This window comes from Chamaea fasciata, unplaced genomic scaffold, assembly GCF_029207755.1.
Source record: "Chamaea fasciata isolate MVZ Bird 193981 ecotype frontalis unplaced genomic scaffold, bChaFas1.0.hap1 SCAF_14, whole genome shotgun sequence".
Taxonomy (NCBI): Eukaryota; Metazoa; Chordata; class Aves; order Passeriformes; family Sylviidae; genus Chamaea; species Chamaea fasciata.
Window position 1 is genome coordinate 10,246,627 of NW_027094099.1, and position 235,965 is coordinate 10,482,591.

The 235,965-nt window shown below is 39.8% G+C and overlaps 12 protein-coding genes and 2 long non-coding RNA genes across 26 annotated transcripts; 9 read left to right on the top strand and 5 right to left on the bottom strand.

Annotated features, from left to right (window-relative positions):
• Nucleotides 1-19,331: 19,331 nt before the first annotated feature.
• Nucleotides 19,332-26,552, top strand: AFG2B (AFG2 AAA ATPase homolog B). Its single transcript, XM_066196500.1, has 8 exons — nt 19,332-20,435; nt 21,470-21,655; nt 22,274-22,438; nt 22,930-23,139; nt 23,555-23,782; nt 24,652-24,786; nt 25,428-25,553; nt 26,205-26,552. Exons 1-8 carry the CDS (start codon nt 19,359-19,361, stop codon nt 26,355-26,357), a joined length of 2,280 nt encoding a protein of 759 aa, XP_066052597.1. The 5' UTR covers nt 19,332-19,358; the 3' UTR covers nt 26,358-26,552.
• Nucleotides 26,553-28,322: 1,770 nt separating this feature from the next.
• Nucleotides 28,323-30,836, top strand: CUNH15orf48 (chromosome unknown C15orf48 homolog). The gene is made up of 4 exons (XM_066196153.1): nt 28,323-28,465; nt 28,794-28,882; nt 29,718-29,778; nt 30,403-30,836. The coding sequence occupies exons 1-4, from the start codon at nt 28,424-28,426 to the stop codon at nt 30,469-30,471; spliced, it is 261 nt and encodes an 86-aa protein (XP_066052250.1). The 5' UTR covers nt 28,323-28,423; the 3' UTR covers nt 30,472-30,836.
• An 8,550-nt stretch (nt 30,837-39,386) lies between these two features.
• SLC30A4 (solute carrier family 30 member 4) lies at nt 39,387-57,268 on the bottom strand. The gene is made up of 9 exons (XM_066196185.1): nt 56,690-57,268; nt 51,743-51,889; nt 46,626-46,779; nt 46,129-46,372; nt 45,729-45,834; nt 44,217-44,351; nt 41,570-43,586; nt 40,916-41,123; nt 39,387-40,202 (listed from the first exon to the last, which is right to left on the bottom strand). The coding sequence occupies exons 1-7, from the start codon at nt 57,078-57,080 to the stop codon at nt 43,432-43,434; spliced, it is 1,332 nt and encodes a 443-aa protein (XP_066052282.1). The 5' UTR covers nt 57,081-57,268; the 3' UTR covers nt 39,387-40,202; nt 40,916-41,123; nt 41,570-43,431.
• Nucleotides 57,269-60,815: 3,547 nt separating this feature from the next.
• Nucleotides 60,816-66,414, top strand: BLOC1S6 (biogenesis of lysosomal organelles complex 1 subunit 6). Its single transcript, XM_066196424.1, has 5 exons — nt 60,816-61,037; nt 61,731-61,875; nt 62,947-63,034; nt 63,639-63,725; nt 64,488-66,414. Exons 1-5 carry the CDS (start codon nt 60,971-60,973, stop codon nt 64,605-64,607), a joined length of 507 nt encoding a protein of 168 aa, XP_066052521.1. The 5' UTR covers nt 60,816-60,970; the 3' UTR covers nt 64,608-66,414.
• A 1,140-nt stretch (nt 66,415-67,554) lies between these two features.
• Nucleotides 67,555-74,549, top strand: SQOR (sulfide quinone oxidoreductase). Its single transcript, XM_066195957.1, has 11 exons — nt 67,555-67,629; nt 68,078-68,167; nt 68,904-69,152; nt 69,476-69,646; nt 70,142-70,195; nt 70,726-70,920; nt 71,784-71,993; nt 72,462-72,645; nt 73,452-73,519; nt 73,954-74,132; nt 74,317-74,549. The coding sequence occupies exons 3-11, from the start codon at nt 68,922-68,924 to the stop codon at nt 74,372-74,374; spliced, it is 1,350 nt and encodes a 449-aa protein (XP_066052054.1). The 5' UTR covers nt 67,555-67,629; nt 68,078-68,167; nt 68,904-68,921; the 3' UTR covers nt 74,375-74,549.
• Nucleotides 68,161-71,766, bottom strand: LOC136296665 (uncharacterized). The gene is made up of 3 exons (XR_010722983.1): nt 71,546-71,766; nt 68,403-68,472; nt 68,161-68,278 (listed from the first exon to the last, which is right to left on the bottom strand). It is a non-coding gene; the product is annotated as an uncharacterized lncRNA (long non-coding RNA).
• Nucleotides 74,550-75,040: 491 nt separating the features above from the next.
• Nucleotides 75,041-77,980, bottom strand: LOC136296664 (nicotinamide riboside kinase 2-like). The gene is made up of 8 exons (XM_066195958.1): nt 77,715-77,980; nt 77,476-77,566; nt 77,039-77,084; nt 76,710-76,896; nt 76,402-76,473; nt 75,645-75,751; nt 75,347-75,438; nt 75,041-75,236 (listed from the first exon to the last, which is right to left on the bottom strand). Exons 1-8 carry the CDS (start codon nt 77,738-77,740, stop codon nt 75,231-75,233), a joined length of 627 nt encoding a protein of 208 aa, XP_066052055.1. The 5' UTR covers nt 77,741-77,980; the 3' UTR covers nt 75,041-75,230.
• A 2,376-nt stretch (nt 77,981-80,356) lies between these two features.
• Nucleotides 80,357-86,494, top strand: LOC136296711 (CDC42 small effector protein 2-B-like). Of its 2 annotated transcripts, none has more exons than XM_066196055.1 (4): nt 80,357-81,034; nt 82,428-82,637; nt 83,063-83,164; nt 83,700-86,494. In XM_066196055.1, the coding sequence occupies exons 2-4, from the start codon at nt 82,584-82,586 to the stop codon at nt 83,772-83,774; spliced, it is 231 nt and encodes a 76-aa protein (XP_066052152.1). In that variant the 5' UTR covers nt 80,357-81,034; nt 82,428-82,583; the 3' UTR covers nt 83,775-86,494. The 2 variants fall into 2 exon arrangements, with proteins under 2 accessions (XP_066052152.1, XP_066052153.1); XM_066196056.1 differs by having other exon boundaries at nt 80,357-80,978.
• Nucleotides 86,495-93,559: 7,065 nt separating this feature from the next.
• On the top strand, nt 93,560-121,399 carry SPPL2A (signal peptide peptidase like 2A). Of its 4 annotated transcripts, XM_066196126.1 has the most exons (17): nt 93,560-93,789; nt 97,482-97,601; nt 98,835-99,017; nt 99,797-99,886; nt 103,217-103,350; nt 105,420-105,571; nt 106,299-106,395; nt 107,723-107,824; nt 108,420-108,501; nt 108,757-108,831; nt 109,456-109,512; nt 109,670-109,723; nt 110,151-110,250; nt 111,066-111,143; nt 111,462-111,622; nt 113,785-113,818; nt 118,698-121,399. In XM_066196126.1, the coding sequence occupies exons 1-17, from the start codon at nt 93,736-93,738 to the stop codon at nt 118,727-118,729; spliced, it is 1,605 nt and encodes a 534-aa protein (XP_066052223.1). In that variant the 5' UTR covers nt 93,560-93,735; the 3' UTR covers nt 118,730-121,399. The 4 variants fall into 4 exon arrangements, with proteins under 4 accessions (XP_066052223.1, XP_066052226.1, XP_066052222.1 ...); XM_066196129.1 differs by lacking the exon at nt 109,670-109,723; XM_066196125.1 differs by lacking the exon at nt 113,785-113,818 and having other exon boundaries at nt 93,563-93,789.
• Nucleotides 121,400-129,537: 8,138 nt separating this feature from the next.
• On the top strand, nt 129,538-181,007 carry TRPM7 (transient receptor potential cation channel subfamily M member 7). 2 transcript variants are annotated; one of them, XM_066196762.1, is made up of 40 exons: nt 129,538-129,617; nt 149,559-149,638; nt 151,094-151,132; nt 151,593-151,791; nt 152,947-153,160; nt 153,700-153,824; nt 154,430-154,601; nt 155,383-155,557; nt 156,289-156,412; nt 156,963-157,035; nt 157,320-157,420; nt 158,252-158,386; nt 159,185-159,238; nt 159,816-159,956; nt 160,447-160,581; nt 161,189-161,469; nt 161,940-162,168; nt 163,414-163,569; nt 163,708-163,851; nt 164,438-164,566; nt 165,242-165,526; nt 166,572-166,746; nt 167,306-167,438; nt 168,249-168,433; nt 169,062-169,194; nt 169,669-170,384; nt 172,389-172,465; nt 173,321-173,380; nt 174,389-174,470; nt 174,832-174,902; nt 175,373-175,410; nt 176,409-176,434; nt 176,756-176,806; nt 176,895-176,960; nt 177,588-177,871; nt 178,204-178,286; nt 178,611-178,816; nt 178,921-178,972; nt 179,062-179,168; nt 179,467-181,007. In XM_066196762.1, the coding sequence occupies exons 1-40, from the start codon at nt 129,615-129,617 to the stop codon at nt 179,595-179,597; spliced, it is 5,670 nt and encodes a 1,889-aa protein (XP_066052859.1). In that variant the 5' UTR covers nt 129,538-129,614; the 3' UTR covers nt 179,598-181,007. The 2 variants fall into 2 exon arrangements, 1 of the variants encoding a protein (XP_066052859.1); XR_010723091.1 differs by lacking the exons at nt 177,588-177,871; nt 178,204-178,286; nt 178,611-178,816; ... (1 more) ...; nt 179,062-179,168; nt 179,467-181,007 and adding an exon at nt 175,011-175,051 and having other exon boundaries at nt 176,895-176,932.
• Nucleotides 181,008-184,228: 3,221 nt separating this feature from the next.
• USP50 (ubiquitin specific peptidase 50) lies at nt 184,229-187,821 on the top strand. The gene is made up of 5 exons (XM_066196742.1): nt 184,229-184,416; nt 184,821-185,016; nt 185,633-185,830; nt 186,286-186,428; nt 187,551-187,821. The coding sequence occupies exons 1-5, from the start codon at nt 184,229-184,231 to the stop codon at nt 187,819-187,821; spliced, it is 996 nt and encodes a 331-aa protein (XP_066052839.1).
• A 223-nt stretch (nt 187,822-188,044) lies between these two features.
• USP8 (ubiquitin specific peptidase 8) lies at nt 188,045-210,139 on the bottom strand. Of its 3 annotated transcripts, none has more exons than XM_066196741.1 (20): nt 210,035-210,139; nt 205,344-205,514; nt 204,543-204,687; nt 203,969-204,054; nt 201,246-201,390; nt 200,569-200,626; nt 199,692-199,836; nt 199,276-199,438; nt 198,270-198,414; nt 197,884-198,077; nt 196,147-196,761; nt 194,831-194,920; nt 194,174-194,254; nt 193,542-193,804; nt 192,714-192,926; nt 192,069-192,279; nt 191,513-191,749; nt 190,861-191,003; nt 190,361-190,493; nt 188,045-188,427 (listed from the first exon to the last, which is right to left on the bottom strand). In XM_066196741.1, the coding sequence occupies exons 2-20, from the start codon at nt 205,445-205,447 to the stop codon at nt 188,392-188,394; spliced, it is 3,207 nt and encodes a 1,068-aa protein (XP_066052838.1). In that variant the 5' UTR covers nt 205,448-205,514; nt 210,035-210,139; the 3' UTR covers nt 188,045-188,391. The 3 variants fall into 3 exon arrangements, with proteins under 3 accessions (XP_066052838.1, XP_066052836.1, XP_066052837.1); XM_066196739.1 differs by having other exon boundaries at nt 188,045-190,146; XM_066196740.1 differs by lacking the exon at nt 194,831-194,920 and having other exon boundaries at nt 188,045-190,146.
• Nucleotides 210,140-211,496: 1,357 nt separating this feature from the next.
• Nucleotides 211,497-214,061, bottom strand: LOC136296780 (uncharacterized). Of its 3 annotated transcripts, none has more exons than XR_010723000.1 (3): nt 214,014-214,061; nt 212,834-213,070; nt 211,497-211,926 (listed from the first exon to the last, which is right to left on the bottom strand). It is a non-coding gene; the product is annotated as an uncharacterized lncRNA (long non-coding RNA). The 3 variants fall into 3 exon arrangements; XR_010723001.1 differs by having other exon boundaries at nt 213,953-214,035; XR_010723002.1 differs by lacking the exon at nt 214,014-214,061 and adding an exon at nt 213,475-213,725.
• GABPB1 (GA binding protein transcription factor subunit beta 1) lies at nt 213,636-232,455 on the top strand. 4 transcript variants are annotated; one of them, XM_066196188.1, is made up of 9 exons: nt 213,636-213,678; nt 220,309-220,416; nt 221,215-221,382; nt 221,849-222,043; nt 223,135-223,246; nt 223,627-223,740; nt 225,632-225,817; nt 227,123-227,238; nt 232,136-232,455. In XM_066196188.1, the coding sequence occupies exons 2-9, from the start codon at nt 220,309-220,311 to the stop codon at nt 232,286-232,288; spliced, it is 1,152 nt and encodes a 383-aa protein (XP_066052285.1). In that variant the 5' UTR covers nt 213,636-213,678; the 3' UTR covers nt 232,289-232,455. The 4 variants fall into 4 exon arrangements, with proteins under 4 accessions (XP_066052285.1, XP_066052287.1, XP_066052289.1 ...); XM_066196190.1 differs by lacking the exon at nt 213,636-213,678 and adding an exon at nt 213,836-213,916; XM_066196192.1 differs by lacking the exon at nt 213,636-213,678 and adding an exon at nt 213,931-213,980.
• Nucleotides 232,456-235,965: the final 3,510 nt, after the last annotated feature.

Sequence of the window (235,965 nt, forward strand, 5' to 3'; positions counted from 1 at the left end):
TTGACAATCTACTATTCATCTATTAAGTATGAAATAGACAATTAAAGCAAGTGTTTGGCTATCAAATTGTGCTCAATACAGAAATTAGGCACAATCCTGTTGCAGTCCTGTATTGAGACGCTGAATTGTGGACGGCTTTCCTTGGAAGAAATAAGTCCCCATGAAACCTGACAAACAACACTCAAAAAGAACCACTAAGCACAATTAAAACCCCCAGCTTCTTGCTAGCAACAGGCATCTATCCTGTAAAACAGAGCCAGATAACTTAAAGTCACAGATCCCTATTTGGTACTGAAATTATTGTCTTACAGATGGAAAAGGAGAGAGCTCTTTAGCAATGAAATAGTTCCTGGCTTCACAAGAATATGACTTGTAAACAGTAACACATCACTGTGGTTTACAAAGCCTTGCATTTATTTTCTAGTTAATCTAGCTTGAGGAAGACAAAAAAAAAATGTATTAGCAAACCAGACTCTTCGCAAATAAACAGAATGCTAAAACTACTGTGGCTTGCTATCTGTGAAAGAGCTTTCTCCTTCAAGACCTTTTATACTAACAACAGTGGAAGGAATCAACACAAAGCCTTTGCATACACAGGTTCAGTTTAACTGTAAGAGGCAAACATTCATGCTCACTCAAAAAGCAAGGATTCTCCTCTCGTGGTGTGGAAATTATGCCCTTTGAACTTTCAAAATGTAAAACTCACTTCCATAAAACAACCATCTTTATACGAACAATTATTTTGTGCGGTTCCAACACAAAAAAGTCCAGGTTTACTATGAAAAACTTTTCATAACATCCTATTTGCCCTTTCATAAAATTCCACAAGAGAGTCAGGCTGGAAAGCACTGCATCACTGAAACATCCACATTGATTGAGAATAGTTAGACACAGCAGCTTAAGTAAGCAGAAAATCAGTATTCCTACATGTGAAATACCAAATATTTAAAGTTTTTCCACACAGGAAATTATTCGGCTCCTGAACAAGACAGTCATAGTTCAGCACAAGCCATCTATTCCTTTTCATAAGAGGCAGAAGAACACAGAGCTGAGCAGAGATATCTAAATATCTACAGTGCTTCTGTACTGATCCATATTTAGATGCAGTTAAGTTTAATTACTGGAATGGCCTGCACAGGCTGCAGCCTATCCACAGTGCTGTATACAGGTACACCTCATAACAGCACTTCAAGTTCCATTTTCCTCATCTGGTATGATTTTCAAAGCTTCAAAAGCTTCTTTAAATGTCCCACCCCTAGAAACACTTTCTAAGCAAACTGATTTTCAGTAAGCATTTTTTAGACTGTGTTCCTTTAAATCATTAAGAAGTATTTTATATATGCTGAACATCTACAGATAGAGGAATTATAAACAAACCTTTAGAAATTTTCCTAAATAGTGAGACCTCTGACTATGAAAGCCTTTTATTCATAGTAAAACTACCAGTTTTCCCTTGGTTAGTTCAGCAAACTTATTGATAACCTTTTGCAACACGTTACTTTGACTGCTTTGCACTTGTGATCCTGGGGCACTGACTATATCCAAAAGACTTTTTGTCATTATGCTCCATTACTAAATGAAATGGACTCATAACTTACTAAAAGCACTTCCTCATCCACAGAACGTGGAGAATATGTTCAAATACATTCTATAAAACCTAATTCATTTCAATAGTTTTATAGCTGTATACCTATTAAATAGATGCAGCAGACCAGTTCTTAAATCTTTGATCTGTTTATAGCCCAAATGACACTACTGTTTATTCCAGCCAAACTTCTACTAGAAAGTAACAATAAGCAAAATACAGCTTCACGAATGCTCATAAAATTATAATGTTCCAGCACGTAAAAGAAAATTAAAAGTATGCAGAAACATCTTTCATTCCTTTTCTGGTAAAAATTATAAAAAGGCTTCATGCACTTTAAATCAGTCTATTTTAATTTATGGAATAAATGCAATTCCTCCTATAGGTCTGAACAAACCTACTTCGGTACAGCAAGAGAGAAGGATTCAAATTTACAAGAGAAGGCATCCCTTTCATATAATAAAACAGCTTTCTCCTAAGTTTCCAAGACAAGTTATATTTTCTGTGTTTTATTATTAATTCCCCAAAGATATCTGGGGCCCATCAACCTCCTACAAACCATTGAAATAGGTCCTCCATTCCAAAAGAAACAGGAAAAGCAGTAGGAGACAGTACCAGTGATATTCTGTCCATGATAAAGCTGTTATTTTCATTCCTGCTATAGCATAACCAGACAGTCTAAAGCTGTCAGGGAGTTGGAGTGAAAACATAACAGTTGATGTGAAAATGAAAAATAAGTGTTGATGTCTCATGAGCTAAGAATTTGGATCAAAGAAAACCCAAAAGTATCAGCAAAGTTGTCTGTATATCATCAAGATTCCAATGAGCAAATCCTCAGCTGGAGATCTGCCCCCTACACTTCATCCTGTGTACCAAGCACATTTGGACAAGGATTCTGTCTCTCCCCAAAATCATGCTCTTCCCTACAGTCACAGAGGAGAAAAAAAGGCAATGAACTGAACTATGCAAACCCAACCAAACTTTGGTCAAGTTAAATGCCTCATTATGTAACTGCCAGACAAAACAGCCCTGGTGCTCTCAGGCATCCCAGTCCTACTAACAGGAGGAAGGAATTGAATGTTTTTGCAGAATGGTAATACTTAAAGGCAGCTGAACAACTTGGACCCTTTAGTATGAAACAGGACAAGTCAGAAAGGTATTGGCATCTGGTATTAGTATGAGAGAACGTATTCTGGGCACCCTGAGTCCCAAAGAGTCCAGCACTCTGGAGCTCTGCAACCAGTCATGTTTGAGGGGTGAAAAATCTACAGCTATTACAAAACAGCAGTGGAACAAAATATTTCAGTTTTAAACACAATTAAAGTTTTACCAGTTCAGTATCCAATTACAGACTGAATCCTCCCACCTTTCCTCATTTCCTTTGGAGGCCAGGTGCCCTTTAATGAGCACTGTACAAAGTTTCTGGCTTTGAGACATCAAGACGACAGTACTTCAGCTTGTCTTTTTTGAGCATACTTTAAGAGTCAAAAGAGTGAGCTAGAAGTTTTGAATATTTGTGTTTTAAGACAAAATAACTCTAAAATAAAATTATGAATAGCCTATCAGAAGATCTATGAAAGATGATTACAGAAATGTACTCAAAACTGTCAATATTACTTACCTTTTGGAGAAAAACTTTTAACCCATACACAAAGTGATCAAGGGTAGCAATTTTCAGTTATGTTGACCTACCTCTTCAAGAACAAAAATTAAGTTTAATGCTAGAAAACGTATTCAAAAATCGCAACATAATCAAACCCTTTAATATTTTAGGGTTCTTAATTGAAAGCTGTGACAGAAAAAGTCTTAAAGGTATTTAAATTCTTTTTTGTGGTTTAATTTTTTTTTTTAAACCAAACATTTGGGGAAACTAATATGAATAACCCATCATCCAACATATGCCCTCAGTATGAGGATGTTTAGGCAAGTCCAAAAGGAAGCTTTGCCCAGTTACTTGAGTGAATTCTTTCCCCATGTTGAGCATATTAGGGTGAAGTGAACCAGGCACCACCTCAGGTCACTCTCCAAAGAAAATTTTGGAAACAAAAAGATCTGAGGAAGATTCTGAAAGACTCTTAAGTGCAGCACACATCTGTACAAGATCTTGTAGTGAGACTAGTGAGTTTGATTTTTAAACTATTGAGTTTAATTTTTATCCTTAAATGGCTGTACACCACTGATAGCCAAGAAATACATCCCATGTAGTCAAAATCATTTTAGGCAATATAGAGTCCTCCATGTGAGCAGAAACTGCTGAACCACTTTTCCAAGTACAAAACTGTTTCTGTGTCATCCCTTACATTATGATGCCTTTTAAAAAGGTGCATGACCTCCAGCAGGCTCTTCTTCAGATGCAAAGAATGCATCATCTTTGGTATTGCCAAAGATTAAATTGCTTAAATTTATTGCTTTCTGATTAAAGAGGAGCCCAGTCTTATGAGAGATACTGATGAAATCATTGAATGAAACAGTATTGTACATACAATACTGCAGCAGGACAGTTTCATGTGAAATCTAATGTTCAAGTGAACTGAACAAAGGATCTTCGTTCCCCCAAAAAAGTATTTTGTTCTGGCACTGTTTCTAGGTCATTGTAAAATCAAAATTTCTAAGATAATTTGATTAAAAACTAAAGATGACCTTAAACCAGTAATACTGAGCATCAGAAATCATAATCTTAAATCCATTCCCATTCATGAAAAAAAAAAAATCATCGTTTGAACTTCAATTGTGCAAACTGAAGTACTATTTCTGCAATCCATGACCAGTTACCTTGTTGGCATTACCCAAAATATTGTAAAGACATCAGCAATTCTGCTTTGGTTGTACCTTTCTGAATCCCAGGGAGCCCTTTACCAGCAAGGCACTAAAAACACATTGCCATATATAAAGTTGTTCAAACCCCATGGAAGAATACAGAGGGCCAGGATGAAGCAGAAAGAGAAATCTCTATTCATTGTAACAGCCAAGCATCAGTTCAGCTTTCACACAGATAGATCTCCTCACTAGAGGAGAAAGACTCAACAGAAAGGGAGCCAGTCTCAGAATATCACACATCTGTCATTATACTCAGATGGACAGCAAAGCAATGGGAAGAGTTAAAATTAATGAAATTATAAACTACCATTATCTTTGTTCACTGAATAAGAGGAGAGTTACAAAGAAAAAATTCTATCTTGACTGGGTAGATGCACTTACGCCACAAATGCATGTGGACGAATGTTCAAATACATTCACATATAAAACTGCTTTTGAAGACTGAGGGCTACCCACATCATTTGCTATATAAGGACAGTGGATTTAAGCTCTGCTTTATTAAATTTTCAAACTATTTAATAAGAGAATCTGTTGCTAATGAAAAAGTGAATGTGTTGCTATTTCTGTCAAATCTGTTAGATGAGATGTTTGAGAGACACTCAAAAAGAAAGAAAAATACAAGAATAGAAACTGTCTATAATATTCAACCCAGTAAGGATCCTATTTATTCCAATTTCACTTGTATGATGCAAAGAATATAATTACAATTATGACAGCATGCAGAATTCAAAATTGATTGAACTGCTTTTCATTACTGCTCAGTGTGTGACTTGCATGTGTCAATAACAACAACAGCATGATTTTAATACAGCATGCTGGGCAAAATGTTTTAAGAGAAGATTTGAACAAGAACCACCAACATCTGTTTATAAGAAAAAATTTTACAAATAAAGTAGAGCTGAAGTCAGGAATTTTGATCTCACTTATCTGGTTATGACTAACTGCAATGAGGGATGCTTTGTCTGCTGCATGTGGTATACAAGTGGTGAAAGATTAAGGGCAAGACATCAGAGAGACAAGAAAAATTGCTGCGCATCAAGCAGTCCATCTGCTTTGGCCATACAACAGTTACTATCAAGTGACTAAGAGGCCAAATTTCAGTCTGCTTCTGAAACTAGGCCATCTAAAAAACAGCTTCAAATTCTACTCACTAATACAAATTTGAGACTTCTGTGAATTCTCTATGGATACATTGTTTCACATAAATCACTGCAAGACAAAAGCAGTAATTTTGAATCATAATTTTAGAAATCAGGCTTCTTAAATATCACTTAAGATGGGGTATGTTGTTTTATTTTTATATCTGACTTAAGGAATAAAAATAAAGACTTCAATGACTACAAATTTAATAACGTGGACTGTAATGCTCTGAGTGTTACCCTCCTCTATTTAAAAAAAGTTTATACATAAAACCCACACAAATATAATTCACTATTATACATGTAAGCCACTGAAAATCAAGGAGAGCTGAAAAAGGAACGGTGATACCTCTCTGTTTGCTGCACAGCTTTTAGAAGTTCCTTCTCTTTAAAGCACACTGAAATACCCAAGTTTAGTTTAAAAATATTTCCCAGATGCACACATAAAATGTTCAGTTGGATGAGGACTGTCACAAGAGCAGCAGGATGTGAATTATTTCCCAAACTGCAATGTCTTTTTATTTTTCTACCATTGCACTGTACTTGCTAAGGTGGGCATTGTACCACACACATCTGTGTTTGCGACTCATCTTTGTAGGAATTCATTAACTGCCTTATAAGTTTATATAAAAAGAGGATTAAACATGGAAACCCAAGCACTACCAACTACATTGCTGTATATATTGAAAAAAAAAAATCTGGATGGTTTTATCTTTTGAAAGAGAATAATGTAGGGTTATACACAGCACAGAAAAATACAGTAGCTTCACAGGAGTAAGTCAATACACAATGATAATGAGAGGTGCCTCAAGCACTCTGTTCAAGAGTGGTAGTGTCACAGAGACAACTGAATAAACTAAAAGATCTTGGATTTTAATCACCTAAAGTTAGTTCTCAGCACAGTTGTGACCTAAACTTGTTCAAAATTAAAACTGAGAAAACACCTCTTGAAATTACAAATGTATAATTCAACAGTATAAAATGCAACTAAACAGTTTTTACACTTAGCAAAATAAACGTATCACTTAAAATTAAGTCATTAGCTGCAATATTGTCACCAATGAGCACTTCAGATTTTTAGCTCTTCACCTGGTTATCAATTTCTGGCAAAATTGCAACACTAACCATGAAGATAAGTGAACACTTGCGAATGAAAAATATTTCAGGAATATGCAGCATTTCCATTAAAGACACAAAATCCCATCCTATGAGATTAAATGAGTTCGTTCTGAATGTAAACCTAAAGACATAAGGTATTCTATAAAACTGCTTAGAATTTTCTAGATCATCAAAAACACCTCTCTTTTAATTAACCAACAGCCAAGTGTTTGGAACACAACTTAAGTTTGCTATGAAAAACATACCAAATACCACATATTTTCCAAACTAGTTTACCACTATTATTTAAAAAGGCCCTTGACATTTCTCAGAAGCAGTTTTCCACTCATCATGCAGCCCAGTCACAGGTTAAAGGGCTAAATCCTGTAATTATTCAGGCTATAAGCCTATTTTGGAATAAATATACCGCTCCTTCTAAGTTTGAAGAACGATGCCCAGCATTCTTTGAACTCTTTGGCTACAGTAGGCTTTTTCCATTTCTAACATGCATGTTGTCAATACCTTTTTTATTTAAAAGTAATAGTTCTCAGCCCAACATCCAATAACTATTACATTTTTATTACTTTCTTTGAGGTTGGCACACACAAAATATCTTTTTTTTGAGAAACCATTAGCTAAAACAAGTTTTTGCTCCCAAAGTAATCTATTACTGTCAATCTCTCCACATTACCATTATACAATAACAAAATGGAAAGCAACCCAGCTTTTCAAATCAATTGTCTTCCTTTAAAAAAAAATACAAAGAAAATGGCTTCCCATAATTTATTTGGGTTCTTTCCAATTATATGTCTCTCTCAAAACCAATGACTCAAATTCCCCACAATTACTTTAAATATGATGTGTCAGAAAACTTGGTTTTGACATGACTCGTATCAGTGTTACTTTACAGTTTTCAGGTGATAACATTTTACTGACTTTAAACAAAGCCTTGATCTGGAAGCTTGACAGCTGCAGTATTTCTTTCAGGACACAGCATTCAGAAGGATGCTCTGTGGTGGGATAGCCATTTGTGGTGCTTTGCAACACTTAGTCAGCATCTTCACAGAGACAGAACCAACTTCAGTATTCCCATGTGTGTATTTTTCCTGCCTCTTGCAGAAGAAAAAATGCTGCTGTTTCCACCTATCCATGGCACCCCAGCATGTACAAGAAAGGTCCTAAGGGAAGTTTACCTTATAAATTTAATTCAATATTTAAGTTTTGCACTGAAATAATAATGCTAGATATATTCAACTCTATGACGGTGAACCACCTAATGAAAGATAAGTACACTAATAACTGATCCCACTGCAGCTGTAACAAAGGGAGCTTGTTTGAGTTTCCTGTCAAATTAAATGTTCCAAACCAACATAATTTTATTTAGTAAGCACTGTTAGTGTAAACCTCTGTAAATGTAGCTATGGGAGCTGGATTCCTAAAATGAACAATAAACTTTCTAAAAGAAGTTGTGGCTTTGGAGACTAGGTGGCTTCTCGTGAAATTCATGAGCATCTACACTGCCTGTGTGTAGCAGCACAGAGAACTCTTTCTGGCTTTCATTTCATGCATTCTACAGGGCTCTATCCTGCCACAGCAAACCTGATACTTTTACATATTTTGTCTAAGATTAAAACTCACTTGTGTTTGCTCACACTACACCTTTGAGACCCCAACTTCTAACAACCTGTCTTGCTGCCAAGAGCAATTACTTTGTCTCTCCCCATGGGCACAACAGATTTGCCCACACTGAAGAGAAACCACAAATTCCCTGTAAACAGGGAAGAATGGACAGAAGACTTTTTTTATTCCGCCTAGTAACTTAAGTATTTGATTTTTCTTACATCTTGCTGAGTTTTGTTAATGTATTTTATTGGTTTTCAGAGGCATTCAAGAGAAAACATGGGGGAAAATCAATCTCAGTTGTTAAAAATCTCCAGCATTTTTAAAAATTGGAGCAAATTCGAGCTATCTGTTTATATAAAGTCCAGAAAGCTCCATTATGAACACATAATGTAGACATGGCCAGTTTGTGGTTCTTGAGCCACATGTAACCTTCAGGCAGTTCAAGTGAAGCTCTAATGGGGCTAAATCATGCAACAAACACATGTCTGCCCTGAGCTGCTGAATAATCCAAACCTGCAGCTCTGGGGTATCATTCATGGTTATGCTACTGATCTCTTTCATCAGATGGAAAAATACCTTCAAAGTTCTAACATCAGCAGATAAAAGCAGACACATTCAAAGTATTTTCATAGCGTTACCTCATAGCATGCATAACTATGATCTTCTGCAGCACTTCCCCCTTTAAAGTACCCATTTCCACTATTTAAAATACCACCAGAATTTCATCAGGTTACTTGAGGACAGAGACCATTCAAATTCTTGTCTCCATCTCAACACACTGCCTGACTACCAAACATGGCATTTTTCACTTCTGAAATTCTCCTAAAAAGAAATAGGCAGTTTCTCCTCTACAACACTTAGATTTTTCCCTACTGCTCAAATATTTTTGGTGTTAACTTGTGCCAGAAAGATTCAGTGTCTATTCAGTCATCTACAAACTACCTTTGAATGCCCCCTTTCCCCTGAACACAGAAGATTTTTGTTTAAAGCACTGTGTTAAGCTACGCAGATATAAAACAGATCAAAATTAGTTCATTAAGAAATATTAAAGTGTATTCTAGAAAAAAAAATGGGGTTATATCAACTGTAAATTTGGGGAGGAAGCATTTCTTTGAGATATACATCAGTTGGTAATTGAAACATTTTAAGTCGTAAGATTAATTTTCTGGGTATTTTATAATTATTCCTTAATATGTCAACAAATATATATAAGGCTGTAGATAAGAAACAAAAAACTGCCACTGGAACTGATTTGAGTTTCATTTAAAATTTAGTCTTAGAATGCTTCATATTACTTACATCTCTTCATGATACCAGACTGTTGCATAGGAAAATATAGACGTGCTTGGAAAAATTATACTTCCATTTTATCTCAGATCAACTTTCCTTCCAAACTGTTGTAAGTAGAATAAAGACTTCCTGCTTTTCCCAGCAGATGTCACTGCAAGGCAGGTGCAGAGAAGGCACATATGTTGAAAGAATTGCAAAGGGCAGCATGAACTGCACAGGTTCCCTTGCAGATACAAAAAGGCACTTTATGAATCATTTAAATTCATTATAACTTTTTTACAAGATAACTTTAGTTTAACTGCTACAACAGCTGTAAATTCCAATTTTAAAGTTTTATTTTTAGCTGTCTCATCCTTTCTATTTCCTTTTAGGACATACATTTGATTTATCTTATGATTCTACTATGCATTATCCTCTGTAATTTCAGACTACTGTATTTTCTTTCTTTTTTTTTTTTGAGTGCCCTTACAGGTATTCAATAGGAATCTGAACCTGGGAGCCTATTAATCCACTCACTTTGCCAAACCAGGGTGTAACAAAAACATGGGCATGTACCTGAGTAGGCAGTCTTGCAATAGCTTTGTACCAACAAGCCACTTACCCCCTCTCCTATATTCAGTGTCATTCTAGTGCAGAGATGTCACACGATTGAGCAGGTCTTCAGCTCCTCTTTAAAAACAAGCACATGAAAATACTTTAATCACTTCAATCTCCCTGTTTGCACTTTTTTCAAAATTACTTCCTTTTGTAAAGGCAAAGGCAATATTTCAGATAAAAAAATAAACCAAAGGAAAAGAACACATTTACAGAAATTGAAAAGGAAAACTGTGATTACTAGTGACTTCACAAGCTGGAAGCATTCTAGCTTTCAAATCTCAGACCTGAACAGAGCCTTTAGCAAGGTAAATATTTAAAATGTATTCTTAAAGTGAAACATATTTGATCAGCAGAGACTTATTTGAAGAACAAATGCATATAGTAATTTTTACACAGATTCTTCCACAGCAGAACTCCACAAGCTTCACACAAATATGCTTTGAACAGTTGCATTCTGTTCTGTGCAAAGTACAGCTTTCCCTAAATTGGCTGTCAGGGCTCCATCCAACTCCCTCAATATTTAGTGGGATTTTTCCAATTAATTCCCTGGGAGATAACTGATCCCCTACTGAGTTACTTCTAAGAAAAAAAGCTGGCTATATGCAATGGACAAACAGAATTCAACAAATTTGGGCTTTAACGCTCAACCTCTTGCTAGCAGTGGGAAAGATGATACAGCCAATGGCTGGTTCCAATCTACAAGCAAGCTATTACTGAACCTCTTATTTTCACTAAACTTGTAGGAAACAACTATGGTTTATGTAGCTTTGGGCTTCAATGAAGTGAATTTAGAGCTTTGAAGAGATGCAGCCTGATCTTGAGCTTTCTTAAGTGAAAATGAAGATCTTAAAAATAGCACAACCTCTAGCAGCTTTGAAAAAAAGGCTGAGAAAATAAAGTCAAAAAAAGCTAAGAATAAAAGCACTGTGGGTAAAACATACTGCATGACTTGAGGAAAAGTGTTTCTATTGAGATGTTTAATTTGATAACAGATTGGAAAAACCAAAAGAGACCCTTGGTTTATGAAAGCATTTGTTCAAGAAGCAGATCTACATGGAACATTCAGAGGGAGAGAATTAGTCTTCAGAAAGTATTCATCTTTAGATATATTTAACCAGTAGTACCCTTCAGTCTTGTAGATCTATGGGAGTAAACCATCACATGTCTCAGGAGTTTAATTCCCTAGTCACAATTCACATGCTTTAAGGACACTTCCTGGACATTTGCACTAAAAATTACTAACAGTGTACTCAGCTATTAAGTGATTATAACACCTTGCTTCATCAGATCACTGCTCTGGCCTCTAAATGTGATTCACGTGAAAGCTAAATTTAATTTCTAATTTATTTCAGAAGTTCTGATTTTGAAGAACTCCCAAAATGGGAAAAAAGTTGAAAGCTTCCTTAGAGAATAATTGAGATTTTGTATAGTTTCTTTCTTGGAATTGCAGACCAACAAGAATTTCCTAACTAAAAAATCCATCTTATAGAAGAAAGACAGCAAAGACGGTTTAATTGATGCACTGACAATTTCAAAAATCCCGCTTTTCAAGCTACGCCTTTATGAAAAAAGAGCTAAATTTTATCCAACTGCATTTTAGAAAGGAAAACATTCATACTCTGCTAATCATCAAATACAACAAGGACATTTGAAGTCGTAATTCAATCTTCTGTGACTGGATGCAACTCCACCAAACTCAACAGGTTAATTATTTCACTGCTATTGCTTCACAGACCTACATTCACCACAGTAACAAACAGCTGTTTACCATTAACAAGATTCAATTTGACAAGCAGCTTTATTATTTCTTAGTTATTCACTTTAATCTTCCACAAATTTTAATCATCATTTTCAATTACAATGAAGTTATAATTGACAAGAACCTCCTTTGGGAAAAGATTCTGGAAAAAACAACATTTCCTTCAGGCTACTGATGTTCATGGTGCTTTTCAAGCTGCTCCATCAGTCTGGGTGATGTAACAAACTATGCCTCTGGTCACATTGTTGGCCTGATAGGCTGAAATACAAAAATCAGTCTCTATCTCTGTTTGCACAAGCAGTACAAGTTTTCACTGTCAGTGATCCATGTAGCATGAATTTGGAAGGGCATTCTTAAGCTTCTGACTCAATACTTCAATGGGACTATTCATCGCACAATTAAAAAGGCTTAAACCTTTGCAGATAAGGTATTTCTATTGCAAATACTTCTAGCCTGCCCCTTTTTCAGTTCTGCTAACTCCATGCCTACCTGAATACATAGTTAGGTTGAAATTTTAAAACAACAATGGAAGATTCTGAACCAAATCATCTTTAGTTGCACAGTTTTAGCCAGCCAGCTCCCTAAAGCACAAGGCAAGGTCCCCAAACAGACACCATCAGAAGAAGGTTGCTTAGTTACTTGAATGAAAAAAGCCACTTGAGCTAAGATCAAAGTCTAATTACAACATCTGCATCACAGCACTAAGTTGATCTCATTATAAACAGAATGAGTCTGTAATGAATTTCCTTCCACCAGGAAAAATTAAAGGAAAAGAATACTCCCTTATTAGGAAGAAGAAATCCTTACTGCAATTTTTCAAAGTAATAGATTGCTACAGTTCTTACAAAAGAACAGGAGTGGCCCTTGGTAGCACCTAAACACTGATGCAAATTCAAAGTAATTGCAAGCTTCATGGCTTACAATCATCAGTGCCTCCAAGTTATTCATTCATGCAGCTCATTTGATCTTGAGAATATCCTTCTCCAGGTTCAGCTTTGCCTTCATAAAGGCCAGAAAAATAAACACAGAGAATTCATGTTATTCCCAATGCCTTAAATATATTTTCTATATCCACTGACAATGTTGATTTACATACCTAAACATTTGTTTCCATTTCTTTGGTAGCTAATAAATTCAATTCAATTTCCATGACACTAGCAAAGGTAACAGGGAATTAATTTTAAGCAATATAACCCGAGTACTGAGGAACTAGCATTCTTGATACCCTTTGAAAGAGAAGAAATGGAAAAAAATTACATTAAAGATGGAGCAGCATGAGCAATAATTAAACATTTTTGAAAAACAATTGAACACTGAATGGAAATTCAGGCCCAGTCTAAGGAATTTTATACCACACCTAGAAATCTAGAAAAATGACTTAGTCATTATTTCTGTGTGAATCTTCAATCTCTTCTTGTTAGAAAAAAAAAAAAAACATCTTCCAACTTCCACAGTCAGAAGCTAAGGAAGACAATCACTGAAAATTCTTGCTATGGTTTTCTTCCATTTTTGTTCATGACAGCATTTGGGTGGCATTACTTAACCACTGGCATCTGAAAGTCAGGATGTCACAAGAGAAGAACTCATGCTGTGAAATATTTTGCATTTTAATATTTTCTGAGGTATGGAACTCTTCTGACAATGCAGAAATCATGTCTATTCCCTTTGTTAAATCGTAACAGCCTCACGCCAGTAAGATCAGACATCAAAGATTGGAGTGGGAAGTACAAAGGGCAACTCATTCCAGTAGCCTTAAATATTTTAAAACTTTAAGAGATGAGACAAGGCAGCTTGAAAATAGAAATGAAAAAACACAGACATTGAAGTGAAAATTCATACAAGTTTAGAATAATTAATCTAATTAAGGGATGATGACAAGGGAAGACATGTCAATATTTGGGCATGACTATGTTCCAAGATATTTGTTTTAGGAAAGAGGAAAGCTGAAGGCATAGGACTCCTCCCAAAGGCAGAGACTAAAATTATTATACTCCTCAAAGACAATTCCTCTTATGAACAGTTGGACTGACTGTCTCTCCAAAGTTTCAAAAATACCTCTCCAGCTTAAATATGGATAAACCACACAGTCATTCTGATACATAACAGCTCAAAAGTATCTGTAGAATCATTTCACATTTCCATAAGGAATACATGCATCACTGTAAGGACAGAGAAACTGCAGGTTTCTGTTCTAAGGATGCCTGCTTTTCCCTTCATACTATCTTTCCTATTTTATACTACCCTCATGGAACCTATTCCAAGGTCCCTGACCTTTATTTTGCTCTCTGAGCATAATTTAAGAAACAAGTATGTGATGCTTTAAGAATGTGCATTAAAAAGTGAAAACTTGGAGCAGTGCTAAGAATAGACATAAGGAGTAAGCATGTGTGACACTTCCATTCTCCCACACTCCTGGTTTCCAGTAAGTTCAGCTTGCAGAAGTTTCTGACACCAGCAGGAGTCTGGCTCCTCAGCAATCCCCCATGAGATCTCACAAGGACCTCCTCAATCCTGAGAACTGTCATGAATAACATTCTTGGATAAGTACTCTCCAGTTCCCTCTTGCACCAACACACAATTTTGCATCCACAACATCCTTACATGAAGTTCTATGGATATACTACCCACCATGTGATGGATTACCTTTTTTCTTTGTTTTGAACAGAGGTCTGAGTAGCATCAGTTGTTCTGGTATTGGAAAACACCTTTAAAACAGGCATTTCTGATACAAATAACAATTTTTCAAATCTCTTCCACAGCCACCTCAAAGTTTTTTCTCCTGTCTTGAGGAGACATAACCTACTTCTAGTCATTTCTTGGGACTGAAACCATCCTGTACCTTTGATAATTCTTGCTGCCTTCTATGAACCTTTCCCAGTTCTAATACATATTTTTGAGGACAGGAGATCTGAAGCACACACAATATCTGAATTACAGGGATACCATAAACACCATGCCACTGAGACAGTTTTTTGTTATATTATTGGTTCCTTTTTAAATTAAGGCTAACTGTTGAATTGCTTTTTGCACATCAAGCACTGAGCTGACATTTCCATGGAATCATCTACTTGGATACTATAAAAGTGACCCTTCCCTCTAATTGCTCTTCCCTTCATTCCCCTTTGTTCTCATAGCTGTATACTGAATTTAATGTGCCATTTTGCTGCTAAGTCCCTCAGGTTTGTATGGGCATTCTCTAATTCTCAACCAATCTACTCTCATTCCTATACTGAACACCACACAAGGATCTCACTATTCCATATCCAAAAGAAGATTTAGTGAACCACTGGATTATATATTTTGCTGAAACAGTTAACCAAGCATCTCTAAGCAGTAGTCAAAAGGTGCTAAAGACAAATATTGACAAATTGAAAAATGTATCCTGTTAAATTATCTGCACCTGTCCATTCTCCCTTCTTTGAAAATCTGTCACCCCAAAGTTTCAAGAGAAGGGAATGTGCAGTTGGGACTCCAGTCACTCCCAAAGAAATGTGCCTCCAGGTGCAGGCACACATTTTTACTGAGGCATCTGCCATGATGGCAATGACTTCTGGTGGAGATACAGCATCAGTGGTGTCCACCTAAAGTGCAGTAATTTCACCAAAACTTCTGTCAGCAGGCCAAGATTTTCCACACTGTAAGGCCTGGGCCTAACCCATCCCCTGGGCCTTCCCCATCCAAAATTCCTAACTGCAATGGGAACTTTTTCCATGTAAAGATACAAGACTGGATGCTCACTAGAAAATTAAGTAAACACATTGAGGGTGGCCCTTCCAGAAAGACATGCAGACATACAAAAGCTCTTTCCACTCCTTTTCTAAGCATGTCTCTACTATTTATTTATGAGGTTTTGTTATAATAAAGTCTGGTGTTTGAAATGTGCAATATCTGGCCTAAGTGTAATACAGCATTTATACTCAGTCAAAGAACATCCACAAATACTAAAATCCTGTCCTGAAGCATATACATGCCAGCTACTCACTTTGAACTATCCTTACTTGATTAATAAACAATCAGACCACATCTTCAAATCCATCTACCATGAAAAAAGACTATGTTGAAAAACAGAGTTAACTTGTCAATTTAATGCAAAAATTTCCATTCCAGTAATAGACAGGGTAAAACCTACTAAAAAAAGAATCAGCTTGATATTTTATTTACTTTCTATGCAGGGAATTATTGTAACAAGGTACAATTATTTTATTTCATGAGTTATAACGGTTGGGAATTTTGAACATTAGTCTACTAAAATGCAATACATATATTAAGGAAAAAAAAATACTGTTTTCTTTTTTAGAATCTTTAATAATTGTATGTTCTCCTTTAAAAGAAGTTAGTTTGGTGCACTAAATATGAATAAAAAAGAACATTCTTCCCCAGAAACAGAGAGCAAGAAGTCCAACAAGAAAAAGTAATGAAGCTGAAAATTTATCCGAACACTCACTATGCTGGTTTTTCAGTTTCATATTAGAAATGGAGTGAAGACAATGCTGAACAGTATTTGATTTCTCCAAGAACTGATGACTACTCCCTCCAAATTATCAGATCTGAAAGGAGAAATACAGCCATTCTTGAAGATCAGCTGCCATCTAGTGAATGGTGAGAAAACTGTTTAAAACATTACTTTCAGGTTTTTGTCAATTTAAACTAGATTCTTGGTAGAATATTTTTGCCACTTTTTTTCTGTAAATTATTCAGGAGCATGGCTACTAAAAAGTATGCATTTGAAATGAGGGCAATGTCACTCAGCAAAGTTTTCTACGAAAATATTTAAATAATTTAGATGTGATTCCACAATTTGTTCAAAAAAAGCCAATCCTGTGCTCTTTCAATAGGACATACTAGTTTTCTGAGGGCTTCACTTCACTGTACTAAAAAGAACTGAACTAGCAGTGTCTTAAAGTAAAATAACCAGTATTACAGCAATAAAATACAGTAAAAACTTAGAGAAGTTTAAGTTAAAATTTACTGAAATGTGCTCATCAAGCAACAATAGCAGAATTTTTTATACTGGACACCAACTTTTGTTACTTTATTACTTAAGATTAGATTTTCAGGTGTTTCCCTTTTCATAAGAAATCAGAATTTCCAGGTGTTACAATAAGTCTGTTAGAAGGAACCACTATATATGAATAAAAACCACAGAGCTCATTGCAAATATTCAATTTTCCATACTTTTCTTTCCTAAACACAACTTTCTAAAACCTAGCAGAGGGTGTACCACTTACAGTTTGAAACTCAGAAACACAAATCTGCCATTTTAAACAGAGTATGTTTTTTGTTTAATAGAGTACGTACTTGAGGGCACTCATGTTTATGAGAACCTTTGATGCAAAGAAATAAAACAAGAGAATATGTTTATAAGGCGTTGGCTTGAAAGTACATTTGCCTTCTTGGAATGAAAGCTCCTTATAATCTTTTGTCTGTACATTCTCTGGACAGACGTTAGTATGTCCTCCACCAAATACCTGGTAAGTCTACATATTCCATATAAGCATATTCCATATAAACATTTGCATATGTGTGCAGTACAGAACCGTGCTATGAAAAGAAAGTTTAAGTAGATATCCAGGAGCAGAGGAATAGAAAATAAACACTGAAATGGGAAAATTTGGTCATGAATTGAAAGGAAATGTATTACAGGCCTTTTTGCACATAATTAGGCTTAAAGGGCAGGCTTGCTGGTCTTCACACCACACAGCCCTACAAAATTTTTGTGAGTACCTATTCAGCATTCAGAATTATTATGAAGTGGTTCTCTTAACACTGCTTGCTGTTATTCATATGGCTTACTGAAATATTTTGTGTTCAGCCTTGGTTCAGTAAGAAATGTGATTAACCAGAACACCATCACAAAGATTTTCTTACACTGCCCCTCCTGAGGCCTCAGAATACAATGCAGGACAGATTGTAGTTGTGCTCCTTCGCTGAGTTTTCTGTGAATTCAACTGTGTCTGACTAGCATCAAGCATTTGAGATCTCAATTCTTGTATGTCTGTGGTCTCAAAGTCTGCGTGTATTCAGCACGTGTGACTTTTTTAAAAATAAAGTTACTTTCAAGAATAAAACTATGCACATACTATATTTTATCTTTTAGCCCACAACGCTGACAGACCTCCTGGAAAGTTTTTATTAAAATTCCGCACAATTCATGGCACAATCTAAGAAGGTGAGGGACCAAAACTTTTCTTAAATGCTGACTAACTTCTGTAAGAGCAACATACTGCAATAGTTTTACCAAATGTTGGATGAATATCTGTGCCTTAATCACTTGCATCAGCATCTTCTTAAGCCAGTGGTGTGGCTCCCCACATCTTTTTTTAACCAGCACCCACAGCTGATTCAACCATGACTTGCTGGTGACAAAGGAGTGGAGAAAAGCACTGGCAGGGGCACAGGAATGGGGAAGCCCAATATTTGGGAACACGTTTAAGAAGCACTGAACAAGCGGGCAGCACTGAGGAGACAAAAAGAGGGCAAAGAAATGAGGGTGGCAAAGAAGCGCTGTCATGACCAGTTCTGTGGACAACGAGCCACATGAATATTAGAAAGGGGGTGAGTGCATTTAGTCTGTGGGATGAGGGTATGAGTCCCCAGGACACAGCACTCACCTCACAGGCATTGCTTTGACAGCCCTTCAAAAGGGAAGGCCCAGGGCAGTGGCTGAGGCAGGGCATGAGGGAGGTGGCAGACATGGAGTACTGGGGCCAGTTCTGGGCCCCTCAGTTCAGGAAGGACATGAAGTGACTGGAGCAGGTCCAAAGAATGCCAGCAAAGATGGTGAAGGGCCTGAAGCACAAGTCCTATAAGGAATGGCTGAGGGAGCACAGAGGGCTCACCCTGCACAAAAAAAAGGACCTTATCGCAGGACCCTATCACTCTCTGTAACTCCCTGAAAGGAGGCTGTAGCCAGGTGGGGCTTGGCCTTTTCTCCCAGACAGGACCAGAGGCCAGTCTCAAGCTGCACCAGGGAAGGTTTAGGGAGAACATTAGGGAAAAAATTCTTCACAGGAAGGGCGATTAGATATTGAATGAACTACCCAGGAATCACCGTCCCTGGCTGTGTTTCCGGAGAGACTGGACGTGGCACTGAGTGCCAGAATCAGACCGACATGGTGGTGTCGAGACACACAGATGACATTATACGACATCCGAGCTCACTTCCTACCGAACTCACTCCGTGACGCTGCGGGGGCTGGGGCGGGGCGCAGTGCGCGTGTTCCGCTGCGGCGCATGCGCGGCCCGCCTGCCAGCGCGGAGGCGGCTCCGCCCCGTCCAGTCCCTGCCCGGGGGCCCGTCCCGCCCGCCGCGGGGCCGCAGTGCCGGGCGGCCGCCGTGCGCCGGGCGGCGGCCGAGCGGGAGCCCCGCGGGAGGGCGAGGCGCGGTGAGTAAGGAGCCGACGGGCCCGCGCAGAGCAGGGGGGTTGCTGCCCTCCCCGGCGGAGGCAGCGATGGAGGCGGCAGTCTTAAAGCTGCTCCCGCTGGACCCGGGAGACGAGGGCACCCAGCGGTGCCGGTTGGGACCTGCCGCGCTCTCCTTCCTGGGGGCCAGGATCGGCGCCCCGCTGAGGATCTCGGTGCCCGGCGGCTGCTGTGTGTGCACGGCGTGGCCCCGGCACGACCTGGCGGACGGGTACCTGCAGGCCGACCTCACCTGCAGCACGGCGGGGCTGGCGGCGCGGGACCTGCGCGGCCTCTCGCTGAGCATGGACGGGCTGCGGCTGCTGCCCTACGGACACCTGCGAGCAGCCGCTGCCAGAGTGGTCCTCAAGAGCGCCGCGCTGAAAAAGTCCACTCCCAGAGCGGTGCTGCAGGAGACAGTCAGAGAACTGCTAAAAAATGTGTACGTTTCGCCTCGTTATGTTGTTGCTGTTGCCCCAAGTCCCGAAAATCCCGTGGTGTATATTGAAATACTGTCTGCATCTCCTGTGAAGGAGGGAGCTGGATTGATAACTCCCCAAACAAGCTTAAAAATTAAGGAGGTGATCTCTTTAGAATGGTACAGACATCTATCAGAAGACACTGCGAAAACTTCAATTGCGGGACTGGATGATGTGGAGAAGTCTTTGAAAGAAATGATTGATCTGCCTTTCCGCTTTCCCAAAACTTTCAGGAAGCTGGGTCTTTCTGTCCCTAATGGAGTGCTTTTAATTGGGCCCCCAGGTGTAGGGAAAACTCTCATGGTGAAGGCAGTAGCAAAAGAGCTGGGTGCGTATCTGTTCGGCGTCAGTGGCCCAGCCCTCCATGGTTCAAGACCAGGAGAAGGTGAAGAGAATTTGCGAAGAGTCTTTGAAAAGGGCAGAGAGATGTCAAACGAGGGCCCAACCATTCTCTTTTTTGATGAGATTGATTCTCTGTGCCCAAAGAGAGGAAGTTCAAACAATGCTCCTGAAGATCGTCTTGTTGCCCAGTTGCTGACGCTGCTGGATGGTGTGAGCAGTGAGGGTAAGATGGTCATTGTGGCAGCGACAAACAGGCCTGATGCCTTAGACCCTGCACTCAGAAGACCTGGCAGGTTTGACAGAGAGGTAAATAAACCCTGTTACTAGTACACTCACACTTTTCTTTCCTTATTGAGGTGGAAGTGGGCTGTTAAAAGTGTTTTTAATGTCTTCTAGTTACGTTTCATAGTGGGATTCTGCAGGTTTGGGACGGGTGTCTTGTTTCTGTCTTTAGTTTGCTGCAGCTTGGGTATGGTTGTTTCAGGTTTTTTTACTCAGAACACTGAGAGCTCCATATACTTGAAAATGGATAGGATGAGTCTTTTTGCTTTATCATAAAGACATTGACTTGATCTTGAGGGGATTTGTTTGCTTCCAGATGCTTAACTTTACAGGATTGGTTTTTTTCCATTTAAGTCCTAGATTGAAGATTTGTGATTGAAGACTGAATTTCTCCTTTGGAATTTATTGTGACAGGAAACTAGTAACCTGTTGTGTCAAAACTTCTGTTCGGGTTTCAGTAACAGAGGTTGGGTCTACTCTGGAAAACTACCCTTAGCTTAGTAGACCAAAGAAGTAAAACATATGCAATTATGCAACACACAGTGCTTGTGCTTGTAGTGTTTATTTTCCTGGCTAAACCCACTCCTTTTAGTCACCAGTTTAATCAAGTTCTTTCATAATTATAATTTTCATTATTTTCTGGGATTTAGAGGTTGTTGAGATGCATTTTTATTATGATGTTTTACCAGGTTTTCAATAATGTATGAATCTTTATCTATTTTATTTTTTTCTATCATATTAGTCTAATTTAGTGCTTGTGATGTAAGGAAATTATTATTTCAGTGTTACGGGACTCGATAAACACGATCTGATAGTGTCTCATGAGCAACTCTTCATACAAACACTGTTCACTTGGAAAGTAAATGGTATTTTAAATATTTGTCATTTGTATAGTGCCGGTAATAGGTTTCCTGTGAAACTCTTTAGTTGGGATATAAGTATATTTAATTTTCAGTAGCCAGTATAAAGCAGAGTCAAAATTGCTTGCCTTGGTCTATAAAATAAATGAGTATGGCAAATTATCTACATAAAATTTTTGTTTTTTCTGTTTGGTTTAGGTAATTATTGGGACCCCAACAGTTACCCAGAGGAGATGCATCCTGCAGTTGCTTACATCTGATATGCCCATTTCTGCAGAGGTTGATTTGTCTGAGCTGGCAGAAATGACGACTGGGTATGTTGGAGCTGACCTTTCGGCACTCTGCAGAGAAGCTGCTATGCAGGCTATGTCCCACAGCTCTTTGGTATGCGTGCAAATCAGTCAAGAACAGTGTCAGTAATATTTGTCCTACCCTTTCCTCATTAATACTTCACTTTGAAAAGCTCAGCAAGTTGAAGACTCACACCAAGCATTTTATAAATATAAATATGTTATTTTTGCTCATCCTTTCAGTTCTCACCTTAGTTGTGTTACTGCATCTGTGGTTTAATAGTGGCATTTGATAGCCTGAGATAAAATGTAGCACATTCTTCAGTGTATAGTGAAAATGGATTTTGCATCTTTTTTATTTCTATTTATAAGATTGGAGGATGTGATGTGTGTTAACCCTGAAAGCGAGTATTTGATTTAGCAGATCGCTGCCTAATGGAGCTGTAATTTAGGGAATAATAGGTTTCTCTGAAACATTAATTTCTGTTAAAATTGTTTTTTTTCCTGTGTAAAAACTTGCTATTAAAGAGGCTATATTTTACTTTGCTTTGTATTTTTGTGTCTGCAGTGTTTAAGCTCATTAGGTCAGGATTTTACTTCCTTATTAGTTGTATTTAGCCTTATGTGAAGTGCTTTGCATATAAATGCAGCATTTAAGTATTGCAAAAAATTGTTGTTTATATGCCCTATCTGGGTTTGGGTTTCTTTTCAGGATTCAACTGAAACTGAAATCATGATTAACATGGCAGATTTCCAAGAAGCTTTTAAAAGAATTCAACCATCCTCTTTTCGAAGTGCAGTTGGACTAACGGAGTGCAAACCTGTGACTTGGGAGCAAATTGGTGGTCTTGAAGATGTGAAATTTAAGTTAAAACAGGTAATGTATTAAACTAATTTAGATAAGTGGCTAATTTCTAATATGTGCTCCAAGGTATTTTGTACGCTGCATTATGAAAATTATTTCTCTTGCAAATTACCTAATTATAAATTGTGTTTTAAACATTATTTCAGTATTATTGCAATGCTTGAGTTAGAAATCTTGCAGTCACAAGATACCACCACCAAGCACAGTAATATCATGGGAAAATAGGCATGGTTTTAGTAGCTGGAAAGTACTTAACTTGTAGCCAGATAATTTCTCCTTTCCTGAATATTTATCCAGGGATGGCTCTTGGCTGTTATCTCTTCAGGATTGCTTTTAGTTCTGTGTCAAATGGAAAATTTAAGCAGGGGGCATTATATCAAGAAACACTAAATCAGTCTCTGATTTCCAATTAATGTTTGTATCAAGGAGAGGAAATGATGTATTGGGCAGTTTTATTGATTGCTTCTTACTAAGAATTTCATCCCTTTTTTCCGTATTGACAGGGTATTGAGTGGCCTATGAAATTTCCTGAGGCATTTGCCAGGATGGGCCTGTCTCATCCCAAGGGAATTCTTCTCTATGGGCCATCTGGGTGTGCCAAAACCACGCTGGTGAAGGCTGTGGCCACGAGTTGTCACTGTTCCTTTCTCTCTGTAAGTGGTGCTGACCTGTTCTCACCTTACCTGGGAGATTCAGAGAAGATTTTGTCTCAGGTACAGTTTTTAATTTGTGTGAGGTTCTGTAAGTGTATTTTTGCTTGATTTTTGTAAAGTTATTAGTTAGACCTAAAATTTGTTGTTGAAAAGATGATAGAGCTCTCATCTGATTGTATAATAGAAATGGCTTACAGATTCACCTGTAGATATAGTGAGACTCTGTCCCTAATATTATACCAGTGTTAAACTTCGGAAGTATTTCTAGCCTTTTGTTTTCAGTTCATTTAGAAATATAAATAAGAAGCAGAATTTGCCAGTAGTAAATGTAAGCCAGAACAGCTCTTAAGAATCATTACAAATGTACCTTTAAAGTTAAGTAAAATACAGAGTATATCTAAGTGGGATTCTTTTTTCACCTTACCTGATAGAATTCAGGCATTAATGTTTTGTTTTATTAACATTTTTTGAAAAGGTTTTTCGCCAAGCAAGAGCAAATACTCCAGCAATAATATTCCTGGATGAGATTGATTCTATCCTGGGATCTCGGGCACACTGCAGAACTGGCCATGGTGTCTCAGAGCGTGTTCTTTCTGTTCTTCTCAATGAATTGGATGGGGTTGGGCTGAAAGTGACAGAAAGAAGAGGAGGCAAGCTACAGCTTGAGGCTCAGTGCCAAGAACAAAGTGATGAGGAAAGAAAGGTATTTATGCTTCCTTTTCTGTTTAGAAAGAATGAGAAATGCTGTCCAGTTGTTTCAAAAATTTTAGTTGTTGGCCTTCACATTTTAAACTTAAAATCCTCCAAGTTAAAAACATGCAAGAAGCTCTTTTACTCTGTCATAATTACTAGTTTTTAGAAGATACTGTATATAGGCTGCTGATTGTTTTTACATACACTATTCCTCAATGAGGCTTTGTTTGCACAGGCTAATGAGCATTACTAGTTGGGTGTTCACCTTCTGTCACAAAAATCCTTTTCTTGACGCTAAATTAATTTTTTAGATTGATTGTGCGGTTTTTACTCTTAAACAATTTCCTCCCTGAGCTCACTTTTTATAAGTACTTCCCCTACTTCATTTGCAGTTCTTTCTCACCCATAATGCATACTAAAGCAGCACAGTTATGATCAGTTAGTTATTTAAACAAAAACTTGTACCTTCACTTGTCACTGAATTGTTCACAACATTTAATATTTAACTTTTTTGTATATAAATTTCTTCTTATGATGATACTCTCTGGGGAAATAATAAAGAAAATAGTTCCAGAATTGTAGAATGCTGAATTTTTTGGATATAAAAAGTTCTTTGTTACAATCTGGTCAAAGAAAAGACTTTATTTATTGCCAAGGCAGATACTAATTTTTTTTTTTTGTCATGTAATCTGCCCTGGGCCAAGGCATCTTTTTACCTCAAGAAAAATAGAATACTGATATTGAAGGGAAAATAACTACATATGAAATTATATGATCTTTTTGCCCTTCGCCTCTTCTCATTAGAAGTTAACTAATATCTTTTGATAATATCTATCTCAGGCATGTTGCACTAATTTGTTTACATGATCTCTTACTCAGCTAGAGTTTCAGGAAACTTTGAACAAAGATTACATGGTAGTTGCTGCAACAAATAGACCAGATATGCTGGATGATGCCTTGCTCCGTCCTGGAAGGCTGGACAAGATGATCTATATTCCACCTCCAGATCTGAAGGTATTATACATCCATGCATGGCTTTAAAGTGAGAGAGATTAATTGCCAGCATACTTTAGGAGCAAAGGGGGGATATTCCTGTAACATACTTAACAAGTGATGGGTGTTTCACTGGAGATCAGTCACCAAATTCAAGGCACAGTGGAAAAATTTAAAAATAAAGATATTGGTATTTTACACCAATTACGTTTCAACTGGTGTACATACAGTATTTCATATGGAAAGTAGAGAAAATGCGTATTTACAAAATCAAGCTACAGTTGAGGAAATACCAAAAAAAGTTGTCTTGCTTCAAGTAATTTTTGTGTACTGTTCCTAAGGCTAGTATAGCTATTTTTCCTGAGCTTCACAAAAAAAGTTGACCCAAAGCATGCCAAATCAAGCCTCTTCAGCCTAAAATACTGTGTTTTCGTGAAGCAAGGAGTGATGTAAATAACAGATGTTATATATGAGACAACCAGAAATGCATTATCTCCGTTAACAGCATTTTATTCTTCCACCAAAACCAGGTAGTTTTGGTACTTTTCTGGGTTTTTCTTTTAATTTCATTTTCTAATTTCAGGTTTGGTACTGCTTTGGAGGAAAATTAATTTTTGTTTTGTTTTGTTTTGTTTTTTTGCATAATATGCACCAATTTACAGGGAAGACTTTCCATTTTGAAAATCTGCACCAAAAAAATTCCATTAGATACTGATGTGTCATTACAAGATGTTGCAGTCCTAACAGACCTCTTCTCTGGAGCTGATATTGAAAATCTGTGCAAGGAGGTAAGAAATATTCCTGGTTCATCTGTGAAATAAACTCTAAATAACAATTTTGAATGAAAAAAAAGATCATAGATGTTACTGAGCCATTTCTAGTACAGGTTCTTTCCCAGTTTGCATTGAAAATCCAAAGAAAATTATTAAAACTGAAGAACTGAACAAGGGCTAATTCTTTAAATAAAAGAGCCAAATAAGAATAAAGTCTGTCTGTGCTAATTTACCAGAAGTTAAAGAACTGTACTACCCTTTATTTCACGTGGCCCTCTCTAATCCATGCCCACATCTAGGTGAATTGCATTCTTTGTAATGCAAGGTGAAATTAGCAGGTAGTGTCAAGGCTAGAGAGGAAAAAAATGAGCAGAGAAATCCAGAATTTGAGTTGAGCTTTAAAAAAGACAGAAGACTAGTAAGAAAATCCAAATACATAAACGATAAAAAATGTATCGTCTACTTCAGACAGAGAAAGTGAATGAAAAAGTTATGGTAACCTTACTTGGATCTTTATCTGTTGTTAAATAAGCATAAGTTATACAATGATGTTTTCAGATACTTTAACTAATGCTTTCTTCCTTGTAAAATATTTTAGAATACTTACAGTATTCTTTGCAATTTAAAACATGATAAGGAGTTGTTTTCTCTTTTTTTCTTTTAAAGGCTGCTTTGTTGGCATTGCAAGAGAATGGACTCGAAGCAACTGCTGTAAAACAGGAACATTTTGTGAAATCATTGAAGACTGTAAAACCATCTTTAAACATAAAAGACTTGGAATTTTATGAAAAATTCTCTAATCAAGAATTAGCCTCTTGAATCTAAAAGGGAGTGGAATAAGTATTTTTAAATATATTACAAAGGTTTTGAAAAGGTTTGCATCTTTCCTACTTTTTAATACTGTACTTACTGTGGTCAGGGAGTATGAAATACAGTAAAGTGTCACTTGTGAAAAGTTCTGTAATTTCAATAATGAATAATAAATTAAAATCTTGTTTGGTTTGGGTAGGTTTACGTCTGATGAAACAAGTAATTGAGATACTTAGATGAAACACTGTGGAACAGCTTAGTGTTACTGTAGATTTCCTACTTTTAAGTACAAAAACTACATAATAAGAAAATTTAAAAATGTGTTGTGAAGTTTCCAAAAGAAAGCAAATACATAAGAAATAGAAAAGCTTTCAGGAAATTAAATAGGAGGAAGTCCCATTCTGTATAAAATTCAAGGTTTTATATGTGCCTATCTACAGGGTTACTTTCTTACAAGCAGATTCCAAACTACAGTGGCAGTGAAAGGGTTGTCAGTGCTTAACTCCTTGATGTAGGTTTGGAAGTCAGGGGTTTGGGAGTAATTTTAGATTGGTTACTGCTTACTGTACAAACATTTGGATTGAGTTAGCAGATAACAAGTATGTAACCAACTCAAACTATAATAATTTCTTCTTTAGAAAAGAGAGTTTGCTAATGCAGAATTATTTTCCCCACCCAGCCATTCCTTGTCAATATATTTTTGTAGATTCCCTTCTAAAATACACAGACACTTCTAAGGAAATTGGTATTGCATGTTTGTAAGTGTGCATTTTAACTTAATAGAGTAGGAAGGCTTTTATTATTTTTTATTACCTTTTCCCGGTGAAAATGCTTGTGAACAAAATACACCACTGTCAAAGGTAGTTCCTTATTTTAGCCAAGGTTCAGAAGTTGTAAGCCCATTAAAAATATTTCTTTCTCATACCAGGCACACTAGGGACTGCACTGAGTGTGGTTTATAGTGAGATGGATCACAAAAGGATGTTCCAAGGCAGTTGGTGACTGAGGAGGGCAAAAGGCAGTAGTAGAAGCTGTTGTAACCTAGGAAAGGGTTCAGTTAGAAATAACTGCCCTACAGCTTGGGGGCTTTCATCCCTGATTTATAGAAAGGACCATCCTGTAGCTTTATTGGTGGCAACAAATAGACAGTGCTCATGACCTTCCCAAATACACAAAGGTTTCTCAGCAGCAGTGCTGAGCAAAAGTATGAAAACTGTCTATTTTGCTTTCCAGTGTTTGAGAGTTTGCATCGAAATTGCTGGACCTTAAAGTTGTTACAGTGAAATGCTGCCAGCTCCTTTGCCTCTAAGATGCTGCTGCTTAATTTCCACCCTTGCTCCCTAGGGGGACCGGCTGAGCTGATTTCTCCCTGTCATGTGTGTTCCTTGCCGCAGGGAGGGAGCAGAGCGCGCGGTAAAAGCGCCTCTCCTTCCTCTCACTGCTTTCCAGTAGGCAAGAGAGAAGGGGAGAAACCAGTGTACAGGAGTTGCCTGCTCTCACCTCCGGTCTGCCCCTGGTAGTTTTTCTCAGAGAGGGAAGTGATAGAAGCTGTGGAACACAAGTGATGAGAACCTGGGCCTGGGTTGAGCTTTTTGCTGCAGCACAAGGGGACGTGGTGACACTGGGCTCCTCCTTTGATCACTTACAGGCACCTCTCCAAGCTCTGGAGAGACAGGCTCTGTGGTCACCTGGGCGTTTGCCTAGACACCCTATTCTTTGGGCAGCTGCCTGGAGAAGGAGACAGACAAGAAGCCAAAGGAGAAATGGAGAAGCCAGGTGTGAGTGCGGCAGTCAGGGAGAGAAGGGCTGGCGCAGGAGGGCGGGACGGGCGCGGGCCGCAGCCCGCTCTGTCGCTGTGGCGCCTGCGGGCGCTGCGCTGCTCCTGCCGCTGAGGACCGCGCGGGGGCGCTGCCGGCCCGCGGGCCCGCTGCGCGCCGGCCGCTGGGGGGCGCGCTGTCCCGCCCCCTCAGCGCCGCGGGGCTCAAAGAGCGCGGGGCGGGCGCGGCCCGGGGCGCTCCTGCCGCCCTCGAGGAGAGCTGGGCTGACGCCTGCTCTGCTCCGCAGCCAGCGCCAGGATGAGCAAGGGCATCTTGCACATGCTTAAAACGAAAAAAGAAGTAAGTTTGCCTGAGGGGTCGGGGCCGTGGTACCTGCCCGCGGCGAGGGGTGTCGAGGGCTCGAGCGGCTGCGCCGGGGTTGCCGCTTGATTTCCCGAGGAAATGGGACCCGCGTAAGGTTCATGTATTAAAAGTGATGTGTGGAGAAGGATAATATAGAGGTAAAAGTGAAATTTACATATTAAAAGTAAAGTGGTGTAAAGAGTAACGTAAAGGTAATGTACAGGAACAGGTAATCCCTCCGTAGTTCTGTGTAACCCTTGCTCCCCCTACTCCTGGGTCTGTAGCTGGGACTAAGATCAGCTCTTTTCTCTGTTTTATCTTTCAGCTCATTCCCCTGGTCGGAATATTGTCCATAGCAGCAACTGGGGCAGTCTCTTTTTGTGTCTATTCCCTATTGAGCAAATCTGATGTGATGTAAGCAAAAACTTACTGCTTGGAGCTTACCCTTTTTTTTATTCTGCTGAGTATTTGACCATCATGTTTTATGCACACACACACACACAAACAAATAAAACAAAAACAAACAAACAAAAAAATCCAGATTCATATTCCAGGTTCCAGGCACATATTCCAGAGTGCTGGGAGTACTGGTAATGACTAAAGTATCTGCAGACTGTATATAGTGAGGAAATTATTTAATTTTGGGTGTAGTCCAAGTTATTTCCTAAGTTTTGATGTAATAAGTATGTTTTTTCTTTGCTTTAGGTATAAGAAGTTTTAAATGTTCTAATCAAGAATTTAATATAATCACGTAGGTAGATGAGATGCACGTATATTACAACCAGGCTATCAACTTGTAAAGAACAATGTTTTATAGTATTAACTTAAAATAGTATTCCAATGGCTTGGCTGATAATTGGAGCCAAATCCTATACTCTTAAAGCTTTTGGGAATTTATTTATTTATTTTAAAGTGGTTAGAATAGGCATTTTAAGTGTCTTTAACTGAGATTTAAGCGTAAATCTCCCTTTACTTTGTGTCTTTATTCAGTTTTGATTTTTCAGCTTGCCGCCCTTACAGTGTTATGTGAACAATGCTGGCTTGCTTGGTGCTTTGGAAGCTGCAAATAAAGCAAGCCATCATTGATTCCTATCCAGATTTTAAAATACAATGCCCAAACCTGTAAACTTGTGTTTTAGGGAACTCCTTCCTTAAAGTGAATAGCCCTACTGACAATAGGCTGCTCCTAAGGAAATGTGTGCAAGAACACACCTTCAAACATAAATACCTGTTATATCTTCTTTTAAAGCATTCACAAGCTTGGTGATCCAGAACCATGGGAAGCTGTTGATCCTACCAAGTCTCAGAAGGTAATTTGTACATATAATAAATGTATAAATAGCATAAATTTCCAACACAATGAATCACTTCTTTTAATGTGTAAGAACTAGCAAAATATGAATTGAGAAAACAAGTGTAAAGTTGATGTATATCTAGTTAAAAGTGGAAATAAATGCTTCATTCACTACTTTATGTCTTCACCCTATTACCTAATGATAGGGATTCAGCCCTATCATAGTAGGTCTGATTTTAACTTCATACTGAACTTCTGCTTGTTGTCCTATGGCCATTCCCACTCCAAACACCCATTTACTCAATTCCATTGGTAACAGTGGAAACTTGGAGTATAGAGGAAGTGCTGTTTACCTGAAAAACAGACTTGAGTAAGAATGTTTGAGTACTGCAGCCTGAAGGAAAAATATCTTAACACTTAAAATAAGGAAAAATAAAATTATTTGGCATTATTACCTGATTAATATCCAAGTGATTTTGTTCAACAAATTATTATGTCATCTGTTGCATATTTCTGAAAGGAAAATGTAAAGCCACTACAACTTCTTCACCAATAAGCTGATGTTTGATATGGGGGGTGTGAGAGTGGAGTAAATGCTCAATGGGATTTTCCTAACTTTCTTTTTTTCCATTTCTTCCAGCTGGTAACAATCAATCAGAAATGGCAACCTATAGAAGAGCTGGAAAAGGTCAGGAAGCTTACGAAGTGAGAAGTTTCTGTTGGCTCAGAAAGGTGCCCTATGAATCTAGTGGAAACACTTCTGCACAAACTTGGCTACTGACATCAGTGTGCGGAAATGCTTCTGCTACATTTTTAGGGTTTGCCTGCATTTCTTTGGACTCCGGATGAGGAGTTTCACGTTCTAGAAGCTGGAATAGAGCATCCACATAGTCCAAAAATCTGACTAAAAATATTCATTTTCAATAAGCACTTGATACAAATTTTTGAGTGTTCAGATGGTAGTTATGGAATGAAAAAGCCGCCTTCGTTTTTGTAGAATTTCAGGATTTGTTTCAAAATACATCAGTTTTGCCATTTTAATCATTTTTAATAAAATAAACTTTATACATTTCATGTAAGTCTCCCGAAAACCTTTCTAAATTGGGATTCCTGGTCTCCTTCCTTTCTATTCTGTATTTCAATGTTATATAGTGACCAAAGTCATAGCCAGAGGATGTCTTTGTATGGCAGCATATGTGCTCATAAAGTGCCCTTGCATTCCTTGTCTGTGTTAGATGTGGGGACAGATTAAGTCAAAACTAATGTTGTGCTGCAAATACTGAAACTTACCCACTGAGGAGTCCAGTAGGTTATTTAAGGGTGTATTTGAGACTTCAGATTTAGAACCTCAAAACTTAAGAGTCAAGCATGGCTAGAAGGCAGATGAAAATTGGTAATTTGTTTTGTATTTAAATATTGTTCATGATTAAATTTTTTAAAGTTGCTAGAATTAGAAAACCTGCATTATCCAAAACTACACAGTGTTAATTTATTCTTCTTGTGCAAGGTTGTTCAAATGCAAGTTCCAATGTGCTGCACAATTAACAATATTTTTGAAGATTTCTACATTCAGTTAGGAATATCTCTTTAATCAAATAGAAACTAACAAATCAAAATTAAGAATGATTCTATGAAGAGACAGTTCCTCTTTAAGCTTCTGTGTCTTTGCTAATGGGTTGGTCAGGAAAAGAGTGTAATGGACAGGCTCCCAGTAAAATCATAAGACAATAAATGCATCCCATGGCAGAACAGTCCTTTTGTAGATATTTTCTGTATGTTCCCCTCTTCCAAGAAGTTTCTCATATCCATTCCACAGTTTCTTTTACAGTGGATGTTCAGAATTCATAATCCTTTCTGTGAGGAAGAAAGCAAAAGTGAAACAATTGATAATTGGGAAAAGTCCCTTTAGATGAGTAATAGTCAAGTGCTTTAGGTTATTCTGCTGCAGCAATGACAAACTTCAGTTAGAAAAGCTGCCTCCTGAATTCCAAGGTAGCTTGGCTTCAGAAACTTTATGTTTTCTTCAGCTGCCGGGGAGGGGGGGGGACACCAACCTCTAAATGTTACATAAATATTTGTTTATCTAGTAAGGATGACTCAGCACCATTTATGTTTTAGAGTGAGAGGAGCTACAAATTTTCAGAATAAGTCCTTAGCTTGCATTTTAAAGAATTACATTACAAGAAAATTGGATAGCATAGAACCACAAAAATACAGTGCTCCGAGGAATATAAGTTTTAAGTTTTCTAAAACAAAATATTTTAAAATATTTCTCTGTATTTCCATATTTCTACTGGACTGTAGCAAAAACAAAGAGCCATGCTCTTTGAGTTGATGCATTGAGTTTGTCCTTCAGTAAGTCGCCTTTTTTTTGTTGCAAATACTATGACCTAAGTATCTGTCAACACTAGAAAATAAGTGTAAGTTATTTTTAGTGAATTTTTGCATTTAGCCACATTTCAGTGATGTTTCCAGTAGCACGTTGAGCAGTGTGACTGCTGTCAGTCAGAGGTTGTTCCTTCTTGTGTCCTGAGGCATAACAGCTCTGGTAATAAAACTGATTTGCTTTGTAAGCTGTTCTGTTTTCTTTATTAATACAGACTTTTTGGGGAGGGTTTTACACAATATAAGAAATCAAAACATTTTTTGGCAGTTCAAAAAGATTATGAATATTGTTAAAGTTCTTAGGGTTTTGTGTCTTCTCTGACTGTCCCTAAAAATCTGTCTCCTGCATAGAGTTTTTTCTTATAAGTAGCATACACCAAGAGCAATTACTGTATCTCCCCAATCAGCTACTCAACATAAACCTATAAAGCAAAATACAAATTATTTCCTTGTTCTCTAAACAGTAAAGATTCAACTGGTTGAATTTTATGAGCTGATATTCATGAGAATAGTAAGACTTCCTGATATGTGTCATACAAACCCAAGAGTTTTTATTCCATAAACAATTTAGAGGTTATTGGAATAATTTAACAACTTTTTTATTTATGTCCATTTCCTTCACTCTCATTAGTCTCCTACTCCGTTCTCTTCTTGGTTTTGATTGGTTTTAGCTTTTTTTAACAATCAATATCTTTGCTCACCCTAGCTAGTACATTTCCATGGAACTATATCATTTCCAAATTTCATATTAATTACGAAGTTTAATAAAAATGCTTACTAGCTTGTTAGAGTTACCAGTATAGATTAGAAACCATTAGAAATCTCTTTGAATAGTTCCAATCACTATTAGAAATCCATCATTAGAATCTGTGGTCATGATTCTCTAATTTTTTCTATGTAGTCTATATGTAAATAGCTTTCTGGAGGAACAGAAGGTTGCTTTTTGCAGTGTATATAAAATGAATTACTAATTTTTGTTATTACAGTACTAATTTCAGGCCTTAAAACTGCAGATCTTCTGGTGGTATAGTTATCAGAGAGTTGTGTTGAGTTTTTTGGTTTCTTTCCACATGATAACCCCAGTGTCAGCATTTCTCCTTCTGACCCCCTGCATTTCTCTGCCACAAGGTGCTATTAGCATGGTCCTGCACTGTCTGGTTACTTCAGTGGTGGCTTTCTGCAGGAAATAGTAACTTACAGCAGAGGGGCCTGATGCAACTGTTGAAGGAAATGGTTCATCCTGTGGTTGTTGTCTGCCTTACTGCAGAGGACGTCCGTCCCCAGGACTAGCTGTGGAAAACAAACAAGAGTGATGGGAATAATTCACTGAATCCGGCCAGTATTTGGTGTTGGACACTTCCCAAAAAAGCTTTCAGGTTAAACAAACATGGCACAGTTTTCATTTGCCGTCTGAAGCCTTTGCTGTCCAGCACATCCCGGCCATACAGGAGCACAGGAACAATGAAATCCCATAAAAAGTGTGACTGAAATGGAAATACTGCTGGCTTGGTCTTGAGCGCTGGGTGTGGGCTTGGTGAGTGTTGCCCTTCAGGTGCTGATGTGAGCAGGGATGTGAGCAGGGAGCAGCAGCCTGTTTGCCCAAGGCTCTCTCCATGGGGAAGCAGCCATCACAGTAATGGCCCCTGCAAAGCCGTGAGCTGACTCCGCATCCAAAGCACCTTCGCCTGTGTGCCTCGCCCTGACCAAAGATCACACACCCTCACCAAGGCTGGGCCTGGTAATGCTGGACCTTGCCCAGTTGAACAAGGGGTTTAGTTTAGATAATTTTGTTGTATATATCTTCCGGCCAGAGCCATTACTGGGGCGGTGCTGCCCTTCAGGGCTCACCTAGGACATGGAAGAGCCCCTCACAGCATAGGGAGCCCAGGGCCTGGGACAGATTTCACCCGAACGAGTGAGAGCTGTCCTGCAGCATCACCACGGTGCCTGTGTGGGGACTGAGGGCCACGTGAGCAAGGTGTAACTGTGGGGTGGCAGAGCACTAGTTGGGAGCCTTAGAGACTGTTTGTCTGGGTATCAGGACATAGGCCTGTACTGGCCTTCACTGCCAGGTTACCAAATTAATTTAAATAAACCCTAGTCTCTTAGCAACAGGGGCACGACAAAGGGTTTGGTTTGGTGTTGTTTTTCATGTTTAAGACTTCCAAGGTTTGGCCTGGTGTGCCAGGCCATCTCCACGGCCTCTGTTTGGGGGTTGTGACCCTGCACAGGCTGTGTCTGGAGTCCCTGGAGGTGTCCGAGGTGTCCCAGCTGGTGGCTTATGAACAGACCCAGCTGTGCAGCAGCAGCAGTGACAGCCAGGTTGGGGTGCTGGGCTGGCAGGTGTGCTCCTGTCCTGGCTGGCAATATAATTTCTGCTGCTCCTGGCAAAGATTTGAATGTGTGTAACATTCTCTAAAAGGTCGTATAAATAATTTGGACTTCATCATGCAACTTTTTTGAGATAAAGCAAGTCACTTTTGTGACCATCTTCCCATAAGGTTTAAAAAGTACTTGTGAGCATCTGTTAAAATTCAGATAGATGTGCTTCCAGTTTTACTGGCTGTCGAGCAGTAGAAAAATTACTCACTTCAACTTGAAATAATCAATATAGAATATTTCTAGACTCTGGTATTACTTGCTTGCTGCCTGTCACATCCTCCTCCCTATTTTCTATTGAGACTAATTTCTTTTTGCACTTGTTGGCACATATTTTCTTCTTGCCAAACCTATTTCTGTCTCATCCACCAAAACAAACACATCAGAAAAACTTGAGTTTTTATTGATCTAGTTTGACCTAGACCTTTGTCTATTCCTACTGTTTATTGGTAGACCTGCACTGTGTTCTAGAAAGTTACACATCAAATGAGTAGATCAGAATATATTTAGGCTGGTGGTTTAAACTAAGAAATTAAGCAGAAGAGGCCCTGCTTTTAATGTTTGCCTTCCTTCTCCCTCTCTCCTCTTCTGCTTTGCTTTATTTATGCTGATGGATTGTAATAAATGCATCACGGGTGGAAAAAAGGCAGAGCCTTACTAAAAGCAGTAAGGATACATAGACTGTAAACATTTCAAGAAGTCATTATATACTGAAGGGCATGGGCATTCTACATGGACATTGCTGTTACCAGATGATGGTAAACTGAGGATCTGGAGACTCCAGAGGATAAGTCATTAGGATACAGCACCAAAAATAAACTCTGGGGGCCAGAGCTCTGTAACAATCCTGTCGAAATCCTAAATCATTAAATCACGCAGTCCCAAGGCAGAGCCGCCTGCATCCCACTTTATGGTTCCAGTTTTGTAGAACTCTTTGGTTTTCAAACCACTTTCCACCATTTTATTCATTTTTACAGTATTTGACATGAGACCAGTCTGGTCTGGTATTCCAGAGGTAGACTGTGGGCTCAAGGGCTGCATCGGCCTTTTCCACAGAACTGTATTTTATCTTCAGAAACACTGGTGCATGGTGTGAGGTGTAAATGAGGAACACTCACCTCCTCACTAGATCAAAACAGATATTGTCAACAGCATAATGTTAGTGAAAAGCTGGAGTTCTTCCCCTTCTTGTTTCAGTATTGTACACTATGTGAATTTTTCATTGCAAAGTTCTGTATTAGCTGAGAGGTCAGAAAGCCACACAAGTCTGAAAATCTTCTTGCATGTAAATAAATGTGTTTAAGCTTTGAATTTTAGCAAAACTATCACATTCTTCATCTCCTGTTAGATGTCACTTCTTTAATTGAATTAAATATATTTCCAATAGGCAGGTGACTAATAAACACCATCCTTTATCTGATGCTGCTGCTGCACAAACAAGGAAGTAGATGCAATAAGTCCTGATTCCTGGGAGTAACAGAAAAATCTTATCAGTTTGCCAAAGAAAAGCCAAGTCACGTACTGCTAATAAATCACTAATTCACTGCATCAAAACAAAGGGAAAATTTTTTTTTATTGAGGATGTTAAAACTGTTTCATTTCATGATGCATCTTTCCCTTCTGCTGACTTCTATAATTCAATAAAGCCTAAATATATTTTGAAGACTGTTAGCACTATGCTGCCCGTGCTGTTAGCATTATTAAATATGTAAGCATTATGCTGCCATTAGTGTGTTTAGTTTTCCTCTTGGCAAATGCTTTGAATGAAACATGCTATGGTCAGAAAAAAATTAATTCATCTTCAAGACTGCAGTATCCACCTTACTCCCTAAAGCAGAAATCCACAGCACAATCCTAGTCGCAATGACTTGCAGTTCTAGTTATTGCCTCATTGCCGAACACTCCAATATTCTTTTTTTCATACAGTAATGAAAGTTTTTGGTGTGGGCTAGACGGGTAAAACATGTTTATTAAGGAGAAAAGTGACTGCAAAACCATCAGATGTCTTAGTTGAACTGCAAAACAGATCAATTAATGCTGCAGTCTGTAAATGAAATTGGTATTGACTTAATTTCTGACCACTACAATTTGCTGCAAGTACAGTTAGTATGTTCCATACTTGGTTGCATGGTAGTGTAATGGAGTCTAATGTTTCCCATTTGCAGTTGCAATCTGCACTACCCACTACCCAAATATGGCTTTATATTTTCTTCCCTCCTTCCTTTTTTTTTTTTTTTTGCACAAACACACCTTGTATCATAAAACAAAATATGAACTCTTAAAAAATAAAAATTAAAAAAGTCAAACAACCCTGTAGTAAGAATACCCCTACTTAGCCATATCGGGTGGTGAGCTTATTGGTAGGGTTTAATTTTATTATTACTCCAACTTGTGAACAGCTTCCTTCCAGCACTGACAGCTAAAACTAGGAGCTAGCTCTTCTCTTGATCCCCTCCTCAGAGCAATCTCAGATGTGGTAAGTCTGTGGAAGAAAAATATTCTGCTTTCATTACAGCTTTACAAAGACAGTTAATAGAGCTAATGTAACAAGATATCCTGCATAGCTATTAACAAGTGAGCATATCTAAAACATATCTTCATTTACAGCTGTCTGTGAACCTTTAACATTTGATAAGCAGAGAGTTACTTTCCTTTGAATTTTCTTTTATATGACTTGAACTTCTGTCGGGTTCTTTTCTTTATATGACTCTGTGGCAAGTTGAGGAAGCTAAGTTGCTTGAAAACCATCCTCATTTATTCCATCTAGGTTCCGTCTCAAGCAAATAGAAAGAAACCAGTGTGTAAGTGGTTGGGCAATTTCTGTTTCCAGTTGAAGGTGTGTCTCTTCTGCAATAGCTTAGAAAACACAGAATTTCTTAATAGCTTCAAGAAATGAAAGAAGGCTTTACTGGAAGGATGTTGTGGTTCTGAGTTAACCAGCCTCCCTTATCTGTATTTTCTCTCCCTGAAGTCTGTTCCACTAAATCCAAAACCACCACTGTACTAGCAATTGCAGCATGTGAACATAATATTTGCCATTTATAATTGTACCTGCCTGGTTTGAAGCAAATTTTTTTCCCTCAGTTTGTATTTTTGATTTGATGTGTCCTCTGATTCTTCAGAAAAAAGCACAGTCAGGAATGTTTCAGATGGAAGCATCTGTTGTCCTGGAAACATGAATTCAGCATCCCAAAGAAGGCATACTGATTTTCATAGAAACAAAGCGCTTGCAGGATAACTTACTTTGTTTACATTAATGAATATAATCTGTTTTAATTACATCTCAGATATCTGTATCCTCAATTAATTTCTACTCATATGATTTTTTTTTCTTAGATGTTTGTAACTGGAGGAAAGCACTGGAGCATGCATTCCATGATATTTACCCATATATGCCTTCAAGAAGTGTCTAAACTCCTTCCCAGTAATTGATTAGCCAGTCTGCTGGGTTTGTGCTTTTCCTTATTGCACCCATTAAAAAGGTGAATCCCCTGTGGGTTTTTTACGAAAAAAAAAAAAAAAAAAAGAGCGTTTGGTGGGGGGCTATTTTGGGGGGGACGAGGGTGGTTTGGAGTTGTGTTGTTGTTTCTTTACTTACTAATAAGACATTTCTAGAACGTGTAATAAAAGATACTCGCTTGCCAGCGGGAAGTCTCCGTGGCTCTCCTCAGCGCACAACTCTTGGTAACGCTGGGAGCGGGGCGCCATCGTCTGGAGAAGCCGGGAATGGCCTGGAAGGCTCCCGGGTGAGGAGAGTCTGTCCGCACAGGTGGGTCCGACTCGTCTCACAGCGGGCTTGGAAACAGGAACACGAGAAATCTGTTAAAAATTGCCGAATAATTGAAATATGGAGCATCATCTTAACCACGAAAATTTTTGTTTACAGTGTTTTTCTTTAAAATTCTGTTTTACAAATAAAAGGCCAGATACTAGACATAGGTAGCTGGTTTTACAGGCTCATGTTTCATCAGTTTTTTAGGGATTTATTAAATCATTTCTTTGTGTATGCTTTGGGAAAAGGAAATTGAAAGATTGCAGGGACTTGGGTGCTCTTAATGCACCTGTGATAAAAGCAAATTTTTAGTCTGTTTGCCATCTGGGTCCTTTGGTTTAGTCATTAGCTGAACTAAAAGTGCCTGTGTATCAGTACTTAGTTTACTATGTAAAACAATGCAAAACACACTCTGGACAGACAGCCCTGACTGACTTCATGTACCCTCATGTACTGGCTGATAATGGTCCTGGAGAAACAACTTACCTTTTTACTATGTATAATAATAAGGCAATCATGAAGCAGTCATCTTAAGGATAAAATTATACTTTTGCTAATGAAATGTCTTTTCTTCTCCTACACAAATTGATGCCATAAAAGGTGTAAATGCTTCATAGCTGTAATAAAAGCAGTTATTTTATCCTGCATATTTAGCACCAGTCACTTTCAAACTGTGCAATACTGAGAGAAAACAATGTAGAAAAGGAAAATAGAGATAAAAGAGCAAAAATACTCAAAAGAGCAAATACAATGATGAGGATATCATCATTTTACAGCTGTACACACAGAAGGCAGCTACATGTGTGTTTTAAGAGCAGATTGCTGTGGTGGCTGCAAAACAGTAAATGGAAAGGATCCATATTTATTCTAGTAGCTTCCAAAATTGTGTCAGGTATTTCAGAGAATGGAAGAGCATGTAGGGTCCTTCCTAGGGCGTTCAGCTGTGGAAAGTGGAATAAGAAGAGTAGAACAGTAGGGGATTTGCCAGCTCCAGAACACAGAGACTGACAGTCCCCAGCACAATTTGTTATGGAGGGGAGGAGAGGGTGAAACTGGAAAGGGAATAAAGGATGGGGAATGTGGAGGACTTTTTTTTTTTTTTTTTTTTTTTTTTTAATGGTAGAAAGGGAATCTAAAGGCTTTCAGGTTAGGGCTTTCCTGTGAATTAGCAACTTGGTTAGACAGTGTTTTATTTTAATCTATTGATCAAAGAGAAAATGACCTTCTGGCAAAGGCAGCCTGTATTTGAACAGCACCATTGTGGGGGTGTGTTCCACACCTGGTGCAGTGAGAGAAGCTCCTGGTGACCCTGTAAGCAGCAGGTGCCCAGAGTGTGAGCAGGGCATTATTAATGAAACTGTGGAGAGGACAGAATATGGCAAGAAAACAGAGGGAAGTTGAGAGCAGTGGCATAAAGCAAAGTGAATGGTGAAACGTGGTATTTGAGCTACATGTGCTCACTCCTGGGAAAACTGAATGTGTTTGGAGCAACCAGCAAGAAAAAAGGCCTTGGCAGTGCCATTTTGGATAGAAGGAAATGAGCTGGATATTTCCGGGGAATTGTCCCCTTTCCTTGAGATCCCAAGGGCATTTCTTCTCTGGCAGTAGATTAGTTTGTTGGACTAGGAATCTGCTGCAGTATGTACCATGTCTTTTACCCAACTACCCATCTTTGTTTATTATTGTCATATAGTTATTTGTAGAGAGAAATAATGCTTTAACAGCCCTGCCCTGTGCAGCATCAGTGAAGTGTCCTCATGAGATCCCACTAAAATACCTGAATAAAATCCTTGCCACTCATTACTTGATGGGTGTCTTCTGGGGTTTTTGGTTCTATGTCAGAAAATTACTTTTAAATGCCAGCCTTCTTCTTTTCTGAGTCATTCTGCCACTTGGGAGTGATTCTGCAAGAAATAGCAGATATGTATAGTAGTGAGATAATTGAAGACCAGATTCAAGTATGACATTTTACATGGTAATTATGCTGGTGAAGAAAGAAATGCTATTGGTATTGAAAAGACAAAATGTCAACACAATTAAAAACAAAAACCAAACCACATAATTAAGCAAGGAAAACATTCAGAAACAAAATATGTTTCTGATAATTTTCTTCTTAGGATAAGAACACTTCAGAAGGGAAGAGTGGGATGTGAGGGTTTGCAGTCTACTCATATGAAAATGTTTTATTGACTCATATGAGTAGGTTGTCATCAAAACTGTATCTGTGCTTCAGAAAAGGATGGGTGACAATCACAGATTTAGAAAGGAAAAACCTTCTCCCAGTGTGGACTTTCAGAAGGGGCAGAATTTTCTCGGGATTTCATCTGTTCAGTCAGCAAGAACATTCCAGCACAGCTCTGGAAACCAAGGACACTGGTTCTGGAAACCTGCTCGAATCTTGGAAGTCTTTTGCTTAGAAAGAAGTCCTGTCAAGTATATGCATTTTCATTTCAAGCAGAGGATTTGTTAGAAAGAAAAGAATAGTGTAAGTGTGTGGAAACTCTCTTAGGCACATGAAATAATCTAGCTTGGAAAAACACGAGACCTTATTTATAATAATGCCCCTTTTCTCTAAACTGATACTGAAAATGATCTTGAAGTATCTATAAAAACTTACTGATTCTTTTTTTTCTTTATTCTCATTTTGTCTTCTGTTGCCTTTTCTCTGAACTTCCAGTCCACAGGCCTTGGTAACAAGGGCCCCTCATGGGTGAATGTAGGGTTTCAGGAATGTTTTGCCAGTTGCTTTATAGTGATCCTTCTCATGCTTTGTCAGCTTAGACTTTCACATTGCATGTGAAATCACAAGTCTTAAATTGTTCTGACTGAAGACAGAGAAAATTAATTCTATGTATAGCATCTGCAAAGTGAGTAAAAGCTGAGTGTTCAGACATTTAAAAACACAGCTGCCCCAAGAATCAGACTGCTGTAAGAATTCGAAGATGATGAGAGAAATACAAATAAATATTTTGTAAGACAATGTGAAGTTTAATAATCTATTTAATAAAACCCACAATAAAACAACACACCTTTTTTCAATTAAACAAATGTATTATTAAAAAACTGCAAATACAATACATGTCTACTCTACTTCAACATCTAATTACATCAACTGTAAACCCCAATTTATTTAAAACCCATTTGAACATTAGTATGTGCAAAATACCTGTAGTTTGTGGGTTTTGCCTGTAAGTTTGTAAGGATGGGATGCACATTTTTCATGAACTGTGATATGGCTTAATTAATGATAGTGTTTGTATTGCAGCATTACCTTCCCAAGCACGGTGCTGCCTTTGAGCTGCACGTGCTCCCACGCTGTACACGAGTGTTCCCATTTCTTGCCCAAACAGACACGAACACAATCCGGTGTTATGTGCACTTTGTCCAAATTCACAATGTGCTGTCAGCTTTCACCAACAAAAAATCATTATGTGATCCCTACCTCCAAAAAGGGAAGAAAAGAAGCCAAAATCGTTACCACAAAATGCAGATACAAATCAGCCTGATGAAAATGTGAAACCCTAGCAAGTTTCAAAACAGACAATAGCTGAAGTATTCACAGCTGAATATCACAATAACCATAACTGGGCAAAAGTTTTCCTTTCTGATCCACACAGAGAACTGCTTTTCATGTCAGTGGAAGTTCTGCATAAGATCAAAGTACAGAAAAAAACAAAAAATATTTGAAGCCAAGTTCTTCCTATCTTCTGAACTTTGTAGTTCATCTTGCTGCCCTTAGCTTCTTCAATGCCAATGACGTCAGAAGCTGGTTAAATCTGGGCTTGTAGGTGTATGACAGCTTAGTGTAAAGATTTATTATCCTGTGTACATTCAAACTGCAGGGGTTCCACAATGAGGCCAAAGAGTTCCACTTTGTGGACTCTGAGCTGTCCCGATGAATAGAGTCTTTTCAAGTTGCTTCCTCTCTGTAAATACAAAAGGGCCTTTCTGCCGCTGTAGGTTGTTATGATATTGTTGTCCAACACCATTAGGTTACTGAGCTTGCTTGGATTTTGCTTTATTCATAAGCTAAGTAGTGGGAACTGCTATTGCAGTGGCATTCCTGTCAGGATGCTGCCATGCTGTGCTCAAAGCAAAGATGAAAACGTCAGAGATTGGGATGGATGGAATTGTGCATCTCTAAAACTTCTGCTCCCCACTTTCCTGTTAGATGCATCTGAAGATTGCATTTCAGAGTATTTCCATGTCAAACATCACTTCTATCATTTGTCTTTTAAAACAAAACAATCATGGAAAAATTATCAATTACAGGACATTTATTAATTACAATTAGAATGCATGCTAATCAACTGGCCTTTTAACGTGAATCAAATGATGGTTTAGACATTCAAGATTATTAATAATAAATTCATCTTACAAGTCAAAACTTTGTGAAATAAATTACCTGTTTCTAATGTATAAATCCTATTCTAAAATACATTAAAGATAACTGATCACTTAAAACACTTTGGGTCCAGTGTTGGGTCTCTAGTTAAATACCAGAAGTCTGGGCAAGAACCTTCCTGTCTGGATCTCTGAATGCCCAGATTAAAGCTAACTTTCTGATCTGGGTACAGTAAATTCTGTATTTTGCAGTGTCTCCAAAGAGACAGTTTCCACAAGAATTCAACTTAATGCATGTGTTAATAGTTTGAGATACTGTATGAAAATTCCTATTGCAAAAATACTGAATAATGAATTTGGGGATTATGATATATTGTGCAACCCTGGTATGATCAGCTTTAGAGACTTTTGACTGAAATACTGAATACCTGATCCTCCATATGGAGCGCAGGTACTTTGTGGTGTGTAATGATTAAAGGACAACATTGGAGTGAAATTTGTGAGGTATCTGCAGAGCCACGTTCCAGTTTGTAAACAATAATCCAATACCAGCTTTGTCTGAAAATCATAATAAATTGAATAAACCAGTACGACGGAGAGAGTGAAATACATGTTCTGTAGGGCAACCACTGCACTTCTTGCAGCACCAGTTCTCCCTGCTGCATGTCCCATGGTACAAATCCACATATTAATGGTTACTATTGGATAATTTTCATTTTGCATTTATTGCTCTCAGTCTTTGACTACACAAGGTAAAGAATAAGGCAGCAGCTCCCAAAACATATGAAATTAGGCACTGGAACTCTGACAATTTGCGCAGGTTTTGCTCATTTCCTGTTTGTAACTCTGAAGCTGGACAGAGCACTTGTACATTCCAAACGTGTTCAGCAGCAGTTGTCGGGCCTTGGACTGAACATCCTCCCATTTAGATGAACTACCAGGAACTGCAAAATTAAGAAAATAATTAATAAATTCACTCCTTAAGAAACCTGAGCAATGCAAAAGTTCTCAAATTTATCACAGTGTCACCGATGAGAATAATTTTTGTTTACACTCATTTATTCATTTAACATTCTTCTTGTAGTCACTGTGTACTGTCTGTCATGTTACAACTCTCTTGATAGAACTCCATGTGTGTCTGACACTTTCCCTAAAAAAACCTGAGCTTTCTTACTAAGAACTGATATTTGTAGTAAGATGTCTGAATCAGCATGTTTTCACAAAACATTTATTTTTCATATGTTAGATCGTTCCACATTAGAACTTCATCCTTTCTTTCCCTAAACATGTAAGAAAATTTCTGAGGAGAAATTTTGTGCTGTTTTTCTCTTCTACCCAAAGAATCTGTATTGGACATTTTGGTATGAATATATTTTATTTGCACAATTTTCACTTACACCATATCTTTCTTGGCCAAGGTGTTATATTTCTTGATGTACAAAACCAGAGTTAGTAGATTTTCTTTCCCCAGAATGATATTTCTTGGTTCAGCTTAAATAACAATATGAAGAGGAAGTAGTGGGGTTTTTCCTGAACTTGGATTTAATTTAGAATTATGCTATCCAGCAGCTTACCTAGTTGCAAGTGGACTATGGCAGTTGTTTTTCCTGCAGTAAGAGACCAAACATTTAAATCTTCTATAGAATAAACATCTTCAATTTTCATCAAGTCTTCCTTGATGCGATCCACATTTAAGTGCCTTGGAACTCCTGTGATACCAAACATGAGATAAAATTAATTCGATCTTCTGCAAAGTCTCAGCAGCCTTTAAAATGTCACAACAGATCTCAATGTCAAAAAATTGGAATTTGTGCTGTTGGAAGTGATTAGTACCTTCCATGTTATCAACAGAAAATAATATGGAAATGGGTCTGTTAAGTCTGGTAAGGATTCAGAAATTGTACAGGCATTGCAGAGCTGTCTCAACTGGAATCTGTCCTGTCCAGAATCCACACTCTGGCAGCAGCCAACATTAAATCCTTTGTAATTATGTACTTTTGTTGACAACTTTACTGCAGCTTCTAACCCCTGCTAACTGCTTAGGCCAGACTCTAAAGTCAAAATCTGTTTAAAAAAAAATGCTAGGGCCTGTCTCCTGAAACTGCTCTTCAGGTACCTGGGCTCACGTTCACAGGCTACAGTAATCCATGTGCAGTGGTCAACACAGGGGACTGTGTTTTACTGTGTGTCATCTCTGCAAGTCAGAGATCAAGTCCTTGTGGTATTTTCAGCAGCACATCTCTAACTTACCACCACCATCCTTTATCTGTACAAAGGGCAAAATCAAAATTTTAGATGATCAACATGGGTCAAAAACTAATACAAGTACTGAATAAACTCTTTCTGAGTATTTTTGATTCTATAGTAGCTTTTATTACTCATCTTCTTAGTTTTATGGAGTTTCTTTATGTATACTATGAGGAGTTCAGCCACAAATTTCTTCAAACTTTTTGCATGACTTCTTTGAACCTGGTGCCTTACTGTCTCTTAAATTATGTTACTGACATGTTTCCTCCTATGTCACTCAAGATAAGATCCTTCATCCCATGTTCAGCTTTTTCTTCCCTTTTTTTTCTGCATTTTACATCCCTCTTAACTTGCAGCTTCCCCTATGAGAACAGCAGATACACACAAGTAACACAAAGGCACTTGTGGGAAAGGGGAAGATAGGACAGGCATGAACCACGTGTCCAGCCATTTGCCTATGATTAGTGTCGCCTTTTATCTGCATTCACATTCATTTTAACTGTACAAGTAATAAAAGTGAGAGTGTAAAACTAAGTCTGGGCAAATGTTCACTTGATTTAGCTGAGAGTAACTGCAGACACACAAGAAAGTACTGTAGATTTCACTTCTGCATCTCCTGATGGTAAAGAGGGTGCAGACATAGGATTTATGTTGCTCTAGCCACAGTCAAAGCCACCTAAAAACTGCTGCAATTTCGAGAAGCCATGAAAAACCACCAGTGCAAAGCAGCACCAAGACAGACAGGTCTCCAGGTACAATCCACATAGAGATAGGGATCATGATGTCAAGAAAACTGGTGTTTTCCAGGTAACGTACTGCAGATTGGGCACAGATCTTACCTTCCAGAATAATAACTCCTGTGTCACACAGAATTCGAACTGTTGTAAAAACCACCAGTATGGAAAATACATATGTACATATAGGATCAGCAATCTTGTATTCTGGCTGCAAAGGGAAATTTCACAATGTCAAAGTATGTACGAAAACAAGATCACTTACAAAAATGTGACTCAGAAAACACGGTTACTTCTAGTTCCAAGTTTCATGATTTTGTTTTGTTTAGTTACAATATATGTAGTAGAGACAGTTTTGCTTATTTTGCATGATGTATGAAGCGTATCATAAAATATCACTAAAAAGCTATTTTTAAGAACTTATAAAAACAGGCTCCTTTTGATTTCCATCACCAGAGCTGAAATGCCAAGAACTCCCTGTGCCTCCAGGAGCGCCCTTCCTTACCTTAAAGCGGATGATGTAGGCAGCCACGAGCACCCCGATGCTCTGTACCAGGTCCCCCAGGGCATGGACAAAGGCTGCTCTCACAGCCAGGCTGCTGTGCCCGTGGCTGCTGTGCCCGTGGCTGCTGTGCCCGTGGCCGCTGCCCTGGGCTGTGCTCGGAGAGTTCAGCTGAGGTACGTGAGAGTGAGGGTGGGAATGGGAGTGGGAGTGAAGGTGGCCAGATTGATTCAGCAAAAACCCCATTCTGAAAGTGAAAGAAGAGAAATGCCTCAAGAAACAGGCTTTAGGGTTTGTTGGATGGGGAGGGTTTGTTGAGGTTTTTTTTTTCATTTTAAACCAAATAATTGAAAAAGTAACATTCAGTGTAATTTGTAGTCTTATTTATGAAAATTAAGAGGTCCAGCAAAATTACATCCCATGACAAAGTTACAGGCCATGAATGAATTGGCAGCTTATTGAGAATTACATTTGAGTGTTAATGGAGAGAGAGATCTTACATTAAGTTAACGGCAACACCGACGGCTGCTGTGATGAGCATGATATCACCGTTTATTTCATAGTCCATATGGATAGTTCTCTGAACAGCCTCATACAAGAGGAAAGCCATAAGGATATAGACCAGCAGTACACTAATGATGGCTGACAGTACTTCTGCAAACAGAAAGGAAGAAAACATTAGAAAAACGTGTCTCAGATTTTCCAAATTAGAATGTGGACAGGGCCTTGTTTTAACTACTTTATCCATATCGTACCTAATATAAACTAACAACTTGTGTGGCAAATAAAACTTGTAAAATAGAATTAACCAACGGAGTTTGTTCTAGTCCACTCCTTCTCATGTCCCTGTCATCAGCGTACACCTCAAATTATGTTTTCTCTGAAAAGTTCTGCACAGGTGATGATCCTGACTTTTTTAGAAAACTCAGAACATTTGCCTGAGAAGCTGCAGGCAAAGGCCCTGGCCAGGGGTGAGGAGGACAGGTGATCTCAAACATTACCAGCCTACCCACAAATAAGGGAAACCTTGATTTTAAGTGTCCAGAGTATTAAGCTGGGTTTATAAATTATTTTTATATATCCTTTTGTATTTAGGATGGAGAAGAAATTATAAAAAAATAAAGAAACCAAACAGTACAAACTTGTCACACACGATACTCTTAAGCTCCTTGACATATGTGTTCATAAATGTTAGCTGAGGCAGATTTCAGCTACAAAGACTTTCTTAATTTTTCTGTATTACTGTGATATGCTGTTCTAACGTTACCTAATATTTGCCAAATATTATTACTTCACAAAAGTAAGAGCATTATGACAACTATTTTGGCATAGGAATCTTATCTGATAAGCAGGGACTTTCAAAAGGAAAGATTATATCTAAATAAAGATAAAAATTAGAAAACTAATGAAAACTAAGATTTCCTTGTCCTGTACTTTCTGTTGCGTTTTACATCTGTGGAAAGTGGTTACAGTTCTCTATGAGCTTCCTGCTGCTTCGATGGGAGGTATATAGGGTTGAGTATTTTACAGGTTGGGACCTTTGTGCTGCCTCAGTACCCAAGTCATGAAATTGTGCTGGTAATAGCACACAAACTTGAGAAGGATGAGTCCACACTACAGTTTTAAGGTCCTACTATAAAGAAAATAGGCATTTCCAAACAGGCCACTAGATTGCTTTAAAACATACATAAATGTACTTTTACCCTCTAGCTTCATATTCTGAAAACAATTGCACTGCAACAGCTGAAACTTTAAAAAAAAAAAAAAAAAAAGGCAACACAGCTGGCAGAGAAAACATTAGCCCAGTTAAAGACTGTCTCAGTTATAAGCAAGTTAATACAGGGCTTTACAAAAAGCCCTGGGAAAACCTTAATGCTCACTCCATTGTATTGCATGTAAATCTGCAGCCATGCCTGAGTAATCTGTAATCATTATGCGTAATGCTCATTACTGTCACTTGCCAGATGGATCACTGGGATCTCAGCCCTCCTCTGTGAACTCAAAGAGCAGAGGTGGAATTAATTTACTTGGAATTGTAATGGTTGTTCTTCCCCCTAGCTCCACACATGTTGCCCTGATTTATTCCCCAGTAAGGGCAAAATTCTGCCCTTGGCTATACCATAGCTCTAAGAACACTCATCTGAGAATTGCCTCTCTTCTTCCTCTGCTTTGAATCTGTCAGCCTAGAGTACAACTTGGATTACTGTAGATGTCTTTTCTAACACAGAAGTGTTTTAATTTTATTTATTATTACAGAAAAAACAACCATGCAGCTATAACAGCATTTTAATGTCACCACAATCAGTTGATCTGTGCACTGAATTATTAACGCCATTATGGGAGAAGAAACTCACACCAACAGATTCAGCTGCTGGGTAGTGTGTCAGTGCCTGGATGAGGAACAGCATTACCAGGCAGTAACAAGGCTCTGAAAGCCAACTGTCACAATCTGAGATGATTTCAGAGCAACTTGAAAATCCTGGAAATATCCACAGAAATGGAAGTGATCTTTATGAAGCTGGCAGATTATTCAGGGCAACGGTCTTAAAAATACACAATATATTTCCTAGGTTTTCCAGAATACTGTTTTAAAAAACTTGTAAAGCCATAGCACATTAGCATTTACCAGAGAAATAAAATAGCGTGCTTTTACAATCTAAACCCATGTCTTCTGCGACAGAAACCAGTGTTTTCCTTGCAGTTTCTTCCACAGTCACTGTCATGTCAGCATTGTAGATTTGTGCTGAGATCTTTCACTTCTTGTGAAATGAACTGTGCATGGTCTCAGTGGACTGTCTGATTCTGTCATTACTAACATTGTCTCTGCAGCAATGGACGAGTGCCAGGTTCCATATCTATGCTCAAATCTGCTCAGTGTCTTGCTGAAAAGGAGGTATCTGCACTTGGTGGTGAAACTGAATTATTTTTGGCTTCAAGAATTTAATTCTTTTTTGACATGACTGCGATTTCCATTATTTTGTCTTCACTTTTCTAACCCATTCCTGAATCTGTCAACTTCCTTTTCACAACTGAAAATGGAATAAAACTGAAGATGGAACTTATGTATTGAAAGAGAATTCAAATAAATGAAAACTAGTGCTAACTTCCTTCTGGAATTTGACTAGACAGCTAACAAGTCTGTTGCTTTTAGAAAGCAACATTTATGGGAATAACTTTTAAAAATCATCATTCTGCAAACAAAAATGATAACAAGTACCAGAAACGTTCATTAGAATGTTTTCATGCCTACGGAATGTACGGATTATCTTAAAACTTAATGCAGAGCAGGTCAGTGATGAGACAGTTCTGGTACGTATTCCCAGCTTTAAACAAATGCTCCACATCTTTTTCTGCGACAGATGCCCAGTCTGTACCCTACTTTTAACATCTCTCTTGTGAAATTTAAGCTATTGTTGAACTGATATTATTTGCTGACAAGCTTCTTACATATAGGTTACTTGGAAAAATGTGTTACAATGAGGATATACCCTAGAAACTGCTTTGTTCCATTGCCAGCACTCACTGATGTGTGAAACTGGGCCCTCAGGCCACAGCATTCAGATTGGGTGCCTAAAATCAGGCAAATAAATTTCCCAAATGTGATTTTTAAAAAAGACTGTGCTTAGTAATTTTGAACCATCCCATCTTCTGTACTTTGGGGGTCCCTGGCAAGGCCTGATTCACTTCTTCCTTCCTGCACAGAGACTCTTCTCCCCAGCCCCAGGCTCTCCTCCTCCTCCCTCCAGAGAGCTGCACTGCTACTGCTGCTGCTCCTGCAGGATGGTTAAAGTAAAAGGGAACCCCTGGAAACTGTCTAGTCCTACTCAAAGAAAGGTCAGCTACAGTGGGTTGCTCAGGGCTGTTTCCAGGTGGGTTTCATGTATTTCCAACTAAGGACACTCCACAACTTGTTCTAGTCTTTGACCACCTGCTGGCACCAGGAGCAGAAAAGGAGGAGCAATTGTTGCAGAACTAAGAGGCTGCTCCCTGTAGCTCCTCCCAGGGAGAAGGGCAGCACAGACTAATTTTATGGGCCACATCTGGCCCATGGACCACCACTGGATCAGCCTGGCTAGTATTTTCCCTGGCAGTAAACTGGAAAGAAAAAAATATATAGAAAATGAGGTGGTAGAAATCCTCAGGGATTTCTTCTTTCACATTATCTGAAAAGACAGTTAAAATGTAAAGAACTGAGTAAGATTTTAAAGGTTAACTAAGTTTCTTTTTTTTTTTTTTTTCTTAAGATAAACCCCCGTTTTAAGCAAGGGCATGGCATGTTCAAGGTATGTGCTATTTGGTTTTAGAAAAGTTACAAAGATATAAACTACCCAAATTATTTTGAAACAGGGTTAAAGTATGTATGAATGCTAACAAACATCCTTCTGGAGAGTATGAGCAGATGCCAGGGGCATACCTACAAGGTCAGGTTTCAGTATCAGAGGAGCTCCTATCACAAAATTAAAACTTCATGAAAGAAAAGTTTGTAATGGGAAATGCTGGCATTGCTAATGCTTCCTTGCTAGAGCACCAAAGAGCTTAGCTAGTGTACAGAGTTATGCATTCATGCACTAGTGACTGATGACAAATGACAAGGAGTGATGGAGTTGTTGAATTCTACTGCTGTTCTAGCAGCCAAACTAAGAATTGCAAATAGTGACTACACAAGAATGAAAATCTTTGAAAACATGTATGCTATAGAGTGTTATAGAAAACAGGTACAAAACTGGGACACGAGAAATTATCTATTTCATGAAAAACTTACTTTGAAGTTTTTGCTAAAATGTCTACAAGACCTGCAGCTGTGTATTATATCCAGTTAGCAACCACATGAAAACGCCCTTTAGCATCAATACATTTCCAAACGCGAAGTAATAAATCCTGAAAATATTCTTCCAAGGGTTAGTCCATAATTCTGTTTATACCTCTTTTTAGAGACACCTAAACTGGACAGAGGTTAAGTAACTTGCTGTATTTTGCAAACCATGGGGCATTTTGACCTCAGCTTTCTGTGGTTTGGGAAATGCAAGAGGAATACTGATTTATACAACTTCTGGCAGGGCAGAGCTCTCTAATAATATGTTCTACATAACTTCTTAGCTGTGGATTAAAATGTAATTTTTCCCAATGAATAGGACCTTTTTCCAGTATCACAGTTCTGCTGAAGTCAACAAGATTTTGTAAATCCTGGGCACTGGCAATAATCTGTTGCGAACAACAAAGGCCTGACATGCACGGCTCCTGCACCAACAATGTCATCATGAATTCAATTCCCCAGCCTTCCCCTTCAAGATGGAAGATGAATCAAGCATACAGAATTTACCTCTGAATCTGCTAAGTGCCAATTCCACAGAGATGGAGAGACACACCCTGCTCCCGGTGAATGAAATTCTGCTGTCAAACTTTTGGCCAAGTTTGGTTTTTTGAGTTTTTTTAATCTATTCTCTTGTGGCAATACAACCTATGCAGTGTATCCCCACTGGCCAGTGAAAGGACACTGAGAGTCAGCTAAAGCAACTCTTAGGTTGGTTGCTGCTTTCTTTCTAGCTACCTGAATTAGGTGCTTTTTACAATTGTTGCTTAAAATCCTCTTTAATAGCAAAGTCTGACAGCTACATACCTAAGCGGTGAAATCCAAAAGTGAACCTCTTTGTCGGAGATTTTGCAGACAGCCAGAGAGCAAGGAGGGTCAAAATAATACCACTAAGGTCAGTCAGCATGTGAAGTGCATCTGTCATAATTGCTAGACTGTTAGCAACATAGCCACCTGAAAACATAATAGGAAAAGTCAGAACACATGACATTTTTAATTATTTTACATAATATCCTCTTGCATACAGTATTTCTTTTCAGAGTAGTGCAGTAAGTACATGAGAGCCCTTCTTATACTCACTAAACATAGAGGGGGGTTTGCCATTACAAGCAAAATGCCAAGCTATAATTTAAAGCTACCATCGTTAAAAGTGCAGTCAAGTGTGCTTTCTATTAAGAGTAACATGGAAAGGATTCACTACTGATATTCTAACAGAGACTACTTGCATCATAATGTTTGCAAAATCAGGCCCAACACAGTTTTGTATCTTTTCTCTACATATCACTGCACATGTGTTTAATCAACTGATTCTTTTGTTAAACTACATCTGTTAAACACTCTGACATTACAGAACAGGAAGAGAACTCCAAAGATTCAATGACCAGGAAATTTACCCTGTCTCCTTTTTATTACGTTATCTTTTAACCTTAATTATTCCCCATCCTGGCAGGGGCATGTAAGTTCTGGCAATATCTATTGCAGACAATGACTTTCACTTGTATAGCATTTTTCTTTGTTATTTATTACCATAATTTTTTCTTGTAATAATGAGTTGCATTGAGACAAATAACCTGAGATCAAAGGTTAATATCTTTGTTCCAATTCAGTTGCTAGTGCTGCTATTGGATGAGTGAGAGATTTAAACAATGCACCTCTCACTTACGTATCCCTTATTCAAAGGGGAATCAAGGACAGGCTGTGTTGTCTTCCATACGCTTGAAGGTAAGCCCATTATCTCAGAAAAGATCACATCTTCAGTGTCAGCTCAGCTATGATTTGGTTTCTCTTTTTACCTTGAGATTGTCTTGCAGCCTGTAAATTGTACTGAGCAAAGCAGCTGGTGTGCCATTTGGCAGGCTTCAGGCTCCAACCAACATCTCAAATAAAGAAATTTTCGTATACAATTAAAATTGCCTTAGTAAAGAGGCTGACCAGAGGAAATAGCAAAGGGGAGTTCACAACTGGCTGACTGCTTTTAAGACTAGTCATAAAACCTGTGTGTGTGTGGCTGTGGGTTCTTATGTACACACCTGCAGACAGAGCTACTCCCTCCTCCCCAGCCAAACACGGAGTACAGCTGTACTGCAGTACTGCTTGTGCTGTGCACAGCTACCAAATACACTACATTGCAAACAACTCCTTTCTTCTATTGTTCAGAACTTTCTATGTCAAATTCTTCTGAGGCTGAAATTCTCCAAAAGGCCATCACAGCTCAAAAACAATGAGTTTTTAAGATTCAGCAATACAGCGGCTTTTTGAGTAAAATGAGTTTCGCCTTTCCTTTCTGAATTAATTTGTGTTCTCCCACAATTTAAAAAAAAATATTTAGAAAGTGCAATTCAGCCTCTTTTATAGCCAACAGAGAAGAAACAATAATTGACATGTATGGGCATTTAGTTCAGCAGTTTACATATATCGTTATCTACAATATATATGTTGATTCATATGTATTGTTTTGAGAATCACTTAAGTCCCAGAAGAGTCAAATCCATTCCAATTAGCCTCTCACTTTTAAAGACTTTCAAAATAAAATTATAAGGAAGGCATTCAGATACTGAAGCTAAACATAATGCAGCATGTGGATTAAGAAAACATACTTGCCATTTATGAAATCCTGAAATCAAAAGTTCTCTGTTTCCAAAGGTATTGGTTCATTGCTTGGTTAAAGGTATTGCCTAGGGGCTGTTTAAATACAATTGGCAACTTGGGAAAAAAGACATCTATAACCTTTACAAATAGACCGCTTGATGGCTCACCACTGTTTTCAGTGACCCATGAAGGACAGCAGTTCTCCTCATGGATGATCAATTAGAAATCTCTAAACATAGCTGAAAACATCAAAACTCTGTCAGAAAAACTAACTACGACTTGCAGTAAGTTTTTCATTTCTTGATGCACAATGGTTTCCCCAAAGCGTAAATTGTTATCTGACTGTTCATCAAATTAAACAACAAACACAGAGATAGGCTGGAGTAATGGGTTTGGAAAAAATATGCCAATCAAGATTGGACAAAAAAGCTGCTGAAACAAGATTTCCTTCATCTTGATATTGGTAACAGACAGCAGAAAGATTTTTACTGAAAAAATTAATTGTCTGATGGAGTCTTCTGCCTTTTTCTCAGAAACTCAAATCTGTCAAAGATCATAGAAGAAAGTCAGTTAAAATATCCTATCCAATCACAGTTTCCCAAATACCTGAGGCTCAGATCAATTCATAAAGTTTGGAAATTTGAAACCAACCAAAGACAACACAGTACAACAGGGCTGGAGAGAAATAAATGAAACAGGTGGGGCACTGACCCAGGACTTGGGGGCTGTATCTCTAATTATTCTTCTGCTGATGATTACTTGCCCTGTGACAAGTCGTTCAGGTACAGATCCACAGAATTACAGAGCTATCCAAACCCTCTATTTATTCTCTGTGGAAGATGGATGCCTGAATATTTGATGGGTCTGTCCCTCAGTGCTCTCTGATTCTGTGCCCAAAGAACAAAATATGGCTGGAAATAGCACACCCAGATCTGAGGAGGAAGTCCACAGTCCAGCACTAACACTGACAGACAAATCCAGACTGCTCAAGTCCTGACTGTACGGGAAGAACAACAGATGACATGACACTGATCAGAGCATTTTTACTCTCAACATCTATTACTTCTAGAGCTCTCCCTGCACCAGCTATGGAGAGGTCTCCAACAGCATGAATTGGATCCAAAGCCCCAAACAGAAATGGTCCCAGTGACTTGAGCACCAACCTGCCAACAGCTCAGACATTCCTCAGTAAGAGGCCCTTCAGATGAACTAAATTCAGTGTACATCAGAACTCTGATACAAACACAATCAACTAACATCACTCTCATGTTAAAGGACGTCTAAGCCTTAATAACAATGCTATTGTTTATCAAATTTACCTGAGTTCATGCTGAACCAAAATCTCAGCCAGAGCAAAAACATGGAGCCAGGGGGCAAATGGAGGCATTCAGCCAAATCCCCACAACAGGTTTGACACATAGTGCCTCAGCCATAATAAGCTGATGTATTGTGGCCGTGTTATTAATGACCAGCCACACACTGAGACACGCTGAAAGGCAAAACCACTTTTTTCCATTAACCCACATTCCTGAAATAAGGCCCGAAATAAAACTGGTGCAGACACAGTCAATATTCTGGTCTCACTCTGAAGAATGGAACATTTCTCCTAGGGGTTTTGTCCCCTACATCTGTGGGACAAACTGCATTAGTTATCCTCTAGCAATTATTTTGTTCCCTATCCATCTTGCACAAGTTTGTCTTAAAAACACAATTCACAGCTGTCCTAGCAAAAGCATCCAAGAGCATGAGCTCACTTCACGCAACTTCTCAATTGACTCAAATTGCAGAAGTCAGGAGGAGGATGTAGGTCCCATGCTACTGTTCTTCACTTCCAGAAAGTTTTTATGATTTTATTTTTTTACCCGTGTTTGAATTATGGCAAGTAATTAATCTGATTAGCTCTGATTCAGACTTGAATGCTGAAATTTAAGAAATTTAAAAGCAATTAATTCCTATGGAGAGACTTGGCTCAACATACATATCAATGTACTGGCACAGTGTAGTGCTCCCCACAACTCCATATCAGGGGACAGTGGATAAGAGCATTAACGGATTTTTCAGGAAGCTGAATCACACCCAGCAGACACTTGCACTGCATGGCATGGATGTATCCAAAATACAGATAGTAATAGGACACAGTAAGTGAACAGAGATTAAAAGGTAAATACTGAACTTTGTAAAAATGATTAGACAATGGCAAAGGTATAACATTTAACGGCTAATCTATGCGTGTCAGGGACACTCACATTTTATTTCAAGTCTATGCTGTTGTAGCCTATTTGACAAAGCAGTTTTTCAGTACAGACTGGTGTATAATGCACAGGTTCTCCTCATCCTGCACAGCACAGCTGTTTGGAAGGAGCGATAAAAGCTGAACTGGAGCAATAGGTTCATTCTTTTGAATAATCAGGCGTTCAGACAGGAACACATTTTCAGGTAAAACCCCACTATACTTCTGCAAGTACTAACAAACAAATAATTTAATGCAACTACTTGGTATTCTTATATGTTGCAGCAGAAAGTGTTAAAATTACTATCACTTTAAACGACTGTGCTCATATGATTTATGTCTGGATGGAACACATGCTAGTCCAGAGCACAGCAGGACATCAAGAAGTTCTCAAGGGAGTGATGTCTTCACTGGATTGCCGTCGATAGCTCAGGACTTGTCTTTTCAGTTCTAAGTAATAGTGTGTATTGATGTATCTGGTGAATAAGGACAAATACTCCCCAGTATTACTTTCATTTTTTGGTAAATGTCACATTTGAAACAGTATTTTCCTCTTCTTCTCTTGTTGCAAACACAGCAAGATTTTATGGCCATTGATTAAAAAATACTTTGATCGAAGTCCATGCCCACTTCTCCTTTGTTAAAAACACCTTAAACACTAACAAGGAGAAATAAACATCCATCAGACAAAGAAAAATTAGTATACTTTATGCCATTTCGGAGAACTGATAAGATTTTCAGGTAAGGGAAGTTGCAAATTCTTTCATGGAAAATACAGGTGGACTTTATTCCCTCTCACTCTCTCAGCTCATCTCTCTGGTCTCTCTAAAGGACTGATGGTTTCTCCCAGTAAATGCTCAAAGCCAAGGCCAGAGCAGCCTAACAAGCTGTGAGGCACCGTGCCGGAGGGTCGGCACGGAAGGCCCCCGACTCACCTATGAGCTCCCCCGTCATGAAGAGGAGGTAGAGGAGGGCAGCGAGCGTCAGACGCTTCTTCACCTTCCTCTGCTTGGAGCGCTCCCGCCGGCTGCTGCAGCCGCTGCAGGGGTCCGGCCGGCCGGCCCGGGCGCTGCGCAGGGCGATGTCCCGCTCCAGCAGGGACTCGTCGTCGGACGGCAGCCCCGGGGACGCCCCGTTCACCGGCGTCTCCGGGGCCGCCTCCGAGCCGTCGTCCGCCACCACCACGCGCAGCTTGTTAAACCTGGGGAAGTCCTCGTCCCCCACCTCGTCCGAGAAGTCAAAGGCACTGGAGTCGTTCAGGAACAGAGGGTCCTCGCTCCTCCCTAGCAGGGACTTGATGCTCGTCCAGAGCCCGGCCCCAGCCATAGCGGCGGCGCTCGGGGGCCTCGCCGGGCGCGGCCGACCCGCCGCGGGCGGCTCCGCTGGCGCAGCTGTGCCCTCGCAGGCGGCGCCCCGACCGCTCGTCGTCCCGTCAGGGCATGTCCCCTACATCGCCCCGCCGGGCCCCGCGCAGGCCGCACGGAACGCGGCGCGGGGCTCCGCCGCGGAGCGCCCCGGCACCGCCGGCCCACAGCGCCGCCTCCGCGCCGGGCACCGCGCCGCGAGGCGCTGTCACCGCCGGAGCTCCGCTCGCCCCGCGCGGCGCTCGACCGGCGCAGCCCCGGTCACGCCGCGGCCGGGCAGGCGGCGCCGGGCGCGGGGCCGCCTCCCTGCCGGCGCAGGGGGAGCGCCGCCGCCGCCATGCGCGTCACATCCCTCGGCTCCGCGCTCCGCCGCGGGCGGGCAGCGCGCCGCCCTCGCAGTCCCTGCGCGCGCCCGGGGCCGCCCCGCGCGCGGCGGCAGCGGTCGGTGCGAGGCGCGTCCCCTGCGCGCCCGCGGACCCCGCCGGCACCGCGCCTGCGCCGCCCGCGCGGGATGACCGCGGGTTCGAGTCCCGCTGCCGCCGCCTCGCCGCGCCCGCGGAGCGGGGGCACCGCGCTGCGGGGCTCGGGGAGCGGAGGGGCCCGCCCGGTGCGGCGGCGGCACCCGCGCGTCCCTCGGAGTGGCCTGAGGGCCTGTTCCCGTCCCTCCGTGCGTTTGTGTTCAGTGGGTAAATGCCCTGCGAGGCAGAGGCTAGGAACTGCCAAAGCCGTGCATTGCAGGTATGGTGGTCTGTGATAGACAGGAAGCTGTGTTCAGTGCGCTGGAAGCCTGAACTGCATAGTTCCGTGCTCTGGCTTCAGATTTTGAAAGGCAGAAGTTTGCATTGTGTTGCTCTTCTCTTTCTCTCCCGTCACGGCACAGCTCTTTACATTGTTTCACTAACTCTGTTCAGGTAGAGCTGTAGGAAGTTTCATGTGCCTTTCTGAACATTCCTTAAAGGAATGTAAGGAGAAACAAACCTCAGAGACCCTGCTGTTGTATAATTCCTTTCATAACCGTGCTCTAACATAAAAGTAAATAGATTTTTGCCTTTATTAATTTCTCTGAGAGATTATTCCCGCTCCTCATTGGTCTGAGTACTAAAAATTTTGTTCTGAGTTTCAGCCTACACGTGTTCCGCGTCATTTTGTACCTATGGCCAAATTCTATTCCTGTATTCAGTCCGTTCGCTAAGCCATTAACATTTCTGGGAAATCATGTCTGTCAAACAGAAGGCACATAGCTTGGGGTGTTTTTACTTGGTTGAAGGAAGTGAAGACTGGGGAGTTGTACAGAAGTGCAGGATTTTGGAGAACGGCACTCCTTTTCTGGTCAAGGGCTGATAGCAGATTCTGGTAGGTATCAGGGCAGTGCTGCAGGACATGGAGTGAGCCCCTTCTTGGAACTGGCCCCAGGGGAGGGGAGTCCTCTGTGGTAAAACGACCTTGGGTGGAGTTTGCTTATTGTTGTTCTCATAATGATGTCCAAAAATAGACAGTATGATGCTTTTTCTGAGCTCCCTTGCCACTTTACAATGTGGCTGTTTTCCTGAGCATGTAATCTCAGGTTATTTTTCTTCAAGTGGCTAAAGTGGTGCCATCTCCTGCCCTTTCACCCACCTCATAATTCCCCTGGCTTTGTTACCAGCACAATTGTTCAGGGGCCAGACAATGAACTGGGTCCTTGAAATAGGTCAGAACTAAACAATGCATATTGAGAGGATTTTGGATATATTTGTATGTGTAACTGAGACTGCTTCCATGATCTCAACTTGCACAGACATCCATATGACAACGAGGGGGCAGCGAACAGTGTGGGAGTCGGAATGAGCAGGCAGGGACAGGAACCAGTTAAGCCAGCCTTGCTGCCTAGAAAAGTGCTCCCAGCTGTGTTCCAGTTCACCCATTTTTAATGTTTCTGTTCTCTCTGGATGATTTAACTCAGTGTTTCAAGAGTTTCACCACTTGTACCAGTAGAAGTGAGTGAGGACACGCAGACATGAGCAGCCAGGTTCCAGGAGCCACCAAAGGAACTGCTTTTAAAACTGTCTTAAAATGTTGGGCTTTACATTCCAGCTTTGCCACTTCTACAGGAACAGAAACTTCTAGCACTGAGGAAGGATATTTAGCTGGGGGGACCAACACAGTAAACCAGTGCACCAAGGTTTGCCAGCTCACCTTTTACTGAATAACTAAGACCAGAAGTGTTGTCAAGTCAAGGACTGACTCATACATTGTACTTGAACGAAACCACTTGTCCCACTCTGCTACATTCAATTTCTTCATTGTAACAGCCAAGGCTCTGCTCTTTCTATAATCTCATTTACTTAAGGAGGACAGAGAGCCTCTAAGAGGTTACCTGTTAATGTGGAGTGCTTCCTTTTCATGTTGTCGTCCCTGAAGTCATGTGGCACGTCCAAAGCTGATGGTTTAAAACATCCTATTTGCAATACAATTCAAGCTAACTTAACTCCATTTGCACTCACATTTCTAGGGTGGGGCATGGTTACAATATATGTAACTACTTAAATCAGTTGCAACCATAAAATCCAAAATGCATGTGGCAGTGTTGCATTAAAGTTTTCTGAACACAGTTGCTACAACAAAAAATGAAAATGAAACGTGATTATGTGGTATTAACAGTATTACATACATAGGCACTTGGGAAATAGTTACTGTGAAACAGAAGACATTTTGCAGACGAAAAGGAACAAGAAAAGTTTTCTATCATTCTCTTTCTTGGAACATTTGGGTTGCCAAACAGTTAAATTTTAATTCGTCTAGAAAACCAGATACCAGTTTCCCATTCCAATCCTTAGTCTATTTCTGCAAGACGTGGGAAGGCCTGGAACAGGCAAAGCAGAAGCACAAATCTGAAACTCCCACATCCCAAGTGAGACAATTTCAGAGTCATTATCTCACTTGTTCTTACTAGAAATTCCATCTGGAAACTGAGAAGTCTTTCCCAGTGAAACTTCCAACAAAACTGGGTTGTCCCTCCTACCAAAAGAAACTTTTAAGTAAAATTGCTAACCAGTTGGAATTAAGAATTTGAGTCTGAGTTAATTAACAACTTCTTGTTGCTTCTTTTAAAAAGCAGAAAAATGGGTAAGTTTTTAATCTGATGATGGAATAGTGACATATTTGTCAGCAAAAGTTAATGAGAATATGCATTTGACGAAAAATGCAAATGAATTTGCAACAATCTTGCTGTTAGAAATGTTAGTGTTAAGGTTGACAGATCACCTCAATAGCCCCTTTTTGTCTCGATCTGTTTCTGAAGAGCATTAGGGAGACTGCTTGAATTTAATTTAATCTTTAAGGTTTGGGGATATATTAAAATACTGCATTAAAAAAACCTTTCTGAGCGGTCCTTCATTAGTTTCTATAGTTGCACCTGCATTTCCTGAAAAGACCCGTCCCCCGGCACGCTGGGACGGAGCCATCGCACCTCCGCTTTGTCGGGCCCCTGCAGCACAGCGGGGTCTCCGCGGGGCTGGACCCGCACACATCGAGGCTCAGCCCCGGGGCCGGGCGGCTTCCGACCGCTCCGGGCGAGCCAGGCACGCCCGACACCGACACCGGCCCGCGGGCGGCCGCGGCCGCGCTGGCTGCCAGCGCTGTCACCCAGCGCCGCCACCGTCACGGCGCGTCACTTCCGCGCGCGGCCCGGGCCCGGAGCGCGGCGGCGGCGGCGGCGGCGGCTCCATGGTGCGGCGGCGGCGGGGCGCCGGGCGGGGGGCGCCGGGCCGGCCCGCTCGGTGAGGGCAGCCGGACCCGCCTGCCGCGGGCTCGGGCGGCCCTGCCCTGCCGTGCCCCGCTCTGCCCTGCCGGAGGGCGCCGGGAGCCGCAGCCATGAGCGGCGCGGAGCGGCCGGACGGGAAGGAGGCGGCGGCCGCGGGCGACCCCGAGCGCTCGCTGGGTACGTGAGGGGACGGGCGGGACCCGGGTGCCGGGAGAGGCGAGGAGAGGCTGGAGCCGCCGCCGGGCCGGGTCAGAGCAGGGCGCCCTCGGAGGCCAGGGGCTGCCTCCCGCATCGTTCTCTCGCGTGGCGGGGGCCTGCAGGTTAAAGGGGTTTTGTCTAACGTGAGCGCTGCGGACAAAAAATAATCATAGCATGTCCATACGAAACTTACAGGCTGTGAAGTTCAGTTCTTGGAGCTCAGCATGAACTCTTGGTGGTTTGAGTGACAGGCGAAGACCTTCCATAGCCTAGCTTATTCTCAGACTTTGAAAGCAAAGGTTGGGGGCTGTTAATGTTTAGGTACTCTTGATTCATAGTCAGAACACTGATGTTGCACATTTTTTTCTGCAGTGGACTGGCGTACTCAATTTATTTTTTTTTTAAGATACCTGTGGAACGGATATATTTCCCTTTCTCTTCTGCTGCTGTTCACATAAAAGGGTTTAGCAGGAAGTTTGTGATATAGGACTGAGAATAAGGGAGTAATAAAGAAGAGGAGGAAGGTGAATGTCCAGTTTGGTTGGAAAAGCGCAGAGAATTTTAATGTGTTTTAATGCTTTTAATTTTTGAAAAGGAAAATATAGTTGCTCTAGGTGAAACTTGAAATGTGTGCTGACCTGTCACACTCAGCCTTGCCATTCTTTGGTGTAGGTGCCAGTGATGCATCTCCAGATGAAGGAGTTGTAGAAGATCTGCCTTTAATAGATGAGAAAGCTGTGGAGCAGCTCGCTGAAGGATTGATTTCCCACTATCTGCCTGATCTGCAGCGATCAAAATCAGCACTGCAGGAACTTACGTAAGCAGATTTTTGAAACCAACTTCATACACATGCATGCTGGGTTTGCTGCTCTTTCAATATAATGTGCCAGCTCCCTTTAACTGGAATATAGTTTATCAGCATTTCTGTATCCTGGCTCGAGCAGCCTGAATAATTCAGTGATCTGTAGGAGTACCAGGGGGTGTATAAGCTGCAGTGTAGCCTCTGAGCACTATGGCTGGAGAATGTGTAACAGCAGAAGACTAAAATCCCCTAAGCCAGGCAGAACAGAAGACATAGATTTCTTAAATGCTTATTCACTTCTGTAGTGGAAAAGTGTGGTAAAAGCTGGGTTTATTTTGCTTGGAGACATGCAGTTTGTATTCAGGGCAGCTTGTAGTGAGATATATCGTTTGTTGTTCAGTCTCTAAACAGTATTGCGATACACTTGAAAAATACAAGTAAGGAGCTAAGCAGATACGAGTTCTTTGTGCACTGATACCTCACTGATAACTGAGAGTAGTTGATTCCAAATGCAGACCAGATCTGGCATGGATACAGAGATACTGGAAAGAGCTTTACACAGATCCATCTCAGGTTTTGCGGGGTACCTTAGTTTGGGTTTCACCACGCATGATGTGGTTTTGCTCCTGCCAAGGGCAGCCTTTGTCTGGAAGGACTTGAGCTGATTTGTGTGGGATGGAGATCCTTAATAATCACCAGGAATCCACATGAGTTCTGTACAGAAATAACTTAGTTCTGCATCGTGACACACAGAGGCACCCAAGTGGAAAGTCAAGAGCTAATTGTTCTTCCTTCCAGTCAACCACTGCAACCTGGAGAGTGTCTCTTCAGGGGTTTTGGGATATTTATCCTGGATATCCATGTGCTGTGTGATGCCAGCTGAATTTGTGCAACAAATAGCAGCTTGGATTTTTCTAAAGTCTTTAGCTCAGGTTTTTATTGAAATCACCTAGCAATGCATAAGAAGAATCTGGTATTGGGAAGTGTGTATTGATACTGTTTTGATTAAAAGTCTATTTAAAGGGCTGGTTAAAATGCATATGTGGTGCTTTACTTTGGGTTTATGCATCTTTTTTTTTGTTTTAGACAGAACCAAGTGGTACTGCTAGAAACATTGGAACAAGAAATTTCAAAATTCAAAGAGTGTAACTCCATTGTTGATATCAATGCTTTGGTAAGTATCAGTAATGCCTTTTAAATTCTAGATTAGCATAGATTTTCTTGCTGAAGCATTACTAGCAGCTTGTGTCTTTTCTTTGTTCTTAATGACCTACAGAAAGAAAACCAGCTCAGATATTAGGGGCAAACTGCTGGAGGGGATGGGAACCAGCATATTTCCCTTAAATAGGGAGGGCAGCAGGAAGAGAGTGCAGGCTCAGTCAGGCAGCATTGGTGAGACTGGTTGTTCTAAGCCAGCAGGAAAAGCAAATGTACATGTTTTTTCAGTAGGATTGGGGCTCCAGCATGGGCTCTCTGTGCACCTCCCCAGACTAGCAGGGAGGGTGCATGAAACACTCGCGTATGGTGCATAAAGTTGTAATATTTTTGTTCTGTTTTGTGAATCTTCACTCAGTAGAATACTGTGTGTGCCGTTGAGATGTAGTAGTTTTCTATATTAATATATCTGATATGTAAATTTTATATATAAACTTGAACTTGTTTGTTCCATTATCAAATGTTCTGGTAATCACTGTTTTTGATTGCTGTTTTCCTGTGTAGCTTTATAAAACAACTATTCTAACTTGGCAGTCACTGCTTTAACAGTTATGGTTTTTAAGTTTTCAGAAGCTAAACACTATCACAACAAGTTAGTGAATATTAGAAATGAAATGATGATGCTGCACGAGAAGACATCAAAGTTAAAAGTAAGTGGGATAAATATTTTTACTTTCCAATACAGATATTTACTTAGGTATTATTGACTTCTAATTTTTCTTTTGGATGCATGCTGAAAATTCTGATTAAAATAGAAATTTATCTTAAAAGGATGTTTTCAGTATCTCCAAGCCATGTATGTTTTTATCCTTTCACTTGCTCCTAATGTTCCTCAAGCCACTTACACATCTGAACTACTCTTTCAGTGCCATCGTCATGTTTAGGTGGTGTAAGAATCTTGCCTTGTTCTGTTGCTTAGTCTACTCCATTCTAAGTAGCTCTCTTTGTTGTTTCAGTTTCATTTCAATGGAAACTAGATTATCACAAATGTAAGAATTTCTCCTTCTGTTTAATGTACCATTAACAGTGGCATAAGTTCACTGGTTTTATGCTATAGAAACAACCTGGTTACATTCTGGCAAGATTAATCCTTAAGTGTGTTCAACAAGAGAATTTCTTTTCTTGGAGGCAGTAAATTATGTGGTAAGAACCTTGTCAGGTATACCCAAAGGACGACTTTTAGTGAGACTGAAGGGGCTCCAGTTTGTTTTCCCAGTGTAGATCACAAACTTCCCATTTCTGAACAATAAGCTGAAAGTGGGAGGGATGAAGCGAAAATTAACAGTTTATGCTACATTCGGTTATAAGAAGGGTGTGTTGGAGAGAGGGAGAATGGGAGGGATTTTGTTTGTTGTTCCAACTCTAGATATATCTATAAAACTTACAATTATTTTCTTGTCTTTTCTGTTTAGAAAAGAGCACTTAAGCTGCAACAAAAGAGGCAGAAGGAAGAACTGGAACGAGAGCAGCAACGCGAGAAAGAACTTGAAAGAGAGAAACAGTTAACAGCAAAACCTGCAAAGAGGACCTGAAAGCAGAGCATGCAACAACTTCTCTGAATTAATGATTTCTACATTCACTGGAATTAAGACAGACTTTGCTTAAACTGGGCTATAGCTGTTGCTAGCAACAGTCTACCCCATGGTATTATAAATTCCAGAATGGAAATAACAGAGTTGGTAACATTCACATTTTTTAATTTCAGCCATTCAAGTTGCCTTCTTTTGTAATGCTATGCAGTTTGATATTATTATAATCTAAGTTAATTTTATATATATTTGTATATAGGAGAACTAGGCATCATAGTTGTAAGTACCTATCCATTTTTGTTTTCTTCTGTTCTTTTGGGGTTTAGAATTCTGAGAGATTTGATGACTGGCACATGTTTTTCAGACAAAATGCAGAATACTTCTTGAAAGTTCAGTTCTCATCACCAGACTTCAGTGGCTGCATTTTCACTGAAACTGCTTTGTTTCATGCAGTTGGGATCTGTCTTTGAGCATAAATACTAATTTCTTGTGCAGCTTTCGCTTGATCCATCTCTAATGAACTGAAGAAAACAGTGTATTTGCTTAAAAGTTCACTTCATTGCAGCAATCTTTTTTTTGTCATCAAGTAATTTTAGAACAGCTTTAAAGTAACTTCTGAATAAGTTCCCAGCTGAAATGATTGGCAGGGGAGAAGCAGAACACTAAAGATTGTCAAAATTGATGTGTGCACAATGCAAAGATTAGTGAATTTGTGCTTGCAAAAACATTTAAGTCAAACCAGGAAACTGTTGCTTCTGTAATGGTTTGTAGGAAGCCTTGTGTGGTCTAAGCATATTTTTGTGGGATTAGAAGTTGTAATTTCATCTTGTGTGACAAAATAAAACATAAGAAAAACTAAAATTTTCCATTTCATATGAAATTCAGCCACCTGTAGGAAAACTACTGCATTTAGTGTTTTTTCCTTAACAAATGAATCATTTGCACTTCAGGTCTATATATGAGGTTTTTTGTTACACTTTCCTCACCCAAATTGATGATTATTAGTGTGTACTGATGAGAAATTTGGAATGGAGGTTGATACCCATTTCTCTGAATGTAATTCCTATCTTGCAGCACTTGGTGTGAACTCCCATTCAAATGAAAGTAAAAGTTGTCTAGACTGATAAAAGAGCTTTAAATTATTTGTTCCTACAGTCTAACAAACTAGTTATTTTATAACTGTGTTTCTTTTCAAGTTTATCTGTGTTTCTTTTCAAGTAATAATGTAAATGATGTGTTTTGAAGTAAGATAAATAGTAAGCTATATAAAGTTTTCCATAAAATATGTATAGGAAGGTATCACAGGGGCACAGTCAATTTTACTTCTCCTTCTGTTTTAGATGACTCACACAGTGTACACCTGCCTGGACTTTCTGTATTGTAATTTTCTGAACTCCTAATTTCCTGTTCTTAATATTTGTCATCTTTTTCTGTGCAAGATGTACTCTAGCAAGTACCCAGGCAACAAGCAAGGTAAACTGGGATATTGTTTTGGGGCAAGGAGAAAAAACTACTTAAAGCAGTCTGAAGAGATACTGAAATGCTTTTAGTGAAACAGTATTAGATTAAAACTCTCCACAGGTATTTTTCCCTGAAGTTGACTCATGGCTATTAATTGCCAGTGGATTGTTGGCCTCTGCTGTGGTTTGTATGTATTTCTATGAGAAATGTAAAGAATTTCCACAGTCCATTTTTTGGAGCAGAATGTACATAACTAAATGTTGTCTAAGTATTTTATTTTGTAATGTAGTTTCACAATCAGATTCTGGGAATTGAAACTGTTCTCATTAAACTATAACATGAAACTAGATGCTTCAGTATCCAAATCAGGATTGAATTCCTTTGATATGTCTTGATTTGTATGTCCTCATATAGAATCCAGTCAAGTGGAATTCTCTCTCTCTGTCAAGAACTGTGTGTTTTTTTCAAAGAATTGTGGTTTTGTTTTGTTTCAAAAAAAACCCAAAATCATGGTTATTTTAACTAAAACTAGAGAATTCTAAGAAATCAATAGAAATTGATACTTTTGAAATTTGGTACATTTCAGCATTTGGAATAATTTCCAGTCAAAGGAATAAAAGCTAACAGTGCTTACCTGAGGAATCACATGCACATACATAAAAATGTCCTTGATTTCCTTTTCCTATAAAAGCATGGTAAGATCTGGGTTTTCTATGAATAAGGACCTAATTTTACTAAATTACTTACTTTTCTGTGATAGAGGGGGAGAAATTAATAAAATATATATACGATGAAGTTTGTTCAGTTCATATAACTTCTATTAATGTGTTCTTAAATTACTTCAGTGAAAACTACAATTCGTTATCTCCATAGGATGTTCTACCAAATAAGTCTTAATGCATAGAAGTAAATGCTGCATTGGATGAATTTAATGATACTGACATGTAAAAGCGTGTGCTTGCATCAGCATGCACAGCTACAGTGAGCAATTCTATTGCTGTGTACACTTAGTCTTGACTGATTTCATAAAGAGTTACTTATGGAGTAGATAAATGTGGTAGTAGAGCGTAAGGGTTAGGCAGTGTGTGCCCAGCCCTCACAGCGGCTCCCACCCTTTCATCCTGCCTGGACTTTGGAAAGGTTAAGGCAGCGCTGCCCGCAGCTCTGTGTGTCTGGGTGGGACTCTGGCCCGCTGTCAGGGATAGAGGCCAATACCGAATGCGCAGCTGGGTTTCCATCAGGGATTTGCACGGGGCCAGATTAGGATTGAATTTTCAAAACTTTGGGAAGCGCGGGGTTGGAGCTGTAGGTGCCATCGGTACCTGCAGGGAGCGGAGCGCCCGGCTCAGCCCCTCGCGGGGGCTCCGCGACCACCGCGGGCTGCGCACACCCGGCCCTGCCAGCCCTGCCCTGTCCTGTCCTTCCCGGCCGGACCGCGGCCTTTGCCCGCCGCCGGGCAGCGCCCGGAGCCCCGAGCTCCGCCCCGCCGTTCCCGGCCCCCGGCGCCGACCGTACACGGGCCGGCGGCGCGGGTTCTTCCCTGCCCTGCTCGGCGCAAGGAGCGGTGAGTGCGGAGCCGGGAGCGGGGCCGGGGCTCCGTCCTGCCCTGAGGGAGCGCGCGTGTCGGCTTGGGCCGAGCAGGAGGCGGCGGGAGGGCCGTGCCGGCGGGGCAGCCTGCGGGCCGCTGCAGCCTCGCCGAGCGCGGGCGGGGTCGTGCCCCAGCCCCGGGGGGGCGGCCCTGCTCCCCCTGCGGCTCCCTCGGCTCCGGGAGCAGCGGCGGCCACTCGGTCCCTTGCGGCTGCTGTGGCCGGGGCTGAGGGGCTCGCCCGCTCTGGAGCCGGCTGGGGGGCTGCCCGCCGAGCTCGCACACGTGCACGCGTGGAATGCTTAAACTGCTGATCTGAGGCCAGCTGTTTAGCGAATAGTTGCTATGGTCTGTACTTCTTGCCAGTAGGACTTCTCTAACTTTATTTATTCCAACTTCCTTCAACAAACTGGCTCGATGAAGTAAGCAGTCTGAGGAGCTTAGCATGCGGTAGGTGTCCCGGAGAGGAAGAAACTGCAGTTGTCCCGAGTGCCTCTGCATGAGCTGCCGTGCTTCGGTGAGTGTTTGTTCTAGGCTCTAGCTGAGATATGAGGTGCTCAGCTCTCCTGCTCAGGCTTAACTATGATTCCTTTAAAGTGTATTTTCTTCTGTATTAAACAGACTTATTCTAAAAACATGCAAACAAATAGCCTTAGAGTGAAACAGAAAATAGATGTATGAATGTAGGTCCACATTTTTAAATAGCTGCCTGCACTGATGATAAACAACCTTCTAAAGTGAAACTAACTTACCATGGAGTTCTGTGTTTTGTTCTGACTGGGGGGGGAGGCGATGAGAAGAAAATGTTTGCATCTTGAAAACCTGTAAAATAAAATTATTAACATTTGTTTTACAGTGGATGCCTCTGAGATTTTTCCCTCTCTGACCCAAATTGTAACTGTAAGGATTAATAATGGGGCATTATAAAGAATTCAGGGTACACAGACATGAGGGACGTCAAGATAGCACAGAAAGGTGCAGAATGAGTTGCTCAGCTACATCTAGTGTAGTGGAGAATTTTTGAAGCAGACATTGGAAGATTTTCTTGAAAATATTTCAGGTTTCTGGTGTAATTTTGAGATTCCTGTCTGCAAGTAACATAAATTAGTAAATAAATGAAAAAGCTGTAATTCTTGCCTGATGACTTGAGGAATTTAGTATTATAATTTTTGCCTTGAAAACGAACTTTATTTAACTATAAATATCAATTCTGCCTCCTGTAATTGTTACTGGTGCCTTTCCTTATCTCCTAGCTTTCCACTTAATGCAAGATGTCAGCAGTTGGAGCAGTGTCTTCTTGCTCCAGTCTTCGTTCTTGTGTGTGGTTGCTGAAACCAGGAATGCAGATGAGCTCCTTTGGCTTACACACAGCAGCCAGGTGTGCTGCCAAGGATTATTATGAAGTGCTTGTGTTGGGTGGAGGTGCTGGTGGAATCGCCATGAGTGCTCGGATGAAGAGGAAAGTGGGGGCAGGAAATGTGGCTGTTGCTGAGCCAAGCAAGGTGAGTCTCCCTCTGCTGTAAAGCACTGTGAAGAAAAAGCATTTTACATGTGATGAGTCTGATTCTCATCCCTCTCCTGCAACACATTTTTAACTGTGGCAAGTAAGCCAACTAACCATGTTTCAAGAGGTTTTGTATGACACTTTCTTCTCCATGAGATTTATGCAGCCGTGGAGCTTTGTCATGGAAAAAGCTTGGTTATTTATACAGCTTCTTTTGTTAAGAATAATACAACGTTAAGAGTACATTGCTCCCATTTGGAGTGATGTGCCTTTAAGTCCTTCTAACCAGTTTTGAAATGTCCATTTGAACTTTTATTTCAGACTCATTACTATCAGCCACTGTGGACCCTGGTTGGTGGTGGTGCAAAGCAGCTAGCAGCTTCTGCACGTCCAATGGAAAGTGTAATACCTGCGGGTGTTGAGTGGATCAAATCTCAAGTTATAGCATTGGATCCAGATAAGAACTGTGTCTGGCTAGAGAACGATATCAAGGTAATAATGTAAAAAAAAGAAAAGAAAAAAAAGGAGTTTATTTTGTGTCATGAGTTATGTGCCCACTTCCTGCAGATCCCCTTAGAACTGCCTGCTGAGCAGGCCTCCAGCATTTAGGAGGCTGGGAAATCCCAATTAGTCTTATGTACTTGATCCTAAAATCTTTTTCTAATAAAAATTGTGATAGATAACTAGATTAGAATAACATCAACTTAAAATACTATTATCATAAGCCTTTGCCTTGTTTATGGTGAACTGAACAGAAAAGAGAGAATATTTTGCTACAGATAGCTGGGTCTGCGTATAACAAAGGCTCTGTGTGTAACTCATAATGCAGTTAGCATTTTAACTAGAATTCTTAGAGCTTAACTTATGTTACTAATGCTCTCTATATATCCTTCCTTGTGACTCTGTTGCTGTCAGGTAACTGAAATTTACTTTGAGGTAATGCTTTGGTTTCTTTGTCTAAAATACTTTTTGTTCTTTACACAACAGGTATCTTACAAGTATCTGATAATTGCCCTTGGAATTAGTCTGCATTATGAAAAGGTATTTGTTTTACAGTAATCATATTTTTACTAATTTTAATAGCATCACTACTCAGGTAGGAGTAGAAGGGAAATAATTACTGAATGCAGATTAGTAAAGCAAAATTACCCTAGGCAAATACAGGTATCTGCAACTGACAACAGAAAAATTTCATTCACCTTATAAATTTTAATAATTTTTTTACATGATTTTTACTTGTGGTGACGTGGCAGTGACTTTATATGTTCTTACTCTGAACTTCCATCTACAAAACTTGGGTGTGGGTCTGCACTGAAGACTTATGCTTAGGGGTTGCAGGCCAAAGTAATTTCACTAAATGTTACATCTACTACATCATATACTAAATTCTAAAAGAAATACCTGTTTTATTGCTAGGCCTATTTTTAAGAATACCAACTAGCAAGTAAGTATGGACTTCCATTTTGACAAAAACTTCTTATATAGTCATTTCTCAGTCTGTATTTAATACTTGTCAATGATGACAAAACTTTTGCAATCTGTACTTGAAACCTGAATTTCTCTTTTCCTAGATCAAAGGCTTGCCTGAAGGTTTTAATCACCCTAAAATAGGTTCCAATTATTCAGCCCAGACAGTAGAGAAAACATGGAGAGCTTTACAAGATTTTAAGGAAGGAAATGCTATCTTCACTTTTCCAAATACTCCAGTGAAATGTGCAGGGGCTCCTCAGAAGATCATGTATTTATCAGATGCATACTTGAGAAAAGTAAGTCTTTTACCCTCTCTGCCAGTGCTTGTTCTCACAGTTGGAAGGAAGGCTTGTTCTAAGGGTTTCATATTGTCTTTAAACCACATGAGAGTGTTGTGACTCAGGATTATTAAAGTGACCGAGTTGCTTTTTCTATTTTTAATGTATAAGGAATGCAAGTAAATGGATTGTACAGAAATATTTAGCGTATATTTAAAACCAGAGAAACTTGTAGAATTCAAAAATTCAATTCAGAATTTCATACTGAAAGAACTGCTTGCCCTGCTTGTGGTGAGCTGCAGATACAACTGTTCTCAGCCTAATTTACAGGGTGCACCAAAATAATGCTGGCTGGAATTAAGTCATTCTTGTTACTTTAAGTACTTAATACCTGTTGCTATTTGTTTACTAGTCTGAAAAGTGGCTATGCTTGCTCCTTGGGCACACTGACTCAGCATCAGGAGGAGTCTTAGACAGGCTGTTAAAGCAAGCTTAGTGGAAGCAAAAGACAACTTCAGGTGGAAGTGTCAGCTTCATATCTGTTTAAATCTCATGAGCTCCCTACTGGGTGAGTATCTGAATTATGCATAGAAGTGAAGGTTTCAGAAAGCTTTTTAACACTAAATTGCTTCAAGAATTTAACCTGCATACAGCAGTTGCTCAGTGCCTTGCAGCCATCTCTTCTCACGAGTTGTGTGACGTATCTTCAGTACCTCACGCTGAAAGGGTCTACCTTCTAACATGCTGTGAAATATTAATTAAATATTCATTAGTAATTGAACTGCATGAATAGTTCTATCAGCTCTTTAGTAGTGCAGCACAGTTCTTTTGTCTTGTCACAGTTCCTTAATAGAAAAGGCTAATTGGATCTCCTCCTGCAGACAGGAAAACGTCCCAAAGCAAACATCATGTTCAACACCTCACTTAGTGTGATTTTTGCTGTTAAGAAATATGCTGATGCACTGCTTGAAGTAGTAAAGGACAGGAATCTTGCTGTTAACTACAAGCGCAACCTCATAGAAGTTCGAGCAGACAAGCAAGAAGCTGTGTTTGAAAACTTGGACAAACCTGGAGTGACTGAAGTTCATCAGGTCAGGAGCTTTCAAACCCCTCATTTGGTTCTATTTCTTTTCCTTGTGTGCTGCAAGGTAAATTCTACATTGTTATAACACAGTCTGCTTCACTGTGTATTGCTGTTCCCCTCAAAAGTACTATATCTAACTTTAGCAGAATATTAAAAATTTTGAAACCAAGGTGGAGAAAAGAAAAAATGTCTCAGAAATGATGCCTGGAGTACTGTATGCGGTGGGAATGTCTCAGGTGTGTATGGAGGAAGGCAAATTGCTTCCAAATGGAGTTGCTTGATAAGGTTCATGTTAATTAAAGGATGCACTTGAAATTTGAGAGCAGATTTTCATTCCATATACTTGTTTAAAAATCCGAAACAGACACAAACCCAAGAAACCCTCTCTCCACTCTGTGCTTATTGCCTTATACCAACAGATGGAGTTTGCTCTGTGGACTAACCATTGCATTGAATGCATTTTCTTCCTGTTTAGTATGAAATGCTTCATGTCACACCCCCAATGGGGCCACCTGCCGTACTCATCAACAGTCCTGTCTCAGATGAAAATGGCTGGGTGGATGTAGATAAGGAGACTCTACAGCATAAAAAGTATCCTAATGTCTTTGGTATTGGAGACTGCACCAACCTTCCAACATCAAAAACTGCTGCAGCTGTAGGTAAAGTTGCATGTGTATGTTTGTGTGTGTAAATGACAAGAGTGGAGTCACAGTAAGCTTTTTGTTTAGTTTGCTGCTCCTGAAGTAATGACTTCAATTTTGAGCTTTCAACAGGACCAGTCTCCTGGGGTCTAGATAGCTACAGACCATGTTGATGCCACTAACCCAACAGTTCTGTTCTTCCAGATGCCTCACAGATGAACTAATTCTATTTTTTGTGTTTTTCATTATGACAGAATGTCATATAATGAGTGAAGTATTCTTGTATTATATCATCATTCAGTAATGAACCTTTCTGCTTTATCTTAGCTCTTCATGCATGTGTCACCTAACTGATAAGTCACTATCAAAAAATCACATGTTCTGGCCTTGTAGCCACAGGTTCCACTATTAAAACACTTCGAGTGTATGGTCTCACAACTGATAAAAGGCAAATAAGAGTAGAAAACCCCCCAGGGTATACAGTATGTTATTGATATAATGAAAGAGAGGGGTACTTAATGAAACAGAACTTCAGTGTGACAGAACCTCAGTCTTTGATAAGACTGAGCAAGTATAATTTATCATAAGAGAATGGGCATGGGCTAAAAATATCAGCTCAAGTTTCATTAAGCTTTAGCATGTTCAAAACAGTGAGGCCAAAGCATTAGTCCTTTTTTTTTTTTTAAATCTGGGTCGGTAAATTTACATGCAAGTTAATTGCAGCTGAGTTGTCCAACAGAGTTCCTGGCTACTACTGTTTGCTTTAGGAATGACAAGAATTGCTGGCTTAAACAGTCCTAATACATTTCCTTTTTCTTATTTAGCTGCACAGTCTGGAGTCCTTGATAAAACTATTTCTCTGGTAATGAAGAACGAGTTGCCAGTTAAAAAGGTACTTACAGTTCTTGTCTTAGGGAGAAATTCTCTTGAATGTTTTCTCCCTTCTTACACAGGAAGTCTTGCAAGCAGCTGAGTGTGTGAATATCCTGTGGTTCTCTGGAAATTCTCACTAAGATCCTATTGGAGTAAACACCAGCTCTCATCCAGATCTGCTGGCCACTTGTTCCACTAGTAACAATAACCAACCATTAATGACATTATGGCCTACTGTTCTAGGTTAGGTCTAATTTAAGCAATGTTGTTAAGCAGATCTACATTTGAAATAGAGTGACTTAATATCGCCTTCCAACTTCACTGGTATTTACACTGTAAATGCAGAAACTTTCTAGGAAGTTATTTTGAAATGTGAATGTTAACCATGGCTTGTACAACCTCAGCCCTTAGGCTTTGGTCAGAATAATGAGAAGTGGCTGTTTTTCATTGCAGTATGATGGATATACTTCCTGCCCACTAGTAACGGGCTACAACAAGGTGATTCTGGCAGAGTTTGACTACAATGCTCAGCCTTTGGAGACCTTTCCCATTGACCAGAGTAAGGAGAGAACAACCATGTACCACATGAAAGCTGATATGATGCCTCTGCTCTATTGGAATGCACTACTTAAGTAAGTATTGGAGAAAAACCATCAGGTAGAGACACCTGTTCTAGTTTAGTTGCTTGCTAGAATAGAATACATCCTCAGTTGTCATCAGAACAACCCCCTCATGCTTAGCTCTTCAGTTACAGGAAAAAAACTTTCACCAAGCCCTACTTTTGATAGTATGTGAAAGAACTTTCTCTGTTTCCAGGGGATACTGGGGAGGACCAGCTCCTGTCAGGAAGCTTATGCATCTGGGCTTGAAGTAACTGCTGGTTCTCAGCATTGGTTAAAATCTTCCAAAGAAGGGGACTGGTCTCACACTGGATCAATACATATCTTCCCTCTTGGAATATGTGGCAGACTTAATTTTTTTTAATCAAGCTTTTAATCAATCACTAATTCACTTTTCCTCCTACTATGGATTAAAGCCTTCACAATGCTCTTTCTCTGCTTTTTATGTAAACTGAGGCCTTGAACTACTTGTGTGTTTGCACAGGAAGGTGATCTTGCCTTACCCTAAGGATTACTACAGGAATTGCTAGGACAATCAATATTTTCAAAGCTATTTTGTATGTAAAACTTTCTTCTTGACCCTAAACTGACTTGTCTGCATCCAATATCAATGGCATGCACTAGACTTAACAGTGATTCAATGCTAGTAAAATGGCCTGAAAATCTCCAGTCTCTTATTTTTCAAGAACATCAATCCAAATTTCTATGTATACCTGCTGCCTAATTATTATAGGAATGCATGCAGAATTTTGAAAGCAAAGAAGTCAAAGCAGTGTCTGTGTACATGGATACACACACACACACACTCTCCTAGGACAGCTGAGCCACTTCACATAATTTCCACTATAATGTTTTAACTTGTGACACTAAGAACATAATGAAAAAAGTAACCGGAGAACACAGACTAGATTGAAGCACAGTTTAGGATCACAGACAAGGGGGAAGTGCTTTTTAATTATGACCATATAGGACTCAGTTTAAGGGAAAGGTTGAACAAAGTTGAATTTGAGAGTTGAGTCTTCACAGAAGCTGGAACTTTAGAGGCAGTCAGGTAGACAGCATGGAACAAACAGGAATCATCTTCACTCCGCAAGAATCAGCAGCAGCAGCTTATTTCTAAACAGAAAGATAGATGTGAACATATTTCAAGTTATAGCTTCATGATTTTCCAACACAGGTTTTAAAAGTTTTGCCTTTGAATTGCAATTATAAGGATGAACATATACCTCGGTGTTAAGTAATTCTTCAATCTTATTCTGGATCTGCCCATACACATCATTAAACAGCTCCTCCTTTGATTTTGTCCCATTCAAATGCACTTGAAGAAAGTAAAATAAGAGAGGTATAATAGAATGTCTCTGTAAGCTTGCCAGATCCTAATTTAAAAAGCATGCAGCTAGAGAGTATCAGGGAAATATACTCCCTCCACCTGTTTCATTCACCTCCTCTCATGCATCTGACCAGTATGTAGTGCACAGGTTTGAAAAGCAATCTCATCAAGTGTTTTCGCCAGTAAAGACTCACCCACATCAACTCCAAGTTCTTCCATTATCTTCCTGTGCTTTACATACATAGGCCAAACATGGCCATCAAACAAGCCAGGTGGATCCGGTACAGTGTAATTCCTGGAACTGCAAATTAAGGCATTGTTACTCAAAAGTAGTCTAATAACAGCTCAGGGAAATGACAGATCCTTCACTGCATTTCTCTATACATTAGCATAAGCCCATTGACTCCAGTTTGGTCTCTGAGCTTACCAAAACTTTGTAATTAGCAAGAGCTGCAAGCACCAAGTTATGCAAATAAATTGAAATTTGATGTGCAAGTCCTAAGTGTTAAAAATGCACAAAGAGTTCCCAAGACAGACTTATCTAAATATTGATGAATCAACTCTTACAAGCTTTAGCAGAACTTTATGTAAAGTTGCCGTCTGCTTATTCCTCTTGAAATGTAATTCAAGTTTTCACTTGTAGTAAGAATAGTGGATGTGTGCAACAATACAGACAAATGTAAAACCTCAGATAATTTGAGACCTGGGAACTGTGTAACTGGAAAACCAGCATGGAGCAAGCCTAGTGAAAGGTGTGTGCAGGAACTGAGCATTACATACACCACACAATAGCTTGGTGGGAAGTTTCAGGTCAGTTTGGTGAAGGAAGCTAGTCTTCTAACTCAGCAGCTACATTTGCCTTTATCTCTTCTCATCTAAAAGCTTCAGAGAAACAAAGTCTTGAATGGAGTAAGATGTTATTGGGCTAGCAAAGATCTCAGACAAACTTACCTTCTTCTCCTTTTACATTCTTCATATGGAATGGAAAGAAAGTACCGATGGTGGAACACATCAATCAGTGGCCTGAAAGAGACACCTGTTTGGTTACACCTTGACTAATTAGTAACAAAACCCAGGAAAGTAAAACTATATCCACTTCCTGTACTTAGAGGACTTCAGACTTGTGACACCTAAACTTGGCAGTAGGCAATGCGTCCTGCTAATTCTTGGTTTAGAACATGTCTTTTTATTCCCTTGGAGTTTTACCCATTACATAAAATAATGTAAAAATCAAAATGTAGGAAGGCACGATTGATTACCTGTAGGTGTAAAGTAGGAAGCCTTCAACAATAAGAATGTGGACCGTTTCATCTCCTCCCTCTTTATCGTCCAGGATCTGGGCATCCAGTGTGTTGTTGATCCCATGAGAACGTTCAAACTTGACTGGGTTTTTAATCCAAGCATTTATGGTACTCATCATAGCTTCCATATCTAATGCACTAATCACTAAGACAAAACAGACAACTATCATTAAGCAGTAACTCAATATCATCAATTGATACAGTCAGTACAAAACAGTGCACATAAAGAATCAAAATACTCTTCTAAGTTTTTGAGTTATGCTTTGATAACATTAACAAAGGCTTACCATCATACTGTTTAAACCCATCTTCAACTTCTATTTCATCTTGGGGCTGAAACAGTAACAAGAAAAAAAAAACCTGCTTGGTCAGGACAGCTACCGAGAAGCTCAATACCCATTTCAAAGCAAGATTCAAGATCCAAACCCTGAAGCTACAAAGGGGAATCTTAACCCTCCACCAGGTTCCTTTGCACGTAGATAAAACCGCCCGCTCCTCTATCTTCCCACGGACACGAGCACAGCGCAAAGCGCCGCACGGACAGTCATGGGGACCCGCTCTAGCGCAGGCTTATCCGTGCGCCGCACGGCCCCGCCGGGCAGCGCAGGAGCCGCGGGCGGGCAGGGCGGCGCAGGGCGGGCAGCGCGCCAGCAGCGCGGGCGGAAGCCCGCGGGGGTCACCCCGCGCCCTCCCGCGGCCTGCAGGGGCCGGCGGGCCCGCTCACCTTGAAGAAGTCATCCTGGTGCACCACGCTGCAGTTGGGCAGGGCCCGCATCAGCCGGCGGGTCAGGGTGGTCTTGCCGCCGTTCGTGACCCTGCGGCGAGAGCGCGGCCGTCGGGAAGCGCCACGTGGGGGCCGCGTCCACCCCCCACCCCGACTGCGGCACCGGGAGGGGCCGGGAGGAAAGACCCGTGCCCGCCCCGCGGCCCGAGCCGCTTTCCCCGCCCGGTCCCGGCTCTCACCCGCCGATGCCGATGATGATGTTCATGGCGCGTCCGGCGGCCGCCCGGCCCGACTCCTACTGCCTGTCTCTGAGGGGCGGGGGGGGACCCGGCGTCTCCGGTACCGGCCGTCTACGTGCCTGAGCCGGGACCCGGGCAGGGGGAAGGAAGGGGCCGGAGAAAGAGGAGAAGGTGGAGAGGGGAGAAGCCAAACGTCAACTGCTGGGCAGCGCCATGGTCGCTCAGAGCAGCAGCAGGGCCGGTCCGCACCGCGCCGCGCGCTCCGCAAAGGGGGGCGGTGCCCCCGCGCGCGCGCCTTCCCCTCGCTCTCCGCCGCGCCCATTGGGCGGCCGTCTCCGCCGCGCAGCCAATAGGAAGCGGCGTGACGCGAACGGCTCGCGGCGATTGGCTGGGACGCGCTCACTCACGCCCGGCCGTGTTATAGCGCGACCGCTAGGTGGCGGTCGACGGCCCTCGCGCCGGGAAGGGGCGGAGGCGGCAAGGTGGGCGAGTGGCGCCCCCTGCTGGCTCTGGCGGCGCGGCGCAGCGCCGCGCACTCCCCTCCCGCGAGGGCGGAGCTGCGGCAGGGTCGGGCGCTCGGGCCTGCCGGCGGCTCCGCTGGGCCCCGCTCCGGACACCGGCCCGGGTCTGCAGTGAGGACAGACGCTGGGGCCGGCACCGGCCGTGGTTCCCCGTGAGGGCACGCGAGGCTCCTGAGGGAGCGCGGGGCGGGAAGGCCGCGAGCGCGGGCGGAGCGCGGGGCGCCCCCTGCCGTTGTCCCGGGCGCAGCGCGGCGGCCCCGCGAGCATCTCTGCGGTCAAGGTCACCTCGGGCCGGGCCGGAGCCTCGGGGCGCCCGAGCAAAACTGGCCGGGAAATCGACACCCAAGGATTCTCTTCTGTAGCCTTCTCCAAACGAGGGCAATTCCTGCTTTTTCCACTTCCCTCATATGCTTTTCCTTGGCCGTCATGTTTGCTCCTCGGCTGTGCCTGGGGAACTCTACCTTTTCTTGTTAAGGCTTTTTTCCCTTCTGTAAAGAAGGGAAATTTATGATCATAGCTTTTGTTTAGTAACATTAAATTTTATCATTTACAAGCCACTTAATCCATTCAACATGTTTACATTATCAGTGGTGGGCGTGTTGCCCAACCATTTGCTTGCTTTTCATGATTTTTTACTGTTTTTTCTGGTAAGACTACAAGCAAACCTTAGTTGATTTCTTTTGCAGTTGTTTTTAATTTACAAGCAGAACACATAATTTGGTCTCTTGGCTTTTCTTCTTATTTGAAGAGGAAGGGACATTAGTTGAAAAATAAATTTATATTCTCAAGATTAAGGTAATGTCGCTCATTTTCACTTTGAAACAGAGGAGCTGCCTTTGTGGTTTGGGGGGGGTTTATGTGTGAGGGGTTTTGTTTTGTTTTGTTTTCAGTTGTTATTGGGGTTTTTTTGGTTGGTTGATTTGGTTTTGAAGAGTTATTTTTTAAATATATATGTCTACTTAGCTTTGGAAAGGACATCCTCATAGACTACACCCCAATTTCTTATGTTAAAAATCCTACACACTTAGATAATTGAAGGGCTCAGGTAAAACCTTATTTTCAGCTTTCTGTGAAGCTCCAGGACGGTAGACCAATATACACATTTATGATACATAATAGCATTATTGTATCGTTTGAGGAATGCATCCCTGTAATCTGTACATACACTGGAAAAATCAGGATGCTACTTGCAAGCAGCTAAACTCACTCTACAGCAGATTTTATCTGTTTGGCCTCAAGGTTCTTTCAAAGTCTTAGTAACTTTGTTTTGTACTCTTCACCTTTTCACCAAGCAAGATGCACTCTCCAAGTTTCATGCTCAAAACCAATACAAGTTGTGCTCTCTTTTGCCACACCTTGTCATTCAAATATGTAAACACCCGACTGCTGGAGGATTCTAACAAGATTTTGATGCCAAATGAGCAAAGGAGGGATAATGAACAAATCAGAAGCATGGTAGATTTTAGAAAGGCATTTAGGCTGAAATACACTGCTCCTTGCATGAACTCGGTATTGACAGAGCTGGAATGACAATGACAAGTGGGCCCAGCAGTAATCCCAGTTTAACGCTGAATTGGGGCAGGGGGATGGCAGCCTGTCACAATATACACTAACTGTACCCTCGTTGTCCTGCACTAACAGCTCGAGGCAAGGGTTTTGCATTATCTGACCTTGAGTCTAAAGGCCAGTTGGGAAGAATAAATACGTTTAATGATGTTATTTATCAACATTTTCATGCGTCTCCCTTCTCTTTGCAAAGATTCAGGGGTTTGGTTCTTTCAGTTTGATTCAGGCCAATATTTTCCGTTGTTATTTTGTAAGTAAAATACAGGAAGACTTTGAATACTTTTTAACACACGGCAGTGGTAGAAGAAATTGATTGTAACACTCAGGGAAGTTTATCTCAACATTCCCAAAGCTCTGGGGCACTTTAAGGTCCCGGGCTGCAGCAGGGCTGTGCATCCTGCCAGCACATCCAGCACCCGTGTCTGCGCGTGCTAGCCATTCCCAGGCCCTTTGTCTCCTCGCCTCGATGATACTGCTGCCATGGTGAAAAACAGAGAGAAAGAACAACAGGATATTGTCCCGTCCTGGTCTGCGTGCCAACTGTGACAAAATGTTGTTTTCTCCCTGGTTCGGGGATCCTTGTTGGATTTTACTTGTCTTGAGTGAGCCCGAAAACATTAAGATGGTTTTAGAATCCTTCTAGCTCGTGTGGAAACCTTGAGTCTCCGGGAGCAAGGTGGTGTCCCATGCCCTGGCACAAACATTCCTGTCCTGGGGGATGATTCTCTGAGTCATGCAGAGGAAAAGAAGCGTTCTGATGTAAAAGACAACAGGAAGGCGTTCAGCACGCTGTGTGCCAGCAGGACACCTGCAGAGCTGCCGCAGGGGTGGAAGTGAGCCACAGGCTGCATGGGGAGTGCTGAGAAAACTGCACGGCTGCACAAATCTGACGCCAAACCAGGGCTCTATTTTTGGTCTCCGCTCTGCGTTTCTGACACCTGTAGGGCCGCGTGAAGTGCACAAGAGATTTGTGCAGCACCTCCCGGAGCGGAGGAGCCGCCGCAGGGCATGGGAGCGCAGCGGAGCGTTCTTGCTTAGCCAACAGGACTAATTATAACCCAGGAATATGAACTGTACATGTGCTGAAGCTGCCAAGACGGGAGCTGGGTGTGTGCCAGCGCTTGAATGAGGACACAGCACCCTGTCAGGACTCTCCGGGAGCAGCAGGCTCACCGAGGTACGCGCGGAGCCCCACGGAGGGAGACGGACACATGGGGGGACGGCAGGAGGACGGTAGGCGTTCAGCTGTTGCTTTGGGATGGGCACGGTGTCGTATCAGTCAGCCTGCTTTCCAAATAGGTGATCTCTGTGCGCTGACACACTTAGGAAAATCTTAGCTTTGATGTGGTCTCATTAACATACAACAAAACCCAAAAATCTGCGACTAATGTGAAGTGCTGGAAAAAGCTTTGACTCCTGCATGTTTTTATGGTTGTGTGTATCCATTCCGGTGGTGATAAAGAGCATTGTGAGGGCATGAGGTGAAAAATTATAATTGAGGCAGATAACGAGTTGTGTTAAAACCACCTCGGACAAACTGGAATTAAAAAAAAGACATTCTGCAGAAATGTACCATATAGACTACTTAAAACAAAGGGGCAGACATAACAAATGCTTTAAAAGATAAATCACAGCAATTTAAGAAATCTGCTTGAAGTGAGATGTGATGAAATGTTAGAAAACCATAAAGGTGAAAGAAATAGATGTGCTAATTACATAATTGTGGGACTACATAAGAAATGCCTATGAAGGAGGAAGCTTATGCTGTTGGTTATGAAATCTTTAGTGGGAGTTCAGAAAGGCTGAATTGATTAAACTATACTCTTAAACTTCTGTTAAGATGTAATCTTTAAAAAAAATAATGAAACTTTCTTTAAATGAGCGTGCTGTGATATTGTTTCAATGATCTGGGGTATTAAAAAGTTGATCAGAGGCTACTCTATAACCTAAGGTTTGCTTTGAAGGAAGACACGTTAAAAAAAAAAAATAAAAAAAGGTCAGTAACTACTAAAAGTTGGGCTGTCTCCTGGCTTCACGGTACTCAAAGTCAGTGAGTTTCCTGCTTGTGTCTCCAATTCAGGATTGCTACGTTCATATTTTTATACACTCTGGGAAGCTCTAGGCTCTGATGAATGGTTTCTCTTGCTGGTATGCAAGGCTCTTCTTTTCTCTTTTAAGGGCTATTTGGACTTGTAGAAGGCCCTTTGCTTTGAACTCTTCTCTAAGTAGAGTAACTGTATCATATGTAAGGCCTCAGTTTGTAAATGTTAACAGGCCAATCTGTTCAAAGCTGGTTTCTTACAAAACAGTAGATAATTCATAAGTATTGGTTAGTTTTGCTTACAACCAGAGCACAGACTGTTAAACAGACTCGATTTAATTCTAGCATTGTTTTTATTACATTTCTATAAAGAGCTTCCAATACTATCTGTGAGTAAATACACAGAGTTCTTAATCCTGATTTCTGACATGAACATAGTAATTTTAAATTGATGCTTCTCTCCTCTACAGGTGTGTTCAAGAATGTAACAGTCTTGGTTTAGTCTTAGGAACTGCCTATTCCTCAATAACTGTTACAAAACTTTGATGTATTCTAATATAAATTTAAATATTAATCTCTTTGCAGGTATACTTATCAGATGCATTCTGTGATCTCTACCAGTGAATCCGCACAAGCAATTCCTTTCTAAACTCACTCTAGGAACTGCATCTTGGTCCTTGTACTGCTTGAACTTCCAGAGAATTACACTTAACAAGACCTTATTACCTACTGAGAAATATAATGACTGAGTTCCTGGTTTGTTTTAATTGGTGCAATGGTGAACAGCCCCCACCGGTAGGTCGATGCACAACTGCCACCCTTACTGAATTTGAAATTTTGTCTTCCAGTTACTAGGGAAACACTTTCATTATCTTGTTGTTTTGATTAGTTTGGGTGAAGTAATGCAAAAGCTAAAACCAGTCCTGTTAAGCTATGTTTGAACTGTGTGTTCTTTGTTAGAAACTTAGACAGTATGACTGCAGTTCTCAGGCCCTGACTTTCCAACAGTAAGGAAAGCTTTTGCTAGAATTCAATTAGCAGTAATTAAAGTGACTTTCATTGTGTCTTACTGCGAACAGTCTGCAACTTCAGCCTGCTTGCCATTAGATGTCATTAGGGGTCAGTCCTGGCTATCTATTTTTATCTTGGCTACTTGATTCTGGCTGAAAGGTGAGGATGTTTTCTGGGTAGAGACCTAACATATGTTTTTTTTCTCATAGAAGAGGCGTCGGAGACTGGATCGGAATATGATAGGAGAGCCAATGAACTTTGTACACACCGCACACGTCGGGGCCAGGGACATGAGTAGTGACTATTCCTCAGTAAGTGTGCACCTCTGGGAAAAGCACAGGTCTCCCCTCAGTGATGTGTAGAGCAGGTAGCTAATAAAATACTGGGTAATTGTGGGAGAGAGAAAAATCTTGAGGGTTGTTTTTTTTTTTAATCAATATAGTAGCATCAGAACAGAACTGTCTTTTGGTTTGTAAACATGAGATACTGTGCGAGATACACTGAGCAGGAAGTGCTCATTTCCTCACACTTTACACATCATGAGAACCTTTTGGATACCGATTCTGTGGATGCACTTCATACTAGAACCAAATCACCTTGAAGTCAAAGATGTGCCAGGGTGAGGGATGTAAGAGTAAGTGGATTTTTTATAGTAAAATGCATCTCAAACACTGACTTTAAATAGTATTTAATAGTCCTGGATTTAGTTATTATTTCTCCCTACTACAGCTGAGACTCAGCACAGGAAACATACACTCCACCTGCCCTTTCAAATTGATGCCTTTAATAATTGCTCTTGTAACCAGAATTTATAAGATGTGTGTTCTAATAAGCTTTTTTTCCTAGGCTGTGTCAATTCAGGATCACATGAAGTCTAAAGGTGGCTACACAAATGGCACTTCTGCAACTGTTGAAATATAGGAAACAGAGAGAAGGCTGAAATGTGCTCTGTCTTAGGAGGACCCCCTGGACTGTGCTTTCATATTCTCTAAAACCTTGTTATCATGGAGTAGGGAGAGGGCCTGAATTAAAAATAGGTCAGTACAAGCTTTGGTGTTCTTTGCACAATATCTTCTGAAGGAGTTATTGTAAATTAACCTTAAAATGGTCTGTCATGGTAGTGTTGTAGTAGCAACTGTAATTTGTCACTGTGGATGACTTCCTAGCTCTGTCCCAAAAGCCTCTCAAAGCTGTCATATAAGATGGGATTGAAGTCACTATAAATTGTCTGGGATTTTGGCATCTGTCTTTTTTTCCTCCCAGGAAATGCAGAGGAGATTTAATTGGAAGGTATCGCATGATTTCACTTTTTACATGGGCTAAACTAAGCTGCTAAGTACGACCTTGTACCTGTCAGATAACTTTGGACCTGTTTTTCAGATGCTTTACAACCTAATGCATAAATCTTTGGTATTTTTTAATGCCTTTTGATAGTGAAAGAACTCCAATGTAGGACAGTTAGCTGAGCCTGCAAAACACAGTGAAACTTCTGCCTTGCCAAGATAACACTTTCGTATCTAAAAATGGAGCTTTTGCCAACATTCTGACTCTCAAATGAGACTTAGAACAAGAGATGTGTTCCTCAGTGACTGGGCTGCCTCCCATCCATGCACACACACTGCTGTGACTGGCAGCTATTACTGCAACACAGCTAATTGTACCTACCAGTTAACTTCCAGTGGTGCTACAATATGCTCACAACTGTGTGTTAGTTTTGCATGACTACTGTTGGATTTTAAACTAAACATATTTAAGATCTCTCTCTTTGTTACCTGTCTGTAACAGTAACCACACAGGACTTCAAGGGATATCTTGCTTGTCTTTCTGGCTCCTTAATTTCAAGACTGTCACTTTTACAAGAAATTCATCTTTTCTTGCATGTGGTGTAAGTGATATGGCCATGTGAAGGACACACATTTAAAGAATATTGTGAAAAGATGCAGGAGGGTATTAAATGGAAACAGCATTTTGCAGAGTTCCAGCACTTCATAAATATTTAAATAAATATCCATAAATATTTAGACATACTCAAACTACAGTTTATTACTTAGTTCTTATTCATCTTTCTGTTAAGTGACATGACAAAACTGCTGAAGCAGAACTAGGTTATTCTCATACCCAATCACTGACAATTGTTCCCCAGCTCAAAATTGTGTATGACTACCACAGTAGAAACAGGAAATCTGCTTGCTCTCATGGGACTAACTAATCACAAGTGTTTAAATTGCTGCCATATCAGCACAAGTTATGCTGGAAGTCAGCAAACTGTCCTTGCTCTAGGCAGATCAGTTATGAACTTTTTTCCATTAAAAAAAAAATTGTAGCTGGCAAATCTTTTAACTTGTATGATTCTGTTTGTAGTTGTGATACTTAAATCTAGGCTGCTGGCTTTGCTGAATTGTTAGGCTGCCTTTTCTGAGTATATGAGGGAACTTAAAATACGAATGGTAGCTCTCTGTTTCTGTATATGTTCAAAAAACACCAGCTTCTACCCTCCCCCATATTTTATCTTTTAGGTCCAAAAAGGAAGAGGGAGTATTGCTTTCTGTAATGGTCAACAGCTGATCATAACAGTCTGTAACTGTTATAAGAAATCTTATATAAGAGAAATCTTATATCCATGTCTTGCTATATCCTTACTCTTGAGTTAGAATGCACACCAAATTTTAATATATTTTAAAATTGGTGTAATTAACTGTTAATTTAGTTTTGCAAGTCTTACATTTCTGTCTTCTAACTTGAGATATACTCTAACAGCCTAGTTAAGATACAGAGTTTAAAGAAGCTAAACCCTGTACAGTGTTGAGGAAAAAGTGGCCAAGTTGTTTGAAAGAAGACATTTTAATTCATCTGCTATTATACAGAGTGAATGCATTCAGTCATCTACACCTGCCCAGAAAAAATGGTGATAGTCAGTTGTCATGAAGAAAATGGGCTGTGTTTTGTTAACTGTAAGAAAACACATTGAACAAAAGGAAAGGTTTCTTGAAGACTCATTCAGTAGATTTAAAAGCAGTGGTGTAACTAGAAAAAAAGGAGTTGGTGAATATTTCAGTTCTTCTCTCTAAAAATAAATGAACAGAAAATTTGTTATTAAACACTTATTTAGAGAAAAATCCTAGTTTTGATCATGTAAACCAAGTATCACTATCTGGTGTGAAACTAACTAACTTTCATCAGAGTACAGGGTATTATATAGGACCATAATTAAGTGGAACATCATTAAAAAGAAAAGTTTTTCTATTATATTAAAAGTGTCATTACTTTTAAAAATCTAACAAACATAAACACATGTCTTATGGCTTAGGTGTTTTTTGTTCTATATTTAGAAACCTTATGTACCTGTAGTCTGTCATGTAACTCAGTATGAGCCTATCTTAGTTACAATAAATATGTTGAACTGGGCACTTGCACTCTTTTCATATTGTGGAAAATCTTGATATTTTCTCTGCACTGAAAACCAGTTGGTTAAGTGGATGGATCAGCATGGCTTCAACTTTTACGGCACAGAATGAAATTTCTCCACTAGAGAGCACAGTTTTACATCAAGTCTCGGTTCTATGTAAGTTCTTACTACATTGTGTGGTTTGGTGGGTTTTTTTTTTTAACTTGACTGAAATAAAATACAGAAGTAATACCAATTGATCAAACCTTTTTATCTACATTGTAGGCTGTGAAGACCTTACATCAAGACAATCAAGAAACATCAAGCTCTGACTTGATGCCATTTAATGGTTTCTTTTTTTAATCTTAAGTAACATAACTTGCAAGCAGAGCAGGACCAATTATTTTTTATGTAGTCTGGCAGAGTCTTAGCACTGTTTGCTTCCTTGGGAAAAATATCTGGGATGGGAAGGTATTTTCAGTTCTGGCTATCTTCTCCCTTGATATTCCTGCTAGGCTTTGCTGACTGTCCCATAATACTGCATACACCTGTGGTTGGTACATAGAAAAGGTATTTGTCTTTTTCACAAACTAATATGTCTTCTTATCTCCTGCAGAGCAGCTTTATACCAATTACAGGGTGTCAATGCTATGTCCCAAGTTAGCCTGTCATTTGATAACTTGTAACCCACACATGTGGTGCTCTTCCTTTGTATACTCTTGCCACGTTGGACTACCAGGTGCTGTTGTAGCTTCCACTCTGTATAGACAAAAAACATTAAGAGATAATAAGTACCCTTAATCTTAGTATTCCAGCAAGAATAAGCACAATTCAACAGTGTTAAATTCCATGTTCATGAAATTCATTATATGTTACTAAGTACAGTATCACTGGAAAAAGAAACTCCAATCTGTCAGTGAAAGATGATTAAATGGCTGCTTCTGACCATGTCTGGATTTACTTTGCTGCCAGCACTGTGACACTGCCCTGAAAAGCCAGCAGTTGAAGATAAGAACAATCTTGTCTGCCTTTCATAATTGCTGTGGAACTACAAGAAGAAAACAGTGATGTTTTTCAGTGGTGCTAAGATGTTCTCTGGTGAGTGAGTTCCTGTAAGGCTTCCAGATACTTTGTGGTTAATGCTTGAAATTCAAAATTTTAACTGCTTACCTATGAAGGTGAAGTCCTGAGTGCCTAAAGAGATGCTGTAAGTGGTTGGTGCCTGGACTTCTGCAGATAAACTGTCCTTCCTTCATACACAGTGTTTTGTCTGACACAGAAGACCCAAGGCACTCACACCAGCAATTTTCCTGCTAATATTCATGTGGTTACAGTATATATGTAAAAGGTTTCTCATCCTGTACAGAATAGGTTCTCTCTAAGAACTGGCCTTTTGGACAGTTGTTTCCTCAACAGAGCCTTAAGGTGTGGAGTTAAACTTTTCTTCACACACAGCTCTGAGACAGTTTTGTACTTTGCTATGTGAAAGCATCAAGTCCCCTTGTTATGGCTTAGCTCTTCCTACTGTAGAAGTGTTGAAGAGCTAACAGGCTGATCAGGAACTACAGAAAAAACGAGGTATGGAAGTGAAGGAGATTTAGCCACGGAGAGGCAATGTGGTGCACATTAATGAGGAAGGAGCAGGGAGCAGAAAATGCTCACGTTGATGTTTCTTATCTGCAATGCACAAGACAGCTTTGATATCAGTTGGAAAATACCCATAATATGTGCGTAATTGGTATATGGAGGAAATTAGGCACTTAAATGCATGACTAACCTGGGACTTTGAGACACGGATTGCCAATATAACTTTAATGAATGGTAGTATCCTCTTCCTGCAGTGCCACACAAAGCTGTTTTCAGAAAGTACAGAGCCACCCACAAAGGTAGCTCTGGTTTCAGCAGTTGCAGACTGATGTCACGTTTTTATTTGAAAGACAAGAGGGCTTTTTCTTTTGGTGTTTTTGGTTTTTTGGTTTGTTTTTTTTTTTTTCTGCTCTATGTGAGCTTGCAGATGTTCTAAATGCCAAGGCTTGCTGCACCTACTGGAATACAAACCAAATAAAAACTAGCATTAATACAATATAGCAGTAGTAAAAGGGTATCTGCCTTTGGTCCACTGCACAGCCAAAACTTCAGGGAAACTAACCAGATCCAGCTGAAATTCAGATTTCAGGTATTGGGAGGATATGGGCGGGTTGGAGTGAAAGATCATGAAGAATTCCTTGTGCCTGAGGAAGTTTGGGTGACAGTTGGTTGGACACTGCAAACTGAGAGGCCAGAAGGTCACCATGGCTATACCAGATTTCCATTAATACTTTTACTCCTGCTGTTATGTAGAGAATGGAAAGATGAAACAAAATAGTGAAAGCACTTTGAGTAGACAAGGATGTTACTTGTATGTGCTCTTTTGCCAAAAAGCTCCCAGCTTGAGGTGCTTGATACTGAACTACAGCTCCTGTCTTAACCTGAGAACTTGGAGATGGACAAGCCCATGACTAAACCTGTGTCCTTCCAGGGAGAATGAGGTGCACAGGGCCCCCAATAGCATGGTCTGTTTTGGCCTCTGCACTGCCTAAACCCAGCTTATCAAGCCTTGCAGCATGGCTACTGAACACCTTGTGGTTGTCACTTGTTCCATACATCCTGTTTATGTGCATCCCATTAGCATGACCAATATCCTAAAATGATACCCAAAGCCCTAGTTTAAATGGAAGGGAGTTCTCTTAACCTAGTTTTAATGTAAGAGAGTAGTAATGGCTGGACAAGAACAACAGCTTTGAGGTGTCTGTTGAGGCCTCTACAATGAATTATTCATGAAATCAAGGCCACAAAACTGTACTGAAACTACTTTATTCAGTAAAGCTTTTTTTTCTTTTTTTTTTTTTTGTTATTAAAGCAATGTAAATGGGAAGAATATTCTAACAAATTTTAAGTTTCCTATGATATTTGCATATGAATCCAAACCAAACAAAAGCAAGGTTATTATTACTAAGGGCCTATCCTAATTCAGAGGCAAAAAAAGAGTTGAATTATGTCTTTTACTGTTTTAATATATATATGTTTTAATATATATGTATATATTTAGACCTTCATTTAAGTAATGTGTAAGGAAATAAGCCATTCTTTTAAACTGAAATTTGTATGATTGCTCTGACTTACTGAAAATTTAAAAAATGGACATAAAATTTGCATTTAAATCACTGGGAGGGAATTTAATGTGCTTTTAAAGCCGACATTGGCCTGTACAAGTGGATGACTAATTAATTTCATATTTCTTCATCAAAGAGCTAGAAAAAGAGGTTACAGGATTTCTTTTATTTTATATATAATAGTGCATTTACATGCATCTGATCTTGCTGGTGCTTAAGAAATAGGTGTACATTTTACATAACTTACCTGAGTCTAAAGGTGAATGAAGACTGCCCTAATAACCAGTAATTAGTGACCTGTGTGTCATTAAGGATTCATAGATCTGACAAAACAATGGCATTCATTCTAATCAGAAATTTGTTTTTTAAAAAATTATCTAATATATACAAATTTGAAAGTCTGAACTCAACATGAGCTGAAGTTGCAGATTAATGGTGAAAGAAATACCCTTTTAAATGCAGTTACCCACATTTATCCTTGCAGTCCCTACCACCAGGGAATATTAAAACCTGACTCAATGCCTTTGAAGGTGTGACACAAGCTGAAATTCAAAAGTAAGGTTTACAGTGCTTCATTAATGCATGCAAATGGGGCCTTGCTGCATAATGGTGTATGAGTAAGGCTTTCACTAGTTTCTTTCAACTAGTTTAAACATTACCTTGAAAATGCATTTAAATTAGTTATTCTCTCTGCTGCATAATATTCAGTGAACTAGGGTATCTCTTCCTTGCAGAAATTAATACTTACTGGTGTTCAGATAAGGCTGTTGGTACATGGGGAAAAGCTGCTAAACATGTGCTTGTATTAATAAATAATTCTTAAATGCTGTCCTTTGTATGTTTTGGATCAGTTTCTGGCCAGGAGATAGAGGTCCCACCGGGCTGCTGCACATGTCCCTATCGCCACCATGTGTGCCTGTCTCACAGAGACGGCAGATTTCAGCAATAATATTTCCTGTACCCATTTAATCAACTGGTTTCACTGGGCTATTTTGCAGCTTTGTTCCAGACTCCAGCCAAAAAGCTGTGAAAATATGAGGCACTGAAAGAATTTATAGGACAAAGTAAAATATTTTTTGGTTAAGCTATTTCCTTTTCCTCATCACCTGCTTTATTCTGTCCTTTTATTCTACTGCCTACTAAATTTCTTAGAAATATGTGCAACATTTGGGTCAATGTTCTTTCTTAGTTCTTAGAAATTAATATATGTTAAAAATTCCTTCATCCCTTTGAAGCTTGTGTATTGATCAATGAACCCCAAATCCCCTGTGTCCTGATTCTTATGTGACATAACTGTTTGATAAGCAGAGTCCAGTTGCTTTTGCAATCTTAGTCCTCTAAAAATTATGCAATGTTTCTCTAAAATACTTAATGCTCATAGCCACCCTTCTACATCTGCCTACCTAGGAAGCAACTATCTTCTGTTTATGGCATTTTATGCACAATTAACAGAATTAGACAATAATTCAAAGTTAAGCTATTAGAAGAACAAGTTTAATTGCATAAGGAAATACAGCGAAAGGAATTGAAAAAAGCACTTTGGTTGGAATAAGTTTCCTGAAAAGCCAAGAGGCTGGTCATTATGAAAAAAACATAAATTTGCACTTAATGCAACATCAGAATTAGGAGAACAGCCCTGGAATTGATGGTATTTTGGATATCTTTCCTTGTAAGTGAAATTATTAGTGTTTAGAAGTGTGTGTAAGTGGTGGAAAACTGCAGAGGGAAGGAAAGGAAGAAGAAATGTTCTTCCCATGAAGAAGATTTCAATACAGGCATAGTATTGTTCAAGCAGTTTATTTTCTGTGCTAACTGTTATTTGGATTCAGTTTCCACTTTCTAACTAATATCCTCAATGCCTACATTAAGCATCTCCATTCCTTAACACTTTTAAAAATGCCTGAGTTGACTTACAAACTTTATTCTGTGCTGATGTTTCGGTTGGGAAAGTGATTTTTCTGAGAGTGGTGTTGCTCTTCTCTCTAATGGGAAGAACTATGGTGATATAGAAAGGGTATAATTCTTGGTACAGATCTTTAGTATCTTACACTGGTTATGCATAGGGTTATACTGTTCATTGCAAATCAGGAACTTGATATTTAAAACTGGAAAAAAAAGAGAGAAGGATCCTTTAGGTTTTGAAGTCATTCTCCTTTTGAAGATATTCTTCTGAATATCTTTATAGCTTAGATTTCTTCTGCCTGGCATTGGAAATCACATATATGAACAAAATCTAGTTTTCTCTGTGTCAAAATTTGAGCATAGATCATGTTTTTAGTTTTGGTTACATATTAAAGCTAACAGTAAAGACTGTGGACGACTGAAGTTGCCAATAAAGACTACCTAAGAAGTTTTCACTGATATCCTAACCGCTCCTGAAATATCCTAAGGTGATTTGCTAACACCACCCCCACAGCTTTTCAGGGCATTTCTAACTCCCATAGTCCCGCTGGACTGCAGAATACATGTTTAGTGTAAAAATGTTTTCACAATATCTTTAAACAACTATCAAGGCAAGAGACATCAAACCAAGGATACACTTTTGAGAGAGCAATTTCCTTTTATTCAGAGGAAATTGTATTCCTTTCTTCTTGGCCCATTTCTATTTCCAGCTGCAGACAGAATAAGAACTGCTGTGTTTTCCTGGGGAACACAAGGAGAAGGATTAGTATGTGGCAGGACAGGACATGCCCCCATGGAATCTAATCCTGGGAGCAGCTACGCACTTGAAATTCAGATTAAACACTTCTTCCATGCCCAAAATACAGTGTAATGTACATATCCATAGCTCATTATAGATCACAGAATTGGCAGATTTATTAAAGTAAATCAGTGTTCATTTGTCACCCAGATCTTGTTAGACTCAGAAGAAGAGATGGTACTTGGCGTAAAGTGTTGTGGTTACTCTGACAACAGGCCCAGAATAGAAACACACAGATGGACAACGTACTAGCCTGGTTTTTTTTAAATACCAGTTCTGCATAGAATATGAATTATTAGCTGTGTCATAGTGTGCCATTATCAGTTTAACTGTTTAAGAACATGAAATTGTTAGACACACTTTTGCAGGTCAGCAATCCTACAAGATGCATAAGCCTGTTCTGTTGCTGATACAATGATGGATTGCAGATAGTGACTGAGCAAAATAAAAAGCCTGTTACCATCAAAATATGGGTATTGATCAAAATACAGAATAGAACAGCAACACAACAGCTTCTTGACAATTTGCCATAATGCAGGGGGGAAATGTTCTCTGTAGATGTTCTGTATGCCTTTGTCCTTAAATGCACAGAGAGGGAAAAGCCATGCGTGCAGGAATCTCCTTCCTCAGGAGTAATAACTAATAAACAGTTTGTGAGCAACTCAAACTGAGTTACCCACTTAAGGTTTTGATTTACTGATGCTGAAGTGGAGCTCAACTCTCATCCTCTTGCGTCTCCCTTTCCCTCGCGCTTCTGCCATCTCAGTCATGGCCACATTCCCTTCTTTCTACAACAATCTTTCCTAACTTCACCCCTTCCTCTTCTCTGTGCACGCTGGCTCTTCGGCAGGCCTCGCGGAACCAGTGCTGGAAAACCTCCTGCGGAAAAAGGGACGTTGCACAACTTCCTTTGCTGGTAAATCACGGAGCTGTTTCAGCCCGTCTCCTTCCTGAAAATCCTTGCTAGTTCTTACATCTGATGCATCACAGCCCTTTTAATACTTCTGAAACCTGGAAGACATCTCTGAAATGTGCTTGTTGGTTTGTTTTCGTTGGTTGGTGTTTTTTTTTTCAAAGAGCAAACAACGCAACTTCCTCAATCTTGTGTTATAGGTCACAGTTTACTGTTTCTTGTACTTGTTGCTCTCACGAACGACATCCTGCCATCCTCACCACACCTCTCTCCCACGGCTCTGCGAGAGCTGGACCGAGGCGAAACACTCGGATTGCATTGTGTCGGGAGCCGTGAGGCAAACGCAGCCGTTTCCTCTTACTTGTAAGGGCTCCGAGGAGTTCTAGCGAGCCCGTCAGCACCTAAAACATTGGGAGCTGCTGGGCGGGTGCCCCGACACGCTGACAGCCACGGACCCGCCGCGAACCGCAGCGAAAGAACGCCCGCCCACGGAGGCACAAAGACACCCGGGGGCGGGGACGCGAGGCTCCGCGCCCGCCCGGCTCCCCCAGCACCGCCCCGCCGGCAGCGCCGCCCCCGCCCGCCGAGCCCGCGGCGTCCCGGGACCGGCCCGGCGGCAGCGGCGGACGGAACAGGAAACGGCGCCGCGCCGGGAGCCGGTGAAAGGCTCCGCGGGGGCGTGCGGCGCCCGAGCCCAGCGAGGCCCCTCCCCGAGCAGCCGGCGGAGGACGATGGAGGCGGCCGGGCTGCTGTGGGCCGCGCTGTGGGCCCTGCTGCTCCCGCTGGTAAGGACGCGGGGCCGGCCGGGGCCGAGCGGCGCCACTCGGGCCGGCCCTGGCGGATGGCGCTGCCTGTCGCTTCTCTTCGCTGCCGGCCGAGGGGCTCCCTCTGCCCGCCTTATGCCCCGGACACGTTCCCGGGACCTCGCCGGCCGCGGGCAGGGCCCGCGCAGTTCCCATCTCCCGCGGCTGGGCTGGGCTGGGCTCCCCCGCCTCGGAACGCCCCGGGCGGGTTGGGCTGAGTCCGGCCCGGGGGCTTTGGGCCTGTGGGCGCGCCGCGGGCGAGGCCGCTCGGTTCCCCCCGCCGGGCCCGGGGAGCTCAGGCCGGGCCAGCTCCGGTCACGCCTTGGGGGTTGAGATAACAAATCTCACGGGTGCCTGCGCGGATAAACCTGGTGTTTAAATTTGGATGCGGGGAAGGGGGAAGCTCCTAGTGTGCGTGTGTGCGTCCTGGACTTTCGTGTCGTTCCTCTTCTGTTTTGGTTTCGGTATGGCACGTATTTGGAGTTTCTCCCTCTCCGCAGGTGTACATTGCCGTGGAAATCAGGCAGACCACCTTCTGCCAAATGGAGTAGTGAAATGGGGAAGTCAGAAACCTCCATAATCTGCTTAGGCAGTATAAAGAACATGTATGCATTAAATGCTGTTCCACGAAATTGTTTTGTTGTTGAGGTTTTTTTGTTAATTTTAACAGTCTATCTTGTTTTGGTAAGGCGGGATGCAGTATACTTCTTTCCTATGTAGGATGTCACCATTGGATGCGCTCAGCAACAGGTGCACAGCGCAGTATGTTAGTACCTGGAGAATGCCTGTGGGGGAAGTAACTTGTCTTCCTTGCTTTTCCTGAGTCCCACGCAGCTGTCACTGATGTGTTGGGGTTTTCTGAAGAGTGGCTTTGCTCCTTAACCCGATGGTTTGCTGCTGCTGACAAGGGAAGGGGCTTCTGCCCTCTTATAAGACTCGAGGCCCCGTGTCCTGCCTCGCTGCTCTACAGATGCAGTTGTAGCAGCGGTGAGCATTGCACCAGGTCACTGTGCCTCAGGAGCAGTGTCTTGCCGTTGACAGCATTGGGAGCTGGGTTTGGGGAGGGATCACTGCTGCTCACGGAGCAGGGGCTCCTGTTCTCCGGGGTCACAGTGCCTGGAGGGAGGGAGAAGGGCTGATCTCTGTGTGTGTCACACGGCCACTGGCAGAACAACAAAATGATGGTTGTTCTGTTCATGGCTTTTTTTTCCCTGCCTTTTTATATTTCTGTGGGTTTTATGTTGTCACTTGCCACATACAGACTACCTCCTCCCTAATCTGTACCTTTGAGGTTCTGTATGTCTTATCTAGGTGCTAATTGTGATGGATGTTGTAAATATAGGCTTGGTTTGGTCTCTGTCTGCTGGTTCATCTGATTTCCTGTATTCTGTGTGGTGGGGTTACTGGTACACGCCAAAGCGCAGCAGTCAGCCCAGGTTTATATCCCTGCAGTGACAGGGACCTGTTGGGAATATTAGGGATTAAGAGGCAGAATGAGACTTCTTCTCTATTAAAGAGAAAGAATTATACAACAAAAATTTAAAGGTGATAAGGGAAGGAAATTTGATGAGAGAACTATCTGTGAGAAATAGGAAGGAATTTGTTTGGAGGTGAGGGGCCACTGAGAATTCACTGAATGCTGGTTTAGGTAAGGACTGCTGTCATTCCTCTTCTCCATGTGGGAATGCCAGAGCAAATCAGCCTACGGGAGCAGGTTACTCTTTTCAGGAGATGTTTTTGTAATCACTTAGTCTTGTTCTTAAGTAACAAGATTGAAAATGTGCTGGGTGAGAAATGTTAGCTTTGTATGTATACCGAGAGTAGGATTTGTTCAGTGGCACAGCTGGCTGCAAGGCCACCTACCCAAACCAGTAGCCCTTTTCTGCTGTGAAAGGGCACTAAAGTGATTAGGAAGTAACCGGACTTCAGCTGGATGCAAGAGGATTTCCCTGAGGATGTTCCAAGTGAGGCACATCATGTAGCTTTTCCTTTTAATTTTTAACTTCTGAATGCAGTCTCTGGAGCTCAGCAATGAATAGGTGTGGTTGCACGTCATGCTCAGGTCCCGCCTCCCTCCACCTCATGAGCATAAGTTGTGTGCCCTGACTAATCCCCAGGGAAGGGAAACTTGCCAAACAAAACATGTATATCAAATAAGCAAGTAATCACTCCTCCTAGGTAGATTTATGCTTGTGTAGTATTAACACTTGATTTCCTGGAACCCGGCAAACACTTATTATTATATTTGGTGAAGCAGAAAGAGCTTTTAATGGATGTAAACCTCTGAGTTTGCACCTGTTGGAAGTCTTAACTGCTTTTAATTCACCATTAGTTTGTACTTCTAGGTGAATACACCATTAGTTTGTACTTCTTAAGGTGAACTTAAGAGGAAAGCTTGATCATTTTTGTGCTGATCATAAATCATGGAACAATTTATTTCAGCTGACAGCTGAAGAACTGTTCTGTATTAAACAGTTAATGTGCTCAGGCCCTTTGACACAGTTCTCCCAGCAGATGTTCATGCGCTGGGGCCAATATAATGGATTCCTCTGAAGAAGGTTTTTTGCTATTCAAACCAGGCAGACATAAACCTCTGCAACAATATCGTCACATGCTTTTATTTTCTCTCCAGTTCTCCCTTGCTGCAGAACACAGATCTTATAGCTTGAGAAGAAATGCCTCTCTAGCACTGTTAAGGCTTAGCATTGTGTATCTGTTTCTCCCCCATACCCATGCCTATTTCTAGCTCAGTGTGTTAGTGTTTTTTTAATACAAATCTAAAATCTAAAATTTACAGCAGGATTTTTAATTTTTTTTTTCACTCTTATGGTGTTTCTTGCTATTGAGGTCAGTTTCAAGACAAACAGTTGAACATCTTCCAGTTTTTTTTTTAGGGTGACACTTTTTTGAGATGCAAATAATGTTTGTTTCCACTGCTTTATAGCTGTAGCTGCATCTAATTCTTTCTGTTCATTTATCCACTTAGATACCTGGCCTTTATTTATACTTGAGAAGTATACATTCCTAACATTTTCAGAAGTTTTAAAATTCAGCTGTATTTGTAAATAACATATTATGTGAGGGACTCTAATCTTAAGAAACACCAGTATTTCCTTGACTACACAAATTCTTCTTAAGGTACGCTAGTTGGTCCTCTTTGTGTTTACAGTTACTTGACAAAAAATCTTTTGGGAATTGTCATATGATATATATATATATATATATATATATATATATAATCCCCTACTTTTTTAGTAAGGAAAATTCTAGAGTCTGTGAGGAAGGAAGACTCTAGAACTTCATCTCTTTTCCATGTACTGTTCTAATTGCTTTCCATGTACAATTTTACACATTTTGGAAGGCACTAGATAGAGAATCTGAAATCATTTGCATTGGTTTCTTGCTGGTATTCTGCTTGGTGACATGAAGTGTACATGTCATAAATACACTGTATTTGCAGCGAGGATAATCAGCATTAGATAGCAACTAGGTTCTTACTAGTTTTCCAACCTGCTCTCAAGCTCCCCATCTCTCATGGAATCAGTCATTATGTAAAATTATGACTTGAGTAAATTCCTTTTCTCCAAAAGCTCTTTCTCAAGCTTTTTATAAGAATGCTTGCATAACTGATATTCTGAACTTGCTGTAACTCAGAACCCTGTGCTCTATTGCAGGTAGCTGCTGATGAGGGGATCCTGCATGCCTCTGGAAGTGGAGTGCCTCCAGTAACTAAGGATTACTGCATCATTTACAATTCTAATTGGGTATCTCTTCCAAAAACCTTGGACAATGCTGTAAGTAGCTTGTAGTTACACTCTCTAGGAAAACTAGAATGCAGTATGAATTTGAGTCAGCTATAGCTGGTCTTCAAATTTTCGAGTTAAATATGTGTTACACTGAATATTTGCCATTTTGGTTCATGTTGTCCCCTTCCCCCCAAATCACTCAAAAAACAAATCTGTGTCATTTTTATCCTTTAAAGAGTTTGCTTCTAAAGTTTACAAAGGGAGTACTCTCTCTGCTTAGAACCAGGTTTTTTATTTATGCATTTGTTTATTTATTTATGTGTTTATGTTTTCATTGTATCCTGTTATTTTTTTCCTTTGGATGTTATTCTTATGTCTAAGTTTTATATTTGGGAGTTAAAGTTCTGTATGTTTGTTTACAAAAATTGGTAAACTTATGAAACCTAATTTTTAATATTGGCTCATCAGTTTGATGTACTGTTTAATTGTCTTGAAAACAGGTGGTGTAATAGGATATCATCTGAAATGTACCATCATGCTATTTTTTGAGTGTGTTGGTGTGAGGCAGAAATAAATGTTCTTTAGGCATTCTTATAAACAGGAAATACTTTGTGTTTGGGAGTGATCAAGGCACTCTGCCTTCCCTCCTGTTGTTCACTCACAGACTAACTCAATGTAAGACACAGTAAAAATCATTTATCTGCCCTAGACGTCTTTGCTGTTCCACTTTGGCCACTGGGATGCCTTGACCAAACAAAGAAAACTGACAATCATTTCAAGATAATTGTCAATATGAAATTAAATTTTGAAATAAGGAGATGATGGTGATGTAAGTAATACATTATTAGACTGAAACAGCTGGTTTTAAACAAGCACTGTACTTTGGAACTCTGGTTATGTTGTATCCGTCAGTGCTCTTTTGGCTTGTAAAGCCTGGAAATATCACAGAGTGTACGCTGGATTCCCCAGAACTACAAATAGTGATTTTTCTGTGTAATCACTTTCTTATGTTTAAATTACAGTACCAACTACTGTGAAATTGCCCTTAGAAATAGCCAGATTATTTCAGCTCTATGCTGCTCTAAATATCCCTCAGTATTGCAGGCTGCAGAAACTGCTGCTGTGATTTTATATTCCTGAATTAATCATTCTTTTCTGTTACACCTTTTGCTGGCAAATCTCCAGTTAAAAAGCATAGTAATGTAGTCATCTATATTAATTTGTTTGTAATATCAAATTTCCTACTTTAATCGCATACCTTTTCTCCCTCTTTCGCTGCAGACTTTCAGGACTTTGGAAAACTTGACTTCTACAGTCCTCTGCAGTGCAGCTGAAGCTCCTTCTGGCTTAATGAAAGACAAAGCAGTTGTAGTGATGAGAGGGAACTGCACTTTCTTGGAGAAAGCAAAAATTGCACAAAGTTTGGGTGCTAAAATGCTGTTGATTGCCAGTAAATCTAGGCTGGTAAGTTACAACAAACAGTTTTTTTCTGTACTGAGATAGTGTCTTGTCTGGTCCTGTGCAGTGCTGTGCAGGGTTAGCTGAGAGAAGCCCCAAAAGCAGAGGCCCCTGACCATGTGTAGAATGCCAGCACGAGTCATTTACCCTCCCCACAGAGCTGTGCTGGCAGGGCTGTGCAATGCCGGCAAAACCGGCTTAGAGGAGCTACAGCTGAGCTGGATTTTTAAATGTTTTTAAGTGTTCCTTGCATCTTCAGACACATTTCTGAATGCAAATACTCATCTTTATTATTCCCGAGTTTTAGTGCATTCTGAACTCTGTGTGAACGTAGGTGATACTGCTTTAGACGTGTGGTAAAAATAAGCCAGGGAAATGTAATCCAAAACTGGAAATACGAAAAGGTCTTGTGAGATGTTATTGCTTTTTTGTTCTCCATTGCAGCTGCAAAATCTATGTACAGTTATGTACAATTTAGGGATTAGTGTGAATATCACAGAGAGTTCATCTTGTTTTAGAAGTACAGAAATTAAAACCAGTTTTGATTATCCCTTGTAATACTATAAAAGCACAAGAGCTGTATGAATCCAGATGTGCTGGCGGTATCATCTGGTTTAATTTAAGTACATCTATCCTTATTAACCTTTAGCAGAGGGTGATGAATGAGCTTTTTGGTTTTACCTTCCTACAAATACACTGAAATTGAAAGAACAGTCTGCTTTTAGGGGTCTAACCTACTTTGTAAATAGGCTCAACATACTTACTACTTACACTTTCTCTTTTAGTCTGCTATTTCAGATAACAAGACTGATTTTGAAGATGTGACTCTTCCAATTGCTCTTATAAGATATAATGACATAGTAGATATGCAGCTGGTAAGTAACAGAACTTCAGCACATTATGGTTGTATAAAGTTAGGTATTTGAACAAATAGATTGATTTCAGGTCAGGTCTGGATGCCTGCCTGATTTGAATGTGCTTAGATACTGCTTTCATTCCTAATAAAATATGGACATTTAGTTGTGGGAGTGCTGGTCGTCCTAATCAGGTGAACAGGAGAGAATGATTGATTGATTAGAACACTGAGAATGGGAAAGACAATACCTAACTGGAGATGGGAAATGTTAGAAGTTTCCTGCTGAACAAGATAAGCTGTCTTCCAGTAGACTTGGATACAGCTGCAGGTGCCTGGCAGACATGAAGAGCTCTAGCCTGAGAGGGCTGTTCCTTTAGTGCAGAAACTACAACAGCTGAGCTTGTAGCTACTGGCACCAGAGCATTCAGGCAAGCAGCACCTGAGCAGGTTGGATCTTGAGGAAAGACTGAGAGTTTTTTTGCCTTTCCCAGATAAGCTCCCTCGCTATAGTGTGACAGCATCAGCTAAAGAGTGGTTAGGCAGTGTAGTTTGTGTTTCTGGTGAGTTGATGGTGAGATGCCAAATGCTTGTTATTAAAATGCAGCAGTTGTGGTATCTCTTACATTTTATAAGCAGGGGAGTTTGTTTTGGGAGTATTTGGAGTTTCTTTTCCTTGGCATGTAATATTAGAAGAACAAAATATTGCACAGGGTTTTAAGGAAAACAGTATCTTTTCTTCAGTGTGGCTTTTTCTGTTATTATATTGTTGTTTTGGGTTTTTTATTAAGCATTGAATAGTTTTGCTAAGCAGGAGTTGCATTGTACATGTTTTTCTGGGGATAGCAGAGGCTGACACTGTGTAGTCGTAGATTCTTGAGTTGAATTTGCAAGCTCACTTCGTTTCTGCTCTTAATCTTCAGAGCTGCCATGGGAGGTTGTCTTAGGTAAGTATGCAAACTGCAACTGCCTAGATTTGTAGGACTTTGGTTGTTTACTGTTGTCATTAAAGATAGGTACTTGCTGAGCACTGACATGACTGGAGGTTTGTGCTGTCTTCAGACTGCCACAGCCTTGATAAATACTGTAGTTAGTTTCAGGTTGTCCTCTGTCTTCCGAATTGTTTCTTCAAGTCAGATAAGTGTCAGTTGTTTGCTTGCTTGAGTGATTTTAGGATGCCCTACTAACATGTAAAGGAGCTAGGGCAAGTTAGGTCTGGATCTTCTCTGCACTTCTTTATTGCCCAGCTCTGCTTGGACTGGTGTGATGTGGAATCACTTCTGTACAGCTGGAGTAACTCACCAAAGCACCTCTGCTGTAGGTTGGTGTGCCAGCTGATGTCTCATACTGCTGCTGAATCAATCCATTTTTGTCTTATAGTGGGACTGCCTTCATAAAAGTAGTGAGGAGCACAGTCTAGACAACAAGTGATCTTTGCTGGTTCTGCTCTATTTTTTTGCCAAAGCCCTCTGTCATGTCACTGGCAGCTGTTACTTTGAATGATATGCACTGCTTGGAATCCAGCAGCCATTGTACACTTCCTACTACAGTTACATTTCTTGTTTAACTGTCTTTAAAGCTTCCAGCTTCCTCCTTTTTTTTAGAAGAGAGACACAGCACCGGTCTGAGGGCAAGTAGTTTGTATAAGCATTCCTTTTACTTGACAAGTAAATCATCCCTGTTAGCCTTCACCATTAGAGCCAGGTCTGTTAAGAGTCTTGATAGCAATAGCAGAGTGTTACAAACTTTTTAGTCAGTGGACAGTTCTCTTGCAGATTTGTTACCTGATGCAGTCTGTTTCCTTCTAGTGCTCCTCCCTGGGGAAGTTGAGACTTAGGAAGTTTTTTGTGAAGAGAAGAACGATAGGAGGAAAGGAAACAATTGCTCTAGATTCTAATGTGAATTATGCTTTATAAGATTTATGGAACTTAAAGGAAAAACTGGGTTAAGATATATTGGAACTGAATACTAAAAATGTATAAGCCTCTTAGGGTTTTTGGCCTTTTTTTTGGTTCTTGATGGTGTTTGTTTGGGTTTTTGTGTGTGTGGTTGGTTTTTTTGGGGTTGTTTGGTTGGATTTTTGGTTGTTTGGTTTGGGGTTTTTTTTTATATGGAGGATGCTGTAATTTGAATTGTTTTGGTTTTTTTTTCCCTTTAATGTTATGTTCCACTTCATACAACTGCAGTGTTTCACTAGAATTTAATTTTATTCCCTATTTTCTGAACTTCCATAACTTCAGGCAAAAAAGAATGATTCTGACTTATTTAGCCTGCAGAAAGATTATTATCTGTAATCAGAAAATTTAGATGTTGAAATGATTCAGCTTTCTTTAAATGTGGCCACAGTATTCCACTCTACTACTGGGCTTCCCATTCATTCTTTCTAATGCCAGTTTGATCTTTCTGAAGGCAAACCTGTCTGGCATGTTCTTCTCTCTCTTGCTTTTATCTCACATGCAGACTGTAAACAAATCTGGGGTTTTTCTCTACATCTCTGAAGTTTGTTCTCACTGCACAATTATTTTAGATGTCTGGACTTACTTTGACTGCAGCAGCAAACTTGTCTTCCCTTGTACTTTCTATTTCCTGTCAAATTATCACCCTTTCTTTGTTTTTTAAATCTCACCTTTCAGTGAAATGAAAGTACCTTGTTTCGCTTTCAAGATTTTTTGTACAGTTCAGTACCAGTTACATCTGAGGGTTTTCTCCCATTTTCTTCTGTGTTCTTCAGCTGATTGTTTTTTTTCTTAGGTCTTAAATTTTTTTAATAGCATGAAATTGCTTTCTATTTATTTGAATCCATCTCAATTTATGTTTGTGTGAAGCTGTTGGTAAATAACTTTCTGCCACCTTGAGCTGTCATTGTGTTCTGTCTGAAGCCTCATGTCTGTATCTGAACTGAGTTTTACGGGTTTGAGAGCTAGAGGTAAATCTGCTGATACCTCAGTGGGCCTGTGAGCTTGTATTTCAAAGTGACTGAGTTAGATGTGCTTTCCTGCAGAGCAGATGTCTTTGATAGCACTTGGTATATTCTGGGGAGGCACTGGGCTAGAGGCACAACTTCTCAGAAAGTTGTGGAAAGAATGCAAAGAGGAGCCATATTCTCTTATGGTATCTCTGTGTTTACACAGGAGTAGTAATAGTCTTGTTTCCAAACCTGACCATCCTGAAAGGTAGCATGGAAAGCATTGCTTCTTGCCAAACATATGATATGTCTTGTGCAGTGAGTTGAAAACTTCCTCTCAGCATTGTGTAGATTAAAAGCAGGAAATAATGATGTACATTTTGTTGGAAAATAAGTGATACAATTTCATTGTCCTCCATATGAACCAACTTGTATGTTATATTTCAGGTGCTTGGAAATGAAGTTAATGTGACTCTGTATTCACCACCTTTGCCAGAGTTTGACTACAGTATGGTTGTCATCTTCCTAATTGCTGTATTTACAGTGGCACTGGGAGGCTACTGGAGTGGAGTAGCAGAACTGTAAGTTTGTTAAATGGAACTGCTTAAATTACATGGACTGCAAAGCTTGTGAAAACTGTCACTATGATCAGTAAGAAATTGTTTTCTTTTAGGTTGGTAGTTAAAAAATTAGGAGATCTACTTGCAATTAGCTGCTTTGTCATGAAATGTTTGAGCACTCTGAGTAACCTCTGAAAAAATCACCAGATGTCTTTGAGGAACCTCAAGCATTGATTGTAAAAGTCCCTGAGGGATAATGCAACTCTTGGGAGGAGGCATGAGTTAACATTTTGACAAATTACCAAACACTCCATAACTAGGATCATAATGCTCCAATATCCACAATAGAAATTAGGTTACACCTTTCAAGAGCAGCAATTCAGGAGGTAAATACATACTGTATGTAGTGTCTACATTGGCAGGGATCTGCTCCATCCCAGCTGGCTGTGCAGCACTGCAGTCACTAGGACCAATGGGAAGCACAGTTTGATTGTCTGGCTGGTTGCAGATAAAGTCCAACCTGGCTTATCTGCTTCAGCTTTGTTTTCTCTGGTGGAGCAACAGAGCTGAGGCAGCAGCAGCTCTTGGACTGGGCAAGGACAAGGAGCCAGCACCAATCCCTGTGTCTCTGTGGAGGGAGGAGGGAGTGGCAGTGCAAAATGTGGCAAAGGCAGGGGAAACAAGGGGCAGTGAGGGTTTCTGCACTGTCCTTGAGGGCTGTGCAGCTTTAAATGATGCACAGAATTGTTACTAGTCTGGGGTTAAACTGGCTGTAGCTGGCCTTTGAGAGCATGGCATCATTCTGAGTATTTCCTGGGTGGCTGTGTATGCTAAATGGGCCAGTGTGTGTTGCTACCTTTGGGGTCTCAGTGCTGTTCTGCTGCTTTGCTCCCCAGAACAACAAGGAGAGGATTGTATGTGATAACAACAGCTTCCTTTTTCCCACAGTTATGCAAATTAGCTATTTTAAAGAGATTAAACAAGTAGAAGGAGGGGAGGTGTGTATGTTTCTTTTTTTAAAGGTGGGATCTGATTATGCTTCTTTTTCACTCTGCAGTGCTGCAGGGTGTGGCTGCACTGAATGCTTTAAAAACAAAATGTGGTGCTGTCTCCCATATTAAAAATACCTAGATGTAATTTATTAAACTAGTTAAAGTGCTCTTTCATAAATCTAGGGCTAGCTTATTTTTTTAAAAAAGCTGCTTATTCAAAGCACGTCTTCTGAGAAGGTGATTCATCTAACCCTTGCTCCTGTGGGTTCTTCTCTTTTGAAGGTAGCTGTTTCAGTGCTGAATTCAGCATTTGGTAGGTAGGTCCTGGGATTCCTCAGGAACGCACTATCTGATGGGCAATTTGCACTAGGTCTGTACTACAGAGTAGAAGGGCTCTCTGCTCAAGGAATAAACACAGCAGTTTAAGTCTCCTTATTTTGCATGGTGAAGTATAAATATGGAGTATGTATGCACAGAAATCTTACTCCTGGTGAAAATCCCTGATTATACCACCTCTTTCACTTACTCTGTAATTATGAGGTGTAAGGGTAAAAGAACTAGTAGTTAGTTAGTTTTATTCTACTAACATGAATGGGTTTTTCAGACACTTATTGTCTAGATGAGGTTTTAAGAGTGTGCAATATCTATGATTTTAATTGATTGTAGATGTATTTATCAGATTGTCTACACTTAGCCCAATAAATTTTGTAGTCGGAGGTGATGCACTAATAGAGCTCAGTGTGTGCATCCTGAAAAGCAGTTTAGGAGTGTAGTACTACTTTTCTTCACATGGGTCAGGGCATTAGTTGGGGATGCTCCATTAAAGTTGGCAATTACCACACCACTGGAAAGGAGCACTGTTAAGAATATTTTCCTTGCCATCTGTGCTAGGTTGAAAGTACATATCTTCATTTAAAAATGGAGAGAAATTCAAACAATAACCATACAATTTTCTGTGGGTTTCAGTCTAATAATAGTATGAAGGACTAAACTGAAACCTTGTCAGTCTAAATGTTCTATCATCATCAATCTGGTCATATAAAACATTCTCATAATCTGTCATCTGAGGTAAATGTGTTTGTTATTTTCTTCTAACAGTGAGAATCTGAAAGCAGTAGCAAGTCCTGGGGAGAGAGAAACCCGGTGGAAGAAGGAAGAAAATGTTACTTTCACCCCTGTAACAGTTATCTTGTTTGTTGTCATCTGTTGTGTCATGCTGGTTTTACTTTATTTCTTCTACAAATGGTTAGGTAAGAAACAATGAATAATCTCATTTGACTTATTTTTCTACATGATCTTACAAAGTGGTGAAGTCCAAAAAGCTAGATTTCTAAACTAAAACGAATGTAGCTTTTCAAATGATTCTCTCCGTGTGTGAGTTGAGGATTGAAAGGATGCAGTTGCTACTTAAAGGAGAGGTTTCTTCAGCTGTCTTACAAAGACTGCCTTGACAGTCTTCTCATGTGGAAGAGAGGTGACTAATGATGAGCAAAAAAAAATGTTTTATGTCAATGTTCTTGGGAGGATGGCAGTGACAACCTAGTAGTGTTTAGAGTTTGCTTGATGAGAACATTTTTTGCTTGCTGGGGTTTGGTTTTAGTTTTTTGGTGAGGATCTGGCTAGAAAGCAATTCTCATACCTCTGAGTCAAGTTTTTGTTTGATGAGAACTTTGTAATGGCAGAGACACTCAGAATTCAGTATTTTCTATGCTCAGCTGACTATGGTTGAGCGCTGCTATGACTGTTAAAAGTTTACATCATGGAACATAGAATCCTCAAGGCTGAAAGAGATATTCAAGATCATCCAGTCCAGCTGTCTACTCAGTACTGTCACTGTAACCCTTAAACCACATCACCCAGTGCCAGTCCAAACACCTCTTGGACACAAAATATCAAATGTATGTTATTATGTTTATTTGCTGTTTTCTATTTTTTTTTTTTTTGTCACTGATTCCTGTCTTCGTTGTTTTTATTTAGTTTATGTTATAATATCAGTCTTCTGCCTGGCATCTGCAATGAGTCTGTACAACTGTCTTGCAGCATTAATAGGAGAAATCCCATTTGGGCAGTGCAGGTATTGTGCATTTTTCATTTATTGAAAATGACAGGTTTCCTCTGGGTAGTTTCTGGTTGCTACTCAAGGCAGCATGAAAATAAGAGAATAGTTTGACAAATTGTTTCCTGTATGGTTTTAGTATGTGGGATAGTTACAAAAGAAAATTGCAAGCTGCTTTAATAAATATTAAAGGTATCTGTAGCATACGCAACAATTAAAATAGTTGTAGATTTGCTGCATTACCTTTATTTGAAAGCATTCTGTAATAAAATTTGAAAGGCTCTGCTTGGCTGTCAGAGCTTGGTTTTACAAAATTCTGGTTATCTGTCATATGTGCCTATTTTGTTCGTCAAGGAACTCTGTCAGAGCAGGATCCTGCACATTTGATCCTGTTTGGAGCAAGTACTGTGCTGTAGGCAGCAGAGGAGTTTTTCCCTCTTCTAAACCTGTACTGCACCTGCCAATTTTTAACTTTCAGCATAGACAACACATTGCTCATGTCACCCATGTTAGAAGGTCGTGGTTGCAGTCCTCACTTAGGTGATTTGTTACCAGTGCACACATAGGTGCTTCTTACCACTCTGAGTTAAATATCCTGCACGTGTAAGGGTGTATGGGAGTGTCCCTGTTCTCCTTCCCTGCATTTTCACTTTTTCACTGAATGTTTAATGGAGCAAATGGTTCTTTTTGCCAAAAAGAACAGTGTTTATGAACTTGGAACCAGGTGAATCATGTGGTTTGCATGTTACTTAGTGTAGAATAATCATGTCAGGTAATCCAGTAGCCCATCAAAGGTAGTAATCAAGTATAAAAGAGCAGGTTTTGTGTCAGCTGCAGGAAAGACATTACTTCTGTCAGTTATTAGTCCAAAACCTGACACAGAAAATTGAGTATATGGCAGAAATGGATATTGGCTCACCATTTTGCAATTCATAGTTACTTCAATTTTATTCTTGTATTATGTTTCCTAAAATCAGTTTTTCTCACCACTACCATTTTGTGCAATTCTGACACGGCTGTCCTTCACTGACATAGCTCAGGTGGTGTAATTGTTACATGACAGAAATGGATTAAACAAACTCATCTGCTTGCTGCCTTGCCTGGATGTGTTCGCTAGAATGAGGACAGGCCAGCCGAGCTCCTCTTGGTGTGTTTTTAGTGCAGCCCAGAAAAGGGTTGATGCTGCAGCTGTAAGAACAATGCCACCTGAATCTGCACTGAACAGATGGGCAAAAGAGAAACTCTTGGGTTGAGAACACCTTGTCAGCTTAAGGATGTGTGATAGCACAGGCATGTGTCTTGGCTGTTGCAGGCTTTCTCTTTTAATTTAATTATTTTCTTTTAGGATTACGTGTTCCAACAAAACCATTGAAGTGAGGCTTATTTTTCTTGCTATATTCTGCATAGCAGCAGCTGTTGTCTGGGCAGTATTTCGAAATGAAGATAGGTAAGTGGTGCATTCTGACTTCAGAGTAAGGTGAATAATTGATGCTAATGAACTTCCCAGCATACAGCTAATCCTGGAGCACAGCATCCTTCTAAACTCCAATGCCAATTTCAGAAAAGTCATGAAAGTATTTTGAAGCTTAACAAGCATGGGAGTAATAGAGAACAAAGCAATGCAAATGAGCTGTGTGGTAATTTGAAGTTATAAAAAACTATGAAGATGAGGAAGAACTAGTTTTATTGCTAAGGATTGCCACAGAAGAGGTGCAGAATAGCACAGGGAATAGCTCTGCTCAGCAGTAACTACAACATCCTTGTGTTATCAACACTGTTTCCAGCACCAATCCAAAACAAAGCCCTTACAAGCTATTGTGAAGAAAATTAACTCTATCCCAGCCATTACCAGCACAAACAGTTATCTATTTATGATCAGAGGCTTGGATAAATTGACCTGTGACTTTTCTGGTTTTGGTAGCAGTAATTATCTGAAAAATTAATTTCTTGCTTTCTGAGAACTTTTCCTTGCTATTTCCAGAAAAATCTAGATTCCAGCAGCATTTTGAACAACCTGTAAAAGTGTTTTGTGTTTTTTTTAGGTGGGCTTGGATTTTGCAAGATATTTTGGGAGTTGCTTTCTGCTTAAACTTCATTAAAACACTGAAAATGCCCAACTTCAAGGTACCATGAGTTGTTTACCTTAAGATAATATTCTACTGCCGTGAATCTGCAAGTTTACTGTCAGGAAGTAGGTTTTCAATACACAAATATATATTAAAAAATAATCTTTACCATTTTTAATAATTATTAAAAGAAACTAATCCTGTTCCAAATGTTAGGCCAGATTAAAACACATGGTACAGTAATGGTACCAGAATCTAGCTGTGTGATACTTGAAAACCCACTATAATATTTCCTTCTCCTTTTTTTTGCCAGTCCTGTGTAATACTTCTTGGCCTCCTCCTTCTGTATGATGTGTTTTTTGTCTTCATAACACCATTTATCACAAAGGTATGTCTGTGAACTTATTGTAAGAAGAAAAATGTCTGGTCATTGGGAGAGTATTTTTGTTTAACAGGTCAGTGCAGTGTTCTCAAGGTGGAAAAGCTGATTTCCATTTTTCTCCATGTAAGACAACAGTGGTCTAAATTTTTATGGGAATCACATAGTCAAAAGTAAACTATCCCCAGTTAGTGTGGGGGATAGTGTGATCATGAGAAATTACTGCCCTCATGTTTTTTTCCTTCTTCTGCTTTAAACACCCATTTATTGGAATATGCTCTTGTACTTTCTGCAGTGATCACTTGCAGTGATGTATGACCTGTGTGCAAGTGTTAACCTGCTTTTATTTTGAGGCAGAAAGCTCACAGCAGAAAAAGCTGACATGTTTTTATCTAAAATTCCAGCTACATCTAGTGGACTTGTTGTTTGGAGATTTTTAACATTATTTTAGGCTGGACTGTTTCTACTACCACACAATGCAGTATAATACTGTACATGCCGGTGCATTCCCTTTGATATTCAGGATTTTTCCAATCCTGAATTGTAAGTGGAAGTAGAAGCAGTTTTTGTAAATGTGGTATGAAATTTTGGTTCATTAAACCACTAACTTTTGAAAAATAACTTTAATTTCAGAATGGGGCAAGTATAATGGTTGAAGTTGCAGCTGGTCCCTTTGGAAACAGTGAAAAGGTATGAACAGTTGTTGTAATATGTGCAGCATTTGAGTACTGACTCTGTGTAGCTAATTCATAGTGTGCTTTTCAGCATAACTTTCTCACAAAATATAGCCAGCTTCTGCTATTTTCTTATAAGTATTAAATGCCTGTTGACTTGGGTTTGATCCTAGAGTGATGGAAACTTGGTGGAAGTCCCTACTGAACGCTCAGCTCCCCATGAGAAAGTAAGGATTGTATTTCAGATACTGGATTTTTAAATTATTTCCTCTAAAAAGACTGTTCTTTTGGGGAAAACCTTACTGTCCAAATTTCTCTTTAGGGCCTGGATATCACTTATCAGTATTCTATAGTTAGGTTAATAATCCAGATTTGTTACTCCCGTTACATGGTTAAATATTGTTTTGACTTTTTTTTTGTGTGTGTGCATATTATTTGTAAATCTAAAATTCCAGCTTACCAGTTGCCTTAAGCTTTATCTACTTTCTATGTTGTTTTCTGGTTTTTACTTCAGGTTCTACCTATTTTGAAGTCTGCATTAATGATAAATTAATTATATTTAAACTGTTTATTAATTCAAGCAACCAAAAAAAATCCAGAACACCAGAATGCTTTAGATGAGATTTATGTGGCTTCTGAAATAATGTTTTCCAGTTACCCGTGGTTATTAGAGTGCCTAGACTTGAACACTCTGCATCAACACTCTGTGACTTGCCCTTTTCATTGTTGGGTTTTGGAGACATCATTGTCCCAGGTGAGCAAATGTTTTTGATAACTGTAACTTATGAGTAAATATTTTGGTTTTTATTCTCAGCTTACTTGCAGAGTTTATTCACAGGGTAATTATTAAATGCAGCAGTTTGCTGTGATCAGTCAGTGCAGAATACAACAAAAGCCAGAGTAGAAGAAGAAAGCTCAGTATGTTATAGAATATTTATATAGTGAAAGGTTTATTTTCTGTTGTACTAGACTGAGTGAATGCAAGTCCAATAGGTAAATCAAGTTGTCAGTATTAACTAAATTTCATTAAAATCTCACAGAAAACAAATATTCTGTGACTTCGTAGGGTTTTCGTATCCTAGACTATGTAATTAGAGGTGAGAGAATGTAAAATGGTTTTCCACCTTTCTCAGAAGTGCTGAATTTAGCCCTAATTGGAGTTTTGAGCAAATTACTTAAATCAAGCATGTGCAGGCAAAATTGCTGAATGTTAAGAGTGAGCATTAGAATCTTATTGAAAAAAAAGTATGAAAAATAGGTTGTTACACTTCTATATTAGCTGAAAATAGCACAATGCAATTAGGTTGCTTGAGAACCCCAAACCTCTAATTCCATGCTTGCTTGGGTCATGTTACCATTATGGTTTTGATTTTCTAGACTTACTGTAGGATTTCTTAGACTGGTTCTTGCCTTTACAGAAAAAATATTGGAAGAAAATAAAATACCACAATCGGAAGTCTTACTATAAATTCTTTTATGCTGCTTTCATTTGGAAAATTGGGGAGAAAAAAAATCATGACTAAACATTTCATTAGTCCTTTTCCTTTTTAAATTTTTTTTCCTTTCAAGGGCTTCTGGTTGCCTATTGTCGAAGATTTGATGTTCAAACAAGATCATCTTCTATATACTACATTTCCTGCACAATAGGTAAATTGTGATATTTTATGGTAGTTTTTTTAAAATGGCATATCTAAATGGTTTTCTTCAGGTAAGGTTCAAAGTTGTCAAGGATCTCTTAAGAAAATCTTTTTAGTGTGCCTGCTTGTACTTAAGGTGACTATTCTTTATGGTAGTGAGTTGCTTTGAGAAATCTTGCAAGTATAGAGCAGCCTATAGAGTGTCTCTATTTCAGTTATATTAACAAGGAAAATATTGCTTAAAAAGAAATTCTGTCTTACTAAATGATTGACCTAATCTAAAAGTTCTGCTGTTGTTGATGGTGTGTGTATGAATGTCTTTTTCCAGCTTATGCCGTCGGCATGGTGCTGACTTTCATTGTTTTGGCTTTGATGAAGATGGGGCAGCCTGCCCTTCTCTACCTTGTACCATGTACACTCATCACAAGCTCCCTCATTGCCTGGAGGCGCAAAGAGATGAAGAAGTTTTGGAAAGGAAGCAGTTACCAGGTAGGCTGGAGGCCTTGAGTATTCTGTTGTTAATTCCTTTGAGTATATGTTTCTCTGAGAACTTGGTGATAGATCACCTGCAATCCAGTTTTTGCAGGTTTTCCTGTGATATTCTGGAACTGGAAAGGAAAAGTAGTCTTAGAAAATCTCAGTCTAGTAATTGACATGGCAGAACAAAGGTCAAGGCAGATGAAATAACTGGTTCAGTACTCAGGGAGGAAAAGTAATTTGTTTTATCCACTTTGAAAGGTTTTCTTGTATTTTAACATTCATCATCTTGATGTGGTATAACATGAGTCACTGAACTAAACATGCAGGCTTCAAACTGCACTAGTTCTATATTAGAGGCAGTTCCAAAAAATTGGGCATCAACTAGAACTTCAGAAACTTTCCATGCATCACTGATGGCCTACATCATCAGGATTGTGTGGAGCATTCAGGAACAAAATAGCTGGGTTGTATAACTCTTTCCTACCACAGCACGCCCTGTAGGCACACTGCCTTGGATATTCTGTATTTCCCCTTTGGTTATGTCTAACACTATCCAGGAATTGCAGTTCTTAAAATCCCACCTGTTGACACGTGCACATTTTCCCTGATGTGACTTGCTGCAGTAACTGGGTGTGCCAGTAGCCCCTGAGCTGACATTTATCATAAGGCAGAGCAGTCTCAAGATCACTCTGTGTTTTGCTTGAGACCTAAGTTCAGTATTTGAATTGAGGGACCATCACCTATACCCTAGGGCATGTTGAACTTGGAGCTTGGATAGTCTATTCTGGGGGAAGGTGGGTGTCAAGTTCATGGTGGATAGAAGCAGCTCCCACTTTTTCAGCTTCTGGATTGGAAAGTTTAAGTGGGTCAGTGGAATTCAAGAGTAATTCTTGTAAAGGTAAAACTACAAGCACCAACTCCTGTAGTATTACCAGCAAAATGCTTTCGTTGATCTAATACACTACACCTGCTTCAGCTGGAGGTCGGCTTAGGTGTGAAATTACTCGGGAGATTTGCAGCTTTAACTAAATACCCTGTTTTGTTTAAAAAATCAACTCCTCCTTTCATAAGTCCAGTGAATAGAAAAGTTCCTCTGTAGGTCAGAATGAATTTGGTTTACTGTGCATTTATATATAAATTGGTCATTGTTTGCGCTTCTAAAATAAACAGGGTCGTGTTTATGAAGCCAAATAACTCTAGGTTTGTTGTGGGGGAAACACTTGGCAATTTATTTTCCTCACTTGAGTTCTGAGTAAGATTGGCCTAAGTAAATTTGGCAGGTCTCCTTAGTGACAAGAAATTTCTTGCACTTCTTGTAGCAAAACTCATACTTGAAAGAATTATGTTGCCATAGTAGTTATTTCATGTCCTTTCAACTGGTTTCTTGAAGGATTAAAACTACTCTGAACTTCAGCTTGTTTTGAGTCAGATTACTTCATTTCTAGCACAATTTAAAATGTTGATTTCAACCCCCACTCCACCATCCCTGAGTTAGACTTCTCTGTAATTGAGCCTGCACTTGAGCTCTGTGTAACTTTACTAACTTCTATTTTTCTATAACTTTCTGAAGTGTTGAAGAATATTTTTGTACTAATTTTTTGTTCCCAGAGAGTGTTTATTCAAGTTGCACTCCTGAAATGCTGCAGGGTTGATCTTTCTCATATGTTGTCCTTCTTATCTAAAACTGTATTTTGAACTGTCGTTACTGAACTCACAAACATGCAAAAACTCCAAGCAGACAAACAAAACCCCAAACAGCCCCAATCCACACAGCTCCAGGGTTGAAATCTCCAGCTTGCAGTGCTCACTCTGAGGAGGAAAGAAATGGAAAGGTGTCAGAAGAGAATTTTTTGCTACATCAGTGATCGAGGCTCGGGCAGAGCTGCTCCATTGACCAAGGGTGGCCAGACTTGTGTAGAGGTTTGCTTTGCCCTCATGGGAACAGAAAAACCTGGCAGAGTTGTTAAGAGTGAGGTGTCCTAAGAATAGGGTAGAAGAGCATGTACAGTGCATCAGGTGACTAAACTTCATAATGATAGTCCATTAGTTACCTTTTTGGAGTTTGGGGTGTTTTTGTTTTTTTTTTTTTTTTTTTTTTTTTTTTTTTTTTTTTTTTTTTTTTTGTTGGTTTTGTTGTATATGATTTTAATAATGGAATGAATTTTATTTAGGTATCGGACTCCTCCAGGACGCCTTTGCTACAAGGTGTGATTACGGCCTTCTTTTAATGCAACTTTATTAATCATCTTACAGTTTCTTTTTTCTTCTTTTTCCCCTTCTGCTTCCTCTTTTCAGTCGTTTTTTGCATCTACCTCTTAATTTTGTATGAATTATTCAATAGAAGAGGATAGAACTGAAAACAAGATACAAATCTGCATTCACACTGAAGTCTTTTGGGTTTTTCATTTTTTTAAAGGAGTGCAGGAAAACATAACATTAAGTAGCAATGAAGCTGGGATTCCTAAGCCTGAAGGCAAGCTTTGTATGCTTCTTTACTCTCCAACTTCCCAAACCCTAGGACTGTCTTCAAATATTTGCAGTGGGTGTTAGTTCCTCTTCTGTTACCTATATCACAGTCCTTCACCTGATTTTTCTGTGTCATTGCATCGATGTGAAAACCTGCTTAGTGCTAAACAGCAGTAATTTTGTTGTTTCCTGTTATAAATTTGCCTTTAGTAATCATGTCTGCAGTCCTTGTGTCCTTCCTCCTGTCCTGTCTGCACTGCTTGCACTGGGCTGGGGAGCAGGGCCTGGGACCGGCTCCTGTGGCCTCGCTGCGCACCACGTCTGGGCTGCAGCGAGGTTTGACCTTTCTTGGCAGCAGCTCATGACTGCTAACACTGATGCCATTTATTTTTGCTGTCCACACAGCATGCAGAGAGCAGTGCAAGCTTTCAAATTTCAGCTTCTCGTGGAATTCAAGCATTTAAATATAATCTTGAATTATAGTTGCTGGAGTTACACATCTATTTATAATGCATAGAGTGTCTGCTCTGAAGACAATTTGAGATGGTGAATTCTGCCTGTGTCTTAAATTCTCACATTGAAAGTACTTTTCTCATTAGCTCCTTTCTTCTAAGAAAGAGTACTTTAACAATTTAAGTCCCATTAAAAAGCCTTAAAATAAAGGGGTTGAGCGCAAATTAAAAGCAGATGGCCAGACTATTTTTATGACTTAGAGTTCTTCTGTCCTGCTGTGCATACTTGAGTTCTTGGATAGGTTTGTTAGAATCACTTTTTTAGTTTCTACTTTATAGGTATGACAAATACTTGACTCCCAAGATAGCTCTGAGGTCCCATAATTCATAGCTGAGGTAATTTCTGTTTCTGCATAGTGATGCAGTCTTAAATTCTAGTTATGCTCTGTGTGGCTTTTTTATGATGTAGTCTTGAGCTGTAATGAGTTGCTGCACAGAAAACATTTTAACTATACACTGAAGTGCAGAGATTTCTTGGAAGAGTAATGTACTTACTTTCCTGCCACCTAACTGGCAGCATTGCTGCTGTGAAGTGTAAAATAAAGGTTCATCTAGATTTCTGGATTGCTTATACTCCTCATGGATGCCTTCATAATAAACTAATTTCATACCTATTTTCCAAGTTATTGATTTAATTTTAGAATACTGATTTTTGTATCAGTGCAATCTATGAAATAATTTTAGCAAAGTCATGGAAAATCTAGTGCCCTAATGCAACTTTGAAGTCTTCTGCATGGAACAAAAGATGCAACTTGCTGGAGTTTGTCAGTTTAAAGTGTTTAGCACTTCTTATCTCTCTTTGAAGTAATAAATCAACAGATTTGCCACCGGCATGTTACACAGCATGCACCTGCTATTTAGTAAGTTTTATAATCACGTTTTTAGATGCTTACAAATTCATCATAACTGGGAGTTGTTAAGAATTCCATGATTGCAACAGTACTGCCATGAGTCTTGCAAGCAACTTTGTGCATAGGTACTGTGTGCTCTCACAGAGAGAGATTTGTACTGCCATTTCTGGTTTGGCTCTTTGGAAGTGTTTTTTTGGGGGTGAGTTTGCTGGTTTTAGTTTTGAATAGTTCACCATGTTAGTAGATAGGTTAAACAGAAATGTTTTCATTACAAAGCTGTCTTAACACCTCCCCCTTAAAAACTGTCAGAAATTCAGATATGAGAGCAAAACTGCTAAGTCTCTTCCACGTGAGAGATGTTCATGAGCTCTCCACAATGTACAGTCAGATTGCTCTGCCTTGTTCTTAGCTTAAAACAACAACTTTGTCCAGGATTGTAGCAATGATGCATGCCTTAAGCTTTAGTTTTCATATTTGCAGATTCTGTGCTGCCTAGAGATGTAGTTCTGAGCCTCATATTAAGTGCCAGTCAGCTCTCTTCACCGGGTAGGTAGGCAAAACAAATCCTTTTTCTTGGAGAACCAAGGACACTTTTCAGACCCAAAAGCATAAACAACGGTGGACTAAAGGGAAGAACAAGAAGGATGAGACCTCACAACCCAAAGCTGTAATTGGACAATTAAACCCCAATATGCAAATGGACCAAAACTTACAAAAGTGTAAGATCTTGTGACAGGGCAGCCTTTTTTTTGTGACTGTTCTTGGTCCACCCTGGCTGCAGCCTTGGTCAGGCTCCTGTCCTGCCCAGGGTGGATCCTGGAGGCCTTTCAATAAATACCTACTTTATTCTCTAGCTCTGTCCAGTCTCTGTTTCAGGTCAGCCTTCCAAGGCATCAGCAAGGTGCCTTCATCTTGCAGCTGGTTATCATAAAGGTTCCTGCAGCTTCTGCTGATGCTTTGAGAAAGGGGTTGTCCTGAGAGAATCCACAGTGGAGAGAGAGGTGTGTGGCCAAAGGTGTTTAAATGCCATCTCATACTTTTATAGAGGCACCTGTTGTCCCCAGCTTTAAGTTGTGGGCTGTCCTTCGGTGTGGTGGAAGGATTAAAAATGGGCTGATGTGGCTTTTTTAGCCTTGAAACATTTATATAAACACCCCCCCCCCATCTCCCCCAACACCCTTGGAGTTTTACAAGGCATTTAGTTTTAAAATTGACTTCAAAATCTGATCATTAAGTGGAGACTTTAAAATTTAAATACAGGTGCTATCTCCAGCATTTGTACAAAAAAAAGTACATTTTTACTGCTTAGCGCTGTAGGATTACCAGAAGAATCTTTGACTTTGGAATATACTGAATTATTGCAAATACTTTTAACTCTTATTTCTAGAAGCATCTTGTCAATTTAATAGGAAAAGACTGTTCAAAAATGCTTGGCAAAATTACTTTCTCTGTGCCAGCTCTTAGATGATCCTCCTTAGGTTGAAGGAAGATACATGGCATGACTTGATGTAATATGGTACTGTGGGGGGAGGTTGTTCTTGTTTTATCCTGGAAACAAATACTTTAATCCTCATTCAAAGGGATGGTTTGAGTTCTGTAATTGTAGGGAGTGTTTTGCTTTGGGTGACTTTTGATGTGGATTTTTGAGGAAAATTCTGGATATACTGAAATAATGCAAGATTGTCATTAGCACAAGAGCTGGGTATTCACTGCTGGACTGAGTGTGTGCTGCTGGCCCAACTCAGTCCTTAAGTTCATTGGCAAGACTGGTGCCTGCCTTAGTTCTTACTGTCATGATTCTGGCACATGAAGGGAGGGTTGTGAAAGACCTTTTCTGGTCTTACTCAGATTGATATTGTGGCTACTGGGCTCTCCTAAACCTTACCCAAATCCCACTGACTTGTTTTTTGGAACTGTCATCTGGGTTTGCTGCACAGCATGCTGGTGTGGCTGGACTGTGAAACAGCTTGTTTAAGCAAAAGTGCTTTTGATAAGGTATGTTTGTATACTTTCAATGAAACCATTCTGGTGGCATAAAGGGCAAAGAGCTGTGTCATACCTAGAGAAGAAGGGAAAGTTAATGGAACAAGTCTTTTTACCCTGTACACAGAATTATACCACACTGAAGTGTGTACAACACAGCAGTCTCAGAGCCTGGCTTTGTCCTGGCAAGGATTCTGAGCAGGTGCTAGTAAGACAAGAAAATAATTGTGTGGAAATCTGCCCAGCTTAGATCAGAACCCACACAGTGAGTGGCTGCTGCACAGAAAGACAGGCAGGATATCCCACTATGGAAGAGCATAAGTAGGGTTTTCTACCTTTTGATGCTTAAAACATTATCTCTTGTCCAAAAAATCCTGCCCTCTGGGCATTATGAGCTCCTTGGCACATTTCGTTTTTTAAGCATTAGTTGTACTATTTCTTTGTCTTCTGTCTCTGACTGTCAGCTACCTAAACTGTCCAGTTCCTGGCCTCTTGTTAATTATGCTCAATTCTGAAGCCTCAAACTGATGGTCTCAGTTTGTCACACTAACAAACGTGTGTATTACCTCTGTAATTCATTCAATGCCTTGTCCCAGGGGGAGAACCAGAGCCTTCATTGCCTCCAGCAATACAGCAGTGGATAGGGAAACAGGCTGCTTTTTAGTCGGGACAACTACAAATTTGTCTTGAGTTATTCAGATAGTCTAATCAATGGCAAGTATAATCAGGACTTCATAGTTCTATTTCCTTTATCCTTTCTGAAATAAAAGGAAAATTTACAAAGAAATGTGACCACTACAGTTAGTTTTGACTAGCTGTTATACAGGTAGCCTTTACAACCATGAAAAGAGAAAGTTAGTCTTTTCTGGTCAAGCTATTGCTTGCTACCTCTAAATGTCAGGTAAGATCCTACAGTCTACTTCCAGTTTTACAAGCCATATCTTTGAAAAATTTGCTTAACCCCAATTGTTTTTTGTTCTCTGTATTTAGTAATTGAGATACTTCTGACTCACAAGTTTATTTTCCTGTAGAGTGCTTGGGTCCTTGGTTGGAGAATCGTTCTGTAGTGGAAAGCATTAGCTAATAGAGCTTTGATTATTTGGCTTAAATACTTTTCTGATCTCTAGAGGACCTCCTAAATGTATGCTGCTAAAATGCACTCTAACACATGTTTAATTATATTTCTCTTAGCTAACAAACCCTTTAGATCGGGGTAAAGCAGTATTTCTTTATAAAGAGCCATCTCTTTTCCCTTTTTTCCCCCTTTTTTAGATGATGGAACACCTGGATTACACAGGAAATGAAGAAAGCACAGCAACAGCCACTGAACAGCCTGGAGGACAATAAAATGTGGGATCCCGATTTGAAATAGCATTTGAATTTTTTACAGCTGAATTACAGTAAATTTGGTGAAAATTTACAGTAGAATGTTTCCCACTCTGTGTAAAAGGGTTTTTTATTCCTGCACCTATATTTTTATGGAAAATACTGTTAATAACATAAAAGTAATCAAAATAGAGTTGCATTTTTACAGCCAAACAATAGCTAGTAAAACCGTGCCTTATTTCAATTTAAATAAAAGGATATTTTCTATGCAATTTTCCAACTGTGTTTCTATACAGTATATTTTTATAAAAGTTGCTTGCCCAAATCAGCTTAAATGAAACGTTCTTGTAAAGTTTTGATCAAGATTAGTCAGGTTTCTTTGAAATAAAAAATAAAGTACCCTTCATAGCATTTCTTTCCATATTTTGAATGCAAAGTTGGATAGTAATGCAACTATACCAACTGAAGAATGAAACTATAGTTCCATTACTACAAGTAATTCAATAAACAGTGTATATGTTGATGTACATTGTGAGCCATAAAACAAATAACAGGGGAAATTAAATGTGGGGTTGTGAACTCTTCCTCCCCACTCCTCTCATGGTATCACTGGCTTATGCCTTAATTGTGAAAATTGTTAAGCTTTGACGCAAGTCTTTGGATTATATACATTTCCAAACATTTAAAAATAATAGAAGGGGAGAGGTACTTACACATGGTCCTGAAAAAAACTTATGTGCAGCTCCTGGAATAGTTGACAGACAAGATGGTGTGAAAGGCAAGAGGTTTTTTGCTCAGTAAGTGCTATTTTAAGGGATGGGAGAAAATGTTAACACCGGCCTGGTTCTCTCACCTGTTGAGAGTAGGTGTGTATTTGTGGTCCTCACTTGGCTGTGGATCAGTTCAGAGGGATGGGGAAAGACAGGACAGATTTTTTTTTTTTACCTTTTGCATCTGCACCATACATTTTTTTTAAAGTATTTTTGAAAATTCTTTGCAATTGATAGACAAAACAGGTTTGAATAGTGCTAGTAGTACCTGTGTTAGCTAAGACAAATGCATGTGTTTAACTTGTTTAATCTTAATTTGTTTTTGCTTTTAAAGACTTTGAAAAAGGATAAGTAGTTTAAATCACTAGTTTGCATTTAGAAGAGTTAGAGTTTGTTTGACACCTGTTCTTTTTTCAGGAAACTGCAAATTGAGGGGGATTAGGCATAGAAAATCTGTATAGCTGTAATGCTAACACATGACACCAAAGAAAACTGGAGAAGGCAACAAGGGGAGACCACTGAGTTCACTTAGTGCTAATGTCAGGTAGTTGTTAAAACATTTTTCCTATTCTTTAAATGAATGTCATTCCTATAGCAAGTACAAGTTCAAGAACCCTGGAGAAAACAACTGAGTAAGCACATCCTGGGCAGTGGCAATGGAGGCTTTCCTGCAGTACCTCATGCAAGTGCCTCCTTTGTTTGAAGGTCACCTCCGGACATTTCTTGTCAGTTTGGGGCATGTCAGCTCAGGAAAATTTACCCTGATTAAATCTAGTTTAGCTAGATTTACTTTGGAAGTATGTTAATTAAGACAATTGAAAATCTGTATTGGCAGTTAACGAAGGCTTACTACAAATTTACCTAATTTATATCAAGTTTAAACTTTAGTTTGCAAGAGTCAGGAGCAGACAGACTGACTGCCTGGATATCAGTTGTTGCCATTCACAGAGATTGAGTGTGGTGCCAGTTGATACGGGTAAGATAACTCACCTTGTTTGCAGCTTCCCTAAGAAAACAGAAATTCCAAGCAGTTTTTGTTAGTTAATAGTTCCCCCCCTTGACTCGAGCTTGAACTGGCAGCCTCAGAATACAGTGGTCATCTTCTGTTCTATTTAACTGGCATTTCATGATAAATTACAGCATACCTCAATGTTTTAATAGCAGACTGAAAATGTGTCTTCTGATGTGTCATGCTCTTTGACAAGTCGAGTACCTGCCAAAGTTCAGTGGTTTTGGAGAAGTTTCTGAAAATTTCTGACGCAGATAAAGAAGTCATAATTCATTCATAGTCATGTACAATTGAAAGCCCTCAGAAGCTTCACAAACCTATGTAAGATGACTTCTTTGTCTGCTTGAAATCTTCCACATGGAGGATTTAAATTTTCAGCTATAAATGATTACAGAATTAGTATAAATAAAAAAGACCTTTGGCAACATAAATAAGTGTATTCAGCAGCTGGCTGTGGAAGCTCTGTCTTGTTCTGTGCCTAATAATGCTCCATGCCTGAGGTTTCACACACATGCTGCCGTTTAGTGGGATGTAAACTAACTTTTTTTTCTTTCAAATGCTTAGGTACTTTGTTTACAAAAATTATGAATGGAGTTTAAAATTTTATATAAATAGTAGGTTAGTATTGACTACTGAAATGAGGTTTTATAAGTTCAGTAGAACTGATTGCAACACTTCTAGCAATTTTAAATGTTTTTAATATTAAATTTGGTTGAGCTGAACACTGTTAAAAGCCTTGTTAGTCATACTTTAATAGAAAAATCTTACTACCTTTTCATTGTATGTTTACTGACAACAGCCCCCTTCCTTATGACTCTTAAGTTATCACCTTAAAAATGTTATTAATAAATGTTACTTGGAAAAAAAAAGTTGAGTAATTGCTTTGTTCTAACTCATCCTTTTCCTACTATGAACGTTCATGGCAAAACAATTAACACTTCGTAATACCAAGTAAATTAAAAATCCATAATACACCCCCATGAATATGTAGCTGCAGGTTTTCTCGATGTAGCAAAGTTACAATTCTGCTTGTTAAGTACCTGTGTGACAGGTTTGGTACATTGCTTTTCTCTTATTTTTTCCCCCTGGGATGAAGAAGGAGGAACTGAATTGACCTAGATCAGTTTTCCTGGTGTGACTCAGTAAATGCTTGTTGTACAGCTGTTAGTGCTGAGGCTCAGTGAAAGTACACCTGAAAAACTGAGCTGGAAACTTCACAGCTGCAAACTTCTCAATGGAAACAAGCTCCCTGCAGTCAGCCAGGAAATAGTGCTGCGGAGGCATAGTTCAGCTGAAGGTGCTTAGCCACAAGGGCAAGAAACAGCCAAGCCTCAGACTTGAAACCCAGGCTGGGTTGGAAGTGTTGGCAAGGAAAAAGAAAAAATCACTGTACCTGAGTGCACTTGATATGTGATCCTCGAGACATCCCTACAGCCCTGTGATAGGGTGTTTTGTATGTCACATGGTTTTAGGTACTTTAAGTCTCTTTTGCTTGTACACTGGAGGTTCCAGTAACTTTGAGTCATAGTAATGGAGTGCTTAATGGGGAGAAAACCCTCCAAAATGCTCTTTGAATTTACTTACTTTAAAAAGTAGAAGTTAAGAAGAACAGACATGGCTGCAATGAGCAAACTTGTTTTTCACTGTCTGTTCCCCATGCGTTACCTTATTAAGGCTGCTCCATTTGACACACTGGCTAAACTGTAAATCTCAAAATTGCAAGTAGAAGAGGCAGTTTCTTTTAAGGAAGGGGATGCTTGACAGTTTAGATCAGTCCAGTCTTTGCAATACAATTCCATTTAGGCACAAAAATAAATTTTTCACTGTGAGTGTGGAATTAATGTTGAACTCCAAGGATGGCGACTGACAAAGTTACAAGTAGCCACAGGCCTGGCAGTCTGCTCTGAGCAGGAGGGGTGGAACTAGGCAACCTACAGAGGAGCATTCCACCTATGCTGGTCAGATTATGAAGGTGGGGGTTGTTTTTTTTTTTTGTTTTTGGGGTTTTTTTGCTGTTTTCCAGCTTCAATGATCTGCAATTTTTTTTAGTTCATAGTAGACCTCAAATTTTATCACCACAACATGAGTTTGATTTTTTTTTAATTTGGAATAATTTCCTTATACTAAACAGTCAGATTGAAATATATTTTAAAGTTGTCTTTGGGTTTCTAATGCTTTCAGAAGCTAAAGCACTGTTTTGTTTTCAAGCATCCCTTACAGCACATTTTCTGGGTGAATGCTTTATCTCTACAGTTTTTGAGGAAAGAAGAAGGGCAACTCAAACTGTTACCCTTTTTGTCAGTGGTGAGCAATCAAAGTTCAAGGTTTTGTGTTCTTGAGAGAGATAGATGGTGGAAGCTCAGGTATCTCTGGAATTCCTCTTATTGATAAAGAATGTGCAAGATCCTGTTTCCCTGAATACTGAGAACATCAAATAGCTGAGAATAGGTTTTTGCTTGCAGCTCAAAGACCTTTTAACCAAGAAGGTGCTTAGACCAAAGAGCTTTCAGCTTTTTGTTAGGGGTGTGCTCATGGGTATTCTGCTGTCTGGTTTCTGTCCTCTCTCCTTGCTCATGAACATAGGACCTCCTTTCTTTCCTCCTATTTTTCTATTTGGAGCAGTACCAGCATGATTTGAAGTGTCTTTGCACATTACTTTATCTTGGACAATAATATGTTCCTCTGTTCCAGTATGGAGACCAGTAATGAAGAGGCTTAATCTTTTGGAATCTGTGAAAACAAACACAGCCATTGTGACCACCAGCTCAAGCTACCAGTAACAGGAGCTTAAAACAAGCTGATCTTCAGCACTTCCTTGTCTGTGTTATGGTCCCACTGACTTTCTGGTGGTGTAACTGCCAGGCTTAGATTTGGAAACAAAAGAAGTAAGGGTTTTTGCAGTTTCATCAGAGGCTAAAATGTGTTCTTGCTAGTTCTCCCCATGTTTTACAGAAAGGCTGCCAGAATATGTGAACTTGGGTATTGTACACACTTTGGAATACAAGGAAACTCGACAGGATTGGTACATTTATAGGTTCAACAACAGTTCAGTTAATTTAATTTCCACCTTTGTTGTGATGTGCCCCTTTCATGGCTACAAGAAAAGTGGTCTCCTTTTAACTAAATATTTCTTTCAAAAGGTATAGAAACTTATGCTGGAGAATTGACCCATCCTTATGGATTTAAAGCAACTGACTACAGAAAGTTAGCAAAGAGATATTTATCTGATAGATGAACATTTCTATGGTAGCTGATTTCAAAAGTAAATTTACATTATAGTAACAATGGAACCAAGAGCAAATGCATGCCCACTAGTATCTCCTTCTCTTCTGGAAGAGCAAGCTTCTGCAGGACAAAGTGACATTTTTGTCATAGTCACTATCACATTAGAATTTCAAATTGTATGATTAAGACCTGTCCCATATAGAGTTACCTAAAATTTTACATTTTGATTATGAGTTACCTATCCCTGGATTTGAAAAAAACCCAAAACATCAAGAAGCAGAGCTCTGTGAACTTCATCTGGCTGGTAAAATTCAGGTACCTTCAGCTCCATCGCTTTCCCTGATGGTTCAAGCAACTGGAAGGAGATGCTGCACCTCTGTTTTTTGCACCTGGATCATCTCTGCAAAGGCCACCTCACTGCTCAGCTGCCAACACATGAAAACTCAAGAATTTGTGGGCTCAAAGACTGCAGCAAAAACAATTTTCACAGGGCAGCTTTAGAAATTCTAAAAAAGTTAATGGGAGGAGAAAGTTCAGGGGCAATGAAACTGAGATAAAGTCATTTTAGTTATACTTTTGAAGGTGGGCACTGATAAAATCTTGCAAACAGTCACCATTCTGATGTAAATGCACCCATACAGTTCCTGGCAGCTAGTGATTTTACACATCTAAATAGAGATGTGTGGAGGCACACCCTTGGCAGTTTTGTGCAAGACTGTGGCCTATGTTGGTTGAGCTCTCAAACTGTTTTCTGAGCAGGAAGTAACTCATATTCCCAAATACCACATATGCTTACATTCTACTTCAGATGATGGGTTGGGTAATATATCTCTTTTTGTGCACTTGTGGAGCATGTAAAAGAACATTCTGAATTGCATGTGCTCAATTACCTCATTAACTTGGAATCCCTTCCGATTACTATGGAATATCTTTAATGCAGATTTTAAAACTGGAAAACCCACACTCTGTTGCCTAATTTGGATGTGACAAGTCCTAGCACAAAGTTGAACTGGAGTTACTGGTTTTGCACTCTGAGCTTGGTGTATTTGGTCATCAGGCCCTTTGTGCTGCCATCAGAAAGCCACCCTCCAGTCCTTTCCAAGTGTTTGTGGGGATTTGCCATTCCCAGAAAAGCACTGAACCACTGAAAAAAACTGAGAAGCCTCACATGCCATTCCCTGCATCTGTGTTGCAAGGTCAGTGGCTGACTTTGCCATACGGTCTGGCCCTGAGTTAACACCAAAATGCAGTTGTTAGAGAGGAGCTGAACTGCACTGGTGGCCTTCAGGTGATAGCAGATCAGCTCTTACCTCCAAAGCAATGCTACCTCCACCTTCCCTCCCTGGGGCTGTGGCACACTGAGATGCCAATGTTATTTCATCGATTTTAATACCTGAGCAGTTTTGTTACTTGAATTTAAAGACATCCATTGTCTGTGAGATTGGAGTCTAAATCAGTCACAGGGGATAATTTGTTTAATGACTGTTAAATATGCAAAACCAACCTTTTGTACATCATTCTTCTCCTGGTGCATCTTGAATTTACCTTGGATTTTATGACCTATTTCTGTATGCTTGTTTCTTTTGAGGGAATCCATCTCAGCTGTTAAAGCTAACACATTGCTTAGCCTAACTACCTCGATATAATGCAAAAAGATTACTAAAACTTTGGGACCTCTTCAGAAGATGTGTGACTCTGGTGTGTACCACAAACCAACAAAATAACCAAAATTACTAAACAATTTATAAACTGTGAAGTTACACATTTTCTTAGTTTTATTTCCCCTAGTTTCAGTGGCAAGAAGACTCCTCCTAGCTGTTTTTACTTCATCCCATTCCAATTTTTTTTTTAATTGCTGCCAGGTTATGTGATTGTAACATTATTTAGATTTTAGGTAGATTATAGGAAAGGTATTGGACAAATGTTGTCACAAAAAATCAGTAACATCAGCACTAGAAGATCTCCCACAAATAATGGAGGGGACTTACAGATCTCATTAACCTGTGTTATTGTATGTTTTTTGCCTTATCTGACAAATTTCAAACTTCCATGTGGGAAAAAAAAGCTATCTTCAGTTTTTAGGAGTAGCAGTCCAAATGTAAACTGCTGAGTTGCCACTACAGCTGTAGCTGGAGAAATGATTTACCTGGGTAAATCAGAAAAGGACAAACCTGTGGCCAAAGGAAAAATAAGGCATTTGGGAGAATTCACCCCTGTTTCAAAAATACGAAAAGTAAACAAATAATAACTCTTTTCTGCCACAGATTACTTCACTGTGGGACAAAAAAATATTTTCTACACAGAATCTGTTTGGCCTTGAGTGGGACATTAACTAGATCTCCTTATCAGTTAGCATTTGCAACTTATTTAACTACTTGAACTCTAGCACTTATTTTGAGCAACTGGAGAGTAACAGCACATATCTGGCAAAACGTTTTATAGTGTCAAACAAAGAAAGCCAAAACCAGGTCACTTTCATTTAATGGTAAATCATTTAGTTTCTCATCAAGAGGAATGCTGTGGGTTTTTTTCTATGCATGAGTCAGTGTTTCATCCATGTGAGGGTGAGCAATCAAACAGCAGTATCTTGGCTACAGGATATTGCAATACTGAGATAAGAGCTTCCTAAAAGAGGTTTCTTATCCTCTAGCACTTATATTGAGTTTGAGTTACAGTTGGTTTAATGGGATGTAAGACCTATAGGGGTTGACACCACAAACTTTACTAGTTCTAGTGATGACTACTTCATAAATTCAACGTGTCAAGGACAGACTGATAGCTTGAGTTGAGATATAAAAATGAGATATGGGAACCACATAACAAAAGGAGTTTTGCTTAAACCAGTTTTATTTAATCTGAGATAGCAGAAGCTTGCTTCAGGTTAAAGGTCCTTAAATGCTGTAAGGTATAAAATAATGCTTCATTATTTCCTTGCCATGCCCAGCTGATAGCTGTTGATTTGGAAGGAGATAGCAGAGGAATTCTGAGTTGACTTTTGGTGTGAATGAAAGGTAACATTTAGCATGACAAATAACAAATACTTACCCTACTGTGCACTGATTTACAAGATTTAACATCTGAATGTACAAGAATTCACCTTCTGGATTACAAACTCTGCTAGTTTAGGGTCAAATCATGCCATGTTTTGTACGGCTGATCAGCTGATCAAGGTAGTAAGAGGATAAAAGGTGACTTCCTTAAGCTGTGTGCCGTCACTGCCAGGTCACAGGGATGCGTTTACTGTGGTGCTGTGTCCTGCCTCCACAAGACTGAAGGCTCATGCTCCCCCAGACAGCACGAGCCACAGAGGATGTTGATGACTCATTTTCCTTTCATTTTCATCCCAGGCTGTTCCTAAAACAATGTGCTCTCTTCCAACTAAGCTTATCACAGCTGAACTCTCAGTTCAGTTGACCGTTGATGTCAACAGTTCTGCAGGATCAACAGGAAAACAAGGCATGGAAATTCCTCACCTTACACATGCTCTCCTAAACCAATGGCTTGTACCAGAGAAGACTCATGCCCAGGCAGGCTTTCAGCTACTTCTTCCTGATTTCCTTGCTTCTTCTAGCTCTTGGATTTACAAATATGAAACTTAGAGGCCAACATGATAATCATGAGCATCAAGTCAGCAGAGCCCAAATATTGCTGTGAGATGAGGGGAAGGATCTAGTCACAGAAGAACTGACTCATTAACTTAATGTGGGATGTGAGCTTTAGATCAATTAATTAGAAAGGGAAGAAGAGGGAGAAAGGAAGGAGGAATGAGGTAATTTCTCAGAAACACTTTATGATGTCAACGATAAAGAATTCAAAAATCCCCCATTTTCTCTACTTTGAAAGATTCTTGAACCATTTCCAAAAAAATTCTACTGGGCTTCCTCTGCTCCTTCTGTTCCTGCTCCCTAAGCCAAGAACTAGCACATGGGAATCTGGGCAGGAATGAGTAGTGGCAGATCAGCAGGCTTGGGACCTCTACACTCTAAGAAAGTGAATCGGTTCTGTTGTGTGATCTTGTACTCAGAACTCATCTAAGTTTTTCCTGGAAAAGCCTAATTCTCCCTTTCTATGCAAATTGAGTCTTAAGAGCCTAATTTTCATATCTATGTAAGATAGCATGAATTCTTCTGAAGCTAACTTAAAACAAGTATTAGGAGCTCCCCAGCAGCTGAGGAACTCCTGCAACACCTTAATTCGAGCTGGATGCCTCAGTTGCTGGGTCTTCCCAAATTTGCACCTATTGTCCGCAGTAAAGGTGTTCTGATGCCGGAATTTACAACTGGACTTGCCCTGCTAAATGGCTGTTAATGCAAGAACGTTTTATTTCTTGTTATCTACAGTTCTGTTAAAAAAAAAAAAAAGTGGCTGCTGCAAGCTAATTCTTGGATCGATTTCTGATCATGCCTGTTTGATCATTGGAGTGGACTGTTACCCTGTGATGCACAAGCCCAGGGTTGAGGTGAGCACAGGTCAGCTCAGCCCAACACTAATGCTGGCATTTTGCAGCAAGGGGAGACACATGGTAACTCGTAACAGCTGACAAATGATCAGGCCTGACAATGAAAAATCAAAGGTTTTAAATTACTCTGAATGTTTGGATTGAGTTTACATATAATTACTGCTCTTGTATGGCCATGGTATTTTAAAAACAGATGAGAGATTTTTCTAGAATCCTTTTATTTTTTTAATTTAAGGAACACAAATAATTTAAGCCAAACGCAATATCTTCTTCTTCCCTTACAAAGGCTGTTTACTCTAGCACAGAGGTTGTTGCAAAAGATATATAATGACATATATAGTAGAAATTATTGTATAAGGCTTTTCATTTGTGGTACTCATTCTCCAAGTTTGCAGACTGCATACAGTCACAAAAGAAGACAAGGTTCCTCCCCTGGGCAGTTCCTAATGTAAACTGGAAATTGCGTTGACTGAAGTAGAAGAAATGCATCCTCCTTTTTCCCTCCAAAACGAAATTTCCTCCAGTTTGGCTCAGGCCTGTTGGAAGATGCCTCCGATGCGGTGCTAATGGCGGCACTACCATGTGCGAGCAGGGCTGGCAAGAAAAGCGTGAACTAATCTGAACTAGCGCTGTTCCCTGTCCTGTGAGGAACAAGGAGTAACAAGGAGTAAGGCCGGGTCCCTCTCCGGGGGCAGGAGCCGGCTCTGATGTGCCCGGGCTGAGGTGGCCCCTCGCTGCCGGGTCCGTGCCCTCGGGGACGCCGCGCAGCCCCAGGTGAAGCCGCTGCCTCTGCCGAGGTGCGGGGCCCCTCTCTGAGCCGCGCCTTCCCAGCCAGGCGGGCTTCTCTCCGGGGAAGCTCCATTTTTAACACCTCCGCCTTCACCTCACCAGCAGCACAGGGCGGCACGGCCGCCCGCCCGCCCGCCCGCAGCCACTGGCGCCTTCTCGGGGTATCCGGGGGCTCGCCGGTCGTGCGCGGAGGCCGGGAGCGCCCCGCACGGCCGCGGCCGGCCCGCCCCGAGGGGAGCCGGGCGGGCAGCACCGCCCCGACAGCCCCCTCCTCCTGCCGGGGGCGGTGCGCGCTGACGCGGCAGCGCCGCGGCTCCTCCGCCGGCCGAGTCGCACAATTATGAGAGAGAGGCGCCGGGCCGAGACTGCTGCCAGCCCTGGGTCCCGGTGCGGAGCCGAACCAGCGCCGTCCTCCGCGTCCCGCGCCTCCCTTCGTCCCCGGAGCGTCGTCCTCGCCCGGCCGCTCCCCACCCAGCCCTCCGCTGCCGCCGAGCCCAGCCCCGATAGATGGAGACAGGCCCCGCCACCGCCGACGCCGAACCACGAGCAGGAGCTGCCCGGCGAGAGGAGAGCCAGAGTCGGCGCCGAGACCCAGCCCGGCCCTGAGGAGAATGGTGAGAGCCGCGGGGTGCGGGGGTGCCGCGGCGGCGGGGCCGGGCGCGCCCGGCGGGGAGGGGGCAGGGACGGGGTCGCCGGATCAGACCTGTCCCAGCCGGCTGCCGCGGGTCCCGGCCGCCCCGAGCCGCCGCGGCCCCTCTGCCGCCGGGGCCGCCTCCCCCTGCCGCCGCCGCCCGCCCGCCCGCCGGCGGCAAGGACGGGCTGCGCCCCCGGGCCGGAGGGGACGCTCGGGCTCCGCGCTGCCGGCCCCCGCTCATCTCCCGCCCGCGGGCCCGGCCCTGCCGGAGCTGCCGGCCGGGAATGCCCCGCGCCGCCGGGGCGAGGCTCCCGCCGCCGCCCTCCTCGCGCAGGGCCCGGGGCAGCGGCCGGTGCCGCGCACCCTCCGCGCCCCGAGCGGCGCCGGGTCCCGCGGCGGAGGCACCGCAGCGCTTAGGGACGCGAGCCCCCCGTTAGTGCTCCCAGTGCTGCCTCTGTCCCTCATGGTGGTTTGGTCTAAAACCAGAATTCGCCCGGTGTAGTTCTCCGGGCTGCAGCAGTCCTGCCCTTCTGATCTTTACACCTATTTGTTTTTTGCAGTTTCAGTATGTTGTGCGTAAGGGAGCGTATATACACTTGAAGATGTATGAGTGTCTGCAAAGGAAAGACAGTTTCGATTCCAGCTCTGTGTTCTGGCTGTTAAACGGTTCTTCATCCCTACAAATTTATTCCTTAGTATTTAAAGAATTTAGAGTGACTTGTCGCATCAAGTGCTTTCTAATGTTGAAAATATAAGTGTGAAATCTAAATATGTGGATTTCTACAGTCTGCTTGAACTTCTAGTAAGATGCTTGGTTTCATTTAAAATAAAGGTGTCTTGGTTCACAGTGTTTTCTTAAAAACCGTGGGGATTCGTGCTCATGAGTCTTCCATTTCTGAGTGTATCTGTGAACTGTGTGGAAATGTGGGCTGTATTTTTCTAGAAGCTGCAAATCCAGCACTCCACTAGGAAGAAGCTGAAAATGCAACCTTCCGTTCTGGTTTAAAAGAGTGCTTGGCATCTGCCACTTGCGTGGTACTTGCTCTTCTCAGCTAAAGTGATTTGGTGTTTGGTTTAGTTTTGAGGAGTGGAGGATTTGGGTTTTCTGTTTATTTCATTTTTTTTAGTTTAGCTCTGGTGGAGTTTTTTTGGTGCTGACATAGCCTAGAAATGTACAGATTGGTTTTTACTGTCATAGTTCTTTAAATTTGAGACTCAGCAGCCTTTCTGGCAATGTAGTGTGTTTGCAGTGTTTTATATTTGCTGTGTGTTTACCAAACGTTTTGAAACCTCTGTTAAACAGGTGTTTTGGTTGAGTTGAATGTAGGACATTTTATGCTAGCTCATTTTGCTAAAAATTTCCCTGCTGCTCCATGACTATTTAGCAACTTTGAATAATTGCTGGATGGTGTCCAACATTAAATCAGGAATTATTCTAAGGAGTGAGTTGTTCAATGTGGCAATTCCGGCTGTTCAGTCTTTTTTAAAAATGTGTCTGTGTGGGTGAGATAAGTGTCTGCTAGATCATCCTTCATACCTTCTGGTATGGGGCCATTCTTAACTTTGCTATTTCAAGGCAGGAGGGGGGAAACCTTTGTGCATGTGGAGCTGTTTAGGCTGAGTTTGGACTGTTTGTACCTTAGTTTCCTGATGTTGTACTTTGATACTTTTTTTACTTGCTTGAGCTCAGCAGTGGAAAGGTAATGTTCACTTGTCATACAAAGGCACCTTGAAACAGCACGTTGCATCTGACAGTTATCTCACACTTTAAAAGATACTGTATCAGATCATCTATCTCCACACGTGGATTGTCTTGGAGAGGGTTACTCCATTGTGTTTTAAACTTTCATTTATTTTCTTGCCCCTTGAGGCTCTGCCTAACTAGTCTTGCTGCATTACCATTTTGTCTTACCACATCAGCCCAGCTTTCTCTGCTCTGCTGGTGATAGACTGCAGCATCCAAAGTCCTCTCTTTTTCTCATCATTATCTTTGCCACTTGCTGTGCTTCCCTTTCCTGGAAACTTTGGACCAACACCCACATTTTTTAAGCTTCTCTTTCACGTTCAGTTCACGAGGTACATTTGTGTTAACCATTCAATCCTCGTCGACAGTCATGACAGATGAGCGTTTTCTAAACAATTATTGTTTTGAACTTCAATAACTGACTCTGACATAATAGACTTTGGCTATACTGGTTTGGACTTTGACTCCAGGAGTGTTGCAAATAAATCTCTAAGAGGACTTGTCAAAAATCTCGTGTGAAGAGAGATGCGTAATAGAATTTTGCAGTCTTGAAAGACTCTATATTGTAAAGCTTTGAAATACCAAGACAATATGAAATGATACTTCTCATGTCAAAATAGTCAACGTGAAAGGCATGCTTTTTTTTAATTTTTTTTTTTTTTTGCCTGATACTTATTTCTTTTGGAATTCTAGATTTCTTTCAGCATTGGCTGTGATATTTACATGCCCTGTTTATTTCCCAAAACAAGCAATGTTAGTTCTGTTTCTTTTTCCCATTTTTTTAAGGGCAGACTGATAGTGAAATCAATGTGTGTGTTTTTCAGAACTGAAGTTTTGGTTTTGATGTTTCTTGTGTCTGAGTAATTGTGTCTTGGTGCATTTTACCTTCAGTGGTTGAAATTTCAGCAGCTGACTTTTCATCAGATAAATCACTGAATAATCTCATTCTCTATGTGTATTTGGATGAGATACTTATATAATTATTAAAGCTATGTCGCTTTTTACCTCTGATACTGACCAATAGCTGTGGCCCCTGACAAGTGAGTCTATGTGCTTCATTGGTTCTACAAAACACAGTCCGCTTGACCTGTGGTAGAATTTGAACTTTTGTTGCACACTTTGTGTTCTCTGGCCTGAAGCCCTATTTTTCCTCTATTGTAGTCTCTGCAGTCTTGTTATTGTCTTTTTTTTTATTTAATCCCTTTGCTTTTGCTCACATAATGAGAACGTAGAGGTGATGGGATCATATATCGTGATAACAGCCAGTACTGGAAGTGATCTACCTAATCCTTGGTTTCTGTTATTTTTATTATGGGAAGCTTGGCTTTTCTTATGCTAAAATTATAGGTGGTTTTGTGTTTTAAGTAATAGAAAACTAATCTGACAAAAGAACAGAAAAAGTAAACCCTTGAAACCATAGTGTTGGCCAGCTTTGCTCCCCGTCCTGGCTCAGCACAGGATTAGCTGGGTATCCCTGCTGCTGTGCAGGGAGGGGAGGGAGGATGTGCAGGAGGTGACTTGTCTTTTCAGTAGCAGCCAGTCATTAAGCAGCCGACCAGCTGTATCTTAACTGGGTGGGACCACAGCCCTGAGCAGCAGTGGGGATTCCAAGAGCCGTCTCCATCACTGCTGTTCCACTGATGGAAGGGATGCTAGTTTTCTTGAGGAGTGGTGAGTTTTTTCACCCTTTTCGTCTATATTTTACTAAGCATGTAGAATGTGAGCCACTTTCTTTAACTGCCAGGTGTACTGCACGCACAGAACAACTTGAGGTTTTTTTCCTCCTCAGCCCTTACAATTTTTGCACAGAAGAAGGGACCACGCAGCTTGTCTGATTGCTGTTAGGTGAGCAGAGGACAGTTCTTACTCCTGTGCTCTTTCCAAGAGGGAAAGGCCAGTGCACTTCTCATGGGATAACGAAATATAATAAAACAAGAGAGAAACTGTTTATGACTTTCTTTTCCTTCCCAAAAATTGGGAGAAAAGTGTCCTGAACATATGGGGAATACAGGGAGTAAAATGACTATTGCTAATGGTGGTGCTGGTAGTTCTGAAAAGCTGCTTTATGAAAGGACAGAATATTTAACTGTGGCAAGTGGGTTGACAGCATATGGTATAAGGATGTTGGAGGATGAGTCTGTAAGATAAACGTGGTTGATTGCCAAGGAGAACTTGAAGTATGGTACCAAACTGACAGCACATTACAGCTTGGTTTACAAGTTACGCATTTTTTGCCCCTTAACTTAAGGAAAGTTCAGAGCTACTGAAATGGTAGGCTTGGATTGAACCTTAATTATGGGAATTTCTGTGTTTCCTAAAAAAAAAAAAAATCTTAAGAGTTGCATCACAATTACAGTTTATTTAATCTTTATATTATTAAGAGCAGTAGAAGTTTTTTTCCTGAAGATTCATAGAAACTCTTTCTAACTTGAGCTGGTTGATGCATTTTGTTGTCACATTTTCTGAAGCGTTTGAACACTGTGTGTATTGCAAATGTGCAATTGCTGAGTTAATGTAGGTCAACCCATCTTTTTTTCATTCGTTCTCAGCTCAGGGAGGATGGAATAAGATTTCTGTGATAGCATATCTGTTGATTTTTCTATAGCTGCAAAATCCGACTTTTAGAGGCTGATTCAGTAATCAGGTTAGTACTCTGCTGCGTGTAGTTGGACAGCTGATGTTTTTAGATCATCCAACTTCAGAAACAGCTATTGTAAACCCTCTGTGAAGCTTTAAGGGGACTTCATCTTCAGTCTGTCTGTGGAGAGCCCTAATTTACATCATAGACACTCCAACATCAGGTGCTTTTTTTGTTTAAATGCGCATTATGTGTTTTGCAATGACCATACACCAGGCCAATACACAGTTTGAGTCTTACCAATGTCTAGACTTACTGATAATAATTTAATAGCAAGAATCTGAGATCTCTTTTTGATTTTGATTTGAACGTCTTTGTGAAGATCTGTAACAGTCTGGTCAAGCTTTTTGTTTCTTTGTCATGGTTCCCAAAGCCTGGTCTGGATGACTCCCAGTGCTTCGGATTCTGCCTTTAATTGTTTACTGCTGAACCGAGCAGATGTAAAAAAAAAAGGAAAGAAGTTGTATTGTTGAGAATTGGCATATTGCAATTAAGTTCTGGTTTGCTGATTTTAGTTTTTAGGTTTGATTTTTTTTACTGGCAACCTTTTGGGTGGTTAATGAAGTATATTTTTTGCTGCGTTACACTAAATCATTCTTGCTTGAGAATACTTTCTCAGTTACAACTCTAAATGAGTTTAATCTAGGTGTTCAGCCTTTCACCGTATCGCTGTAATCCTCAAAGCCTGGGAAAGTGTCAGTTACTGCTCAGTTAGTGGTAGCACAATGGTTTTTGTAATTGAATCCCAGCTTTTGTTCCATGCTTTGTTCACACTTACCTCTACCCGAAGTGATACTTATTTTCTTTACCTTATCTACTTGATTCTTGTCACCTCTGCTAAGAATTTGCACTTTGTAGTCCCCTGACTTATGCTGGGTCAAATTTTGCAAAATGTCCCTGGCTGATGGTTCTTTTCCAAATGTCTGCTAATTTTTTTCTCTAATGCTGCAGGTTTTGTGAGACGTGGACTTGAAAAACTTGGCTCTAAAAGTTTAAATTTAATAAATAAATTACATCTATGCCTTCCGCGAATGAATTTCCAGGTGTTTTGTTAGGAAAACGTTATTTCACAAGCACTTACTGCTTAAAAATTTCTAGAGTTGGAGCTCTCCTAGAGCTAGTATTATTTAGCAGCCCAGTCCTTCCCACTCTTACTCATTTTATTTAATATATTATCTGACTGACCTGGAGTTTGAGATGTGTTGCAGGGTAATAACCTCAGGTTAAGGGTTGTTCAAGCCCTTTGCTAGCTGTTCCCACATGTGCCAAAGCTCTTCTTGAGGGTGTGTTGTAATCCAGTCAAAACCTCTTTAAATCCTGTCTGTCTCCTTTCCACCTGTCCCTTTGTGCTTCCTTGTGTGCTCAGTCACAGGGATCTGAATTGAATAAACCTCTTGTCACCTCCTTTTTTTTTTTTTTTTTTTTTTTTTTTTTTTTTTTTTTTTTTGTGGATTATTTTGTTGGTCATTTCCCTGAACTGGTTTCCATGTGACTGCATAAATGCTGCTGCTGGTATGAGATAGGTTGGGATCATGTGCAGAGGCTTAGGAAAATGGGATTGTGGCACCCCAGACTTGACAGGAGCTGTGAAGCTGGATTGGAAGCTTGCTTTAAGGTGCCTGAGATTTGGTTTGTGCTATTGCATTAGGAAGTGTTGGGTTACTCTCTGCATCACCCGTGGCACATGAATGTTTCCTGAGTCTCACAGCCTTGTGCACAGGCATGGATGGAGCTGTGCCAGCACAAGTCAGGTTCCGTGGCCTCTTCAAAGTATAAACCAAATTGCTTTGTAGCCTTGTCTAATTGTACTGCAAGCACATGGTGGCTGTTCTTGAATGCTCCTGTATCTAAATTCTTTTTCACAGAGGATGTTTTCCTTGACCTGGTTTTCTGAATGTATTCTAACAGATTCAAGATCACTTGTTTTTACCAGATATGCTGTACTCCAGTCTGCCTCTGAACTGAGCTGCACCAAGATGAGTTTGATCCCTCCCATCAGGTTATTTCTGTTGGCAAATGATTCTCTGCTGGTAACTTGTCTCATGTAACAGAAAATTGCTGGATTTTTTCCTCAGTGTTCTTAGCATGCAGCATATTTGTTTCTTAGTGCTGTTCCCATTCTTGTTCAATTTTCTCAGGAAGCTGAACCTGTTTCTTTGAGTTAGCAGAAACCAAAGCTGCATTCTACTAATATATCTGCCAGAGCTCAGCACAGCAGCCATGTGGATGGGATCAAAGACAGTCGTGCTGCTGTACAGCATTGTTAAAATTGCATGTGGATTGGCTTTGTGTTGTGAGTGTAATGCAGTATTCTAATTTGTGGCTAGAGCCAGTCTGAAAAAGCTGTTTCCTTTCAAAGCCTGTCCCTGGTGCTGCTGCAGGTCATGCAAGTCTTTAGGCATAACTTCAGTCACCTGGATAGCTTAAATTATGCATGTGCTTAAGTGACACATGATTAGAGCCTAAAAATACCAGTTGTGTAATTACAGAACTGTTAATCAACTTTCTCTTCAATTATAAAAATCAGTTAATTTACACGAGAGTAGGTGCAGTTAATGATGTTTTAAATGTCAGTCTTACCAGTTTCTCCTGTGTTCCCTGGCTGCATTGTTGTCTGTAGTGTGCAGAATCCTATTATAAAGCAAGTTTAATAAAACTTCAGCTAAAGTGGCTGAAGGTGATCTTCTGGACAAAGAGTTTAAAAGAGATTGATCTAGGAGGAGCTCCTGCTTGTGGTAGTAACCTTGCACTAGGAAAGAATAATAAATCACTGATTAGCTGACAAATATCCTAGAGAACTGTCTAGGAAGTAGCATTATCTGGTGTGGCATTGCCTCTGGCTGCAGAAGTGGCTGGAAGAGGCTCTGTCCTCCTGATTTCGCAGGCTGTTCTTGGCTGACCCTGTTTCTGCTGCTGAAGGTGTTCATGGTTTTGCTGGGGGTTGGCCCTGGGGACAGCCCTGTGAGCACTCACCTGGCCTCAGCCAGGGGCACTCAGCACGGATGGGGAGGTGGGGATGGACTTTACCTCCTAAACTGGCATCAACTGGCTTTGCAGCCAGAGGCATCGAAAAACAGAAATATCCACTTAAATAACCTTTGCCCTTCTAATTTGTGCAACTTCAGAAATGCTCTTGATGAGGATTTATGCCTTTGCTTCATTAAGCAATTGGTCTTAGTCTTAGAAAAGAACTATTCAGAAAAATAATTTTTAAATTTTCAAGTGTAGAAAACCTACCATTAGTGTGCACGCAGTTCTCAATCTTACTGCTCCCTGTGCAACTCTGGGACTCTTCTCCGTTAAATTCTCCGTAATTGTTTCAAATGCTTTAGTGAAACAATGTGGCCTTTTTATGTTGCTTATATGGGGAAAGAGGACAGAAACCACTCATCACCCTTGTCCTGGTTTGTGCTGCCAGCTTGTGTTACAGGTGAACATTCTGCGGTGCTGAAGGCTGCTGACAAACGAGTCATTGTGTGAATATATCCTCTGGTTGTGCTCGGTGTTTCCTGGCCCAGGAGGGAACTGTTTGGTTCTGGTATAATCACAGGACTCTGCTGGATGCAGTAAACCTTGGGCTGTGCTTTCTTCCTGGTGTAGAAAGTGTGCAAGACAGAAGCTTTTCTGCCTTCAGAAAAATCCTGTTTTCAGGTTGTAGAAGGATGTTTTCTGCTCACAGGCAATCTGCAGAATACAGGTAGACTTTGCCGGGGTGGGGGGGGAAGATTATTCACAAGAGCTAATTAGGCAGTGAGTCCCCAGGCTTGCTCAGTGGAGACCAGGGGGGATTCAGAGCAGCTCTTTTCTCTCTGCAAAGAGGATGTAGAAAAATTAGCACAACTGAGATAAGGTTAGTCATTTTGGCTATCCTCTTGGGTGTCATTACTGGGTTTTTGGGAGGTTTCTGACGAATACAAAGATCTTGCATGTAGAACAAGAAAAATCTTTAGTAATTAATGTTTTAGGAATTGAATGTTAATTATACCATGAATTAGAACAAATCTTCAATGCCAGATGAGAATGGTCTTCTTAAACAGAAGGTATCTGCCCCTCCAAAATATGACCTTAGGCAATATGTTCTTGCTTCATTGGCAGCTCTCTGAGAAATAAAGAAATACAATCTCAACTTCCTTTCCTTCCTGTATATTAGGATGCATGTGCATAAAAAAAAATTAAATCTTTTTATGTGATAGATCTGCAGTCTTTCCCTGGGTGCCTAGAGCCTGCATGCTTTTGGGGATTATTTTGATGTACCTTGGCAATATGCTTAGAACAGCTCAGCTCTTCTGCCAACCCAGTATCTTTCTGCTACCAAAGGGGGTGTCCTACTTCCCTTGTTCCCACCCTGATTGTGGCCATGTGATTCTTTCTTGCACTTTAGTTTTCTGTCCATTTTGCATCTGAATCTGTTCATTTTGACATTAAAGCTACCTGCTTTTTTTTTCTCTCTTTCCCTGAGAGTAACGTGCTGGTTTAGGGAGCTCAATCAATTCCCCAACGGGTGAGTGCATAACTGGCATAGCTGCAGGTGGGGGAGAAGCAGCAGGAGAATGGGTGAGAGGGCAGAGTAGGAACTTCCTCAGCTTGTCTTCTCTGACTGCACCCTCACTTTATAATTTGAAGAATTACATCTGTAAAAGCAAATATTTCTCCTGTGTTTCTTGGCTTTGCCAGGACCTCCACCTCCCTACTGGTGTCTTTTGTTTCTCTAGAATGACTGTCTTCACTCTTCTCCTGGCAGGCCAGGAAGGAGCCTGTCCCAGGTATTAGTTCAGTACAGCTTAGACAGGCCACTGTGCCACATACCACTCAGCATTGGTGACTTCTACTGGAATTTAGTGTGCTGGAAGAAATTACCATAAATAGAAAACATTTTCCGTATGAAGTCGTGTTGTGGTCTCTCAATATCATTTAATTAGTTATTTCCCCTACCCTGGGAAAAAAAAAACAAACAAAAAACCAAAAAACAAACAAACAAACAAAAACAACCAAAAAAACCCCCCAAAACCCCAACAAACCAAACAAAAAAAAGGGAGATATTTTATTTCTAAAAATAATGTATTTAGTTTCTGAGTAATTATTTAGACTTGTGGTATTAAACATAGAAGAGCCTCTGAAAGCATCAAAAACTCAAACAACCCTCAAAAGCAGAGGGTGGAAAATTTAAGAAGTGCCTAAATAAACACTGTATATTATTTCAGACAGTAATTAGCTGCTTTCACTTCTCCTTAACAAACCTGGTTAAGTTTCTTCTTTGCACTTTTCTAGAGCAGAAAACAGAAACTACTTGAATAGTTTTAGTGGGAACTTTATCTTCTGATAAGAGTGTAGGTACACGGATGTCTCTCGAATGCTGTCAGGGTTCTTGTGCCCCGAGGTGGGGCTGCACTGAGCAGCTGCAGGCTGAGCTGGCTGTGAGAGGAGAGCTGCTGCCTTGTCTTGACAGGCACTGCAAGTGTAACTGAATCCAGTAGCTCTTTGTTATGAGCTGTCTTTTAAAATGCTTAAGTCTTTGTAATTTGACAGTAGGTGAACTATAGCAAATTCTTGTTTTGGCTTGCTTTTATGCCAGCTCATCCTCCTTTCTCCAGCCTGGTCTAGTCTCCCAAGAAGTCTAATCACTCTAAAGAGTTGACCAAAACAATTACTTCCCCTAGTGTGCCTAACAAATACTGGCACATCGGTGTGCACGTGTGTACAGGCAGGGAGAACCCCAAATTCCAGATCTGTTTCAGGTGGGTCTTTGGTTGTGTGTTTGCAGATGGGCCTCTTTCCTAGTTTCAGTAGTTTTGATTATGACAATAAAGTTGTTTTTGTAGGTACTGTGTCTAAACATAAGTTCTGTGAAATTTCATCACCCGTAGCAGTGGTCTGGTGCTGTCTCCCATTTCATCTTCCCACTAGTGTGTTCTGTCACTCTTCCTTCTCACTCATGCTATTCAGAGAAATATTATTGATCTGCCATAATTAATGTGGGCATAGGCTTCCTTTTGTTTAAAATATATATTCAGAGAGTTGTCTGAGGCCAGCTATGTCAAAAATCCCATAGTGATAACAAGTTTCCATTGCTCTAGTGAGTTAATAATAGCCTACTTAAGTCAGGAGGCACCAGAATCTTTGCTGTGATAATAGAGAAGTGTCTTTCTTTGTACAACATGAAAAATAAGTCAGATCTGTAAAGTGAACAGGCTAAGAAAGTGGTAGAGCAGGACAAACAGCATCCACTCTTCCAGTTTGCTTTTGTAGTTGTAATGTGCTTCAGCACATACTGATTTAATCAGATGCTGGTGCACTTAATGAACTAGAAAGGGAGGACTTTCCTTAAATCTGCAGCTCAAATATCGCTGAAGTACATCCTTTGCACGAGGTGAGGGGGTTTGCAGCCTGTAAAGCTGTCTAAGAACAGCTGCCAGAGCTGAGGTTTCTCATCAGGGAACAAAGCAGAAGCAAACTGAGGGCAGGATTAATTATTTGGCTGGTCACACGAGCCCTTTCCCACTGCTTTATTTCCAGAGGTGGCCACCACTAACTCCTTTCTTGCATCTGTGGCTTGGATTCCCTGTGTGAATGGGGAAGGGACTGGAGGTTGCTTGAGGAGGACAGCAACCGGATCCAGACTATGTGAGTTGCTTTACTGCTGAAACCATGCTCCAAGCCTCATTTCTTCCAAAAATAAATCCAGAGTTCATAGGATTGTCTCTTCATACACCCTCTGTGGCACGTGCAGGGTAAGCCCAGCACTTGCCAGAAGTGTGAGGTATGAACCAAAGGAATACTTTGATGTAGATAGATCTGGTTAGCCAGGGAGCTCAGCATGGTGTGTCCCATCCGTCCCTGTGGAAAGCACCAGGGAGAGGCACCAGCCTTCGTCCCCACAGAAATGTTTTGACCGTCTGAAAAAGACTTGGCATCGTCCTCTGTGTGTTGGTGAGTAGGAATGCTGACTCTACCTTCCTGCTGGTCCTATTTAAGCCAGTGTGTAGGCTTGCAGTCTGCATCTGGTAAGGTCAGGATGATGGCAGACTGCAGCTCAGTCTCGGGTGCTGCGAGAGGTGAGGGGGATGCAGACTGCACAGTTGTATCGCTGTGGAAAACGAAGGGAAAGGAGGCTAGATGTTTGAAAATGTAGGAGGTTTGAGGTTGGTTTATATGGGTCATTCAACATAATTAAGAGTGGGTTTTAAGTGAGGAACCCTAACAGAAAGAAGCAGGCACTGTATGACAGGCTTGCAGACATTCCTATGTACTTTGCCATTATTTTTTCTGTTTGACTTTCGTTTCGTTTTAATCTCATTTGAGCAAAGTGAACATTAAGAGTGAAAATGTTGGCTGAAAAGCTGTAGCTGTATTTCTTGTAGTTACAACCACACAGTCTTCCTCTATTCTTTTCTTTCATCCATGGTGTTAAATTGTAGGGAGTGAAGAATTATTTTCATCTCCTTTGAATACTCAGTGGTTTGTTGCTTCTAGGTCTTAACTTCAGTATATGCTTTGAAATATTTTGTGGATCACATCAAAACGCGATTGGTCTCTGGACTCAGACGAAGTAACCTGTTGATTCTTTAGCAGGGCTAAAATTTTTTAGCTTGGTATTTCATTAGTTGGGAGGACTGCAAATGTAAACTGTTTAGAAATCAATTTACTTTAGCTCACAGCCATGAAACTGATTTACCTTCTGCTGTATTTTCTTTTTCCTACCAAAATTCCAAATTCTTTCAATGAAAGTTGTTGGAAAATAAAAATTAAAATGCATTTCTGTCTTTGCTTCCCCTCGGCTTTTCTGAAGGCATGTTCAGGAACAGCTTGCCATCTGCCGTGCTGACACAGTGTCAGGGAGTCTCTGGTTTTGGAAAGTTTAATTACTGTATCTGGTATAATCGGGCACTTAGCTCTGAAGGTGTTTAGTGTTATATCAGCTGAGAAAAAGCCAGTTTGAAATTACACCAGTGGGTGCTTGTCATCTGAAATCAACTGATGGTCCATTCCGTACTGACCTCAGCTATCTCACACTGTAGAATCAGTTGCAAAATATTTTCTAGGTGTATATTAATATTTATTTTATGCCTTGTGTGGATGTTGTGTGCATTTTCAAATTTTAATACTTTCTGAAAGAGTAATTTTATGTCTGGTCTAACTGCAGAACAGCACAAACTGTAACCTATTAAGCAAACAAATTTATTTTAAAATATGCTGCATTTACTCTGAATTCTCCTCTGACAAACCTGTATTGCAGTTAGAAGATAGCTTTCCCAACAATATGGGTAAAGCGGATTGAGTTTGAATGTAATAAAAATATACCAAAAATATAGGTATGTGGGTTTTATTCTAGTGCATCAGGGTTAAAAGTCACCACTTCATGATGCTTAATTTTTGTTCATGAATTTAGAGTATTCTTAATTAAATGAGTCTTCAGAAAAAAAATCCGTAAACTGAATTATGTGCGTTGTAATTGTACAGTGAAATTATTCTCTCAAAACCAGCCTGTTCTCCAAATAGCAGATTGAAATAGTATTCATCAAGTTTGAGAGAGCTGTAAAAATCCCTTTTGACAAATCCTGATTACTCTTTGCATCCAAAACTGCACGTGGATTCAGGGAGTTCTGTGGTGGCTTCATTACGTCAGAGAAGAACTTGATGAAACAATAGCTACTCTGTTAGAGACCTGGATTGCTGTGAAATCTGTTCAGAGTAAATCTCCTGAACTGTTTAATAAAAAATAGGATTGTTGAAGGTTTGTTTTCAGCACTAAGGGAGCCATTGAGATGAAGATTCTTATCTTTGCTCTCTGGCTCACTTGAGATCTGCTTCCCATGTGCACAATTCACAGAAGGCTTTCTCTGACTGCCCTATTTCCTTGCTTGCTTCAACATTTTTTTTTAAATGTAAACCCGTTTTGGTTTTTGTAGTTGTGTTGTTTTTGTTTTTGTTTTTGTTTTCTGTCAAACAATCTATTTTCAGGACTGCAGTAATGTTTTCACTAGAGAAGTTTTTCAATCGGCAAAACTGGAGCTGTTTGCTTTCTTAGGAGTCCAGTGAAGCCTGGTGAGTTGTTCTGTTCAGAACAGGATCTTCAGCATATCAGAGACACCTTTCGTGCATGATGGGTCTGTCTGTCTGTCTGAGCTGGTCACATTGTGTGACGAGATGTGCCAGTGCATTTGGGAAAACAAAAAAAAAACCTAAAAAAACCCCAACAACATCTTGTAGATGAAGCTGGTAGTTTTAGACTAATAAATAATCTTGATGCAGCAGGTATCCTTGCTAAAATCTTCATGTGTAGTGGATTAAACAAGAGTTAAGATTAAAGCACAGTCCTTGTCATTTAGAGTGACATTCTTCACAGGGATGCATTAAAGCACTGCATAAATATCTTCTGGCATTGGGATAGTGTCTGAGCCTCTGTCTTTCAAGTATTGCACATATCTGTACTTTCTGTGGAAGTTAGTACAAAAAATGGAGGTTGACTGATTTGTAGATACTGTAGATACTGATTCAGGAACAAGTTTTGTAGGTGCTCTGTGTGTGTTGTGCATTCTCTGGACAGACAGCACTGTTATTCTGTGTCAAAGAGTCTTTTAAATATAGTTCATAATACTAGCTGGCTAAATGCTTTGTTTTCTCCCCTCTCTTTTAAAAAAGAAAACAAAAACCCCCAAACTAAAATTATAGAAGCATGCAACTTTAAATTGAAGGGAAAGCTAGTAAATTAAATGCCTGGGGTTTGACAGAGTCAGGAGTTTAAAACAAATGGCAGCAAATGTATGGCATTAAACTACCTAACCTTTTTTTTTTCTCTTCCATCTGCTTATTTGTTTAGTTAGCTGAAGTTTTGAGGAGTTTCCTCAAATGATAAATGTTTCCTTGAAGAACTGAGATGTAATCTGTTGTATTTTTAATACAAAATTTTAAGTATTTTCTTTAGTAGGTAGACAGTGGTGTCTTTTGGCTAGCTCTGTGAATTCTAAACTACTTGATATGCGTTAACCTAATTGGATATTGTATTTATCACGGTTGTTTGGCTTTGTTTGGCTTTATTCAATGTATCTAGCACAAAAGTCATAAGACAGAGGTTTGTCTGGAATTTCTGCCTTTCAGCTATAGCTGCGGGAGCTCAGTGCATGGCTGGGGTTGGTCTGGGCAGGATCACAGGTCAGTCCCATGGCGTAGCACGTGTTTGGATAATGGAGTGAGTTTCTCAGATAAGAGATCGTCTGGTAAGTCACAAAGAGTGTGTGTGGTATGTATAGTTATATAAGAAGCAGTAACTTCAAGTTGAAACATTGTCAGGGGACAATTCCTTGAATAGACAAGCTAAAGGACATTCTTAGTACACTGTGTCTCTTAGAAATGTTTTGAAATTTATCTTGTTGGCTTTAAGCAACCTAGACAGATAGGACTCCTCTGCGGCAGTGCTAGCACGACTGTTCCTGCTGCACATAGTTTCCACTGTGTCTTCTTGTTTTTAGGCTTGCTGAAACTTTCCTGTATTTTCTTCTGTCCAGATGGAAAACAAACCTTTTGGAAAATTTGAGGCAGTGGAGAAAGAATATAGACTCTATATTAATTTTTAAATAAAGGATGAATAAAACTGGCAGATCTTTTCCTTGAGAAGGTATTGCATGTATTGAACTGCCATAGGGTGTAAGCAGAGATTTGAAAGATGAAATATGAGACGGTGTAGAAAGGGATATGATTTCTAAATTTGAAGCTCAGTCTATGCAATCAGTAACTGAAATCCCCATTACCAGTCCTCCACAAAGGTCACAGTTTGGCAAATTATTTATTAATTCAGGTCAGTTTCCTGATTCTGTGGGGAGCTTTATTGAAAAATTGTCAGAACTGCTGGGTTGTTATGTGCTATTGCAGGCTCCAGGGCAATATAGCTGGGAAAAGTTAAATTTTGGCTTTGTAACAAATATTGTTACAATATTGTGACTTATGATCTTACAACAGTATACAGTATCAGAAAAGAGTAGAAAAAAACAAACTGGGATCCCTTTGTGCATGAAGAAGTTCAGGATTGCCAGCTACAAATATTATTTATACCTGTCATATCTGTGTTACTTGAAAATCATGCAAGTCATTTTGAGATCTTCCCAAGCAGGCAGGCTTACTTGCTTCAGAGAAAATAATTCAGACCAAGCTTGTTGAATAGACTTCAAGAATTTCACAATAGCTTGATAAGGTTTTGCCATATTGCTGTGCATCAATTGGTAGAACGTAATTGTCTTCTTATTTTAATAAGTTGAATGAGAGGCTCTTAAAAACATGTGTTCTGAAGGGGGGAGAGTGGTAGGTGGTTGGTTTTTTATTTTCGAGACCTGATCTCATACTGTATGTACTTTGGTGATGGTTGTTGGGTTTTTTTGTTTGTTTTGTTTTTTTCCTTATTGCATCTGCTGTATGCAAAACCTGAAATTATAGTTTGTGGTGAAAATTTCATTCTACAAAGAGAGTTGCTAAAGGTATCCAGTGTGAATTTCAGTAAAGATAACATATAAATCTTGAGCAGGTACATTTAAATAATCTCTGTTATTGGAGTTCTGGAGTGCTAATGCTATTGCTGAATCAAACATAGCTAATATTAAAATGGTTATGGTAAAACTTCCACCTGTTATAAAAGGGCATGGGATTATTTTGGTATCTAGATACTTCCAAAAGTTGGAAATAATTAGACACATTCTCTTGAGTTTGCAGTTCAGCAAGTACTTGTGTAAATTTTGTTTCAAATACGAGTTAGAATTATTTCAGCATTGGAGAAACTGTTGGGAGACGACATATTTATTTAAAATAGTGTGAAGTATTTATTTTAATCATGATCTCAGAGTGAGTATATCTCTTCTAGATGGTTGAATCAAATCTGTGTGTCCAAAAAGGTGAAAGTTGAGAAATTTTATGTGTATAGACAAGATCCTGCCAGCATTGTCTGCTGAGAGGTCTTAATGTGGTGAAATTTTCCTAGACTCACCTGAAAAGTGAAGGTAGTTCGGGAATAATATAAATTGTATTAAGAGTTTCTTGTAAGTCTTAAATTTTATTTAGCTTGAGATTGAGAATGCACAGGAAAAAATATGGGAAGCTCAGTTTTTTTCCCACAAAATGCAGTTTTGAAAGGAAAGAAAGTAAATAGTTGAAAAGTAGATCTCTGTGTTGATGCTACTTGTGCTTTTTGCTAAAAGGCTCCTGACCCATGTTAGCCATAACCATGGTGTAAAGTGCATCTTCTAAAAATACACTGGGAAAACAGAGCACTTGGAGCACAGGAGCTGCCTGTTACTGGAAACAGAGTTTGGGGGGTGGAGTTGTGTATCCTGTTCAGATGATGAAAAAGCTTTAATAAGAATAGGCAATTTTTTCTTAAACAGTCTGATAACTTGCATATTGATTTTTGACTTCTGACTTGATCTCCTATTTTAACTTAATCTTTAGCTGATGAGTAAGTATTTCTTAGAGGTAACTGCTGCAACTAATTAATACTTAACAGTGTCCTCAAATCTTCCTTTCTCTGGTCATCACAGGAACATTATGTAATAATAGTTCTTATTTACATGGAAGACAGTACTTCCTACATTCTAAATGTGGTTTTACCCATTTATGGGAAGTGTCTTTCACTCAGTTCTCTTCTCTTCTTGGTTTGTATTTTGGTTTTGTTATCCTCTCTCAAAAGAAAACAAGACTCTAGAATTAGCAAAATCAGTATAAAATCTTCTGCAATAAGGGTTGATTGGCACACAGGCATGCTTCTAGAGAGAGTCTAATTATACCAAAAAGTTCCAAGTATGTTTAAATAACATTACGGAGCTTCTTCTACATAAATAACTGACTTGGGAGGACTGGTAGATGTAGTGATGCTGTGCTGAAAATATTTGCACTGCTGAAGAATTGAGAGAAATCCTCAATGAGTGGTTAAAATTACATTCTTTAAGAGAAAAATTGATGAATGTTTAGTTGTTTCATTTTGGGGTCTTTTTTTTTTTTTGAGGAAGTGTTTATTATGAAAAGTGGTGTTGCACATTGTGAACCAGTGTTCCTCGTCCCCAGCTTTGATCACCACTTAATAATAAAACAATATTGCGTGGAGCAATTGACGCAATTGCTTGTGGTTTATATTCTTTGGATTTTAACATCTAGCGTGTTAGCCCTCTGATCTCTTGCTTCAAGGTGTGGTTTTAGCCAGCTGGCTGAAACATCTAAGTATTGAATTACTCTTCTGTATCTTTTTATAATCTGGAGGATCTCCAGAGTTAAGCTTAAACTTAAAGTAATGTGTTAAAGTAATGTTCGGTTTTAAGAAATTAAATACAAAAATTCCCATGTAAACAGTGGGGACTCAGGCAAGAGAAAGTAGCTTTCATAACTGGGATTTGTCTCGCAAAAGCTAAAGCTTAACAGTGCTTAAAAAAAACCTTAACAAGAATCTAAAGATTTGGACTACTACATGTAAAAATACACCTTTAGTATGAGATATGTATAAATGTACATATACACGTGTATCAGGTTTGTTTTTGTAGCAGTGCTAATCATCTGATAAAGGCAGAGAAGAGAGAGAGCTGTTTTGTGCCCAGCTCTTGTAAGGCACAGGTGTCCTAGGAAATACTCAGCTGCTTTGTGGTAGATGGTACACTTCCCTTTCCAAAGGACTGAGGGGATGCCACTAAAAGATTAGAGATGAATTCTGAGGACAGCAGAGGAAGAGATCTCTTTCACAAGTCTCTTAAGGGTCAGTCACTTTGTTCTGCTTCAAAGGAGAATGAAAAGAAAACACACCAAAAAACTCCCAACAAACAAAAAAGAGGGAAAAGGACCATAAATGGTGTGATAGAATCCTCTACAATGCTCTGTTTGCATATAATGTTTAATATCCTACTTTTCCCTTGCTCGGCCTTCTTTCTCCTTTGCTACAGCATTCATTCCTGTCTGTAGGGAAAGGAGCTAGGACAGCAGCAAATTATGACCTTGGGTATTTAATTTATTCTAGGTGTTGAAAGGATTAGTTTAAGTGTAAAATGCACTGTGTGAATGCTCATTCTGTTGTCTTGCTTTTCCTTCCACGATTCTTTGCTGTGGATTGTGCATCTTTTCTCCTTCTTTCTGTCTTGAGAAGTGCCTTTACTCTGCAACTTTTCCTACTCCTTGGATGAGGCTGTTGGCCTTCTTAATGTGAAGACAGAATCTGGAGCAGCGGTTTGTTGCTATCTTGATAAATTCACCATCAAAGTTCACTAAGGCAAAATATTGGAAGGTGATTGTGATGAATAATGTAGGAAAGTTCTTCTGAGTCTGGGAAATGTTTTGAAAGAAGATGGGCGGTTCAGGAGCAGTTTTCTGGGGGTTTTTATTAAAATTAGCTGGTGCATTCTTGCTTGTGATAATGTCTCTGTATTATCTTCAACATCAGTTTAAATTGCAGTGTGTGAAAAATGCATCCATCTTTGCTTAAATTTCTCTTGTAATCTAAAAAAAACCCCCAAACTTAATTTCTATATCACTTCTGCAGACTTCTGATTAGATATCTGTGAATAATAGCCATCAGTCTTTTTTCCTCTTCTTGTAAAATAAAACAGTGTGAAATTTATCGAATTTATCTAAAGGTAAAATGTAAATGTAGTACATTTGCTGTTAGCAATGAAGTAATTTTAGTGTAATCTCAGTAAGGATTTAAAGTAATATTGCGTAAGATGCAAATTAGCATTCCAAGATTCTTTTCATGTTTTTGATTTCTGAAAGTCCTGTCTGAATTTCTTTCCCAGTGTATTGCTGAAACATGACATAGACATTATGCATTATCATGTTGTTTAGCAACTAACTTAAGATTATTATGTAAGATAATGTTACTGTGGTTGTTTAAAGCAACTGAAATGAAATTGTGTCCAGTGATTAGAATAGTAAGCATTTAAAGTACTGAACATCCTTAATTTCATGTTTCAGAACATGTTTCAAGTTTAAATTCAGAACACAGTTCAGAGATCCCAATTAATTTTATTTACTGTAATGAAAAGTTTCTTGATGAACCTAGGTTATGACCTATTTATTGCCAGTTCAAAAGATTGCCAGGGTTGTTAGGAAGGTTCCTTGCCCACAATTTCAAGATGAAAATTTTACTTCATTGAAGAGGGAAATAGATGAAATTAGTATTATCTCAGTTTAGTGCAGGTAATTTTTAAAATTTTTTACCTGATTTTCTTTCTTGGCAAGATAGGGTAACAGTGTATCTTAAAATTGTTTATGGGATTTTTTTTTGGGGGGGGAGGGGGCTACATATTTATTTACATATTAAAATTTGTGCTATTTGAATGTTACCTTTGAAAAATATTACTTCTCATTTTAAGTGATTTGTATATAAATTACGTAATGATTCTGGTTATCTCACCTTTTGGAGAGATGTGTGAGATGCTTTTATAAGGTAATTTGTGGTTTTGTTAGTTTTTTAGAGAGCAAACCCCTCATATTCTAACTCTTGTTTCCTTAAAAAGCATTTTTCATTGCAAAGGTATGTGATTTGTATTTCATAATACTATTACATTTTCTTTGTTTCTCAGTCCCAGAAATCCTGGATAGAAAATACTTTCACGAAGAGGGAGTGTGTGTATATTATACCAAGTTCAAAAGACCCCCACAGGTAAATGAGAAATGATGCAAGAACTCGTTGCTGCTCTTTAATATTAAAAAAGTCAGTATTCTCATGAAAGTTGGACTGGTTTTTGTATGAAATACTGTCTTGGATTTGTGCTTTTGTGACTGGACATTGTAGCTCTGTGAATTGGATTTTCTTTTTCTGAAAGTACTTTGGCATTGAAGAAATCTCCCAGAAATGTTCCCCTGTTCCCTTTGCTGCTTCTTACCTCTCCTCCTACTGATGTCTGTGATCTGTTTACAGTGAGAGGGGTGTGAAAAAGAAATTTCTGAAGTCAGAAAGTCTCATAGAGATATCCTCTACTGGAATTTAAAAAACATCATTGTAAGTGTAGGGTGAAGTGTGAAAATCAGCCTGACAGTGTAGGCAAAAGGGATGAAGAATTCATAGAAGAATAAAGAAAACCAAGAATTGGGGTGGGGAAAAAAATTCGAAAAAGAAAGGCTGAAGAAATACTTGCTTCTGGGGAAAATTGATAAATGATAACTGTTCCAGTTTCATGTGATGTGTAATTATTTTTCATCCGTAAGTTCTTAAAGGAAAACTAGACTGAAAAATGGGGAAATATGTTTCTAGAGGGGAGGCTGAGGCTAAGAATATTTTGCATATCTTACATGCTGTTTTTACCTTATCTTAAATTAGAGGTGTGAAATCAAGCAAGTTAGTGATAACTCTAGTGTATATCTAGCTCACTTTCACCAAGTGCTACAGGTATAATTTAAGAGCTCCTACAATGATTGAGTTTGATGTGTATAGTCACGACATTTGTTTCACAGATAAAATAAAGTCAAATTGAAAATAGATTTAAATTTGCTATTTTTAAGGCAATTTTGTCTCCCCATAATGTTTACTGGTGTAATTTTGGATTTCAGATCACCTTTTTTTTTTTTTCTTAAGCTATATGTGAGAGCAGCTGAGAAACCTTTTCTTCTGAGTTGGGGAGAACTTCTATTTCACTCTTTTCCTTAAAAAAAACCCAACAACTTAGATATATTTAAAAGTCTCAAAAGAGACTTATAAATCTCTTGTTATACTGGGGCAGGTTACTATTTTTCATTTAAGTACTTTAAACACAAAAAGAATTAAACACTGTAGAATTTTCAAATTGTTGTAAATAATTCACCACATTCCGTGAAATCATGTGACATGAGAAGCTTTTAGAATTTATAGCCACAATTGCAGCACATGGAAAATTTGCAAATGCAAACAAAGCAATTAGGAAGCTGTTAAAATTTCCAGAGCATTTAACAAGGGACAGAATGGTCTTCAACACTTGCCCTTTCAGTTTAACCTGTTTGTAGCTTACAATGTACTTTACAACTTTCCCACCACATTTTGTCCTTCAGTTTCTAAGAGTGGCCTATGGTTGTTGGTGAATTGCTCACTGTTGTGTGTGAATTATGTGAGAAATTTAGTCATAACTTTAAATATTTCTTACAGATGCCTTCCAGGATGTCAGATTTGTCAGCAGCTTGTCAGGTAAAAGGCCTTTGTAATTACAATATTTATGAATATTTTCTCATTAAATAAGTGCTTTCATAATAGGGTTTTCAAAGGTTTTGATCAATATTATGAGTGACAAGTTGGTGAAAGGTTAGATATAAAAGCAGTATAACTAATGTTTAAAGAACTGTGTGCAATAAGTAGGTCATGGATTTATAAATGTTATATAAACTACTTGGCTTCAAAGAAGCAATTTCTCCTGGCCTCCAGCTTGCTACCTTAGTGAGCTTCAGTATTTTGCATAATAATATGTATTGTAATTGACTATTGCTCTAAGTATTTATGGCAACAAGGTTGGCTCTGGAAAAGAGGTTTATCTAATGTCTAGAGTCTTTACTTTCTAAATCTATTCCGTTCCTGTTCTAGATAAAGGCAGTTCTTTTGTCTTACAATGGTAGCATTGACCAAAGCATTCTGGGTGTCTGTCTGGGTGCAGGTGCTGCTGTGGCCGCTTGGTCAGACAACACGCTTGTTTCACTGCCAGCCTGGCCATGAAATACTCCGATGTGAAGCTGGGTGAGAACTACAATCAGGAAATAGAAGAATGGTCCGTGGAAAAACACACAGAGCAGACCTCTACTGATGCTTATGGTGTCATCAACTTTCAAGGTGGCTCTCATTCTTACAGGGCTAAGGCATGTATGATGTTTTGTTGTTTCTTTTTTTTTTTTTTTCCCTTATTCTAACCATGTTGGTGCTGAATGCTTCATTTAACTTCTGTAATTGAAGACTGAAAATATTAACACCTCTATTGTGGCAAACCAGTGCCCTCTTCTATTCTAGCATTTTTGTTGTGATTTGAATTCTTTCTATTTGTAAAAGATTTTTAGTTGTGCTAGAAATTATTTAAAGCTAGTGCAGTTACAGGCTACAGGGAGTTCTTGTAAAGCGACACTTCTGTGGTCAAACCAAAGTGCTTGAGAGAGGGAGCTGTGTTCTTATGCAGCTGGCAGAGGCCCCAGGGACAGTCCAGTGCTCCGGGTCAGATCATCCCTGGGACAGAAGGGCCCTTGGCACAGTTCTTTCATGTTCTTGATAGCAGTGTAGGGCTTCCTTTGTACTTAGTCTAGCTTAAAATTGCTGTGAACCCTTTTCCAGGTGCACAGAAACTCCAGGCTGCCCACACTCATTTCTTCTTCCTTCTGCAGAGTGCAAGGGTGGTTGCTTAAACCAGTTTAATGGAGTAGTGGGGTTTTTTTGTTGTTTAGAACTTTATTCAGGAAGGGTTAGATTTCTGCCTACTGTCCCCTCCTCTATGCAATAGCTCATACTGAAGATTTGGCAGCATTGTAGCTGATCAACCATTTAGTTAATTGTATGCTGTTAAACGTAAATGTTAAAAAGTTGACAGTTTTTAAATTTTCTGTTGAAAAATGTGGGTTTCCTTCCTACCAGGAACAGGGAAGGAAAACCAAGCAATTGTGAAACTCTTTTAGGGGACACGAAAGCCTCTCCAGCAGATGGCAGAGCTTTTATAGATACTTCTGAATTTCATCTAATTTAGAGATCATCCAGTGCTTTCATAGAGTCTTTTTCTAGGTCACTGTGCCAGTAGGATGGAATACCATGACCTTTCTGTTGTTGTATCCTTTCCAAAACTTGCTTTCAAAACTCTGTCATCTGGACTACAGAGGATATAAAGGAAGCTTTTTCATTTGTTGCATCTGCTGTGTTTTGAGAAACTGAATTACAGTTTCCATAGCCAGGAGTAGGATAATATATCCTGAAATTACATTCTGGTTCTTCTTTTTACACATTTGAACCTTTAAACTCTGTTCTTGTGCCTGCAGTATGTGCGATTGTCATATGACACTAAGCCTGAAGCTATTCTGCAACTTATGCTTAAAGAATGGCAGATGGAGTTGCCAAAGCTTGTTATATCTGTCCATGGGGGCATGCAGAAATTTGAACTTCACCCACGCATCAAACAGTTGCTTGGCAAAGGTCTTATCAAAGCTGCAGTAACCACAGGAGCCTGGATTATAACTGGAGGAGTGAACACAGGTAAGGAACTGGCAAAGAACATGCACAGTTAACTGAATTGCAGTTTTATAAGAGCCAAAAAATTTCATGTATGGATGCATTGCTTCATCCTAAACCAAAGTAAATTCGAATGAGTTTGGTCAAATGAAATTAAAATTATACATTTTGAACATGTTCATTTGAAAGTGGGCTACTGTTTTGTCTGGAAAAGAGAAATAACATATGGAGGGATTGGGTTTTGGGCCTTGTTTTGTTTGGTTGGTTGTTTTCTGGGTTTTGTGTTTGAAACAAGGAAGAGTTATTGTGATTAAATGAAGTACAGTAATGTGCTGGAAACTCTTTAAGTTCCTGCTAGGCTAATACTTGTTTTGTTGAATGACTTTGTTTCCTCCTAGTACATGTAGCCTGGTGCCTTTTCTTTGGTAGTGTATCAGTAAGTTTCCAGATCCTTAAAGGCCTGGTTATCTAAATACAACAATTAAAGTTTCAGTTACCTAAATAAATGTATTCTTAGTAAGATGTGGCATTCAATGCACTGGAATTTTTTTATGCGTGAACAGGTGTTGCAAAACATGTTGGTGATGCTCTAAGAGAACACGCTTCCAGATCATCTCGAAAGATTTGCACTATTGGGATTGCTCCGTGGGGAGTGATTGAAAACAGAAACGACCTTGTTGGAAGAGATGTAAGGATGCATTACCTAACTGAAATAATGATTTACCTCATTTACATTTGACACATCTGCTCAAGCATGTTTTTCCCTTGCTTTGCATCATTGAAACACTTGCTTTACTATGAAGATACACTGACATCTGTGACTTATGCAAGATCGTTACTGTAAACAAGTTGCAAAATGCAAACGTGCTACAAGGGGAGCTTGTTCTTAAGTACAGTTCTTCCCCTCCCCCCCACCCGGTATTATTGAATCAAATAACAAAAATGCTAAAGTATTAAAGAGAATTCACATTTGGAGAGGATAATAAATTGAAAAATTTTAATATGTAGTCTTGAGTGCTACTGTTAGCCAGAGAAAGTCACAAATTTTCCCCAAAGGCACCTTTTCAAAGGGTCTTTTCTCTGTTAGCCTTCAGAATAGCATCCTTTAGCAATACAATTATCTGCTTCCCTGCACAAAGTGCAGAGCTGCAGCTGTTGGTGTATCCTGATCCAAGGCATGCTTACATGTATCAGTGCTTCTTGTTGAGCCACCAGTTCTTGTGTCCAGTTACGTTTTGCAGAAACAAGTGTGAATCTGTGCAAGTAAAGACATTGTTGTGTGCTTACACTTAGGTGGTTGCTCCATATCAGACCTTGTTAAATCCATTAAGTAAACTAAACGTCCTAAATAACCTCCATTCCCATTTCATTCTGGTGGATGATGGAACAGTTGGAAAGTATGGAGCAGAAGTTAAACTGCGAAGAGAACTGGAAAAAACTATTAATTTGCAACGGATCCATGCAAGTAAGTAATTCTGGTGCCTGAGGGCTGTTACTGCAGCTGGATGAAAAAGGTGTTTTGCACCAAACATCTGAATGACAAAATTTAAAAATTTAAACTTTTGTTTGTACTTCAAGTTTAAAATTGCAAATTTCAGCAGCTGCTTTGGACCCTAGTTAGTGCTGGTAGATTTATGATTTCTCTGGGACCACAGAAGAATCCTTTTTGAATGAAGTTGTCTATTTACATTGTAAAAACAAATCAGGTCTTGGTGTGTTGTCACACCTTATTGGTCTGATTAATTAATGGTTTTGACACTGATCACTTGCAGTTTCCCAGTTTGCAGCTTGGTGTTTTCCGAGTTGAGGAGCAACACGTGTATTTTGACCCTTATAGGAATGCCTTTGCAGTATTTCCCATCAGTGGAGGGCTCCCATGTACCTATGCTCAAACTGTGCGTGTGTTGTCACCTTTGAAAACTATTGGGGGAAGTTAAAAGAGGAGTTCCATAAAGAAAAATTCTTCAGTTTTCTGCATTAGTTCGGGAATGTTTCTATGTAGAATCTCTTCTGTTTTGTAGGCAGTATCCTTTTGTGTGACCAGCTTGGCAGTGCTTGTGTCCCAGCCTAGAACTAAAGTGCTTGAAACTGTACCTTACCAACAGTTAATGTCTGGCAGGCAGCATTTTAATGTTGATTCAATAGAAAGGACAAACCTGATTTATTAAATGCATAAAATTGGCCTTAGCATTCACCGTATACTTACGGCATTGTCTGTGTTTTATTATTTATTTGCCATTTTCCAGGAATTGGCCAAGGTGTGCCTGTGGTGGCACTTGTGTTTGAAGGTGGCCCCAATGTCATCCTCACAGTTCTAGACTTCCTCCAGGAGAGCCCTCCAGTGCCTGTGGTGGTGTGTGAAGGAACTGGCAGAGCTGCAGACATCCTGGCCTATGTCCACAAGCAAACAGAGGAGGGGGGGTGAGTGCCAGACTGTCACATGCCCACTGAATGGCTTGGGGTGGGAGGGACCACAGAGGGTCATCCCAAAGCACACAGCACAGGATGGTGTCCAGACTGTTCTAGTAACACGCAGATAAATGACAAGATGTACAGATGCATGACATCTATGTATGACTGTCATCCACAGGTGAGTTTTGAGACCATTTCTTCATGAATCTGTACCAGAGCTTTTTCTGTTTAGTGCAGAAAACGCTTGCCTGTTTCGAGTGTAGCTTCAAATAATAAAAGGGGTGTGCTTGGGCTCCACAATACTTGGTGATTTCTAGTTAGTTGTCAGGCTTGCATAAATCCTCAAACACTCTGGGCCCTTGTTGCAGGGGCTGCCTCAGGACCTCGGGAGGCAGGGATCTAATGTAGCTGTAAACCAAACAGCTTTGTCCAGGGTAAGATCACAAATGGGTCTTACTCAGAGGAGTGACTGCTTATTGTTTTGTGTCAAAATCTTTCAGCTGAGAATATCTCAGAACTCAATATAGGAAGGAAAGGGAGAGAGAGTTGAGTTACTTCTAGGAGTCAGCAGTATAGGATTGTAGATTAAGTAACCTGTAGTTCTTTCTAAAGGTTACCCAAGGTTTGGCCACAGCAACAAGCGGGACTTTGAATGGACATGTTGAAACTAATTAAACACGTTGTTGTTCTTACTGTTCATCTGAAACAATTGTTCTCCTGCTTGTTTATTTCAATCTCAGGAATGTTCCTGAGGGTGCTGAGCCTGAAATCATTTCAACCATCAAAAAGACATTTAACTTTGGTCAAAGTGAAGCAGTTCATTTGTTTCAGACACTGCTGGAATGCATGAAAAAAAAAGAACTTGTAAGTAGATTTTGCCATAAAATTTTTTGTGCAAGGTGCATGCATTTGTGGATATATGATACAATTTTTTTTTTCTTTTTTTGGATCTTTTAGTTATGACTACTAATAAAGGTATACTATCACTGTACGCTTAAAGCAAAACCTCTTTGTAGAGGTTATGTGTAGCCTGAGTTCAGGGACTGATGTCTCATTTGGAATCACATTGTGCTGTGTAAGATATAAAATTACTTTATTCAGCTAGCTGTTTGCTGTCAGGTCAATCTCATAATCTGTAATGGATTGGAGAGCTAAACAGGACACTGTGTTATAGACAGCAGTGAACTGTAATCATTGGAGGAAAAGAAGTTCAAATTAATTGAAGTTTCCTACTTAAGAAAACAAAACAATGCACACTGAATGTTTAAATTGAGCATAGACAGGCTTCAAATTGCATTGAAGATAAGGTATCTTTTATGTCAAGAATTGAAAAAGATTTAAAAGATTGAAGTCAATCACCTTTGCCTGAAAATAACTTTCAAATATGTTTTGCATGCTTTGCCATTTTGGACAGATCACGGTTTTTCATATTGGGTCAGATGAACATCAGGACATTGATGTTGCAATACTTACAGCTTTGTTAAAAGGTGAGACTTAATTTTTTGAGACCATTTGGAACCTCCAGCTATTATTTATAAGTGGTTCACATGATGGATTATTTATGAAATACCAATAGAAATGATAAGGTTTAAAACAAATAAGTAAGTACCTGTGTTCTCATTGTAAAATGCTCTAACATGACGTAAATGATGACATATGCAACATAATTTTGTGGTGGATTGCTTGATGTGGCCTTTTTAGGAAGCAAGAATGTTTATTATCTTCCATTATAATTAATTTTAAATTTTCTTCATTGTGTTTGCTTCTTAAGGCACGAATGCATCTGCATTTGACCAGCTTGTTCTTACACTCGCATGGGACAGAGTTGACATAGCCAAAAATCACGTTTTTGTTTATGGGCAACAATGGCTGGTATGTAATGGTCTGGATTAAACAGAATGATAATTCCTAATAGAGAAAAGCACTATTTACTGTAAAGGATGAATCTTGACTTTTGTAGAGAGAGACTTTAAAATGCTGACACGTTTATTTTGAGACAGTAATTTGGGTGTACTGCATAGCCTGCTTTGCTATTATGTATTTGAAAATGGTCCAAAACGTTTAGAAATGTGCTAACTGTTCTGAATAACTAGGAGAGAAAATACACTACAAAAAGCGGAAGCTGAATTCATGTTAGTCAGATGCTTTTTCTTCGTTACAGTTGCATGGCCATAGAAAGTTCTTCAGAAGCATCTAGTAAAATGCACTATTGTCAGCACTGCAGTGTCTTTTGAGAGAGGGACAAAATGTCTGGGTTTTTTAGTTTGAAAATGAGTTTAAGAACTACCTGGTGGCTCTTGCCTTTTCTCCCTATTACTGTAAAAATAAAACATGAGCTTATTGAGTGTGCAGTCAGAAGAACGTACTGTGTAAGGCTTATTGATTGCCATGATGGTTCGAACATCTTTGAAGCAAATTGTGCTTTAGATATTTTAGGTCTTTTTTTGTTTTATCCGATATCAGCCTATGAGAGCACCTCAGTTATGTTAAACCAAACGTCTCCTTAGTCCCACTGTCTCAGTAGGCAGTACCTATGGACCAGTTCAAGTCTTCAGGGTATCCTCCCATCCTGTAATTGTGTGAAGTTCAGGGGATATTCGGAACTGAGGGTGACATATTTATAGACATGTAAGAGGTTGGTACACTAAGTTCACCTTTTTACTGGCACTCTCTAGGCTCTACCTTTTTGCTTCTTTTTTATAGGTTGGCTCCCTGGAACAGGCTATGTTGGATGCCCTCGTGATGGACAGAGTTGCATTTGTGAAACTTCTGATTGAAAATGGAGTTAGCATGCACAAATTTCTTACAATTCCCAGGCTGGAGGAACTTTATAACACAGTAAGTAAATGATTGCTTTTTAGCTCCTTTTAGAGCAGTTTTTTAGTTGCTCAGCCTATTGTGTCCTGGCTCGTATGCAGCAGTCTGGAGGTTGTGTGGTGTTGGTAGGGAAGGTTCCTGTGCACAAGGTTGGAGTGGGGAAGTGGCTGCTTTTGGCTGCTGTGCACGGCCCCAGCAGCACCAGAATTGTCTGTCAGCAGGGGATTCGTCTGTGTTTGACAGAGGGGATAAGGCACCAAAGGGAAAATTGCAGCTCTGCTGTGGACACCTAAAGTATGCAAACCACAGTGGGGAAGAGAATGAGAGAAAGTCACGTGGGTGAGACTTGTGCCCAGGATCTGATATCTGTAGGGCTTCATAGGATAGAGTTGGTCTGTAGCAGTTAATATCATAATAGTTCTAGAAAGAGTTTAATTTGTCAACCTGCATAGTTTAATTATTACTTAGAAAATTTTGTTGCTGTAGGTGTTGGTCTAAGAATTCCAAGGTAATTTTGATAACAGTATCCAAAGACACAACAAAGAACCTTCCACCAAAAATTAGCTGATGTGAGTAGTACACAAACATGGCTTAGGTCTGTGTTAATAGTCTTGCTACGTGCTTTTGACAAAAAAAGAAAAAACACTGAATTCTTTAGCTAATAAATAAACTTCCTTGAGAAGTTTATTTATTAATTATATTTATTTATATTTTATTATATTTTTATATTCTAAATTAGTTTTTAAGATTAACCTCTTATGGTGTTGCTGTTGTATGCTAATTACTCATTCCAAACTTTCCCTCTCTTTTGTTATAAAGAAACAAGGCCCAACTAACCCAACACTCTTTCATCTTGTTCGAGATGTCAAACAGGTAAAAATCTGTCCATGTAATAATTTGTCGAAGTAGTGGTTATTTTTTGTTACTTACTAGTATTTGACTATCAATTTGATCTGCAGTTTATTAATTGAATTTTATTTTAAGTATTAAGCTACCTTTGCAGACATTTTGGTAGTTTACAATACTTACGTGGTATGCTTGGTGCCCTGTTGCCTAAAAGATGTTAAACCCAAAGAGTGTTGTCTTTCATCTTTCTTTTGATTATTTTCCTTCTTGGGGGGATTGAAAGCTGATGCTCACAGCATGGAGAAATTTTGGCTGTTAAAATAATAGACAAAAAGCCCCCAGTGCCTCCCCCACCAATGGAATGAGTATCTATTCCGTTAGGGGAGTTTACGTAGAAAAGAAGGTATTACCTGGTCTTTCTTTAAAAATAATAACTGTTGAGCCGTGTAAATGCTTTTAGGGTTTTGTGTTGGAGGATTTTTTTGTCATGAAAGGCTTCTTTTTTTAAATTTACTATTTAGAACTGTGATAAAACATGTAGAAACACTCTAAGCAAGTTTCACATTATACCTTGAAAAAGTAAAAATACCTTTTGTACTCCTAGGGAAATCTTCCTCCAGGGTATAAAATCAACCTGATTGATGTGGGACTGGTTATTGAATATCTGATGGGAGGAACCTACAGATGCACCTACACAAGGAAACGCTTTAGAGCGATATACAACAGTCTCAGTGGGAACAATCGGGTAGGTGCACGTGGGTAACAGTCCATTGGTTCTCCAGAAAAAACCCAAACCTTTGTGTTTTGTAGAAAGATTGAATCCATGTTGGTTTGTTCTTCTTGTCAATGGACTGGTTCTTTTAAATGCAGTAGAAAGGGCTATGAGGGCAGCTGAGAACTGTCTTGGAATTGAGAGCAAACCTTGAACAAAAAAGGTTTTGTTCTCCTCAACTTTATTCCAGCATATCCTAATTCCTTCTCTGCGATTCCCTCTTTTCCTACTCATTGGGGAAGAATGGACACCACATGTGCAGTTTCATGGGGGCTTGGGATGCAGATATTTTAGCTTCCTGTGGAAGCTACACTAACCACAGGTATAACCGCCCATTTAATGACTTCTTAAAAATAATGAAAACAAATGAGAAGCTGTGTTAAGTATCCAGTGAGGATTCTGGTTGTGCTGTTATATAAGTTCGTCCATATTTCAGTAACCAAACCTCTCCTCCTTGTTGCAGAGATCTGGGCGAAATCCTTCAAGTACTACTCCTCAGATGTGTAAAAGCCATGAGTCTTTTGGTAACAGGGCAGACAAGAAAGAAAAAATGCGCCATAATCATTTCATCAAAACCGCGCAGCCGTACAAACCAAAGGTGAGGGTTGTGAGGGGAGCTTGGTGGGGTTTATTGCAAGTAGCTAAGGGTGAGGAGCCTGCTGGAGATCCAAGTGCCACTGGAGCGCGAGTAGCAGCAATTGCATTGACTTTGGCAAAGCTGGAATTTCAGCCTTGCTTTTGTACTTGTTTTTAAACTGCAGCTTTTTTACGGGATTCTGCAAAGGGTGTTTCTCTAGTCTTGTGGATAGGCTTTGCCTGATATGTTAGGGACCAAAAAGCTTATCTTAGAGTTCTAGTAATGAGGGTGGAATTCACATGGCTTGATAGATGGAGCAAGATTTGGCCATGTGTTACTACTGCAAGCAGTTTCCGTGAGTTTTTTTATTTGTATGTAGATATACTAGTTACGGCTTTTCTTTGATCTATAATTCAAATTAATTCAGTCTCATAGTTATTAAAATGAATCGTACTCAAGTGAAGTTTTTGAACAAAAGTTCCAACCGCTTTTCAGGTCTTCAAAATTTTTCTTTTTTCTTTTAATAATTATTTATAATTCGGTATTGGATCGCTCAGCGTTTTATTTCAAGTTACATCATGACCAAGTATAGCGACTTAAAATTTGATTTTGTGGTTTTATTTTAAAGATTGACACTGGTGCAGAAGAGGGAAAAAAGAAAAGAACCAAAGATGAAATAGTTGACATAGACGATCCTGAAACGAGACGTTTTGCTTATCCTCTGAACGAGCTGTTGCTGTGGGCAGTGCTGATGAAGAGGCAGAAGATGGCCCTTTTCTTCTGGCAGCACGGCGAGGAGTCCATGGCCAAAGCTTTGGTGGCTTGCAAAGTCTATCGGTCCATGGCATATGAGGCGAAACAAAGTGACCTTGTTGATGATACTTCGGAAGAACTGAAGCAGTATTCCAAGTAAATTACATTCCTATTGTTCAAAATATTTTCTTGACATCTGCAATAAAAGCAGTGGGCTACTTATGAGCAGAACACAAGTTGTTCCGGTAGCACACTTGAAGACAATTATGTTTGCAAAAAGGTTTAAGTGGACCTCTAGTAGAAGCTTTATATTAGATATTGCTCTTTCTTGAGGTCTGTTAAAAGTCTTGATTTATAGTCAAATAAAAGGAGACTCAATGTGCCATTTTCTTTGGTGTAATTTCTGTGAGTGTTTTAATAGCTGTTTGAGCAAGTGTATGTTTTTAACAGAAGTCACAGATTTGTGTATTGTGGTAACAAATTACAGTGTATCTGTACAGAAGGGACAAATAATGGTCCCTTCAAGTTGTGCAAGTTAGGGATCTGTGTAAGAAAATTCATGCTAAACTCATGGTCATTTCTATAGATACTATATTTTGTTTTGTTGGTTTTTTTCTTCATTTTAGCGAGTTTGGTCAGCTGGCAGTTGAGCTGTTAGAGCAGTCCTTCCGACAAGATGAAACCATGGCAATGAAATTACTGACTTATGAGCTTAAAAACTGGAGCAACTCCACTTGTCTGAAGCTGGCAGTGTCCTCGAGGCTCCGTCCATTTGTAGCACACACTTGCACACAGATGTTGTTATCAGATATGTGGATGGGAAGGCTGAACATGAGGAAGAATTCATGGTACAAAGTAAGCACTGTTGCAGTTTAATCATGTGAAAAGGGTCAATGGAGTTTATGTTTAAAGGGAAGGAAAGTGTGTGTTTAAATGCTGCTAGTGTAAAGCTTTCACAACTATAGCTTTTATTAATAAATCCTGTAAACCAGTCTCCTGTAACATAATCAAAACTGGAATATTTGTTGTAAACGCTTCTTTTGACACTCTATTATCTTTTCAAATAAGGTACAGAAATATAGAAGGCAAAAACCAGGCAAGTAGCCTTTAATCAGAGGCGTAAAGAGATCATGTGAATACTAATCCACTACTAAAAACATAGTAGTAACAACCCTTAACAGATGGAAAACCTGTTGTAAGACTGTAGTTTGATGCATTTTGGCTTTTTACAGGGGGCACATAAGACTTGATGTAGAAAAGCTTTTTGAATATCCTATTTTGGAGGAACTGAGCAAAAGCAGGGCAGAGAATGAAACAAGGGTAGGCAAATTGGGGACAGGTTTTCCAGTGGGTGCCCTTTGTGTGATACAGATCAATTATGATCTAGGCAGAGATAATTGACATAGATCAATTGAACCAAAATGTGAGTTGCACATTTCTTTGAGAAATTAGGTACCAAAACCTGATGGTTGCTAGAAATATAATGAAATAAAACTTTCCTACAAAATATCTACAAGCATCATTTAACTTGTGACCTACTAAAATCCTCTTTGATAACTGATTAACTGTTTTCTTGCTTGCTTTGTAACAGGCTAATGACAGTAAATAGCTTTCACTTACTCTCTTCAACTATACCTTAGCTCATTTTTTTATCATAAATTAAAAAAAAAAAAACAACAACTCAAAACGTACACCACTCCCCTCTCCCCCACAAACCACAACCTTTTATATGCTTTTAAAATACAATTTAAAAATATGCTGTTCCAGAGTTTCTGGGAGTGGATTAAATAACAGAGTGTGAACAGATTATCTCTATCTTCAGGCTTGGAGTACATTCTTTCTAGTAGTTTGGAATTTTGGAATTTCTTGGTTTTTCCCATTTCCTATGTCTTCAAGTCAAGAAACACTCTGTATATGTGATCCTAAGCTCTTAAGTGTATATAGAAGTAATAACAACTAATTATTTTCTATGTTTTTCCCCTCCATAGCAAGCAAGTGAAATTTAGATAATATATTTTCAGACACTATTCTGTGTGTTGGTGTATTCTGATGCTTTAATGTAGTTGTGAATTATTTACACTTAGTCTTCATCTTTTCCAGGTGATACTGAGTATTCTGCTCCCTCCTGCTATACTGCTGTTGGAATATAAGACCAAGGCTGAAATGTCACATATTCCTCAGTCTCAAGATGCACATCAAATGGCAATGGATGACAGTGAGAACAACTTCCAGGCTGCAGCAGATGAAATACCTATGGTAATGTGGGGCAGAGGGAGATATTGAAAACAATAATTCCTCACTTAAGTAATTACATTTTTAAGTCAAAGAAGTGAAATTTAGTGCCAGAAAGTATGTATTTTTGTGTGGGAAGTTAACAGTCCTTTTTTATTTTAGGAGGTTTTTAAAGAAGTGAGGATCTTGGACAGTACTTTCGAAAAGCATGACATGGAGACTCCAGCAAAACCTAAAAGACTCCCAATTACACAGAAGTTTTATGCATTTTATCATGCTCCAATTGTGAAGTTTTGGTTTAATACGGTGAGGTTTTTTTCTGTAGTGTGTTTTTAATTTGGAAACGTAGCACAGATTTTTGGGTCATTTTCCCAGCATGGAGCTCTGACTGAATCAATGTTAAGCACTTTCCAAAAAGCAGACAGAAAACCCCTTACCTTGCTGAGCTGGAAATGAGAAATAGGTGATTTTATAAAACTGCATAAGGACATGCTGTGCCCTGTGGTTTGTTTTTTTTTTTTTTTATTCTGTTCTGACTAATTATTTTCATCAGTTGCTAGCAGCAGTTCTATAAACATGTATTAGTCTCAAGTGCATGCACAGCTTCATTTCAATCACTGTAATAGAAATGCTAGAATTCGTACTAAAGGAAAATAGCTGTGCTGAGAGTGAAGCTTTGCTAACAGTAAATAGCTTATTACAGCTCTTTTTCCTTTTCTGAGACAAAAATGTTTGTATCCCCTTATAAATAATAACTTGTCTGTTTAAAGGGGTAAATATAGTCCTGTAATCCTACTTGAAGCTTTTATTGTAAACCACATCCGAAGATTCTAGGTACATCTATAAAGATCCTTCAGTAATTACATGTATGTGTTCTATTTGATTCTTTTAGTTGGCGTATTTAGGATTCCTCATGCTCTACACATTTGTGGTTCTTGTAAAAATGGAAGAATTACCATCTGTTCAGGAGTGGATTGTTATTGCTTACATTTTCACATCAGCAATTGAGAAAATTCGTGAGGTATGCCTGTAACAATCTGGGATTTCAGCCTTTTTTGTCAGTTAGAACAATATGCTTTAAACTATTATTCTGTTAACAAGAAAACTGAAGAAACTTCAAGCATCAGAGTACATGATGCAATACCTTTATCTTAAAGCTTGGTATAGGCTGCTAGATGGAGGCCTTGTAAAACAAGGTGGGTTAAATCCCTATTTATTTGTCAGGCAGGCTCTACCACTGTGCTATGACCAAGACATCAAAACAAAAATAAAGCTTTAGTGACACAGGAGAGCCATCGTAACTACAGTGTTCCTGGTCAGCAAGAGACTACAAAAGTTCTGTAATAATTTTTAAATGGGACAGATGAAGTTAGTCCCTTAACTTGGTACCTCAAGCTCAACTGAAGGCAGGTAGGGTTCATTTTTGTCACAATAACTGCCTCAAAAGAAATAAAAACATCACCAAAATCCACTAAATCCAAAATTCCTTAAATTGTTGAGACAGAGCAAAACTCTCCTTTCCTTGTTGTGAGGCTGACACAGTTAAACACTGGTTTTGATTGCTCAGCATTTAAGAGTTACCCATTTGAACAGCTATTATGTTTTTGCAAGTATAAAAATGTTAGTAATTCACATATTTTACTGTTGGTCCCTGTGCCATAAACATGAAATGTCCTGACCTTCATTTCTTTTACAGATTTTTATGTCAGAGGCTGGGAAGATTAATCAGAAGATCAAAGTGTGGTTCAGTGATTACTTCAATATCAGTGACACAGTTGCCATTGTCACTTTCTTCATTGGGTTTGCGTTAAGATTTGGAGCCAAGGGGAATTTTGGAGAAAACACTTACAGAGAAAATTATGTCTTTGTTGCTGGAAGAATAACATACTGTCTCAATATAATTTTTTGGTATGTGCGATTACTGGATTTTCTAGCTGTAAATCAACAGGCTGGCCCTTATGTTATGATGATTGGGAAAATGGTAAGTACTGTGTTTGTTACTGGTTTTTTTTCCCCCCAACTACATCCATTTACAACTTCTCTCAATAGTTTTATTTAGTTAGACGTTTCTTCTCCTGCTGTAACAGGCTAACAACTTGGTGTGCAGAATTATCTAGCTGGAGTGTAACTTAAAGGGTTTCAAAACAAGCTTCCTTTTTAGAGGTATCCCTGTTACATAAATGTAAAAAATTGGCAAATCTTCCTTCTCTGGCCTGTTTTGTTCTCAGATGTCAGAGTCTTGAATGAATTTGATGAAGCCTTTTTCTTGATTCAGCATCCCATTTAGGTCTGAAATTAATAGCCTTTGTGTTCTTTAGATCAAAACTTTTAACTTTAGTGTCCTAAGCACCTTCATGGTTTTGTGCTATGGAAAACTGGGAATAGATCATGCTTCTTGTCATCTCACACAAAAAATATTAAAATTGTTTAAACTTAAAATTAAATAACCTAGCTCTACTGTCAGTAGCTACTCCAAATGTTAAAAACCATTTTAAGGCTTCAGAGTTGCATATATGAATGTGGAAGGGGCTTTTATGTTTCTTCCCTCTATCAAATGGTTCTTACAAAATTGAACCTGTTCATTCCTTAAAAATGAGGGCATCAGGTTGCTAATTTCTCACTTTGATTTCTTCCAAGGGGCATAGGTCTGTGCTCCTGCCCCTGGAAAACTACCTCTGGTTTTTGTGCAGGTATTGAGTACCTTTAGGAAGGAATGTTTCTCTTTGTCAGCTGTTCCTTGTGTACCTTATAGTATTCAAGTTGAAAGGGAAATACAGTCAGTTGCCTTTGGCCAAGGGTACTAAATACATTGTAAGAAAGGACAGGAAAAAGCTCAGCAGTTTTGGGGTTTTTTAACAGGGCTTGTTATTTAACAAAATTTTCTGACTGAAATATTTATGTCCTAGACTCTTTTCCTTATATAATACATAGAGTTTCTCAAGTGTACACTGTCACTGTAGAGGTTTTTGGAGTTGTGAGATCATATTTATGACCTTATGGATTTACTGACCTTTTTGTGTTAATAGGTGGCCAACATGTTTTACATTGTGGTGATTATGGCACTTGTACTACTTAGTTTTGGTGTTCCCAGGAAGGCAATACTGTATCCTGATGAGGCACCCTCTTGGACTCTTGCTAGAGATATTGTGTTTCATCCATACTGGATGATTTTTGGTGAAGTCTATGCCTATGAAATTGATGGTAAGATACTGTAATTATGAAGAAAATAAAGAGAACTTACACTGATAAGGTCGTCTCAAAATCTTACGAAATTCCAATTTTATGGAAGTCCCAGTACCGTTGGCATTGATTCCATTCATTGGAATATCTCCCTTTTGTGGGTTGCAGCTGTGTAACTATGTGACCTGATTTTTCATTTTCTTTTCTAAAACTTAATTGGCTTAGAATGAAAACTACATAATTACGATTTCTCTCAAGGCTATTCCTAGCAAGATTTTGGAATTCTGCCCCACAGCTATCATGACAAAATTTTGGCTGTGGTGGTGTACTGTGCTTTTTTCGAAGAGCTAATAATATTACAGCATAGTATCAGCCAGAAACATTGTCTCTGGTATTTTTCTACCATGTTCCTAAATGCATGGAGACATTTTGAGCTGCAGAACCAGTGCATGATAGTTGGTTGTTACAAACTGTAAGTGAACTTTTTTTTTTTTTGTGTGTGTGTGTGTGTGTGTGTGTCTATACCTGCTGGGAGTTCTAAAAGATGTACATGTCTTCTGTATCTTTTTTCCAAAAATAGTTTGTGCAAATAATTCTGATGAAAAAGTTGCTCATCTCTGTGGCCCAGGAACATGGTTGACCCCATTTCTTCAAGCTGTCTACCTCTTTGTACAGTACATCATCATGGTTAATCTCCTGATTGCATTTTTCAAGTAAGTATATAGATAATAGTAATTATTGCCAGTAATTGGACCAGTGTCCATCTCATTGCAATTGGATGACAAGGACTGATGCTAGATCAAAGCAATCCCATTTCCTGGAAGTTTTTTCAGGTTCTAAGGCTGGTCTTTGTCTCTTCCTCACTGCAAGCTCATGGCTAAGTTAGTGAAGTGTGTCATGTGACTGGTTCATGTCACATCTGTGAGGTCAGGGGAATCCGAAGTTCAAGGAAATTGAAAGCCATTTTGTAACTTCTCTTTGTCAGAAAATAAACTGACAAAGAGATAAATTGTTTCTTTGTCTATATTGACTGTTGTTCCTGAATTCATTTAATGTTCTCCAGCTGGTTGGGTTCAACTGTATTAAGCTGTCTTTTATAGTTCTCTGCAAGTGTTTATGGGCATAAGCAACTCATGAACACTGAAGAAGGCAGACTGCAGAATTAACATGATGTGATACAAAATACTGGGTTTAGTAAGAAAGAACTATTTTTTTTTTGTTCAGCAAACCTGAAATTTGATCTCAGTGTAATTTATTTGTAGTAAAGATCCTGAGATACCTGACACAGGAGGATTTCTTTAGCCCTCTCCTTGCTCTGGATCATGATGTTCTCTTGAATGTGTTTCCAACTTCCACAAAAATAATTCTCAGCAAAAAATGTGTTTATGCTTTTGTCTCTTACCTGGCTTCAGAATTCAAGATTGTTATAAAAGTGGTAAAAAACCAAACAATCCAAATACCAACAACTTCCCACCACCCCAAAAACCACCATGATGTGTTAATATTGTTCTCTTCCCTTTCAGCAACGTGTATTTACAAGTCAAGGCAATTTCAAACATTGTGTGGAAGTATCAGCGCTATCATTTCATTATGGCCTACCATGAAAAACCTGTTCTGCCTCCACCTCTGATCATTCTTAGCCACATGGCTTCCTTGTTCTGCTGTATATGTAAAAGAAGAAAGACAGACAAGACTTCAGATGGGCCAAGTATGAACCGTTATCCAAAAAATTGCAGTAGTGTTTTTGGTATGGTTAAAACAAACTGTCAGAAAAGCACCATGTTCTTGGTTATAATATGTATTGTGAAGAAAGTCAAAGTGGGTCTTAATTTTGTGTGTTTTCAATATTGATAATTCTTTTGAAAATCACTGTGCTTTTCTCGAGAGTTTAATGCCAGCCCCTAGAAATCTCCAGTAAAACTAACCTATCGCACAAAAAGATTAGATTTCGTGTCTTTGTTAATAGAGAGGATTCCTTTTCTTTCTGTAAAACTTCTTTGAAGCTTAAAAAAAAAAATCCAGCTAAGGAATGTAGCTTCTGCCTCAAAGATAAAGGGATTGAAGGGCAGGAGTGTAAGGAATGATAATATTGTGCACATATCCTCTCAGAATTACTGTTTTTGTTTTATTTTATTGTCAGTCTTTGACCTTGAACATTTTCTTGCAATGAGAGAGGAAGGGTCTTAAGCAGCCCTCTGGTAGAGGGTGGTTTTTCTGTTTTGTTTTTATCGTGGTGTTTTATTGTTAACATCCTTTGTAGAGTTGTGACTATTAGTTTTCTGCTTCTGTACAATTTCACTACATATGTGTCATCTTAACTGTTGATCTCTCTTTAGAACTCTTCCTGACAGAAGAAGATCAGAAAAAGCTTCATGATTTTGAAGAGCTGTGTGTTGAGATGTATTTCAATGAAAAGGATGATAAATTTCATTCTGGAAGTGAGGAGAGGATTCGAGTCACATTTGAACGGTAAGATATTTACAAGTAAAATTTCTGAATCAAGAATTAGAACTTTTACAGGTTTTTTTTAATGTACTTTAAAGAGGGAGAAATGCAGCTCAAGAACATAAAGTGTTTATGCAAATTTTATAGGGTATCTTTCCACTGCTGTGCAAAAACTGATAATGTGATTGATGCTTCTTGATCTGTAGAAGCACTCAGTAAACCGATGCAATTGTATTGTTTAGTTTCCCATGATGTTTTAAGAAACTGATAGATTTCAAAAAGTGCTGTAGGCCCTCTATTGATATCTGTTCTAATTCTGTGATTCAGAAGTATGTACAAATACTGTATTACAAAACAGTCCAATGCTATCATATTATTGTGACATTTCGAAGTTGTTTTTCCCCCTGATTAAATGGACAGAAGGGGTTATAATCATGTTTCTTTCGCATATTGAGAAAAATACATTTCATATCTACTTCATAATTTGATTTTTCTTAGGGTGGAACAAATGTGCATTCAGATAAAGGAAGTTGGTGATCGTGTCAACTACATTAAAAGGTCATTACAGTCTTTAGATTCACAGATTGGCCACCTCCAGGACCTGTCTGCTCTAACTGTGGATACTCTGAAAACGCTGACGGCACAGAAAGCCTCAGAAGCCAGCAAGGTCCATAATGAAATCACCCGGGAACTGAGCATTTCAAAACATTTGGCACAAAATCTCATTGAGGATGGCTCTCTCAGATCATCTGTGTGGAAAAAGCACAGCATTGGAAATGTCTTTGGCTCTCTCCCACAAGGAGGCCTTGAGAGCAATAACGCTTTACTCTGTAACATTTCTCTCCGTGATGACAAAGAAGCCCAGCATAAGACAATCGGTCAGGAGTTGGCTCTGGTTCCCCGAAGACAAGAAAAAAACTTCGAAGAGGCAGGTTCCTCAGGCAGTGCCTTATTTTCAAATGCTATTTCCCCTCCAGAACTTCGCCAACGAATACAGGCTGCAGAGATCTCAAAATCCACTAGTAAAAGTAAAAAATTAGGCAACTCATCCAACAGCATGCCACATGTAACAGCCCCAACAACAAAGTTTTTTGTTAGCACTCCATCTCGACCCAGTTGCAAAAGTCAGCTGGATTCTTCAGCAAAGCATGAAGAGACTGTTTTCTCTAAGGCTACAGAAGGAGATAATAATGTAGAATTTGGTGCATTTGTGGGTAAGTATAACAAAATAGATTCTGAATGTCCTGAAGTCATTATTAGCTGCTCTTATCCTCTTGCTTCTGGCTCTGCTTGCCTTGCTTTCACCCAACCTTGTGTTGAAAATGGAGGATACGTTAATTGTGGTTTTATTCATGATGAGAATGACATTAATGATAACTACAGCTTCAGAGTTGACAAATGTGCTCACCAATCCCCTGGCAAGTTAGCGAAGAACAAGCCCCAAACGAAGTTCTCTTTGTCAACGGGTGACTTGACGTCAACAGTCAACTGTGGCGGCTCACATGGAAAATTGAATGTTAAAGATGAACTTTCCAAAAGTCAGCATGTCCATGCAATGGAACTGCAAACCCGAGATTTATGTTCTAACATCCTTATGGGACTACTTCATAAACTGTGGACCAAATCTAAGCCACAAGGTTTGACTTACCAAGAATTGTATGGTATTTTGGGTGTATTCCGGTTGCAGGTGACTTTATTCTACCATTTTGCTCTGCTTTTTTGCATTTAACATCTCTAATTTCCCTGTGTTGCTTGAATGTGTTTTTTTAACTGAAATTACAATTCTCCATAATTCTGTCACATAGACAATATTTTTCCGAAAAACATTATCCAGTTGTTTAGTGTAGCAGTTTTGGGCAATTAGCAGCTGTACAACTTGGTACGGGCACTGTAGACAAACCTTTTGTGACTCATTATAAAGCTCCTACCTTGTGATTGCATAAATCAAAAATATTGTCTATTTCTTGACGTAATTACAGAACACTACTCAGGCTGATGGAGTCCTGGACAAATATCTTTGTGGTATCTGTGTCAAGCTGAGGGTTCCTCCTATACTATATTTCTAAACTCTGTTACAGCTGGGATCTTCCACTGTTGCCTAGGCTAACCTATGTTGGGGTCATTTTGGAAGCTTCCAAAATCCTTTAATTCAATACAACATTTTGCCTCCCCTCAAGTTCTGCTTAACAGTAAAAAGGGGGATGGTTTTGGTTAGTTACCTGCATATTTGAATGGTAAAACAGTGGCAGATTCATTGCAAAACACAGGTGTGGGTTTACTAACTGATCCCTGTAAAGTAGATAATGCTTTAAGTATGCTTTTAGTGTTTAGTAGAAGATTGTAATCTGGAATTGTCAGGTTGCCTGCAGAGTTGTTTTCTTGCTACAGTTGTTCAGGGATGTCTCAGTGTTTTCCAGAGATTTGCTGAGGTTGTGTAAATTTAAATCTCTAGACAAGAATTTATTTTACTGCTGTGATGCTCGGATTTTTAAGAAGTTACCTACATTAGCTATTTGTGTACAAATGCCTCATGGTTGTCAAAAGAAAGCAAGGCTAAACAGAAATTATGGACAGTGATTGTACAACTCTTATCTAATCTTTAAATGTACTTCACCACTAATAACTTTGAATACTAACTATACTGATTTACTGGAGCCAGATTTGTTGTATATGGTCCTCTGACATCTCTAGCGTTTAGAACATACCCTTCGTTCTTACTGTCCTCAATTTACAACACATGTAATACCATGCAGGTTTCAATTGTGAAGCCAAGTAGATTTTCATGCATTATAAAGCCACATGCTTGGGAAAATTCTGAAATATTTCTTGCAACTGGAAGGATGAAGGGTATATTGTAAAAGCTATCTCCAGGAAACTGTCTGCTTTCCCTTCGTTTGTCAAGCATACATAAAAGTACTGTAATCCAGGCCTCATTCCTTTCCTGTGAGGAGCATACGCTTGAGTAAAAATTTAAAATATTAGCTTTATTTTTTAAAATTGTGGTGCTCCGCACCTCAGTGCAGGAAAGGCAATAGTTTGATACTGTTACACTGATCTTTACTTTAGCGTGTTTGTACTGTCTTTCCTAGTGCAAACAGGCACGCAGACCTTAGGTGGTTTGTAAACCTTTGCTATGGTGATGCAGACTATTGTCATGGTCAGAACATTGGAGGTTGCCTTTGATTTTGAATACTCTTTTTGAATTCACTGTGTCAAAGGTCACAGAGACAGCATGGACCTACAGCGGTTCAAAGAGGCAGCCAGCAAAATGAAGGAAAGAAGTGCTGATATTGAGGTAAGCATTAAAGGCTTTGTCAGTTACGTCAATGCAGATAATTTTCTTTTAAAATGTTAAATCACAGTATGTTTGGGAAAAGTCCAAGACCAAATAAAATCAAAAAAACTTACACATTCCATGCAGACTGCACTTTGAATCTGTTTCATGATTTAAAAAAAAATCCAGTGGAAACTCATGTAACCTTAACTGCCATCAAGTACTGTTGTTTCATAAGAGGATACTAGTGAAATAATAAACAAGCTCTGAGGTTGTGAGCTAAGATGACAACTGTGAATCGAGATTAAAATTAAGCACTCCACAATTAGTGTTTAACTAAATGTTTTACGCTCATAAATTTCAAGATCAGCCTTTAGGAAGACTACAGTGATTTTCATTATAATTTATAGAGGAAGGTGACAGTGTATATTATTTTCAAAAGTGACAAAAATTGTTCATTATCCTTCCAAGAAGAAAAAGCTTTTTAATGAAGTCATCATAAACTAAAACGAATAATTTGCATTGCCTTAAAGAATAATAAAAATTACTAAAATGGAAGAGTGATTAATCATAAACCTGCCTTCCAAGTACTATAGTGTGAGTGTATGTGCATATATATATATGTATATGAAAACTAGTTTCTGCCATGTCGCTCTTGAATTAGTACATACAAATTACTATTTGCAGTTATCATGCATTCAGGAGAGAATATGCCTGAGAATTGCAATCTGACCATTTGCAGTGCTTCTGGTCTGCTGAGTTGCTTCTTCTGAACCTTTTGATGAGTATAGTGTGTGACCAAAAAGCTTTTTGTATGTATTTTTGGCACAGATCTTTTGGTGTTGGTGTTAACAATTTACTTTGTTTCTTTGATAGGAGCAACAGGAAGACTTCAAAAAAGCTATATTGGAGGGTATAGAGACAACCAGACTTCAAGTAAGTAAAGAAAGTTTCCATTTGTTAGGGACGTTATTTTCAGCAGATACTTTAAATATTCTTTCCAGTAAAGATATGGGTTTGTGTTCTGATCTCATTATCTATAAACTAGATGTCTCCTTGACATAGGTCTAAACAGTTCTAGTGTTTAGGGATGTAAAGAAACCGTTTTCATGCACACAACCACACATCTGATACACATTTTGGACACACACACAGGTGCCTGTGTATGTGCTCATGTGTGTGGGGTGTATGCTGTAAGAGGGAAGGGTGAAAAAGGGTGGTAACAACTTCCTAACTGTTACAATTTTAGGAGTCAAAAGCAGGGCACAATGGATATTTTATTCAGCTAACCACTCGGGTTAATAGATGAGTAAGACCTATGCCACTCTACACACAGTCCTAGTTTGTGATGAAACTACCTTTCTCCTTTTTTGCAAAAGATACTTTGTTGTCAAAAGTTGAACACCTCAGTACATATTCGAAGAATGTGTGGTTGCTGTGAAGGAGTATGCCCATGAGGAAATTGCATTTGTAACCCATAGGTTTTTATGTGGGTTTACTACATTTTGTTGCTATTTTAAGTGGATGCAAATTGAAATTTAGTTTCTGCCAGAGCCACATTCTTACATAAGAATTGACAGCCAAAGGAGGCAAGAAACAGGTGAGCTGAACATGGTGCTTGTAGTGATCGAGCCTAATGGAGGTTTCTGTACTTGTACTATTGTAGCATTCCCTTGCAAAGAACTCTTTTGGTGTGGGTCAGGAATCTTAATGTGTGCCTGAAAATGTTACAGCTTGTGGCTAATGTGAGAAGAGCATTTTAACTGAATTAATGCACTCAATTTGTGCATTTCTGTGCAGTGAGGTGTTTGAAGTACAGGCAGAAATTTTGAAGAATCCTGGCCAGTCCTAAAAAGTAAAACTGGGGAGATTGTGTTCCAAGAGTAGTAGTTGAAAGCAAAAATGGTAATGATGACTGGTGGTAAATGTAATTTTTTTTTTTAGGGTCTTCAAACTGATAGTGATCTACAACAGTCCAGTTCTTGTGGTGGGTTCACTGACCCTCTGACAGCCCACTCAGAGCAGTGTAAGTCTGGTCTCTCTGCAGGTCCCCTAATGTCTCTAACTTGCCTTGCTCATGGGTATCCTAAGATGCAAAGCAAACACAAATGGTTAAATCACCTGGAAATATTTTCACATTTGGTAGTACTTGAATCTTCTGCTTCTTGTGTTTCTTCTATCTATGCCAGCTCAATTCTGTTGCCTTTTACTTGCCACAGACAGCCAGAGTTGTAAAAAGTGAAATGATCTAGTTAGCACTGCAAACTTCTTTTAAAGTTGTGGGTCAGGCTTGTTTCATGAGTGCTATTTATTTGTTGACTATTAGGAAACAGGTGACAGTGACAGCTGCCATTCTCTGTCCAGTTACAAATCTCCTTTATTTGTAGTGTACAGCAAGAGCAGGAGAGCATCGAGTGAAGACTCTCAGCAAGTTGACTCTAAAGCAGCCTTACTGACGGTTTGTATCAACCTTCTGTGACATTCTTGAGCAGAACTAGAAGCTGAACAAATAAAGAAGAAGAAACAGATTAAGAATAATACTGATTTGTGGACTTGCTTGTTCTAGGAGGCAACAGGAGACCTGTTTTCACTAAGGGAAGAAGTTGTGTATGTTCTCACTATGAAAATCTGTGCTGTTTTCTGTTTGTAGAAAAATATCAAAATTCTTTTCTTTTAAGGAAAAGAATTACTTATATATTCCATAAACAGTAGTGAATATATAGCCTTATTTATTCTTTAATTGTAGTTACCATTTCTCAGTTGTATTTGGGTCTCTCCAGTCAACTGCAGTTCAGTACAGCCTGGTTTATTTCCAATAAACAGGCTGTACTCCAAGAGCTTAAAACACATACCCCACCTCCAACTGAATGTTGTGCTTTCCTTACAAAACTGAAGCCCTCTTTGTTTTTCCTCTCCTTTGTTTTAAAGGATTGGCTACAAGGCAGACCTTCAAATAGCAGTCAAATGTAAGTAAGCTTTCTACTGATGGAGAAATTTTATCACTCGGTATTTTGATCTGTTTTTCTTTTTGGTTGTCTTTGGTTAGAGTGGTATTTAGTTGCATTTAATGAGAAAAAACCCCACAAAATTTGAATTTTTTTTTTTACTAATAAATAACCAAATGTATTCCCTGGAATCATAGAGTTGTCATAGAATGGTTTGGGTTGAAAGGTTTTCCCAGCCTGTCTCTGGAGCAGAGAGGCACCAGCCCTCAGAGTATCTTTGTGGCCTCCTCTGGGCTCTCCTCCAACAGGTTCTTCTTACCTCAGCAGCCCCAGAGATGGACCCAGTGCTCCAGCTGGGCTCTCTCACAGCAGAGGAGAGGGGCAGAATCACTGCCCTCAAGATGCTGGTCACTTCTTGGGATGCAGCCCAGGACTGGGTTGGCTCCCTGGGCTGCAGGTGCTCGTGGGTGGGTCAGGTTGAGCTCTCATCATGCTTTAACAGGTTCTGTTTAGATTAATGGTGTCACACGTTGGAGGGCAAAACATGAAAATGACTATGTTGACACACAGTGAGCACCTTGCTTCCTGGTAAAGGTCTTTACCCAACCTTTCAAACTGCAACCGCCTCTGAAATCATGCAGATATTGCTCTCGTTAACAATTACCCCTTGAGTTAACTGTTAAAGCCATTACCTTATTTATCTGATAACAGAAGGGTAAACTGTTGTGAACAAGTTTTAATTAAAGCACCTCTGTGGGAAAGAGCTCTTGTGTTGCAAATTTTACATAAAGTTGTGCATGACTTGGAGGTATTTAAAGTGTAGTTCTAAAAACACGAGATTACTTAACAGCTTTCCATTACTATTTTGTAATTAAGAAACCTGTACTGCCCTTGAAAAATAGGATAACAGGATAAAAGTGGTACTGTGAGGTTAACAAGGTGACCTGGGATGATGTGTCAAAATCAGGGAATACAGAGTAAGTTTTGAAGATGACTGTTGTTTTTGTGGCATTTCACAGGCCATCGGAAGAAGATGCATTGAATGGTAAGTTTTCTTTTTGCTCTAAAGGTGAGAGGTTTTTATATATGACCAACTGCTTGGGTCTTGTATGGGAATGTATTTAATTGATGGTCATTTGGAATTTCATCACAATCCTGTGATTTTTTAAAAATAAACAGCCTAGCATTAAGCACTATAATGTTTTTTTCCCCTGAGGTACCAAAGACTTAAGTGCAATCTTTAATTTTCTTCACAGCAGATCCATTTCAAGCTCTCGTTACTTGGTAGTTGATCTTTGTGTGTGGTATTTTAGTACATAAATTAGTAGCAAGAGTATCTCTTTTTTTCTCCTTAATCTCTTTTCAGGCATTGCTTCTCCTTTCAAGCCTATCATGGATATCAATTACTATTACTCAGGTCAGTCCCTCTTATGAACTAATGTTTGTATTTTTATTGACATTTTTAAGATCCTTACACTTCAACAAATGCTGTAATTCTCCTCTAGCTGTAGAAAGAAATAACCTGATGAGATTATCACAGAGCATTCCATTCACTCCTGTGCCACCAAGAGGTAAGAATTGTATTTCTTGTTGCTGTTCCCTGTGGCCTTTTGGGGAAGAAAAGCAAACCTTGTATGGATTTTAATTTGGTTTGATCCTTTTAATATAGAAGGATCAAAGCAAAGTTCAGTTTCTTACAGCAAGTGTGAAACTGAAATCTTAATGAACTGAAAAAAGTCTAGTCTCTGTCTTAGAAGGCTCAGAAATATATGTGAGTATGACACCTTTTCTAGGGCAACTCACTCGATTATGAGATGTAGACTTAATTATAGTTGTCCTCAGAAATGGTGTTACAGTGATGGTAGCATTGTACTAACAGTTTTATAACAAACTATTCTTGAAGGATTCCTTTAAGTTGTCTTCACTTGTTTAAACTGTAAACAAACATTTATTCAGTGTTCTTAGTGCTGTTTGAACAGTGTCATTAATAGTTCTAAAGAGGAGGACAAATATTGCAGCTCTGTGAAAAAAAAAGCTGCAGAGGAGTTGTCCCACCAGGCAGTTTAAATCTTCTGTTAATTCAAAATGTTTGTAATGACTTAATACTGCAGCTTGTTGTAAGACATGGTGGGGTTTCAGTGCTTTTAATTTTAAGCTTGGAAAATTCAGTTCAGTGATTGCTTTGTGCTGCGCCGCAGGTGAACCAGTCACTGTGTATCGCCTTGAAGAAAGCTCCCCCAGTATCCTGAACAACAGCATGTCCTCCTGGTCACAGCTGGGGCTCTGTGCTAAAATTGAATTCTTAAGTAAAGAGGAGATGGGAGGAGGTTTACGTCGAGCTCTCAAAGTTGTATGCACGTGGTCAGAATATGATATCCTGAAATCAGGACACCTTTATATCATCAAGTCTTTTCTTCCTGAAGTTGTGAATACTTGGTCAAGCATTTATAAGGAGGACACTGTGTTGCACTTGTGCTTGAGAGTAAGTTCTATCTTTGTCACTAATTAAACGTGGACAGGCATTGTATGTTAAACAGGAATCATTTTCCCACCTGTAAACTAGTATATACTTACTAGAATAAGAAAAAAAGTTAGTCTGGGGTTCTCTATGAGCAAAAGGGTTAACTCTGCTCCAGGATGACTTATTTATTATTTAATCAAAGCGCTCAAATTCTTAAAATACAGATATAGTTTAAAAAGCAAGTAATCTGTTACCCTGTTCTGGGGTAATAGACACTGTTCCCACTGCCTGCTTGGCTCTCTGCTGTTTCCTGTTCTGTAATGCAGCTAATGAGGTGTGGGTTTGCCTCACAGGAAATTCAGCAGCAGAGAGCAGCACAGAAGCTCACCTTTGCATTCAACCAGATGAAGCCCAAATCGATCCCATACTCTCCAAGGTGAGTGTATTTAAACTGCTATTTTATTGCATGCTTTTGGCTCAGGGGAATGTCTACAGGGTTGTTGACAGATGCATCAAATATATTAAGATATTTATATGTGGACGTGTCTTGGAATATTGCTGTGAATGTGGCAAGCGGAATTGTCCTTGGCAGTATTTTCCACTGATATTTTCTGCACTGATTCTAATCTAATGTCATCATCTAAATGGCATTGTATAATAGTTTAAAAGTATTTAAATTGTTAGTAAATAAACCAAAAATCTAATAGTAATGATAGATCTCTATTTTGGACCTGTATTCATTAAGTGTACTTTTCACTAGGTTCTTGGAAGTTTTCCTGTTATATTGCCACTCTGCTGGCCAGTGGTTTGCAGTTGAAGAGTGCATGACTGGAGAGTTTAGAAAATATAATAACAATAATGGTGATGAAATAATCCCAACTAATATGTTGGAGGAGGTTATGCTGGCTTTCAGCCACTGGACATATGAATATACAAGAGGAGAACTGTTGGTATTAGACCTACAAGGTAATGCCCTGATTTTGAAACTTGCACTGGGGCCAAGGTGTATGTGGGTTTTATGTAATCAGAAGTGTATCAGATTTAACTTTTTCTTCATGTGCTGTCTGAAGGTGTTGGTGAAAATTTGACAGATCCCTCTGTGATAAAAGCTGGGGAAAAAAGGTAAGCTAGAGAAAGACTTAAAGTATTATAAACCTTTCACTGGAAAGAGAACAGGGGCAAGTGATATTTGTGTGCACTTTGTTTCTAAGGTCATACGACATGGTGTTCGGTCCGGCCAACCTGGGAGAGGATGCAATAAAAAACTTCAGAGCAAAGCACCACTGTAATTCCTGCTGCAGGAAACTGAAACTTCCTGGTAAGAGCTGCAGTGCCCTCCTTCTGAGACACTTACATCATGAGATGTTGTATGAGACGTAATGAAATCGTCAAGGCATGTTGTGAAAGTGGAACCAGTAATTAACAGCGGTTTTGTAATTTGACTTTAGGCTTCTGGTTGCACCTATGATAAAAACATCCCTTTTTGACAGTGCATATCCTGGGATTCCTCTTTATAAGTGCATTTGCACATCCAATTCATTGCTAGACGTTTATGCCCCACTGATTCTACCTGCTCAAGAAATAGTAATCCTTATGACTCTGTTCTGTTTGTACAGATCTGAAGAGGAATGATTACACACCTGACAAGATCATATTTCCTCAGGACGATGCCCCTGAACTGACAATTCAGCCTGGGAGCTGCACCAAAGATTCTGATCCGGCCAATTCTATTCGTCTGATGCTCTGATGATGTGACCAACTCAGTGGCTTCGTTCAAACTTCGTGGAACCTCACAAAGTTGTCACTTACCTTTCCCTCACTAGAATGAAAAGAAAGACTAGTCAAAACAAGGATTACTGTCTTATAAGTGGAATTTTGGCTGGTCCATAATCTTAAGGATTTTATGACTTGTGATAACCATCTACAGAGCAGCGTGGCAGCTGATCATTCTAAAGGTGGAATAATGACAAGTATTTAAGATGTGTTTTTAAAGGGGCTTTTTAAGCAGAAAGTTTTATTTTTTATTTTATTTTGGTGTAGTGGAGGATTTTCTTCCTGTAGTCTTGTTGGTGGGAAATATACCTTCCACCAAAAGGATTTTGGTAGTTGATGTTTTAAGGTAAAGCATTTGTCTTTTTGGCATTTGTCTTACTATCAAGGAGCAAAACCAGGAGAAAGCACCTACCTCTGTAATGCCAGAGTATTGTTAAGAGTGTTTTCAGAAGTGTTCCACTAATATTTTATCACCAGGTGTCTTTTAATCTGGCCTTTTGGAGAGGACAGAGCCAAATGAGGTGTATATAAGATGCCAATAGACTGAAGTTGAAGGTAGGAACTTGATCTGTTCCAAAAGAGAGAGAGAGTCTCCTGAATCAGGATTCTTTCAGCTTCATAACTGTAAAACTGGGCTTGGTTGTTTTTGTTTTGTGAAATAGAGCCTGAATTGTGCATAATGAAATTTCTTGTTTTACACATTTCAATTTTATCAAGTCACTGTCAAATAGTAACAAAGCCATGATAGACTGGTATAATCATATTTAATAGAAGAATTAGTTTGTGCTGGTCCAAATAAGTTGCCTTGTAAGAACACAAGTTGGAAGTGCTTTCCCTTGTACGTACGTAGTGACTGCTTCAGAAGTTCTGCCTTCCAAAGATCTCCTAAAACCAGTATATCAAAACCGAATGTACACATAACTTGTAAATGTATTTAAAATTGTGTAGAAAACATCTTCAATGTTATGTTATTTGTGGTACTTACTTAAGAGAGACTAGGGTTGGATTAGCATTGTGTAAAGTACGGGAGATTGCAATGCACCTTCATGCCAATAAAATGTAATTTAACTGTCCCAAATATTGTCGAGCATTCAGCGAGAAAAGAACCTGTTGTCCAACTGAGGTTTCATGCTGCGATTTTTTTTGTTACATAGGTACTAATTTGTAATTTTTAATTAAAAGGGCAGTATATAGCTCTATAAATTTTTTATTCAGTAGTGTATCTTATAGATACAGACCTAAGGCACGAACACAATAGTTGTTTAAATGGTGTTTTATGTTTGATGGGGAAAGGTAAAATGTTATAAGGATATAATACTGTATACATTTTGTATATCATTAAATCTTTAAAGAATCTAAAATAAATTTATTCTTGTTTACAGACTTCTGCTCTCTGTCTCAGTCTGAAAGGTTATTTTGGTGAATTTAAGTAACTCTTTATGCAAAAAAGTAGAATTTGCCGTGCTGTATCAAAGCGGTTGTTTGCCTTTGAGGTATCACAACTTTGGCCAACACCAGAAACTAGGGATGGAAAAAAATGAAAACTGTCATAGTTATCAAACACATGTGAGGGGATTAATGAGGAAATGAGTCAAAAATAGCTTTTCAAATGTTTAATTAGGAGCTGCTTCTTAGCGATGCCTGACTGCATCACCTCCTGTTGCTGGGAGGGAATGGGCAGATATTCGAGATGTACTTGCACCTTTCTAATGCCAAGAACAGCAGCACTGAGTCTGTAAGTGTGACTGGCTCTGCAAATTGAGAGACATTTCTAGAGGAGTCTCTGGGGTTTTGAAAATGTGACCAAATTTCAATGTAGGAAAGAAGAAAAACATTTTGAGAAAATTGTAAGTAAAAGCTGGGAAAATGTCTGTTTCTTGACAAATACTTAATTACGCACAGTTATTTTTTAGCCATTACTGGTCTTCAGGAGTTCCGCTTGTGACTCATTTCTTAGCAAAATAAACAGTTGTGACCACCTTGTGATGGGTGTGAGTATCATGGGGAGTGCTCCTTCTGCTCAGTCTTGCAGTGACTCAGGCCTGAAGCTTTTTCAAGACCAAAAGGGAAAAATATGGTTGGGAAATGCCTGTAAGACCTGGAGTGGTTACCACTGTTCATATTTCTCTACATCTGCCTGGCATGAGCAGTAGCTTTCTCTGTGTGACTTACAGCTTGAATTACATGAGAAGTGTATGGATAAACTGAGGGAGGAGAAATGTGTAACTTTCAGAAGTGATCTGTCTCATACTTGCAGAAAAAAAATCATAAATGTCAAGTACCCTTTAGGGAAGGAATTGGAAAAATGTGGTGGCAAAGGGAAAAAACAAGTTGTTTTGAAAAAGCAACCTGACTCTGTTTGGGCAGTGCCACATCCTGCTCAATGTTGGGCAGTAGGAAGATGAAAACTATTCCATGAAATTCAAATTGTTTGAGAACTTCAAGTGTCACTCCTCTGCTGAAACCTCATCAGTCTTGAAGTGCTCTATAAATAGGGAAGAGTTGTGATCCTTTAGCTTTTAAATTTCATTTAGATTACCAAAAAGGAGTAAAGTGATGGAACTGGAACTTCTGCTAGCTATCCAAGAGCTTAAGTATTGGCATATCTTCTTAGAATCTAGCTTTTAAATACAGGAATATAATTCAAACCCTCTCTAATTATTTTAAATGCCCCTCCTACTAGGAGGGTATTTAACAGAGTATTTCTCATATAGAGAAATTAATAAGCTGCATAATTTAGACTTTTAATTAATGCACCAAAGTAAATGTTGGCTGCTTTGCAGCATTTAGGTGGTGGAACATTTCAGAGGAAACCGATCCCAAATGTACTGTGGCAAAATACACAGCTCCTGGGGAGCTGTTTTTTTAGCTGCTGCTCAGCAGCCTTGTGATTTGGAAAAGGAGGGGTTTGGTTTTTAAGCCTGTGACAGTGATTTCCTACACTTTATTCTTTGTGGTTGTATCTCACTTAATGCCATAACTCTTAACGCTGCAGGAATTTGGAGGGGAAAAGACTGCACCTGGAGACTTGGTAGTAACAGTTTGTATTAAATGTTCCTAAAAGACCAGTTGGAAAAAAAAAATAGGATCTTTTAACATGTAACAAAACCTCTGAAAAAACTTCTGATGGTTTAATGTTTCTTTTCACAATTAAAACTTTTCCTTGCAATAATCCACTTTGTGGTGAGAGTAATGGGAAGTTAATTCTCAGTCCCAGAGCCTGAAGTAGGTAGCACCCACGTGGATTTGTGTATCGTGTTACATTAAAATAGTAAGTCAAAGTCTTGATTCAGATTTTTAAACATATCCAGTTCCATTTACAAAACTAAATCAGATTTTGAGGGGTCAATAGCAATGACAGCTGTCCCAGGAGTGCTGGAGACATCCTTTGCTTGAAGTTTAACAAGTAAGATGATTAGGAGTTTTTTAAAATCAGTTCATGGACCTCTTCTGTGGATACTTGTTACTTCCCAAGTTGTCTGTTAAAAATAGGGAAAAGCTGCTTCTCTTCAGTGGCCGATGGAATTTAGAGATGAACTGCATTAACGTAGCTAATTAAAAGCCATCTGCTGCCATACCTTCTTTTTTCCCTCAGGAAAATCTTCAGAACACCAAGAAACAAATCCATTATGATGTTTTGAGGTAGCTCCATCCTTTTATGGTCAACACCCTCAGTCATCACTGCCCTTCCAGCAGAGTATGGCAGTAATAAATCCTCAATAAGTTATTGCATTTAAATACAAGTATGAGCAAACATGGATAAAGGTGTGTTGGGCCAAAGCTCCCTGCTCAGTGGAAGGGGCGGGTGCCCCTCTCCTCCCAAGGTGTTCTGTTGTGGCTGGCACATGGAGGGAGATGGAGGCAGGTCTGGGCAGGTGTTCCTGCCCAATGTGACATCACAAGGGGCTGCGGCAGGAGCAGCTGGGCTGACAGGATGGAACATGGGACAGAACACACAGGGCACTGCTCATCTTTGCTCTATGGGGATTGCTGCAGGTTGAGAGTTCTCTGTACTGCCCCAGAGTAGAACATCAGCCTCTAAAAAAGAGCAGCAACATCAGTGAGCACATGCAGGTGGTGTAAAGTCTGCGTTCAGCCTCTCGATTGCCTGATTGAGGATGGGGACAGTTTGGTCCAGGACAGACTTGTGCAGCCTGAAAATAAACCTACTAAAATTTTCCTAATACGAATTTATATTTTCTAGCAAAGATCTGAAGAACAACCTGTTCATAGTAGCATCTGGACTGCAACCTATGGTATTAGAAAATAGGTGAGTACTGTACCCCTGAGGAAATGAAATATAACGTAATATGCACTGTTAAGCATTTTGTCCTAAAGATGGCCATTCACAAATGGTTGTAGTTTTTGAGTAACTGTATGGAGTAAAAGACTGAATGGAAGTTTAGGAATAACTCTAAAACCTCAGGTGTTCAAATAATACCTCATAATGATGTATCTTATCATATTGGAAAGAGTTTAGTGGGGAAGACAAAGTCTTCACCACAATAAACCTGGTGGAAATAAATGTGAATGTAATTTATAAAGAAGAAACCGTAGCATTTTAGATTTCCACTGTTGTGGATTTTTCTCATAGTAGGTGGAAGGATGGCATGGAAATGGAAGTATTCCCCCAAGGAACAGCTGGAGGCCATGGGCAGCCTGCACCCAGGGCTCACAGGGCTGCAGAACCTGGAGAACACGTGCTACATGAACGCGGTGCTGCAGTGCCTCTGCAGCCTGACCCCCCTCATGCAGTATTTCCTCTCGGGAAGGTGGAACACAGCCCTGCACGAGTGAGTTGGTTTGTTCACAGTTCTGAGAGCTTTCTGCTTGGCAGTTTTTCTTCCAAAGGCGATGTGTTGGCATGGGAATGTCCAAGGCACCTGCCAGCTCTCCCCAGGCAGTTCCAGTCAGATTGGCCACCAGCTGGTTTCCTTCTCCTTTGAGAGCCCAGGTTCTTTCCTTGCTGGGTCCTTCAGCCTGATACTTTTCTTGCCATATTGATGGTAATTCCCATTATTGCTGTCACAACGTTGATTCCTACCACTTTCTGGGATCTGCGGGTCCCTCAAGCCAAGTGACAACTGCCAGAGCTGAACTGTACCTGCGCCCGTTTTCTGAGTTCCTGTATTGTGCTCCCATTTGAAGGCAGATACTATTTTTTCATACATCACCTGAAACTCCCTTTTTTTCCAAGGGAGATTGGCGAGTCTGCGACTGCCTTTGGCTGCTTGGTGTCCAACATGTGGCTTGGACAATTTGACTGTGTTTCCCCTGAGGCTTTCCATTCCATCTTTGAGAAGCGGTACCCAGCTTTTAGCAGGACGACTCAACATGATGCGCAGGAGTTCCTCATCTGTGTGCTGGACGACCTCCACGAGGCTTTCAAGGAGGTGAGAGCCCAGCTGTGGTCTTTTGGGAGCTACAGCTGTTTTCTCTGCATTTCATGATAGCATTCCATGTAATAATTGCCTATTGTCCTCTCCTGAACTCCATGATGGGGCCACTAATAAATAACTTTCCTTTTCTACCTTTATTTCATACCCATGTACACACAATTATTAATCTGCTTCTTGTCTAATGCTCCATCAAATTGCAGCCCCAATCTAAATGACAATGCTGGTGTAGCTTTACTGTCCTTAACCTCTCCCTCTCCTTGCTACTTCCACACTTAATGTTCTACTTTCTCATCTGCCTGGAAACTTCACGTTTGCCGTGCCCCCATGTTTTTCTGCCCTCCAGAGCCACTGATAAAGAGCTTTTCAAGCAATTAATGCTATCAAATGTCTGAACTGTTGTATTTTTGTTAGTTTTCTCTCAGAAAAGTAATCAATCTTACTCAGCACGTAGTACTCCATCAAGTAAAGTAGCAGCATTTTAAAGCCAAGTTCTGTGGCAGGACTAACAAATGATCAACCCAGGCAGTGGGCAGCACCTATTAAAAGCCAGGGAAGGCACTCCTCAAACAATTGCTTATCTACATTTTGTTATTTTTTTCCTTCTGTGTAGCCAGGCCAAGAAAGAGCGAGCCCTGCTGCAGGAGCAAGCACAAGGAGTTTGAGAGGCACATCTATTATAACACAGTTATTTGAGGGACAGCTCAGTTATGCTATCAGGTGTCTGACATGCAGAGCCCTCAGTGACAGACCCGAGAGCTTCACCATCCTCTCCCTGCCCATCCCTTCCACCAGAGTGTGCTCTCTGCAGGTACAACACTTTCCTGCTGGTTTCTGCTTCATGTGGGACCTTAGACTAATAGGTGTTACTGGAAAGATGCTGGGGTTTAGTTACTTTGGTCTCCTGGGAACTAATGGATAGTCTTGGATCTGGTCTCTAGAGAAGTAGGGTCTCTTTACTGGTCTCAGAGCCATGGAGGCTGGTAAGGTTACAGGAGCAATGGTCACAAGTTGCCAGGGGATGAGGGATATTAAGATCATTCAGTAGCAGCCATGAAGGTTTCTTCCAGTCATCCAAGTATTTCCCACCTTGGTGGGGAGAATGGAAACCAATGTTGGCTGCTTTGTCTTGCAAATTTGTAATGCCAGCCTTGCTGCATCACACTTCAGTAAGGAGGGGTGAATTCATCTTACCTTGCTTAGCACCTTCAGGGGTGGAGGGAGATCTGTTCCATCAAGTGCTGTTTGTTTTTTTCCCTTGGACAGGACTGCCTGGAATGCTTTTTTCAGCCAGACATGCTGACTCAGAACAACCAAATCCACTGCTACTGGTGTGGAGGCAATCAAGATGCAACAGTAAAGGCCTCCATAACCAAGGCACCACAGATCATTATTTTCCATCTAAAGAGGTATAGTCTAAGTGGGGTAGGACATAGCCAGTTCCTGGGAAATGTGAGACATGAAGGACAGTCATTTGTGTTTGCCTGAAAGAAAACAAATCACTGCAAATAAGTGGGCTTAGTACTTTTGACACCTGAAAGCTAAAAGGACACTCACAGAAATACAGCTGTCAAACATGCAAGTTGCATTCCTGAATTCTCATGCATGGTGTTCTGCCTGTGTACTGCAGCCCACCAAATTTCTCCCTATACTTGGGATCTGCACTCCAGAGGGAAGAAAAACTCTACCAAGCAGTGACTGACTACAGCCCAGTGCAGTGGCTCATTCAGTCCTTGTATGATCCCTGTGAATCAGTTCCTGTGGTGATTGAGAGTGGTTGTGGCTTGGGTTCCAAAAGCAGGACTGACAGTGTTTTGCTTGCTGCTGCTGCAGTTGAGACATTCTGGTTTTGTTTATCCCTTTACTAAATCAGGCCTAAACAGAGTGGTGCATAAGCAAAGGACCACCTGGGTTAGCAGACTTCACTAGCCACCCATAGCCAGATGTTGAATTTATTCTAAAGAATTCTTTCCTTAACAACTTTCCACCTATAAAGAAAACTACTCTGGGATGATTTGGCTTCCCAGAACTATGTTATCCGAAGTTCTTATTTAATTTTCCATTCAGCATCCACTTTTCTCAACATTCTCAAAGGACATGTGGTCCCCAGCTGCAGCTTTTGGCCACACTGTAAATGTTTAAAAGTGCACTGATGTACTCAGAGTTACAGAGGGACAAGGGACAGGGTCTGGCATGAGAGAAGAGCAGACACTGGCACTGCAGTCCAGTCCAAAATGTTTACGACGCAGAGAGAGTGATGCAAAGACATGACTTCAGGCTTTGACTGAAGATCAGGAAGCAAGAGTTTTGCTTTTCTTGCAGGACATCCCATGTGGGTTTAGTGCATTTTCTGTCTTTTACTGCAGTAAAAGTTTTGTTTTTTTTAAAAAAACCCTCTTTTGTTTACTGCAATACACAACATTAATAGAGATCTTTCTTCCAAATGCTGGGTAGTCAGTCCCTCCTCCTAGGAAAGCCAGTTAAGCAATGAAGTTGAGGGTCATTTAAAATCATTCAAAATTTCATTTCAGGTTTGCCTGGCAGGACAAGCACAGAATGAAACTCTCAACCACTGTCTGCTACCCATTCAGTGATCTGGATCTCTCTCCCTACATCTCCACATCATGTTGCAACAAAACAGAATACAGCTTGTGTGCTGTAGTGGTAAGCTTTGCCCTTCCTGCTTTTATTGGCAGTGCCCTGCCTCATGGAGCAGATGAAGCTTGTGTTGGTTTGGACTTCACATATAATGTATGTTTTATGGTACGCTTTTTTTTACCTGCCACGCATATTATCCAGTAACAGTAACTAAAGGACAGAGACATCATGTCTCCTTCTTAAAAGAATGCACTCTTGGCACATAATTCCTCCTTAGAATAAACTCACAGGCTGATCCTGCATGAATCCTGTTTTTAAATAAGGACATGGCTCACAACAAGTGGGGCCCTCTTCTACGTGTATCAGGGCTAATAGTTGGGTTGCAAATGTAATTGCAAAATAAATGAGCATGATCATCATCCATGTACTCTGTTTGAAAGGATTTATTTGAATCAACATTCCCTGCCCTAGGTCAAAAGGGGCTGGAACCCTCTGCCCCATCTTTTCCACGTGCATACATAAAACAATTGCCAGTTCCAAGCTTTGCTGGTAAGCACAAAGAACAGGACTCTGGTTTCACCAGACTGTGTTGTTTATTACAGAACCACGCTGGAGATCTGGATTACGGCCACTACACGGCCTTCTGCAAGCACTCAGTCACCAAACACTGGTACAGCTTTGATGATGCCGAGGTCACCAAGATCCCAGATTCTGCAGTGCAGGCTGACACAGCTTACCTCCTCTTCTACATCTCCCAAGGCTACTGAGACCATGTTAGTCCTTGAAAGTCAACACTGAGTAGGGCAGCACCTAGAATTCACCAGCAGCATTAGCCAACTCCTATTTCATCAATAAACTAGAGCATGTGCACTACTGATCGGCTGCTGTGGTCTTTCAGGAAGTGATTCCTAGAAAAGAGAGTTACAGCCTCTAAGCCATGAAGGAACATGCGTCCGCTCCATGTACACAAGGGCCGAGGGTTTTTTCCATGACAACCTCCCTGCACCCCTCAAAAGAATATGGATGTTGAGCACACAGACGCACTTGCCTGGAAATTCTTGTTTTTCTGCTGGTAAAGCTAGGTTGTTCTAAGCCGCCTTTCAGGAACTAACAGAAGGATACCAAAGCAAAAGCACACAACCAGACCAGACTGTGTGCTACAGAAGAGAGGATGGAGTGACCATTAATATGTAAGAAAGAAAAAAGCATTGTTCTACTGCTGCTAGTTTTGTTCCTTCAGCACTTCAAACTTGTTTGCAGCTTGTAAGCCTCTGGAAAACAATCAACATTGGTCTTAATTCCATCAGCAAGACAGACACAGACAGGTAAAAGCTCAGAATGTAAGATTTTTGAATGCCAGCCTAATCAGAAACAGAAAATTGACTCCAATCCAGAGCAGGGAAGTACGTAAGATGCAACTAAAAGAAGTTCTTAAACTAATCAACTCTATGCAGAACAATATGGGTTGTTTTTTTTTTAATCTGGAGAACCTTTAAACTCTGTGAATATGATTCAGACTGAAATTATGTACAGTCTTGATCATTACATAACAAGCTGAGAATGAAAAACCAAACCCAAACATACATTTAACAGCATATATTTTTAAATAATTTCTTCATTAAGGTTTTTAATGCATGTGTACATGAAAATTTATATTAAAAAATTAAAAAGGAAACTCTTGTTTGTTTAGAATAACTCTGAAGTGCACAAATATTGACAAAAGCTAACAGAAAAAATAATACAGCTCTGCTTTTTTATTAAGTAGTGTTGCAATTACTTAGAGCTGGCAAATAAATGCAATCCTCTGAGTTTTAGAGATTCTCACAAAAAGGACAACATTTTATTATATACATTGTTCTGATGTGCAAGTATGCAATCAATATGTACACTTACATTCCTAACTGTTTACATCGTTCTAGAGTATTCACAGTAGAATCAAGCTTAAGGTTAGAAATGTGAAAAGGCCATTAACAGTGAAAGAAGAAAAAAAAAAACCAAGATATGCCTTGGGATTTTAAGACATTTTAAACTACTTGTTAATAGATTTCAGATGACTAAGCTAGAATTTAATTTTGGAGCAGACTAAAAGTATAGTTCTTTTTAAAATAAACAGTAATGCAAGTATGCTTGTAAATGGTTCCACAGATGGCAGTATGACCACAAGCGTTACCCATCAGTCTCTGATTGTTAAGCGCTGCTCCGGGCCTGAGTGAGCCCTGCTGGCAGACTCCCTGCTGCAGCCCTCCCTCTCCTCCAGCGGCTGTAGTTTTGCATATTTATATGCATTCTCAGGCCTACTTTGCTCTTGAAGAAAGAAAACCAGTTTCCTTAACCCCCAATCCTTTACGTGGCCATATCTATTGCTCGCTGTTCATAGGAAGTATAAAAGAGAATGTAAGCAGCTGAGGACTTCACGGAGGATGCTGAGATCTCAGACACTTCATGGTCATCAAACTTAAACCAGCGCTGCTTTGAAGCGTTTTTGCAGTAGGCTGTGTAGTGCCCCCCGTCCAGCCCACCGTAATGATTCTGTGAACGTAAGGCAAGGATTAGTGATTGCTCCCCTGCTTAGGGAAATAATCTACAACATGACATTCTTACTAAATCCCAATCGTTCTTTTTAGAAAGTAACTTAGTCTGCAACTACAATGCAGCCTGGGAACCTGGCTGAATCCCACAGGCTACTCTGAGCCCTGGCATAAAGCGCAGTTTTATGATTCTGAAGTGTGACATGGTTACTCACCGATACTGAGAACAGATTGTATCTCTTCAAGGAAGTCTTTGGACCAATAACATACTGTGAGAGGTCAAGAGTTTCCAGTGGAAAATCTACTGAAGTTTGAAGCTTTTGTTTCCATCTTCCATCATAGGAAAATCTAGAGAATTAAAAAGCATCATGAAACGTCACAGGTTGTTCACAAGCTATTCAAGTGTATTAAGCATGTTTGTTTTCCCTGTTTTTAACCAAGATGTCATCTCAGCTGAAGCCCCCAGTTCTGTTAATGCTTGCCCGTGTGTTTCTTAGCACAAATAACAAGAGGTCACTTGTAAAAGTGCCTTGGGAATTACAGCCTTATAAAAGAAGCATCAGATGAAAATAAAATTCTTGGAACATTACAACTGGTAATATAGCTGTGACCTTGTCTAAGTAAAAATGCTCAGCTACTTCCCTGGAACAATCCAGTTCTGTCAAAGCCCGGTCATTTCATCCTAATTAATATTCACCAATCACCATTTCCTTACCTTTTCAAATGCACAAGAAGAACAGGTGGTAATTTCCAAATTTCTATTTTTTTTGAAGAATCCCTTCGAGTTTTGCAATGGCTACAGTAAAATCTATTGTTATCAGTGAGCTTTTCTTCTTTGGAGAACAATCTAAGGCATTCCTAAAACAAAATATAAACAGAGAACGTGAATGGCAGGCATTTATGGAAGTATAACAAAAATGTTTGTTTCTCATTTGGTTGTTAACCTCCATCGGTTATCTGCATCCTACGTTTCACTGAGGAATAGTGACTTAAATCTATGTGTGGAAGCAAATTTTACTGCAGATATTAATTAGCATCCTTCAAAATATACAGACAGTATTTTGTTTAAAATCACAGAATACTTACATTGTGACCTACCAAAGCAAGTAATATACATGCTGCTATTGCAGCTTCAGTATTTCCATCCTGCCTCTAACTTAAAACTTTTAAGGGATGACCAATTTCTTTAAATTTTAGAAGAATTAAAAAATAATGCAGATTCAGATCTGTTCATGTTTCAGATCAGTGCAAACTAAGCAGAACGCTGACCAGCCCCTCCAAGCAGAGGGTGAGCAGAAGCAGCACCACAATGAAGTGCCAGAGGAATGTCTGCACTCCAGGAGCTGTTTGTCTCCAGTTCCCCGTACCTGCAGAGTGCATTTGCTGGAGGATGCGAGCGGCAACGACAGATACATGAAAGCCTCGAAGGTTCGGGACCTCTTGTGACACGTCAGACACTGCACAGTGGATTTGAACTGCCCTTGGAAAAGTGCCACAATAATGGACTCGTTGAGCTGCTTGTGCTTGTGCCAGGCTATTTCTGCTGCACTGGAGTCATCAAGGTGATCATTATTTTCTTCCTTGTATCTTTTCCTGTTGTCAGCCTGGATAAGCAGAAGTTTAAATACGACAGCAATATATTAACATATATATAAGTAAGAAGGCTCATCTACAGGCAAGCATATGATTGAATATTCACAAGAATATTTAAACATGTCAGTGTAGCCATCCAGTTCTTGTCTAGTGAGGCTTCTTCTCCACTTCATACTGTTTCATACTGAATTCCTACTTTAATTCTGAACACTCATACTTCCGTCTATACAAGGTTGCAGTAACATAATCTTCTTATGGAATAAGAAGGTGTTTTAAAAATTTATTTCTCTTAATCATCTGACAGATAGACAATTTAAGTGTATTGCTTACTTTATTTAGGTCTTCATGCAGGCCATCCATTAGAAAGAGAAGCAATTCTTGGGAGTCCTGTTGGCTATATCCTGCAAATTGGTCATTAATCTTCCCAATTGTAATTTTGAAGTCTTTTGGACTGATATATTTATACTGTCCTGCCCATAAAGCTTTCATTATTACACCAAACTCTTCAGCCACTTCACCTTTATGCCCCAGGAAATTTGACCTATAAAATAAGACAAAAAAAATATCTGAGCCATTCAATTAACTGGGTTTTAGTATTAATGTTTTTTAATTCAAGACATGATCCCAATTTTAAAATTTAGACCAAGGAAAACTGGCTGTTAGACTGAGTTAAATTTTCATCTATGTCAGCACTGTAATTTGGTTCCATATTCCAGATGGAAGGTACAGCTGTTTTACAGCATGTTTTGTAAACTATTTAAATATTCAGTTTTAGGAGACTCTAGAACAAATGTATTTTATGAACGTGGTGACCACAATTTAATTATCACTGTCCAGTAAAACCTATTTCGTGACATGAATTTTGAAAATGTCAAGGTGCCTAAAAGTTGCCATTTGTCTGCTACTTAGAAAAACAAACAGCCCCACTAAGTGATCTTGAATTGGCAAGTATAAAGGCAGATGAGAGATTGTTACCTGTTAATATCAGCTTGATACAAGTTTCTGTTGAAATACTCAGCCAGGTGAGGAGCATTGCACAGACACTGTAATATGGAATTCATGTAGCAAGTGTTCCCTAGGTTACGAAGTCCTGTCAGAGCTGGTCCCGATCCCCCAAACACAGGATTAAGATTCCGAATCTGCGATGCAGAGAGCCTGGAAATTTCTGCTTTTGTGTAACAGGCAGGTCTATAAGCAAGAAATTAGTTTTTAGGAGTCTCAGACTTGACAAAGTTGTGCACATAAAGCAACAGACACCACACCCCCTCTCACCACCCACAGGGATTGGACCACCCTGGCACCAAATACCATCATTTAGGGTATTCAAGACCAGCCAATGCAACAGTGAGAAATCCATATAGGCCAGTAGGCCTATAATGAGGCTGAGTTTTAGGCACCATCAGTTGTGAGATTTATGGGGCTTTTTTGTTTATTTCTTTAACTCACAGATGAAGAGTTAGCTGTTTAATACAGTTTAAAATCTGAAAACTTGCATTTCACAAACTGTCAGAAAATAGTCTTTTAGTATGTTAATACAAATAACAGAACTTAAAAAGCAACTGTCATCCAATGAAGAGACTGTGACCTCTGAAATTTCTGCTAATCCATAACTATTATATTGATTTCTCAAAGATAACTGCTCTATACACTGAACTTTTAGCAACGAAATTTCAGTGTATTACTCTTGTATCCTTTCAAACCCACTTAGAAAACAGTAATGAATTTCAGTAGGTTAAACACAAAGAAAGTCCTGTGTGCTGTCATACTGCCCGAGTTGTGATCTAACTTCTCAAACAAACATACTTATTGTCACGATTGACTGCAGGAGTTACAGGAATTCTTTTCTTGTCTTCCTCCTGAATGGCTTGGGTTATATCTGGGGATGAGTAAGAGCGTTTCAGCTTGGAGTGTTCTCTCTCCCGTTCCACAGTCACCTTTGGCTTGGCTTTCCGAGTTGGAGGGGTTGATGGAGGAGTGGCTGGAGGAGCCATTTCTGGTGGGTACATCTGGACAGTGTTTGTTGGTGAGTGATAGTAACGGTAGGTTCCAGTGATGTCATCTAGGAACTTGGGGAAAAAAACCAAAATAGTTTCAAACCCAAGTGAAAATCCATCATTAACTACCTATTAGTAAATTATTTTAAGAACAGCGTGAGGTTTTCAGACATTGGGATATTACCTCAACATTCAATGGATTAAATTTAGTAGGAGGGGGCACTTTCACTGAAATGCCTATTAAACAGCAAATACCAGGAACAGCAGATGAACTGTCCTAGTTTCATTACAAATAATATTAAAATTCAGAAAATAACTGTGTGGAAGTTAAAGGGGAGTAAAAAATAATGAAACAAGATCTAACTTAGAAATTAGACACAACTGAAATACAGGACAAAACGACACAAGACAGTTTGATTTTGATATCAGAAGAGGAGTTACCTTTACCCAACCTGCAGGCAGCCCTGGGACTATCCTTCCCATTTCCTCACTTCTTGCTCTAATTAATGGCTCCCGCTGGGACTAATAAAGAGAAAAGTATGTACAGTTACCAACAAGTTACCTGTGACTTCTCTATGGAGTTACATGATTCAGTGCAAACAGTACAATAAATCCTTAATTATAGATAGAAATACAAGGTATTGTAATGGTAATTTAGTATTTTCTATTGCTCAATCTAAACAAAACCCATTTGTTGACACATTCCAAAAAACAAACCAACCATTCAGTCTCAAAACTCAATTTTTTCCCTGAAGAATCAGGAAATAGTAGGAATATGTGTTTCTGTTAAACACATAAGGCTGAGCTTTTTTCCCTCTTAAAGCAGCACTAGAAGGTGTATGCATGAGATGACAAATGTGTGGAGAATGCTTGTTAATGCCACCAGAAATACACTGACTTCTAATGAAAGTTTTAGGTGTTTTATCATATGAATATAACAAATGAAAAAAAGCAACCAAACACTGTGAACATGGCATTTAGTATTTTCTTAAGATGATGACTTTAAAAACTGAAATGAGGTGAAATTTAACATAATATAATAATCATAAAGCATCTGTGCTTCATTATTTTGGCTACATACAATACATTTGTATTTACTTTAAGTCTTTCAGTATCTTGTTCAGAATCCTCTCTAAGGGGTCCTGGTTTTTGAGCTCCACTGTCTGGTTGTCCTTTAACCCCCGTTTGCTGCAAAAGATTTTGAGAGAAGGCTTCAATTTCCATCCGGCATGTCAGTAAAGAATGCTGATAACGCAGAATTATACTTTCTTTTTTGGTTGTTAAATCATGTACCACAACAGAGTAGTTAAAGCAGGTAATTTTGATTCTTTCTATATGCTATAGGCAATTCACTGGAATAGTTTTTGAAATTGAATGTTGTATTACAGGTTGTTCTGTAGTTTTAACAGCTCAGAAATGAGGTGCAGAAGTTCCACCTACGCTACTTTTCACCCTAAAAGCTGTAGGCGTTACAATTTATTGTTAAATTTCAGGCTTTTTTCCCTTTCACTCCTCACTCAAAGGTCAAACCTCTCCATGGAAAAGGCAAACTGTGAAGCCAACATGAATTTGGTTGATCATAGGCCATCATATTGGGATTATGTGAAGTGGCTCTGTCAGTCAAAAGCTCATGAATGACTGTACTAAATTTGCACAGAAGATTTATTTTGGCTTTTTTGTGCATTTGGATTAAACAAGCATCAAAATTCGATCAAATCACAACTGCAATTGCAAAAGCAAACAAAACTATCATAATGCATGTTCTTGAGAAGTGGTTTTAAAGACATTTGTTCCATTGTTAGCTTCGCAAGTGGCTCCTGTTTTATGATCAGATGATTTGTTCATTGAGAAATTTTGCAATTTTTTTCAAGACTGAGGAAAAAAGGGACTGTGACACTCCTCCCTACCCCCCAAGATTTGGAACTGGACCATTTTCAGCAAAAATCCTACATGAGTGTGTTGATTTGCTTCCTGTGCCAGGCAATAAAATCCTGTTCTGCCAGTGTATTTACAGCTGGGGGCACTAAAGGGTTCCTTATGACAACATTGTGTCCCTAACATCACATAATAGTACCAAGCTGGTACAAGAGAGAAAGTGCTACCAGGCTTCTATTTTTGAAGCAGAGGGTTGCAGTCTATGAACCATTATCCCTTGTAGCTCCATGTGAGTGGGAAGTTTTATTATCCTGTGGGGATTTTATGCTGCCCACCTACAAGAAAGGAACAAGCCTGTCTTGAAAAAAGAAAAAAAATCTATTTGTGTCTTGATTTTAACTCCTCTACTTTTATGTAAAAAGTGGTCTAAATAAACATCCAATTATGTATTTCAAATTGCTAGATTAAAACTAGACTAGTCAGAATGATCTAAGTGCATAATTACTTCACATTTGATGATGATTTTCTTTTTCACTAACCTTGCCTGGAACAGTCACAAAGGTCTGAGATGCATCACCCAGTGCCCGTTTCTGTGTTTCTGGTGTTCGAGTTCCCTTGTCTCTTTCTTCTGTGGATATTTTGTCAATCTCAATCCTTTTTGCACCAATATTTTCTGGTTCATTTTTATTTTGCTTTTTTGCTTCTATTGCTTCTCTGTGTGCTCTTTCTTGTTCCTTTCCCTCCTGTTCTCTTTTTATTTGTTCATCCCTCTCCTTCTGCTCTCTATCCTCTTTTGATTGCTGTAGCTTCTCTTTGTGTTCCTTTTCCTTCTGTTCTTCTTTTGCCTTTTGTTCCTGTTCTTTTTCTTTTCGTTCTTGTTCTTCCTCTTCTCTTTCGAGCCTCTCTTTCTGTTCCTGTTGTTGCCTCTCCCGCAGTTCCTTTTCCCGCCTGTTTTTCTCTAACAGAGCAGCAGTTGCATGGACCCGACTTTTTTCTTCCTCTGTCAGAGTGCTCCTCACGTCAAGCACAGGCTTCGTGGAGCGGTCTGGGACTATCCTTCCATTCTCACCAGACTGGCTGTCACTGACTGTATTTGGAGGTTTTGCTCTGTTATCATCAAACATTTTTAGTGAAGGCTTTTTAGAACGATCCACCTGTAACACAGGTGCAGAATACAGAGTGTAGAACAATTCACTACAGCTATTACTGCTCTCTCAGCTAAGCTCTTTCTAAGTGAGATTTATAAGACAATAAAGATGATAAAAAGTTGACTTCTACCAGAGAGAGTGATCTTTCAATTTCATTAAATCTGCTCATTCAATTTGCTTGTTAGTAAAATTAAGTATTCACTCCAGGTGTGAACTAATAAACAAGCCCTAAAGAACCATAAGGATAGCATTATGCACTGATTACTACAACCCTCTATTTTTGAGCTTTCAAAGGTGAACATTATAAGGCAATCAGGCAGCCTAATGTGGGCTGGGCTCTCTCAATCATGTGACAAAACACATGCTTAAGGCAGATCTGTTTGGTGGGAAGGGGTATTTAAGAATGGCTTATGCTCAGATGTAGGCTAGTAGGCTGTTTTTGATGCTGGAGTGGGTGTTCTGAATAAATAAAAGCCTATCTGGTTCAGGGACAAACAGAAATAAGGTCTTTAAATTTTACAGTTTAGGGTCTGTTGAATGAAATCTGTATTAAAGGCTGTATCTAGAGGGCTGAAAGTGAAGAGCTTTTAGCCTTGTCACCTAGGGAAGTATTATTTTAGTGTAAGAACTCTACAAAGGTGTTTTGACAAAGTTTTATTCACATGAAAGGAAGAAACAAATTCCTATACTTTCACTACTGGGTCAAGAGTGACAAAACACCTAAATGTTGAATTATTCAAAGAAAGATACAGTGGCTGGAAATCAGACCTGTGGAATAGACAACATAAGTCATGGCTTAACCGTCCTCTCTGTATTTCATCCTATGTGCTTTAAGTAGAAAGGTTACTTATAAACTTTCTGAATTAGTGATCAATTGCTGACCTTGAATTTCTTATATGCTCTTGTAAAAACATTTATGAAAATTTCTGCTACTCTGTTAAATATATTTAGTTTCATAGAATTCTGTAGATCAGTTACCAGAGCTTCACAGACCACCAAGAGTGTGTACAAGGCTTAAACAAATGTATTGAGTGTATTTGCTTGTGGATTTGGAGTTCTGGGTGTGGTGGGTCTCTAACAGATTAACCATCTACTAACTGAAAAAAAGGAACAGGTCCAAAAGCTTACCTCAGGGATACTTCTTGTAACTGACATTGGATTAACTATAAAGGAACTGTCAGATTTTGGAACAGCAGCATCATGTATGTTTGGTCTGTTAAGTGATTTTAGTCTCTCTTCCAAATTATCTCCAATTTCTTCATTTTCAGCAACAACAGGTGGCATAGGAGCTGCCTCTTCCAGAGATGGATATGTAAAATCCACTGCAGGAGAGGGGACAGGAGGGAACCATAAGAGAACTCCCAAAACAAAACCAAAAAAGCTTAATAAACCCCCCATTCCAACACAAAATTTAGTTTTTAGCCAGAATAAGACTTTCCTAAAAACACCTGAATGAATGAAAGACCCCTTCAGTATCTACAAGTGTTTGGTAGGGTGTCATCCTTTATACTTACAAGAAACAGTCACTGCTTCAGTCCTGCCATGCTGGGGTGGAGTTACTCTAGCATTTGTTGTATACTGGGGAAAACAAAGGAGCCAGTTTTCATAACCTCCCTCTAGAATTAGAGGTTCATTCTGCAGGATGGTTTTGCTTTCCCACTGTATGGAAAAAAAAGTTTTAAGTTAATTGATTTTAAAATAGAAAGGAAACTTTTACAGCTCAATAGTATTGTTGAAATTTCTGTGCTTAGTTATTAAATTGAGAGATTGTTTTTGAGATTTTTAAACAAGAATTAAAGAGGTCACAAAAATAGGGATCCTCTCTGTGTTTGGAAAATGCCCGGCACTGTTGGGTTCCTGGCTCTGCCTACAACAGTGTGTGAGTATTTCCAGTACAGAAAGAACCACTTACTGCTACTTCACATAACAATCCTCCATGCAGAAAAGTATTTTTATTACAATATTTGCTTCAGTTTCTTTTCTGGTCTGTTTACTGAGGGATTCATGATTTAGAAAGCATAACATTAACTTTCAGAAACCCCTTAAGAGTTCAGGCTTCAGCCTGCCCTCCTCCTGATGTCCTCAGTATCAGTACATGAACAAGACACAGAGGATTGTGTGATTAGAGAATATTCCGTAAAGCAATAAAGAAGGAGAACTGCCTGAACTATCTCTGAACCCCAGTCTTGAATGTCAAGGGTGACTGTTCCTGAGAAACAGGACTGAAAGTACTTTCCCAATTAACTCGGTCAGCAAAAAACTCTAAGTTGATGAGCTGCTTGCTGAGGAGGTGAGTTGAATCATTGTGCTGTTTACCTGTTTAGTAAGTGATACTGTCCTCTACTAGAGTATAGTGTGGAACTTCAGACTACACTTCTGCTATCAAAACAAGCAGGCTTTGAAAACTCAACCAACTGAAGTGTCATTAAAGCCTCCAGATACCTTGTAAATACAAGTGCCTCAAGACCTTATTTACTAAGATGAATTTAATTAATGAATTAAAAGATGGAATTTGCCAACCTTAAAAAGTGCATCTTTCAGGCTCTGAAGAGTTGTTCCCAGCTTTAAGTCTTCAGCAGAACTAAACCAGTCTAGCAGTATAACATAATGGAACTGTCCTCTCCTCTTCCATGAATCTCTAGAATCCTCTGGGAGTCTAGTTTCAATCAGATAAGCAGTATCTCTGAAATGTAATAACATGCGTTTAAAGATTCATGTACATTTTTTTTTCAACAATATATAATCCATAGATGTTTATGTGCTTGGAGAACATAAATATGCATTGTCTTGAAGTCAGTACATGCAAGAACAGAGTTGTGCACATACATCTCACCCACTGGTACAGCAGGGATTCTGACACTAGGTGTACAAGCTTTAAAAGCACGTCATTTTTTAGAAGATTAAGTATTTCATTCTCATTTAACATCATGTCTTACCCAGGACGGATAGCTTCTTCTGGGACGCTGATTGACTTTGGAATACAAGATTCCTGATAGTCCTTCAATTTCCGAGCATCCATTATAAGCAATTCGGTATTTTTGTCTGACATCATTGCAAACAGTTTCTCAGGTGTGACTGCTCCTTGAAAGAGAGAAGCAATTACATGTAAGAAGCTACATTATAAATGAAGATAGCTATAAATGGCTATGGTATCTGACTGGTGGAATCAAGACTGCAAACAGATGAAACAGAACTAAAAAGTCCCACAAAGTCATGGAGGTAAGACATTACAGTGTGGACCTTTTGCTCCCACTGCTGTAGTGATCAGCACCTGATCTGTTAGATTAGATTAGACAATACTGAATATTTCAGTGATAAACAAGTTTAACTTACGGTGGTCTCATTTAAATCAAGCTATATAGGCAAGCATTTGTGAACTACATGCTGCAAATGTTCCTCTTAAGAGCTCTAGAGAACATTTTCACATACTCATTACAAGAACAAAAAGCAGAAGTTGATGAGGGGAAAGGGAAAATTTTGTATTCAACTGAGTAAGCTGTCGAATTTCAGCCCTGCCTATCAGATATAGAGCTGTTTTTCTTTATAACCTGACCACTTAAAGGACTAGTTCAACTTAATTACTGAACAGTTGAAAAACTAACCACAGCTTTCTAAGTTTATGGGAAGTAATGAAGGCTTTATACAGAGCTTAATTAATTACTAATTTGTTATAACTGAAATGCAGGATACTAGAATTTCATCAAAATATTTTAACTGTGAAATTACTCCTGAGAAGAACTGCAGCTGTGAGGTGATTAGTGCACAGTCATACAGAAACCTTTTTCACATTTGTGTAAGTGTTGCATCTCTTACCACTCAGGCTATCAGGCTGATCCTTTTTTTCCAGTGAATGCTTCGTCTCACCATTAATCTGTATTGCAAGGGGAAAAAAAAATTAGTGTGTAATACTCAGAACTAAGGTGGCCAACAGACAATTACGCTCACAGAGCCTGAAGGAAACTGGTCAGACAGTTAGGCCACAGGAAGGAACACAGCACAAGGGAGCTGCTTCTGAAGATGTGCTGACAAATGTACTCAAAAGACACAAAGGTTGCTGTCCTGCCTAGAAAGAAAACAGTTAAAAAGGTAATACAACCTAGGACACCATCATCTACCAGAAGAACTTCTTGAAGTATTTGTTGAGAAATAAGTGTTTCTACACCACTGCTAAAAAGTCAACCTTCTCCTAAAATGGAGACATGTTATCCTGAACACCATTATCTGGCGTTTTTCGCCTGTGATTCTTGCACTAATTCTAGCATAAAATTTGATTTTATCATAAAGCTCAGTCTATCTTATACAAGACTTGGAGGCTGCTAGGACTTCACGTACTCCAAAGAAATGTCAAAGAAGGGTTACAGAGAGTGTAAGTTAATTCAAAAAAACCCCACCTTGATTCTGAACTGGAAATATTTACTAGTAGAGACCAAATTCTAGATTGAAACTATACATTCAGACTGGATTAGGAGTTTGTAAACATCTTCACTTACCCTTTGGCTTTTTCCTTTGGAATCCACAGCACTTTCTGAGGAGTTTTTGGCTGAGCTTTTTCCATCATCTTTTGGTTCTTGCTTTCTCTGCAGCTCTTGTCTGTCCCTCTCTTCAAGTTTTTTCCGAACTTCAGCTTCCTCATACCTATTGGGGGAAAAAAGTGCCTTTTTTCAATATTGTAGTTTTGGCTAATCTTGGATTATTAATATCAAAATCACTAAGTCATCAGGCAAATATTTTAAAAGAAGTATTTAGAGTTTTAAAAAGTTAAAAGTATTGTCAGTTTTTGTATTCCAACAAACTCCATTTTGCTTCCTAACTACGTGGTCTTATTTCCCCCACTTTTGGGTTGGTTTTCTTATTGTTAAATCTTGGTTTGAGTCCTATTACATAGCCACTGATTGTAAAAGTATTTTTTTCTTTAAACTGGGGTCATGCTTAGCTATGGTACCTCTGAATGTTTTTCACTTTCCACAGAAAAGGGTAGGTGCTAGTGACTTAAAAGTAAACTCCAATATATTACAACAGTCATCCCAGGTATTTTATTTTGTTTTGCAATGGAGCCGGTGAGGAGTAAGTTAAGCTCAGTTATCTAAACTTGCTTTTTCTGAGAAATTGGATCAGAACTACTCATACAGTAATCACCTTCAGAATGTAAACTGAGTCCATGATGTTCTCACCTGTGGCCTGGTGTTGTTTCAAAAACTGGACCTACAGGGAAGCCAGTGCAAGAACCGTTTTCACTGAGGAGTTTTGGGGGATGAAGTCTTGCACAGCTGTCCTTTACATAAAGCCTCAGACTTGAAAATTACCCTCCCAGCCTTTCACCACTGGAAGGACAATCATGGTATTGTAAGCCAGTGATCTCCAAACTACAGTTTTTAGATCACCAACTGGAGGTTTGTACAGTCACATCATTTTTCAATAGTACTCACTTACATTTAATACAACTGAGAAGTTTAAGGGTTACTAAAATCGTAAAACAAAAAAAAGAATATTTGACGTAACAATTTGGATGACTAAACCAAGAAGTAAACCACGAACACAGAACTGTGTTAGTAAGTGCTCATTTTAACCAGACGTTGCATAATGAGGGTTAAAATAATGACAGTACAGCTGTGTTTCAGTTCAAAACTACTGTGTTAACACAGATCATTCAATCAAATTCCACCTCCAAGTCTACTGCACTAATTGCCCACTAAGAGGAAGGAGGCAGCAAGTCTGTAATTTTATTTTTGAAACAGGCTTCTTGATTTGGCACAGGCATTGTAAGCTAGAACTGAGCATTTTGTTCCTACTTTGAGTTAATGACACTAAAGCATTTTTCAGAGTTTAGTTTAATTTGGTCAGTGTGAAATATTTACCCATCAATTTCCCATTTATACTTCTGAAACACATAGCAGGTCATTCACAGTAAGCATTCCTGCCCCTGTACAAGTTCCAGTATCTCCACTTTTAGTTAACAATTAACATTCAAACTATTTGCTGGCCTACTGCCTGGGGAAGAAATTATACAAATAATTTCCTTGACAATACTTCTTAGTTACACAGGGGTCATGTTTCATTTCTGTTACTTGAAATATTTACACATTTTGCCCGACTAGTTAAAAATTACTGTGTCAATTTCAAAACTCTGTTCCTTTCATAAAAAGATGTAAGTTATTTAAACAACAAGTCTCTACATTTTGGGTTTTTCTGATTCTATCAAAGTTTACTCTTAGAGTGAATTTGTAGCTCTGTTGAATGTAAGACTCACCTAAACAAAGAAAATCTAAAGACTGTTTCATACACCGTGTCGAGATATGCTTGTGAAGTCCCTCTTCACATACATGTAACTACACTCACAGTTCACCTGAACTAACTTTATAGATTTAGCACTTTGGAGGGAATTAAAAACAAAACAAAACAAAAAAAGCTTTCACAAGAATACTTGGGAGGAGGGGGGTGGGACATAACACTTGTGAAGGGAAATGTGCCCACCTGCAGAGAGAGAGAGTGTTAAAGGCGTGAGAAAGAGTTGCTAAGGGTGCAAGAAGCAGTGAAGGCTGGAAGTAACAACTACTGTGCTAAATATCACCTAAAGATAAGACCCTACCTTACAACTTCTTACTAAAACAATTTTGTGGCTTATGGCACAAACGTGTAACTTGACAGCTGTCAATCAGGTAACCAAAAGCCCATTAGCATCTGCTCATTTACATAATGGCAGAACTGTGCATTCCACAGACATGGTTGTAAGTGGCAGAGGAAAGGTGTGGCTAAAGAATCAAAACCTGGCACTTCTTAGTATATACTACATCCAGACTAGGGGGACTTTTTAACATATCTGATTATTAGGAACATTCATTAATATATTTGGGTTCAGATGACCTTATGATTAAAAGGTTGAGGAGGAAATTGCTCTTGATCATCTCTACTGTATATGTACTTCAGACCTTGTGGTTTCTTTTTATTAGTCAATAAACAAAACTAGGAGACACTGTCAACAAAGAAAAGTTACCAGGAATTAGCAGACAGTGTATAAAATGACAAGTTATTGGAGTGTGTGGCAGTGAAAATTATCTCTAGTAAAAGATATCTGGGAATAAATTTAAGCTCAAGAGTTTCACATGCCTATGGTTTACTCAAGTGCAATTGCTTACTACTAAATAGCATGAAAACCTGCACTTGGCATGAGATATATATAAGGAACAATGTCTTAGCCATCAGCTACATTACGTACCTGAGTTTAAGGCTGTCTGACAGTATTTCAGCTTCATCGAGAGCTTTTTTTAAATTTGTAGGTCCGAGAATTGAATGGAAATAATCCTAAAATGACAAGTATCACATCACATAAATATACAGTCTAACAATGCCTACTTCTATGCATGTCAAGTCTCACTATGTGTGGAGAATTTATATTATAATGATACTAATGCCAACAAAAGGAACTGGTTTGAATCAAAATATTTTCCATTCAAACATGAGTTTGTAAGTAAAATTGTTTTACAGCACTTAATAAATAAAGGCTAGACAAGGCAACTTCACCAAAAAGGTCTGACTGGTAAAAATTACAGGAATACCTTCCCATGAAAAAATATTCAAAAATCTGACAATTTATATAGTTCAAACACTAGAAGAAAACAAAAAAAAAAAATTAACACCAAACTTGTCAAAAAGCAGGAAAGAAATAAAGCACCATAAGTGAGACAGTTTACTTAATATCACTGCGATCCTTTGAATGTGCATTAGTGTAATTCTCTGTACTTCTCATACTTCGACCAATGCAGAAGAGATCACTCAGAAAGCTTTCATACCTGCTGCTGCTTAAAATCAGGTCTCTTTCTAATCAGGTTATAAACAGCCACATATTTCATATATAGGATATAAGCTTTTTCTTCATCTCCATCCAGTCTGCTTTCCTCTGCTGCCTTGAAAATCTTAAGGGCACTCTGCACATAACTGAAGCCAAAGAAGAGGAGTAAAGCACATCATTGTTTACTTGTCCCCAAACACCTTTTCATTACAAGATGCCATCTTAAATGTTTACAGACTTCACCCATATACTAAGCATTTGATTTTGCCACCTTTATATAAAGCTTTCATTAAATATGAATTGCAATCATGTTCCTACAAATAATGTTTAGCTCTGCTAGTTTGTTTACCAGCCTTATTTAAAGACTTCCATAATTAAATACCGTAGTGAGATATGGAAAAAGGTACTCTTCCCTTCTAAGAAGAACTTTTTCCCTAGGAAAAACTAAGTCATAGTAAGACAAAATCAAATCATTGATTGTCTAAAAATCCTAGAGGCAAAGCATTCAGGACCTTGCTAAAGGTCTTATCATTTTTACAGATTTGCATTTATGCAGCCTTTCCTCTAAGTATGCAGATTTTCATGGGCATTGTGCTCTGCCCAAGTAATGTTTTGGCAATATGCCAAGTGACCTTCTGAAGGCAGCAAGCATATCCAATGTGACAGGTGAGAGCCATACACAGGACTACTGAAGATTTTCTATCTAGCAGAAATAATGACGGTAATTTAGATTCATAACAAATTTGCTCTGGAATCACTAATATTTTAAGTATTAATTAAAAATCAATTATAACGTATCTACCTTTTTGTACTGGTCTTTTCAGGTTTTACTTCTGTCTTCTTGTTGAGATCTTTCAATGAAGTAGAGAGGTAAAGCTCCTTGGGTACAGATGCTACAGCAGGCATGTTAATACTGTTACTTATGTCCCTTCTAGGATGTTACAGCTTCTTAGAAGTCTCTATCAATATTTTTCTGGAGGAGGAAAAAAGGGAACAGCCAAATTATATTCCAATTACTTTTAGTATAGTAGTTACAGTTACCTGTGTAGGTTTATTACCTAATTTATCTCACCTAATGTGAGCTAGCAAACAGAGAGTCTGAACAATTAACAGTACAAATTAATCCTCTCAAAGTGACAGAATTATTTGAAATCACTGCAGGTAATTGATCAAGAATGTCCAGCAATATGGTGCTAAGAGAAAAATAAAAAAATATTAAGAAATGCTGACTCATGAATGTTCAAAATCATCATATCCAGCAAATTTATTCTACTGAAATGCCAGCAAGTATACTATCAAAAATTAGCTGACTCCTCTGTACTCTGCAAATACACAACCCCTTTGAAAAATGACTTCTAATGTCTTGCTAAGAGAAAAGCTGAGAACAGGAAGGCTGCTACCATTAAAGTCAACTAAAATATCTTGGACACTCTATAGGTCTTCAGCTCCTTGGTGCCATTGACTTTGTGCTTTCATTTGAAAGTGCTCCAGGTAGCCATGAAATAGTTAAGCAGAGTTTGGTCACAAGGGCCTGTTACATCATGTTATCTTGAGACAGGGAAGTCCACGAAGTTTCTTGCAGACAGTCTAACAAACTCTCTGCATCTAGTACAAAGTGAGCTATTTTAGCCTTGGGGGTGGCAGGGGAGGAACTGAGCTCCCTCACAAGCAAGGGTGAGACATTAGGATGCAAACGATACTGAAGGAATTAAGGGAGACTCATGAAAAGAAAGACACTCAAATGATATCAGCAAATAAATTATTTCCTAGTAGAAAAAAGCCACATGGCTTTTGACAAGATGAAGGTAGAGCATTTCCCTTTCACTTGTAGTGTGATGATCAGCATGACAAGTGTGACCAAAAAACCAGCCAGTGACTCTGATCAGAGAGGAGTTTCACCTGATCAAATTGATCAGTAGCTGACTGCCACTGAATGAGGTAGTCCCAATTTCCCTCCTTCTTTCTCATGTTGGTCTGGTACTTCTCCAACCTTACTGAGCCAATTCAGCCTGCTGAAGAAGCAAAAGGCTGCACAGCTTGTGCAAGAGCAGTAGTTGGCATGTGCAGTCAAGAATGAGAAGCTAAGGTGGGAATGGGATCCCTTCCCAAGGCTCATAGCTGTTGCACTCCTTGACGTATTACAGCACAGAGTATTGCTAGGTTGACTATTACTGGTCTGGGAACTGCTTATCAAACAAAGTCACTAAGTTAACACAAACCTGTGGTTTAAGGTCTGGTATGCCAAGGTCAGACTAAACAATACCTAGCAAAATAACTTACTGCCTGAACACGGATGCTTTACTTGCTAATTTCCAGCTAGGTATCAGCTTTTTAAAATTGAAAAATTTGTTAAAAATCGCCTCTTAGGAGACTAAATTCCAAATAATTCTAAAAATTAAGTAGTAAAGTCCTCAAGTGCTATCTTTAATACATAAAATTAAAAACATACCCTATACCTCACTCATCTTAAAACACTGTCTTTTCTATAAGATGTGTCATACATTCAATTGTAACTTTCAGGGAGAGAATTCATTAGAACCACATCCAATAGAAACAAAACACAGACACCCCCTGCCCCAAAGAAGACCTTTCCAGTATAAAAGCCTTCTGGCCTAAAACAAAGACATACTTTCTGCAACCACATAAAGAGAGGCTTCAATCTAAGATTTCAGTATCGCTCCTCTCATTCTACCTTCAGAGCATGTCTTTACCTGGCTTTTTTATTCTCCATGGACTGTAAATAGACTTTTCCTTTGAAGCTTTAAGTTCTTTCCAAATATATCTTCAATGTTTGCTCTGTTATGTAACCAGTATTTTCTTAATCTTAAGTGGCAGCATTTGGTTGTGTTCTGACAGAATACTGTAACTAAATACGCAGTCTGAATAAGATATGCACATAGCATTAGAGTTGTTGTGTGCATATGAGCAAAAAAAGCTCAAGATTATGTGGAAGGTGAACCATCTAATGATGTCAGTAAATTCTCAAGTGTTGCTGACACACCTTGAAAAGGGCAGATCTTCTGGAACATCATCCATACAGATGCAGAACAAGTAAATAAAAGCCAGCTCTGAGCTTTGGCCTGAAACAGAAATTGTCTTTCCACATTTTCCTATGGTCACTAAGTTATAACTGCAGGTCTTTAAACTGCCTTGCAAGTTCACTGCTGAACTTTTATTTTCTAATTAAAAGAAATTTCTATACCTTTTTTTAAAACATGAGCTTCTAACCACAGTATCTGATGAATGAGGTATTACTCTTTAACCTCCTACAGCACCACAATTCATACAATATGCTGCAGTGAAATAAATAAGAGTGGATAAGGAATAATAACATTTTCTAAACTTCAAAAAAAAAAGTCAAATTCTCAAGCACACACTTAATCAAAATACAGCATATGTCATAAGTTGCTATGATATTTCAGCTGCAGTTTCTAAGTCATTCTTCTATACAGAATCTTAATTTTGGATCTGTAACTAACATTTCCAGGTTTATGCATCACAAATCCCATAAGTGAATTTTAGTTACTACAGAGTGACCATTGTTGACTGCTCAGTCTTAGCTCATAAGGACCCTTAGAATTTCCTAAGCTTCTACTAAATTTTGAGATATGCTTTACCTTAATTTTTCCTCATACTCAAAAGAACATGGTTTATTTCCTTTATTTTTAAGCAAGCTTTGGGAAGACTATGGTTTCAGAATCCAAAGCAGCTCCTTCATTGATAAATATTGCCATCTGATTTTGAACACAATTTTTTGCAGATTCCTAACTGGCTTAGTCTCAGTGGAGGAATCCAGCAAAATCCAGTTGCACAAATACAGTTTGGAACTTGTCAACATAAAAGAAAACTGGATCATGAAACCATGAATACAAGAGACTGAAGAAGTTCAAATAGCTAAACTTACTATTAGTCAACCCTTTGAGGAAGAAGAAACAACCTATTTCAGGTTTGTCAACTTTTTCCTTAAAAATTAAGATCAAACTCAAAACCTGGGACCATTTCTACCCCCAGCTGAAGTATTATCTCTGGCTCCTTCTTCATACCTATGAGTGCTGAAAACCAGGACAATATCCCAAAAATATAAGTGAAGTCATGCTTGTATGTTTCCGGGCATTTGACATACTTAGAATGGATAGTTCTACCCTGACAGGGAAACATACCTGTTGGTAACAGGTTTTTCAACATCTAATTATCATGCCAGTTTTACTGAGGATATGAGTAAGCCTTAAGTGGAATGACTACAGAAAGAACAATGCACAGAAGCAGTTACACTGTGCGCAGTGCACACACTAACACATTGTGAAATACTGGCACAAGCACTGTGCATCACCAATCCAGGTACGTAATAAAGTATTATTCACTTACTTATTTTTGTCTCTTGAAAAACACTTGAAAAACTGGGAAATGGATTTCTCATGAGCATTAAGTTATTCCATTTTCTGAGAATTAAGTTTTACTGTCTGCACCTAGTACACAAGAGCTGGTTTGTTAAGATTATCAGTGTGAGCCTAGAGACTGAGAATTTTACAATGATTGAACTACACAATCAATCAGCATATTTAGTTCTGTGAGTCCTCCAGCTGTCTTCCGGGCTCTGGCACTGTTAATTCTACAGACCTTGGTCCTGTAACCTAATGTGCATAGGATGACCATAACCACTGGGGCTTCCTATGGCAAGCTCATTATGCTCACAGAGAGTACCCAAACTCTCACCATTCTGGCTGCCACCAGTCCCCAGGGCAGTAACACATCACGGGGCTCTCTCCAGCCACGTACCCTGCTGAAACCTGCACCAACCTCACCGCCAAGCCTCGCAATTACTCTCTCCACACAGCGAGAAAACCCTTTGACAGCCAATCATCCAACAATTTCACTGATACCGGGGGGAAAGAAAGACACTATAAAGTTTCTTTAAAATAAATACACTGGATTTTCTTCAGGGAGTTTGAAAGTTGATCTAAGTAAAACCACAAATAGTTCCACTTCTTATTTAGATAAATGAACATTCGCAAGGCGTAGGCGAACAGCAGAGGTGATAAGAAGCCGGGGAGGTGACAGAGGCAGAAAACTCCTTCAAGTTTCTAAGCGGGCGGTCGGTAGCGCAGCGGCGCCCGGCGGGGCCGTGGCGATCTCCATGACACCGCAGCTCGCCGGCCGCAGGAGTGCGGCACTCTGGGAAGCGCCGCTTCCCTGCCATCTTCCTCCGGCCGCTCTCGGGCCCGGCGGCGGCTCCCCCTCGCTGCTCACCGTGGCCGGGCTAAGGCTGGGGTACTGCGGGCTGCCCAAGGTCACACGGCCGGCTCCCCGCCGGGCCGGGCCCGATTCTCCCCGCGCGGCCCAGACCGGCTCCCCCGTCCTCCGCAGCCCCTCGAGGGCCGCTCCCCCCGCACAGCGGGGCTGGGCCCGGGGATCCGTCCAAGGGCGCCCGCCCCTCCCGTCACTGCCGGAGTCCCCCTGCCCCGCAGGCCTCGCTCCCGGCCGGCCCACACTCACCGCCGCGGGGACTCGCTGCCTCCGCCCGCCGGCCCGGGGCAGGCCCATGTCCGAGCGCGGCCGCCGAGGAGACGCTACGCGGCCATGGCTGCTAGGGCGGAACTCGGCAGCGTCCCTCCTTCCCCGCTTTCCTCCCTCCTCCCGGGCCTCCGCTCCCCGCGGGGGCGGGGACTGTCACGGCCCTATCCGTGCCGCGGGGCCGGCTCGGGCCGCGGGGGGGCCCCGGCTCTGCCGCCGGCCTGCGGGCGCTGTGGGGCGCGGCAGCGCTCGGGCGGGCGGCGCAGACCCACACGCGCCGTGGAGCTGGGGCGGTGTGAGGGGAGGGAGACGCGGGTGACCTCGGCCCAGCACCACGCGCCGGCCCTGGAGAGCGCTCCGAGGGACAGCGGGTTTTCCTGCCGTGCCCTGCCAGCCTCCTTGGGCTGCTGCCCTGCCGGGTCTGCCTCCTCGGCTCGGGACCGGGAGATTTGTTACCGTGGCCAAGCCACTAACACCGGGCTCTCGAGTCTGTCACATTCTGTAGGGCATCCCAGCGTTTGTATAGGGCATTAAACTGGCTCACTGCACTGTGCAGTCTGGTGTGGGAAGGCGAGACACCTCTCTTTATAAAAATAACCTATTTTTAGTCTAGAGAAAACTGGATTAAGAGGGGACACTCCAAGTTTTCTGTTGACGACTGTTTTCTGTGCACCTTGTGTTAGTTACTACAAGCACCTCAGGGATGGCAGGTATGTGTGGACATGCTGGTACGGTCATGCCGGGAGAAGGGGAAAGGCCGGTTGTGCCATGGAGATTTTACAAATGGAGTAGATGCTCTGTGCTGCCACAGTCCTGGCCTGTCCCCAAACTGTGTTGGAGGGTGAGGGGATTCAACAGCTACATTTCAACTTGGTGCTCAGTTTTGCCAGTAGAAATGTCTTGTGAGCTGGAGCACTTTCCATCAGTGACTTTAGAAAACAGGGAGGTCTTGGAGCCTAAACAGGGAAGTTTAGAAAACATGGAGATGCCTGTCTCCATGTAGCCTTCCAAAATACTTCTGATTCCTTGCCCAGGAAGCTGAAGTGTATCACAGCACCCTGTAGTACAGTAACATTGGTTGGTACTGGGCACGTGAAAGGCTCAGACAACTTCTCCATCTGTAGTTTGCAGTGTGTGTGAGTGATGAGGCATGTGAAAGGTTCTGGGAGAAATGAGAACAGTCTTCTATATTGTGCAGAATGGTTAATACCAAAGTCCATAGATTCCAACAACTCTAAGCTGAACTGAATATTAATAACACTACGCTCTTGTGAGTGCCTTTTTCAGACCTGCTCTGTGTGTTTTAGCCAGGGTGGGTGATGCCAGAAAGTTATGACAAGATGGAAGGGGTAAGTCCACTGATGTCAGAACTTGGGATGTGTACAAATTCATGTCGACTCTCATACTCACTGCTGTCCAAACTGGACTCAAAGAATCCCTTTTATTGCTTCTCTTATATGAAAAAATTGTGTGATACAATCTTTGGTCTTACTTGAATGGGCAAATCCCAGCCATATATAGAAAAGTGTTGGGGAGGAGCTGCCTGTGCAATTAGCTTTACCCCACTCCAAAGCTTGTTAAAACATGCTAATAATGTTGATTACATTGTAACATGCTGTGGTTGCCTCGGGTTAGAACACATGTTTCTATCAGCACATATGTTCTTGTGTAGCAGTGTTAAATAAAGAAAATACTTTTAAACAGTAGAAATTGGTGTGCTTTTTAGTAGAATGTATTTGGTTATTTAGCTAAAAAAATTTACATCTTCTAGAGCAGGGTAAAATAGAAACCAGGTACTTTACAGATGTGAAATATGTTCTGACTTGCCTACATCAGACGTCCAATATCTCTCTTTCATGTAGTTTTGGTGAATCCTGTAAAAAAACCAGACATGATTATTTTGTGATCGTAATAATGAAAACCGATATACAGTGCTAATGGACTAAATGCAGACTGCATTCTTCACCTCTGTGAAAGATTATCATTAATATGGAAAGTTTGGCTTTTCTGTAGCACTGCTGCTAACACCACTAAGTCTTCCCGTTTTTTCACACATGCCTGTGAGGACATTGTAACATTTTCTGTGTCTACTGCTACTCCGTAAATGCAAAGCCTTAACATGACGTGCTAAATCCTTGCTGAGAGACACAGACACTTGCCAACAAGGAAAGAGAAATGTGCTGAAGGTTGGATTTAAGGTTTCTGTGGCCTGGGTGACCAGTGGCAGCCCCGAGGTGTTTGAATTTGTTCTCTAGTGCCGCCTTCTGGCTGAGCACACCCAGAAAAACCAGTCCACAGGTGACAACATAGGGAGAAATGGTTACTCTTTGCAATATTGTTATTTGTATTTTGTACAAAGCTGCATTAGATTGTCAAAGGCAAAAAATAACGGGTCTGTAAACAATGCTATTACAGGTACTCCTCTGATTATCTAGTGGGTATTATAATCTCCAAAATAATAGACTAGACTTCTGTCGTTGGTATGTTTTCCTAAAGGTTGTCCATTATGAGATCCATGCTTCACCGTAGCAGATGTATGACTTGGAACAGCTTTGGGGAGAATGTGAGCACAACCATTTTGCATTGTTGAAACAAAACTGGGAGAGAAATGTTTCAGGGCCTGGGCTGTCAGGTTCAGTACCAGCCTGGGACTGAAGTGCCAGAGCCCTCTGAAAGAACAGCAACAACTGAAGACTATTTTGGAGCTATCATCCTATCAAGTCAGATCTCTATGATCCCAAAGAGTAGCTTCCCCTGTATTTGCAGCTGCTGAGGCCACACCTTTAGTACAGAATCCAGTTCTCAGACCCTTAGTTCAAGGACATTTTGGGACTGGAGCAGGTCCAGTGAAGGGCAGTGAAGCTGGTGAGGAACCCGGAATCCAAGTCCTGTGAGGAGTGGCTGAGGGAGCTGCGGGGTTCGGCCTGGAGGAGGCTCAGGGGTGACTTGATCACTCTACAACTCCCAGATACCAGGTTGTGGCCACGTGGGAGGGAGTTGGTCTCTCCCAGGTAACCACTGCAAGAAGAAGACGTAGTTTTGAGTTGCAACAGGGAAGGTTTAGGCTGGACATTTAAGAATTAGACATTGGAACTGCCTGCCCAGGGAGGCAGTGGACTGTCCCTTGTGGTGTTGAAGGAAAGACTGGACCTGGCACTCAGTGCCATTCTCTAAGCTGACACTGTGGCGTTGGGTCACACGTTGGACTTCTACGATCTCCGAGGCCTTCTCCAACCGAACTGATTCCGTGATTACCTCTAAAACCCTGCCTCAGATAGGCAAGGCAGCGAAAGCAATGGTCAGACATTGCACCCCCACCCTGACCACAAGAGCCCCAGCAGCCAGGAAGCGGGAACCGCAAGCCTCGCCACCCTGAGGCACAGAGTGACCCGGGATAGCGACCCCTGTTCTTATTCCCTAACCTGCCTCTAGGGAGGCCACCCAGGCCTGCCGAGAGCGCGGGGCCGGCCCTGCCCCCGCCGGGCGGGCAGCGGAACGGAACATGGCGGGGCCCCTCCAGCCCGCGCTTCCCCGCCTTTCCCCGCGGCGGCGCGCATGCGCGCTGTGCGGCGGCGAGGCCGTATCCCTCCGCGCGCCCCTTTCCCCTCGATGTCTGTGTTAATAAGGTAATTCCCGCGCCCATGGTAAGTGCCGGGCGCCCCTCCGGGCCCGCCCGGGGCGCCCCGCGCCGCCTCGCGCCCGCCCGCGCGCCCGCGGCGGGGCAGAGCCGCGCGGAGCCGCGCCACTCCCCTCCGCCCGCCGTGTCCCTCCGCCGGGCGCGGCGCGGACTCCCGTGTGGGGCTCTCGGCCTGCGGAGCCCCGGGTCGGTGCGGCGGCGGCGGCGGCGGCCGGGCCGGCATCACGGTAAGGGCCCGTCCCCGCGCCCCGTCTCTCCCTCACCCCCCCCGGGCCGGCCAAGCTTTTCCAGGTCAGTCTGCGCCTTTGTATAGGGCCCTGTTACCGGATGTGGAAGTTGATCTCTTCGCTGGTAAAAAATAATTCCACTTCCCCCGGAACCCGGCGCCGCGGCTCCCTCCGCAGCGCCCAGCCCAGCCAGGATTTCCTGTCGGGGAGAGCGGGCGGCCGGCCGGCCTTCCGGGGACCCCGCCGCGCGGGGGGCGCGGGCGGCGCGCTGGGCCCCGGCGGCGGCCTGGGCGGCCCGCGGGGCGCGGGGGAGCGCGACGCGCCCGGCGAGGGACCCGGGAGCTGAGGGGCAGAGCGGGGCTCGGCTCGTCCCGCGGGTTTCTCCGGCGGGCAGCGCGGCGTGGGCCGCGTGGGCGCGGTCCCGAGCCCCGCGTGGGCCGGGGGGGGCGGTGGGGCCGCGGCCCGGGCCCCCGAGGCGGCGGGGCTGCCTGCGCGAGCTTGGCGCCAAAGGTGCCCTGGGGAGAGGCGGCTCGGGCGGGAAGGGAGCGGCTTCCCCTCCGCAGTGCCCCTCGCCCGGAGCCTCTAACTCTTGCTTTGGACTCTAAATAAAGCCTTTGGTGGGAGCATAAAAGTGAGATACTATACGTTAGTGTGCATTGTCGGTTTTTTTTCGGTTTTCTCCAAATAGTCAAAGTAGTTTCCGTTGGTGGGACACTGGTGGCACGTCGGTGAAATCCCCTGTAGGAAGTCGTCTGTGGTAGTTCTTAAGGCATTTGTGTATTTTCCTTTAACCTGCTTACTAAAGTGGCTTTGATTTAACGGCGAATGCTTCATAGTAGAGTTAAATGTGCTCAGAGTTGTGAATGCACACCCTGTAGTTCTTCAGTCTGTTTTAAGTTACTCATTACTTCTGAACTATTAGCACGACCGTGCAGTGTAGCCGCGTTTTGTATGCACACAAATATTTGCAAGAGAACATAAGTGTGCCATGTGAGTAAGGTTAAGAGTATATTTGGCAGATCAGCATGCACTAAATAGAGACTCTTGTTCATGACCCACTTTCTTTGCTGAAAACACTTTGTTTTCTAGTTGGATTTTTTTTAGTCCTATGTGCCAGACAAACTGTCGAGGAAGATTCCTCATGATAAAATGGATGTTGTAGGTCAGAGGTGCCTGATTTTTATTTGATAGTATTTTCAAGCTTAATCAACCTGAGACAGCTTTCTGAGGCTGTGGTACAGTTCAGAGGCTGTACATCACAAGCCCTTGGATTCTTCATGTCAGTCACAGCTGCTGCAAATTAACCTTTTTGGTATCTAGTGCCGAATTTGTGAAAACTGTAGCTTGCTGGCAGTGTCAGTCCAAATCTTGGTGCCAATGGTTCACCCTTGTTGCATAATTACACTCTTTAGATGTTACAGGTCATGGCCAAATCTGTGTAAGAAAAGACTTTTTTATGGTCTCTGTTATTTAATTGAGTTCATTGTTGATTGGTGCTTGTTTAAGTTAATGTGTGAGCCTAACAGGAGGACAGATCTGCATTATTAACAGGCCTGGCCGTCTTTGCCACTGAGCTATTCAATGTTTGCTTTTCTCAGCTCAGATATTTTTCATCTGATGCATGTCTAACATGAAGGTCATGCTGCTGTTCAAGCAAACTAGAGAGAATTTAATTACACATACAACAGTCAGAGGAAAGCTGAAAGCACCGGAATTAAAGCTGACTGCAATTAACATATTGGTATAATTTTCACTGTCACAATAGAAATGTGGATAGTCTAAGTCTATGATGTTTATATTAGGATTTGAAGTATCACTTGTGAAGTCATTGTCAATTCACGTAGGAAACCAGACAGGAACTTTCTGAGCTTATCCCATGTAAGTTGCTATAATCACTGCTAATTGATACGTGTGTTAAAATGATGCCAAACTGTTCAAGAGATGCTAACTGCCCTGTGCTGTACTGCAAAATATTACTGACCTTTGTATGGACAGGCACATAAAATTAGCTAGAAATGGCTATTCTGAATTTCTAGCAATACTGTGAGATGTTGAAATCAGTAGGGTGGTAGTGTTTGTGAAGGTCAGGTTTGGTGAAGCAGGTTAAATTGTTTTTTTTTCTTAAGTAGTGGAATGAAAAAGACATTCTGAAGGGGCATTGTTTTTCCAGATGTAATGGATGTGAGAGATGATGGTTCTCCAGCCATCTTCTGAGTACAATTCTGCCACTTGAGCAGGGAGAAATGTTTAATGAGCCTTTAATGGAAGTTTGTGATTGCAAATCCTTATCAGAGATCCGGCGTGGATTGATGTGGGTCCCTTTGCTAAGTTGCAGTGCTGCAGTCCATGCTCCTGGAGGGTGAGGATGTCCCTTTCAGGAGTCCCTTGGGACAGACGCTGGGCTGGAGAGCTCCATGCTCACAGATGTTCTGGTTTGTCAACAGCTGCTTTGTGGCTGTTGATCTTGGCCAGCTGATGCTGAGCACTGCAGTGAGAGAAGAGGAGCAGGTCTGGGTTCTGGGGGCAGGACACCAGCCTGAGACATGCTGCAACGTTTTAAGCCAAACTTAATTTTAATTTGGACTGCGGACTCTGCTGCTCTGTTGTCTGTAGACTGTGGTGTGGTAGCCCAGGCATCCCAAATTGCCAGGTTTTTAGCTCCACTTGCTTCCCACGGAGCCATTTCACACATAGTTCCCTAAACTGTTGAATGTTATTCTTTACCCTTCTGGTAACAGTGTGATCATCAGAATTTATTATAGAGTGGATTAAAACCTATATCTAAGATGGATGCGAAAAAGTAGCATGTTTTTCTTTTAAACATAAATAAAATAGCAATAATAATTTGATTTTTTTTAATTACCATTTAATTGTGGCATCTGGCTAATGGGACTGTGCAGAATACATTGCAGCAATGTGGAAGTTCAGGAGGTGATTAATCCAGAGAAGTCTAAACCCAGCAGAAGCTCTTCCCTACTTACTCAGTTGTAGACAAAACCCTCTCTTCACACAATTGTGTAGGAGCACTTAGAAGTCTGAAAACATGATCACATTGCCATAAGAATAACTCCGACAGTCTCAGATCTTTATTTCAGAGCCAGTGATACTTTTATTCTCTGAAAAACTCCTCATGCAAAGTGTTACCCAGCTGTTATGCCAGCAGAGCTTGATAGGAATGGCACAGTTAGTGAAGAGAAGCCTCTAACACCATCAGCAGAGTTGATTTTAACACTGTGGAGTAGCAGCAGAGTGCTCTTTGAAACAGCAATCTCATTTCAATTTTAAATGTACTATTGTATCTTGTGACAGTATCACTGCCCTATTGTAGTGTTCCTGGTGGATCTCAAGAGAGCAGGTGGAAAGGTTTTCTGCAATGGGAGTGTGACTCTGCAGCCCCTCCTTGCTCTGGATGGGTGTAGGGGAAGTTGGGTGTGTTGTTTCTTGGGGGTCCTTGGAATGGGCTGACAAGTGGAAATCAGCTTTGGGTTGACTACTCTTCAGAAATGTTGTGAGTGCAAGTGTTCATTGGTTAAAAGTGACTCAACAGGCATGAGTTTTGGTGGAAATGCCTCTTCATTTGCTGCTCTTAGTGCTTTAGTGACTATAATGGGGTTTTTATTATTTTAGTTGAACAGTGGAATTTTGCTGGGTTTTTCTTTTTTTCCACTAGATGGCCCAAGCATGCTTCCAAGTACCCCATGAGAACTGAAACTTAATTCATTTCTCTTTTAACTGCAGTTAAAATTCTACGTTATGAGGCATATACCAATCTGTGTGATGCTTTGTGCTTGTTTAAAATACAAACACTTTTTATCAACCGAGAGAGTGTTGGTTAATGATAGGAAAATGTGGTAATGAAAGGTTATTTTTTTCCTTGATTAGAACATTTTTTATCAAGTGTAGTATGAAGCTATTTAGTTTTGCACTGAAGAGAGAACTGGTGTGCTTCACGGTAATCCAGGGAGTTCAGGGAGCCTCTGAAAAGATGTTGATCTGAAGTCTGTCCCTAACATCTCCTGGGAGTGAAACTGGTGTTTTGCAGGCCACCATAATTGATTTTTTGGGGGTGTGGCTTGACTTTTGCTGCATTAGGGTTTTCATAAGAGCTTTGCAGTTCATTTCAGCAGTGTGCAGATGTGGGCAGTGGGTTCTGAATAGGCTGTTAAATGTCCAGACTTAATTAATTTGCCTGTTTTGGTTTAACAGACACTCAGTATAAGCTTGTTGTCATGAGTGTGTTTTTGGTTAGTGAAGGAAGATGGGTGTGCACTGAAGGCAGCTCTTCCATGAGGGTGGTTGGACACTGGAATGAGGCTGGAGAAGTGGTAGGATGTTCATCCATAGAGAGACATTCAAAACTCAGCAGAACTGAGCCCTGGGTCAGGTCTGGGCTCTGACTGGGATATTGAACTAGGTGACCTTGAGAGGTCCCCTTCAGCCTTAATTATTCTGCAATTCCAAAATGAGATTTTGTTAATTCCTTTCCTCTACTGCTGTTCAAACCAAAAATAAATATAAGGGAAATGGATAGTTGTCTTTCTGAGCTAGTTGTAACCTCAGTATCTTGAATTAAATTCCAGCTTTCCTTTGCTTTTGAGGGCCTTGATGTGGTGGTCACCAGAAAAAGGATATCTGTCTGTGAGGGTGCTTCTCCTCCTTAACTTGCAATCCCCACTGGGGAAAAAAAAAGTAAAAGGGAGTGCTCTGTTCCCTCATTTCACTGCTGCATTTGCCCAGTACCATCTCTTGCCTTATGTTTGGTATTGGTACTTCTGGTGTCTCTCTTTGACAGGTGTGCCAGATTTTCTCTTATTCCATTACTTAGGATATTTCCTAGATTTTCTCTTTTGCTCTTTTTTCTTTATGGAAGAGAGACAGCAGTTGTCCCTTCCTCTGCATCTGACTGTGTTCCTTTTTTCCTTCCTTTTCCCATTGTCAGTATTTGTCCTGTCCTGCCGCCTTCCTGCTTCTCTTGGCTTTTCTGGCAGGAGACACAGCAATGTGTTCACATGTACCAGAAGAATGGACATAAATGGAGTATTTTGGTGACAGGGATATTGCTGCCTGCAGTCAGTTCTGTAGACAGAGGTAATCTGCTCTAGTTCACAGCCCTACCAATATGTGTTCAGTACTGCATTTGGAGTATTTTAGTCTCCTTTCTAGTTTCTTCCAAAGTCAACAGCTTTCAGTTTGTTGAGCAATGTGCCAGTTGAGCCAGGTACAGAGAAATTTCTAAAGATCCTGTTGTCATGGTAGATTTGTAAGTTTAATGGGATTTCTTTCCTGGGCTGATACACTCTTCACTTTGTAGGACATTGGCTGTGTGGCCTCACAACTGCTGTTATTAGCAGTACAGGCTTAACTTTGTGACTGGAAACTAAACTGATGAAAGCAATTCCATTTTTAGCATTCTGGTAGTGGAAAACTTAGCTATAGGTATACTAAAATGTTAATAGTAGCATATTCTGGTTAGTAGCATAAGTTGTGGTTCAGTTCTAATTTTTTTTTACTGAACAAATTTAATAGCAGGTATGAAATGGGGTGAGTTTAAAAAGTTGTGTTTCTAGCAAATCTTTGATGCCACAGAAACAGAAGCATTTTGTCTACATATATTATTGCAGTATTATATGTAACCTTGGTGTAAAAGGGACATTATCCAATCATGATGTGAAGGTTTTTCAGCTGGTATCTCGGTCATGACTCAAAACTTTGCACTTCACATGGTTTTAGTAACTGTAGACAGTTAAAGCAGGTAGTAATATTTATTTTCAGGTGAAGATTTTATTTCATGTATCTGTTGTATGTAGTACAATAATATGCTTATTGTGTCATTTTGCATATGGGAGTACATTTTAGGGTGAGCAAAAATAGTGATGGACAAGCTGTCAGAAAAGTGTTGTGTTTCATACCTGTCAGTGCATTTACATAGTGGTACCTCCTAAATACGTGTGAGCATTTTGGATAAGTGGCTGTAGTGCCTGTGGGTGCATGACATAGCAGCTGTGATGTAATACCCTGTGAAAGCTGGACAAAGCTGCCCAAGGTTGCAGTATCAGGTGAGAGCTTTGAAACCACCTTCTGCTAATAGAAATGTGCATCCAGTTCAGTTTAAATGTTGTGTAACTGTACAGCTACAGTGGTTACAACTTTGTAATACTGAAATCTTTGTGTCAGTATCTGTTCTGTTTGGCTGGCAGAAGTAATTCTGAAATCAAACTGCTTATTGCAATCAATAAAGCTTGTTTTCATGGCTAAAATAACAACTCCAGTTTCTGAACTTTTCAGAGTAGTTCAGAAATAAAAATTATAAAAAAAGAAAGGCAATGTGTATGTATTTAAAACAGTGATAATGTTATTATTTTGTCTTTGTATTCCTTTATGTTCTTCACTAGATGTCACTAGTAGATTTGGGAAAGAAACTTTTAGAAGCTGCACGAGCAGGTCAAGATGATGAAGTTCGCATTTTGATGGCAAATGGAGCACCTTTTACCACAGACTGGGTAATCAAAACTTCTGCATTGGAGAAAGTAGATCATCTTACTTTTCTCCCCTGGAGAAAGAAATACAGTTTTTAAAATTTAGCATTTATATTACAGTTCTTGGAATTCTGCAATCACATGTCTAATTCAAAATTAAAATTGTCTGTTTCTTCATATGACCTCCTACTGATTTTAGTAACAGACTGTGAATGAGCTCATTCAGGTGACTTTCAAGATGTGCTTTGGAATGGTGAATGGGAAAAAGCAGCAATCATCCTCCTAGTTAGTGTGTTTATGCATTTAGTATAGTAAGAGGTCTGAAATATGAAAACAGTCCCAACTACCTAATATGTGCAGCTGAGAGTCCCTGATATAGGGGTACTGAGTTGTCTTTTTGAAGGTGGTGATTTCTGAAGAGGTTGTAGAGAGAGGTCAGGTACCCAAAATTCTTAGGGCATTTACAAGCTCTTAAGAGCCTTAATCAGCTTAGTGACCTGACTTTCAAGTTAACTCTGTTTTGAGCAGGAGGTTGGACTTAATTGACTTCTAAAGGTCCCTGTTGACCAACACTTAAAATGGGGTTAGGCCCCTTGAAATGTTCCACATCAAAAAGACAGAAAAACAGAGTAAAAAGAAAGCAACAACAAACTTCCCTCCCCCATTCATATTCTGTAATAGCCCCAACAGCTTCTCTCCTTGAGACTGCAAGGGGAAATGGTTTTGAAGTGGTGGCTTGACACCTGGGTTTGGTAGCTTCAGAGTAAGAAGAAATACTTCATACTGACACCTGTTAGATCTGCATGTTTTGTTCCATTTCAGTTGGGAACATCTCCACTTCATCTAGCAGCACAGTATGGACACTACTCCACCACAGAGGTGTTGCTGCGGGCAGGGGTGAGTCGGGATGCCAGAACCAAAGTGGACAGAACTCCATTACATATGGCAGCATCAGAAGGCCATGCCAGCATAGTAGAAGTCTTACTTAAGGTAGGAACTGCTAAAACAAGTCTGAAATGGGGTTATTGAAATGGTTTATGATCAGATATTTGCAATTTGCTTTTAGTCATGAAACCAACATTGAAGTTATGTGAAGAGTTAAACTGTGTGCATTGGGAGCTTTGTTTTCCAGTTGAACTGTAATTTATTTTACATTAAAATCATAATGATTTCAGGTGAATTATTTACTGCTGTTTCAAAGTGAGAATACTCCCTAATTTGATATTGTGTTTAATAATAGATTTTAGAGGTAAGATGTGCTTTAGGGAATCTGTAATCCTTTTGAGGTGAATGACGTATTTGGTAGATGGATTGGATTACTTTTAATAAATATGTAAATGTAAGACAACAGGGCATTCCTCATAGAGAGGGACAATTTCAGGCTTCATTTTGTGACCAGCATTATTTAATTCAGCTATTTCTAATGACATAATTTATGCAATGATCTTACTTGCAGCATGGTGCTGATGTCAATGCCAAGGACATGCTCAAAATGACTGCACTTCACTGGGCTACTGAACATCACCACCAAGAAGTTGTAGAACTCTTGATAAAGTATGGAGCAGATGTTCATGCTCAGAGTAAATTTTGCAAAACGGCATTAGATATTGCAGTAGACAATGGAAATGAAGACATTGCAGAAATATTACAGGTAACTTTTAATTCCTCGTGTTAAGGGAACTTAGAGCAAAGTACTTGATTACACATGTCATAAACTAAGCTTTTACTGTAGCAGCTGTGACACCATATATTGATAATGCCACGCTCCAGTCTAGTTCATTACATGAAATGAGATCAATGTTAGTAAACATCAGTTGGTCAAAGAACATTTTCACCACCTACAAAGTCAAGGATAAGTATTCTTTATTTTCTTAAATTTGAGTGATGTAATACACTGAGGTAGGTGGACTCTTTACAATTGAGGTGTAAAAGAATAACTCCCTTCTCTGACAGTATATTTTGATTATCCCCTAGTATTCAGTTAACTTCATATATGGATATTAATTTCCTAACAGTTGGAGTTCTGACAGAAGAGAAGAGATGCCAATTTTTCCAGAATTAGAAAAGCTAAGATCGAATTGTTGGAGAATTATTTATAATAGATAATTCCATGGAATTGTCTGCTCACTGTTCACTAGTGTTGTTAAAGGCAAATTAAGTGATAAGTCTCACTGAGAAAAGAATGCAAAGCAAATGAAAAATACCATTATGCTACTGTATAAATGTAGTCTTCCTGTGTCTTTAAATGTCCGAATTTCTGGTGTGTTCCTTTAGCCTCCTCCAGATTGCAGAAAGGGTGTAGTAAACAGAAGCTAATAATAATTCATAGAAAGACAAAAAGACTGCCATGTACATTTCATGGCAATTGCAAAGCTGTCAGAGTGTCTTTTCATGACTTGTATCTGCCCCAGCAGTCTTGGTTCTTCAGACTTCTCTTTTAGATAGGTGAGCTTACACATCTACAAAAGGGCCTTGTCCTCTTTGTTTACAATCCCTGGTAAGGAGAAGTAGTGGTGTGTTGTTAAACCTTTTCTCTCCAACAGACTTTCTGTCTTTAGATTTCAACCAAAAAAAAGTTTCTTATGTACTTGGAGATAGGACACGATGTAAGTGTATTGCATGGGTATAATGAGGGAGATCCTCCTTGTTTGTGTGAGATGTGCAAGAATTCTAACTCTTACACAGGGTAAACAAGTCCTTTATAGCTGCAGTGGGAATGATGTTGTTCCCTTTGTGTCCCAGATTGCAATGCAGAACCAAATCAACACGAATCCCGAGAGTCCGGACACTGTGACGATACACGCGGCCACCCCGCAGTTCATCATTGGACCTGGAGGGGTGGTGAACCTAACAGGTCTGGTATCCTCTGCAAATACATCCAATAGAACAGGTGTTTAGATGCCTAAAGGATAGCTACTGGGATTTTATACTTCCACTGATTTTCACCATTTAATGGAAAGGTTTGAGGAGAAACAGTGGTAAGAATAGTTACTATATTCCTCGTCAGTGTTTTTTGTGTGTTGTAAATATGTACGTGCCTAAAACAAAAATCTTTACAGACATAAATTATCAGAAGTTCTGTTTGCTTAACAAACTTCACTTCAGAATAGCACTTCGGTTCAGCAGAATGCTGCTGAAAATGGAGTGTGTGCTAGAAGTTTCAGTGCAATAAAAATAGAAAAAGGACTTTCGCTGGTTTTAAATTTATCAGCTAATTCTTTTTCATCCTTCTAGATGAAACAGGAGTGTCTGCTGTACAGTTCGGAAATTCATCAACATCAGTATTAGCTACGTTGGCAGCTTTAGCAGAAGCATCAGCTCCCCTGTCTAATTCTTCAGAAACACCAGGTTAGAAAGCTAAGTCATTTTATAATTTATAATCATTTATAAGTCATACTTTACACTTGAAATTTATAGTAATTTATAATCTAATAAATTTAAAGTACATAACTTCAAGTTTCCTTCAGCACATGAAGAAGTGTGGTAAATAATGATTCTATGGGTACAGATAGGGAAGGAGAGCAAGGAAGGAGTAGTAACCATATTTATGGGTCTATTTTTATACAGAATAGCTGCTTTTTAGACAAAATCTTCCTTTTTCTTTCAAGGTTTGAAGAAGTTCTAGCAATGTTTCCTTCCAGAACTAAAACCCAACACTGAGTTTGACACTGGAAGATCAGAGCTGTTTGCCACAGCACCTAGTATTGGTACTTGCAATTTGGATTTATTTTTGACAGTGGTCTTTCTTACTGCTCAGCCTGTACTTGGAAGCCAGATCGAGTTCAATACAACACCACTTATTCATGTGGGAGTTGCTGTTTTGGTTTCCTGAATAAACACTCCATGAATATTTAAGCAGTGTTACAGGACAGTAATCTCTGAACATAAAGATCTTCAGAAGACAATGTCTGCAGTCATTATTTTAACTACAGAGTGATTTTTCTGTGTATGTTATATTGTAATTAACTTAAAAGATGAAAGCTTCAGAGTTTTATTTACCTTCTCTCATCTTGAACATCACAACACAATCTATAGGGTTTTAATTTCATCTCTGTAGATAAAGAGCACTCTAATGTCTGTTATTTAAATCAAAGGCTGTGCTTTTACTCTGATAAATTGAAAATAAAATACAGAGCTAGTGGTCTTGCATTTCCTTGATTGTGCTACCAGTGATCTTGTTCTTTGTCTCAGCATCTTGTTTTAAAACAGGAAGGATGGTAGCACAATACCCCATTTGCAGCATACAGTGCAAGCTGGGGTATGTGCTGTAGTTCTGAATGCAGGCTTTCCTTGTCCTACCTTCATTTGTAGAAGTGATGCAGAACTGTGAGAGTTCACTGCTTTTACTCATTATGGAATCATGAATTTGAAATGGATAGTTGAGCCTGAATTTTTCACTTTTACCTATGTAATTATATACATACAAGGTTTGTTTTACTTCTTAAGCTTTATTTTTCTTCTTTGAGAGTGTAAAAATGTCATTTCTGCAGAAATTTTCCTTTAGTCTTGTTTCATACTTTGTATGAGAAATAAAGTTGTTGTGTTTGAAGTACTCATGGAGTACAGACTAAACTTTTAAGATTCTCTAGGGGTCCTTTAGTCTGTTACCATCTTGAAGACCATTATATTAAGTAAAGAAATCTGGGCTGGGTTCTGAGGTACAGTGGCAAAGTATTGGTTGAGAAGTAGCTTCAAGGTAGTATTTCAAGTTTTGGGTGGGTGGGGTTTTTTTTGGTTTTTTTTGGTTTTTTGTTTTGTTTTGGGTTGTTGTTTGGGTTGTTTTTTTGTTTTGATTTGTTTTTTTTTTGTTTTTTTTTGTTGTTGTTGTTGTTTTTTTTTAATTCTGGTATTAATGTAACTTACTCTAGCTTGTGTACAATGCAAAAGTTCCTTGTGTTCTTGAAAGAAGAACACAAGGAACCTGTTAACACTGACCTGTTAACACTGCTGACCTGTTAACACTGAACCCAAAGCATCAACTTTGAGTGGGGTGTATCAATATTATTGTATTGAGCAGGGATGGTATTGCATGTATTGTCAAAATGTGAGTGCTTTATGTTGGTCTGATGAAAGACTATTTAAAATATAATACACAGGAAAGTATTCATGGGGGGGGGGGGGGAGGGTCAAGTTTTGGAAGGCATGGAAGAAATTTTTTCTCAGCGGAACCAAAATGCATTTGAAATCATAAAAGCTTAATTTATAAATTGACTTAATTCCTTTACTAATCTGTTGCTAGTTGTGGCCACAGAAGAAGTGGTGACTGCAGAGTCTGTGGATGGGGCCATTCAGCAGGTGGTCAGTTCTGGAGGTCAGCAGGTTATTACCATAGTTACGGACGGCATCCAGCTGGGTAACCTGCATTCCATTCCAACCAGTGGGATAGGGCAGCCCATCATTGTGACCATGCCAGATGGGCAGCAAGGTGAGTGCAGTCTTGCATGATTCCAGCTTGAGGAGCTGTTTTAGCCGCGGAGATAACAATGACTTTTTAGGTGCAAATGGCTTGGACCATTTTGTGTACATCTGTGAATTCTTATATTAGAGAAGGCTCAGAAACAAGCCTCTGCAGTTCAGTGGGTTAACATGTCAGCTGAACCTCTGCTTTAGGAGAGAGAATAGAAGAGTTACTAAACTATGGAGGAGACAAGGGACATTTAAGAGAAAAGTGATAACTACTTGCTTTGCCTTCAGTAAGTTTGATTTTTGCAAACTCGTTACAAAAACTAGAAGATGGATAAAACAAAAACCTTCTTCTAATTCTTATGCTGTTGCTTTGCTAGGAGTACTGTGGGGAGGTGAGGCTTGGATCTGGAAATTCATGAAGCAATCTGTGCAAGTCCCATGGAGTGTCAGTAACTGACACGCTGACCTGACAAATGGTCAAGTCTTACATGGCCAAAGTTTTAGAGCAGCACTGACAGAACTAGTGAAGCCAGAGTGACACAACATTTTGGGGCGGGGGGGGGGGGTCATATTTACTTTGAAGAAGCTGCTAGTGTGATAAATCCTATTTTGTGATATGTATGCTATGGATGGTTTCTTTTAAAGATGCTCTGCCACTGTTTAGATAAAAATGGTCCCTTCTCTGGTTTCTTTGTGAGGACTCTCAGTGTGAAACTTGAGGAGTTGTACACAGGAGGCAAATTACTTGGTTCACAGTCTGCCTGAGCTAGTACACCTTGTTATCATTATGAGTGAGTGGGTGTAGATAGTAACTGAGGTGACAGTCACGTTTGTCAGAAGGCTGCGTGAGGAATTAGAATATGACTTTACTGAGAACCCTACTTTTCTTACTCATGGCTAATAACTACTGGATTTTCAGATTACGTAAGGTGTTTTAATCAAAACAAAAGCAAGATTTGTATTTAGTATTTAAGAAACATCGTATAAATGGTCTGCTACAGAAGTTGGAGGTGTCAGACTGGTGACTCTGCTGCAGTTCTCTGCCATATTTGTTTACTCTGTGAAAAATGGCAGTGATATTCCAGAGCTAATTACTGTAGACCTCAATAATGAAGAATTTAAAGTTCTTTAGTAGCATAGAAGCAACTACAGTTTTTAGTAGGTCTTCACTGAGCTTATGGTGCACTTTATTGTATAGATGTGTTTTACAAGCAGAAGTGTCTGCATTTTTTGCTGCTAATAAAATTACTTAAATAATATGAGTTTTATATAGTGCAAATATTGTTCAAAGTTAATGTATTTACATGAACAAATATGTTTTCAGTGTTAACAGTTCCAGCAACAGACATTGCTGAAGAAACTGTGATAAGTGAAGAACCGCCAGTGAAGAGACAGTGCATTGAGATTGTTGAAAATCGTGTGGAGTCTGCAGAAATAGAAGTAAGGAGTATATTACATGATCTGTGTTGAACAGTGTTCAGGACTGAGTATCTGGTTGTGGTTTTTGTATTGTTCAGGAGGTTAATTTCTGTGTTACCACAGAATGAAGTGTGTGAAACATTTAACTTGTTCAGTCTCTCCTGTAACTGAAATTCATCTTTTACAAAGTTGTTGTAAAAAGAAAATAGGAAGGCTGTTTGCATGATCCTGTGGTCATGCATGTAAAAGTGACACTTGTTTAAGTAGATGAGAACTTTTTTTTTTTGTTTTTCCTTGAAGATCACTAGCTGTTTTTTAAAACTGGGTGCTGATATGTTATCAAGTGACTTGACTCTTTCCTCTAGGAGTGAATGAGAGCACTGTACCCTCATCTTCCTGTTTCAGCCACATGGTTCTGATTGTTAGATCATTTTTACCAAGGTTTCCTTTCCATTCATGGTATCTAGATAACTGCCGATGGAAGTGTGAAACAGTAAGATTCTGTGCTAATTTTTATCAGTGTGGTGTTCCCCACCTTTTTTTTTTAAATTCTGAAGCAGTTTATTATTACACAACTTTGCACCATCTTTTTTTTAAAACTGCAAAACGGTTTTTTTATACTGCAAAAGACCTAAAAATGTTGAGAGCGCTTTCCTTTTTATATGACAAATGGATGTAGCTGCTCAGTTTTAAATTATAGCTTTTTTATGCTATCCACAAAAGGTCAACCATCTCATTCCTTTTCCTGTTACATTTGCCTGTGCTGACCAGTTTTGGTCAAAAGTTTATGAAAATTGCTGTCTGCTTTGATAGACTGTAAATTCTCATTTTGTCAACTCCATGATACTCCATTTATCAAAGGTTGTATTCTCCAACTTCTGTTCATATTATCAAATTGTGCCTAATTGAATACTTTTTGTTGTACAGTATGTGCTATATGTTATCCATGTCTAATAACAATAATTACCACCTCTCATCATTTGCTTTCCATGTCCCTAAGTTGTTGCGTCAAATACTTTTGGCCTTTGCAGCTTTGTGGTCATTACAGATTATCCTGACAGTTGAAATTTTCTTGCTGCATTTTTAAAAATGTATGATTGTTACAATAAAAGTATTTCTTTTGTTCACACTTTTTAAAATCTGCCTGAATTATTCATAAAGGAAGTTACATTTCCTTAAGTTTTTTAGTAATCCTGTTAAATGAATTTTTAAAAAAATCCAGATTGGTTAAGGGATAAATTGACCTGTTCCTAATTACAGATAATTGGTACAACAATACCACTAATTCTTTTAAGGGGATTACCAGTTTTATTTATGTATGTTAAACATATTTCTCAAATATTGAAAGAAGTTGGTTTAGATGAGTTACTTGGTCTGTTACTTTTAAGTGGAAGTTTTGATGACTTTCTTGTCCCTGCCTGTATAACTGGAAATGCACATACAGACCTCTGCCTCAAGGCCAGTTGACTTTAGGGGCCTTATTGTGGTTCACAGGGGTATGATGCTACCTTACTTCAGTAGCAGTGGCATTAAAGAAGTGCACACAAAGTTGGTTCACTTCAAATTTCTTCATCACAGACTGTGGTAGATATTTAAACTTGGACAGAGTGGGACCCCTCCCCTCATTAAAATATTTTAAAAATATTTTAGAATGTGGAAATACAGAAAACATTTATTGTTTTCTTTGCCTCATGCTAATTCATTATAAACAGTTGATTCAAGGCTGAATACTTCTTTCAGCTGTTTTAAGTTCATAGTATGTGAACAGTTTACTGTAGTTTGAAAGTTTTTGTAGCTGAAAATCCTCCCATCCATGTGAGGTGACAAACTTTCCTGTGAAAGTATTGTGGAGCAACTAAAGCTGTAGTGGTGTTTTTAAATTTTCTATTCTGGGTCTGCTAAGTTAAAACATTTCAGCTCATTTTGAAGAGTTACAGCAGTTTTCCTAAGAAGTTCGATATTTTAAACATGGGATGGCAGCAAAAAAACCCTGTCACACAGATACTCTGTTTTTCATATTCATGCATTATTCATTAACGTATAGTGATCTGTATTTTCGTTCTTTAATTTGACTGTTTCTCCCATGTTGCATGTTTGAATGGTAACACACATTAGAACCAGGACAATAATTTGCTTAGACTAAAAAATAATCATAATTGTAAACTAATTATATCCATGGATTCATATCCTGTGTCTTTGTGTTTAAAAGAGTGGTTGGTTATTTTAGTTGCAGGTGTTCCTATTGTCAATGGAAAGTTACATATAATGAAGAAAATTCCCTGGTAAAATGGAAGATTTCTTTGGAGCACTGAGCATCCTCTAATTTGATTTTTGTCCAGATAGGTGATACAAAAGGACTCCAGATCTCTAGAACACTTCTAGTTGTGTTCTAAAAATGTCCCAAGAACACTTTCTGGGTTTGATTAAATTGGTAGGTGAGATACAGTCCTCCCTATTCTAGATGTCAAAGTTAGAGAACCAGTTTTGACCACTGAGTCCACAGTGGATATGTGCTGCTCCTCCAGAAGCACTGGGTTCTTCCACTGCTTAGTCACACAGAAAAGTTGGCTTCATCTCCTTAACTCCTTCTGTTTGTTGGGACTGTGACAGTCTGAAAACTACACCTGTTAGCCACTGGACTAATCTACGTGCTTTGAGTTGCTAGTCTGTCTGGTAGATACTGGTTTTATCTTCTGGCCATGCCATGGAGACTTGGGAGTTTTCCTGTTTTTTCTTACCCTTTCCTTAATGTGCTGTACTACGTTTGGGTACACAGCTCTAGTTCTCTCTTCTGTGGGAAATTCTCTTAAAATGTTGTTCAAGAACCTCCCCAACTCCAAATTTTTGCAGTGTGCACACTCCACAGCAGTGATTCCATCCCCAAATGTTTGCAGTGTGCCCCCACTCCACAGCAGCAATTTCATCCCCAAATGTTAGCACACATTCCGTGGGTGATAGCCCCTGAGTGTTTGTAATGCACTGCAGGTCTTCTTGCCAGTGAACTACCAATGGTTCTTATTTCTGTGCAGGCCATTGGATAGAGCAGCTCTGCTTCTTGACAGTATTAGGTTTTTGTTGGTTTTTATGAGACCAATTCATGGGACAATGCCCAGCTCCATACATCCCAGCCCTCAAAAAGGAAAGACTGCTTTCTACATATGGAAGGATCAACTGGTTTTGACTAATTCCCTGGGAATTGTCTTGTAGCTCTGTTCACCAAGGCTCTAATCCATGAGGCTGTTTCATATAAGATGTTGGTCCCCTCATACTACAGAGAGAACTTTTGGAAATAGCAGTACATTTTGGCTGGGCTGGTGCTGGAGGATCGTTGGTGTGTTTCACGTTGTCTGAGGTGTAGGCTCTGCTGTTCATTTGGCATCTGTCAGGCTAGTTGCTACATGGGCTGACCATCCATAAAGTTGCCTTAAAAGCAGAATCCAAATTTTCAGAGGTGGAAGCTGAACTTCCTTTTCAAATAAGTAAGCAAAATCAGATGAACTCTCATTTTATTAGCTTATGCTCCAGATGAAGCAAACCCTAGCATGCTGCCTTCGACTCTTAAAGCCCCTTGGAAAATCAAGTTGCACTTACTGGAGTTTGTTCTGTGTTCTAGCTAGTCTCTTTATAACCTGTTAATAACATATTCATCTGTTGTTTTTGCTGTTCAGGTGCTGCTGTTAACAATGATCTGACCACCTCTGTCATTGTATTTCAGCACATTCAGCTGACATGTGACTGCTAAATGTGACTGTGACAAGTACTGTGACAAGTACTGAGAACAGTAGCAAGTAGAAGGGAGGCAGAGTATTGTGTATTTTTCTGACCATGAAAATATGTGAGTGCATCGGAGATGAAGAATAGGGATGCCCTTATGGGAGTGTGGTGGGCTGAAACCTCTAACAATTGTTAGAGGTATTAAATGGAATGTGATACTGAACTGCTGGGATGGGAATATGGTGAAAAGACAACTTGTTTTCACTGGACTTCAGTTTTTTGATAAGTCAAAGAGGTGGTTTGTTTCTCTGGCAACCTTCCTTACTGTTCCTACTGAACAACTACAGTGGAAAGAATGATTTTCAATGTAGTGCTACCTTAGTCATAAAAGTATGATGCACTTCAATGAAATTATATTTGATTGAATATTTGATCAAAACAAAACTGTTTCCCCAGCAAATTGCTTTTTCAATTGGGCTCAGAGCAACATCAGACAAAATGACAGTACCTACATCGCTGGAGATGGAAATGTGTTCTCCTTAGTTCCTAAGGCAGCTTCAGAGGAAGTGGCATTTCCCATGTCATTTTGCTTGGAAACCATTTTATATCCACCCCCAACAAATTTGTATGCAGGATTTCTGCAGTTCCTCAAGGATTTCTTTACTAGCTGCTTTTAAAAGGAAAAAAGGTTACCTGGCTAATTGCCTGTTAATTCATAAAGGTACAGTGTCCTTGGGGATGTAATTAGACCTCTGGATTACAGAGTATCAATCCCTATTTAGAAAGAAACAGGTTTATGCTTTGATGAGGGGGCAGCTGCCACTCTCCAGTGCAGATGTCTGATAGGTAACAGTTTGTCATTTTTACTGTCTGATTAGAAATACAATAGCAAGTGACAAGCCTGTTAAATTGAATGATTGGAGAAATGTTAATATATGCTGTTAGTATTTAATCACCACACTTCCACTTCTTTCATTTAGCTCTTTTTTGGTGAAGACTTCCAGCCCTGTGTGGGGAGTTGGCTGGTTGATAATTGGGGTTTAATTTGCACTGCAGCATTCATACAGGTTTGCCCAAGTTAAGAACTGAACAGCTTCTCCATGATACCCTAACACTTGAGCTGCATGTAAAGGAAAAGTATTTGCCATTTTAGCTTGTATTTGATACTTATTTGACAAAATATTGCTGGTTCTGTTTCTAATAGGAAAGAGAAACTCTTCAGAAACAGCTGGATGAGGCAAACAGAGAAGCACAAAAATATCGTCAGCAGCTTCTAAAGAAGGAACAAGAAGCAGAGGCCTATCGGCAGAAGTTAGAGGCAATGAACCGCCTCCAGACTAATAAAGAAGCTGTTTAATAAAAAATGAACACACTGCAAAGCCTGTTACTTTCAAAAACCTGCAGTACAATCTTGAACTGTACAGTGTATAGGTACAGCCATGGGATTTCATGATAGAGAAGATGCTACAAGTTGATAACTGGACTTAAGCCGTGAGCTCTGATTAATTTCTTGTAACATAAAAACTCTGAATTTAGAAATTGTGAAAAGTATTTAAAATGAAATACTGTAAATAGTTGGTTTTTTTACAGTTTCAAAAATGAGTTGATAAATCTTTTTGAAGGGATCCAGAAACATGAAAAGCCAATGTTTTTGTGAAATTTTTGATTTTAGTATGAATCTAACTTCTGAAAAACAGAACAGTTTTAAGGGTGATGTTGATTTAAGCTGACAATTAGAAATTTGATTATTTGACAAAATTAATTAACAGTTATTTCTACATGATAACAACTCAACTTCTCTGAATAAGACATTTCCAGGTGGAAATCTTTGTACAGCTTTAAGTAGTTGTCTCAGATTCTCTGAAAACCATTTTTGGTTTTTTTTTTATTTTAGGTGGTGAAATTTTTATATTTAATTTCAGATATATCCAAGTAGATTTACATGTATATGAAGCTAATATTTTTTAAACTTTTCAGTTTGTACATATGCTGCATGTTTTTATAATTTCTACACATACATCTTGCATAGGTATTTTTCAGCAAAGATGAGAAAAATTATGAGAAAAATGTTTAGCCTATAGGTCATTTGAAGTAAGCTAGCAGCCAGTTTTATTGTGGATGGTATATTTCTTGGAAGAATGTAATTTGTAATTAAGAAGAACAAAAAAGTATCCTAATTTACATATTAAGAGGCAAAATTTGGTAGTGGAGGCATTGAAACTTCATTTCATGTGTCTTACAATTTTCCTGTACAAACATTTTAAAGTTCATTAATGAGTAGAAAAGAATGTCTCCACTGGAACACAAATAGTAGCTATTTTAGAATATCCCTATTGATCTCTCTTCCCCAATAGCCTTGAAATTACTTCAGTGATACATTTTTTTAACGGACTTTTGCATTTTAATTACACAATTGGACAAGTATTTTTTTTATGTTGTAGTGATGCTCTTCCTACCCAGCATCATTGTTACTCACTGTGATACTGTGTTTGTGTGTGTCTGTGCAGTGATCTATTATGCGTAAAATTTATATGGCACGTTACATCTTCAGAGCATTGTAAAATCTTTTAAAGAACCCTTACTGCACTGCCTGAGGCAGGTAAGTGAGTGTTATTGTCTCAATTTTATAACTGGTTTAAGTGCAACACAAGGGAGTGTTCAGTGACTGGCTTAACACCACATGAACCTGTGGTCACCTGGGAATGGATCTCAGGAGTTCCTGGCTTCTAGTCCTGTGCTTAGACTGAGCTGCCTTAAGATTGTTCAGTGCTATGTTACATTAAATTTTGAACTACTGTGCAGATCCGTTTTTTGTAAGATAAAACTCTTTGTGCTTTGCTTTGTTCCATGTTCACTGCTTTTATGGAATTGTTTATATAAACTTAAGTAAAAAGTCTGGTTTATCTATACTGTACACGGAAGAATTACCCTTAAAACTGTACTCTGGCCTACTTTTTCTATTTTACAATTAAATATCTTTTCCACATATATATAGTGTAGAATCAATTCAATTGGTTTGTGTGTGAATCAGAGGGTCAAAGCTGTTCTGTGTTAGGCATCTGGGAAAACATGAAAAAACTGTTTTGGGTATAGAATGGCCTTAAATAGTAGGAGGGAGGAATGGGGAAAAGATTGCATTTTACTGTACAAAACTTTGTTGAACTGGTCAAAATTTGACTTGGGTTGATAGATTTGGCAGTTAGGAAAAATTCTAAATATTTTTGTATTTCGTAAATTTGATTTTGATTGGCAAATTTGAGCTAAAAATAAAAGATAAAAATGGGAAATATATGATGGTGGGTTTTAGAAGAATTATTTTCAAGGACATCATCATGATAGTACTAGGACTTGAAGCAAACCTTTTGCAGTGGTTAACTGGAAATTGCTCTATTTTAGGTTTTTTTTTTTTTCAGGAACTATCCCATTATGTCACAAGCAGATTGAGGAACCAGTTAACCAAGGGAAATTTGCTGCTTGGGCATTGCTCCAATTAATTATTTTGTGATCAAAATAATGTTTTAGTCCTCACATCCCACAAATTTAACAACAGTGTAATCTCTATGATTTCTTAATGATAAGAGAGGCAGTGTTTGAGTGGTGATAGTGGCAACGTTCGCATCCAAGTGGAGAGTTTCCCACGGTTGTGACAGCAGATGTTGGCACCAAACAATGAAATGAACCTTTTCTATTCATTCTGTTTCCTGTGAGCAAATATTCTCTTCCTCATTGTCCATAGCAAAACCCTTCTGAGTGCAGTGTAGCTATAACAAAACCTTATTTATCACCAGCAGTATTTACCCTACCTGTAATCCATTATCAGCTATTTTGTTTTAGTTCCGAGCAGGACCTGCTGTTTGTTCTCTTCTGCACAGAACAAGAGATCAACCCAATGAAACTGTCACCTTTGAGCTAAAGTGTAGGATATATGTTACATGAGATATTTATTATGTAGTTCAGCTCTGAAAACATTGTTAAAAATACCATTCCTTATTTGCTGTTCCAAATTAAAAACATAAATGTAGTTAGCTACTATCTGTTTCTTTGAACGATGTCCAGATATATTAGCATATTAATCACTTGCAATGAGCTAAAATCAGAGTTTTTGAGAACTTTGGGCTCATTTTGAGTTGGTCCTGTGCTTGATGCCTGTCCCTTCTTAGCTTGTTCCCCTTTATGAGATCATTTACAGTACAGCCAAGAGATATTCATAAATTCCTATTAAACATATGGGCAGCTTATTACTTCTTTCCTAATGTTTCCAGAGCAATATGAGATAAAACAGATGAATATGCGTATAGTAGTTTTTTGCACTTCTCTCAATGCCTTTTTATCAATTCGGGGTTTTTTTAATTTCAGTACATAAATCTGATGTGTGTGCACACATCTATGAGAAAAGGGCATCTTTTCTCATATCTATAAACCAGTTCCTTCTCAAGTATCTAATTGCAGCAGAAACTAGGAAAGGTTTCACACTATTCTGTAGACAATGTGCTCTGAGAACAATGTAAAAACTTTGTAGAACTATGTAAGTGATTGTGCTGCATTAGAGTACCTGGGGCAGAGAATCAAAGCTCCCTGGCAGCCAGTTCTCTCCTGTGAGAGAACAGCAAAACTGCTGTCAGGTATCAGACACAGGCTCTGCCTAGCCTGGCATCCTGTCTCCAGCAGCACTGGCCCCAAGCAGGAGCCTGGGGTATGGCAAAAATAGGCAAGAATATATTCTATGGGAAATAATTTCTGGTGCTTAGTCCACAAGTCGTACCTCTGTCTTTTTACAGAGCTGCCTGGTGCAGTGTAGAGCAAGTGAAGATGGGTAAGGTTTCAACATTGAGTAGTGTCAAAGACTGTGCTGCTGGAGAGGTCAGGATGTATTTGCAGGTCCCAAAACTGGAACAAGAAGCAATCTATAAGGCTGTTCTTTCAAACTGAGAACCATCCAGGGGGAGGGCTTTGAGAAACTCTGGAGAGACAAGACTAAATCCCAGTGTTTATGCATATCATAAGGGAGGAGAGAAAACACAGTGAAGGAAAAGG

Coding starts and splice junctions, on each gene's coding strand:
- AFG2B (XM_066196500.1), top strand. CDS start 19,359: ATGGAGGCGGCAGTCTTAAAGCTGCTCCCGCTGGACCCGGGAGACGAG. Junction 23,140..23,554: donor CAGAGAAGATTTTGTCTCAG/GTACAGTTTTTA, acceptor TTTTTTGAAAAG/GTTTTTCGCCAAGCAAGAGC. Junction 24,787..25,427: donor TTCCACCTCCAGATCTGAAG/GTATTATACATC, acceptor ACCAATTTACAG/GGAAGACTTTCCATTTTGAA.
- CUNH15orf48 (XM_066196153.1), top strand. CDS start 28,424: ATGAGCAAGGGCATCTTGCACATGCTTAAAACGAAAAAAGAA. Junction 28,466..28,793: donor TGCTTAAAACGAAAAAAGAA/GTAAGTTTGCCT, acceptor TTTATCTTTCAG/CTCATTCCCCTGGTCGGAAT. Junction 28,883..29,717: donor TTGAGCAAATCTGATGTGAT/GTAAGCAAAAAC, acceptor CTTCTTTTAAAG/CATTCACAAGCTTGGTGATC.
- SLC30A4 (XM_066196185.1), bottom strand. CDS start 57,080: ATGGCTGGGGCCGGGCTCTGGACGAGCATCAAGTCCCTGCTAGGGAGG. Junction 51,890..56,689: donor CATGACGGGGGAGCTCATAG/GTGAGTCGGGGG, acceptor TTATGTTTTCAG/GTGGCTATGTTGCTAACAGT. Junction 46,373..46,625: donor GGTGTTGCCGTTAACTTAAT/GTAAGATCTCTC, acceptor TTTCACTTTCAG/AATGGGGTTTTTGCTGAATC.
- BLOC1S6 (XM_066196424.1), top strand. CDS start 60,971: ATGAGCGGCGCGGAGCGGCCGGACGGGAAGGAGGCGGCGGCCGCGGGC. Junction 61,038..61,730: donor CGACCCCGAGCGCTCGCTGG/GTACGTGAGGGG, acceptor TCTTTGGTGTAG/GTGCCAGTGATGCATCTCCA. Junction 63,035..63,638: donor TTGTTGATATCAATGCTTTG/GTAAGTATCAGT, acceptor ATGGTTTTTAAG/TTTTCAGAAGCTAAACACTA.
- SQOR (XM_066195957.1), top strand. CDS start 68,922: ATGTCAGCAGTTGGAGCAGTGTCTTCTTGCTCCAGTCTTCGTTCTTGT. Junction 69,153..69,475: donor CTGTTGCTGAGCCAAGCAAG/GTGAGTCTCCCT, acceptor CTTTTATTTCAG/ACTCATTACTATCAGCCACT. Junction 73,520..73,953: donor ACGAGTTGCCAGTTAAAAAG/GTACTTACAGTT, acceptor TTTTCATTGCAG/TATGATGGATATACTTCCTG.
- LOC136296664 (XM_066195958.1), bottom strand. CDS start 77,740: ATGAACATCATCATCGGCATCGGCGG. Junction 77,085..77,475: donor ACCAGGATGACTTCTTCAAG/GTGAGCGGGCCC, acceptor TTACTGTTTCAG/CCCCAAGATGAAATAGAAGT. Junction 75,752..76,401: donor GAATGTAAAAGGAGAAGAAG/GTAAGTTTGTCT, acceptor CTTAATTTGCAG/TTCCAGGAATTACACTGTAC.
- LOC136296711 (XM_066196055.1), top strand. CDS start 82,584: ATGACTGAGTTCCTGGTTTGTTTTAATTGGTGCAATGGTGAACAGCCC. Junction 82,638..83,062: donor ATGGTGAACAGCCCCCACCG/GTAGGTCGATGC, acceptor TTTTTCTCATAG/AAGAGGCGTCGGAGACTGGA. Junction 83,165..83,699: donor TGAGTAGTGACTATTCCTCA/GTAAGTGTGCAC, acceptor TTTTTTTCCTAG/GCTGTGTCAATTCAGGATCA.
- SPPL2A (XM_066196125.1), top strand. CDS start 93,736: ATGGAGGCGGCCGGGCTGCTGTGGGCCGCGCTGTGGGCCCTGCTGCTC. Junction 93,790..97,481: donor GGGCCCTGCTGCTCCCGCTG/GTAAGGACGCGG, acceptor GCTCTATTGCAG/GTAGCTGCTGATGAGGGGAT. Junction 109,513..109,669: donor CCTTTGGAAACAGTGAAAAG/GTATGAACAGTT, acceptor GTTTGATCCTAG/AGTGATGGAAACTTGGTGGA.
- TRPM7 (XM_066196762.1), top strand. Junction 155,558..156,288: donor AAGCAAACAGAGGAGGGGGG/GTGAGTGCCAGA, acceptor TTTCAATCTCAG/GAATGTTCCTGAGGGTGCTG. Junction 157,036..157,319: donor ACTTACAGCTTTGTTAAAAG/GTGAGACTTAAT, acceptor TTGCTTCTTAAG/GCACGAATGCATCTGCATTT.
- USP50 (XM_066196742.1), top strand. CDS start 184,229: ATGGCATGGAAATGGAAGTATTCCCCCAAGGAACAGCTGGAGGCCATG. Junction 184,417..184,820: donor TGGAACACAGCCCTGCACGA/GTGAGTTGGTTT, acceptor TTTTTTTCCAAG/GGAGATTGGCGAGTCTGCGA. Junction 186,429..187,550: donor ATTATTTTCCATCTAAAGAG/GTATAGTCTAAG, acceptor ATTTCATTTCAG/GTTTGCCTGGCAGGACAAGC.
- USP8 (XM_066196739.1), bottom strand. CDS start 205,447: ATGCCTGCTGTAGCATCTGTACCCAAGGAGCTTTACCTCTCTACTTCA. Junction 199,837..200,568: donor TCAGCCTGATAGCCTGAGTG/GTAAGAGATGCA, acceptor CTCTCTTTCAAG/GAGCAGTCACACCTGAGAAA. Junction 190,494..190,860: donor CTTCTTGTGCATTTGAAAAG/GTAAGGAAATGG, acceptor TTAATTCTCTAG/ATTTTCCTATGATGGAAGAT.
- GABPB1 (XM_066196188.1), top strand. CDS start 220,309: ATGTCACTAGTAGATTTGGGAAAGAAACTTTTAGAAGCTGCACGAGCA. Junction 223,741..225,631: donor TAATTCTTCAGAAACACCAG/GTTAGAAAGCTA, acceptor ATCTGTTGCTAG/TTGTGGCCACAGAAGAAGTG. Junction 227,239..232,135: donor TGGAGTCTGCAGAAATAGAA/GTAAGGAGTATA, acceptor TGTTTCTAATAG/GAAAGAGAAACTCTTCAGAA.